Consider the following 236,794-nt stretch of genomic DNA (forward strand, 5'->3'; position numbering starts at 1 on the left):
AGCTAAAATGAAATAACTATTAACAGTAGTTGTCTTGGATAGTGAGATTATAATTAATTATTTTTTTACTTACTTGTATTTTCTAATTTTCATCACATGTATGCATTTGTTTTAAAATTAGGAAATCACCACCACCAAACTATTTTAAAAGCAGAATGTTGCCCCGGGTGCCGGGGAGCCCAGGCTGACTGTGGGGGAGGAGTGGGCCTAAGGGCACCTGGGGGGGGGGGGCGGGCGGGGGGTGCTCCCTCACGCTCAGGACGCACCTGCAGGAACTTCACCATGTTCAGCTTGGGGTTGGCCTCCTTCTTCTCCGTTGGGGCCTGGCTGAACAGCTCGGCGGGGTCCACCTTGTCCCACTTGTTGTACTTTCCTACAAACACAGACATTGGACGTCCGAATCACACTTCACGCTTCCTGGGACTTGGACCCCAGGAGGAGGGTGGGGAGGGGGAGGCTCGGAGAACCCTTTGCCCAGAGCAGGGCCTCCCCTCGCCTGAGCTGTGAGCCGACAACACACTTGAGCCGCACGTGGGAGCTGCTCCCGGATGTTCTCTGTGGCTGGGGGCACCGCTCCTGGTGGGCTCACTGCCACTCATGCCCTGTCTCCTCCTCCAGCAGGTTTCTGTACCCTCTCCCCGCCCAGCACTTGGCCGGCCCCCGATAGGTGCTCAGCAGATCCCGGGGGGCCTCAGTGTCCTCAGGCCCCCCATCCAGCACATCCCCCACACTTCTCTACTTGGCGTTCGGCCTCACACGTCCAGCCTGTAGGCTTCCTTCTAGGCCTTGCTGGTCAGACACAGCCAAGTTCAAGCCCCAGCTCCCTGACTTCAGGGTCCGAATGCCCTGCTGCAAGGGGAGCAAGAACTGCCGAGGCTCTACTGTGAGCGGCCCGCGCTCAGTGCTGCACCTCCCGCCCCACTGGGGCCTCAAACAGTCCTGGGAGGTGATGGCAATGATCTCAGACCCTTCACACACGAGAAGCAGAAGCGCACGGAGGCCCAGCTCCGGTGCAGCGAGGGTCAGGGCCTAGGTCGGACCCACATCAACTGCGACCCTGCACCAAGCCCCACTGGGTCACTGATGCTGGCCTTCCAATCACCACTGACTGACTGTGGGACAAAGGTCATACTCGGAGGGGCAGCAGCCCTCTGTGGAATGCCTACACGGGCCAGGCCCCTGCTCAGGTGGGGACCACTGCCTCCACTCTGCACAGGAAGGTGCAGGGCACACAGTGACCAAGGGGCACCACTGGGACAGGGACCCCAGGTCAGCTCTCCACAGTCTGCTGGCCTCAGGACTCATGGGTTCTGGACAAACCTCTCTGCCCGGAGCCTGCCCTGGGCTCCAACTGGACCCTGGGCAGCACCAGGCAGGGCTCCTCAGTGCAATGGAAGGTGGGCAGGGGGGCAGGGGCTCACCCAGGAAGTCCAGGGTCATCACATGACCACAGACGGACGTCATCTTGAAGCGGACCAGCTGGCCAGTGAAGGTCCCGGTGTACTCGTGCACTGAGCATGTCCCGTTCAGCCCTTTGCGCGAGGACATGCTCCCTGCAGGAGAAGCACAGCCATGCGGGGACCCGGGGCCCTGACGCTGCCTCTTGAAGGGCCGGGGTCCCCTCCCCACAGTGGTCAGTGACAACATTCCTCAGGCAGCAGCAGTCACCGGGTGCTGAGAGATCTAGCGGCTCTCAGGGGAAACACGCAGAGCTGGGTGTGTGTGGGGGCCGAGAGCGCCCCCTCTGGACGCTCAAGAGCCGACACTCTTGGGTCGTTCTCTGCATTTCTGTATTCACTCCTGAATCTGATTTCTGCCCCATTTAAACCCTACTCAGAGGTTCCCCAAAGACCCCCTAACTATCGAACTCCAGGGTGACCTCTCCACTCCCAAACAATGGCCCTTTCCCCGAACTTTCTCGGCCTCTGGGGACCGGGCACTTCTGGGGTCTCCCCTCCCCTTCAGATGACTTCTCAGCCTGCTGCCCTGGGGTCTCCTCTTCCTTCAGCCGCTGGACTGAGGGGAGGTCAAGGTGGACGCCTGCCATCTCTGGGTCCCCAGCACCCACCAACCACCCAGGGGCTAGGGTGAGGCAAGGGCAGGTGTTCTCTTTCCCAGTGCCCTACGGTCTCAGGGGCATGGCTCAGCCTCATGGCACCATCAAGTGGCGTGAGGGGCGTGGGTGCAGCTGCAGCGGGGCGTCCACAGGGCAGTGGTGTTGATGCCCACGGCATGGCCTCAGCAGACTAGGCCGGGTGGGGTCCTTCCAGTGGACTCTTTCTGCTCAAGTTAGCAGGGCTTGTTTCTGCTGCTCGTGACCGACCACCCTGCCTGGCACAGCACTCGTCCAGTGGCCTGCCTGCCATGTGCTGCCAGCTGCGCCTGCACCTTGTGGGAGCCCCGGCTCACGCTCAGCGTGGCAGTAATCGCACCCCACAGGGACCAAGTGACTAAGTGACCGAGGGCTTCATCCACACCTGCTGTCCTGAACAGACTTGACTCCAGGGGGCTGGGGTTGCTTAGGAAGAAGAAAGGATTGACCTGCAGAGCAGGAACGTCCACGCTCACAGATCAAAGCCATTGAGAGCGCCGGGGCTGCCCTCCTACCTCGAGAGAGGATTCTGGCGATGGACTGGGCCAAGGACGGCTTCTCAGCCACCATAAGTACCGTCTTCATCTTGTCTCAGGCTGCCAGCACCCTGCCTCACTCTGCTCTCAGGGAAATGGCAGTGAAACAGCTCACACACTGACCTAGGGCAGCGTCACGCTGCTGCCATGCCAACTCCTAAGAGAAAAGACATGCAGAAAACAACGATGCTTCCAGTGGAACCTCTCACTTTAAAGAACAAAACAAACCCAAGGCAAGAAAAAGAAACTCAGGGAAACCTGCAGGCACCTGACAGACAACTGCCTAGGGCAACTGAACTGGATCAGGACCACGGCTTTGCTTGAAAAGATGAGGTGGCCCCATGACCCCAGGCTGATTTTGTCCCCAAATCCACGCTAGGAAGCCCTGGGGGCCTTTGGGCCTGGCCCCCCTCCCGTGGAGCCGTCATTTACCCCCAGGGCTGAGACGGTATCCTCACCTTGGCTGAGCATGAGGGTGCCCTGGGCACTTTACCCAATGCAGATCCCCAGGCTGGGCACCCATGTCCTCCTGATTCCCGACTGGGCTGAGACCCACTGGCCAGGAGATCCAGCCCCCAGCAGAGCTCGAGAGACCCTTCGCAAAAGGCCCTGACCTACCTCCCCACTTGCCCTGCCTCTGCACTTGCCCTGCCCCACCTCTCACTTTGCAGGCCAGGGTCTGGCCGGTTAAATTGGACATTGTCGTCTAAAGAAAAAAATACATCTGTTTGCCTGGAATGTTCCACGGATCCTGGGGAAGGCAGCTCTACTGTCAAAGGCCCGGCTCAGGCACTAACTCTTCTTTAAAGGATGGATCCTTTTCTGTGAGCTGTTTATTCATAGTTGTACCCATTTTTTCCAAGAGGGTTGCTGTCTTATTTTAGGAGTCGTTTAGATAATGAGGAAATTAGCCCTTTACGGTATGACCTGATGTCCAAAACATTCCCCCAAGCAAAGTAAAGCTAGAACAGGCCTGTACTTATGTCACCAGCAAGGGTCACAGGTGATGGGGCTGGGGGGCAGGCAGACCCGGACGTGGCTGGTGGAATTTGACCGGAGCGACTTGATGACATCTCTCAAAACTACGAGCGTGTGGCCATAGCAGCCCCACATCCAGGGACGAGCTCAGGGATCCCACATGATTTACAGAGCACCCACTGCACGCTCAGTGTGTCGCCCTGTGCCATGAGGGGCAGAGCAGAGCAGGGGTGGCACAGGGCAGGCATGAGCTGTGCAGTGTCCGGGGGCAGAGTTTCAAGGCGGCCCAGGGACTCCCCTTCCCTCACCCACAGAAGCCAGAGGCCAGAAGGGGAAACTGGCAGCAAAGGGAGTTTCTCATCCCTTCCAAAGTAGGAAGGACTTATCCTAAAACATTCCCTTAGGTTTTTTCACTTCTGTGTCACAAGAGCAGCCAGCAATTATCGTGTAATTGTCCTGCCAGTGCCCTCGGTGGAGGTGCTGTGCTGCCCCACGGCAGGAATTGTAGGGTCGGGAAGACCAGAGATCAAGCGGCAGGACTTAAACACACATGCGCAGCCCTCATCCTGTCCAGCCTCTGTGAGCATCCTGGGCGGAGCGGCAGCCCTGCTTTGCTTCCCTACAGCACCAACCACTATACCCGAGAGCCTCTCCAGCTACGTATTTATTTTTTCGTCTCACAGTTCCTAGAACGTACGTAAACTCCAAGAGGACAGGGCTGTTACTCTAATGACAAGTAACAGACAATGAGCAAATACTGACTGAATAAATAAAAGAGCAATTTTAACTGCAAAGTGAATAATAAAAATACTTTCTTTGATGTCTAAAATTGAAAAACTGACTTTAAATCTGTAAGAGTATTGCAAACATTTCACCTACTCAATGTTTTTTCTTTTTTAAAAAAAATAATTTATTTTTGGCTGCGTTGGGTCTTCGTTGCTGCGTGCAGGCTTTCTCTAGTTGCAGTGAGCGGGGGCTACTCTTTGTTGTGGTGCGTGGGCTTCTCACTGCGGTGGCTTCTGTCATGGAGCATGGACTCTAGGTGCGCGGGCTTCAGTAGTTGTGGCTCGCGGGCTCTAGAGCGCAGGCTCAGTAGTTGCGGCGCTTGGGCTTAGTTGCTCCGCGGCATGTGGGAACTTCCCGGACCAGGGCTCGAACTGGTATCCCCTGCATTGGCAGGTGGATTCCTAACCACTGCGCCACCAGGGAAGCCCATGTTCTTCTTTCCATGGTGTTTCTGGAAGTTTTACATTTTCACTACTCCCCTTCATACCTAAGGATCCTAAATACTCTTCCAGTAAATAATTAACATATTCTTCTGTAAAGATCCCTTTAGAGACAAACATTTTGCCCTAGCATCTTCAAAGGGATTACCTCATTTATCCAGGACAAGGGATACAATTGGACAGTCACAAAAGTCACATCAGCATCAGTCCCAATTTCAGAGCACCTGTCCATCTGTCACTGTGTAGCTGCTATTCCACAGTTGATATGTGGCCTGTCTCCAGCAGCTCTGGCTCTAAAGAAACAGGGCTTCTGGTTTAACAGTTTATACTCCACTACTGCATGAGTACTTTGTAACCTCCTGAGTACCACTGCTTTATTAGGGAGAAAAAATCACTTTCTTTAAGGATATGGAATCATGGAATCCTGGGGGAAGGAGTCTTGGTGATGATCCAGTACAACCATCACAAGAGAGAACAAACTAAGACCCAGAGAAAGCGATTTGCCAAAGGTAAGCTGGGAAATTTACCAAGTTGGGGCTGAAACTCATGCTTCCTTACTTCCAGCCAGGTACTTTTTTTTTTTTTCTTTTTAAACTGCACCAGGTTCCACCTTTTAAAAGATTTTGGCAGTCTTAACTGATTAACTGCCTGTGATAATCTTGGGGCCTCCCTATTTTTCCATTAAGGCACATCTCCAATTTCAAAATGGAAGCCAATGAGAACAGAAGCTGAGATCAGTGGCTTGCAAACTTCATTTATACATCATCTTAATACCTCTGCCTTACCAACATTATTATCCACTTAAGTTTCTGCCTTGAAGAAAAAGCTTAAATATATAAAAAAGGGAAATTTCATAGCCTCTTAGGAGCTGAAAGCCTATAATCAATAACCAAAACTAGATTCTTTCCAGTAACCTACATGGTCTGTCAAGTTTGATCTTGTTGCCTGCCAAAGCTCCGAGCCTGAAGTGTGTCCCCTTATTTCAAAAAGGGAGATTAGCAAGTGCTAAGAGGATGTTGACAGCAAACACCCCAAATTAGGGCTGTAATTAAGAGGGCTGAAAGTCAAGGAGAGTAGAGGTTAGCCTGTCAACTCACCAGCAATACCACAATGGTATGTGTCCTTGGGAGACACAGTGGATAAAGTCCTTCCATGTCAGTGTCTTATGCACAGGTGGATTCAGCTTGGGAGTGGAGGCCTAGCAGTGGTCCGCATGGCATTTACAGGCCTAGGATTTCCCACCTTAGCGACTTTAGTAAACACCTATGGAGTCAGGGAAAGAACCCTTTCTTAAGCTCCTCCCTTGCAGGCACGCTACAGCTGTAAACGCTACTTTGTTTATTCTTTCTAGCAACCCTACGAAGCCTATGCTGTAACTTTTTAAACTATGAGTAGACTGAGGATCAGAACAATACAGACTAGTGTCAGTGATCTTTGGCAAGTCTCTAGGGACTCTATGGCTCGCTGGCCACTAAGCCCACGTTGGGGTGACTTTCTCACGTCCTGTTCTCACAGGCTGAGCGACAAAGAAGGAAGACGAGGCCACTGTGAGAAAATACTTCCCAGGATTCCAGCTAATTTGTCCACAAAAGTGCCCTCCGCACCCCACCCCCCGCGTCTACACCAACTGCTCAGAGAAACACACCCCGGCGCCCTCCAGACCGGACCGGGCGGGGGGCGGCGGGCGACGCCTGGACCCCGACCCTGCCCGACGCGGCCTCTGTCCCCGCCTGCGACGCGGACCCTGCCTTGGGGGGCTGCGGGGGACTCGGCGCGGAGAGGCTCCAGCCGCAGCGCCTGCTCCCTTCGGTCACTCCCCGAACCCACTGGCCCGGTAGGAGGCGCCGAGAATGCAGAGCCCGGCCGGGACCGGCTCCCAGCGGCGGGGCTCGGCCCACACCCCAAGCCGCCCTCCGCCCGCTGCTCGCCGTTCGTCGCTCACCCGCGTCCCGGGTTCCGTTCCGCTCCGCCTCCTGCTCCCGGCGGCCGGAGGCGACCTGCTTCCGGGTCCGTCTGCGGACGGGGTCCCCCTCTGCCCTCCGGCGCCGCACGCCCGCGTCCACAGGTTCCGAGCCTCGCGCGTTCCGGGGCATGTCCTCCAGTCGGCCCTAGCACGCGGGGTCCACACGGGTTCCCAAACCCCACCCGAGCCCTCCCCGCCTGGGTCCGCAGAGGTCCCCAAACCCCACCCTGGCCGGGGTCGCCAAGCCCTCCACCCCGTTCTTCCTCGCCGCGGGGAGGCAATAATAATTACCTACAAAATTGAAAACTGGATGTTAAGCATGAAAACATATATACTGCTAATAATTAAACTAAAAACTAAAAACTACAGATGCGTGTATAGCAGGCTTCTTTCAATGCTATAAACATTTGTGGAATGAGTGAATGAACTATGTAAAACATATCTGGACGATGAATTGGAAAATAAAAGTAATTTTTTGTGTTATAGCAATAGGTTTATGGAAGGTTTAAAATAATTTTCGTGGCTTTATTTTAATATCTTTTAAATAATACCGTGCACACAATTCCTTTGCTACCTTAGACATTTCCCCCAACTTGCCTTTATTGGAAGACTAGCCCTTATAGTCTGGAAAAAGGAAAATTCTACAGTCAAGTTAAGATTGAGAAATGCCAAAAAATTGAGTCACAGTGAGATTTCACTTTCAAAAAAGAACTCCTGGTGCAAACCCATTCCTTGGCAGGTTCTCCATCTCCAAAATGGCAACTCCATCGTCCCGGTTGCTCAAGCCCAGTGCCTGCAGGCATCCTGGATTCCTCTCTTTTTCTCACCCGTTATCTATCACTATGTTCAAAATATATTTGAGATCCTATCAATCATCCCTGCCTTGGCTGCCACCATCCTGATCCATCTCTCTCCTGGCCCCCACCCTGCCACCTTACAGTCTGTCTCCACACAGCCCCCACTTAAGGAGTCCAGGGCTAATGTTGGATCCCGGGTGCCACCAGCTGGCAGAGAGGCAAAACCAGAGCTCCATCATTTAACCCAGCGCAGGGGTTCATTCTGCAGAGCAGGGGGAAGGACTTGAGGCCTGGACCCACGGGGGGCTGTGTGGCCCCCGCGTGCTAGGGCCGAGTGGTCGGCTGAGTGGTCGGCTCTGGAAGCCTGAGGGTCTCCATCAGCGCTGAGAAACTGCAGCTGGCCTGTGCTCTGTGCCTGGGCAGCCCTGCAGCTGAGTCTTCCCCACAGACCTCCCAGGGAGCTGCCGTCAGGCTTTCCGGGTGACCTTTACGTGGACAAATGACTCAGAGTCAGAGGGACCCTTAGACCCTCCTTACTTATGCATGGGTGCTGGGTTTGGTGGATGATATGGCTGAGAGCTCCTGGGTCTCTCTTCTCTCTGATTGGGCACAGGCTGGACCATGATTTTCATAGTTCTGTTAATAGTCTACACCAGGACTTCCCTGGCAGTCCAGTAGTTAAGACTCTGTGCTTCCAACGTGGGCAGCGCAGGTTTGATCCCTGGTGGGGGAACTACGATCACAGCGTGGTCAAAAAAAAAAAAAAGTCAACACCACCCCATGCTTACTCTATTCCAGGCACATCTCTATTTTTAACGCATTTGATTCTCGTTGCAACATTAGGGACTAGATATTGTTATTATCTTGATTTTATGAGGAAACAGGTCACACAGGTGTAAATGACAGAGCCAAGTTTCAAAACTAGGCAGCTGAATCCCAGAAGGCATTTTCCTGTTTCTTGTGCTCAGATCTTACTTATGTCAGCTCCACGTGCATGTCTGCCTTCGTGGCTAACTATGGCATATTGATATACCATAAACCACTGTGACTTTTATACTTGGAAGTCAGTTTGGCTGGACCTATATATATTTGTTTTCAGATTCTTTTCCATTTTAGGTTATTACAAGATACTGAATATAGTTCCCTGTGCTATGCAGTAGGTCCTTGTCATTTATCTATTTTATATATAGTAGTGTATATATGTTAATCCCAAACTCCTAGTTTATCCCTCCGACAAGGAACATTTCTAATAGGTACTCTCTCCTAAACGCTCCTGTTAAGGATTGAATTTGCCGTGTGTGTGTGTGTGTGTGTGTGTGTGTGTGTGTGTGTGTGTGTGTATTCAGGGTCAGGGAAGGCTGGAGTCAGCAGGCAGTGCCTGTAATGCCTTTTCGTAAGCATAAGGGGGCGCTGTGTGCACGTCCCTGAGAGATGCGGAGGCCGTTGCACAGGGGCACCAACTCCTGCCTCCCGGTGCTCAGTGCCCCAGGGGCCCAGCGCTGCCTTCCGGTGCCTGCCCAGGCCACCCTTCGCGGGGCCATCTTGACAGAACGCAGGGAGGGTGGGCCCGGCGCTAAGGAGGGGAGCTGATCTGCACAGAGAGGACCTCCCCTCTTCACTGGGCGGGGGGGGGGGGGGGGGGGGGGGGGGGGGGGCAGGTGAGCCGGGCTGCTCACCTCTAGCAGTGGGCCCTCAGTAGGGCTAGTGCTAGGGCTTTAAATGCTTAGGGAAATTCATAGGGAAGCCATCTAGACATGGGGCTTTCTTGGGGGGAAAACTGAAAAATTTAGAGATTCTATTTCTTTTTTAAAAAAATATTTTTCGTTTATTTATTTACTTACTTATTTTTGGCTGCATTGAGTCTTCATTGCTGCACGCGTGCTTTCCCTAGTTGTGGCCGGCAGGGGCTAATCTTTGTTGTGATGCATGGGTTTCTCATTGTGGTGACTTCTCTTGTTGTAGAGCACAGGCTCTAGATGCTCAGGCTTCAGTAGTTGTGGCACACAGGCTCAGTAGTTGTGGCCCATGAGCTTAGTTGTGCCGCAGCATATGGGATCTTCCCAGACCAGGGCTGGAACCCATGTCCCCTGTATTGGCAGGCAGATTCGTAACCACTGTGCCACCAGGAAAGTCCCAGACATTCTGTTTCTTTAGCAGATATAGGACATTTTAGATTTACTATGTATTCTTCTGTTTCTTTTGGGAAACTGATTTCCAAGGAATTTGTCTATTTCATCTTTGTGGTCAATTTTATGGGCGTAAATTTTTTAATGTTATTCCTTTAAGTCTCACCCTCCCCTGGACTGGGTTGTTCTCCATTGTTTCCCATTTCCAACCCAACTGCCCATTTCCTTCTGAGGATGTCAGTGGGTGTTATTCTATGGGGTGGCATGGGCCTGGGGCAGAGCAGTGGCAGAATCCAGGCCCATGCCCTGGGGCAGTAGGGGCCTGGTGGGGCTGTCCCTGGGGCCTGATCAACCAGCCCCCAGGTTTCCTGTCTGCCAATATCTCAGGCTCCCTGGTGATGCACGGGGTGGGGGAGGGGAGGACACGGATTCCACACCCAAAAGAACAGAGAGACAAATTATTTTATCAGAAATAAAGGGAAGGCAGAGTCAAGATGGCAGTGTGGGAAGATGCGGAGTTAGCGTCTCCCCACAACTAGGGCACCTGCCGGCTGCTGGTGGGGGACTCTGACGCCCAAGGAGACGGGAAGAACCCCAGAGTGAACCAGTAGGACGTAGGGGGGCTGAGGAGTGAGGAGAAGTGAAGGCCAGGCAGGATCAGCACCCCTGAGGCCAGGGAGATCAGGAGAGGCAGGCAGGAGGGGCCCTCCCAGACCCCAGACCAGAGGAGCAGGAAAGTAGAGGAGGGCGTTTGTCCCTCCCACTGGAGTCCAGGAAGCCTGCTGGGCTCCCAGGTGAGGTCCTCTGCCCTCTGAGACCAGGGTTGGGGGGCACGCCTGGGCCCCTCCTGTTCCTTGAGCCTAAGCCCCACCCCCCACAGCTCCCAGGGCCTTTTCCAGCCCTGTGGGTCCTGAGTATTGGCTCTGCCAACCGCCCAAACCTCGCCCTTGCTTAGGCCCCGCCCTCCACAGCCAAGGCCTTTCCCCCCCCTTTCTTTTTTTTTTTTTCCTTTTCCCTCCTCCTCTTTTTTACTATTGTGGTACTGATGTACCTTCCAGTTGTTGATTCACCTCTATTTTTATTTTTACGTTCTTTTTAACATATCTGTTAGTTTCCCAGTCTTATTTTATTTTTTACTTTGTTTTGTTGCCACCCCACGCGGCTTTCGGGATCTTGGTTCCTGAGGCTGGGGTCAGGCCAAAGCTCCTGTGGTGGGAGCCCCAAGTCCAAACCACTGGACTAACAGAGAACCTCGGACCCCAGGGACTATTAATTGGAGTTAGGTCTCATGGAGGTCCTCCTCTCAGCACCAAGACCCAGCTCTACCCAATAGCCTACAAACTCCAGTGTTGGAAGCATCAGGCCAAACAACCAGTAAAGCAGGAACACAATATCACTCATAAAAAAAAAAAAAAAAAAAAGATATGGCAAAAAAATATGTCACAGATGAACAAGCAAGGTAAAAACCTACAAGACCAAATAAATGAAGAGGAAATAGGCAATCTACCTGAAAAAGAATTCAGAGTAATGATAGTAAAGATGATCCAGAATCTCGGAAATAGAATGGAAGCACAGATTGAGAAAATACAAGAAATAACAAAGATCTAGAAGAACTAAAGAACAAACAAACAGAGATGAACAACACAATAACTGAACTGAAAAATACACTAAAAGGAATCAATAACAGAATAACTGAGGCAGAAGAACAAATAAATGAGCTGGAAAACAAAATGGTGGAAATGACTGCCGAGGAGCAGAATAAAGAAAAGAGAATGAAAAGAATTGAAGACAATCTCAGAGACCTCTGGGATAACACTAAACGCACCAACATTCGAATTATAGGGGTCCCAGAAGAAGAGAAAAAGAAAGGGTCTGAAAAAGTATTTGAAGAGATTATAGTTGAAAACTTCCCAAACATGGGAAAGGAAATAGTCACCCAAGTATAGGAAGCACAGAGAGTCCCATACAGGATGAACCCTAGGAAAAACACACCAAGACACATATTAATCAAATTAACAAAAATTAAATTCAAAGAAAAAATATTAAAAGCAGCAAGGGAAAAACAAAAATTAACATACAAAGGAATCCCCATAAGGTTATCAGCTGATTTTTCAGTGGAAACTCTGCAGGCCAGAAGGGAGTGGCAGGATATACTTAAAGTGATGAAAGAGAAAAATCTACAACCAAGATTACTCTACCCAGCAAGGATCCCATTCACATTCGATGGGGAAATCAAAAGCTTTTCAGACAAACAAAAGCTAAGAGAGTTCAGCACCACCAAACCAGCTTTACAACAAATGCTAAAGGAACTTCTCTAAGCAGGAAACACAAGAGAAGAAGAAGACCCACAAAAACAAACCCAAAACAATAAAGAAAATGTTAATAGGAACATACATATTGATAATAACCTTGAATGTAAATGGATTAGATGCCCCAGCCAAAAGACACAGACTGGCTGAATGGATACAAAAACAAGACCCATATATATGCTGTCTACAAGAGACCCACTTCAGACCTAGGGACACATACAGACTGAAAGTGAAGGGATGAAAAAAGATATTACATGCAAATGGAAACCAAAAGAAAGCTGGAGTAGCAATACTCATATCAGATAAAATAGACTTTAAAATAAAGACTGTTAAGAGAGATGAGGGACACTACATAATGATCAAAGGATCAATCCGAGAAGATATAACAATTATAAATGTTTATGCACGCAACATAGGAACACCTCAATACATAAGGCAAATGCTAACAATCATGAAAGGAGAAATTGACAGTAACACAATAATAGTAGGGGACTTTAACACCCCACTTACACCAATGAACAGATCATCCAAACAGAAAATAAATAAGGAAACACAAGCTTTAAATGACACAATAGACCAGATAGATCTAATGGATATTTGTAGAACATTCCACCCCAAAATGGCAGAATACACTTTCTTCAAGTGCTCACGGAACATTCTCCAGGATAGATCACATCTTGGGTCACAAATCAAGCCTTGGAAAACTTAAGAAAATTGAAATCGTATCAAGCTTCTTTTCTGACCACAATGCTATGAGACTGGAAATCAATTACAGGAAAAAAAACTGTAAAGAACACAAATAAATGAAGGCTAAACAGTGTGCTACTAAATAACCAAGAGATCACTGAAGAAATCAAAGAAGAACTTAAAAAATACATAGAAAAAAATGACAATGAAAACATGATGACCCATAAACTATGGGATGCAGCAAAAGCATTTCTAATAGGGAAGTTTATAGCAATTCAATCTCACCTCAAGAAACAAGAAAAATCTCAAATAAACAATCTAACCCTACACTTAAAACAACTAGAGAAAGAAGAACAAAGAAAACCCAAAGTCAGTAGAAGGAAAGAAATCATAAAGATCAGAGAAGAAGTAAATGAAATAGAAACGAAGAAAACAATAGCAAAGATCAATAAAACTAAAAGCTGGTTCTTTGAGAAGATAAACAAAATTGAAAAAAACACTTAGCCAGACTCATCAAGAAAAAAAGGGAGAGGACGCAAATCAATACAATTAGAAATGAAAAAGGAGAAATCACAACTGACACTGCAGAAATACAAAGGATTATAAGAGACTACTACAAACAACTGTGTGCCAATAAAATGGACAACCGCGAAGAAAGGGATGAATTCTTGGAAAGGTACAATTTTCCAAGACTGAACCAGGAAGAATTAAAAAATATAAACAGACCTATCACAAGTAATGAAATTGAAACTGTAATTAAAAATCTTCCAATGAACAAAAGTCCAGGACCGGATGGCATCACAGGCGAATTATACCAAACATTTAGAGAAGAGCTAACACTGATCCTTCTCAAATTCTTCCAAAAAATTGCAGAGAGAGAAACACTCCCAAATTCATGCTATGAAGCTACCATCACTCTGATACCAAAACCAGAAAAAGATACCACAAAAAAAGAAAATTATAGACCAATATCACTGATGAACATAGATGCAAAAATCCTGAACAAAATACTAGCAAACAGAATCCAAAAGCACATTAAAAGGATCATACACCATGATCAACTGGATTTATCCCAGGGATGCAAGGATTCTTCAACATATGCAAATCAATCAATGTGATACACACATTAACAATTAAGGAATAAAAACCATATGATCATCTCAATAGATGCAGAAAAAGCTTTTGACAAAATTCAATACCCACTTATGATAAAAACTCTCCAGAAAATGGGCATGGAAGGAACCTACCTCAACATAATAAATGCCATATATGACAAACCCACAGCAAGCATCATACTCAATGGTGAAAAACTGAAAGCATTTCCACTAATATCAGGAACAAGACAAGGATGTCCACTCTCGCCACTTTTTTTTTTTTTTTTTGTGGTACGCGGGCCTCTCACTATTGTGACCTCTTCCGTTTCGGAGCACAGACTCCGGACGCGCAGGCTCAGCAGCCATGGCTCATGGGCCCAGCCACTCCGCGGCACGTGGGATCCTCCTGGACCAGGGCATGAACCCGTGTCCCCTGCATTGGCAGGCAGACTCTCAACCACTGCGCCACTAGGGAAGCCCTCACCACTCTTATTCAACATAGTTTTGGAAGTCCTAGCCACAGCAATCAGAGAAGAAAAAGAAATAAAAGGAATACAAATTGGAAGGAAGTAAATGTTTGCCGATGACATGACACTGTATGTAGAAAATCCTAAAGATGCCATCAGAAAACTACTAGAACTAATCATGAATTTGGTAAGGTTGCAGGATACAAAATTAATGCACAGAAATCTCTGGCATTCCTATACACCAACAACAAAAAATCAGAAAGAGAAATTAAGGAAACATTCCCATTTACCATTACAACAAAAAGAATAAAATACCCAGGAATTAACCTGCTTAAGGAGGCGAAAGACTTGTACTCATAAAATTATAAAACACTGATGAAAGAAATCAAAGATGACATAAACAGATGGAGAAATATACTATGTTCTTGGATTGGAAGAATCAATATTGTGAAATGACTATACTACCCAAAGCAATCTACAGATTCAATGCAATCCCTATCAAACTACCAATGGCATTCTTCATAGAATTAGAACAAAAAAGCTTACAATTTGTATGGAAACACAAAAGACCCCGAATAGCCAAAGCAATCTTGAGAAACAAAAATGGAGTCAGAGGAATCAGGCTCCCCAACTTCAAAGTATACCACAAAGCTACAGCAATCAAGGCAGTATGGTACTGGCACAAAAACAGAAACATAGATCAATGGTACAGGATAGAATGCCCAGAGATAAACCCACTCACATATGGGCACCTAATTTATGACAAAGGAGGCAGGAACATACAATGGAGAAAAGACAGCCTCTTCAATAAGTGGTGCTGGGAAAACAAAAAGCTACATGTAAAAGAATGAAATTAGAACACTACATAACACCAAACACAAAAATAAACTCCAAATGGATTAAAGACTTAAATGTAAGACCAGACACTATAAAACTTTTAGAGGAAAACATAGGAAAAACACTCTTTGACATAAACTGCAGCAAGATCTTTTTGACCCACCTCCTAGAGTAAGAGAAATAAAAGCAAAAATGAACAAATGGGACTTAATTAAACTTAAAAGCTTTTGCAAAGGAAACCATAAACAAGACAAAAAGACAGCCTTCAGAATGGGAGCAAATATTTGCAAGTGAAACAATAGACAAAGGATTAATCTCCAAAATATATAAACAGCTCATGGAGCTCAATATCAAAAAAAACCAGAGAGCTTCAAGATGGCAGAAGAGTAAGACGTGGAGATCACCCTCCCCTCCCACAAATACATCAGAAATACATCTACATGTGGAACAACTCCTACAGAACACCTAGTGAACGCTGGCAGAAGACCTCAGACCTCCCAAAAGGCAAGAAACTCCCCACGTACCTGGGTAGGGCAAAAGAAAAAAGAAAAAACAGAGACAAAAGAATAGGGACGGGACCTGCACCAGTGGGAGGGAGCTGTGAAGGAGGAAAGTTTTCCACACACTAGGAAACCCGTTCTTGGGCGGAGACTGCGGGTGGTGAAGGGGGGAAGCTTCGGAGCCACGGAGGAGAGCGCAGCCACAGGGGTGCGTAGGGCAAAGCGGAGAGATTCCGGCACAGAGGATCGGTGCCTACCAGCACTCACCAGCCCGAGAAGCTTGTCTGCTCACCTGCCGGGGCGGGCGGGGGCTGGGAGCTGAGGCTCCAGCTTCGGTTGGATCACAGGGAGAGGACTGGGGTTGGCTGTGTGAACACAGCCTGAAGGGGGCTACTGCGCCACAGCTAGCCTGGAGGGAGTCCGGGAAAAAGTCTGGAGCTGCCGAAGAGGCAAGAGACTTTTTCTTGCCTCTTTGTTTCCTGGTGCGCGAGGAGAGGGGATTCAGAGCGCTGCTTAAAGGAGCTCCAGAGACGGGAGCGAGCCGCGGCTATCAGCGCGGACCCCAGAGACAGGCATGAGATGCTAAGGTTTCTACTGCAGCCACCAAGAAGCCTGTGTGCAAGCACAGGTCACGATCCACACCTCCCCTCCCAGGAGCCTGTGCAGCCTGCCACTGCCAGAGTCCCGTGATCCAGGGGCAACTTCCTCATGAGAACGCACGGCGCGCCTCAGCCTGGTGCAACACCACGTGGGCCTCTGCCGCCGCAGGCTCGCCTGCATCCCGACCCCTCCCTCCCCCACGGCCTGAGCGAGCCAGAGCCCCCGAATCAGCTGCTCCTTTAACCCCGTCCTGTCTGAGCGAAGAACAGACGCCCTCAGGCGATGTACATGCAGAGGCGGGTCCAAATCCAAAGCTGAACCCAGGGAGCTCTGCGAACAAAGAAGAGAAAGGGAAATCTCTCCCAGCAGCCTCAGGAGCAGCGGATTAAATCTCCACAATCAACTTGATGTACCCTGCATCTGTGGAATACCTGAATAGACAATGAATCATCCCAAATTGAGGAGGTGGACTTTGGGAGCAACGATATATATATATATATATATATATTTTTTCCCCTTTTTCTCTTTTTGTGAGTGCGTATGTGTATGCTTCTGTGTGTGATTTTGTCTGTGCTTTTACCGTTTGTCCTAGGGTTCTGTCTGTCCTATTTTTTTTTTAAACTTAAAATTTCTTTTTCTTAATAATTATTTTTTATTTTAATAATTTTATTTTACTTTATTTTATTTTATCTTCTTCTTTCTTTCTTTCTTTTTTTCCTCCCTTTTATTCTGAGCCATGTGGAGGACAGGCTCTTGTTGCTCCAGCCAGGAGTCAGGGCTGTGCCACTGAGGTGGGAGAGCCAAGTTCTGGACACTGGTCCACAAGAGACCTCCCAGCTCCATGTAATATCAAACGGCGAAAATCTCCCAGAGATCTCCTTCTCAACGCCAAGACCCAGCTCTACTCAACGACCAGCAAGCTACAGTGCTGGACACCCTATGCCAAACAACTAGCAGTACAGGAACAAAACCCCATCCATTAGCACAGAGGCTGCCTAAAACCATAATAAGGCCACAGACACCCCAAAACACACCACCAGACGTGGACCTGCCCACCAGAAAGACAAGATCCAGCCTCATCCACCAGAACACAGGCACTAGTCCCCTCCACCAGGAGGCCTACAGAACCCACTGAACCAACCTTAGCCACTGGGGACAAACACCAAAAACAACGGGAACTACGAACCTGCAGCCTGTGAAAAGGAGACCCCAAACACAGTAAGTTAAGCAAATGAGAAGACAGAAAAACACATAGCAGATGAAGGAGCAAGGCAAAACCCCACCAGACCTAACAAATGAAGAGGAAATAGGCAGTCTACCTGAAAAAGAATTCAGAATGATGATAGTAAAGATGATCCAAAATCTTGGAAATAGAATGGAGAAAATACAAGAAACGTTTAACAAGGACCTAGAAGAACTAAAGAGCAAACAAACAGTGATGAACAACACAACAAATGAAATTAAAAATTCTATAGAAGGGATCAATAGCAGAATAACTGAGGCAGAAGAACAGATAAGTGACCTGGAAGATAAAATAGTGGAAATAACTACTGCAGAGCAGAATAAAGAAAAAAGAATGAAGAGAATTGAGGACAGTCTCAGAGACCTCTGGGACAATATTAAACGCACCAACATTCGAATTATAGGGGTCCCAGAAGAAGAAGAGAAAAAGAAAGGGACTGAGAAAATATTTGAAGAGATTATAGTTGAAAACTTCCCTAATATGCGAAAGGAAACAGTTAATTAAGTCCAGGAAGCATAGAGAGTCCCATACAGGATAAATCCAAGGAGAAACACGCCAAGACACATATTAATCAAGCTATCAAAAATTACATACAAAGAACAAATATTAAAAGCAGCAAGGGAAAAACAACAAATAACACATAAGGGAATCCCCATAAGGTTAACAGCTGATCTTTCAGCAGAAACTCTGCAAGCCAGAAGGGAGTGGCAGGACTTATTTAAAGTGATGAAGGAGAAAAACCTACAACCAAGATTACTCTACACAGCAAGGATCTCACTCAGATTTGACGGAGAAATTAAAACCTTTACAGACAAGCAAAAGCTAAGAGAATTCAGCACCACCAAACCAGCTTTACAACAAATGCTAAAGGAACTTCCCTAGGCAGGAAACACAAGAGAAGGAAAAGACCTACAATAATAAACCCAAAACAATTAAGAAAATGGTAATAGGAACATACATATCGATAATTACCTTAAATGTAAATGGATTAATTGCTCGAACCAAAAGACATAGATTGGCTGAATGGATACAAAAACAAGACCCGTACATATGCTGTCTACGAGACCCACTTCAGACCTAGGGACACATACAGACTGAAAGTGAGGGGATGGAAAAAGATATTCCATGCAAATGGAAATCAAAAGGAAGCTGGAGTAGCAATTCTCATATCAGACAAAGTGGACTTTAAAACAAAGACTATTACAAGAGACAAAGAAGGACACTACATAATGATCAAGGGATCAATCCAAGAAGAAGATATAACAATTGTAAGTATTTATGCACCCAACATAGGAGCACCTCAAAACATAAGGCAAATACTAACAGCCATAAAAGGGGAAATTGACAGTAACACAATCATAGTAGGGGGCTTTAACATCCCACTTTCACCAATGGACAGATCATCCAAAATGAAAATAAATAAGGAAACACAAGCTTTAAATGATACATTAAACAAGATGGACTTAATTGATATTTATAGGACATTCCATCCAAAAACAACAGAATACACATTCTTCTCAAGTGCTCATGGAACATTCTCCATGATAGATCATATCTTGGGTCACAAATCAAGCCTTGGTAAGTTTTAAAAAATTGAAATCGTTTCAAGTATCTTTTCCGGCCACAATGCTATGAGACTGGATATCAATTACAGGAAAAAATCTGTAAGAAATACAAACACATGGAGGCTAAACAACACACTACTTAATAACCAAGAGATCACTGAAGAAATCAAAGAGGAAATAAAAAAATACCTAGAAACAAATGACAATGAAAACACGATGACTCAAAACCTATGGGATGCAGCAAAAGCAGTTCTAAGACGGAAGTTTATAGCAATACAATCCTGCCTTAAGAAACAAGAAACGTTTCAAATAAACAACCTAACCTTACACTTAAATCAATTAGAGAAAGAAGAACAAAAAAACCCCCAAAGTTAGCAGAAGGAAAGAAATCATAAAAATCAGATCAGAAATAAATGAAAAAGAAACGAAGGAAACGATAGCAAAGATCAATAAAACTAAAAACTGGTTCTTTGAGAAGATAAACGAAGTTGATAAACCATTAGCCAGACTTATCAAGAAAAAAAGGGAGAATACTCAAATCAATAGAATTAGAAATGAAAAAGGAGAAATAGCAACTGACACTGCAGAAATACAAAAGATCATGAGAGATTACTACAAGCAACTGTATGCCAATGAAATGGACAAATTCTTAGAAATGCACAACATTCTGAGACTGAACCAGGAAGAAATAGAACTATGAACAGACAAATCATAAGCACTGAAATTGAAACTGTGATTAAGAATCTTCCAACAAACAAAAGCCCAGGATCAGATGGCTTCACAGGCGAATTCTATCAAACATTTATAGAAGAGCTAACACCTATCCTTTTCAAATTCTTCCAAAATATAGCAGAGGGAGGAACACTCCCAAACTCATTCTACAAGGTCACCATCACTCTGATACCAAAACCAGACAAAGATGTCACAAAGAAAGAAAACTACAGGCCAATATCACTGATGAACATAGATGCAAAAATCCTCAACAAAATACTAGCAAACAGAATCCAACAGCACATTAAAAGGATCATACACTATGATCAAGTGGGGCTTATCCCAGGAATGCAAGGATTCTTCAATATGTGCAAATCAATCAATGTGACACACCATATTAACAAACTGAAGAAGAAAAACCATATGATTATGATCATCTCAATAGATGCAGAGAAAGCTTTCAACAAAATTCAACACCGATTTATAATAAAAACCCTCCAGAAAGTAGGCATAGAGGGAACTTTCCTCAACATAATAAAGGCCATATATGACAAACCCACAGCCAACATCGTCCTCAATGGTGAAAAACTGAAACCATTTCCACTAAGATCAGGAACAAGACAAAGTTGCCCACTCTCACCACTAATATTCAACATAGCTTTGGAAGTTTTAGCCACAGCAATCAGAGAAGAAAAAGAAATAAAAGGAATCCAAATTGGAAAAGAAGAAGTAAAGCTGTCACTGTTTGCAGATGACATGATACTATACATAGAGAACCCTAAAGATGCTACCAGAAAACTACTAGAGCTCATCAATGAATTTGGTAAAGTAGCAGGATACAAAATTAATGCACAGAAATCTCTTGCATTCCTATACACTAATGATGAAAAATCTGAAAGTGAAATCAAGAAAACACTCCCATTTACCACTGCAACAAAAAGAATGAAATATCTAGGAATAAACCTACCTAAGGAGACAAAAGACCTGTATGCAGAAAATTATAAGACACTGATGAAAGAAATTAAAGATGATATAAATAGATGGAGAGATATACCATGTTCTTGGATTGGAAGAATCAACATTGTGAAAATGACTCTACTGCCCAAAGCAATCTACAGATTCAATGCAATCCCTATCTAACTACCACGGGCATTTTTCACAGAACTAGAACAAAAAATTTCACAATTTGTATGAAAACACAAAAGACCCCGAATAGCCAAAGCAATCTTGAGAAACAAAAATGGAGCTGGAGAAATCAGGCTCCCTGAGTTCAGACTATACTACAAAGCTACAGTAATCAAGGCAGTATGGTACTGACACAGAAACAGAAATATAGATCAATGGAACAGGATAGAAAGCCCAGAGATAAACCCACACACATATGGTCACCCTATCTTTGATAAAGGAGGCAAGAATATACAGTGGAGAAAAGACAGCCTCTTCAATAAGTGGTGCTGGGAAAACTGGACAGCTACATGTAAAAGAATGAAATTAGAACACTCCCTAACACCACACACAAAAATAAACTCAAAATGGATTAAAGACCTAAATGTAAGGCTAGATACCATCAAACTCTTGGAGGAAAACATAGGCAGAACACTCTATGACATAAATCACACCAAGATCCTTTTTGACCCACCTCCTAGAGAAATGGAAATAAAAACAAAAATAAACAAATGGGACCTAATGAAAATTAAAAGCTTTTGCACAGCAAAGGAAACCATAAACAGGATGAAAAGACAACCCTCAGAATGGGAGAAAATAGTTGCAAATGAAGCAACTGACAAAGCATTAATCTCCAAAATTTACAAGCAGCTCAACATTAAAAAAACAAACAACCCAATCCAAAAATGGGCAGAAGACCTAAATAGACATTTCTCCAAAGATACATAGATTGGCAACAGACACATTAAAGGATGCTCAACATCATTAATCATTAGAGAAATGCAAATCAAAACTATAATGAGATATCATCTCACACCAGTCAGAATGGCCATCATCAAAAAATCTACAAACAATAAATGCTGGAGAGGGCGTGGAGAAAAGGGAACCCTTTTGTACTGTTGGTGGGAATGTAAACTGATACAACCACTATGGAGAACACTATGGACGTTCCTTAAAAAACTAAAAATAGGGGCTTCCCTGGTTGCGCAGTGGTTGAGAGTCTGCCTGCCGATGCAGGGGACACGGGTTCGTGCCCCGGTACGGCAAGATCCCACATGCCATGGAATGGCTAGGCCCGTGAGCCACGGCTGCTGAGCCTGCACGTCCGGAGCCCGTGCTCCGCAACGAGAGAGGCCACAACAGTGAGAGGTCCACGTACCACAAAAAACAAAACAAAACAAAAACACTAAAAATAGAACTACCATACAACCCAGCAATCCCACTACTGGGCATATACCCTGAGAAAACCATAATTCAAAATGAGTCATGTACCAAAATGTTCATTGAAGCTCTATTTACAATAGCCTGGACATGGAAGCAACCAAAGTGTCCATCAACAGATGAATGGATAAAGAAGATGTGGCACATATATACAATGGAATATTACTCAGCCATAAAAAGGAATGAAACTGAGTTATTTGTAGTGAGGTGGATGGACCTAGAGTCTGTCATACAGAGTGAAGTAAGTCAGAAAGAGAAAAACAAATACCGTATGCTAACACACATATATGGAATCTAAAAAAAAAAAAAAAGGTCATGAAGAACCTAGGGGCAAGATGGGAATAAAGATGCAGACTTACTAGAGAATGGACTTGAGGATATGGGGAGGGGGGAGGGTAAGCTGGGACAAAGTGAGAGTGGCATGAACATATATATACTACCAAATGTAAAATAGATAGCTAGTGGGAAGCAGCCGCATAGCACAGGGAGATCAGCTTGGTGCTTTGTGACCACCTAGAGGGGTGGGATAGGGAGGGTGGGAGGGAGGGAGATGCAAGAGGGAAGAGATATGGGGATATATGTATATGTATAACTGATTCACTTTGTTATAAAGCAGAAACTAGCACACCATTGTAAAGCAACTATACTCCAATAAAGATGTTTAAAGCATAAATAAATAAATAAAAAACCAAACAAACAATCCAGTTAAAAAATGGGCAGAAGACTTAGACATTTTCCCAAGAAAGACATACAGATGGCCAAGAGGCACATGAAATGATACTCAACACCACTAATTATTAGAGAAATGCAAATCAAAACTACAATGATGTATCACCTCACGCCGGTCAGAATGGCCATTATCAAAAAAGTTAGAAACAATAAATGCTGGAAAGGGTGTGGTGAAAAGGGAACCCTCCTGCACTGTTGGTGGGAATGTAAATTGATACAACCACTATGGAAAAAAGTATGGAGGTTCTTTAAAAAACTAAAAATAGAACTACCATATGACCCAGCAATCCCACTACTGGGCCTGAGAAAACCATAATTCAAAAAGAGACATGCACCACAATGTTCACTGCAGCACTATTTACAATAGCCAGGACACGGAACCAACCTAAATGTCCATCAACAGATGAATGGATAAAGAAGATGTGGTGCACATATACAGTGGAATATTACTCAGCCATAAAAAGAAACAAAATTCAGTTATTTGTAGTGAGGTGGATGGACATAGAGTCTGTCATAGAGTGAAGCAAGTCAGAAAGAGAAAAACAAATACTGTATGCTAATACATATATATGGAATCTAAAAAAAAAAAAGTTACTGATGAACCTAGCTGCAGGGCAAGAATAAAGAGATAGACATAAAGAATGGACTTGATGACATGGGGTGGGAGGGCAAAGTTGGGGCGAAGTGAGAGTAGCATCGACACATATACACTACCGAATGTAAAACAGTTGGCTGGTGGGAAGTAGCAGCATAGCACAGGGAGATCAGCTCGGTGCTTTGCGATGACCTAGAGGGGTGGGAGAGGGAGTATGGGAGGGAGGCTCAAGAGGGAGGCGATATGGGGACATGTGTATGCATATGGCTGATTTGCTCTGTTGTGCAACAGAAACTAACATGGTATTGTGAAGCAATTATACTCTAATAAAGATCTATTTTTTTAAAAAGTGAATGATAAAAAGAAAAAAAAGAAACAAAGGAAAAATCAAAGCACAGTTTCAGCACCCAGAAAGGCAGAAACAGTTTCCATGACCTTCCATGACCTGAGGATTTCCAAGAAACTTACCCAGCCCAGGCTTTCCTCCACAGCTCAAGATTTATATTTCTGTCTTTGTATTTGTACAAGATACACCCACAGGATTTCCCTGGTGGTGTAGTGGTTAAGAATCCGCCTGCCAGTGCAGGGGACACGGGTTTGATCCCTGGTCCGGGAATGAAACAGATAGGTGTGGTTTCGGGGGGCTCTGAAGAGCCAGTCCTTTATGTCTCAGGGCAGAAAGAATTCAGCAAGACGCAAAGTGATAGATAAGAAGTGGTTTACTAGAATAGGATGCTTGTGAGGTTTACAAGTAGGCGGGTGAGAGGGTGCCGTACCCCGAGAACTTAGAGGGTTATGGTTTTATAATCAAAGGAAAAGTGTGGGAGCTGAACGACAACTTTCTTCTTCATTCTTGAGAAGACGTCATGCTTCCATCATCAGCTACTCCTGCAGGTTGGGCAGGGGAGTTTTCTTGTCCCTACGTGGTCAAGCCAGGACTGTAAAATTTATTTCAGATCTCTGTACAATGAGCACCTTTCCATAAATTGTTTTTTATGTGTGGAGAGAGCATGCCTATGGATCATTGACTTACTGAGCTCACTAGGCAGGATGTGGGTCTCATGCCACCATTGTTTTATTGTTTGGGGGCATGTCTTGTGCTTCTGTTGCATGGTTTTGTTGCTAGGCAAGCCTGCTTTGCTTTGTAAACCTGCTTTCTTGAGTAATCATTAACTTACAGGGGTCTTCCATATTTTTTCTACTCACAATTGCTAGTGGGATTTAATCACCTACTTTGTTCCTTTACTCTGTCCCTATCAGGAAGATCCCACGTGCCATAGAGCAACTAAGCCCGCGTGCCACAACTACAGAGCCTGCGCCCTAGAGCCTGCGAACCACAACTACTGAGCCCACGTGCCACAACTACTGAAGCCTGCACGCCTACAGCCTGTGCTCCACAACAAGAGAAGCCACCGTCATGAGAAGCCTGTGCACTGCAACCAAGAGTAGCCCCTGCTCACTGCAACTAGAGAAAGCCCACACACAGCAATGACGACTCAGTGCAACCAAAAAAAAAAAAAAGATACACCCACAGCCTTCTCAGGTCTCATGTACAGGAATGCAACCACCCGTCCTCTCCAGATGCTGAGTCACTTGCCCAATCCTCCTACTTACCCCCTTCCCCTGCCCCTCCCCCTCCAGAGCCTCTCTGCCCCACCCCACGCCCCCCACCCCCGCCCCGCCACAGAGACTGGGGCCTCAGGGCTCCAGGGGTGCTCCTGCACAGAACCCAGAGGGGGGGATGCCCTATCTTGCTGCCCTCCCGAGTACAACACCAGGGGACCAGTTCTACTTCTGCATATAAATCTAGGACAAACTCTTCGTACATATACCAAGAGACATGTACCAGTATGTTCAGAAAAGCAGTTTGTATCAGCCAAAACCTGGAAACAGCACAAGTGCACATAGACAGGAATGAATGAATGTACCATGGCACAATTCCCATGATAGAATGTTACACTGAAGTGAAAATGAATGACGTACAAGCAAGAACAGAGGTGAATCTTAGTAACACACTCCAAGAGCATAAATATAGCCTGATACCTTTTTTTGTAAAGTTCAAACACAATTAGAACTAAACAATAAATTATGGCATTTAGGCAAATGCATTGCTATGATCTGAATGTTAGTGTCCTCCCAAAGTTCATGTGTTGCAATCCTAACCCCCAGAGGTGATGGTATTAGGCGGTGGGGCCTTTGGGAGATTCTTGGGTCATGAGGTGGAGCCCTCATGGGTGGGACTAGTGCCCTTATAAAAGAGGCTCCAGAGAGCTCCCCAGTCCCTTCCACCATGTGGGGATGCAAAGAGAAGGCACCAGCTATGAACCTGGAAGAGGGCCCTCACCAAACTCCACCATGCTGGTGCCTGGATCTCGGACTTCTGGCCTCGAGAACTGTGAGCAATACATTTCTGTTGTTATAAGCTACCCAGTGTGGTATTTTGTTATACCAGCGCAAATGGACTAAGACACGTATTTGTGATAGAGTATGATTATCATAAAATTTGGAAGAGTGGTTCATGCTAGTGGGTTGGGTAGGGGGCTGGAACAGGGGTGGGCACAGAGGAAGATGTGAACTATTGTCAGTGTTCCCTTTCTCAGGTCAGGCAGTGGGCTCACCGGCCTTCACTGTTTTCTAACACACAAAGAGGAGAAGAAGGAAAAGCCCTCTCATTAGCAATCATAAGCATAGAACAAATAGAAGCCTATTAGCCTATTAGAAGAATAACCCATCACCAGCAAGTGAATTTCATTCTGCAAATGCAAAAATAGTTCAATATTAGAAATTTATAAATAATTTACCACATTAATGGCTCAAAGGAGAAAGCTCATAAGCTCATTACCAAGGGGAAAATACTTTTTTTTTTTTTTTTGCGGTACGCGGGCCTCTCACTGTTGTGGAGCACAGGCTTTGGACGCGCAGGCTCAGAGGCCATGGCTCACGGGCCTAGCCGCTCCGCGGTATGTGGGATCTTCCCGGACCGGGGCACGAACCCGTGTCCCCTGCATCGGCAGGCAGACTCTCAACCACTGCGCCACCAGGGAAACACAGAAAAATACGTTTTAAAGACTAGAAATGGCAACAAAGATGAATCTTGGTTAATTGTGGTTAATTGGGACTTCCCTGGTGGTCCAGTGGTTAAGAATCCACCAATGCAGGGGACATGGGTTCGATCCCTAGTCGGGGAACTAAGATCCCACGTGCTGTGGGGCAGCTAAGACCACGCACCACAACTACTGAGCACGTGGGCCACAACTAGAGAAGCCCATGTGCTGCAACGATGAGCCCATGTGCTGCAACTAAGACCGGATGCAGCCAAAAACAAAAATAAATAAATACATATTAAAAAAAAAAAAAAGAAGTAAAGCAGATCAGCCCAGATGTTTTATGTTTTGTGTACAATTCTGGTTAAATGGATGAGGTTTTGGAATAAACAGTTTGGTGCTGGAATTTTGGCTCTTCCACAGTAAGCAGCTGAGTAACAGCAGACATTTCCCTTAAGCTAAGCTTCAGTTTCTTCAACCATAAAATGAGTATATTAATAGAACCTACCTCATGGGGGGTTTTAGGACAAAGTCTTTCCTACTTTTATTATTATTAAGGCCCTCAGGATGAGAACTCCTACCTTTCTAACTCAGTGATGACTTTCAGGTCAACTAACTTCTCTGGATTCAGGCCCAACGCACAGTGAGGCCAAACAATACCAAAACGTTGGAGTTTGGAACAAAGAAATGTTTATTGCAGGGCCATGCAATGAGATGGGTGGCTCATCCCTTAAAAAACCCCAAACTCCCCGAAAGCGTTCAGCAAAGCCCTTTTATAGGAAAGGTGAGGGAGGGGCGTGGTTAGTTGTTGCAAACTTCTTGGTGTCAGATTCTTTGTTCTTGAGGTCAGGTCATGGTCAGGTCACGATGTTCCTGTAAATCTCCACCAAACAAGTGTTATTCTTTGTTCTGACAAGAAAGGGCAAGGTCCCAAGGCACAACTTACACCCTCCGAGGTCCAGGTCCTGGCTAAGAGGAGGCAGATCTCAGTTGGCGGCTCCCTCAGGGCCAGGTCCCCAGACCCTGCCCAGCTGTCATAGCTGACAGAGCCAGGTGCCCTGGACCCAACTGGCCCTCAGGCTCCTCAGGTCACCCGAATGGCAGGGTCCAGGTCCCACAGACTGAGTCCCACGCAGACTGCCGCTGCCATTAGATCGCAGAGGCAGGGATGGGGGAGAGGTTCACTGCCACCTCAGGGCCTGGGTCCTGCCAGTGGGCGGCCTGGGCAAGGGCTCTGGAGCCCTGCAGGACACAGCCTCCAGCCTGTTGCCTGGGCCCCCCAGCTCACCCTGAGGCCAGGCAAGCTGCCTGGGGAGTAGGCTAGGATCCGCCTCTCACCTCATTCTCCTCCTGACAACCACCGCTCCACCAGCCGTTGGCTGACTGGGACCAACTAAGGTTGTTCATTGACAGTTGTTCGCTTGGGGGAGGGGCCCACTGCGGCGCCAACCAATGGCTGAGCAGGACCTCTAACTGCTTCTCTAACCATCCTGCGTTAATGGTAATGGGTTGTCGGGAACGCGCCCAGCAACCGCCTCGTGCTAAGGGCTGCACACCGCCCCGCTCTATTACAATCGCAGGATTTTTTTTTTTTAAGCTTTTTTAAGTTTTTTTTTTTTTGGCTGCATTGGGTCTTCATTGCTGCACGCGGGCTTTCTCTAGTTGCGGCGAGCGGGGGCTACTCTTCATTGCGGTGTGTGGGCTTCTCATTGCAGTGGCTTATCTTGTTGCAGAGCACGGGCTCTAGGTGTGTGGGCTTCAGTAGTTGTGGCACATGGGCTTAGTTGCTCCACAGCATGTGGGATCTTCCCGGACCGGGGCTTGAACCCGTGTCCCCTGCATTGGCAAGTGGATCCCTAACCACTGCACCACCAGGGAAGTCCCCCAGGAGTGTTTTAAGAAGGCAACAGGTTATCACTAAGACTATAAAGAACCATTCAAAGGGAGAAACGGTTTCCTCAGAGAATGTGGGAAGGGAGCGCTGCTGGAGTGACCTGTCTGAGCTGACCTAAGATTCCAGAAAAGGATAAGACCCTGAAACGACTCCAGGAACATTACATCGGCAAAGGGATTCTTGGAGCCCCCATGAAGAGCCTCACTTAGGGGCCAGTTGGATCCACTTCCAGCCACAGCTGGCTATGGAAGGTGACAGAAGAGCCCTCCAGGGACTCAGCAGGAGGAGTCAAAAATGGCAGGCGGCCGTTGCACGCTGTGGCCCCGGGCACATCCAGCCGAGCCGGAAGTCTGTCCCTGGTCCCACTCCACGGGCTGCTGGCAGAGTGTTGTTCCTTAGTTCCTAGCGATTGAATGAGGCTGAGGCTCTTAAGGCCCCGGTGTCACTGAGCCCAAGCTCTTTCCGCTCACCGCATGGCAGGCCAATAAATTGGGAGATGAGTTGTTGGATCAAGGAATAACAACTTTAATCGGAAAGCTAGCAGACCGAGAAGATGGCAGACTAGCGTCTCGAAAAACCATTTTACCTCAGTCTGAAGTCAGGCTTCTTTTATATACAGGGGTAAGGGAGGGGCCCACTGTGGCACCAACCAATGGCTGAGCAGGGCTGCTATAGCTTGCGCCTGCCTCGCCACTATTACACCTTGAGTAGAAAGGTGTGACACCAGCGAGCAGCTGGGGCTGAACAAGTACTGGGCTACTCCAGCAATGTCGTCCTGCAGCTCTCAGTGGAGCGAGGTGCGCAAGCTGTGGAGACCCGGTGGCCACACGGAGGTGGGTGACACACCCGTTACCAGGATCACTGTCTGAGGCCTGGGTGCTGTGGGCTCAGCCTGCTGCTGGCTTCACCAGTCAGTTCGTGACTAATGAGGTGGCCCAGGAGCTGGTGTCCCCAGAGTGGAGCTCCCGCCTGCCCACTTGTGCAGTGGGTGGGCAGTGGGAATGGGGCCAGTCTGGTGGGCTAAGCACGGTCACACGTGGAGAGCAGTGGCAGAGTGGCCTTAACCACATGTGGGCTGGCGCCAGGGAGGGAGGAGGGCAGGGCCTATCACGCTTCGGGTTTGGGCTGGGGAGGCCACTATTTCACAGGTACTGAGCCTTGTACTGGTGTAAAAGGGAAGAGCAAAAATCTGACTCCATGTTGGATCTGTTTCTCTTACTTTAACCTTTGCTTTTCATTGCTTTTGTTATTATAATCACAAAAAGGATGCTGTCTATAACTGTAAGCATACATAGTGGCTGGCCTCAGGGAGCCCTGCCCCTCTGCCTGAATGTTAAACTGAAGTGCCTTTGTTCAACTCACACGGAGACATTCTGACCCTGCCCACCTGTGAATGGCTGTAGAAAAGAAGAAATGAACACATCCCCTCCCTGATGCTCGCCAAGCCAGCAGATACTTAGCAAGATTTATGGCTTTTTTACTTTACTTCCTCACCTCCTCCCCCTCTCTGTTCTATAAAAGAAACTGGCATCCAGACCCTGATAAGATGGTACTCTAGGGCACTAGCCTGCCATCTTCTCGGGTGCCTGGCTTTCTGAATAAAGTCACTATTCCTTGCCTCCACACCTCATCTCCCAATTATTGGCCTGTCATGCAGCAAGCAGACTGAGCTTGGATTTGGTAACACTGGATCTCCTTGAATGACCTCTCTAAAGGGAAGGCTGGGCTGGTCCTCAAAAGTCCAGAAGGCCGGGGATGAGGGAGTGATACAATGGGGGTGCAGCCGGTGAGATGAGCCTCTTCCTCCTCCTCAGACTGGAGGTAAAGAGTTGGCATAAAGCCCTTTACTAACTGGAGTCATGGTTAAAGATAAAGGATTTTTGTTTTTTTTAAAACAAATTTATTTATTTTTGGCTGTGTTGGGTCTTCGTTGCTGCGCATGGGCTTTCTCTAGTTGCAGTGACGGAGGGCTACTCCTCGTTGCAGTGCGTGGGCTCCTCACTGCGGTGGCTTCTCTTGTTGTGGAGTACGGACTCTAGGCATGTGGGCTCAGTAGTTGTGGCTCTTGGGTTCTAGAGCGCAGGCTCAGTAGCTGTGGCACACGGGCTTAGTTGCTCCGTGGCATGTGGGTTCTACCCAGACCAGGGGTCAAACCCGTGTCTCCTGCATTGGCAGGTGGATTCTTAACCACTGTGCCATGAGGGAAGCCCCAAGGAAAAGGATTTTAAAAAGCTCAAAGGGGGGCTTCCCTGGTGGCGCAGAGGTTGGGAGTCCACCTGCCGATGCAGGGGATACGGGTTCGTGCCCCGGTCCGGGAAGATCCCACACGCCGCGGAGCGGCTGGGCCTGTGAGCCAAGGTCACTGAGCCTGCGCGTCCGGAGCCTGTGCTCTGCAACGGGAGAGGCCACAGTGGTGAGAGGCCCGCGTACTGCAAAAAAAAAAAAAAAAAAAAAAGCTCAAAGGGGTCTTTGGGGCCAGGCCTTGGCCTCAGTCTTTCCCCATGAGGTTTTCTCACTGCTTAGGAGAGTTATAGCAACGTGAGCAGTGATCTAAAGTCACACAGATCGGGGCTTCCCTGGTGGCGCAGTGGTTAAGAATCCACCTGTCAATGCAGGGGCCACAGGTTTGAGCCCTGGTCTGGGGATATCCCACATGCCGTGGAGCAACTAAGCCTGTGCGTCACAACTACTGAGCCTGCATTCTGGAGCCCACAAGCCACAACTACTGAAGCCGTGCGCCTAGAGCCCGTGCTCCACAACAAGAGAAGTCACTGCAATGAGAAGCCCGCGCACCGCAACGGAGAGTTGCCGCCGCTTTCCGCAACTAGAGAAAGCCCATGAGCAGCAACGAAGACCCAGCGCAGCCAAAAATAAATAAATAAAACAGATAAATTAAAAAAAATAAAGTCACACAGATCTGTGCTGAAATCCTGGTTATGTCTCGTTTCCTGTGTGATTTTGTTAAGTTACGTAAATTCTCTAAACTTCCTCTTTTTAATCTCTAAATTGCGGAAAATAATTGTACTTTTTTTAGAGTTACTGGGAGAAAATATACAAATCACATAGCACTGAGCCTTGTGCATAGTAAGTACTGGATTTATACATGCTCATTTAACATTATGTGAATTAATGAAAACCCTTCCTGCTTTGCTTCATTTTGTCCTTGGCCTACGGAACACTCTTAGCACCCAAGCTAGGCCAAAACAAACAGTCATAACATTTTGAGAACTATTTTAGGAAAGTATAAATAAGGTGACTCACAATGCCTTAAAAAGGGCAAAAGAACACTGAAAGGTGGATTGTCACCATAATTTAGGGCCTTTAGGTTCATGAAAGGATTCCCGGAAGAAGAGACAACGGGAGGAAAGTGAGAGAAAATGAACATTCCAGGCAAGTGGAATAGAATGTGAGAAGGCTCAGCTACAAGCTGGCACAGGGCAGGTGTGGGGAACTGAAGTTAGCCTCATTTGAACTGAGATGTTGTTGAGGGAATGGAATGGAGTAAAGAGGAAAGCAGGACCAGATCTTGTATGGCCCTGTAAAGTCCTGTTAAAGAGTTCAAATTACCCTTCCTGATCATGTACTGATAATGTATGAGTTAGATTAATAACCTTAGGATATGGACAATATGAAATTGGCAAATGACAGCTACCCCATATGGTAACAGAGGCCAGCTTTCCATAGGATACCAGGTAAAGTGACACCTAGCTCCACACTGATGTGGCACGAATGCATGCTCTACTTTAAGTGGTTGATTGAGCTTTAGGGAGTTCCCCTAGGGAGGAGCCTGGTGGCACCTGGATAAAAGACCATCCTGTGGTGCTCCAAGGACAATGGTGCTTCAAGGGCAAAGGATGACCCTGCCTGAAAAAGTTTCAGTGTTACACCCCCTACCAGACTCTTAATCAATTACCCTCCCCACCATGACGGTTATGAAATTCCTGAGCCCATCTGGGCGACGCCTACCTGGGCAACAGGACCTGTCCCAAATAAGGAAAGGAATCTGCCCTGTCCCACTTCCACCCTATAGAAGGAAGGTATACGTGCCTCAACCAATCAGTAAACGAAATTTTCACCTCGGACCATTCCTTTGTTTTCTGGCTATAAAAACTGATCAATAGCACATGTTCAGGCTCGACTCTCCCAGACTACTAGGAATTAGGCCTGCTGTTCTGGCGGTGACCCTTACCTCTAATAAATCCTATCTTCTTTACATTCTGCCTTGTGTCTGGAAATTCTTTTCCAACCCGTGTTCAGACCACAACACATCCTAAAGTTGTTTATTGCCAATTCAGCCTCATTCAGCAGTGGTTTTGAGAACTTAAATTCCTAATTCCTAATGCTGCACTGGAGAAAGAGGGAAAGGGATATATGCTCTTACTTTGTGAGGGAAACTTTCCCTTGACTTGCTTCAGGTATTGGCAGCATGAGCTAAACAAGTGAGATTTCCCAAGAATGACAAAGAAACACAGTGGCTATGAGTGGGGGTTCTGCATGGAGTCAGGTGGCCTGGGTTGAAAACTCACTCCCTAAGTTATCTGACTAAATTACCTACTCTCATTTATAAAATGGGTGCAGTAGTACGTTGATCATGAAGTTGTTAGGAGGAGTAAACAAAAATTTCACGGAGAGCTCTACCTTAATGCCTGGTGTGCAGTAAGACCACAGTAACTCCTAGTCATTATGATTATTCGTATTTTGCATCTTTTAATCTTTCACATTTTTGTAAGCATGTGATCATTTGAATTTTACAACTTTGCTAAAGTGAGTATTGGAGAATCAGAAAGCTGTACTTAGTAAGACTTGCCTGGCATGAATTTAAATTCTCTAGTTAATTCATTCATTTTTTTGAAGGCATTTGCATTAGCTTTCTAGGGCTGCCATACATGATACAAAATACCACAGACTAGGTGGCTTAAAAAACAGAAATTTGTTTTCTCACAGTTCTGGAGACTAGAAGTCTAAGATCAGCGTTGGGTACTTCTGAGACGTCTCTTTTGGCTTTAGGTGGCCAACTTCTTACTGGGTCCTCACATGGGTTTCCTCTGTGTCCTAATCTCCTCTTCTTATAAAGACACTAGTCATATTGGATTAGGGCCTCGGAACAGGTAAACAAGGGAGTCATGAGAGAGTGGACAGTGAGTCTTATCATAGTCATATGGAGAAGGGTAATTCTTTGAGGTAAGCTGTTTCCTAGAAAACAGGTTTTCAGAAAACAAAAGGATTTCCTAACCATGGCTGTTTTCTGGGAGCACAGACTCAGTTAAAGTTCAACATTGTCACTAGCTTGCCCGTTAGAGGACAGAAGAGGTAGGGAACTGCTGGAGTTTCATTGCCTTCAGACAAACTATGCCCAATCCACACTCTGAACCAGGTGTATTCTATTCGGGTACAGAACAGGGCAGTTGCCTTCAGCCTGGCTTGTGCTGAGTTGAGAATGTGGAGGCTGATCTCGGGGAAGCTGCTTTCCTATCCTTCTACCTCCCAACCCACACAGCTGCGTAGTTACATCTGAGAGTCTCCCCATAATGTTGCTTCTCCTGAGAAGCGAAAGGTGGCCATCAGACCTGGATAACTATTTATTGGAATGGGGAGTAGCTGACGGTGGTTTTTCTGGTGTTTTCACACCCCCCCACTTAGCTAACTGGAGCTGATAGGGTCTCCTCTGGTCTTCACCCATTCCTTTGCCCTATAGGAGACCATGTTATTTTTATGTTCGAGAAATAATTTACAATCAGTGGTACATAATGGGTTCAGGAAAATGAATGGAAGAAAATCCACTGAAGCACAGAATTTCCTTGGGTAGTGGTGTCATTTATTTGTGCTCTTAAAATTTTTCTTAAATAATTAATGGCATACACAGCCCTCCCCACAGGCCCTCAGCTCAGGCCTGAAGCAGTGCTCAGGGAGGGGCTGGAGAAGGCGCTGGGCGGGGACAAGTTTATAGGAGCAGCCCCTCCTGCGTGGGTCAGTGAAGGGGAAGAAAGGCCCTGGGTAGCCCAGCCCCACAGCCTGCTCGGCCTCCTTTGCTTCTCTCTCGCCGTGTGGGTAGGGACAGTCCTCAGAGACCTGGGGGCTGCACCCTAGCATGAGTGAGCCCCTCCAGCTCAGACCCTAGAGCAGATGCAGCCTAGCCAAGCCCAGTGACCATGTGTCTACCCTCTCTCTCCACATCTCTGCCAACAACTAGCCACACTCGCCTGCATACTGAGCCATGGCTTCTGGGTCATTGGCTACAGGACGTTCTGGCAGAACTTTCTCCAGAAGCTCAGATCTGACACTATATTGATGATATCCTCCTCTAGGGAGATTCATCTGACACACTCATTAAGGAGATATGACACAAAAGGGCTCACAGGAGGAGGATGGGCCACTGTCCCACACATAATGCAAAGCCGCACCACCTCAGTTAAAATCCTGAAGATTATTTGGCAAACTGAGGGCTGCTCCATCCCTGACATGTCAAGAAACAGCCGTTGACCTTCTTAGCATCCACAGTGTTCACACAGATACAAGATCTCTTAGTCCTTTTGGGACTGATGCTGTTACCTGCAATCAGCCTACACTGAATGGGGACCCCTCCAAAAAAGGCTCTAGAACCCTCTAAATTGAAATCAACAGGCAATCCTATTAGAGCTTTCAGAGACTCCTTCACTGTAGAGGCTTTGGAAACCTCCTCTCATGCCTCCTGGAGTTTCTGGACCACCTATGATGGCCATAAGCCACCCATGGGCTCCTGATGTAAGAAACTGACCTCCTTAGTCCTGAATTATATACCAATAGGACAGCAAATGCAGACTACTTACTGGGCCAGAAAGCAGTAGGTTAATACAGGTAACCCTTGAACAACGTGGGGGTTAGGTGTACAGACCCTCTGTGCAGTTGAAAATTGGCATGTACACTTAGACTAATTTCTATAGAAGGAACAGAGAAAGTTATCAGGAGCTATCCTGCAGGAAGCACTAAGTCCAGATAGTTTCATAGGGGAATTTTACTAAACATTTAGAGACTATCTAGGAAAAAAACAAAACAAAACAGTAGATGTGGGACAAACTGAAACATCACCCTGAATAAAGAAGCATCAGTCTAAATGGGCATATGTTGGAGGCATATCTTACAAGATCAGGAACGAGACAAGGACACCCATTCTTAACTGTTCTAGTCAACACCGTACTAGAGATCCTAGCCTGGGTGATAAGGAATGAAAATTAAGAGACATAGGATTAGAAATGAGTAAATAAAACTGCTGTTATTATAGATGATAGAGAAAACACAAGAGTATCTACAGATTATTAGATATAATGGAAGTGAGTGTAATGGGTCCAGAACAGCAAAGGTAGCTCTCGGGAAGTAGTGCAGGATAGGAGGCAGGGTGGGAAAGAGACAGGCATTTAGGTATCAGAATTTATTATGAAGCAAAAATAATTAGAACAAAACTAACACAACATTGTAAATCAACTATACTTCGATTTTAAATGGTAATTAGCAGAACTTCCATGGCAGTCCAGTGGTTAGGACTCCGAGCTTCCACTGCAGGGGGCACGGGTTTGATCCCTGGTTAGGGAACTAAGATCCCACGAGCCACAGGGCGAAGCCAAACAACAACAACAACAACATAAAAAAGTAATTAGAACAATTCTACTTAATTACCTTGCCCTTCATCTTAATCACCTTTGTTCTATCCCAGGTAACTCTATGCAAAGGGCCACTCCATGCAAAATGATTCTCCATTTTCACCACCAAAGGGTTTGACACATCCTTCACCTCCGTCTCCCTCACTCCTTCTCACTGTATGTCTCATTTCTCTGCCTGGGAGGCCTCTCCTTATGTCTGGCTGCTTCTCAACACTCACCTGTCAGTCACTGGTAACGTTCACAGAGAACCCTTGATTTCCTGACCATCCCCTTTCCCCCTTGACTACAGTAGCCACTGTAAAGGAAAAAAAAGAGTACTGTCAGTCTTCGTCCTGTGCTCCTTTACTACTCACACAAAACACTTCACTTTTGATACTTCTGGTCACTAGATGTGTGGGGATTTTTCCCCACATGGAGAAACAAGTTTCTGACACCAGCTGGGTGACATACAAGTTAATTCAATTCTAACACTGTCTACGTGGGGAGTGTCAGATCCCACAGGTTGGGGCTCAGTCCCTCAAGAGACTACCCCCATGCTACTTCAAATGCCAATAGCAAGTAGTGGGTGTCCAGGTTACCCACAACTTGTCTCATTTGGCTACAAACCAGAGGTTCCCACACCCCCCTCCTCAGGATTTATTTGCTAAAGCAGCTTACAGAACTCAGGGAAACACTTACTTACATGTACCAGTTCACTGAAGGATATGATAAAAGAACACAGATAAACAGCCAGATGAAGAGATACACGGGGCGAGGTCTGGGAGGGTCCCGAGCGTGAGATCTTCTGTCCTCGTGGAGTTGGGGTGCCTCACCCGCCCAGTATATGGATGTGTTCGCCCGGAAGCTCTCCGAACCCTCTACTATTGGGATATTATGGAGGCTTCCTTATGTTGGCCTAATCAATTATTAACTCTGTTTCTAGCCCCTCTCTGGAGGATGACGGGTGGGGCTGAAAATTCCAAGCTTCCAGTCACGGCTTGGACTTTCTGGTGATCAGCCTCCATCTAGGAGTCACCTAGAGCTGCCTCATTAGAACAAAGGATGCTCGTTGGGTTCTTACCATGTAGGAAATTACAAGGGTTTTAGGAGTTCTGTGCCAGGAACTGGGGGCAGAGACCAATAAAGTTGGCCCTCCGTATCTGTGGGTTCTGCATCCGTGGATTCAATCAACCTTGGATTGAAAATATTCGGGGAAAAAGTTCCAGAAAGTTCCAAAAAGACAAACTTGAATTCGTGCACTGAGCACTATGCTGAATCCACACAAATGAAGAGACGTTAGGCACAGCCTGCTGTCGCCTCACACCGTTTCACAGATCCTCAGTCTCTCCTTTTCTGAGAGTTGTTCACCTCACTGTCTGATTTGTTCACTACTTGTGCTGTGTCCACCCTTTGTTTCTGTGGAAAAAAAAAAAAAGCCTTCTAAAGAGCAATTAACTGGCCACAGCAATCCCTCAAAGGTTAAGGGGGGAGGGCTTCCCTGGTGGCGCAGTGGTTGAGAGTCTGCCTGCCGATGCAGAGGGACACGGGTTCGTGCCCCGGTCTGGGAAGATCCCACATGCCACAGAGCGGCTGGGCCCGTGAGCCATGGCTGCTGAGCTTGCGTGTCCGGAGCCTGTGCTCCGCAACGGGAGAGGCCACAGCAGTGAGAGGCCCGCGTACCGCAAAAAAAAAAAAAAAAAAGGTTAAGGGGGAGAGTAAAGTGCCATGTCTCAAAGATAAAATGAAAATCTTAGATCTTTTGAAAAGTGGCATGTCAAGCACTTGTCAAAGTGGGCTGTGAAGTCAGTAAGAACAAACCGAGCGTTCTCATGGTAAAGCAGAAGGAAGCTGAAATCCATGGAAGTGTTAGTGCTGCCTCTACAATAGCAAAAACAGTCTCACTGGTTCGTGATAAAGTGCTTGCAAGGACTGAGAAAGCATTAAGTGTGTAGCTAGAAGCCATGTCACGGAAGCATGTCCCTGTTGATGGCAAAACGATGCATGGAAAAGCACTCAGCCTCCTTGAGTGCTGCTGTGAGGGGCCTGAGCAGAGTGAGAGGGAGGATTCTGAAGCTAGTAAGGGCGGGCTGGCTGGCTAGCAGGCTGTCTAAAGCGCTACAGCCTCATGAGGTGGCCTCATCCTTCCCAAAACTCCAGAAACTTGTAGAAGAGAAAGGTTACCTTCCAGAGCAAGTCTTCAATTTTGATGAAATGGGCTTGTTCTGGAAGAAGATGTCCAATCATACCTACAGCCATAAGAGTGCCGAGCAGCCCCGTGGTTCAAGGTCTGGAAAGACTGCCTTACTCTGGTGCTGCATGGCAAGGCAGCAGGTCACATGATCAAGCCAGACCTCATCTACTGAGCAAACAATCCCCAGGCCCTTAAGAACAAAAAGAAAAATTGCCTGCCTGTGTTCTGGCAACACAAGAAGGCTTGGGTGACGGCCATCCAATTCTTGGAATGGTTCCACCAGTGCTTCATTCCTGAAGTGAAGAAATACCTAGAAGAGGCGAGGCTGCCCTACAAGGTCCTCCTCGTGATTGACGATGCTCCCTTTGTCATCCCTAATCTCTGCTTCACCGAAGAGAACGCAGAAGTGACATTCCCAACTCGTAACACTGTGTCACTGCTGCAGCCACTTGATCAAGGCCTCGTCAAGCGCATTAAGGTGACTTACACCCACCTCACGTCTGGCAGGATTTGTGCTGCCCTTGACGCAAACTCGGACTGCAGCACCATGGATTTTTTTTTTAGTATTTATTTATTTAGGCTGCGCCGGGTCTTAGTTGCGGCACATGGGATCTCCCTTGTGGCACGCGGGCTTCTTAGTTGCAGCATGCGTGCAGGATCTAGTTCCCCGACCAGGGATTGTACCCAGGCCCCCTGCATTGGGAGCAGAGTCTTACCCACTGCACCACCAGGGACGTCCTGCAGCATCATGGATTTATGGAAGAGCTCCACAACTGTGCTTACTGCAGAGGCTGCAGACGTCTTGAAGGCCAAGACAGCCAATGCATGTTGCGATCCATGATGGAGAAAGGTAAGTCAACCATCTCAGGGGATTCCCCATTACTGAAACAGAAGTCAAGCATATCTTGAATGGTGCAAGGGAAGTTGGTAGGGGAGGCTTCTCTGACACGACCAAGGACAATGTTGAGGAACACGTGGAAGAGCACAGAGAAACCCTTACCAACAAGGAACGCGAAGATCTGCTAAAATCCCATATAGATGATGATGATGCAGAAGATTAGAGGAGACAGAGCCATCACCTTGGACACCTGAAAAATTTGCTGCAGTTTTTCCAACGGGCACAAATGAATATGATCCTCGAGCAGTGTCCTTCGATGGAATGAAGTCTCCGTGTCTTTCAAGGGATAGCAGCATGCCTATAACCACTGCAAGATTTGTTTGATGATGCAAAGAAAAAGAATAAATAACTTCCTATAACAATGCTTCTAACTAAAGCATCTGCCATTGTGAAGCCTCCACCTTTGCTTGAAGATCCTCAGCCCTCAGACTCCACAGATCCTGACATTAGTATTATTGAACCTCCACCGGAGCATCAATGTCTGCAATTGAAATCTGGTTCTTCTGACACAGATGATCCTCTGATGTCCTGTGAAAAGGTCCAAGTTAGCGGTGAGACATCCTCACTGCTTACCTACAGTGCCACACATTTCATTGCCTCACCACATGGGCACTGTAGGCACCATATATCAGTCACCACCGTTGTCACCTCCTCCTCCGTCCTCATCACCTGAGGGTCATCATCACCAAACAGTCGTCAGGTAGTCGCACCATCATCATCATCTGAAGGATATCGAGAGAGAAGAACCAGGGTTTTGGTGAGTGTTAACACCGTGGGTGAGAGAAAGAATGAATTTACATTTCTCGCTTATTTTCTACATGTTCTTGTATTTTAAATATTCTGTGTTTTAATCCATGTATTTCTCTTTCAGGTCATTAAATGAAAGCAATCTGTAAGTGTTGAAACAAAGAAAATGTTACGTTGTTGCCAACAAATGCAACCATTGGATGGCTGCCTCTATACTGAACATGTAGACTTTTCTTGCCGTTATTCCCTAAATACAGTATAACAACTATTTACATGGCATTTACATTATTATCAGTAATCTAGAGATGATTTAAAGTATACAGGAGGATGTGCAGAGGTTATATGCAAATACTCTGCCATTTTACATAAAGGACTTGAGCATCCACGGATTTTGGTATTTGAGCTGGGGGGTCCTGGAACCAGTTCCCATCAGATACTGAGGGATGACTATATATATTTCCTATTACCTCACAGCCACCCACCTCCAACTCCAGTAACTCCCATCATATTGGTATTCTGTTGTTCTCATGGAGTCCTTTGAAATCAGCTTTCTGATTGGTTTGTTAACTTGCTTCGTGGTCCCCATCCCTCTTTCAAAGTTAAGTTCTTTGAAAGCAGACATCATGAATGTTTACCTTTGTATGCCCCAGTGAGACCAGTTTTTGTACCAAGCAGGACGTCACTATTTGTTAAACAAGTGAATGAAAACTCTGTGTGGAGCACCTTACTTCTCTATTCCTTGATTATCATTTCAATGATCCCACTTTATAAACGACTATTTTAAGAAACTCACCCCATTGCTTGTTGTTCAAAGTGCGGACAGTGAAGCAAATGAAAGGGAAATTTGGTAAACAGACCAGAGGGACAAGTGCTGGGAGAGGTTGTCTTTTTATCCCCAGCATTAGAACACTTGCACAGTATAGATTTTTGACCAGTGCCTGTTGATTTCATGAATGAGCCCCAGCTCTCTCCAGAAATCTGGCCTGAGAAATCTGCACTGCCCCTACCTCAGTCTAGATGCCAGTGTTGAGCGCCAGTCTTCTGCACTGGTGAAGAACAGAGCTCAGAGACAATCATTTCACCATTCCCATCAGGACCTCTTCCATGTTTAGAGCGTGGTGTCGGGCACACTGACCTCTTAGCCTCAGGCTTCCTAACAAACTGTGTAAACACAAGCATCACTCATGCTGCATGAGTTGTTGTAGGAATTAATGAAATTCAGAAATGGCTCCTTCCATGGTAAGGGCTAGGTTCCTACTGGGTGTAAGGTTTGGGAAGGTGGTTCCCCGTGTTTCTTTTCACTCAAAGACCAGGTCCCAGGACAGCTCCCTGTTCCAGGGAATGCCACAGAAAGGTCTGTGAGACATAACTGAGGCATCACTGACCAAATCAGCTGGGCTTAGATGGCGTGGGAGCACCTATCTCCCTCACATACCACCCGCACAACTTCACACCCTTATTCACCTTATTTCACATTTTCTCTGTGAAAGCTCCTATAAGCTCCTGGAACATGAGCACCTGTGTGACCCTTCTCAGGGTTTGTTTTTTTTTTTTTGACTTGTCAAAACAAAAGTTTAACTTTATTTTTAGACCCAAAAATGGTGATTTAAGCCTTAAAGAATTAAGTCTTGAGTCACAATTCAATTCTACTTAAAGTTCATATATATATACATATACAGTTATATATGTTAATATTAACATATAAAAGGTGAGAAAGTTCATAGTTTATATTCCTGTCCTGTCCCTAGGTTCTTCAGAACCAATTTTTTTTTTTTTAGATTCCATATATATGTGTTAGCATACGGTATTTATTTTTCTCTTTCTGACTTACTTCACTCTGTATGACAGACTCTAGGTCCATCTACCTCACTACAAATAACTCAATTTCATGTCTTTTTATGGCTGAGTAATATTCCATTGTATATATGCACCACATCTTCTTTATCCATTCATCTGTCGATGGACACTTGGGTTGGTTCCATGTCCTGGCTATTGTAAATAGAGCTGCAATGAACACTGTGGTACATGACTCTTTTTGAATTATGGTTTTCTCAGGGTATATGCCCAGTAGTGGGATTCTTCTCAGGGTTTTATATCCATTCTTAGGTCTATGTATGTCATGGACCAAGTGCTTGAATGAATGAATGAACAAATGAATGAGTGGAGAGATGCCAATTTCAGACATGTATCTTTCTCTTCTACAACAGCCAACAGCCACTAGCTGGCCCAGGACACTGGCCTTGGAGTCTGTCCATCGGTGCCTCTGCAGGAACTTGTGGAAGGGGAAGTCCAGGCTTGCCTCTGCTCTGACAGAAACACTCAGAGGAGTAAGTGTCCAGGGACCGTGACCTTTGTACCTTCAGAGGGACTCTCCACGCACTCACCTGGGCATCTTCTGTAGCTGGTCTGAGAGACAACCAAAGATGAGGTGGAGCTTCTGGAGGTGGCCCAGCGGGCTGAGCAGGGAGAAGCCATAAGCAGGGAACTCCCAGGGGATGGGGCTCATGATGAGGTTGCCCAGGTTGCTCATCTGCCCGACCTGGGTGAAAAACCAGATTAGGTCTGACTGGAGGCAGAACCTGCTCCTGTGATGGAGCCTCACCTCTTGGATGGCCTCCAGCTCCAGCATCCCCAGGATCTCCATGAGGCTGCGGAATGGCACCTGGTTAATGACAAGTGTCTGGCAGCAGAGGCGCAGACAACCATGGCTCTTCTTGACTCTCTGCAGTATGTACGAGGGGAACCCAGACAGATGGAAGAAACCAAACATGCAACCTAAGAAAAAGTCTGTGTGGGGCTTCCCTGGTGGCGCACTGGTTGAGTCCACCTGCCGATGCAGGGGACACGGGTTCGTGCCCCGGTCTGGGAGGATACCACATGCCGCGGAGCGGCTGGGCCCGTGAGCCATGACCGCTGAGCCTGCGCGTCCGGAGCCTGTGCTCTGCAACGGGAGAGGCCACAGCAGTGAGAGGCCCGTGTACCGCAAAAAAAAAAAAAAAAAAAAAGTCTGTGTGTATCTCCACAGGGTCTCGGTCACGTGGAGGCTGTTCTCTGGAGCTGGGCGTGAGCTGGTCCACCTCTGGCTCTTACAGCATCTGTGTGATGACAGAGGGCACAGGCAAGGTCTCAGAGCATTCCTCTCAGTTGCAGTGCTCAAAGTCATGGGTAAAATCCAGCACCTTTAGCTTCGATCTCCTGTGGGGAACGAGGCAGAGAGCTGAGACTGTGACTTTGAAGACAGCACAGCAGGGCTGGTATGGGCAGCGGCAGGGGAAGGGGCCTCCATGCCAGCCAGCAGTCAGCCATGCCTTCTAAGTGGGTCCACCATCCTCATCCACCCTCAGATCCTGCTCAGTCCCCGCCTCTTAGACACCCAGGAACCTAACCACACTCTCAACCACCTCACAGCATGATCAGCTCTGAAACACGCCAGGTACTCTGAATGATGGCCTCAAGGACTCCCAGTGACTGATGCTGCACCAGCAGGAGATTCTGGCACATCCTTGGACCCCACATCACTGGACCCAGCTCCCTCTTCCTCAACTCATGGTGCCCTTACCAGCACCCGACCTGTGCAGTCACCTGGGGCAAGCAATGTTGGCAGGACCCAGTTCCAGCCCATCTAGGACAGCTTCCAACAGGTCCTGAGTTACAGACCGATCCCTTAGCGATCCCAGACAGAGGCAGGGGAAGGGCCAGGCCTGCACCATTGCTGTCACGGTCTTCGTGTGGCCCCCATCAAAGGCTGCAGTGGATAGTGTTGGGAAGAGTCTCACAGGAAGCTCCTCCAGGGCGCGTATGGCTGAGTCTTTGTCACTCAGCAGGCTCTGTGCTGCAAGAGCCAAGAGGCTGAGAGGGTCCTGTCTGCTCATCTCCACGGACCTGAAGCAGGGAAGGGAAGGCCCTGAATGGGTTTTCACAGCACTGAGCCTCCTTCTTTCGGGCCAGAACAACCCAGGCCTCAATCACCCACAACAGCAGGAACCCCAGGTTGTCCCAGACCCCTCCTTCCATCCTGCAATTTCTAGTCATAAACCTCCAGCCCTTTCTCTGCTGGTGTCAGCCCAGGGTTCCCTGGCCCTGACAGCAGCTGGCTGAAATGAGAATAATTAGGGTTTTATCTCTGTCCCTCATTGGGCTTCAGAAAGTATAAGTTGCCAAACTTAATTTCTTGAGCTTTCCCCAGGATCACCACCACCTCCAAGGTGATTTTAAGGAACACGACTGAACACCCAGTCTCTTACCGTAGGCCAGTGGTAAGAGGTCAGATCCTGAAGTTTTGTCTGCCTTCTCTGGCAAGCAGGGCTTCTAAAATAGTGACCATGGCTTTCCACATGTTCTCACCTCTCCCCTGCCCCATTCTATAGAGTGAATTGCTAACTCACATTCCACCAGGCTTCAGTGCAGTTCAGAGATGAGAAAACTTTCAAAAACATCAACAAGATATAAAACTCTTCTTACGGGGCTAGTAAAATTTTGACACAAAATGTCAGAAAAAGACAAGAAAAAGGAAAATTATAGTACAATCCCATACATAAGTATAGACTCTTAAAAGTCTTGAGTAAAATATTACCAAGTGGAGCAGTGTTTTTTAAAGAAGCAGGATCACCAAGGGTTTCTTCCAGGAATGAAAGGAGAGCGCACGTTAGGGCGCCTGTCAGTGAACTTCTGATTATACAGGACAAGTGAGCGCCCGTGCTCTGAGCTGCCACCCGGAAACCCAAACAAGTAAAGGAAGATCTAAAACCAGGAAGCCAACAGAGGATGAATTAGATATCCCCACTCCTCCACAAAAAGCAGTTTTGGATTCTGGAAAAAGGTGAATTAGAGGAACTAGTACGCAGACCACAGAAGCCAAAACCTAAGCCCAGGGGGCTGGCGAAGTCAGGACCTGCAAAGGCCTCAGGTGCGAGACACCTAAGTACAGCCCTGGGCAGGAACCAGAGACCTGGCCAGCAATGGGGCACTCGGGGAGTCTCTACAGTGCATGCATTTACTTCTGCCACCAGCCCAGCCAGCAAGTCACACCGTGGGCCCAACCTTCCTCCACTTCCTACCTTGACTCTGCTCTGCTGCTCCCTGGAGCAGCCCTCAGCTCTCACCCCATAGCAGGCTGCTCTTCCGTGGGGGACACAGGGGGTACGCTAGGGCAGGCTTGGCAAATGATCATTTTAACAACCAAAACACTAGGTTCTGAGCTGATGGAACCTTCGTTGGAGCATTTCCCACGTCTGTATGCCTGAGAAGGGGCACCTGCTGAGGGAGGCTCAGGCCTAGGGGCAGCCTGTGGAGCAAGCAGGGCAGGAGAGGGAAGCACCAGGCCCCTGTCACAATCCACCAATTGTTCTGAAGGCAGGGATCCTCTGAAGCAGCTAGAGCCCTTGCCAAAGAGGTGGCTATGACAAGTTTGAATCCTCCTCTCTGCGCTTCTGAAACGTCCCATTTCTCTGAAGGAATAGCCCACAGGAAGCCACGTGCCTGGGACCCTCAGGGGCATCTCTGCCCTTGCCCCTCCTCTGAGGGCAGAGCTCCATGCCTCCATCACTCAACTACCAAACTCTCCATGAGGGATCACAGGGGCCAGAGAAGAGGTTCCCAGGACACAGTACAGTAAGCGCTCAGCACACTCCCCGTGAGACAACCTCCTTCCCCCTCCCCTCCCGAAGGCTTTTGGCCTGGACAGGCTCCTTCCCCCCAAATGCCTTTCTTATGAGGAGCCATTCACACCTCCAGCTTCTCCCGACTGAAGCCTGAAGCATCTCCCTGCTCAGCACCTGAGGCATCCTCACCTATCCCTCTCTAGTTGAGGTGGGTGTTGTAAGTAGCCCATGCTTCACCTGTCACCCAGATTTCCTCAGGGCCTCCTCCTAGATTCCAAGGCAGCTTCTCCTCCCCACTGGGATTTTCAGCCCAAGGACCGTGAATCTCCATCCAGCAGGACGTAAGGAGCTGAGGCCTCTGGTTCCTGTGAGCAGCCAATGATCTCAGATGCTCCTTTTCTTGTCTGTGAAAAACAGGATTTACAGCTGGCCTACTCCCAACAGGTACATGGCTGAATGCACGTCACCTGTTTGGAAAGGGGTTCTCCTGGGATTCCAGTGGCCTCTAATCCTGGAGGAGATAGGGGAGGAAAGCTAGTGAGATCAACTAAAGTCTTGGCCACTGCAGCTGGTCTTGTTTCTCCTCACAATGAGCTGCCACCTCTGTTGTCCTTGGTAGCTTGCCAGGTGGTCTGAGGGGTCTGAGCCCCTCTTCACTATGCCTTCTCTGGCTGCACTTGTCTTTTGACTGTCACAACTGGGCAAGGGAATACTGGTGCCTTGATAGAGGGACCAAAAGGATCACTTGGGAGTCAAACATATTCCTTTCCACCCCCTTGTTTAAAAGCAGCCCTATCTCCTCATGATGCGGGGGCTCCTTTCCTTGTCAACTGGGTGCCTGACACAAAGAGGATAAAGCATTCAGCTGGCACTCTTCTGTTGCTGGGCCTAACCAACTTTATGACTTGGTGGGTTTGACAAAGCTTACCTCATGACAGACAGTTCTGGACATGCAGTCACCCCATGTCCCATGGTCCTCCGCCAGGGCCCAGCGGCGCTGCAGGAGTTGTTTTACAAAACACATATAATTCACCACTGCAGACCGCAAAGCCTTGCCCCAGACCCCTGGAAGCCAGCACTGTGACTCTCCTGCTGGAGCTTGCCACAAATTCTACATGGCACATTTTCCTACCACTGATACCTCCAATCTCCTATGTTCTGCTGAGTCTCATGGCTCAAGCACAGGGCTGCATTCACGGCAGTCTGGACTCTGCTACTCTGCAGAGAACTTTCCTACTCCGGGTTGCACTCAAAGGTGGTGGTCTTTTGTGTCACCCCATATATTGGCCAGAGAAGTGTTCTCAGACGTGGAACATGCAGTCTCCAAAACCTGTAGTGTTCTATCAGGCATCATGCTTCCTTCTTTGCTGCAGGAGGTGCAAGATGTGATCATTCATCTTTCACGTTGGATGATATGACCTAGCATGCCCTCGACCCCTGGGGGCATTCAAAATTGTTCTCATATGGCAGGTGCTTGACTCCTCATATGGACCAGCTCCTACGCTGCAGTGCATGTTTCTTACCAAGACCGCCAAGACGCCAGCCATTTCTTGTTAATCTAACTCAATTAGCATGTCATCAAAGTGAATCAATGCCACATTCTGTGGATGCCCAGATGACAGATGGTCCAGCTGTCTTTGGACTATGACAGAGGGTGGACGGGTATAATCCTGGGGCAAAATTAAATGCATACTGTCGTCTGTTCCATGTGAATGCAAATGGTACCTGATAAGGATAGAACAGAACACATCACCAATGAATGTTTGTATCCCATATACCTAAGGCACCACTAATCGGCTCAAGGAAAGGGAGCACATCTGGCACAGCAGCCCAACTGGGGCTTCTAGTTGGGTAAGTTTATAGAAGTCTCAGCCAACCTTCAGGATGAATCTGGTTTCTGCAGGGACAGATTGGTGAATTATATGGAACTATGACAAGGACCACCACCCATGAGCCCTTTACATCCTAAGGACAATTTTTTTCCATCATTCCTCTTAGGATGTGGTACTGCTTTTTATTTACTATCTTGACCAGGAGTGGGAACAATTACAGAGGCTCCATTTGGCCTTCCCCATCACAATAGTTCTTACCCCACAGAAGAAAGACCCAATGTGAGTATAGCATCAACTTCCAAATGTTCTATTCCAATTACACATTTGCAAACTGGGTAATGACACAGTATACCCATTGTGAGCTGATCTCGGCCAGGATTCTATTTATTACCTGGCTCTCCATTCTAACAGTGGGCCACAATGATGTTTTGGATCTCCAGATATCAACGTCAACTCTGACACTACGTCCAGCAATATTCAAATTGTTTGTATATTCCTCTTTCCCTGGTCCAATCCTCAAATTGCTTGTATATTCCAATTCCCCTTATTTACACTTACCCGAGTGTGGTAGCCAGCCTCCAAAATGGCTGCAATGATTCTTCCTCCTGGTATTCATGCTCTTGTGAAGTCCCCTGCCACACTGAATAAGCGAGGTCTGTGCTAACCAATAGGATATGGTGGAAGTTACAGGGTGTGACTTCCAAAGTTAGGTCATAAAAGATACTGTGACTTCCACTTTGTTCTCTCTTGGATCATTTCCTCTGGTGTCATGGAGACACTCAAGCAGCCCTATGGAAAGGTCCATGTGGCAAACAACTGAGGCTTCCTGTCAAAAACTTGCCAGGCATGAGGGTAGCTACCTTGGAAGCATACACTCCAGCCCCAGACGACATCTTGACTTCATCCTTATGAGAGACCGTGAGCCAGCACCATCCAGCTAAGCTGCAAACAAGTTCTTGACTTTCGGAAACGGTACGAGATAATGGCAAATTACACTGCTGAGTTTTGGGGTAATTTGTTGTACAGAAACAGGTAACTAATATGCTGAATAAATGTATGTAGATTCCTTTGAGGAAATTATTAGTCCCTTTCTTCAACCAAAGGGTTTCAGGCCTGAAAACTGACTCAGATCTAGAAACTTGGCAAGGGAGTATGCCTTTTTGTTGGGCTGACTGCCCTCAGCCTTCCGATCATTCATCCTTGATTTCTTGTGATAGTAAGAGTATTACTCTTGGTGGTGGCCCTTCTATTGATATCTTGCACTTAAGGACACTGTTCTTTTTTTGGCTGCATTGGGTCTTTGTTGCTGCGCGTGGGCTTTCTCTAGTTGCTGTGAGCAGGGCCTACTCTTCGTTCTGATGCACAGGACGCTGTGTTCTTTAAACCACGTCCATAACTCTTTGTGGGTCAGGCGCCTTGGCTGCCACTCCAACCATATGGCTCATTACAGTAATTGAGTCCACCCAGCTTCTGATGTGAAATGCCATCACCTGACCCCAACTGCTTCAGGGTCCTATCATCCTCATTTTTATTAATGAGTCTAAACCTGTAACAGCCTCTCTTTGCGTCTGTCAGCCCTGGCCTACAGAGGAGCACCACCACCGAGCTGTCAAGTGAGGCTGCTGGCCCTGTCATCGGCATATTCCGAGGGCCTTGGTAACTGGTGTGTTTGCTGGGGCTTCCCGTGCAGCGTAACCATTTGGTTGGTTTTTCTGATGTTACGCAGAAAGTGCGTCTATGCCAGCCTGCCACCTTCCCTGAGCCCCTTCCCCTTCCGCTGCCACCTGTCCCAACAATCCTGGAGTTTCCACCTCACTTAGCACCGGCTGTTGCTCTTTGCACACTTCCAGAAGCCATCCTTGTAGCAAGTTCACTTATACTTGTTTAGGTCCCTGACAGGATGTTAAACGTTCTACCTCTGAAGGATGCCCACAAATCAGCAAATCCACCCCCCAATCTCAATGTCTGGGCCCCTTCACGGAGCACCCTCATACCGCAGCCCCCCACGCCCCCCGACGGGCACCCCCTGGCCAGGCCCGTTAGCATCTTCGGGGCGCGGTGCCTCCCCCACCCCCTCACTCCCAGCCTGAGCACAGCCACCGCGCGCTGCCAGCGCTGCCGGGATGAGCCAGTCACAGGCCTGGAGGGCAACTGCGGGAGCGCGAGGAAGGCGAGCAGCCTCGGCAGGTCGTTCAAGGAAGGGCGTCCAGCTCTGAGTGGGGCCTCAGAGCCCAACGGAGAACGCGGATTTCAGATTATTTGGGGCCCGGGCGGGCGGGGGGAGTCCACCGCCTTCGGACCTACTGCTCGGGGGTCCGGCCCCGGCCCGCGCTCCCCGGCTGCCCCGGAGAGCCTGCCTGCGTCTCCTCGAGCCTTCGCTTCAGCCCAGCAGACTGCGTCCCCAGCACCGTCCGCGGCCTGAGGGCCTAACGACGGCCCGTGCCTGAGCTCAACGAGGTCTCGCCCCCCGGAGTCCTCACTCCCCCACGCCGCGCTTCCAGCTTTCCTTTCAGAACCTCTTTGGGCCCCACTCAGGGCCGACCGGGAGCACGGGAAGCCGGGGCCACGCTCTGAGGCCTCGGCCGCGCCAGCCCTTAGGCCTGAACGTCCCCAAACCCCGCGGGGCAGCTGAGGGAAGAAACCTCGGGGAAGGAGGAGAGGCCCTGACCCGAGCAGCCCAAGGCCTCCTGAGGCCCGCGCGACTGCATAACTCTCCATGCTTCACGTACCAGGCCGGGCGCGAAGAGCTCAGTGATTGACGTGGATGAGAGAAGCCTCTCGCCTCACACGCGGCAGATGGGCGGGGCCTGCTGCTCTCAGGGGAGATCACGTGGGCGGCAGGGCGGGGCGCGCCTCGCCACGGGAACGTGAGCGGGTGTTTTCCCTTTATCCACTCTCCCCCCTGAGGCGGCCTTCGCAGCGGAGGCACGAAGGTGGCTGTGGGCCTTGGGTTGCAGGGTTCCAAGGCCTGGGCCTGAGGCAGGACTGCAGTCAAGGATCAGGGAACCAACTGACATGAAAACCCCTCCCCTATCCTGAGCAAGGGTGGAAAGGCAGTGGGGTACCGCCACCCCATTCACACATCGGTGAGGTCTGAGGAATGTTCCTCCCTCCTCTCAGGGTCTAGGATCAGGGTACTCATCGGATCTGGGTCTCAGGACCAGCGCCCCCACTCCTGCACTGGCAGCTGTGGCAGGGTCCCCTCTCCCTTGTGTCTCTATTTCATTCTTTTTTATGACTGAGTAATATTTGTGTGTGTGTGTGTGTGTGTGTGTGTGTGTATCACATCTTATTTATCCCTTCATCTGTCGATGAACATTTAGGTTGCTTCCGTGTCTTGGATATTGTAAGTACTGCTACTATGAACATTGGGTTGCATGTATCTCTTGAAATTAGAATTTTTATCTTCTGCAGATATGTGCCCAGGCAACTCTGGGTTTCATTTTGGTTTCTTGCTGGCCTCAGAGATTCTGAATCACTCTGTTTCAAAGTTAACATCCCTTTTCCCACTGAGCTCAACAGAGCGCCAACCGTAGTATGTCAGGCCACAGAAATAGTAAATGTTTAGACTTTAAGGTGCAAGAAACATCTTGGGTGAAGATACAGAGGGACCCTTTCTGAGTACCATCCTCCTACTCTCTGCAGAAGAGATGAAACTTCCATGGACTGCAGGAAGCAGCCTGTGGTGACCTCCGAATTTGTAGCATGAGGCTAACTGCACCCTCCTCTGACCATGGCTCTTGCCCAGGACTCCAATCCCATCCCCTACACTGAAGAAAATCCAGTGTCAGAAGTCTTCAGGTGTATATATGTGGAACCAAGAAAAATGGTACAGATGAAGGGGTTTGCAGGGCAGAAATAGAGACACAGATGTAGAGAACAAATGTATGGACACCAAGGGGGGAAAGTGGTGGGGTGGTGGCGGTGGTGTGATGAGTTGGGAGATTGGGATTGACATATATACGCTAATACGTATAAAATGGATAACTAATAAGAACCTGCTATATAAAAAAATAAATAAAATAGAATTCAAAAAAAAGTCTTCAGGTGTAACATGTGTTGTGCTGACATCTTCAGAGGGGACAGAGAAGGTTTAATGTACAGAGAAGTGCACAAACCACAAGCATACAGCTTGATGAGTTTTCACAAGGCAAACACTCTTGAGTGACTAACACCCAGATAAAGAAATAGAACACAAAACAATGTTCTACTTCTTGGACAACAGAAAGAGCCCCACAGGTTATTCTAACAAGCAGCACGATTTCCAGAACTATTGCAAAGAGCAGGGGTTTCCAAACTTGGCAGCATGTTGGAACCACCTGGAATCTTTAAAAAAGCACTGATTCCTGGCTCTGACGCCCTGCCCCCGATGTTATGGTTTCATAGGTATGGGTGAGACCCAGGCATCCAGGTGATTCTAATGTGCAACCAAGTTTGGAAACCAATACAGTCAGGAATTAATAAGCAAAATGTGCCATGCAGGTGATGGAGTAGTATGCAGCTGTAAACACAGAGATCTCCACACATGTTATAAAGCAAGAGAAAGTGAGGAATAGTTTGGGCACTGCAGAACAAGTAGACTGACGCATGTTAAAAAAAAATACCCATAAAACCACTATCATTTTCTTAAGATACGTATGTGAGAGAGGGAAGATGGCGTTTGACAGCTGGGAGCCTGCTGGTCCGAGCAGCCAGGTCTTGGGTTGCCGGGAGCTGGCCTGGCCCCTACAGCTCCTCTGAACATGCATAATTTCACAGAAAGCCAGCCTCAGACAAGGCCAGTCTGGGACCCTGCTGGATCAAGACAAAATAAGACCACTCCACAGTCATATATGAACACAGGAAAACGTGAGCATTGTTCAAACCACAAAATGACCAAACATCTCCCCCCCATGCTGGCTCTTGTGAGTGAGTGCTACTTTTCTCCCAGCTACAGCTTCGGCCCACCTCTGGGCTTCCTCCTCTGGGCTCCCTCCTCTGGGGTTAGAATGAGGACAGTACCCAGTGATAGGATCACCCGGCTTCCTGACAGCATCCAACCACCAGCAAAGCCTCGCTTCCTTGTACCTTCCCCGAAATTCCCTAACACAAGTCCAAATCCCCTGATAATTCTTTCCTAACACCCTCCTACAGAGACACCCCACGGCTCCCACAGTGCCGTGAATCCAGAAACCCAGCTTCGCTTGCCTGCAGGTGTGTCCTGGATGTCTTTGTCTGGAGAACACTGACAAATGCACAGGATTACAAACAAATCCAATTGTCCTGAAGCACACTCATCACGATGGTAGAATTAACAAATCTATGATAGTGTAGCAGCAGGTGTGAGCTAATAGCTACCAGAATTTGGATGCAGTGATAAGTGTAAACTGTATTTGGAGGTTGGTGATCTGAAAAGAGCTGCTATTTCTGTTGGTGACAAACAGGTATGGCCAGTACTGTGGAGGTTTTTTGCCTGTATTCACAAATGAAGGAAATGATGAATTTTAGAGGTCAGCTGTAATAACGATATATATTTTATCGCCCCCAAGTTCATCCCTGTGCTGGGGCTCGCGCATCTGCAGCCGGCAGGGGGCGCCGTGGAGCTGTCCGAAAGGGACAGCTGGTGGGGACCTCCCAACGGGGAACCCCCAAGGGGACTCTAAGGTAGTTGCGCCAACAGGGCCTTCACCCGGGTGTGACTGACTGCAGCCGTGCTCTGCCAGGACCCGCGGGGTCCCGATGGGACCAGGCGCCCCTCCGCCCCAGAGAGGCGGCTCCAGGAGGCCAGCACTCCCCAACCCCATGTAGTCAATGCCCAGAGCAGGGCCCTGGGCCGGCAGGGGGCCAATCAGGAAGCAGCATCCTCCTGCATCTCTGCTCCCACGAAGGTGTCGGCAGGTATTAGAGGGACCCGGGAACCCAGCCTCTGCTGTGGTCTCAGGACTGGAGCTCTGCGGGCCCCTCCACCATGGCCTGGACCACTCTGTTCCCCTCACCCTCCTCACCCTTTTCCCAGGTGACCGGCTGACGTGGTCTCAGGACACAGCCCGGCAGGGCACAGGGACTCCTCTCCTGCCTTCCTCCTGGGTTCAGTGCCGGCTCTCAGCTCAGGGTGACTGCTTTCTGTCTCTCTCCTTCCATGGTCCTGGTCGCAGTCAGTGCTGACCCAGCCGGCCTCGGTTTCGGGGACTCTGCGACAGAGGGTCATCTGTGACAGACGGTCATCTGTTGTTGCTCTGGGGGCAACAACAACCTTGGCAGCAACTATGCCAGGTGGCTCCAGCAGGTGGGACCCCACGTTGGTGGTCTTTGCAGATAGCAGTCGGCCCGCGGGGGTCCCTCCCCGCTTCTAAGTCTCTAGGTCCAACAGCGCGGCCTCCTTGACCATCTCCAGTCTCCAGCCCGAGGACGAGGCTACTTATTACTGTGGGACACGTGACCACAGCCTCAGCGCACCACCAGAGCTCCAGGGCCACAAGCAAGTGGGGCAGAAACCTGCTCCCCACTCGCTCTGTGCAACCAAGTGATTCTGTTATCTCCCGCTCCTCTGGCCCCTGGGGCATTGCACCCTGTAACTGTGCCCTGGGCTTCCCAGGATAGGGGGGCCAACAATATGGGTCCTTCCTGTCTGCGGAGCCCCAGGGGCCCAACCACATCCGTGTGCAGAGCAGAATTTCTGCCCCAGACTCACCTGAATGCTCTAAGCGTCATCTGAGTTTGTAAATCCTATGTTATAAAGGGGTTAGAGAAATCCCCCAGTCTCTACCAATCTCCCTCACCCATCCCTCAGCTTCCAGGACCTGATGCTTGGCAAACATCTGGATGAATGGGGGTGGGGGTGGGTCAAGCCGGGGCCTCAGGATGGCCACAGGCTCCTTCAGTCTCCAGCCTCTGCGATTTGGTCCTCAGCTCAGAATTCTGCTCCCTCAATTGTCAGTAGACAGGAAGAGTTGATCTGACTCTTAGTAATGACTTCAGAGAGAGGGAGATTCCAAGGGAATCCCCGTTGGTAACTAAACACTGGGAAAATGGCATCTTGGGCACAGGAATTTGGCCAACTCAATTCCTTATGGAAAACAGAATGTTAAGTAAACTTGGGGTATCCCACCTTCAGCTGGTCAGACATCACACAAGCTTGGAGTTCTGGTGTGTCTGGACCTCCATCCCTCCCAAGGGAGTGAGAGAATCTCTCCCTTCCAGAGCTCTGTTAAATGCCCTAATTAGATTAATCTGATTAAGTAAATTGTTAAAAAGAAGAGAAAGTTTCAGCACTTTCATATTCTTTGCCCATAGCTAAGCCTGATTGGATTTGGGGGCTTAGTTCAAATGTTTGAGGGATTGATTATTTCATTCATTCAAGAAGAAAAGTAATTGTTTTAAAAAAGATAAACACTCAAAAGTGTTTCTTCTTGGTACCATCAAAATATCGGAATGACCATGTTAAAAAGCAAATAAGGTCACCCTGTGCTGAGAGTCACACACCCAAATGCCCACACAGGTTAGGGGAAGCTGTAAATGACCAAATATGGCTCAATGCAGAAACAAAACACCAAAAAAGTCCCAAAACTAAACTAACCACCAGAAACTTCCTGAAATTTGTTTATTCATCTACAGTGTGGACATACAACAGACAAACATATCTCTAATGATGATTGTTTAAAAGGCAAAGTGGAAAAGTCTTAAAAAGGAAGCACTGACCTATTTTTACTTTGATAATTCATTGTTCACTGATTTGAAATGAGAAACTACCTCATTTTATTTATTTTATGATGGAAAATGACTGCTTACAAATGTAGATCCATGTAAATGTCAATCCATTTATTGTAAAATCCTTCCCCTGCTGTTTCCTCTCGACCTGGTCTTTGCACGGTAGTTGGTACTTTTTCCAAAAAAAAGTGAAACAAAGCATGCCCCCCCCCCATGATTTTACACTAAGAGAACATTCCTCCCGTCCCTTCCCTGCCCCCACATGTCAGACGGGAGGGGGGACCCCTCTGCCCTTCTAACCCCACTTCCTCCACCCTGAGACACTTGGGGCTCAGCTGTGGGTCACTTCTACTCTTAGGAAGATGTTTGGTTGATGGTATAGTCCTGTGTCATTTCAGCAGGGGCAGAAGGTAGATTTTTAGTGGTTCTAGTTAGAGGCAGGGCAGCTGTCGTGAGTCTGGTCCCCTCTCAATGGACTGGGGCCTCAATGTGGGTGACATGCATTCAGTGGGGCTCAGGAACACAATTGGCTGTGTTAGAATTTCCAGCTGGTCACCCAGAGCGAGAGGCTGAAGAGCATGAGCCGCTCATGGGTGCCACTTGCTGCCCAGCCCCTGTGTGCCCACCAGCTGCTGTGTGGGCCGTCACCCCCACGAGAGAAGCACCATTCATCTATTCATTCACGTTGTTACACAATACTGAATCTATAGGGGAACTGTATTACCTAAGTGTTGTACATTCAGTGATGAATACAGAGAAACGGTCCTTGTCCTCGCACAGATTGTGGTCCTCGCACAGATGCACACGGATAAACCTGGATAAACGCTTTGACAAAAATGAAAGTAGTGTGTAATTTCATTTCAAAAATGAAAGTAGTAGAGCAAGATGGGGCAGTCAGGTAAGACTACAGAGGAGGTGACATTGAAGTTAGCACCAAAGGAAGGAGGCTAGTTCTGAGAGGACCAGGAGATTGGATGTAGAGCAGCTTGAGGCCACACAGGGGCTCATGGGAGCTGGAGGCATGTTTGCTCCATTCTGTGTTTGTGAGACAGGAGCCCCAGTGCGTACCCAGCTGCTCAGGGCCACCCAGTTCACACGGGTCACTTCAGCCATAGTCACAGGCCTGTGCAGAGCCAAGGGGAGGAAACATAGACTCCAGCTTCTGGTGAGAGGACAAGCCCGTATGACAAGGGGCCTTGTGGGGCCATCTTGGAACAGTCTCTGGATTCGTTTGCTAGGGCTGCAGCAACAAGTTGTCACAGACGGGGTGGCTTAAACAACAGAAATTTATTGCCTCAAAGCCCTGGAGGCTGGAAGTCCAGGATCAAGGTGTGGGCAGGGTTGGTTCCTTCTGAGGGCCGTGAGGGATGGATCTGTTCAAGGGATCTCTGTCTTCTCTCTCTGTCACTTCAGACGGTCTCCCTCTCTGAGTGTCTGTCTCTGTGCCCACATTTCCCCTTCTTTTTATTTTTTATTTATTTATGTTTTTGGCCAAGCCGTATGACTTGTGGGATCTCAGTTTCCCGACCAGGGATCAAACCCAGGCCCTTGGCCTTCCCTGGTTGTGCAGTGGTTAAGAATCCACCTGCCAATGCAGGGGACACAGGTTTGAGCCCTGGTCCAGAAAGATCCCACGTGCCTTGGAGCAAGTAGGCCCGTGTGCCACAACTACTGAGCCCATGTGCCACAGCTACTGAAGCCCGCATGACTAGACCCCGTGCTCCACAACAAGAGAAGACACCACAATGAGTAGCCCGCGCACCGCAACTAAGAGTGACCCCTGCTCGCCACAACTAGAGAGAGCCCAGGCATAGTGGCGAGGACCCAACGCAGCCAAAAATAAATAAGTGAAATAAAAACCAAAACCAAACCAAACCAAACAAAAAAACCCCCATACCCTAGGCAGTGAAAGAGCGGAGTCCCAACCACTGGACTGCCGGGGAAGTCACAAATTTCCCCTTCTTGTAAGGACTCCAGTCTTGTTGCATTAGGGCCCACCCTAATGACTTCACTTTAACTTAATTACCTCAGTGAAGATCCTATTTCACAGGAAGGTCACACTCTGGGGTACTGAGGGGGGTGGTTAGAACTTCTACATGAATTTTGGGGGAACACAATTCAACCCTTAACACCCTCCAATGGCTGTGTCCTGTTTCCTGCAAGATGCTGACTGATCCGCTGGCTGATGAGAAGTAAGATGCAGTCTCACCTCTTCCTTGAGCCCAGCTAACATTTCCTTTCAATCCTTATCTCTGGGGAACGCTAGAAATCAACTCCTTTTCCCTCAACGGTTAGGATTCTGGGGGACGTGGAGCATCTGTCAGCAGTCTGCCAAGATGGCGGCCGGAAAAGGACAGGGTTTTACAGGATGACGGGGGACATCGCAGGCCCAGGCTCGGGGACTGCAGTACAGTGTCACCTTCAGGCCCGTTGCCTCTCCAACAGGTCCACCAGCCTGACTCTCCAAGAGAGTGTAGGCCCTGTGAGGACAAGGATCTTGCCCTCACATCTGCCGTGGCATCTGCAGTGCCTGGCAGAGCAGGAGCAGGGTGGATATGTGTTGAACAGATGGGGAAACAATGATTTCCCCCAGGATTTTGGGCTCACGCCCCTTTATGCAGAGAAAACTTTGTTTCCCTCAGTGGCTTGGTTTCTGTTTGTGCGCTTCCTCTGTTTCCGGGTCCGTATGGATGCCTCCTAAGTGCCTATGGAGAAATATAGGAGTGGAGTTATAGGAAAGAATGTTGGGCCTGTGTTAGCCTGTTGGGGCTTCCGTAACGATGTCGCACCGACTGGGGGGCTTAACACAACAGAAATTCATTTCTCACAGTCTGGAGGCGAGAGGTCCAAGATCAAGGTGTCTTTAGGGTGGGTTTCTGGTGAGCCCACTCTTCCCGGCTTGTAGATGACTGCCTTCTTGCTGTGTCCTCACATACGTGGCCTTTTCGTATATGTGCAGAGATAGATAGATAGATAGATAGATATGGGAAGTCCCTGGTGGTCTAGTGGTTAGGACTCCACGTTCCCAATGAAGGGGGCCCTGGTTTGATCCCTGATCAGGGAACTAGATCCCACATGCAGCAACTAAGACCAGGGCAGCCAAATAAATAAATAAATATTTTAAAAAATAAAGTAAGATTAAAAAATAAAAATTAGATAAGAGATACAGATAGATTAATAGATGATAGATGGATAGTTAGGTAGCTAGATAATAGGTAAACAGACAGACAGACAGACAGAGTGAGCTCTGGTGTCTCTTTCTCTTCTTATAACGACACTAGTCATATAGGATTAGGGCCCAACCCTTATGACTTCATTTAACCTTAATTACTCCCTTAAAGGCTCTACCTTCAAATAGAGTCACATTGGGGGTTAGAGCTTCAACATATGGATTTGGGGGAACACAATCCAGTCCATAACTGGGCCAAAGTGCCTGCTTAGTGAGCTGGAGAATGGGGAGCAGACAGTGCTGAGTGCCCTTTGCAATGCAATTCTGACATCAGCTACATGGAGTTAGGTAAACTGTCACAAGTTAAGGGCACAGCTCCCTCCCCCCCAAAAATAACACTGCTCATTTCAGATTGCAAACTCAGATAGTCCCAGGCCACCTGTATTTCTGACCAATTGGCCACAGATTTGGGGGGTCCCCAAACCCCCTCAGGCTGAATGACTTGGTAGAAATACAGAACTCAAGAAAGCTCCATCCTTATGATTCCAGTTTTGTTGTAAAGGCTACAAACCAGAAGCAGTCGAATGAAGAGATGCATGAGGGGCGATGGGGGTCCCAGATGTGGGGCTGCTGTGTCCTCAGGATGCATTGCCCTCCTGCACGCCCACAGTGCACCAGCCTGGGAGGTTCCTCTGAACCTCTGTGTCCACAGTTTCCACTGGGGTTTCATTACTCAGGACAATTGCTGGGACCACTGGCTCTGTGCTTGGACTCAGCCTCGGGCCCCCCTCCCCACCCTGGGGATTGTGCTGGTATCTCATGGCCTAAAGCCCTAATCTTTGAATCACACGGTGGGGCTTTCTTCATGGCCAGCCCCCATCCTGAATCACCCATTAGCATAAACTCAGGGTCCCCGATGAATAACTAAGACACTCCTATCACTCGGGAAATCCCAGGGATTTAGAGAGACTCCCTTCCAAGTGCCAGGGACAAAGAGCAGCCAGTTCTTTTCTGTACAACCCCTTGTTCCCCACACAGCGTCTTATTTATGGACCTGAGGATGCAGTGCAGGTCTGGCCAAGGAGTGGGCCCCCATGATCACTGAGCTCACTTACGCCTCCTCCCCCGATCCCTGGGGAGATCATCATGATGAGGAGGGGGCAGAGGGCCAGGGCAGGGCTGAAGTGGGTAAGTGTACTCTATCTCCATTTCCACCTGCCCTGGCCCCACCCCCCCCAAGATGCTCCCTTCTAGGAAGCTGCTAGTCACTCCAGCTTTACTCCAGGAGGAAAGGGGCTGGGTTTGGGTGGAGGTCATGCTAGGGACATGGGAGTGGACAGAGTGGCCCCCTCACCCCCAGGGCCCCTTACACTTTCTGCAGCACTAAGCAGGTATTTTCCACCCTGAGTACCTGTCCTCTCTTCCTGGTTCACCAGGCACATAAATGTGCACAAGAACCTTATTCTGTGGGGCTCATCTTCTTCAGGGGGATGTTGAAGTTACCCCCTCAGGGACTCAAGCCTGGCCTCCTGGGCACTGGCCCGTGAGCTCCAAGCAGGTGCTTCCTCCCTAAACGCTTCCATGGGGCCAAGGCAGGAGCTGCAAAGGCCACCACGGGGCCGTCCCCCTAACCGACAATGCAAACCCAAGAAGTCTGGGACGGCCACTGGGAACTGGGCGTGCAACGGCCCCACCCCTGGGAGGGCGGAAGAGGGTGCTGGCACAGCCCCGCGAGGGCCCGGGGCCCCAGTGCACACTGGAGGCAGAGCTCTGCTCGGCTGCACCATGTCCTGGACCCCTGTCCTGCTGGCGCTCCTGGCCCACTGCACAGGTGAGAACCCCCAGAGCTCAAGGCCCCTGGCCCCTTCCCTTGCCCTGCTTTGCCCTGGATGCCCACATGCTTCTGTGTCCCCAGCTTGTGGCCCTCAGCCGGTGCTGAATCAGCCGCCATCCGTGTCCTCGTCCCTTGGAACCACGATCCGCCTGGCCTGCACGCTGAGCAGCGACCATGATGTCGGTGTTCACAACATCTACTGGTACCAGCAGAGGGCCGGCCACCCACCAAGGTTCCTGCTGAGATATTTCTCCCACTCGGACAAGAACCAGGGCCCCAAGGTCCCCCCTCGCTTCTCTGGCTCCAAAGACCTGGCTAAGAACACAGGGTATTTGAGCATCTCTGATCTTCAGCCGGAGGATGAGGCTGTGTATTTCTGCGCCGTGGGGGCCCAGGGCATGGAGCAGGGGCCGGAGATGCAGAGAGAGAGGAGGGAGGAAAGGGAGCCTGCTGCTCCAGCCTCACAGGCACCATAGGACACGCTTACCTTGAACCAAAGGCAGAAGGGCACGCCTCCCCGAGGAGAGGGTGGTGTGGCGAGGAGGGTGGGGCCTTGGGCTGCCCCAGGTGAGGAGACGCTCCTGGAAACCCCTTTGGAGGCTGGATTTGGGAATTAAATCTGCTTGTGTCTTGGGAATTTGTTTTGCTGGGTGGTCTGAATTTGTTCCAGGGAGGCCCCAGATGTTCTGCAAACAGTCAGAATGAGTGGGATGCACCCAAGACCCAACCAGAGTGAAGGTCTCAGGAGACCTGGCCGGTCACGGTCTGCTTGGCCGGAGCCCCTGGTCTTGTGGGTCCTGGGAGGCAGAGGGCAGCCATAGCATCTTGGGGGATGCCCCTGCCAGGGACAGGACCCCCTATTATCACCTGATTGTGCACAGGGTAAGCAGCTTAGAAAATGCCTTCACTGGGCCTCTGGGGAGGAGAGCAGTGCCCAGTGATAGGGGTGGTCTAGGTCCTCCACTGGGCCAGATGGCTCTTTGTTGTAGAGGGACTGTCCTGTGCACTGCAGAATGTCGAGCAGCATCCCTGGCCTATACCCACCAAACAACCTCCTGCCCCTCGTTATGACAACCAAAAATGTCTCCAGGCATCACCAAAGGCCCCCAAGGTGGCAAAACCACCCCACCTGAGAAACACGGGTCTAGGAGAGAGAAAGGCGTTTCCTCTTCTGTGCAGGAAAGCGGCAGGGCTGGCAAATATTTTCCATAAAGAGCCATGTAGTAAATATTTTTGGCTTTCTGGGCCATATGATCTTTGTGGCAACTACTCATTTCTGTCCTTATGGCTCAAAAGCATCCACAGACAATATGTGAACACGCGGGCATGGCTGTTTCCTATTAAACTTTATTTACAGAAACAGACAGGGCTGGGCTGGATGTGGCACTCAGGTCATACTTTGCTGACCCCTGCTCCAGAGAAACACCCAGTTCCTGCCTCTAGGTTTCAGCCAAACCACACTCGGTGGGGTGATCAAGGTCACTCCTCCTGCCTGAGGACTCCAGGATAATAACCCTCTGGACCCTTGGAAGACCTGGGGGCAGGAGGGATACAAGGCGTGTGCATGGCCTTGCCGATGAGCTTGTTGGGTAAAGAAGGAACAGTGGGTTCCTGCTATCCTGGCCCACATCTGCACCCTGAGCCCCTGGGTGGTGAGTCAGTGTGTGCCCTGCAGAGAGGGACCCTGTACACCCACGTCCACACCACATGTGGACATGCCTCCCACTCAGAGAGGTGCCAGGCAAACCATCTCCCCTGTGATCCAAACTTGGCTGAGAATGTCCATTTATCATGGCTGAAAAGATCCCGAAGGGTACATTCATGTCAATATCAGCCCTTCCATGTGTGGCCTGCGACGCCTGTAAACAATGGTCTCAGCTCCCGCCAGTTCTCAGCACCCTTTGGGCTTCCTCTCTGAAATGCACTGAGTTCTTCCTGCATGGAGCCTTTGTCTCCTGGCAGGGGCCTCCAGGCCCAGGTTTCCAAAGGCCATCTAGGTGGTCCCCAAAGAACTCTGTCACCTGCTTGTAACCTGTTCTTCCCTTGCTTTCATCCTTTGTGATTCTGGGATTCCAAGCCACGACAAGAAACCCAGAGAGCAGGGAGTCAGGTCAGCTCCTCCATCATCCCAGCACGCCTGCCCCACCGTATTCCTGGAGGATGGGACCTTGGACCCGGGCCTCGGGCCAGGCAGAGCATGAGTCTTAGCTCTGGTCAGCCTCAGAAGGGTCATTTGGATGCTAGGCCAACATTTCCAGTGTTGTTGGTAAAGAGGACAATAATAGCACCAATTAATTTCTATAAAATGCTTAACCTGCACTTGACTGTAACACGTACTCAACAAAGTAGTGGTATCATTTCCTCATCGGTCACCAGGCCTGGCCTCCCCCTTGTCTAAACCTTTCCTTTAGTCTGAGTCATTTCTTACCCGGCCAAAATCTGACCTGCCCATCATCCTGCTGCAGCCTGGATCCTCCATTCCTCATCTTTATTACTCCCAGATCCAGCCTTGCCTGCACTCCTCCACTCTAGCCTCGATTGTCTCCCACCCTCAAAGGTACGGATGCAAGCCACATCTGCCGTTTCCAATTTTCTGGTGGCTACATTTTTTAAAAAAAAGATAAAAAGAAACAGATGAAATGATGTTTAATAGCATATTTTATTTAAACCAATGCATTTCAAATATTATCATTTAAACATGCAATGTACAATTAGTTATGAGATGGTTAACTCTTTTTTCATACTAAATCTTCAAAACCCAGTGTGTATTTTATACTTGGGGCTCATCTCAATTTGGACCGGCCACATTCCAAGTGGTCCACAGTTGCCTTGGCTGTGACAGGACAGTACGGTTGAAGGGGTAAAATTGACTCCATGTTGTGACACAGCCTTTGGAGACTGGCCCAGATTCTGTCCCAAGTCCCATTTCTTGTGCGCTGCCCTCACCATCTGTTTCTGCTGATGCTCTCGGTTGCTTCCAAACCTCTGCCCAAGCCATCTACTTGCCAGTGGACTTCCTGTCCCTTTGCCATGACCCCCAGCTGGCTGCACCGACTCTGGGGTCCGCAGTTATCTCCACTGTCACTCCTTGGGCAAGACTTCCTTGACCTCTTTATGCAGTTAATAACTTCCTGCTATGTGCAAACATCGTGTTTTCCTAACTATATTTAGCACCTGCTGCGCAGCTCTGAACTTAGTTTGCAAGTCTCTCTCCTCTACTAATCCGTAAATTCTCAGTGGGAAGGACCTCTTCATCTCATTTTCTGGGTCTGATATACACTGATAACAGAGTTGAGTAAATGGATGTATAGACGAATGCACGACTGAATGAATTCTTGGGTCCCAAAGACCTCATCATTCCGGGACCCCATTAGACAGCTGGGGTCATTGTGATTCCCTAAGAAGGGAAAACTTGCAAATCCAGGGATCATATCCAGTAATCAGGAGTGATGTGGAAGGAAAAGATTGAAAAAGGTCAATGCAGGGAAGGGAACATTTGGGAAACTTTCTGAATTGTTAATGGAGGTGAGAGATGTTGGAGAGGGTGGGGTTCCCAGATTGTTGGGATTTGCTGCCTGGTACCCAAAGAGCTCCCCCACCCCCAAGTATCACAGCAGGGTTCCTGACTGTGATACAGAACAGGGGTACAGGGATGCTGAGAGCTGTGGTCTGTGCACAGAAATGCTTGATGCTGCTCCCAAGTCTGACCCAGAAACACAGAACCCAGCAGGCTTGGACATGTCACCAGCGGTACTGAAGACCAGAGGCCTGAAATTCTGACCTGGGTTAGACCTCCAGATCTTCAGTGGAGAGGATCTGAGGAAGGCCCAGGGGTCTTGGGGGATGGAACGTGCCAGTCAGACAGAGTGAAAATGCAAGGGCTCTCTGTGCACACAGAGGCCAGTGTGGTTGTGATGGGATTGTCAAGATGAGCTGGGGCAAGTGGCCCCACATAAAGAGGGGGGTGGGATTAACACTGAGACGCCCTTTAGGGCATGAAGGGCCCTTGCGTCTTATTCTAAGTTGCATCACAAAAATTTTGTGATGCACGCCCAATGACCAAATCCATTCATTCACGACGGGATATAAAACGAGGATATTTTCATTCTAGCAAAACTATGAAGAAAACGTCCCCTCCTCAATGATTTAGGCACCCAAGGGACTGTTCACATAGTAAAGGCAGGATAAATGTTTGATCTTTTTTCCCTTTATTTACCAGTCATAGAAATCACAAGTCAGTGTGCCAGCATCTTCCAGGTTCGTGGGTATAAGATATTTGAGGTGTTTAAATCCATTGCAATTATGGTAAGTTGTTCTGTCTTTGGGCAGCACAAGCCCATTCAAATTGATGTCTAACCAGGAACATGACAATGTGTCAAAAACAGTCCATTTACTTTTGTCTTTAAAAAATTTGTGCCAAGGTACCTTCACTCCAGCTAATTCTCTAAAGGATGATGATTTTTTTTTTTTTTTGGCGTGTGGATCTTTATTATTGTTGCTGTTTTCTTTTTAAAAATTTTTCCCATTCATTTTTTATTAATTTAATTTTTATTTTATATTGGAGTATAATTGATTCACAGTGTTGTGTCAGCTTCAGGTGTACAGCCAAATGATTCAGTTATACATATATATATATCCATTCTTTTTCAGATTCTTTTCCCATTTAGGTTATTGCAGAATACTGAGTAGATTTCCCTGTGCTATACAGTAGGTCCACATGGATCATCTATTCTACAAACAGCAGTGTGTATATGTCAATACCAAACTCTCAATTTATCACTCCCCCCAACGTTTCTCCCTTGATAAACGTTAAGTCTGCTCTCGATGTTTGTGCTCCTGAGTCTGTTTCTGTTTTGTATACAAGCCCACCTGTGTTGGTTTTTTTTAGATTCCACATGTAAGTGATATCATATGGTATTTGTCTTTCTCTGTCTGACTTCACTTAGTATGATAATCTCTAGGTCCATCCGTGTTGCTGCAAATGGCATTGTTTCATTCCTTTTTATGGCTGAGTAATATTCTCTTGTGTGTATATGTATATATATACACACACACATCACATCTTCCTTAAAAGGACAATTATTATTACACCCTAAATGGAGAAAGAGCACAAGAATGTGAAAATTTTGAAATCCTCCATGTGATACTGGTAGTTACTAAGCCAGGATCCCAAATAGTTTACTCACCCAAAAGAAGAAAAATTAAGGATAAGTTCAGGATAACAGTACCCACCTTACACCACTCTCTCAAAATTAAAGAAATAAAAATAAAAAATAAATAAAGTTAAAGCTCTGTTTCATGCCCTCAAGGCATAATGGTGCCGGAGGCCGGGAGTTGGGAGCAGGGTTCTCCTCCGCAGGACTATTTGGACTACAGCTGAGGGAGGTGGTGCTGGGAGGGTGGTCGTCCTCACAGGCCGACCACGACCGCTCCTCTCCCTCCCTCCACTTCCAGTGACTGCCGTCCACCTGGGGAGTCTGCAAAAGCCCCTCAAACCCGAACGCTTCTCTCATTTCCTGCATCTCATCAGTACGTCCGTGACCCAGAAACGCGGCTTCCCGGGGTTCTACCCTCCGACAATCCAGTTCAACCTCAGCTTCAGTTCAGCGGACGTCAGAGCTGTCCCTGGGAATCGCCCCTCCGGCCGCGGTGACCACCGACGGCCTCCATCACCCACTGGACAAGTGCAGACACCGCGACCAAGGCCGCCAGGGGGCAGTGCAGAGTACCCTTTACACCCCGTTACGCCATGTGGGTCCACAGGCTGGCAGCGGCAGCATCACCTGGGAGCTTGTAAAAAATGCCATGTGTCCCGGTCACCCCAGACCTGCTGAGTCTGAACTCGCATTTTCACAAGATCCCTGGTGGTTCCACGCACGTGAAAGTCTCAGAGCACTTCCTGCGCCCTTGTCATCTGGTTCAACCTCACTAAGGCACTCTCACTCAAACCACCCATGTGGGCAAGCAGGTGATGCTCTGGAGATGCTTCTCAGGAGCACCTGGAAACCAGAAGCAACGTAAAAGGTGTGCCTGTACGCACAGAGCACGCTCACCTCCCACGGTTGACCTCTGGCTCCTCCTGGCTCAGAAGCGCAGGCCCTTCCCTCCCACTCAGACCCGGATGTTTGGGCATTTCGACCACCCTCCAGCTGTGGCTTCGCAGCCCTGACTCCCGGATTGCAGCTGCCCTCCTGGCAGCCCCGCGCCCCACCCCCCGCGTCCACTTTCCCCTCCTGGGATGAGCCTCTGCACCACACCCCTCACGCTCCACTTTCTCAGCCCTCTCCCGATGGAAACTGGAGGCCTCTCCCTGGAGGGGCTATTGCTGCGGCCTCGGTTTCCTCAATCCCACGGACCACCCCTCACTCTGAGATTTGCCGTCCAGGGAAACAGACAGGGATATGGCGCTGCCAGCAGCACCTCTCTCTCCGTCAAAACCGCCTGCCGCAAGGACTACTGGACGAGTGGGACTACTGATTTGTTTCTTGTGAATCTGTGTAGACCCAGGCCTGAGAGATGCCTGAAATGCAAACGACCCTCCATAAAAGAGATGAATGTTCCCTGGGAGGTGTGACCAGGGCCAGGCGGCAGTGCTGCAGGCATCGGAGAGCAACAGGAAGGAGGGGGCTCTGCTCCTGTTTCTGCTCTGAGCCACCTGAAGGGGGCGCCCACGGCGGGAGGCACGTATGGGGCCAGTTCTGGGGCCCTGGCCACATCTCAGACCCAAAGGCAGAGCCAGCCTTCCCTGAGGCAGGAGGGCAGAGGGAGAACCCCTGCGGGGTGTGGGGAGCCCAACGAGATGGCCGCGCCCCTAACTGGGACCAGCGCCTCAGAGGCACAGGGAGCCACAGCAAAGACAGGAGGGGTCAGGTTGGCATGAGCCACAATGAGAGGGTCTGGGAGGTCCTGCCCAGCTCCAGGTGCAGAAGACAGAGCTCGGGGCATCCCCACCATGGACTGGACCCCTCTCCTGCTCCCCTCCTCACTCTCTGCACAGGTGCTGCGCACCGCCCCCCCACCCCGCAGCTGCTACAGGATCAGCCTGAGGGTGGGAGCCCCTGGGAATGGGCCTTCATCTTCAAGTCCCCTCTCCCCTCCTCTCTCTCTCTCATTTTTTAAAATATTTATTTATTTAGCTAAGATGCACTGGGTCTTAGTTGCAGCATGTGGGCTCCTTAGTTGCGGCGTGTGAAATCTAGTTCCCTGACCAGGGATCAAACTCCGGCCCCCTGCATTGGGAGCGCAGAGTCTTAGCCACTGGACCACCAGGGAAGTCCCCTCTCCTCCTCTCTTACAGGCTCCACAGCCTCCTATGAACTGACCCAGCCGCCCTCAGTGTCAATAGCCCCCGGAACAAGGTTAGGATCACCTGCTCAGGAGGTAACGTCATGCATAAACATGCATCTTGGTACCAGCAGAAGCCGGGCCAGGCCCCTGTGTTGTTCGTCTACGACAATAGCAACCGGCCCTCAGGGATCCCTGACTAATTCTCTGGCTCCATTCAGGGAACACAGCCATCCTGATCATCAGCGGGGACTGGGCCGAGGCCGAGGCTATTACAGTGCCATCTACCATGGCAGTGGGAGCCGTGACTCATGGCGACGTGACAGACGGGGACTCAAGGCACGAAACTGTCCCCCCCAGCCACCCCAGCCTGGTGCTCACAGTCCACGCCCACTCCTCCCCTGCCACCTCCACCCTGGACCAGGAAGGTTCTACTCCTTCTCCACCCAAAGTCACGTCACTGCACCTAAACAAGGCCCTAACTTTCAGTGTCCTCGTCTGGGAAACAGGAATCATAATGACCATCCATGGGATGAGCTGTGTGAGCCAGGGTTCTCTAGAGAAACAGAACCAGCAGGATGTGTGTGTCTATAAATAGAGATTTATTTTAAGGAATTGCTTACATGGTTGTGGAGATGTGAGTCCAAAATCTGCAGGATGGACCGGCAGGCTGGAGACCCAGGAAAAAGGGGCAGTGAATCCGTCTGCTGCAAAATTCCTTCTAGCTCTGGGGAGGTCAGTCTTTGCTCTACTCAGGCCTTCAGATGATTGGGTGAGGCCCACCCATATTAGGGAGGTAATCTGCTTTACTCAAAGCATCAATTTCATGTTAATCCACTGATTTCAATGTCAATCTCATCCAAATAAACCCTCACAGAAACATCCAGAATAATGCTTGACCAAATATCTGGGCACTGTGGCCCAGCCAAGTTGACACATAAAATTAACTCTCACACTGGCCTTAAATAAACAAGGGTGACCACAGCCTCACTCTCACGTCGAATGAAACCTCCAGACCTCTGGGCTTTGGAGAATGTTTTCAACCTTCCACAGTAGTGGAGACCACCCCCAGAGAAGGGTTTGGGAGTCATACAGCAGATCTAGTGATCCCAAGAACCTGGAATTTTCTAGAACGTTCACATCTGGGACTTGGAGAAGATGGACCCACGTGTCTGCTCTGGAGACGACTTGGGAGAGAGGAGTCCTGGTGGCCACAGGAGTCGTCTCTGGGGCCTGTGGGATGGAGAATGGGCAGGGGGCTGACCAGGAGGAGGCAGGGGGCGCCCTCTGACACGGGAGCAGGGCAGAAGTGACTGGACATGACACACCACTCCACTCCAGGGGAGACGGGTGGGGGCGGGGCACAGAGGAGCCAGGGACCCTGAGCAGGGGGTCTGCTGAGCAGGACATCTGGACCCAGACCTCTCTGGCTCGGCCTGAATCCAGCCCTCGGCCATTCTCGGTCCAGGGACGGGGTGGGGACAGGCCCAGGAGGCCAGAGCTGCAGCTGCACCAGCTGGGAAGGCCCTGCCTATCCCCCGAGGGTCTCCAGGGACCAGCCAGACCCAGATTTCCAACCATGGCCACCACAGGAGGATGTGGTTTGTAGCAACAGCAGGTGCAGGGCAGGTTATGGGGAGTAGCTGGGGTCACTGAATTCAGGGACAGCCCCTTCTTCTCCCCAAGACCTGGGGCTGTCCTCTGCGGAACCACAGCTTCTGGGCCCCGGGCAGTGGGTAAGTGTCACACCCACACAGGGGTGTTGCGAGGGAACAGCCTCAGCCTGGACCCTGGCAGGAACCCCACCCCAGGCCCCAAGGTACAAGGAACCCAGGTATGAGGCTGGAGTGGGCCAATCACCACAATGGGGAGAAGCTGGACTGGATCAGGGCCTCCCAGGGGCTCCCCTATACCCCATGTCACGTGTCAGGGCACCCGCACCCAGTTACCGTTCAGTGCTGGCCCATCTTCCCAAGGACCGTGAGGTCTTGGGATGCAGTACCTGGCCTCGGGGATGCCCAGTCAGTGTGTGTGGGACATGAGGATCTAAGCAAAGTCACATCGGTCCGCGGAGTCTGACCTCATGGTGGCCTTCTTGAACTCCCTGTGTTATGGGGAAATCAGTCTGTCTGCTACGCATCCCATGACCACGGTAGGACAGATGCCAACAGGATGTCTGGAATGGCCCAACTCCACTAGGGCACGTGACATCCATGAAATTCACTCTGGGGGTCCCTGGGGAGAACCTCACAGAGATGCACAAACCATCAGGACCTGAAGCAAAGAGTGGTTTCAAACACGAACTCCATCCAGTTTGAACTTGAACTCAAGTTCAAGCACAAACTTGATGTGCAAGGGCAGATTTGACAAGGAGCTCCATCTCCTACACACAACTGGACGAGGACTGCGTTTTCCAAAGGATTTTCTACCAAAAGCCCCAGTAAGAAATGCATTTCCCATCACTATCCAGTGTGTATCTATGTTTTCGGATAACTGAGGCAGGACCCCACGAACCAGCTGCCCTCCGCTCGCGTGGACGCCCTCTGTTCTCCGTCTGCTCTGGATGACCTCACTGTTGCAGGACTCTGGCTGCACCTGACTGAATTGGCTCCACAACCTCTGGGAGTTACAACACAAAATTTGAAAAGTGGCAGTTGGATAGCATCAGGGATTCGTTTGTTTTTTGATGGCCGATGGTTTTCCCAAGCCACACCAGATGGGCCAGCTCCCAATGATGATAATAAGAAATATAATTATAGTCATCCTCCATCTGTGTTGTGCGTGGAGCACTTCCCAGTTTAAAAAGCACTTTGAAAGTACAAATCCCATCTGATTCCACTTAGTCCCTAGAGGGGTCAAAATCATAGAGACAGAAAGCAGAATGGTGGTGGGGAATTCCCTGGTGGTCCAGTGGTTAAGACTCTGCTTGCACTGCAGGGGGTTCAGGTTCGATCCCCGGTCAGGGAACTAAGATCTCGCAGGCTGTGCAGGATGACAAAAAAAAAAAAAAAAAGCAGAAGGGTGATTCCCAGGGGCTGGGGAGGCGGATGGGAAGATCGTGTTTAATGGGGACAGAGTGTCAGTTTGGGAAGGTGTGAAAGTTCTGGATGTGGATGGTGGTGATGGTTGCACAACCATGCGAAGGGACTTAATGCCACTGAATCGTACACTTAACAGTGGCTAAAATGGTAAATTTTATGTTATGTATAACATTCCTGAGGCATCACTGCTGGTAGCACCAGCATAGAACCAAGCCCTCGCTACCCAAGGTGGGCTCAGTGCCTCTTTTCTGCCCACCGCCCACCCCACCCCAGAGCACAGGGTCCCTGGGCGATGATGCATCCAGATGTTGGGGAGGCAGGCAGGCTCCCCTGGACGGGAGAGGGAAAGGGGAGCCTCGCAGAAGTCCCCACCGTGCACCAGACACTCTGCTCGTGGTGGTGATGACCTCTGGATAAAATCTATGAGCGTGTGTGTGTGTGTGTGTGTGTGTGTGTGTGTGTGTGAGACACGACGGGGCGGGGGGAGTGAGACCATGAGGTGCTGAACACAGTTCATTAAACACACCATTTTATAATGAAATCACGATTCCCTGACTTGAAACCAGCTTCTTGCTAAACCTGCACCTGTTTCCTCCCCTCTCACCACCCCCGTCCAAGGCTGGTTGGAAGAGAAGCCCCAGCCTCACCCTGCTGAACTCAGGCCTCGGCCGCTCCTCTTCTGCTGGCACTCGGCCGCCTTCCTCGGCCTCTCCAGGCCCCAGGGAGATGCTACACAGGCGCCCTTGGGAACTAGGGCAGGAGCAGATGTGCCCCACCCAGGGTCCCAGGGGTGGGGCCGGCAAGGGCTGCAGCGTGAGGCGGTTGAGCCCTGGATTCCGACCACAGCAGAGCAGTTGGTGGGTGCCCCTCTTGGGAGAGGCCCCCAGGAGTAACGGCCATGGGCCCTGGAGGGGGCCGGGTGCTGGGGGCAGGGACAGAGAAGGCCCAAGCAGAGGCCAGGGCCATGTGGGCCAGGACGCACCGGGACGGCTACCGCCAGAGAGGGGAGCCGGGGGCACCTGCCGACACCCCTCCAGGGAGCCCACGCCAGCGGATCGGCCAGAGGTGCCTTTGACCTGAGGGCACATGAGGCCCAGGACAGGCCAGTTGGGCTGTGAGGCCCGCAGGGGTCAGAGCTGTGTCCCCAGGCACAACTGGCCTCTAATAGTGCTGGGCCTGGCCGTGGGCGCCCATGGCCTGCTGCCCCCGACGCCAGCACCGCAGAGCACGGCCCCCCGCAAGGAAACCCCGGCAGGAAGCAGCCCTTGGAGTCTGTGGCACAGGTAAGGGGCCGAGGGAATCATGGGGGGACATGAGGGTCCCTGCAGGCAGAACTGGGAGTGGGGACAGAGAGCGGGTGAGGGGAGAGGGGCGAGAAGGGAGCATCAGCTGGAGAGGAGGGGCCTGGGCAGATGGTGGCTTTATTTGAAGGGTTGACATTTTGTCCAGTGTGGATTTGTTTGCATTAATTTTTATTTTTTTATATTGTATTAAAATATTTATCTGAATTACTGAGTTTTTTGGCGCCCCTTACATTTTGTACCCAAGACTAGTGCCTCGCCCACCTCGCTCTGGTCCTCGGGGTAGAGCAGGAACAGGGAGGCAGGGGCAGGAGGGGACAGTGGCTGCTGTCATCCTGGGATCCCTGGGGCTCCTCTTAGCTGGTGAGCCACCTCCTCGCCCTTCCCCTGGCTGGGAAGGCTCTGGTCCCTGGAGCACCAGGGCACAAGCTCTGGCTGAGGCTGTGTGGTGAGGGGACCTTCCCTGGTGTCCCCGGGTCCCCCAGCCAAGGGCCACCTCCTGCGACTGGTCCCTGGGAGCCCAAGCCCACCAGGGTGCAGGCACCTCCATGAGAGAGGCCTGGGCGAGGGTCCGTGGGGGCCGCAGTCTGCCCCTGCCGCTGCTGTGTGACCCCAGCCCCCTCCTCTCTGCTTGTGGTGGGAGGTCCCCGGACAACCTGCTGAGCATCTGGGACCATTTGTGATGATCAGTGACGCAGCAGCACATTCATCATGGGCACTGACCGTCTAGGGGCAGAGCCTCCCTCTCAGTGGCCCCACAAGGCAGGTCCCTCTGTCACCCCCAATTCACAGGGATAGAGGCCCAGAGAGGTGAGGCAACTGCCCGAGGTCACACAGCTGGTTCTGACTCCAACGCCCAAGCCTCCAGCTGTCCCCATCCCTATCCCCTAAACAGACCCGGCTGACAAGTCCGCCTCTCTGAGCCTCAGTTTCCCCCTCTGCAAAGTGAGGGGTCCTAGTTGGATGAGGGCCTTGCAGCCTGACGCCTGCCCCAGGGATGCTGGGGCCGCGGTGGTGAAGGTCTGGGACAGAAGGAGTGGAGTCTGCGGCACGAGCAGCACAGTCATGGAGGTGGGTGGGTGTCTGTGAGTGTCAGGTCGGGGCCGGCACCGCAGCGTCCGGTAGGGACTGCACAGCCAGGGCACGATGCAGGAGAACACGAGGATAGACGGACCTCCATCAGGTCAGGCCCCAGCTCAAGGTCCAGGGAAGAGGGGCCCGGCGACAACCGCCACATGCAGCGAGCTGCCTGCAGGACAGAGGGGGCCCCACTGGGGTTGCAGTTCAGGTCAAGGGGTCCACCTGGGCAAGGCAGCACAGGCACAGAACCCTCAGGAAGCGCCTGGGGGTCTGCAGGGCTGCAGCACGTGGGTCTGAGAGAGGCTAGAGAGGCGGCCAGGCCCAGACGTGGAGGACCTGTCCTTGGAAGATAGACTTCATCTGGGGGGTCCTGGGGGATGTTTGCAAGGAAATGTGACTGGGGTTGGGTGGGTGGGAGGGGGCGGGAAATCAGAACTAGAGAGGCCTCAGGGAGGGGGGTGTTGTCATGGGCAGAGGGGACAGAGAGCTGGACAGAGTCAGGAGGTGAGAGGACCAGGAGAGGGAGGAGCCAGGATGCCCCCTTGGCTTTTTTGCTGGACAGTTAAGAGAATGCTGTGTCCTGTATTTTACCAAAATGGTCCAAGAGAAGGGATGGTCTGCAAGAAGTTGGTCTACCCCGAGGACGTCCACTCACCCGACAGGCCACTCAGGGTCTCAGGGTGGGCCTGAACCAAGGGGGTCATGTCCAGGCATAGGGCAGACCCATGGACCATTTTAGGAGAAGTAAGGTGTGGGGGGGATGCCCGAGCTGGTCTTACAGATCCAGGGCGCTGACCCATGATGCGGGGGCTCCAGGCAAAGGGAGCAAGGGGTGCTGAGGAGGAGAGTTGAGGTGCACAGACCCGCAGGGAGCTTCCAGAGCCAGGGAGAGCGGGGTGCCGACCATGGGGGTCTTGTAACCCAGTCCTTTATACCGGGGTCCATGAGGAGTCATTGAGGGATCTAAGTGGGGCACTGTCAGTGTCAGGTTTGTGTTTTGGAAAAATGGCTCCAGATCAGAGACCACTGTGAGGGCAGATTAGAGAATGGAGAAGGGACGTGGAGAAGGGGCTTTGGCCAAAGGCTGTGCCTTGGGGATGGGGAGGAGGTCCACGGTAACCAGGTACCAAGATCTCCTATGAAATTGCCAAGTGAGTTTAAAGTGACGTTATCAGAGTGCTGATGGGGAGGAACGGGCACAGTCATGGACTGTCAGCGGGAGGCTGAATTTCTGGAACAAACAATTTCTGGAATAACATACCAAGACTCATAAAAACATACATTCCTTTTTATTATTATTATTATTATTTTTGCTGTACGTGGGCCTCTCACTGCCGCGGCCTCTCCTGTCGCGGAGCACAGGCTCCAGACGCGCAGGCCCAGCGGCCACGGCCCACGGGCCCAGCCGCGCTGCGGCACACGGGATCCTCCCGGACCGGGGCACGGACCCGCGCCCCCCGCATCGGCAGGCAGACTCCCAACCACTGCGCCACCAGGGAAGCCCCATACATTCCTTTTAATCAAGCAATTCCACCTCTAGAAATTTATCTTGATGATATAATCAGAACTTCAGCTAAATACTATAAGTGTGCTCCTGGGGAAGAAGTAGAAACAACCTAAATGTCCAATGATAAGGGAAGGTAAAATAAACTACGGTACATTCATGGTAGGGAGTATTACACAGTCATTTGATACGGTTTTTTTGACAACTGTAATGACATAATAAAAATTTTTATAAACAGGTTGCAATATGTCATACTAGCACACTGCTTTTGTTTTATTTCGATTTACAGAGTAAAATTCATCCTTCTTGGTATTAGCAGTTGGATAAATTTTAATAAAACTATAGAGTTGTGTGACCCTCACAACAATCAAGATGTAGAACATTTCCACCCCCACCAAAATTTCCCTGCGCCCTCTGTGTAGTCAATCCCTTTTTCTGCCCCAACCATGGAAACCACTGATCTCTTTCTGATCCCATAGTTTTGCCTTTTCGAGATATAAACGGCATCATGCAGTATGTAATCTTTTTTTAAATTAAACTTTTTACTTTGGGATAATTGTAGGTTCACATGCAGCTGTAAGAAGTAATACAGAGGGCTCCCATCTACCCTTCACCTAGTTTCTCCCAATGGTAATGTCTTGTAAAATAAAAAATCACAACCAGGATATTGACATGGTACAGAACATTTCCATGGCCACAAATACTCCTTTCTAGCCATGCCCACTTCTCTCCCTCCCAAGCCCCTGCTAACTCTGGCAACTACTAATTTGGTCTTCTTTTCTAATTTTGTCCTTTCAAGATTGTTCTATAAATGGAATCATACTGCATGTACCCTTTTGGGACCGACTTTCTCTTCTTTTTTTAAAAAATTTTTATTGGAGTATAATTGATTTACAGTGTTGTTAATTTCAGGTGGACAGCAAAGTGAATCAGTTATAGATATACATAGGTCCACCCTTTTTTAGATTCTTTTCCCTTATAGACCATTACAGAGTACTGAGTAGAGTTCCCTGTGCTATACAGTAGGTTATTATTAGTTATTTATTTTATATTTAGTAGTGTGTATATGTCAATCCCAATCTCCCAGTTTATCTCTCCCCCCCTTTGCCCCCTGGTAACCATGTTTGTTCTCTACATCCGTGACTCTATTTCTATTTTGTAAATAGATTCATTTGTACCATTTTTTTAGATTCCACATATAAGCGATATCATATGGTATTTGTCTTTCTCTGACTTATTTCACTCAGTATGACAATCTCTAGGTCCATCCCTGTTGCTGCAAATGGCATTATTTCATTCTTTTTTATGGCTGAGTAATGTTCCATTGTATGTATGTACCACATCTTCTTTATCCATTCCTCTGTTGATGGACATTTAGGTTGCTTCCATGTCCTGGCTATTGTAAATAGTGCTGCAATGAACATTGGGGTGCATGTGTCTTTTCGAATTATGGTTTTCTCTGGATATATGCCCTGGAAGCGACTTTCTTTACTCAGCATAGTTTTCTGGCTGTTCATCCAGACTGTTGGTTGTACACACTTCGTTCCTTTTTATTGCTCAATATATTCCAAGTACGTAACCATATGAGTCTGGCTTCTTTAGTTCAGTATAACACCTTTGCAATTATCCAATTATCCCCTTTATCTAGAGTTTGTTCCTTTCTATTGCTAAGTAGGATTCCATCTATGAACGTATCAGAGTTTATTAACTATTCACCAATAGAGGAACATTTGGGGTGTTTCCAGTTTTTGGCAATGATAAATAAAGACAGTATATACATCTGCATACAAGTCTTTGTTTGAACATGAGTTTTCATTCCTTGGTTAAATACCTAGCAGTAGGATTTGATTGATCAGAGGGTAAGTGTATGTTTATATAAAACTACCAAACAGCTTTCCAGAGTGGCTAAAACTTTTTACATTCCCACAAGCAATGTGTACGAGTTACAGTTGCGCTGTATTCTCCCCAGCACTCGGTACTGTCAGTGTTTTAAGAAATTGAGATAAAATCCTTTTAAAATAAAATTCACTTTTTTTTTTTTTTTTTTGGCCGAGTAGCTTGTGGGACCTTAATTCCCTGACCAGGGATCAAACCCGGCCCCCAGCAGTGAAAGCACCAAGTCCTAACGAGTGGACCACCAGGGAATTCCCAAAATTCACTATTTTAACGATTTTAAAATACACAATTCGGTGACATTTAGTGCGTTCACTATGTTTTGCGACCATCACCACTATCTTTTCCCTGAGTCTATTAATCACCCCAAAGGAAACCCCAAAGCAGTCCCTCTGCATTCCCCCAATTCCCCAGCCCCTGGCAACCAGTAATCTGCTTTCTGTCTCTATGAATCTGCCTATTCTGGGTATTTCATATAAATGAAATCATACAATATAAGACCCTAGTGTCTGGCTTATTTCACCTAGCATCATGTTTTCAAGGTTCATCCATGTTGTAGCAGGAGTCAGTACGTCATTCCTTTTAAGGCCAAATAATATTCCTTTCTTTGTTTTTTAATTTATTTATGTATTTATTTTTGGCTGTGCTGGGTCTTTGTTGCTGTGTGCTGGCTTTCTTTCATTGCAGCTAGCGGGGGCTACTCTTCATTGGGTTGCGCGGGCTTCTCATTGCGGTGGCTTCTCTTGTTGCAGAGCACAGGCTCTAGAGCGCGGGCTCAATAGTTGTGGCACACGGGCTTAGCTGCTCCGAGGCTTGTGGGATCTTCCCGGACCAGGGCTTGAATCCGTGTCCCCTGCGTTGACAGGCGGATTCTTAACCACTGCGCCACCAGGGAAGTCCCAATATTCCATTTTATGGATATACCACATTTTGTTTATCTGTTCATTAGTTAATGTGTTATTTCCACCTTTGGGTTATTATAAATAGTGCTGTTATGTACATTCATGTCAAGTGTTTTTCTGAGTATCTGTCTTCAATTCTTTTGGGTAAATGCCTAACAGTGGAATTGCTGGGTCACGTGGTAGCTTTACGTTTAATTTTTGAGGTTGGCCAAACTGTTTTCCACAGTGGCTGCACCATTTTACAATCCTACCAGCAATGCTCAAGGGTTACAGTTCTCCATATCCTCACCAACACTTGTTATTTCCTTTTTTTATTATTGTTATTTTTATATCCATCCCACTGGCTGTGAAGTGGTATCTCATTGTGGTTTTGATTTGCACTTCTATAATTATTAATGATGTTAAGGGTCTTTTCAAGTGCTTGTCCATCATTTTTATATCTTCTTTAGGGAAATGTCTCAAGTCCTTTGCCCGGCTTTTAAATCAGTTGTCTTTTTGTTGCTTTGTTGAGTCATAAGATTTCTTTATATATTCTGGATACTAGACCCTTATCAGATATATGATTTTCAAATTATTTCTTCCATTCTGTGAGTTGTCTTTTCACTTTCTTGATAATGTACCTGGAGGCACAAAAGTTTTGAATTTTGATGAAGTCCAACTTATCTATTCTTTCATTTATTGCTTGTACTTTTAGTGTCATATCTAAGAATCTGCTGCCTAATCCAAGGTCATGAAGATCTGCACCTATGCTTTATTCTAAGAGATAGTTTTAGCTTTTACACTTAGGTCTTCAATCAATTTTGAGTTTTTGTGTATGGTATGAGGTAGGGGTCCAACTTCATTCTTTTGCATGTGGATGTCCAGTTGTCCCAACACCATTTGCTGAGGAGATTCTTCCTTTCATCCTTCCTTCCTTCCTTCCTCTCTCTTTCGCTCTCTCTCTCTCTCTTTCTTTCTTTCCCACACCGCAGGGCTTGCAGGATCTTAGTTCCCTGAACAGGGTATCCCCTGCAGTGGAAGCATGGAGCCCTAACCACTGGACCACCAGGGAATTCCCTGTTCTTTTTCAAGACTGTTTTGCCTATGGGAGTCCTTTGCAATCCCATGTGAATTTTAGGATCAGCTTTTCCATCTCTGTGACAATGATCACCCACTGAGATTTTGATAGGGACTGCATTGGATCTGTGGATCACTTTGGTTAGTATTGTCCTCTTTCAAATATTAACTCTTCCAATCCATGAACGCAGGACATCTTTCCATTTATTTAGGTCTTCTCTAACTTCTTTGAACAACATTTTGCAGCTTTCAGTGTACAGTCTTTCACCTCATTGGTTAAATTTATTCTTAATCGATACCATTGCAAATGGAATTGTTTTCTTAATTTCGCTTTTTGAATTGTTCATTGCTAGTGTGTTGATCACACACCTGCGGAATTTATTTGCTCTGTATATAAGATCATGTCATCTGTGAATAGAGACTTTGAGTTACTGTCTAGTATCCTTTCTTTTTTAATTAATCAATTAATTTTGGCTGCACCGGGTCTTAGTTTTGGCACGTGGGATCTTCGTTGTGGCAAGCAGGATCTTTAGTAGCGGCACACAGACTTCTTAGTTGCAGCATGAGGGCTCTTAGTTGCGGCATGCATGTGGGATCTAGTTCCCTGACCAGGGAATGAACCCGGACCCCCTGCATTGGGAGCGCGGAGTCCTACCCACTGGACCACCAGGGAAGTCCCCAGTATCCTTTCATTGCACTTTTTTTTTTTTTTTTTTTTTTGTGGTACGCGGGCCTCTCACTGCTGTGGCCTCTCCCGTTGCGGAGCACAGGCTCCGGATGCTCAGGCTCAGCGGCCATGGCTCACAGGCCTAGCTGCTCTGTGGCATGTGGGATCTTCCCGGACCGGGGCACGAACCCGTGTCCCCTGCATCGGCAGGCGGACTCTCAACCACTGTGCCACCAGGGAAGCCCTCATTGCACTTTTTAAATGCACTTCTAGATTGCTTACTTGTGTTATATATCTAATATTCTTATAATTTTAAAACAATTAAAATTTAAAGCAAAAGATCTTATATTTGCGTCACAAAACCAACCACAGCTAACCGGGCCAGCTTAGCAGGTGGAAAGCACACTGGTCTGCTCCTCTGGCAGAGATTCTTGCATCCAACGAGCCCCAACTCAATGCTGCATCTTTGTATGAGTTGGGAATTTAAATCAGCAAAGGCAAAACCTGGAACTTCTTATGGCTTTGGAGTCTCTGAGGGTGGTTCTGTTGTTTCTTAATTATTTTGGGCCTTGTTTTAAATTTAAGAAGGAGTATTTAGACGCAGAATCTAAGGACAAAGTTCTCTGGCCTGGGGGTGAGAGCACTCATGGTCACCTGTGACAAGGTAAAGACAGAAAAAGAACTGGAATAGGAGAAAAGTGGTCAGTCTCATGTGGAAGTGGTGAGTTAGAGTTTCCTGTTGGGCATCCAGCTGGAGATGGTCAGTAGGCAACTTAAGTGGAGATGAGGAAAGGGCTTGGAGCTGGAATAGACTCGAGCCTCATCATGTGGGCACATTGTGGGAAGATGGCAAAGAAGGAGGACCCAGGGAGGCAGTCTGGGGATCAGTAGCCATGCATGGGTCAGGGGAAAGGGAAAACAAAGAAGGAAGAAAGTGGGGGTCACAGACATCAAGGAGAACCAAGTCACTGGAAAGAGGGGCCAACCGTATGTTACATCCTGCAGAGACATTAGGTACAACAGGAACTGGAGAGGGACCTTAGACTTGACCCAGATGAGGGCCCTGTTGTCCATCACCTGAGAGATTTCAGGGAGAGATGGGGTGAGAGCCAGAAGGGCCCTGGCATGTCCCAGAATGTAAAACAGTGCTTGTCAGGCAAGTGTTTGGGAGCCATTGTTGGTTGGATGGATGGATGGATGGATGGATGGATGATGGATGGATGGTTGATAGATAGATGGATGGATGATGGATGGATGGATGGATGATAGATGATGGATGGATGGATGGATGATGGATGGAAAAACAGATGGACAGAAGGACAATGATCTGAAAGATCCAAGAAGGCTTCATGAAAGAGGAGGAACTGAACTGCGTCTCAATGAGTGGAGACAACAGGGCAGGGGGCCCCCAAATGACCTGGTGTCCACAGGCCCAGGGAGGAAGCTACCTGGCTGGACTGTGGGAAATTATGTGGAAGGAACACCCAGAAGCCCTAAAATGAGGCCAGGAGAGGTCGGGCAGGTCCAAGCCAGCTCAGGACTCACTCTGCCACACCACATGGCCACCCGAGGGGACTCGGCACTCAGCAGCACCATCAGCACTGAGGATTCAGTGGTCACAGGACAGCCTCAGAGTTGGGGGGACACACTGGGTGACAAGGTGTGAGTGGCTCCTTCCTCAGACAGGGGGCTGGGCATGGGGACACCCAGGAGTGCCCCAGCCTCGGGGGGGGCTGGCTGCCCAACCCCCCAACCTGAGGACACAGTCCTGCCTGCTACAGCCCTGTTCCTGTCATGCCCAGCAGTTCCCTGCTCCATCCTGGCCCCCGGGTGACAGGCCCCAGGTGCTGGCCCGGCGGGTTTTGGTCCGAGTCTCGGTCACCGTGGTACGTCTTCGGCGGCGGGACCCAGCTCACCGTCCTAGGTAAGTGGCTCTCACAGCTTTCCCAGCCTGTCCCACCCTCTGCTGTCTTGGGAAAGTCAGTTTTTTCTCTCTGGGGGCTACTTCCCATCTGCCCTCCCAGCTTAAGGACCGACCCCCACCTTTCTCCTTGGGGCCTGGGGAGGCAGGTTGGTCTTGGGGTAACCGGCAGGAAGGACCCCAACAGCAGGAGCAGCCACCTCCAGAGTCCGATAGGGATCATAAGGAGGGAGGAGAGCTGCTTTGGTTACACACGGGGACACTGAGGCTGCACATGGGACGGCTTGGCCAGGTCACCCAGAAGGGTGATGTGGAACAGCTTCTTGGGGACTGTCTGCTGTCCAGGGGCTGAGTGGGAGGGGGGACAGAGAAGGCAAGCAGGGCCACCATGGGGACACTCACAGAGGCCATGATGAGGGTGGGCAACCCCAGACCCTCCCCTGCATCTCACACCCCCTCCTCTGTCACACAGGTCAGCCCAAGTCTGCACCCTCGGTCACTCTGTTCGCGCCCTCCACTGAGGAGCTCAAGGCCAACAAGGCCACCCTGGTGTGTCTCATCAACGACTTCTACCCGGGCAGTGTGATGGTGGCCTGGAAGGCAGGCAGCACCACCATCACCAGGGGCGTGGAGACCGCCCAGCCCTCGAAACAGAGCAACAGCAAGTACGCGGCCAGCAGCTACCTGGCCCTTACGGCCAGCGAGTGGAGATCTTATGACAGGGTCAGCTGCCAGGTCACGCATGAGGGGAGCACCGTGGAGAAGACAGTGGCGTCCTCAGGGTGCCCTTAGGTCCCTGGACCCCCCACCCTCCGGGGCCTGGAGCCACGGGTCCCCTAGGGGGGTCTCCCCTCCCATCCTGGTCCCCCCAGCCCTTCCTCCTGTGCCCGATCAACTCTCAATAGAATGTTTTCATCGTTATTCAGAAATCTCTGCTCATTTCTTTCTTTCTTTCTTTCTTTCTTTTTTTTTGTCGTACGCGGGCCTCTCACTGTTGTGGCCTCTCCCGTTGCGGAGCACAGGCTCCGGACGCGCAGGCTCAGCGGCCATGGCTCACGGGCCCAGCCGCTCCGCGGCATGTGGGATCTTCCCAGACCGGGGCACGAACCCGTGTCCCCTGCATCGGCAGGCGGACTCTCAACCACTGCGCCACCAGGGAAGCCCTCTGCTCATTTCTTTTTTTTTTGTCTCGTATTTAATTTGCACCCTCTCCAGAATTCTGGGGGTGGGGTGGGGAATCCTAGGCGCCAGCGAGAAAGTAACTAAAGGGAGAGGCTCACAGTCTCCTGGGTGGGGGCATCTCCCAGGCAACCAACCAGGACACATCACCCATCCGCCCTCTCCTTCTTCCCACTCCTCCTCCAGCACAAGGCCGTGCCCACCCCCTGCCACCTTCCTGGCCGGAGCTGCCCATGGCTGGTGACCTCCAGATGAGCCCTCCCTCCCTGCCCTGGTGGGGACCCTCCACAACTCCCTGCCCCCGGCTTGTCCTTTCTTTCCAGTATGGCTGTTAGCATAACTGACTCGGGAACCTTCGCCCACATTCCTCTCCCACTGTGTCCTGCCTGGTCCCTGGGCTGGGCCACTCCTGGGGGCCTCCCAGCCCAGGCTCCGCCTCCTTCCTCCCTGGCCTCCTGCGGCCCCTTCTCCTCCTGGGCTCATGGGGAGGGGACTTTGATCTTAGCTTCTGCTCTGGGGCACTGTTTCCCTCCCGCTCCAGTTAAATGTTCTCCAGGCCTTACCAGCCAGGCATCAAACCACCTGGAGAGTTCTGAGCCCACCTGGACCCAGGTCGCTGGCCCTGGGACCCATGGCCTAAGGCGACAGAGTTGTTAGGGCCAAAGAGGGACCATGGGGGACAGGGGTCTTGGGTTGGAGGGGCTGGCTTCCTCATGTCCTTCCCCTCCTCTGGGTCAGAAATCTGGGTCAGGGCACTGGGGGAGGGGCCGAGAAAGGGTGTTGTCTTCTTGGAGGCCCCGCCTTGGTCCTATTTCCTGGAGGTGAGGGCTCACTGTGCCCTGCCACCGGAACGGTCAGTCTGGCCCAGGGCCAGACTGGCCCAGTAGCAGCATCTTGAGGGTAAAGTTCAAACACCAAGCCCCCAGTACAGGTCCCTTTGGCATCTGCTCCTCCCACACTCCCAGACTAGTTTTCTGCTGCCTCTGTGTCCCACCAACACCTACTCTAAGCCCAAGGGCTTCTGTCACCAAAGGCCACACTGCTTCACGCCTCTGCAGTTTGCTCCCGCTGCTCCCTTTGCTGGCATGACAGTCCCTGTCCCCATCCACCTGACAGAGGCCTGCCACTCCCTGATAACCTGCACTCAGCTCTCCACTCGGGACCTTCACATGGACAATGCTTGAACCTCAGCCAGTCTGGGCTGAGCACGTGGGGGCTGAGAGGAGCTGACGCCAGGCATCTCCCACCCACTCCCGACCCCCAGGGGCAGCAGGAAGCAGCTTCTCACACCTCCCGTCAGGATAAGGAATGAGACCTGTGCCTGGGCACCTAGGACACAGCTGCCAGCCACAGACCTGCTCAGCGCAGCTGGTAACAGGCTTGCTGGCAATAAGGTGTCCACGGGGACCCGGCTTCACCCTCCTCCGTACCCCAACTCTGCCTGGTCGTGGGACTGACCGTCCCCAGCTCTGCTGCAGGTGTCATCTCTTTGCCACGAGGCTGGAGCCCCAGCTGGGTGCTGCCTATGGATCATGCTCTACCTCCTGTGACCCCCAGACCTCCCCGGGAGGTGGGTGCTAACCACCCCCTCACCTCATGGATGAGGAGACAGAGGTTCCCAGAGCTGAGGCAGCTGCCCAGGTCCCGCAGGCACTCAGGGCCACACACACGGTGGGCACCCGGGCCCCCCTCATGAGGTCACCTTCCCCCCCGAGGAGGCTGTGCTGTGCCAGCCGGGAGATGGTGCTGAGCACACGACCCCGCAGCCTCTGGACATCAGAGGCATCCTAAGGCTCTGTGGGGTGGGGGAACCCTGGCTCCTCAATCTATACTGACTCGGTGCAGGTAGGGGCAGGCAGGAGGGGGTTCATGGACCTCTGAGTCCATACAGCAAAGCAGTGTGGGTATTGTGGGCCTAATTCACAGAGGAGAGAACTGAGGCTCTGTCAGCGGGATGGGGGTTGGGGGACCTGCCCAGGGTTACAGGGTGAGCTGCTGGCTGACCTGCCCCCGCCACCCCCAGCTCTTTCCATGGCTCCTCAGCCCTGCGAGACATGTCATTCATCCATTCACTCACTCATTCATTCAGCAAACCGTCAGTGATCACTGCTGTGGGCTGGTGCTGGGAACAAGGAGACAGGACCACCTGCCCTGGAACAGCTCATGCACTGGGAGGACACCCGTAGAGCCCACCGCTGACCCCACCGTGTCCTCAATCACCCAGGTCAGCTCCCCGCCCGGGGAGCATCTCCCTGCACACCTGGGATAAGATTTCATCCACTGCCCGGCCCCACAAGGCGGATCCCCCAGCAGCCGGCACTGAGCACGTCTCGAGGCTCATCAGAGCCCCTCAGGGAGCCTTTAAGTCCCCATCAGGGCCGCCATTGCCCACTTCACAGAGGGGACACTGACCATGAGGGATGTACCGGGCCTGCCCTGCTCAGCTCCGAGCCGGGACAGCCCCTGCGGACTGGTGGCCCCAGGGCACTGGGTGGCAGGGGGATGGGGGCATGTTGGGTGGACCCCTGGTCTAATAGAAAAGAGTGTCAGGTCAGGGGAGGGGGCTTGTCCTGGCCCGGCCCTGCCTGCTGTGCGACCCTGGGCAGCCTCTCCATCTGGGGCTTCCTTGTGGGAGGCCAAGGCTGGGGGAGGTGACTGATGGGGGAGGGGGGTTGTAGCTTCCTTCACAGCAGAGCCAGGAATAGCCCTGGGGGAGGGGAGGGGAGGTGACAGGCAAGAATCAGGGAGACTGTCTGGGGCAACCAGGACAGAGGCCAGGGGAGGGGCTGGGTCATCAGACACCCTCTGTCCACTCCGGGGACAGAGTAGTTAATGGTCAGCACAACTCACCAGGGCACCGCAATGCGTGTGTTTCCACACAGGTCAGGGTGACACTCTCTTCCTGTGGCCACTCAACCCCCCAGGTCCCTTCTGCTCCTCAGCACGTGGCCTGGGGACATGTCACGTCAGGGCTGGCATCCACTGAGTATTCTCTGTGCCCGGGCTGTGCTGGGCACCAAAGTCTGGATCCCCCTCCGGTCCTCACCAGGATGGGTAATCCCTGTCCGCCCAGGGCCCGGCCTCCTGGGGACATGCTGGGGCCTCCAGATTGTGCCGGGAGGAAGGAGGAAGCCTCAGCCAGACCCCAAACAGGCTCCCTAAGGAGGACAGAAAGGCTGCTGTGGGCCGGTTGAGAGCAGCTCTCCGAGGGAAGGTGGGACCCCAGAGCAGCCTGGTGAGCCCACCCGCAGCGTCTCTGGTCACACAGGGCCTCCAGCTCAGCGCTAGTGTGGACCAAGTCCCTGCGTGGATAAGGCCCGCTGTGGTCACTGCCCGGGGCAAAGCCACCACTCAGCAGCCCTTTCCTGAGCACCTACGATGTGTGGGGACCTCGGTGGTGGCAACGCAACTCTGCTGGGCCTCCTGTGGGCACAGGGAAGCAGCCTATAGAGAGGGAGTGGTGTCGTGCAGGACGGGCTCGTGCCCTGGAGAAACCAACCAGGGTGAGGGCTGAGGGTGCCCGACTGGGACTCACAAGGGGCCACGGCCGAGCCTGGAGGTGGCCAGGAGGCAGGACAGCCCTGACTCTGGGTTGGCGGCTTGGGACCTGTGTCCCCGCCATGCAGCCGGGCTGGTGATAGTGGAAACTCGCTCCCTGGGGTCCAGGAGGGACGGTCAGATGGAAACTGGACGTTTACTGGTCTCTGAGGTTGACTGTTGCTGCCATTAGCATCGGCCTGTTCGGGCCCAGCCGGCCTCAGGCCAGCACCCCTGGGCTCCCCATGGGCCCCACCCTCACCCCCGCGCAGCTGGCCTGGTGAAACCAAGAGGCCCTGACGCCCGAAATAGCCAGGAAACGCCGACCGGCCCAGCCCGGGGAAGCAGGTGCCTCCCTCTCCCCAGGCTGGGGGGAGGAGTGGCTCCAGTTCCGGAAGCTTCCACCAGCTCCCTTGGAGAAGGGACCGCGTCACAGCACCCAGGCCGCCCCAGCCCCTGCGCCCAGGCCTGAGCTGGGCAGAGATCACGTCAATCAGCCATCAGAAGGGGCATCTTCTGTTCCAGAATCTTGTGTCTGTGCAGGTCATACCCCCTCCTCGGGGTCCCCAGGGACCTCTCTAAACGCTGGGCGCGCAGCTGCGGCTGACGTGGGACACAGCCAGACACTCAGGGCTCAGAGGAGCCCGGGGGGCAGGGCTGGCCAGGGCTGGACACGGGGCACTGCAGTCACACCTTCCCTGCTGTCCCCACACCTAGGACTCTTCTTGGGGAGGGACTGGGCCAAGGATGGGGAAGGGGGAGAAATGGGGACCCTCACAATCACTGCACTGGGAGCCCTGGGTCTGGGGTAATAATGAGGAGCCCAGAGCACAGATGTCCCCCAGGAGGCCTCATGCGGTCCTTCCCCAATGGACAGGACCTCAGATTGGTCAGTCACTCATCCATCTGTCTGTCCATCTATCTGTCCATCTGTCTGTCCACCCATCCATCCACCCAACCATCCATCTACTCATCATCCATCAATCCATCCATCCAAAAAGCCTCCCTCGGGCCTCCTGGGGGCCTGGCCTGTGTGGGGCTCTCAGCTACTCATGTCCCAAGCAAGGCAGGACTGGCCCAGTCAAGGCCAAAGTCAGACCTGGAACGTGCCTGCTTCACCATGGAAGGAGGGGCCTTTGGACACTGGGTGCCCTGTTCCCTGCCCAGTCTGCCCTGTGCTTGGTCGATACGCTGAGGTCAAAGAGAGGGCAAGAGGTGTGACAGATGGGCCAGTGTGGTGAGGCCAGCTGCCTCTTGCCCTGTGGGTGACCTGACTCCCCACCCCACCCCCACCCACAGTTACAGGCCTCCCGGATCCACCCTCCAGGCTGACCCTCCCATTCTCTCCTCTCCTCCCCTGTCCTTCTCCAATCAGAGAGTTTCCCAGGACATTCCAGGGCTCCAAGGTCCTGATGGGAGTGGAGATGGGGGACAAGCACCCAGCCACAGTTTCCTGAGTTCACCCCCAAAAACAGCAAATCACTTCCACAGGGTTGACTCCACCAGCTCGTTCTCAGGAAACACTGCCAGTAGGTCCCCCAGCCCAGGGAAGCCGGGAGCCAGGCCACAGGCCACAGCCATAACATCGCATCACCTGACACATGAGCCGTGCAGTACCCAGGGGGCGAATGCACCCACCCGAGAGCCTGGGGGAGTGTGGCCCTCACCCCAGCACTGACCAATCAGCTCATCAGCCAGTGCTCACTCCCATCGGCCCTCACCGCCCCTGTGGGCCCAGGTCGCGTCCTGGAGGTGAAGCTAAGACAGGGAAACTCGCCCCTGCCCAGCCCAGAGCCCATGGCGCCGAGAGATCCTCCCCCACCAGTAAACATTAGCGGGGAAGACAAGGACGGCGGATCCCGGGGTCCTGGGGGGTCAGCCAAGGGGAGCAGCAGCAACTTCAGCCACCTCAAAACAGGGCCTGGGAGCTGGACCCCCAGGGCTGAGGGGCAGAGGGAGGAAGGGCCTCCCGGGGGGTCAGCATGAGCAAAGGCACAGAGCGGGCGGGCCGCAGCAGCCCGCAGCTGGCACACACAGGTCCCCAGTGAAGCACCCTGACCCCTCCACCTCGGAGACTCCAGACTCCTGTCTCCCGCACCGCCTGGCCCACCACCCTGCTCACCGCCCAGCAAGCCCTTGCATTCGGTGTCACACGGCAGGGCCCTGCCCTGGGGAGGAAGAGGAATCAGACACAGACTGGACGCTGGGCAGAAAGGGACGAGCAGAGGGTGCGGGGAGCAGGCCCAGGGAGGGACTGGGGTGGGGGTGGGGAGTTCTCCAGGGGGGACGGTTCTCTGTGCCGCAGGCAGTGAGGCCGGCTGGTTGGCCAGAGTGTCCCGAGCCCCGGAGCCCAGCAGAGGGACAGGGACGGGGCTCAGAAGAGGTGAGGCGGGGGGCAGAGGCCCTGAAGGCCTCAGTCCTGACCAGATCTGAGATTCCAAAAGGCAGCTGCGCCCTGAGGCTACTGAGGGCCTACTGTCCCGAACCATTTATGAAACATGCAACATGAGTTACCCAGCTGAGCCACTTCCGGATTCCGTGGGGCTCAGCCAGCATCACCGCCCCATCTCACAGGTAGGAAAACCGAGGCCCAAAATGATTAACAGCCCAGCGAGCGAGACAGAGCCAGCCCCCGGTGTTCCCCCTCCCAACCTGGGGCCTCCCCTCTGAGGGACAGGAAATAGGCCACACAGGGGCACCCGGATAGAGAGCTGCCCTCTGCCGGGCCCCAGACCCCTCCCGTGGGCAACTTCCCCCCATCACCCCCCAGCCCCGACCCGAGTCAGGGGAACAGAAAGGAGGCCCGAGAGTGGACCCAGTGGCCACCCCCACCCCATGGCTGGAAGGAGGGAGGGCTGGTGGCAAAGGGCCTGGGGGAGCCCAGACCCCAGGGTGGACAAGGAGGGTCCCCCTCACCTGCAGCCCTTCTCAGCCCTTGACCTTGGGCCATTTGCTTCCTTCTGTGGGCTGTTTCCTCATCCCATCTGTACAGGAAGTGATAACGTCTCTCCCCCAAAGGGTGGGCCTGGGGATTAAAGGAGACGATGCCTGTGAGGTGCCTGGACCATGGTAACCCTCACCCACCCCAGCCACTGCTGTCACCTCCTGGGATCTTGCCTGGGGCCTGCCTCTGACATGCTGTGTGACCTTGGGCAAGATGATTCCCCTCTCTGGGCCCCAGCCTTTCCCTCTGCTCAGGGAGTGCTGGGTGAGGGGCCCTGTGGGCCAGAAACTATAGGAAAACTGTCGGATTCCTGGATGAAGGGGCTGAGCAGGGAGGCCCCAGGCCTGGGGGCAGTGAGGCCCGAGGTGGAAAGGGGATGGAGTGGGTCACCTCCCCAGCTCTGGTGGCCCTGCTGGTCAACCCTAGAAATCTCCAGGCAAAGCTAACCCTAACAGAACTCAGGGTGACAAAAGGGGAGAAGTAAGGGGAAGAGAAGCTTAGCCCATGGTCAACGGGGCGTGGGACTGGTGACAAACAGGGCCAGGTGTGGCCCGGGACGATGGGACAGGGCAGTTTCAGGGCTGTAGTTGGATGTTTGTGCAGCTCGCAGGAGCGGGTAGCAGAGGCCCCCACCCCTCCCAGCCCTCTCCCCTTCCCAGCCCCACCTGGGCTTGATGCTGCCCCATGGCTACCTCCCCACATCCTCCCCAAGCTCCATCCGGGGTCCTGGAATCCTGGAGGCCCATGGGATCTCACCTCCCCCTTCCAGGACCCTCATTGACAAAGGAAAAGCTGCTGCTCCCAAGGGATATGGCCTCTTCCTGGGTCTGCAGGCTCTGAATCTCATCCCCAGTGTAGTGCATGGTAACTTCAAGGTTCTCAATAAACAGTTTGAATGAAGGAAGGAAGGAAAAGATGGATGGATGGATGGATGTATAGATGGGTAGTTGGGTGGGTGGGTAAATGGATGGAGAGATGGGTGGTTGATTGATGGATGGGTATTTGAGTAGGTGGATTGGTGTGTTTGAGGGTAGGTTAGTAGTTGGATGGGTGAATGGATGGTTGAATAGTTGGGTGGGTGGGTAGATCCTAATTATAAGAAGCACAGTTCCCAATTTACCAAGAGCAACAGTAACCAAAACAGTGTGGTATTGGAATAAGGATAAACATATGGATCAATGCAACAGCACTGAGAGTGAGAAATAAAAACATACATCCGTGGTCAATTGATTTTTTAAAAAACACTATTTTTTAGAGCAGTTTTAGGTTCACAGCAAAATTGAGCAGAAGACATGGAGATTTCCCACATACTGCCCCCACACGTGCCCTGCCCCCACACGTGCATAACCTCCTTTATTATCAATCTCTCCTGCATTTATTACAACTGAGGGACCTACATTGACACATCATAATCATCCAGAATTCATAGTTTACATTCTATGGGTTTGGACAAATGTATAATGACATGTATTTATCCTTGAGTATCATACAGAGTATTTCCCTCCTTACCCCCAACCCCCAGCAATCAATGACCTTTTTATTGTCTCCATAATTTTGCCTTTTTCAGAATGTCGTATAGTTGGAATCAGACAGTTGGTAGCATTTTCAGATTGGCTTCTTTCATTTATTAACACACATTACAAGTTCCTCTATATCTTTTTATGACTTAAGCTCATTTACTTTTATTTCTGAATAATATTCCATTGACTGGATTACACAGTGTGTTTATTTACACATACCCACACATGGGGACGGGTGTGCCCATGGGGGGACCCCCCCCACCAAGGTCGCCTTCAGACAGAGAGGGAGAATTCTGAGTGGGTGACGCAGGGAACCAAGTCCTTCTGGCCATGACCTTGAAACTGCCCAGGTGGCCAGGACGAAGGAGAGCGCTCCTCTCTGTTAAGAGGATCTGAGCGTCTCTTAATTAGAATCGGCTCTTTGGCTTCTGCTCCCTAAAAAAGGTACAGGAATTCTGCACCTTGAACCAGTTCTGGGGGAATTTAGCAATCAATTTGGGGGAAACTGGCATCTTTGCCACATTGAACTTTCAATCCATGGATATCCTCTCTCTCTCTCTCTCTCTCTCTCTCCCTCCCATTAATAGGTTTTAATATTCTCAATAAAGTTGTATGTAGAGTTTTCCCCATAAACAAATGACTTGGGCATCTCTTTAGATTCATCCCTAGTAAACTGATATTTTTAATGAATTGTAAAATGTATCCTTAAATGTTATTCTCCATTTGCTGTTAATAGAGATACAGTAAGTTTTTGCATTTGAAATTTGCTACACTTTTTCATAGATTCTGTTAATTTATCTGCATTCTGTGGGACTTGCTACATACTTAAACATATCATCTGTGAAGAATGACAGTTTTGCTGCTATCTTCCCAATTCTTATACATTTCACTTCTTTCCTGGTCATTTCAAAAGCCAGTTTGGAGGGGGAGAGTTCCACTTCTGGAACAGCAACACAAAGAGTTCCACAGACCCACCTCTAGCAAAAGTGGTGAAAATCATTTTTAATTTACATATTTATAATAATATTAAAATATGTTTATAATATATATTTATAATATACAAATATGTTTGTGTTTATAATTATATACTTATATTTATTTATGTTTATAATTATATATTTATAATGTTTGTTTTTGATTATGAATTTATAATATATAAATAGTTATATGTTTATAATTGTGTATTTATAATTATATATGCATATGTTTTATATATTAATTTTAAATTTATGTATAAATTTTAAGAAGTAATATTATCTTTGTATATAAATATTTAAAGTCTTTAAATATCTTTAAACCTCTATATCTTTAAAGTCTCTGGAAATGGACCTAAGGGCATACAAAAAATGAAATATTTATTCAAGGAAGTCTACCAAAACTTGGCAAGAGCAGTGAGAGTCTGTAACATTTCACCCATGAAATGACCTGTTTCCTCCCCCCCCCCCAGCACAACTTGATGGCACCTCCACTCCAAGTAGGTGCAGCAAGAACACAGGGAACCCTCTCCACCCAGCTCCAGGTCTAGGTGACATCTTCCTATTTCCCAAGGAGAAATGGATGGCTGGGGGCACGGGTGCAGGCTGATTGCTCTGGTCCCTCAGCTAACAAGCTCCAAACGTGCTTCCTCGTAAAGGACGATCATACTCACCTGGTCACATCATCACAAATGAAATACCTGCCAGCTACCCCAAAACACCAGGCTGAGACCTTTCAACGCTAGAGGGCGCCAGAGACCGCCCGATCCCATCCAGGCTGCGGACTGCCCCACAAAACTTGTGAAAAAGAAGGTAGATTAGGTTTGAATTTCAGAAAAACAAGTAGTAGTTTAAGTATGTCCCCTGTAATATTTGGGACATACTTATACTAAAAAATTATTCACTGTGCGGGCATCCTGTATTTTATCTGGCAACCCTATTCATGAGCGATGAAAAAGGAGAACGGCGGTGACTTTGCGTCTTTTTTCTTTGCTCCTTATTGTGTATGTATTTATGAACCACGTTCTCTTTTCTTCTCAGCATTACTTTATGTAGGAGTTGTTGGAGGTTAGCAGAATATTCAGTGGAACTGTGACTGAATTTCAGGAGGAATTAACACAGTTGGCTGTGGATACGACTCTTGGGAGCAGGTGTCCCTCATTCTGGGGAGAGGGTGAGATCTCTGGGACAAGGATGGGGCCTCCGAGCCGGACACCGAGGTTTGGCTAGCGCGTGCAATGCCTGGCTCTGCCAGCAGAGGGTACTGGAGGAAAGCTCAAGGCCCAGAAACCGCCTCCCTGTTTTCCCGCATTCTTTCCCTTTTACTGGGCACAGGAGCCAATGATTGGCGTGAGGATGGCCCCGGGTCTGCTCAGCAACCCTGACCGACTGTTTAGCGTAAGTATGTCCCAGATCTCAGCGTCCTATGCCTCCACCTACGGTAGGATAGGTGGGGGATGAGGGCAGCCCGAGAGAGCGAAACTGTGGGTCACGATTAGTCAAATCCATTCCACCTGACGTCACTAATCAAGGCCGTTTTAAGACCTGCATGTACTCCAAGCACGCAGCCCAAATGATAAAATATCTTCCGGGTTGTTTTCTAGAAACTCAGAGTCGTCAGCTGCATATAGTTGGAGCTGAACTGGCTAAGACTGGATGGGACCCCTGACCCTCCCACTGGGCGTGCGCGAGGGTCCGCTCCGTGAAAAGTCCGCCCCCAGATCGTGCTGTGAGAGTGCAGAGGCCGGGAGTTGGTTACACCTGCGCAGAACCACAGTCCCTGCTTTTTCTAATCATTTTCCCCCGCGCTCCCCACACCTCAGACCGCCCTGCTGCTTGATTCTCCATCCCGTAAACACCCAGCCCCTTGCTTTCAGGGAGGCAGATTTGAGAGTGTTCTCTGATCTCCTCGTTGGTTGCCTTGCGGATAAACCCTCTCTTTGCTGCAAACCTCTGGTTGTTTAAGCGTTTTGGCCAGCTGCGCTATGGACACAAAGAATCTGGTCCCATAAAAATAGCTAAACCATTACACTTAGCAGTTGCCCCCCCCAATACCCCACAGATCGCTGACCACCAAAGGTTTTTCTTTGAATCCCTTCGATAGTGAATCTTCTAGAAAGCTTCTGTCTAGCCCAGGCCTCCGTTTTCCAGATCCCTGGAGGCGCAAAGGGGGGAAAGATTGTAATTCAAACATAAATACCCTGGTCCAGGTAGAAATCAACAGCCATTAGCCAAAGGGAGAAATCCACTCCTCCGCAACAGATAAAGCTGATGGTTTGGGGTGGCCTTATTGACGATTTCTTGAGAAAACTGCCTTCCCTGGAGAACACAGTCTAGTATTCTGCCTCTGATCCCTCGAAACTCCTGGGCTCACTCCTCATCTCCACTCCCCGTCCTCTGGGCTCTGATGGGTGATGCACCAGGTCCTGGTCCTGCACATGCTAACAGCCAGCGGCCACAGGGAACAGCAGGAGGAGGTGGGGACCCAACAGGTCGGCCCCATCCACACTGGGGTGAAACCAGAGGGGTGGATCAGCAGTGAGAACACAGGCAGCTCCTTTGGGATGGCTGCTGGGGAGAGGGGACACAGAAAGATGCAGAAGTTCTCCCCTCCAACCAGCAACCTGCAGGGCAAGGTCTCCCAGGATTAGTGAGATTTGCTCCCAGGACAGTGAAGCTAGAGAAGCCTGTCCAGGGATGTATAAAAGAAATCAATTTCCAAAGGACCCAGAAGCTGTGACCGCTTAGGACTAAATACAAACACTCTTGCAAACACCGCAGGCATGTACAGGCTGTGTTACACGTCAGCAAGAAGGGAACCAGTTTTCCTTTACCCTCACCTCTCCCAGAGCCCACATCTGGTGAGAGTGAGGCTGGACACTCAACTCTCTGTCCCCCCAAACATTTCCTGCTTCCAAGTGTCAGGAGGGGACGAAATCCTGTCCTCTCCCCACCCCCCTCACGACAGCTTAAAGGGCAGAACTACTGCTTCGGGGTGGCCTCCCAAGGGTGACCCCAATGTCATGTTTTTAAAAAATGACCACCCCTCAGTCTGTTTGAGGGCTTTTCATAGGAGAAATCTCATGGGAGGTGAGGTGGCAGTGGAGGTGTGGCCTGCAGTAGTTAAAACCAACATTCCCAGACAAACTATTACCAAGAAGGTTGGATTTGGCTTTTTTGAGGTCATCCTCCACATGTAAGATAAGGAACAGGAGTCCCAGTTTAGCTAATTAAGCTCAGTGGGGCACAGGATGCAGCCCAGGAGTGTGGGCCACAGCTTCTGAGTGGCCACAGGACAATAGGCTTCTCAACCGTTGGTCACAAACTCAGGTCATTTGGCCTGACACCCAGCAAAGGGCTGGAGTGGTAGGAAACCTTCAATTAGATCAACCCCACTGGATGCCCCCCTGCTGGAAGGCAATGGTTGAAGATAACTGAATGGATAAAGAAGATGTGGTGTATATACATAATGGAATATTAGCCATAAAAAGAATGAAATAATGCCATTTGCAGCAACGTGGATAGACCTAGAGATGATCACGCTAAGTGAAGTAATTCAGAATGAGAAAGACAAATACCATATGATATCACTTATATGCGGAATCAAGAAAATGATACAAATAAACTTATTTACAAAACAGAAATAGACTCACAGACATAGAAAACAAACTTATAGTTACCAAAGGGGAAAGGCGGGGAGGGATAAATTAGGAATTTGGGATTAACAGGTACACACTACTATATATAAAATAAACAAGGACCTACTGTAGAGCACAGGGAACTAAATTCAATATCTTGTAATAATCTACAATGGAAAAGAATCTGAATGAGAATCTATACCTATCTATCTGAATCACTTTGCTGTATACCTGAAACTAACACAACATTGTAAATCAACTATATGTCAGTTAAAAAAAAAAAAGAGGGTGACCCTCTCCTGGACCCTTTTTCTCTTCTCAGTCTCCACTAACTGAAGTGCTGGCCCTGACCCTAAACTCAGCCTCCTTCCCCAGTTCTACTGCATCTGACACCCAGGACGCAGCACGGGGCTGGGGCGGGTTGGGTCAGGGGGCCTGGCCCTGTCAGAATAGCTGACCCTGGGGAAGAACCCCCTGTCTTTGGCCCAGGCTCTTCCTACAGATGGGAGAGGGTCACTGGTTTCCATGGAAACCAGGGTGGGTGTTTGTGGAAGAGGCTGACCCCATCAGGCTGCAGGTCAGAAGGATCACTCTGGCTGACGTGGAGAGAAAGGCCGGGGGTGGGTGGCCAGGGAGGGGGCCGTGCAGTGAGATGAGAGGAGGGGTTGGCATTAGGGACATTGTGGGCAGCACTTGGGGGGATAGGTGTATGAGAAGGTAGAGAAGGAGGGGTCTCCAGACCCTGGTTGTGATCAGCGAGACCAGAGGAAACAACAGGCGACAGAAAGAGGCTGAAGAGCGCGGCTGACACTCAGGAAGAAGCTGCCAGCTCACGAGGCAGTGCTGGTGGAGCGGGGGACGCAGCTGCCCATGACACCTGCAGGCCACTCCCCTCCAGGGCACAGCGGGTAGAAGGGAGGATGGCGGGAGCGAGGCCCACATTGGGAATGCGGATGGGCCGCCAGCAGGAGGTAGAGGCTCCAGTTCATAAAACTCCATGAGGCCCCACCAGCCTCCAGGAGGGGAACTGGCCCCCTCACCACCTCCGACCACGTGCCCAGGACAGCTCTTTGCTCTGGGGGTGCCTGTGGCCCCAGGAGAAGACCAGTCCAGAGCCATGCAGTGCTGCTGCTCCCTCTTCCAGATGAGGTCACGTGAGGATTATGTAGGGAGCACATTCATTTGTGGCTGCTCATGACCCCCTCTCAGTTCTGGGGTCCAGGAGCTGGAAGACCCAAGTGAGGGCTGGGGAGGACAGAGGTGCTCCTGTCATCTCTGCAAGAAGAGCTGGCCTGGCTGAGGGTGGCAGCACAGGGGGCAGGGATTGAAAGGTGTAGGGAGAGCCTTTCAAGCTGGTGCTCTGGACCCCAGAGGGCAGAGACCTCCCAGCAAGCAGGAGCCGAGGAAGGTGAGTGACAGAGGAAGATGCCCACCAGGGCAGATGGGGGCGGGGGGTGGGACGTGGGAGGGTCTCCAGCACACGGCCCCACCGGCATCCTGGCCACTGGGAGAGCGCTGGCCTGTGGTGCAGGAGGGATGGTCCATCTCAAGACACCCCACTCCACACTCCCCAGGCTGGGTTTCTGACTGGGTTTCCTGGTTATCAGATACTGAAGAGGGGGTTCCCCCACAAGAGGGGGGTTGCCTTTCCCCGCCCCCTGTAAGGTGGGTGTCAGTCAATGGCAAATACATCCAGACATGTGTGATGCTGGCGAGCATCCGCTTGGCCCCAAGAGCAGAGTGACTCTGAGCAGAGAGGCCATTTGGTTTCCACCTCGGCCCGTGGTGACTGAACCCACTGTGGCCTCTAAGAAGTCCCGGCAGCAGCAGGCTGGGGCTCCAGCATCACATCTGAACTGTTCCTCCCCATGGCTGCCGGTAGATCTGACACTAAACCACTGCACCTGTGGTAAACCACTGGCCTCGGGTTCCCACCTGCAACAGGAGTGGCCAGAGTGACCATCTTCTGGAGCCTCTGCCTCCGCCACGGGAGGAGTCAGGGGAGAAAGGGGAAAGTTGAGGGGACCATCCTGGGACAGACAGGTGATGGGGAGAGGGGCACAAGATCAGGGTCCCCACCTCTCTTTCACATGACTGTGTGGGTTCCTCCAGGGAGGGTGGGCCTGACGTCTAGCTCTTCGCTGCATCGCATATTATTCTAAAAAGTAAAGCACATGTAGTGTTCTAAGTTATGCTGAACAAACTTCGGGATTAAGGAGAACAGAAAATCAAAGGAATATTTCACAATACTGAGAGTGTAATAATCACCTACACCTTCAGTTTTCCACACAGGTTTGCACTCCTTAGTCTTCCAAGCCCCACGGGGATATGAGGTAACATCATTCCTCCACATCACAGCCAAGGACACTGAAGCGAGAGGATGTGGCTTCAAGAGGGGCTCAGGACAGAGCCTGGCACTGATGAAGACCAGGAGGAGCAGGTGTGCCCAATGGCAGACCTCTAGTCTACCCAGAAGTGATGCTCTACACATGGATAATAACTCATAGAGACGGCGGTGGGGGGGAGATGAGCATGACCTTTTTGGGTTAAATGAGTTAATATATATTAAAATATTAAGATGAAGATAATTTATGCCTTACTCTAAACAATAATGTTAATAATAGAACTTATATGAGAAGAATTACAGAAAGAATCAGAAAACAAAATCCAACAATTTGCTGTTTATAAGTTACAGATATATAGCAAAATACGTACACAAATTTTAAAAATAAAATGCCGAGCTAAATAAACTCTCATGCAAATGCAAATTCAAAAAAAGCAAGGGGCTTCCATTATGATATTTGGAAAAGAGAAGTTGAAGCTAGAAGCATTAAAAGAGGCAAAGAGGGCACTAAAAGGCACAGTTTTTCGATATGTCACTATTAAACACATATGCCCCAAACATGGTAATTACTTGATCATTTGTACCCTGCCTATTTCTTAAGAAGATAACTGCACGACTCACAAAGCAACAACATACATAAAAAAGAAACAGAAATTAAAGCAAAATAGAAATACGTAAAGAAAAGAACACACAAAATCAGACTGTGATTTGACTAGGTAAATGAGTGTTCTTACCTACTTTGGGGTCACAGAGCCCTTCCAAAATGTAGTGAGTGCTACAGAACCCCCTCCCAGAATAATTTATGCATGTACATATCCACACAGCTTTGTTCAATGCCCGGCATCCATGACCTCTGAAACCCCTGCATGCTCATGGACTCCCAGGCAGTCCTTGGACCCCAGGTTAAGAACTCTGAAGTAAAGTGAGAGAGAGTATGGATTTGAATAAAGTAACATAAAAACTGATTTAACAAATAGAACTGATGGAGTAAAAACACGTTTCTTGAGAGTACACAAATGTCTTATAAAAACTGATAATATATTCAGGCCCAGAGAAGTTCTATGGACACTTAGAAATGCTGACACCACTACGTACCATAAGAAGTAAAAGCCATAACCTCAGCAGTCATCACTGGGAAATATTAAATAATAACAATAACAATAATAATAGTTGGGCCAAAGGGAAAGTCCTAAGGACAACAGCAAAAGACAACACATGTCAACATTACGGAGTGCAGAAAAAGCTCTAACTGTAAGAAAAAAATCATAGGCTAAAGTACCCCCATTTACTAGAAATATTAAAAATGATTAACTGTATCTAAATAATCTTAAGAAATGTAAAGTATTAAGTCAAAAAAAAAAAGAAAAGAGCAGAATACATGTACTTTGACAAACAATTCAATTAGTAAACAGAACCAAGAACTGGAGCTTTGCAACACTCAACAACTAAAAGAAGGAAAAAATGTAAGACAATAAAACAAAAACAAACAACTAAGCTCAAGGATGATTAAAATATTACCAAGATGATCTCTTATAACATCACACTGTTTGAGAACCTAAATAAATGAAAAGATTTAAAAATACAGGGCTTCCCTGGTGGCGCAATGGTTGAGTGTCTGCCTGCCGATGCAGGGGACGCGGGTTCGTGCCCCGGTCCAGGAAGATCCCACATGTCGCGGAGCGGCTGGGCCCGTGAGCCATGGCCGCTGAGCCTGCGTGTCTGGAGCCTGTGCTCCACAACGGGAGAGGCCACAACAGTGAGAGGCCCGTGTACCACAAAAAATAAAAATTAAAAAAATAAAAAAATAAAAATACATAAGAAATCAGTGAAAGAATTTGAACTGAAAGAACAAGGTTCTGCTCACACTTCCTACAAAGAAAGTACCTGCCTGGTCTGACCATGGTTTTGTGAGAGTCTGTCAACCCTTCAGAAAGGGGGTCTTAATCTCCATGTTACATAGTCAAAAGGAAGAAAGGAGAATGTGGAGGAGGAAGAGAAAAAGTGCATATTCAAAAATGTGAGAACAGCATAAATGAGCTGAGAAGCTGGGCGTGAGTGGGGTGCATCTGGGCGTGGTGGAACACCGAGACGCTTGCTCGCGCGGGTAACCCAGGCTGGCTAAAATGGGGGTTTACGTGCAGAACACCCCTGAAGGTTGGTTTTAAGGAGAGTGGTGACATGTGCAAAGTGATGCCTGAAAAAAAAAAATTTGGCTGGTGCACAGTGTGCAGGGACAGACATCAAAGGTAGGAAGCAGACAACTGGCCAAGGCTGAGGCCGAATGCGGGGACAGCAGGGGGTGAGGAGGTAGATCTTGGGGGGGGTAATGTCCCACCTGCACTGAGCAGGGGTGTCAGTACTCTCACTGGTGACCGAAGACCATCCGTGCAGGCTGCCTGCAGACAGTGTCTGGCACTGCCCAGTCGGGCTGGTCCACCTGCTCATGCAGAGGCTCTGCTGGGGCCTGGAGAGCTGGTTCAATGCTCCACAGACTCACAGAGCAGAGAGGAGCTGGACAGAGCCGATCTTCCCAGCCCAACAGACCTGTCGTTTTAACATCTCTGGCCTACCAAGTTCCACTTAAGAAGTAACCACTATGGCTTTCCCATTTTCATTCATCTAAACTATACACAGCTGCCCAGCTGAGCTTCTCATAAGCTGAAATAACTAGTGTGACCATGATGGGTTCGTGGGATTTCAGCCAGAGACTCAGAAAGCTTCAAAATAGCTCTGACTGCGTCCTCCCCACACTAGCTCTGAGGAGCCCGGGGAGCCAGAACTAAAGATCCTCGTGGACACACAAAGGCCTGGGACAAACGCTTACCAACCAGCCAGACACGGCACTGCCTGAGCCCATCCCTGGGGTGGTGGGCAGAGGTCTGAGACAGGATGGCCACCTTCAAGCTCTGCTCTGGACGATGCCATCTGGGAGATGCTGGGGCTGCCTGGGAGCCAGCATGGGCTCACAGCCTGCTATGCAGGGGAACCTTCTAATCACCTGGGGAGCTTTAAAAACATGCCACTGTCGGAGCCCCACCTCTGGGGATGCCCAACTGAACTGGTCAGGGCAGGACACAGACAATGGTCCTCGTTAAACAACCCCCAGTGGGGAGGACAGAGAGAAGGACAGGACGCAGACACACTGCCGCTGCGGGGACAGCGTGCAGGAAGTGTCCTGTCCAGGTCGCCGCACCCAGGACACAAGCTGGAGGGAGGGAGGGAGGGAAAGCCTGGCTGAAAGGGGGGGCCCTGCCATGTCGGGAACCAGACAGGGATGCACCTCCCCTGCAGGTGGGGCAGCGGTCACTGTGGGTCTCCAGCCTCAATCGCCAGCCGACAAAGCACGTTCATGCATGGTCCCACTCTGAACAGGAGCCTTGCACCAGCCCTTAGGGGAATGTGGCCAGTCCCAATATGCCCACCTCACGGAAGGGGTCATGAGGGAGGGGCCATAACTGGAACTTGAACCCAGACCTGACCGAATCACCTTCTATCCCCTTGCACTGGAGGGTGGGGGGGAGGCTGCAAAGCACCGACCAGAGACGGGCCCCGATGATGTCCAAGGCATGCTGTGGTTGGGGCCCTAGGTCTGGTGGAGGGTTACCCCCAGGTGGGCAGTGAGCCTTTGCCCGGGCTGGGCCAGAGCCAGGCTGCACCGTCTGCCGGCCTCCAGGACCACGCCTCCACCTCCTGGAAGAGCTGCCGGCCAGAACCGCCCTCAGCTAACCCACGTCGAGGGCTGAGAGAGCACAAGGCGGCCTCACCCCCACACCCAGGATGAGTCCTCCAGACCCTCCCTCTGCTCTGTCACCTGAGCTGGCCGTCCCCACCAGTGCCCGAGGTGGGCTGCTGACGCGTCTACTTTGGATCCATTTTCCTTCAGTTGATTGGACCGCGAACATGGTTACTTCTTCTAAAAGTGCCTGATGTTAGAGCTCATCTGACATTTTCATGGGTTTAACTCCACTTTCTCCCTCTGACGTTTATTCTTCTTCTGGATTCTGGAAAAAGCGAATAGAGGGCAAAACTAAACCCCATTGGGTCACAGGTGAGCATGAGACAACTGAGAGCCAGCTGTGCCCTGGCGCCCCGGCCCTTGGCCTCCCTCCCCACCCTACCCAGTCCCCCTGCTGGGCCAGGGCCGCAGACAGGGGGCCGGACCCTGCCACCAGGGTGGGCGGGCATTTCCAGGAGGCACTGGTCTGGGGAGGCGGGCAGGCCTCACAGATGAGCGGGGGGCCAGGCTCCAGCTGGCAGAGGCGCGGGCCGCGGGGCCAGCCCCTCCTCTAGAGCTTGTCCCCCGCATGGACCTTCTGGTGGCGGATGAGGTGCGAGCTGCCCCGGAAGGCCTTGCCGCAGCGGTTGCACTCGTAGGGCCTCTCCCGCGTGTGGGTCTTGTAGTGCTCGATGAGGGCCGAGCGGTGCCGGAAGGCCTTGCCGCACTCATTACACACGTAGGGCTTCCGGCCTGTGTGGATGCGCTGGTGCTGGATGAGGGCCGAGCTGTGGCAGAAGGCCTTGCCGCACTGGCCACACTCGTAGGGCTTTTCGCCGGTGTGGATGCGCTGGTGCTCGATGAGCGAGGAGCTCTGGCTGAAGGCCTTGCCGCACTTGTGGCACTTGTAAGGCTTCTCGCCCGTGTGCGTCTTGCGGTGCTCGATGAGGTTGGAGCTCTGGCTGAAGGCCTTCCCGCACTCCTCGCATGCATACGGCTTCTTGCCTGTGTGGATCCTCTGGTGCCGGATGAGGTGGGACCGGTGGCAGAAGGCCTTCCCACAGAGCTCGCACTCGTGCGGTTTCTTCAGCGTGTGGATCTTCCGGTGCTGGCTCAGGCCCGAACTCTGGTTGAAGGATTTCCCACACTCCTTACATTGATAGGGCTTCTCCCCGGTGTGGATGCGCTCGTGCTTCCGGAGGCTCGAGCTCCGACTGAAGTCCTTGCCGCACTCCCTGCACGCGTACGGCCTCTTCCCGGTGTGGGTCTTCTGGTGTTGCGCGAGTGCAGAGCTCTGGCGGAAGGCCTTGCCGCACTCCCTGCACTCGTAGGGCTTCTCCCCCGTGTGGATGGCCTGGTGCCGCAGCAGGTGCGAGCTCTGGCTGAAGGCCTTGCCACACTCACAGCACTCGTAGGGCTTCTCCCCCGTGTGGATCACCAGGTGCCTGAGCAGGTGTGAGCTCTGGCTGAAGGCCTTGCCGCACTCGCGACACGCGTAGGGCTTGGCTGGCTGTGCAGTCCTGTGAGGCCCCTCGGGTCCCGAGTCCCCCCTGCCCGCCGTCTCCCCATCGGGCTTACCAGACGCTTCCTCGCTGTGGGTTATCTGGCACATACTCAGGTCTGATTTCTGGAGGAAGGTTGGGCTGGACGGCTCATCGTCCTGGGGTCTGTCTCCTGGGGGGATGCTCTGATGCTGGACAGGGCTTGAGCACAGACTGATATTCCCCTCATAATCGTCCTGCTCCCCCAGAGGGATCTCCTTGTAGATGACAGCCATCTGTGCTAAACCCCTTTCCTGAAGAAAAGGGTCCCCCGGGTCCTCCTCCGGGAAAAGGTTTGTCTGCATCTCCAACCCATCCTCAAACACGAAGGCCTCACCCAGCTTGGCTGCCGGGGGAATCTCCATTGTGGGTCCGGGCTCACCCCTAGTGACTGTTTCTCTTTGGGACACACTTACTGCTCTCAGATTCTGAAAAGAAAACAAGAGACACTGTCAAGTCAGCAAGTCAAGCACCTAGTAGGTGCCAGAGTCTAAGGCAGATATAACCAAAGACACAATCTTGCCCTTGAGATGGTCCTTACTGAGTAAGAGACAAGTCTGACTTACCAGAAACAACTGCAAGGAAGACAGACAGACAGACAATGACACACTGTGGTGTCCAGACTCTAAAGGCTCAGGGTGTCCAGAAAGGTGGGCAAGGACAGGAAGTGGAGCCATTCTGAAAAAGGGGCAAGACTCCAGCTACCAGAGGAGGTTGGGGCTGGGGTCTTGTTGGGAAAGAGAGAGCACACACCCGCCTCCTATGATTGGTCGGCTGCAGGCCTCCAGCCCAGAGCCCCAGCCGGAGCCCTGGGAGTCAGCCCTTCTCATTCCCGCCGGCACACCCCGTCCTGTCCACTTCCCGTTTTTACTGAAGAGGTCTCTCCCTCTCTCCTCGCTGCCACTGGGCAGCTCAGGCCTCCGTGTGACTCGCCTCCCCGCTGGCTGCCTACCTCCAGCTTCCCCCCTCCCCCCAGCCCGTTCTCTACGTGGATGCCAAGGTCAAATGCCCAAAACACAGTCCTGATCGTGGCATCCCCCTTCTCAGGAGCTTGCAGCAGCCCAAGTCCTCCACACCCGGCCATGTGGCCCTGTCGCCTGCTTCTCCTTCCACACACCCCCAAACTTCCAGCTCCACCACTCACACATGCTGCTGTTTCCTTCTCCTGACTGGTCCCCACTCTTCTCACATGGCCACTTGCTCATCCTTCCAGACTCAGTTCAAATGTCCCCTCTTCCCTGCACCCTCAGACTCTGACAATCTTGGGCACGTGGCCTTGGTGACCGTGGAGCACGGGGCATATGTCCATCACAGCACTCACCACCTGGAAGGCAAATGTCATGGCAGGACTTTCCCCACCACCACCTGCGAGCTCCCCAAGGGCAAATCCGGGTCTCCTCCATATTGGAATCCCCAGCTCCCAGCACAGCCACTCAATCATTACACACAATTTATTGAATAAATAAATGATTGAATGGAGGAAAAGTTATTTGTGTTTGTGTTAGAACTGCTTACCACACTTTTATTTTATTTTGCCGAAAGTACTCTTTATTCAAATAAGTCAATTATCTGGGAGATATGAATAAATGAAACATACAAAAGCAGAGCTGCTCCGGTCGAAGGGGGTATTTTCAGAGGGACAAGGAAGGAGGCTAGAACACCCCACTCAGCCCCCCAACCCACTGTGGGGGCCCAGAGGGAGCCCCGCAGGACCCCATCCACAAACTGCTATGCAACCTCCAGGGAAACTCTTCAGGTACCATAATGATGACAACTCGAGTTTACTGAGCAACTACTGTGTGCAAGGCACAGCTAGACCTTTTACAAGCATATCTCATGTACTCCTCAGGACTCCATACAAAGGTACTATCATCCTTACACTGAAGTCAGAGAGGAACTGCCTCAAAAAGACATACTAAATTAATCAGAATAGTCATGATGGAAATCATTCCTATTTGGAATATTTTTTAAATGAATTTTCAGCCAGTAGAAAGGCCAGGTGTGAAAAAAAGCACAGAACTGCAATATCCTCAAGAAGCCTGTGTCAGACTGCCCTGGTGGTGCAGTGGTTGAGAATCCACCTGCCAATGCAGGGGTCGTAGGTTCAAGCCCTGGTCCGGGAAGATCCCACATGCAGCAGAGCAACTAAGCCCGTGTGCCACAACTACTGAAGCCCCCACGCCACAACTACTGAAGCGCTCGTGCCTAGAGCCCGTGCTCCGCAACAAAAGAAGCCACCGCAATGAGAGGCCAGTGCACCTCAACGAAGAGTAGCCCCCACTCGCGGCAACTAGAGAAAGCCCGTGCACAGCAACAAAGACCCAATGCAGCCAAAAATAAATAAATAAATTAATTAATTTCTTTTAAAAAAAGCCTGTGATCACTCCCACTCCTCTTCACAGCCACGGTCTCCACTCCCCCCCGCCTCACCCGACCTCCTCAAACCTCACATCCCATTTTCACCCTGGTCCACCCCTTCCCCATCTAGCTTAGACTACAGTGGGTCTAACTATGGGCATCACTTCAACCAGCTCGCTGACCAGCATCACATTCCTCACCTCCCTGCCCTGCCACTAACTACCCACCTCCTCTGCCAGCTCCTCCTAAGATGCTGAATGTTGCCAAGGAAAATCATACGACTGTGTCTGGCACGGAGACAAACTTCAAGTTTCCAATTTCAGCTGGGACTTCAGCTCCAGCATCTAATGACCTCCTTACAGCCAAGCCCTCTCTTCTGGGTCCTCACTTCCTCCCCCCTCTGGAAGGCCTCTCCAAGACATCCCTCTCAAAACCCTTCATTTCAGAGACTGCAAACTGGCACTCTGGGGATCCTGCCACAGACACGTTGTGTTTGACTCTCAAAGAGTCAGGCTTTTCCTTTTTGTTTGACTTAGCTGCCAATATTTAAAACTCAGTAGGTTTTCTCATGAAAAACTGGACGATGTGACAATACGAGCCCACCCTTCACTAACCCACCTTGCTGGCCAACCTACCCCACTCCCACGCCCCACTTCATCCCCTTGGTTTCTTTTCCCCCCCTAATTTTCATGCCCTCTGACCCCTCTTTCTCTGTATCTGGATATTGTGCCTCCACCCACCTGCTAAATCCTGGTGTTTCCGAGGTTCCCTCCTCGGGGGTTTTCCATTCCCACTATGTACCAGCTACACGCTGAAGTCTCCACTGTGTTGAAAAAGTTAGCGATACTTTATCTGTGACCAACGATGTTTTAAATATTTTGGCACCGAAAATCCAAAGGTCTGGAACCCCACACTTCCCACCTCTCTCTGGCCTTCCCCGGCTCCTCCTGCCTCCGTCACTCCATCCTCCTGGGACCCCCCCAGGGCCTGGGCACCCGGCCGACCCTCGGGCCAGTCAGGGCTTCCTGGCTGGAGGCCAGCGAGCGGCCGCGGACCCGCACCTGCTTCCACGGGCGGGGGCCGCCCACACCTGCGCCACCGGAGGGAGAGGTGGCCACACTGGCTGCTGCGGAGCCACTCACCTAGGCCGGGGCGGGGCCGCTCACCTGAGCGGGGGCGGGGCCGCGGGCGAGCAGGGCGGGGCCGCACCTGAGCCGCTCCTGCCCGCGGCCGTGGCCTCGCTCGGCTGCGACTGCTGACGCGGAGCCCGAGGCGGCCCGAGAGCCCGAGCCCCGCCCCCTCCCCGGCACTTCCGGGACCGCTCTAGGCCGCGCGGAGGCCAGTGTCTCGCTGGTCCCGCCGCGCAGTACGGGTCTGCGCCTGGATTCCGGGATCCGGGTCGCAGGACTGGGGTCGGGAGGGGCCGTCCAGTCGACTCAGGGCTCCGGGCCGTCCCCGAGCGCGTCCCGGCTGGGCGGGCGTTGGCGGGAGCGCAGAGGAGGAAACTGAGGCCGGGAGGGGCGGCCGGCTTCTGGGCACCTGTCCTGGGGGTGGGGCCGGCCAGAGGCCTTGAGGCGGCTGTGTCCCCGGGAGAAGGGCAGGTGCGCTCAGGGCTGCGGAGCCCGTTACCTTGCGCAGGCCCGGGGTCCTGCTGCGATTCCCCCTCCCTTCCTGGGGAGCTCTGGTCCTGCTTGCTCACCTCGTCCCCGCAGAGACAAATGAGGAGAGCCCGGAGAGGGCCCAGGAGATGGCTGGGAGCCTAGGCGGGACCCTCTGTGGACCCCACCTCTGCATCTGAGGGATGGCCTCCGTTCAGGTGGCGCCTCTTAGGGGAACCGGGAGGGAAGCGGGGTGTGTTCTTCAGCCCCCGACCCCCCTCCCAGAGCTCACTTCTGCTTCTGGTGGCAAGACTTGCCCCTCTACCCAAGGATGGCTGCTGCCCATTCTCCCCCTGCCATCTGCCCACCTGTCTTCAGCACCTTCCGTCCTGGCCCTCAGGTGCCTCCTAGCCCCATCCAGGAGTAGGCAGGGGCTCCTAGGGACCCAGTCCACTGACCCTGTGTGTGTTGGACCACAACCAGCCATGCAGAGCTGGGACCAGCAAGGGCTGGTTATTTTTTCTCTCACTCCAGTTCCTCCAGTCACAGGAAGGCAAGAGCCACCATTCTGAGCCCCCTGGGGGCTGGTAGGGAGGTGGAGCCCCACCCAAGGGTCTCAGGTGCTTCCCCTTCTGCAAAAATCCCCAGAATCCCTACCCCCACACTCCCACACCCAGACCAACCACAGTCACTTTTTCTTTTTTGTTTTTATTTTTTTATTGAGCTTTCTTTTCTTTTTTTTAACATCTTTATTGGGGTATAATTGCTTTACAATGGTGTGTTAGTTTCTGCTTTATAACGAAGTGAATCAGTTATACATATACATATGTTCCCATATCTCTTCCCTCTTGCGTCTCACAGTCACTTTTTCAACCAGGATCTCATGGCCCTCCGAATAGTTATTGTTGACATGTTGATTATTAACCCATTTTACAAAGGAGGAAAATCAAGGCTCAGAGAAAGGGAGGGTCCCAAGGTCAGGAGCATAAGTGGGAAGCAGACAGAAGGCACTCATCCCACACCCCACCCCTAGGGTATGTAGCCCACGGAGCAGTAATAATCCGCAGCGTCTTCAGGCTGCACGGGGCTGATGGTCAGGATGCAGGCATTATGGGCTGCATCCGTGACTGCCGAGAAGCGGTCAGGGATGTCAGGGGGGCGGTGGTTGTCCTCCTCTGAGCGGTAGTGGAGGAGAAAGCGGGGGGCACTGCCTGCCCGCTGCTGATACCAAGACACGCCGTAGTCCCCGACGGTGGCATGGCGGGGGCTGAGCATGCAGGAGAGTTGGGCCACTTGGCCTGGGAAGACCAGCAGTGTGTCCGGCTGGGTGAGGGTTGGCTGGGAGGCTGAGAGAGACAGACACACTCAGGTCTTGCCTGGGCCCCTTCCTTCCTGCCCCTGCCCCACAAAGTCTTGGTCAGACTCCCAGGAGAATCCTCTCCCAAAAGCTCACAGCCCAGTGCCATGGGATCGTCACTGGGTAGGGCACAGAGCTGGCGACCCCTAAGCCCCCATTAGTGTCATGTTCCCAAGGAGCCATGTTCAGTTAAGGATCTAGAGTTCAGAGGGTGTGCTGGTGGTCTCTGGGCTGCCCACCCTCAACCCTTGCCCTGCAGACCCCTATCACTTTGGTCACAGTGGCTTGTCCAAACCCTGGCTACAGACTGATGACCCCCAAGAAGCCTCCGGGGCTGTTACTACCCATTGGCTCAGCCTCCGGCCACCGGCTGCTGAAGACCTTCTCAGAGTTAGCTTGTCCCTGAGGCCCTGTGGGGTAGGAACCAGCCCACACCAGCTTCCCCTCTGAAAAACTCAAAAGGTGATGAGTCTCTGAGACCCCCAAGAGTCAGAGTCCAAAGGGACCCTAGCAATCTGGTCATTCACAAATGGGGAAACTGAGGCCCACACAGAGAAGTGACTTGCCTCAAGCCTGGGGCAGGGCCACCTGTGGCCAGTTCTCCTCTCCACCTCAAGGACCCTTCCAAAACCTTCCCCACTGACCACATGGATTTGCTTCCTTACAGGGGGCTTCCAGAGCCAGTGTGCTGTCTCCCACTCCACCCCTGGGTGAGCAAGGCCCAGGGAGGGCTCACCTGCTAGGAGGACCCCAGTCAGAAGGAGGGCCAGATGCTGACAGGCCATGGCCAGAGGCAGGGAGGCAGGTGGGAGTCGCTTGTTGGGCTTGCACTGGGTGTGCTCCAGGTGCTTCAGGGCACACTGGGGAGGCTGCTGGACCATGACAGGGCATGCAAATCAGCCCACTGACACGGTGGGAGGGTGGTGCTGGGGCCCAGCAGCCAGACCTTATCTTTCCAAACGTCAGCATCCCGGCCCCACAGGGCCTTCTTGAGAACAGAAGCCCAGAAATCCACATGTGCAGTTAGAGCAGGTGGCTGCTCTTCACTGAGGTATAACTCATACGGTCAAGTGCACAAATCTTACATGTATGGCTCAATGATTTTATATATATATCCCTGCAGCCTCTACCCAGACCAAGATTTAGAACATTTCCATCACCCCAGAAGGCTCCCTCATTCGCCTCCCCTGCCAGTAACGCCCTCTTAGCCCCAACAGTAACCAAGTGCGACTCTGTGGTTGATCAGTTTTGCTGTAGAACGTCAGCTATAAATGGAGTGATAGTGTGTCCTCTTTTGTTTCTGCTTCTTTTGTTAAACATTATGAGTCATCCGTGTGTGCAGCAATGTTTAATTCGTTGTCACAGCTGTGTGTAAGCCACTGTGTGGATAGCCACAGTTAGTTTATCCATCTCCTGTTACTAGCCATTCGGGTGCTTTCATCTTTGGCTATTTCAAGGAGAACTGCTGCGAGCATTCCTGCCTGTGTCGTTGGTGCACCTGAGCTCTGGTTTCTGCTGGGCAGACACCCAGGACAGGGAACGTTTCCGTTTAGTGTTGTGTTTTTTTTTGGCCGCATCGCACCACGCAGCATGCGGGATCTTAGTTCCCCAACCAGGGATCGAACCCGTGCTCCCTGCAGTGGAAGCGCAGAGTCCTAACCACTGGACCGCCAGGGAAGTCCCCTTTCTGTTTAGTTTTAGTAGATACCGCCAGGGTTCCCGACATGGTTGTGCCTATCTGCACTCCTGTTGTGGGCAAGAGAGTTTGCCAAACCGAGGGGAGCTGACTTTGGTTGGGATTCAACCCGCGTTGGGATTCAGACCTGAATCCCAGATCCTCCTCCTCTTGACTGCACAACTTCAGCCAAGTTCCCCTCTCTGTGCCTCAGTTTCCTCATCTGGAAACAAAAGATGAGCATTGTGCCAGCCCAAGTGTTGTGAAGATGCAAAGATAGGACTTTGTGGGAGTTCCTTGGTTGCCTAGTGGTTAGGATTCTGGGCTTTCATTGCGTGGCCTGGGTTCAACCCCTGGTAAGGGAACTGAGATCCCACGAGCTGCATGTTGCAGCCAAAAAAAAGAAAAAAACAAAAACAAAAACAAAAACATAGATAGGACTTTGTGTGTATTAATCATGCCTTTTATATTCTCTATCCTGATGCTTTGACATCTGGGGCCTTGCTGACCTTGGAGGGACTGGCCCTCCCAGGGTCAGCCAGTTCCTAGAGACAGTAACACACTTTTCAAATGCAAACCAACCATTCCTGAGTCCACACTCCCCTGACCACCTCCCCTACGGGGCTCTCTCATTGGGCCACTGCCCTCCTGCCCTGTCACCCAGGGCAAGTACCAGACAACCAGGGAACGGTTCCTGTGCCCCAGAGCATGAAGTTATTCCAAACAGCCAACCCTGAGCCTGCTCACCCCACCTCACTGTTCCTTCCCTCAGAAACCACAATAGAGGCTCCCGCCCAGAGTTCCCCCTCTCTCTCTGCCTCCTGACCAGCCCTGGTGCTTTCCCATGTGGCCTCCCGCACCATGGGGTGTCATGCCTCCTCCACTTGGGAACTGTAACAAACCAGCTTCTCAATGGCAATCATCTCCTGATCTGCTGGCCTTACCAAATACCTAAAAAATAATAAAACAAGTTAAAGCGGTGTGCTCTCGTTACTTTGTAGCCTTGAGAGCTCGCTTGGGGAAGGTTACAAAGCTCCCACTGTGGGTCCCACTCCAGTCCTAACACCTCCTTAGAGCACCTCCATGACACTCAAGACAAAAGATCCCTCCTCAGTGGCACTAAAGACAAACCCCTCGGAAAACAGAGGGGTGGTCATTGGAGCTGAGGGTCCAGGCCGGGAGTTCCATTCCTTCCAGAATCTGGCTGCAGCCACTCCTGGGCTGTGTTCTGCAGGACACGGGTCCCCAGATTTTGGAAGAAAGTGCCCTGCCTGTAAGTTTGGGAAACGCTGCCCCAGGGCTTTCCCCAGTGCTGCCTCTGAGCGCCTGCTGCAGGCTGAGCACCCAGGTAGCACTCAAAAGGCTTAATTGCGTTCCGTCCTCACGCTAACTTGCCCGTGGTGCTGTGAGCGGTGCGAGTGGTGCCGTGAGCGGTGCCTCTCACTGCTTTACAGGTGTGAGCACTGAGGCAAGTCCTGTCCAGAGGCAGAGTGATGCTGATGAGCTGCGGGGAGGATCTGGGCCTCCTCCTGCCTCCTGCCTTGAGCTCTGCCTGCAGAGGGTGGATGAATAGTGTAATCACCGGGGAGCAGCGGCAGGGCAGCTAAGAAGGAAGTATCCTGACCCGCCATGAGTCCAGAGGCCCAACCACAACCAGACGGAAAGAGGGGCAATGCAAACGCTGCCCATGCTGGAAAACAATGGCAGTTTCTTACAAAGTTAAACATACTCTCCCCAGAGGACCCAGCAATCCCTCTTGCTGAGGTTTACAGTAGAGAAATGGAAACGTCTCTTCACCCAGAGACCTGCTGGTGAGTGTCTGTACTGGCTTTACTCATAATCACCCCAAACGGGAAACAATCCAAACAGCAGCAGGTGAGTGGATCCACAGACCGTGGCACCTCCAGGCAGTGGGACCCTCCCGGGTGATGAAAGGAAGGACCCATTGACACCGGTTGACGACCCCGGTGAATCCTGCACGCATGGAGCTAGGTGAAAGCAGCGACACCTGAAAGGCTCCGCACCGTCTGCTGCTTCCCTCTCTGTGACATGACGGTCTGGAAGAGGTGGGGGCAGGGAACACTGCAGCGCTTGCCAGGGGTTGGGGTGACCACAAAGGGGCATGAAGGAATTTGGGAGAGTGATGGAAATGTTGTGTATCCAGACTGGTGGTGGTTCTGTGAGACTTGTCACAACTGGAAAACACTCAAAAGTGTTTTGTTCACTCAAAAGTGAATTTTACTGTCTGTAAACCATAACTCAATAAACTTGACTAAGAAAGGAAAGAAACAAGGACAGAAGAGAGGGAGGCTGGGAGTGAGCCCAGGGCAGGGGACCTTGAGTTGATAGGGAGCCTGTGAGGTTGGTGAGGATCCTGCTTCTGCTACAGCCACGCCAGCACCCCACCCCCAGGAATCTCCCCTGCTTTCAGCCTGGAAGCTCTGTCTCTACTGGTGAGGGGATGTGGTCTCTGGACATCCCTGGGTGCTGAGACTCCAGCCCCCACTAGAGCCCTGCGTCAGGGAATGTCCGGACCCTCCCCAGAGCCCGTTACCGGGATACTGGGGGGAAGGCATTTCCTGCCTAGACCTCTTGGCAGCTCCCACTCCCATGGAGACCAGCTTGGAAGCTGGGAGGACCTGAGTCTTCTCTGTACTCTGATCTAGCTAGCGGGAGGAAGAGGAGGCCAAGGCTCCTGGACTAGCTGCAAGGACCCCCTGGGCTGGTGGAGCCCAGCCCCAAGGGCGGCTGAGCGGGGAGCTGCACTTGGACCCACCCACCCACCCATCACTCCCCCATCCCCGACACACACATCTCTGGCAGGGCGCCACATGGGGTAGATCTCAGCCCCAGCTCCTTCCTTAGTCAGGAAGTTGGGGGTTGGGGGATCAAAGCCCCCACATCTGTCTCCTCCCCCCTGCAGCCATGTTTATCACGGTGATGTCTGGAGGTAAGTGGGGTCCCCTGTCCCGGAAGACTGGTGGGGGTACATTCCCTCTGCCTTGAGGGAGAGTGGGGAGGCGGCGTGGGGAAGGGGTACACATGGGAAGGGATGGGAGCGTCCGCGGAGAGTCCCTTGAGGGGAAACCCTGGCTGGGTCCTGGGAAATGCACGTGGGCTCCTCTAGGAGCGCACGGGCCACGCAGCCACCAAGACGCTGCCGTGGAGCAAATGTTCAAACTGCTCCATCCTTTAGCTGGTCAGTGGTCCTCCAGCTTCAGGGGGCATGAGGCACCTAAAGCTCTAGCCCCAGCTGCAGATTCCTGACCTTCTGGTGGAGACAGGGCTGGTGCGGGGTAGGGGGTGAGGGGCTGTCAGGTGCCGGAGGTGGGGCTGAAGTGGGAGGGGAGGGTCGCGTGAGAAAGACAGAAGTTGTGCACCCCGGTCACCAACATCTTGGGAGATGGAAGGGGGGTACGCTCCTAATCTCATAGCCCCATTCCCTGCTCTGTGGGGAAGAGACGGGAGGGAGGCAGAGGGTCCCAGTTTGGGGAGAGTAGAGGGTGCCATTCGTTCACCTCTGCTTCTCCCCCACAGCTGGCTGCTGGGAGCTGGTGAACCCCTGGTGCAGCCTGGTGATCCTCATCACCCACCTGAGGCAGAGGGGGCAGGTGCCCCCAGATGGTGAGGGGGCAGGGAGGGGTGCTGGGAGAACCTCTGAGGGCCCCCAGGTAGGGATTCCAGCCCTGCCCTGCCTCCCTCTCTGCTCCCCCAGTGACCATAGCCCTCCTGGCTGAGGATGGGCACCTGGTGAACCTGGCTGAGAGACTGGAAGAGGGGCCTTCCCTGGCACCCTCCATGGGCAGCCCCCTGCTGCAGGAGCATGGGATCTATGTCCTAGTGCAGATCATCAGTAAGTGGGGCCCCAGATTCCCCCTGTGCAGCTATGTTGGAATATAAGATGGGGAAGAGCAGCCACAGACCACCCAAGCCCTGCCGAGCCCCTGCTTTGGCCAGGACCTAGCCCTGAACTTCCCATCCAATGCCCTGTCCTGACCCCACTGTGGGCCAGCAAACAGGTCCAGAGTGAGAGGTGGGGGTGTGGACCACCAGGCCAGCCAGGAATCAGCCTTCTTCCCTCCGCAGAGGGTGAGGGCGGGGCCCCCACCTGCTATGAGTCCCTCCTGGAGAACCTGGATGAGTGGTGTCCAGAGCTGGCAGGTGAGTGTCACAGGAGAGCCCCAGGGGGAGGATGTGCCTTCCCACCAGTCCCCCACAGGCAGGGCTTCTTGGGCCTTCCAGAGGAGCTGCACTGGCTGTCGGGCCTTCCCCCCCGGGCGATGGCTGGAGAAGGCGTGCCGGCACTCTGCGTGGCCACCAGCAGCAAGGCCCTCCTTCACGGCCCCGAAGGGTGGGCTTCCTGCTGTCTGGGACCCACTAGCTGGGGCCGAGAGCCAGGTAAGGAGGAGACATAGATCCCTGGGGGGATGCTCATACCCAGATATGGGACCCCTTCCCAGGGGACAGATGTGTGTGATGGGAGGTGGACCCCAATGCCAACCCCCTCAGAGACACACATATACCCACACAATGGAAGACACTATATCCAGAGACAGGTCCCCACCATCCCGCTGGAGGCTAAGTGCCTGCACAAGGGCAAGGAGATGTGGAATAGGACCTGGCACACCGTAGGTGCTCAGGGCAGAGCTGCTGAATGAACTCAGTGAAGGCAGCAGCACAGAGTGTGTGATGGCGTTTGAAGGGCCAGCACCTCTGTTCCGGCAGGCCCCGTGACCTGGCACATCACAGCCAAGTGGCCGAGCTGGACTCAGATCCAAGGGGGTTGGCCGTGACCTCTGCCTGGTGTGATCAGGTGCAAAGGCCCAGCAGTATTCCTCTTGCAGAATCTGGAATTTCTGGGAAATTGCAAGGTCACTGACAGAACGTGAGGCCGCCGCGGGGCCCCTAAGATGTGGGTGCGGAGAAAGGGATCCAGAGGCAGAGATGAGAAGGGTGGAGGGGCAGGGGTCCCTGAGAGGAGACAGCACGCTCCTCCAGGGATTATAGCCCCCAGGAGTCAGACGCCCTTGAGGCTTATGGTCACCTGCTAATGCCTCACCACCCAGTCTGGACTGCCCGAGGCTGTCAGATTACACAGGATTACAAGGTCACCCTCCCCACCCAGGACACCAGCTGAAGGTGAAGCATCCCACTCCACAGTGGGACATCCATTCATCCTCCCCCACCCGCAGAAAGTCCAATGAGAGTGGACACAGCAGGCTAGGATCTAACATAAACTCTTTTAATTGCACATTTTCGTCTTGGATCATCTGTGGGGTGAGAAACCCTCTCCTCACTCCCAGTCTCAGCTATGTGGGTACAATCTGATGTCATGGTCTTGCTGTCGGGTGAAGGTGTGAAGGTGGCTGCAGGGCTGGCCCCTGAATCTGCATCGGTCTCTTCAGGGCAGGGAGATCAGACCTGCAGAGGGAGGGCCGGCACAGGTGGAGGTCAGGCCGAAGGTACAGGAGGAGAGACCACCGCTCCCGCCCCAGCAGGGGTCAGGGCCTCCCAGCTCACCGTGGTTGTACTTGCACTGCTTCAGGGCCTCGCTGAAGCCCTCGCACAGGGTCAGGTCGCTCTGAGTGGTGGAGCAGTCCAGGAACTGCCTGATCTCATAGGCGCAGGGCCCCATCTGCTGGGGCTGCGGGGCAGCGCGGGCCGGGGCCTGAGGTTACAGCACAGGAAGCAGCAAGGTCAGCTTGGGGTTGGCACCCAGAAGAGGACTCCAGAGCTGGGGGTGCCAGCTGCCCCTCCTAACGCCCCCAGCCCTGCCAGGCCCAGCCTGCCCTGTTTAGCTTCAGCTGCTCCATCCCTGAAACAGGGTGAGCCCACAGCCCTCTCAAAGCCACCCTGTTGGTGCTGGTACAGACAGCATTCCCAGCTGCCTCATAACAGGTATGCTGGCAGGTGGGGGTGGGAGGTGAGAGAAGGTTCTAGAAAAGTCCAGTGCTCTGCTAGAGTATGAGCCCCATCCCCACAAGTTCTAGCACCTTCCTGCTCAGCAACACTGATCCTCATTACCCCCGACCCCACCACTAAGCCAGAATTTGGTTCAGGACTGGTGGGGTGCCCAGTGGGGGACAGGCCAGCAGGGAACAGACCCAGAGTCACTGGCTACCCTTCACCCTTGGGTGCAGGGGCTACAGGAAGGGGCTACCTGGGAGAGAGAGCACGGACTCAGGAACTTCAACATCCCTCCCTTCTACTAGGTTTAGGTGACCTTGGGCCAGTCTCTGAGACCCTAAGGGCCTCAGTTTCCCCATCTTTAAAGGGCTGGTTGGTGTCTGTCCACGGGGTCTAGGGACCTTGGCCTCAGGGGAGGGGCAGGGAGAGCCGTCCTGTGACCAGAGACCAACAGCAGAGTGACTAATAGGACCCTTCTTGGGCACAGTCCCTGGCCGAGGCAGCTCTGGACACCCTGGACACTCCTCGCTGGACGTTCCAGCAGCTCCCCGCTCAGTGGCCTTGAGAGAAGGCAGCCTCAGTTTCCCCTGAACCCTTGCTCACCTGCTGGGCAGCAGCCTGGGCGGGCTCTGAGCTCCCCCCGCTCAAGGCTCCGGTCAGGGCGCTGCCCACGACGTGTCCCACAGCCGAGCCCACGGCCACTCCGGCGGCCGTGGTCGCCATCTGCGCCATCAGGCCGGGCTGGCCCGACGGGGCGGGGGCCGGGGCCAAGGCCGAGGGCGGCGGGTGCGCGGGCGGGTGGGCAGGGGGCGCGGCGCTGCGGCTGCGGGATGGTAAGAAGCAGGGTTAATCCCGGCCGGACTCCAGGCCGGCGGCCCCAGGGGCCCGCAGCTCCGGAGAGGCACCCTCTCCTCCTCCCGGAGGGTGGACGACCACCGTCTTAGACGCCTGATTGCGGTACCCCCGCCCCTCCCCCGCCAAGATGGCGCAGCAGCCGCCAAGGTCACGCTGTCACGTCCTTGGGGGCCGCGCTTCCCCAGACCCCACCCTGCGGGCCCTCGTCCCGCTCCCACCTGGCTGGCCGGGCGCCCATGCTGCGGCTCCCCCGGGGCATGGTGGCGGCGGTGGGACCGGCTGAACCGAGTCGGAGACAGCAACGGTGACTGCTGTTCCGGTTCGGGGACGAAGGCGGCGGCGCCTGTCACGGCCGGCGCTGCTGGGCGGGGCCGGGGCGGGGCCGCGGGGACACGCTCCCGGCCGGAGGCTCGGGACCCGGGGCCAGGCTGCACCTTCGCGGGTCACCCGGCCTCTCCATCACGCAGCACCCGTTGCCGGTGACCCTGCTCCCTCCCAGCTCCTGGCCCGAGCTATGTGCGCCCTGGGGACACGGGCCGCTGTCGCAGGGCGCCGAGGGCGTACGCAGGAGCGAAGCCTGGCCCTTCAAAGACCACCGCGGAGCTCTGGGAGTGGAGCTAGGGGCTGTCCCGCGCTCGGGAAGTGGGGCAGCGGGAGGCCGGTCCCTGCTCCTCCCCCTCCTATCGGACCGGGCTCGCTGGCTCCGGCGTGGCCTCAGGGTCGCGGGTGGACTGGGCAGGGGAAGAAGCACCCACCCTCCGTGACGGTCCCCAGAGCTCCCGCCAGGGGGCGTCCGGACCGCTCTCGGACTCCTTCCCGGCAAAATCACTGCGGGGCGCGGACAGCCCCCGCTGGGGTGCGACCAGGACCCCTGCGTGGCCCTCCACCCAACCCGACCCCCTGCCCCACGGATGCAGCGCCAGACCCCTACAGCGTTTATGCAGCGTGTCCCTCCCAAAGGCCGTAACCTAGAGGTGTTTGTGCGGGTTTGAATCCTGTGGCCTCGAATTTTACCACCTTGGTTCCAGGCCCAGGGCAGGGCAATGCCGAATTTAGGACGCTTCCCAGCCCTTCGGGAACTGGAGGTTTTCATAGTCTTTTATTGCTACCCTTAGCGGGGAGAGGCCCTGACCTCTTTACCACCCCCTCATCACTGTCCCCTATGCCCGAGGGAGTCCTCCCAACACCTGGACTGTGGGGAGGATGAAATCGCCCACAGCAAAATCATGGGGGAGGGGTCCCAGGTGGGGAGAGGAGGCCCCTCTGTGAGGAAGGGGCAGAAGGGACGGAGGGGACATGGTCAGTGCCTGGCAGGCTCAGCATGTCTCTACTGTGTCCCAACCACACAGTCCTGTCAGCCAGCCTGGGGAGCAGGGCCCTCCCCTGACCCTCATCTGGGCCTGGGCCAAAATTTTCTCCTCTCTGCAGTGGGGGTGACCATTGGCCTCGAGGTGAGGGAAGCATGTGAAGGGTGGCTACTCTCTCCTCATAGACATGCCAGGCCTGGTCCAGCCTCCACCCCTTTGCTCATGCAGCCACTGACCACTTGTTCCCATTGCCAAACTGGCCCTTCTAGGCTGATCAGGGTCCTCCTCCTGCAGGAAGCCCTCTGTGACCAGCCCAGCTTGCTGTAACCATGGCTCTCCACTGCGGCCTACAACGTGGGAGGTTGTTACTTGAGCTCCCATGACAGGTGTACTGTGGTTCCGCAAAGCAAGGCCATGCTCCCCTGGAGGCACTCAGGACCACTTAAGGTAGTTAAACAAATATATATATATATTTTTTTTACACAAATATTTTTACTGTCTATATTTTCATGTGTATCGGAAAAAAACATACAATTAGCTCATCAAATCTATGATTTTTTTTCAAGTCATAACCAGTTTTATTGCAAAAGGACCCTGTACACATTTATCAATTCTAGTACCTTAATAGCTACCCAACAAGTCGTTAACATACAGAAACATGCATCATGAGAAGCAAGAAGTATCACCCATCCCTTCTACGTATTAGCAACTTGTCACTCCTGAGCAACAGAGCTCACATCACTGAGGTCTGTGAACAGTCACTTTTTGCATTCATCCTGAGTGAAAGACGGAATGAGTTAAGTACAAATGCAACATATTATAAACAATTTCTTACAAAAAAAGTCACAAATTAAACCAAAGTATTTTACAGAATTTACTACAAAACACCATAAAAACTGCCTTCACTTAAGCTCTCTCTCCCCGTATCCGGCGAGCCAACTGGATGTCTTTGGGCATGATGGTGACTCTCTTAGCGTGGATGGTACACAAATTAGCATCTTCAAATAAACCCACCAGGTACGCTTCACTAGCCTCCTGAAGCGCACCAATGGCGGCACTCAGGAACCTCAAGTTGGTTTTGAAATCCTGGGCGATCTCCCTCACCAACCTCTGGAAAGGCAGCTTCCGGATCAGAAGCTCGGTGGATTTCTGGTAACAACGGATTTCTCGAAGCGCAAGAGTCCCGGGCCTGTAGCGATGAGGTTTTTTCACCCCGCCGGTAGAGGGGGCGCTTTTCCTGGCCGTTTTAGTGGCCAGCTGTTTGCGGGGCGCTTTGCCACCCGTGGACTTACGAGCAGTCTGCTTGGTTCGGGCCAATTTCTTTCACCCAATGCCTAAGTTCTACGCCGCTTCTCCGACAGCCGCGCCGCTCCTGCTGCCCAATGAAGAGCCGCAGTCTCCGAACTAATGGAAGAAGCTCCTCCGACTAACGACCAAACCGCTCTGCGTTAAATCTATGACTTCTTGACCAATGTGGCTAAAATGAGGCCGAAGTAGGCATTTCAATTTTTAAAAGTAAATCACTTTAAAGAAAAAGATGGCAAACAGCCCAGGTAGTAAAAATCACTGCTGTCTTTCCTCTCCTTGCCCTCTAGGGGTCTCTGTAGAGCCTCCCTGGAGAGGCTGTGAAGGCTCCCCGGACTGGAACCCGGAGGGAGGGCTGAGTCAGCCGGTGTCCCTCTCCTCCCCCTCCCCACACCATCTCCCCCCTTCTTAGGCCCAGGATGGGTGCCCACAGCCTCACACTGAGGCAGCTCAGCACCCCGCCCGCCAGGACGGGAGCCACCGCCTGTGTCCTGGTTCCCCAGCATTGCCCATGATGGAGCGGATTGCCTGGCAAGCTGGTGAAGTCCCTGGTCATCACAGAGAGTATATGAGCCTGGAGGATCCCTTCCAGCGTGCGGTCATCACCCGCTCCTCTGATTCTCACCTACTTATCCTCGGTCTCAGGAGGCTGGGCCGGAGGGCCTCAGAGGAGCCTGTTAGTCCCTGACCAAGGGGCAGCCTGGGCCCCCAGTGCTCCACTCAGACACTGCCCCCAATGGCTTTCTGACCGTACCCTCCCTCCAGCTGACCAGCCAGAGGGCCTTCTGACCCCTCTGCCTGCCTGCTGGTTTGGAAAAGCCTGATCTCGTCCCTCCCTCTTAGGGCTTCAGTTTCCCCATCTATAATTGTCTATGGTTCTGCGCCAAGCTGGGGTCCTGGCCAGCCGCCTCCATATGCCTCAGTTTCCTCTGGGGCACACTTTAATATCCCTTTCCTCACAGGGGCTATAGTGCCGACTTCCAGATGGATCAGCTGAGGCTCTGAGGAGTGGCAGAACTTGCCCGTGGGTATCGCCACCTGTCACAGGCTAACAGGAGGTCAGAGGTCAGGCCCCCAGGGAGACCAGCTAGGGATGCGCCTTCCAAAGATGGCCTGGTCAGGAGGGGGAGGAGTGAAACGCGGCGCCTCTCAGACTCTCCACCGCATCGGGGAAACTGAGGCCCGGAGCAGCACCGGCTGGCCAGGGTCCCCCAGCACCGGGCCCCCGAGACCGCAGGGCCGGCCCGCCCGGGAAGGACTGGGTCCGCGGGCCGGCCCCCGCCTGGCCAGCCCTCCCCGCCCACCTCCCCCACCCTGGCCGCCAGCACGGGGCGAGTGCAGAACAAAAGACGCGGGGGCGGGGCCGGGCGGGCAGGGGCGGGGCGGAGGCTATAAGGGGCGGCGGCCGGCGCGGCCCAGCAGGCCCAGCAGCCCCGGGGCGGATGGCTTGGGCCGCCCGGCTCCGCGGCGCGGCCCCGCGCGCCCTCCTGCTCCCGCTGCTGCTGCTGCTGCTCCCGCCGCCGCCGCTGTTGGCCCGGGCCCCGCGGTCGCCGGTGAGTGCCCGCCGCCGGCTGGCCACCCCGCACCGAGGGGCGCCGGGCACGCGGGCTGGGCCCGGTGGCCGAGCTGGACCCACGGGGATGCCCGGGGTGGCCCGGCGCGGCCCGTTACCCGAAAAGCTGTCTGGGTCCCTGGGGGCGTGATAGATAGTGAGCTTCCCGTCCCTGGAGGTGTGCAAGTGGAGCCTGCGCCGGGATCGCTCAGGCTGGTGAGCGGGACTCCGCACCCCCCTCCCAGCTCTGGGACCTGCTCCTCGGCGGCCCGGCCGAGATACTGGGGTGTGTGTTGGGGGAGGTACAGCGGGAGTGGCTACAGGGCCCCCTATTCACTGCAGGGACAAAGCCCAGCAGGTCTCAGGCTGGCGTCAGCCTCCAGATGTGTGGCCTCCGTGAGCACACCCCCAGGCTGGAGGGTTAAGGAAGCGCTGGGGAGGGCAGCCGGTGCCGGGGAAATGGGGTCTGAGCCTGAAGGAGGCGCCACCGCCTGGCACCTGAGAGTGGTGATATTGGGGAGCGTGAAGCCAGGAGGCAGCATGAGTGTGAGAGCTAGTGTGTGTTATATGAGTTGGGTGAGAAAGAAGGGGCCGAGAGCAGGGAGTCGAGAACCTCAGAGAGCAGGGGGTAGGGTCAGACAGGGAAGGGAGAGGAAGGTGTGATCTGCAGAGGAAGGAGGTCCCGGCATGTGTGACAGCCTGTGTGTGCCTGGGAAAACTGCACCCTCCGCTCCGGCTGGCGCTTGGGGGGACCAGTCCCAGGGGCGGCCAGGTGGGTCTGGGGTCACAGCCTGGGCAACTGCAGGCCCAGAGCCCGCTGGGTACCCAGCCCACTCAGACGCCCAGCTGAGCATCCAGCCAGCCCAGGCAGGGATGGGAGCATTAGGGAGGTGGCAGGTAGAGTCCAGTGAGGAGGGAGGTCTGGCCAGTCTGGGCCCCTCTGTCCAGCCACGCCAGCTCTGCCCTCCCCTGCCCTGGCTATAGGAGCAGGAGAGGACAGAAGGGGTGGTGGGCACCTCAGTCCAGGGACCCTGCCTCTTTCCCAGCCCCTCCTGGTCCCCTAGACCTTGAGGCAGAGTCAGAAATCACCCTGGGTAGCTGTTGAATCCATGGGGTTCGGGTATAGGAGAGACCTGGGTTTGAACCACGTGACCCTAGGTGAGCCCTCTGGAGCCTCAGCACCCCCGACCCCAGTCTTGTCTGGGTGGGTGGGAGGCAAGAGTGCCCGCTGCTGGGCTGCAGAGTATATGAGGTGAGGCCAGGAGAGGGCTCAGCCAGGCACACTGGAGACGTCACCTGCAGCTGCTACTTTGCCGCTCGTGCGGTGTCAGTCGGGTCTGGGTCTGAGCTGGGCCGTTGTCTGTCACGCTGCAGATATGCAGGGAGCATTTGGGGTCGCCTCCGATGTGTTTATACCCGGACTGCTGTTGGCAGGGCCAGAAAAGCTCTGTAAATATTTATCCATCCCAGTTCACAGCCTTCAGGGTTGATGAAAGCCCCGCCGCCCAGTGGGGTGGATGCTGCCTTCCCTTCTGGAGCCAGCGGGGGAGGTGGGGGGAGATGGACCTGCCTCCCCACTAGCGGTGTGACTTGGGCAGGTTGCTTGATCTCTCTGAGCCTCAGAGGGGCGTAGAATGGCGTGGTGATGCTCCCTGCCTTCCTCACAGTCTAACCAAATGCCCTCCCCTCAGGGTCACCTCCTGCCCACAGTAGAGAGAGTAGCTATGAGTAACTGTCCCGCTGGACCAACAGCAAACAGACCCAGCACTTTCCAATCTGGGGTCTTCCCTCACTTCCCCTCTGCTAGGTACCTCCCATTTTCCTAATTGGAGGTTGACCCAGGGGCTGACCCCAAGCCCCTAGCTCAGCCAGGAGGCTGAGTTCCGCAAGAAATTCCTCGAGTATGTTTGAGGCTGTGGTTTGGTGCCCGCCAGAGAAGGGTGGGGTGAAGGAGCTGGGCACCCTCCCCAGGGCAGGCTGAGGGAGGCAGCTGGCCGAGGAGGAGGCAGACCTTCTCCAAAGAGGTGCATTTCTCAGGAATGTGGATTTTGGAGACAGGCCAGAGCTGGGGGGATGGGGGGCTATGGGTGGGGAGGCATGAACCCCAGGTCTAGGCCCAGCTCTTGGCTGACTTGCTGTGTGACCCTGAGCCAAGACCTTGACCTCTCTGGGCTCTGTTTCTTCCCCTGGGAAATGGGGTGATACCTGCTCCCCAATCCGCCAGGGCTGTAGATGAGGCCAGGCGTGGTCTATGCCCACCCCCCACCTCACTGCCTCCCAGCTGCCCTGGGGGGACTGGCACACCCATCTGAGGAATCAGGTTGCTGCGTGCCAGGCCTTGCAGCTAGGGAGGGCCCCTGGCCCCAGGCCGGAAAGGACTGGGGAAGAGAGTGCGGGAGGTCGGCAGGGCAGGGAGCATGTGTCCTATCCCAGCAATGGGAAACTGAGGCCAAGAGCCCTCAAATGGTGGGCTCCAAGAAAAAGAACCCACTGCCCAGGGGCCTTGATCCTAGTGCCTCCTGCTCATTCGCTCTCCAGTACCAATGAACGTGATGTGGGCGGGGAGCAAGAGGCCCCTGGCTCGTGGGTGGACCCAGCACGAGTCACTTTTCCTCTCTGGGCCTGAGAGCTCCCTTCTAGCTGCAACTCCTTTGTTACGATTTAAAGTCTGGAAACTTCAGGGGAGCTGTAGGGAATTGGGTGGAGCAGATTCCCAGGTGTGGGAGGGGAGGGCCCACGGGGCAAGAAGCCAGACCAGGAAGAGGCTCTTCTCTGCGCCAGATGCTGCAGCGGGCATTACAGATGGAGGTCATTTAGCCCTTTGCCATGGTACCATTCCCATTTGACAGATAGGAGAGTCGAGGCTAAGAGAGGACAGTGACTTGCCCAGGGTCACTCCATCCAGGGTCTCCACAGCACAGAACTGGGCCTTCTGAATCTCAGCCCGTGGCTCTTTCTGCTGCACTGACAGTCCCATGATCCAGGGGTCCTCATGGGGGATCCATGAGGACTTGGTGCCTCGTGGGAGCAGGAAAGGAAGGCACACCCACCCTCCCTCTGTGGCTGGCTGCTCAGGCGTCGCTGGTGGGGCAGAGGAGAGGAGCAATTTCTGCTCGCGGGCATAAACAGAGCTTTCAGGCTGGGCTCTGGGCTGTTTGGGGCTCCCAGGAACGACGCAGCCCTGGCCTTCCTGGGGAGGGTCCTCAGACCCTGGCCAGGGTTGGGTGTAAGGAATCTATTTATCCTGGAGGTCTATGGGCTAGACCTTCCTGGGGAGAGGAAGGTGCAGGCCGTCATGGCTCGTCACATAAGTCTGGGGTCCACATCCTTGATGTGAGACCTGGCATGCGTATCCTCCCCAACTTATGCCGGGGATGGGGGTGGGGGAGGTTCAGTGAACCTGCCTCCAGAGTGCCTGGGAAGTGGCAGGTACTTAATCATTTCCCCTTCCTTCTCTTCTGTCACCAAGGTGAGGCCAGCATGGGTCCCTCCTCCAGGGGTAGGGTGACCCCAGCCTGAAGAGCAGAGCAGAGTAGCAAGTAGCGGGTGGGCTGTGAGCGCAGACAGCCCGCCACCTGCCAGCTGTGCCCCCCACAAGTTGTTTAACTTCTCTGGGCTCCGGGTCCTCACCTGAGAAATGGGGATGATGACTGCAGAGATGGTGGGAGGTCCCATCAGGGCCTGAGAGCGTGTCCGTGGAGCAGTTGGCAGCGTCCTAGCCTAGATACGGGTGAGCTGCAACAGCCATCAGTACTTAGTACTGGCACACTCAGTATGGCTGGGCTCTGTCAGGTGATCAGCCGTTCAAGAAGCAACTCTGAAATGGGGAAAACTGGCCCAGGGCCTCACACCCCAGAAGCTCCAGGTGTCTAGAGGACCCCTTCATCATGGGGAGTCCTTGGGGGTTGAGCGGCTCCAGGGTGTTGAGTTCTTGGTGGCTCTGGAATCGGGAGCTGCGGGGGTTAGGATGCTTATCAGAGCTCTGGGGCACCCAGGGCCTGGGAGAGCTGCCAGAGACTGAGGCCAAGGGTGGGGCCCGGGTGGCCCAGCTCCCGCCCCAAATATGGCTGTGGGGAGGCCACAGCGGCCCTGACCAGACAGGCCCAGACTAGACAGGCGCTGAGTCTCTCAGCAGACGGCGCTGCTCTGTGCCTCTCCCCCAGCTTTACTGTGTCCCAAGCCGGGCCTTTGCCCCCTGCCTGGGATGCTAGAGTCCTCACCTGGCCCGGCCATGCCCTTGCTGGGTGACCCCGCTGGATCTCTCTACCTCTCTGAGCTTCTGTTTTTTCCATGCATGAGAACTGCGACCTCCATCCTGGGACTCTCGGAGGGTGGGAGCTCCAGGTCAGAATCACTGTTTGTGGTCCATGGGCTCTGGCACGGTGGGGCTGGGTGTCTGGTAACTGTCTGCCCCACATACGCCCATGGAGGGGGCAAACAGAGCACATCTAGCCCCGCCGTGTACCCAGCCCTGGCAGGGCGTGAGCAAGACTGCCCCCAGCAATCAGACCTCAGTTCCCGGTGCCCTTTGCACTTTGTGTGCACTGCCTGGTTCATCCTCAGATCCACGCTCTGGGGAAGTATCGTCCCCATTTGTCAGGTGAGCAGATTGAGGCAGGACTGCAGCCGCTCCACGCTGGGGAGTGGCTGCAGTGGCTGTCCTGGGCAGGAGCCAGCTCACGTAACTGGAGAGGGCAGAGTGGGGGCCGGGGGCACCCAGGAAGAAAGGGAGGTGGAAAGGTATCTGCTGGGGGGGGGAGGGGGAGCTTCCCTGGCCTTTCCTTGGAAGCTTTGTGGGGTCCCTTCCTGGGTGTGTGAAGAGTACAGTCAGGGCTGCACCCCGACCCAGTCCTCACCAGCCCAAATGGCGGGAGTAGGTGCCCGGCAGCCCAGGCCCTCCACAAGGGGGCAGGAGGCGGTAGGAGGCCTTGGAATCAGCATATGGACGCCAGTCAGCCTGTGCCAAAGGGCCCTGCTGCGTGACGGCCTCAGCTTGGCCATCGACACGGCCGGCTGGGGTCAAGTGAGGGTGCGCTGACCATCCACACCTCTGACCATGGGCCACCAGGACCCAAGGCTTGAGCAGGTCCCTGCATCCTCTCTCCTGCACAGGATGCCCACCGCCGCCACCCAGTGAGAAGGGGTCCACAGCCCTGGCGTGAAGCTCCTCCCAGCAGCCCGGCATCTGCCCCAACCGCCCAGGAGGCCCCTCAGCCTGCCGCCGGCCCCAGACCTCCCCGCTGCGGCGTGCCTGACCCGCTGGACGGGCCGAGTGCCCACAACCGACAAAAGCGGTTCGTGCTGTCGGGCGGGCGCTGGGAAAAGACGGACCTCACCTACAGGTAGGGCCAGGGGCTGCGAGCAGGCTCTCGCCCTCCACCTACCGCCCTCACCCTGCTTCTTGAGACACACTTGTGCCAGATCCCCAAGGTAACAGGCTGGTGTATCCACTGGCCCCCGAGCCCCCTGGGTCAACACCCCAAACCCACACTTAGATGCCCACACAGATGGTACCCCCTGTACCCATGCCCTCCCTCAGCAGAGGAGTCTCAGCACATGCCTGGTCACACCGTAGACATGTGGGGACACAGCCTTCAGTCAGCCAGGCAGCCTCTGTGGGGATGCACTAAGGGCCGGGTCCTGGGATTCTGTGGTGAATGAGGCAGACACGGCCCCTCCTCTCAGCGAGCTAGGTGTTATCCACACCAGGTTCATATCTATCGCTGCAACTTGGGATCCGAGCAGGTAGGGAGCAGCAGTGGCAGGACAGGTAATAGCTCAGGTGACCTGAGGCCCCTCAGGGTGATGCAGCGGGGCTCATCCTGGGAGAGAAGGTGTGAATACCGGTGTGGTGCCCCAAGGCATTGGAGCCGAGACTGCTGGGGGCTCTGGAAATATCCTGGGTGGGGAGCTGGGAACCAGGAGGGGGCAGGTCTAGGGCCCAAGGTCTCCCCACAGTGAGTGGTATAGTCAGGTCTGGAAGGTGGGCCTCGGGGCTCCTGGTCCTGTGTTCTTTCCACCCAATGCAGATACTCATGGGCACCTGAGGACACAAACCCACACAAAGATGTGCCCATGTGGCAGAGGGACTGGTGTGCCACACCTGAGGCCCAGGGCACACCTGGCCTGTGTCGTGCATGCCTGCTCCCCCACTGAGCAGCATCCAGGGGTAACTCCTGGCCCAACAGCCATCAGGGGCTGACGCTGCCCCATGAGCCAGGTCCAGGCCCCTGCTCCTCCCCCAGGATCCTCCGGTTCCCATGGCAGCTGGTGCGGGAACAGGTGCGGCAGACGGTGGCAGAGGCCCTACAGGTATGGAGTGATGTGACGCCACTCACCTTTACCGAGGTGCACGAGGGCCACGCTGACATCATGATCGACTTCACCAGGTGAGCCAGTGGCCGGGGACCCCTCTAGGAATGAGCCCCACCCATCAGCAGCCACTGACTCTGCCCCCACCCCCCTGCAGGTACTGGCATGGAGACAACCTGCCATTTGATGGACCTGGGGGCATCCTGGCCCACGCCTTCTTCCCCAAGACCCACCGAGAAGGGGATGTCCACTTCGACTATGACGAGACCTGGACAATCGGGGACAACCAGGGTATGGGCTGGGGACCCACTTTCCAGATGGGGCTACTGAACATCATAGAGAATGGGGACTTGCCGAGGTCCCTGAGCTGGGCCCGCAGCTCAGTGTCTTGCTGCAGGAGCTCGGGGATTGCTGGGCTATCTCCCTTTTCCAGGCACAGACCTCCTGCAGGTGGCAGCCCACGAATTTGGCCATGTGCTTGGGCTGCAGCACACGACAGCTGCTAAGGCCCTCATGTCCCCTTTCTACACCTTCCGATACCCGCTGAGCCTCAGCCCGGATGACCGCAGGGGCATCCAGCACCTCTACGGCCGGCCTCGACTAGCCCCCACCTCTAGGCCCCCAGACCTGGGCCCCGGGGCCGGGGTGGACACCAACGAGATTGCACCACTGGAGGTGAGGCCCAGGAGGGTGGGGAGGCAGGAGGTGAGGCCCTGCTTCCAGCCCCGACCCCCACTGCTGGCCTCTGTGGCTCCAGTGCAGGCTCTTTTTGACCCTTCTCTCCTACCCCAGCCAGATGCCCCACCTGATGCCTGCCAGGCCTCCTTTGATGCGGTCGCCACCATCCGCGGCGAACTCTTCTTCTTCAAGGCAGGCTTTGTATGGCGGCTGCGCGGGGGCCAGCTGCAGCCCGGCTACCCTGCGCTGGCCTCGCGCCACTGGCAGGGGCTGCCCACCTCCGTGGATGCAGCCTTCGAGGATGCCCAGGGCCACATCTGGTTCTTCCAAGGTGAGTGGGGGCTGGAGGTCACACTTCGGGAATATCATGGTCAAGGGTAGGGACAGACGGCAGACATGATGAACAGATGGAGTGTGCCTCGAACTCTTGGGGCCAAGGAAGAGTATGGCTCACTCCTCTGGGCACAGCTGGGAGGCTTCCTAGAGGAAGCGGCTCTCGAGGTTGGAGTAGAATTGAAGGTATCACACCCCATGGAGCATGTGTGATTATTACCCCTGGTCTAGAGATGAGGCTCTGGGGCTCAGAGGTGGTGAAGTGACCTGCATGAGGGCACAGCTTGGAAAAGGCAGAGAGGGATGTGATCTGGGTCTGGCAGAGACGAGAGCCTGGAGCATTGCGGGCAGCTATGCTGCCCAGCTAGGGCCTGCTGCGGCAGGGCTGGGCCCAGGGATGGGCAGCAGGTGCCTGTCCGGGGCAGCCAAGTGCAGGGAAGGAGCAGGAGCCCAGGCGGCCTCTCTGCTGCTTAGAGTAAACTTCCCCACGTGTACCTCCCAGTGCCTGCACTGCCCAATGTCCTACTTGGGGGTGGGGGGTACCAAGCAGGCATTGCTGGCCTTCATGTTTTATGGACAAGGAAACTGAGGCTGGGAAAGTCCGTGGCCATGGTGGTGGCTGGGCGGGTCCACAGTGGCTGGATGTGGCAGTTGGGCAGCTTGTTGCAGCCTCCACTCTCTAACAGGAGCTCAATACTGGGTATATGATGGTGAGAAGCCAGTCCTGGGCCCCGCGCCCCTCTCTGAGCTGGGCCTACTGGGGTCCCTGGTCCACGCCGCCCTGGTCTGGGGCCCCGAGAAGAACAAGATCTACTTCTTCCGAGGCGGAGACTACTGGCGCTTCCACGCCAGCACCCGCCGTGTGGACAGCCCTGTGCCCCGCCGGGCCACCGACTGGCGAGGGGTGCCCTCTGAGATCGACGCTGCCTTCCAGGATGCTGACGGTGCGCTGGGGGTGGGGTGGCTGGGGGAAGCGGGGTGGTGGCTGGGCATTAGCTCTCATTGCGGGTCCTCTGCCTGGCGAACTCCTTCTCCACCCCCTCCTCATGCCAGGGCAGTGCCAGACCCCTGGGCTGCAGATGAGGAGAGGTGCAAGGACTTGCCGAGGCCCCTCGGTCGTGCCTGGTGAAGTAATAACTGCTGCTTGCTGAGGGCCAATGAGGCTCTGGGCACAGTGCTGAGCTCTGTACACGTCTCATGCGATTTCCCGATGTAGCATCTGTTATGAACCCAGTTTCCAGAAGAGCAAACAGAGATTCAGGTGGTGAGGTACCTAACCGGGGCCACCAAGGTGGACAGAACCAGGACCTCCACGCAGGCAGTCCCTGCTTCTAGCCAAGAGCCACCTGCCTCCTGTGATCTTGAAGCACTCGATCTGGGACTCACAGTCCAGCGCTCTCTCCCGTGTCCCCCCTTTGCTTCTGTGCTCCCCCACATCGGGACCTGCTGGGAGAGCTGTCCTGTAGTGGCCTCGGGCTCCTGGGCTCCAGGTCGCCAGTGTCCCCCATCTGACTCAAGGCACAGGAGAGGTGGTGAGAGGGGTGGGATTTGCTTTTCTGAGGGGCAGGAGTTGGGCCTCCGAGGCTCTGGCCTCTGTCAGGCTGGGTGGTAGCTCAGATCAGACCCTGGGGCAGGCAGAAGGGCTTGCCCAAAGGGAGGTTTTGGAAGGGACACCCTGGGGTCTACAGGTTTCAAGGAACTCAGCAGTGGCCAAGGTCTGCCCACTGGGACTTGCCCCTGTGTCCACCTGCCCCACCTGACCCTCCTGTCTCCTCAGGCTATGCCTACTTCCTGCGCGGCCGCCTCTACTGGAAGTTTGACCCTGTGAAGGTGAAGGCCCTGGAGGGCTTCCCCCGCCTCGTGGGCCCCGACTTCTTTGGGTGTACCGATCCTGCCAATACTTTCCGCTAACCACGGCTTGGATGTCCTCAGGGCCCCTAACCCCTGCCAGGACACTGACATCAGCTGGAGACCATGGCCATCTTTGTGGCTGTGGGCACTGGGCGCGGCATGGAGTCGTGCCTACTCGGGGGTGGGAGGGGAGGCAGGCACTGCCATCAGGACTGCAGGAAGGGCCGCGCAGGTCGTGGCCACTGCCAGTGACTGCCTCAGACTGGGCAGGGAGGCTCTGGCATTAAGGGTGAGGGTGGCCTCAGGCCAGCTCCACCCAACCTGTGCTGGTCACAGTCAAACCCAGCTGCCTTGGGTCTCTGTCCCCATCCTTCAGAATAGCACCTCAGCAGGGCTGGGGGAGTTGGAGCCCTCACTGTCCTGGCTGTGGGGTAACACAGGGTGCTGGCATGTGAGTCCCAGGGCACTGTACCTTCTGTCTTTTCCTGAGAAGTCAGCTCTGGTAGGTGCTTGGAACTGGCTGCCTTCCAGTTGGTGGTTCTGGAGACCTGTTCCCCAGGATCCAGGGCACAAGGGCCAGGCAGCTGGGGAGGGGGGTGTTTCCTGCCAGAGACCCTGGGACCTGGAGGCCCCAACATACCTCAGTCCTATCACGGGTCAGATCCTCTCCAGCCCTCACCCCACACCAAGCCCTCCAAAGCCATGTATATGTGTACAGTGTGTATAAAGGCTTTTCTTTTTTTTACTGAAGACTGTCATTAAACATGGTCATTTTCTACCTGCCTGCCTGGGGTGTCTCTGTGACTGCAAGGCCAGGATGGGGGGAGAGCTGGGCCAGGGAGGTGGGAGGACTGGCTGGGAACCTGCTCTGCCCTGGGAGCCAGGGTTGCAGCCCACCCCACCCCCAAGCCCCTGGTCCTCGGGGCCGGGTGCCCTGCTTAGGGCTCCTCCTCATCTTGCTGGATGCCTGGAGTGGCTTTATAATCTGTTCCCTGCCTCCCCAATGGCCCCTCATACCCTCATCCACCAAGTGGTGGTCACTCTTTCTGATCATGCCACGCTCCAGCCCCTATCCTGCCGCTGTCAAGACACAGAACAAAACTCATGGTTACCACCGCCAACAATTCCTAACTCTCCAGGGTCTCCTCGCCTGCCACCCAGCCCCACGCGAATGTTCTTCGGAGTGGCACCTACCACGGCCGCCATTTATCAGATGGAACCATAGGAAATTGTCAGCAGTGGGCCGTTTTTGACCTACTGCAATTGTTCAACCGGATACACGGATGCTTTGATGCTTTCCAGTGTGTCAGGCCCGGCTCCAGCTGTAAGCGCCCCAGGGCAGGGCTGTCTGGCTTCAGTGCACCCGGCTTGTGATAGGCATAAAGCGCAGAGTTAAGGAGGGAATGGAGACGGTCCCCCCGCCCCCGCCAACCCCAGCACTCAGAGGATGCACCAGCCAAACCAAACACCACCTGGGCCTTGAAATCCTGCCAACCCCATCCCCAAAGCCACAGGAACAGTGTGGGCCTGGAGCTGGGATAGCGGTCCCTGAGCCCTCCTATCCGCTCAGCTGCACTGAGTTCTTGGGCCGAGGAAACTGAGGCATATGTGCTTCTGGCCTCCTCCAGGCCTTCAGGCCTCGCCTCGTTCCTCCTCACTGGGCTGAGTTACAGTCCCAGCTGTGAGACTGGGAAGACCACCGCCTGAGTCAGGGCCGCGGTTGCTACTTCTGTCCGTGAGAAATTTTCCCTGGTACCTCCACTTGGGAGGCGGCCTGGGAGGAAGAGAAACGTGTCGAGACTCCTTTAAGGGGCACGCGGGGGCGCGCTCGGCCTTTTGTTTGGGCGGCAGCGGCGCGCGCGTCAGCGTCAACGCCCGCGCCTGCGCACTGAGTGCGGCCTGGTCGTCGTCTGCTGCGGCGGTGGAGAAGCCCGGCGGCGGCGCAAGCACCTGGCCCGGCTCGACAAGCCCTTCGCCTCCGGCTTCGGCTTCCCTAGGCTCGGCGCGCCCCGGCCCCGCCTCAGCCCTCCTGACCCTCGCAGCCCGATCGTGGCCGCCCGACTCTGCCGCCGCAATGATGATGATGGCGCTGAGCAAGACCTTCGGGCAGAAGCCTGTCAAGTTCCAGCTAGAAGACGACGGCGAGTTCTACATGATCGGCTCTGAGGTAGCCCAAGGCGCGTCCTCTCTCTCTCCGGGCCCCGGGCCGGCCTGGTCCCCGCGGGAGCCTCGGGGCGGGTCTGCGCGCCGGGAACGCGCGTCTCCATTCATCGCGGCGGACGGGCGGGCGCGCGCGCATGCGCGGCCGGCCAGTGGGGCGTGGTCTGTCTGTGTCTGGGGGCGCGGTTTGACCGGGGCGTGGTTGAGCAGGCCCCAGCCCCGCGCTCGGTTCACCCACCGGTGTTGCGGAGTCGCGGACTCCCCCGGCTGCCAGGGCTGCGGCGTCCCGGGGCCACGGGGCCACGGGGCCACACTGAGTTCCACTGCTCCAGCCGGACACATAGAAACGGGGTGTTATCTCTTGCGACACGTGGGGGGAGATGTTGTACCCCTCACGCGCACCCGTCCCACACTGCTGGAGCTGGGATCCTGAAATCGTATGTTCGAAACACGGGGCTTAGTGAGGGCTCACTCCCTTCGTGTTCGTGAACTTTGAGGTGGGCGGGGAGTTGTTCTGACCTTTGATTACCAGTGAGGAAACAGGTTGGGAGGAGGATACTTGCTTTTGGATGGCTAAGGCCGCAGCCCCCGAGTTAGATCTATCAGCAATTCGGAAGCGCTTGACACTTCGGATATCTTGAACTAACTCTGAGTTAGTACAGGGGAAAGAGCCTTATGCTTTAATCCTTAACTAAAAGTGACTTTTCAGCACTTTGTTGAATCATGTGGATGACTGACTTTAGGAGAACTCTACAACTGGTTCTTCACTGGTAGTTTATACCAAGTATATTAAGTTTTTCCAGATTGCCTCAAACTAGGCTTTTTGGCAGTCCCAGGTCTGTGTGTGTACATGCACATACACATATATTTTTCAATTATGGATATGCAATTTAGATGTGCAAACACCAAGCAGTAGTGTCTTCCTCATGTAATGAGCTAAGTGCAGATCTTGGAGAGTTAAAGCAGTTACAAATGCCAGCGGTTGCTTCTCCTTGTAGCAGTTTTCAGTATTAGACATTTCATTCCTTTTTTTTTTTCTTTTTTTCCCCACAATGTTTTTTTTTCCATCACAATTGAACATAGTGTGAATGAATTAAGCCTCATGATGGTCACACTGAGGCTTCCTGGACTCCCTGTGATTCCTGACTTGTCTGAGTTGTATTGAGTTATGAGACCAGTGTTTTCAGTAGCATCAGAACCTTAGTGTTTCCTTTTTTCACCAGTTTTTGTAAAACACAAGGGGCAGGATGCAACACATTTTTCATGTCATCACAAAAATACTCTTCAAAGCTAGCTGTGCTGAGGAGAGGAGCCAGTGCCTGCCATCTGCCATAGCTCAGAATGGTCCTCATTGGCCGGTGGGCACAAAGGCAGTGGAGGAGTTTCAGTTTGTGATGATGGACAGGTTGTTTAAAGAAACCTTTACCTGGGACTTCCCTGGTGGCGCTGTGGTTAAGAATCCGCCTGCCAGTGCAGGGGACATGGGTTTGAGCCCTGGTCTGGGAATATCCCACATGCTGCGGAGCAACTAAGCCCATGAGCCACAACTACTGAGCCTGCGATCTAGAGCCTGCGAGCCACAATTACTGAGCTCATGTGCTGCAAATACTGAAGCCCACGCGCCTAGAGCCTGTGCTCTGCAACAAGAGAAGCCACCGCAATGAGAAGTCCGTGCACCACAACGAAGAGTAGGCCCTGCTCACTGCCACTAGAGAAAGCCTGCACGTAGCAGTGAAGACCTAGTGCAGCCAAAAATAAATTATTAGTTAATTGAAGAAAAAAAAAAGAAAGAAAGAAACCTTTACCTGATCTAACGGGCAGGAAGAGCAGTCGGTTTAGCATTGACCCTGAGTTGGTGGTACTTTTGAAAATCAAGGTGGAGCCCACAGCCAGGTGGGCAGAACGTCAGGAGGCCTGGTTCCAGCTCTGCCTGTGTGTCACTTTTCTCATGTATGTAATGAGATGCTTAGACTAGATGGTCTCTAAGATCTTCCCCTTAGCACATTTTAGATTCTAGACAGCTAACTGCAGTCTTCTTTTTCAGCCCTGTTGAGTGAGAACGTTTGTCCTGAGATGCAGTATATAGAGACCACATGGGAGAAGGGAGAGGCAGTTTGCTTTCTGGGGCCTGGCTTAACAATCATCAGGCCTTGGGAGGCCTGGGAAGGGTTCAAGGTCAGAGTGCTGTCTACTGATAAGCAGCAGCTCCTCTGACAGCATTGGGTGGATGACCCCCAGGCCCCTTGCCCTTGGCAAACAGGCACCATATTCAGAGAGGTGGGCCCGCCAGAGCAGCACCCTCAGCGCCCCCACACACTTGGGTGTAGCAGCCTTGGGAGGGCATCCACAGGTGCAGTGAGCGTGTCACCCTTCTCCTGCCATCTGCAGGCAGCCGTTGTCACCACGCCAGAGTCACTGCTGAGAGGATCCTAGGAAATCCCCATAACCACACCTTGGTTTTCCATTTGGGAAACCTGGGTCCAGAGGTGGCAAAGGCTGGTTCAGGGAAAACCCAGGAAGGCAGGCCTGGTCTCCTAAGTTCTGAAGGGACCTTGGGAAGGGCCTAGGAGTGTGGGAGGTCTGCAGGACCTGCAAAGTAGTAGTGGGGGCATTATAGTCAGTGTCTTTTCAAAAACCTAATGGAAACTATGTGTTTACCCTTGGACGGTAACCACACTCAAGCCAAATAACTCGCATGGGTCTGTGCCTGCAGTGGGGAGCACCAGTGACCCTGTGGCCACTTTCTCTTGCACTGTTCGGCAGCCCTGGTTGGGCATCATGTAAATCTTTGATTCATGAAAAATGGAGAAACTTTTTAAAAATAAATATACTATAATGGGGTAGGTAAGTGGGAAAGTAGTAGAAGTGGTCCTTCGTGGGTGAACCTCACAGCTGATGAACATCTGACAGAGAAGCAGGGAGACCCAGAAAAGGGAAGTGATGCCTGGTCACAGGTGGAGCCAGCACCCAGTCCACCTGCTGTCCCTGGCCATGTGACTCAAGTGTTCGTTTTTGAAAAGTCAGTGAAACAATGGAGTTTCTTTATAAAAACTTTAGGACTAGATTTCTTTTCATCAAGTAAGTCGTACTTCCGAGTATTTGGTACAGGCAAACTGAAGCTATTGTTTGGGGCAGTAATGATTTATATAGCAATCTAAGGATTGCTGGTAAGTGCATTTTAAACTCTTTGGAAAATTCCTTTGGTATTTCTGGTTTGAGTTTTGTTACTAAACAAAGCAACAAAGGCCATGGGGGAAATTATCCTGCATCTGTCTAAAATTAAAAGACCTTTTTGGTCTTTATTACATCGTAAAAATATCAAAGTCTTAAGATAAAAGAAAGTCAGAGAGGCCTTGCATTTCTGGAAAGTGCCAGAGATCCTTAGTCCAAAATCAGAATCACATCGAGATGCTTAGTGAGCTCGGGGGGCCTGCCTCCCCAGTGTCTGGTCAGGCCTTTCTGAATTTGGTCCTGTCGTCAGGATGCAGATGTTATTACCCCTGCCAGAGGAACAGATGTAGGCCAGATACGAACTGCTGTTGAACCCCTGATGTCAGCAGAATGTATTTTTACTGCTGCTGGAAGCCTGGCGCCTGGAGGCCTGGGGGCCAAGTCGAGGTGTGTTTGTCTGTCACTCATCCAGCAGAGCCTCTGAGCCAGGGCCCTCCCCTTCCTCGAGGAGCTGCGACCCTCATAATGAGCCTTCTCGCTTTACTCATAGGTGGGAAACTACCTCCGTATGTTCCGAGGTTCTCTGTACAAGAGATACCCCTCGCTCTGGAGGCGACTAGCCACTGTGGAAGAGAGGAAGAAAATAGTTGCATCGTCACATGGTAAAAAAACAAAACCTAACACTAAGGGTGCGTCTTCACGAGGGTTTGTAAACCTGTTTCAAAACCACTCGCTTATGTCATGAAGATAAAACGTTTTCACTCCGGAGCGTCTTCACGGCAGCCCTGACCTTAGGGTGGCGGAGTGTCCTGGGGGCCCCCTGGAGCGGGTGGTCCTCTGTCAGGGTCGGTCAGGGTCAGGTGTTGGCAGCGGGCGGTGGGTGGAGGGGGCAGGGCCAGGGCGGAGAGGGTGTTGTGAAGACCGCTGGTCTGAAAACGTTTTAGGAATGCTGTGATGCTCTACCATCTGCCGCCGGCGTGTTGCCATCGTCACCCTCCATGCGCCCGGGCGGCGGGGGGCCGCCCCAGCCCCCTCTCCCCTCGGGCTTTCACCGCTTCGCTTCCCAGCGCACATCCATCGTGTGGCACTTGGTTCTGGCAGTCGGTCCGCTGGCGCTCGTGTGCATGTCCCGCTTGGGGCTGTGGGGCGCTGCCACCCGACCCGGGAGGGCGGGCAGAGGGTGCTCCTCACGCTGGGGAGAGGCCCTGTGCCTCTGGGCTTGGTCGAAGCTGCCTTCCCTTTGGCAGGGCTGCCTGGCGGAGCTGGCCCGGGCCTCGTGTGCGTGTGCCTGCGTGCGTGCGCGTCGCCCGTTTGCGTGCGTGTGCCCGTTTGCGTGCGTGTGCCCGTTTGCGTGCGTGTGCCTGCGTCCCTGCGTGTGTGCATGTGCGCTTTACAGTCTGTCCCGTGCCGGTATGTCTGTAGGCCCTGCGTTGGTCTCGTCTACCATGTTCTTTTAATGCAGGAGCCGGAGTTCCTTTTCTATGCGCTGCTGTAACTTTTCACTCCCTCCCGCGCTTTCCAAAGCCTCCCTGGTCCTCCCTCCGCCCCAGTGGAGCGCCAGTCACTAACCAGTGCGTCCCCAGCTGCGCTTGCCCCTTGGAAGCCTTGGCGACTCTTTGGCCTCGCGCTCGGGAGACTCTTTCCTGTAACCATCTGTCCACCAGGCTTCCTAGGCGAGCTGTGTTCGAACTGCCTAGAACTCCCCGCTCCCGGGCAGCTCGCATCCACTGGCGCTGGGCCAGGAATTCCTGTTTGGTGTACAGCAGCTCTTTCCAACTCTCTGGGCTCTTGTTTTAAAAGAAAAATGTTTCTTATCCCTCATTTCATCTCCACCTTGCTTCGTGTCGTGGACTGCAGCGGTGTCAGACCTCTTCCCACTGGCGGTGTCACTCTGGAGCCTTCCTTTCCCCGAGAGGCCCCGTGGGCTGAGCTGCCCATGGGCGTCCTCTGTGCCTGGAGCCAGTGCTCCTCCCGGGACACGTTAGTCCCCGTCCATCCAGGGAGTGCTGACCCGGGAGGGCCTCTAGAGAAAGCCAGGGTCCAGACCGCCCCTTTGGAAGAGGCCAGCATTGGGCAGTAGTGAGGTTGACACCCGCTTTCCCACCTCCTGCATGTGAGGACCTCAGTGCGCTGCATCTCCTGGCTGCTGCTGCTCACTGCCCTCCCGCAGGGTGACCGCAGCCGCATCTCTGGTTGCAGATCATGGATACACGACCCTGGCCACCAGCGTAACTCTGTTAAAAGCCTCCGAGGTGGAAGAGATTCTGGATGGCAACGATGAGAAGTACAAGGCCGTATCCATCAGCACGGAACCCCCCACCTACCTCAGGTACTGCACCCCCGTGCTTGGCTCGCTCTCGGGACACCCACGGGTATTTTTCTCATGCCCTGGAGCCAAAATACTTTTGAGCAGTTTACCCACTGTGTTTACAGATCGTCTTAGCCAGGCTTCGAAGTTTTTTCTGACTTTGGAATTTCTAAGAAACATAAGTCAAGTCTTGGGTTCTGGAGAGTCATTAAGAATGCTTTGAAAGTGGGATTCACTAATCTGTCAGAACAATTAGCGGCCCAGATCAACTCACAAAAAAAACAAACAATAGATTTGAACGTATCAACGTAGATCCTTTGAAAGAACATTTACATTAACAGTTAAACGGAAGAAATTGGGAAGTTGCTACCTTGTAGAGTTTGTTCATTTAGATTTATAAGAAAAACTTGGATACCCCAAGTATTTCTCTATTTTATGTAGACAAATAGGTAAAGTGTGATCCACACTGAAGCATAGGAGTAAACAAACACGGAATGATGTTTGTTCTTGGGTGTGATTTTAAAAATGCAGAATAAAAAAATAACTAGCAACATAAAGAACCGGGGAGGTCGTCATGGAGTGGGCACACTCACGCCCACCGTGGCGGCTCTGCCTCAGGCATTGCGGCCCCAAAGTTTTTTGTTGGTCTCTGATCTATTAATTCCACCCCTGGGAATTTGTCCCAGGGAAATAATTTATACCGTAAACAAAAACCATTATAAGTACAGAGATGCTATTATTGGTGGCATGTGAATTATAAAGGGAACTAGGGAGCCCCTTGAGTGTCCTGCCTCAGGGAAAGGCTGTGTGAGCGAAGATGCAGACACCCAAATAGTCTGGGGTTACACGATGTGTTGTGGGTAAGTAGACCCTGCAGCAACCCGAAACCTGGCTCACATGAGCGAGACGTGCAGAATACCTGCGTGACACTTTCAGCTTTCAAGAAAACATGCGTTTAGGTGCATGAGATGGCGGGAGCACTAAGGCGGGGGGGCAGACCATTGTTTCAAGTGATGCGGTTACGGAAAATCATGAAGGTGACATGGTACAGAGGTTGGGGATGGAAAGGTGAGTTACGTACAGTTGCTGCCCTCACGTTGCTCCCAGGTTACTAGGGACACGGCCCGAGGGTGATGAAGGGGCTCGCAGAGCAAGGTGGGAGCCCACCCACTCCTGTCGGTCAGCTTTTGGTACTTTCCTAGTAGTAAAAGCAACTTGTAATTTGGAGAGAAGAGTGAACTCTTTTGGGACATGGGTTCCTTGGATTACTTTGAGCATCATTTTCTAGAGAGTATTTACCAATGTGTCTTCTCACTTCTACTGGTCTGAAGGCCCAGAGGCCAGAGCCGTTGCCTAGTCTGTCTCAGCCTGGACTGCATGTCTAAAATAACAGTCTGAGTCTATGGCTGCTTCAAACCTCCAGCGACTCACAGCCACCTGCTGAGTGCATCCGTTTCCTGCAGAGCACGCCAGCCCCTGTAATCAGGACTCTCTCTGTGTCTCCAGCCCTGCTGCCCTCTGTGTTCTTCCTGAAATGCTCTCCTCTCCTCCACCCATGAACCGTGACTCAGCATTTAAGCCTTTGCTCCAGGGCTGCTCTACTGGGCAGCCTTCTTGTACAGTCCCCTCCTGGCAGAAGGGACTGTGCTTCCGTGCGGCTGTAGCACGTTGGGTCAGCATGTAGCATGTTGGGTCATGGCTGAGGCACTGGGCTGGGGCCCCTCTGCACCTCCCCTAACCCAGGAGCAGGTGCTGGTGGGAGCCTAGGGAATAGACACCCGCAGAGTCTGGGGTGCACAGAGGTCCCCACTGGGACCTGGGGCCCAGCAGGGACGCAGTGGGCATCCATTGACCACGACCTGATGCCTGGTGGGCAGTTTCGGCTCGTAGACTGAGCGGAGGTATTTCCATGTCTCCCAGGGAACAGAAGGCTAAGAGGAACAGCCAGTGGGTGCCCACCCTGCCCAACAGCTCCCACCACCTGGACGCCGTGCCCTGCTCCACCACCATCAACAGGAACCGCATGGGCCGGGACAAGAAGAGGACGTTCCCGCTGTGGTGAGTGGGCCTCGCTCTCTGACTCCACTGAGGTCCTCCAGCATGTTTTAGTTTCCTCCTCCCCAGAAAAACGCTCTGCTTTGACCTCCTGTCCCAGAAACTCTGCACTGCTCATCCTTGGGGCTGGTCTCCCTCAGCATCCAGCATGACTGGCCTCTGCGTGGTCCAGCCTGGCTCTGCCTGCGCTCACCCCCAGCTCCTCAGGTAACGTTCCTGGGTGCAGTCCCTGGACCTTTTCTCTGCCATCCACATGACTCGATGCTTAGTTGCCCGTGGTGCCAGAACAGAACGCCACAAACTGGGTGGCTTGAAGCAACACAAGTTTATTCTCACACAGTTCCAGAGGCCGGGAGTTTCACTGGGCCGGAATCAAGGTGTTGCCAGGCCCTGCTCCCTCCAGGGTCCCTTCCAGCTGCTGGCAGCTGCCACGTTCCTTGGCTCGTGGCAGCATCACTCCAGTCTCTTCCTCCCTGGTCACATGGCCTCTTCTGTGTGTGTGAAATCTCCCTCTCTTTCTCTGTCACTCTCTCTTTTTTTTTTTCTGGCCGTGCCGCGTGGCTTGCAGGATCTCAGTTCCCTGACCAGGGATTGAACCTGGGCCACCGCAGTGAAAACCTGGAATCCTAACCACTAGGCCACCAGGGAACTCCCTCTCCCTCTCTTTCTTGTGAGGACACTTGTGATGTAATTTAGGGCCCACTTGGACAAGGCTCCCTCTCCTTTTTTGCTCTGTAAGGTGACAGTCACAGGTTCCAAGACTTAGGACATAGATGTCTCTGGGGGGCCGTTTTTCAAGCTCCTGCCCACTAAGCTGTCCTCTGAATGCCGCCCCAGGCACCTCCAGCACAGGCTGCCTGCAGGCTTCTCTAGCCCAGGACACAGCAATCCCGTCCTTCCTGTGCTTGGGCCACAATCCTGGAACCCTTCCTCCTTCTCACAGCATAGAGCCAGTCTCCACAAATTCTACTTGCTCAGCTCTCCAAGTGTCCAGAATCCGACCACCCTTGGCCAGCTCCCCACTGGGCATGTGCCCCTTCACCCAGGGCAGGTCCTCTAGATGCCCCGTCGCACCAGCATCCACGTGACAGAGTCCTGGTGGTGGATGCCGCTCTCTGGCCCCGGCTCCTGCCGCCCTTCACCTCAGGCACAGTGGCCTCCTCAGCGCTCTTCAGCTGCCCAGGCACTCCTGCCCTCGCAAATCCCTCACTTCCTGCCAGCATCTGCAGGCTTATCCCTTTCTCCCTCCTCCTTCCCTCCTCCCCCTTCCTTTTTCTCCCTCCCCATCTCTGTTTGAATGTCACTTCTCAGAGTGGTCCTCCCCTTTTAGAATGGCCACTCTGTCCTAGAGCATTCGTGTCTGGGCGGGGAGAGGGGGGTGTTTTCCTCATTTGTTTGTTTATTTGTCATCTGTGCCCCCAGCTCTCTGAGAACAGTTCTCAACCCTCAGTCTTCCACCCTTGGGTTTCCTGCGCCCACCCTCACCCCGTATCTTCCCGCTTCATCTTCCTAAAATGCAGGTGTAAGCACAGAACTGCCTTGCTCTCAGTCTTCCTGGGGCTCCCTCGGGGTCGAGGCTGGAGATGGAGAACTGTGGGCACTTGGACGCCTGTGGCTTCCCAGCATCCTCCCACTGCTCCCCCGCCCCATCTGCACCCCTCCTTCCCTCAGCAGCTCTTGACTCTCCTGCCCCTTGGCCTTTGCTCAAGGGCTTCCACTTTTGGGAGTACCCTTCCTTTCCTACAGTTTCCTGGGAAAGTCCTACCTGCTTTGGGGCTTAAATCTCCCTTACTTCGGACATCTCCATCTTGTCCTGCTGCCCAAGTCAGCATCTCCCCTCCCATCCCACGTGTCCATTAGCATGGACCCCTGCTGGCACCGTCTCTGCCGACTCAGCCCATAGTGGACAAGTCCCTGTAAGAAGCAGGGTTTCCCCTCTGGTTAGGTCACAGTGACCAGTGGTGCAGAGAGGGAGGCCCTGGGTGCAGGGACCTCAGCCCCCCTTGCTGAGCATGCTGCTGCCTCCCTTCCAGCTTTGACGACCACGACCCAGCTGTGATCCATGAGAACGCGTCCCAGCCCGAGGTGCTGGTTCCCATCCGACTGGACATGGAGATAGACGGGCAGAAGCTGCGGGACGCCTTTACCTGGAACATGAACGGTATGTGGTGGCCAACCCACCGTCTTGCACACAGTCTTGTTTCCTGCCTACTGCCTGTCAGGGGGACCCTGGACTCTGATTGTGACATTCAGAGCACTGTGGAGTAGATTTGGAGGGTGTGGGCTTTGGGTTCAAATCCTGGAATGCAAACATGGTTCATTGTTTGAAAATCAGTCAGTGTGATCCATCATATTAACAGACTAGAAAAGATAAATAAATCCCTTGATTGTATCAATTGATACAAAAAAAGCATTTAACAAAATCCAGCACTTGTTCTTGGTAAAAACTCAGGAAATTGGGAATAGACAACATAGTGCTGGAAGTACTAGCCAGTGTAATAAGGCAGGAAAATGATATAAAAAACATACGCTTCAGAAAGGAAGAAATAAAACTGTCTTTATTTGTAGATGGCATGATTATCTACATAGAAAATCTCAAGAGACCTACCAAAAAAACCTGCTAGAACTAATAACCGAGTCTTAGCAAAGTCACAAGACCCAAAATAAACATGCAAAAGTCAATTGTATTTCTATACATTATACACTGTCAGTGAACACGTGGACACTCAAACGTCCAGTATAAAAATATGTTATTATTTAGAGTTACTCAGTTAAGAAAAAAGGTGTAAATCTTACAAACATATAGTTTGTTTCAGGAAACATTTTGTATGCTGAAAACTATAAAGCACTGATGGAAGTAATTAAAGGAGATCTGAATAAATGGACAGACAACTATGTTCATGGATCAGAAGAGTCAAGATGTTAATTCTCCCTAAAATAATATGCAAGTTTATTTTTTTTCATTTTTATTGGAGTATAATTGCTTTACAATGGTGTGTTAGTTTCTGCTTTATAACAGTGAATCAGTTATACATATACATATATTTCCATATCTCTTCCCTTTTAGTATGCAAGTTTATAAGCAATTTCTTTGAAAATCCCAGCAAGACATTTTGTAGATTTAGACAAAATTATTCTAAAATTTCAATGGAAAGGCAAAGGAACTAGAGTAGCTAAAGCAATTTTGGAAAAGAAGAAAGTAGGGGGAATGAGTCTTCCTAATCCAAGACTTGGTGTGGAGCTGCAGTAATCAAGGCAGCATCTGAATCTACAACGATCATAGACTAAAAAAGTTAATTTTTAAAATCCTCTGCACAATATACTCATAGGATGCTTGGCCTGAGCACCTTAGCTTCCTGCTGCTTCTCCAAAACTGGATGTATGCGTTATCAATAGTAGGCTGGCTGAGTGTTCAGGTCTGGCACAATGGTGCTGTGAGGAGGGTTGGTCTCTAGCTCTTCTTCTGGGCTAGTGAAATAGTGGGGTCAGTTGTCTGTTAAACAGACCTCATTCTGTTTATTTAGTTAGTTATTTCTTTCTTTTCTTCCTTCCTCCCTTCCTCCCTTCCTTCCTTCCTTCCTTCTTTGTTGCGTGCGGGCTTTCTCTAGTTGCAGTGAGCGGGGGCTACTCTTCATTGCAGTGTGTGGGCTTCTCATTGTGGTGGCTTCTCATTACAGAGCACGGGCTCTAGGCATGTGGGCTTCAGTAGTTGTGGCACACAGGCTCAGTAGTTTTGGCTCACAGGCTCTAGAGCTTAGGCTCAGTAGTTGGGGCGCACGGGCTTAGTTGCTCTGCCACATGTGGGATCTTCCCGGACCAGGGCTCAAACCTGTGTCCTCTGCATTGGCAGGCAGATTCTTAGCCACTGCACCATCAGGGAAGTCCCAGCAGACCCCGTTCTTGAAGATGGAATCATGCCGAGTGCTTGTGAGGGAATTCATTCTTTTTATATATATATATAAAAATTTATTTATTTTACTTATTTTTATTTTTGGCTGCATTGGGTCTTCATTGTTGCGTGCGGGCTTTCTCTAGTTGCAGAGAGCGGGATCTACTCTTCGTTGCAGTGCACAGGCTTTTCATTGCAGTGGCTTATCTTGTTGCGGAGCATGGGCTCTAGGCGTGTGGGCCTCAGTAGTTGTAGCATGCAGCCTCAGTAATTGTGGCTTGCGGGCTCTAGAGCGCAGGCTCAGTAGTTGTGGCGCAAGGCTTAGTTGCTCCACGGCACGTGGGATCCTCCTGGACCAGGGCTTGAACCTGTGTCCCCTGCATTGGCAGGTGGATTCTTAAACCACTGCGCCACCAGGGAAACCCGGGAATTCACTCTTTGCTTTCCCTTCTCTGTGGCTCATCCCAGTTTGGCACGTGGTCATTGAAGTTTGGGTTATGAGAAAGGGCAGGTCTGGGGAAAACAGTTGACTGCACAGGACCTTGCTGTAGTCCGGCCAGTAGTGGACAGTCCCCATGAAGCTCACCCCTGAGGCCTGGATCTCCAGGATCCAGGATCCGTACCCACCCCCATGCTGTCGCCTTGTTGAGTGCGTGTGCTGCCCACAGAGTCAGAAACTCAGTGGGGGGTTGTAAAAAGCCACACGCAGCCCCAGGTGATCTCTGAGGGATTTCCACTGTGGAGGAAGTGGTGGATAGACATGCACCTGCTCTGTCTTCCAGTGGATGCTGGCTTCCAAGTGGCTTGTCTGGAAGGAACCTGTGTTAGCTCAGGCCGCGGTGACAAAGTCCCACAGCCTGGGGGGCATAACAGCAGGTTTTATCTCCTCCCAGTTCTGGAGGCTGGAAGTGCGAGTCAGGGTGTTGGCAACGTTGGTTTCCTCTGAGGCCATCTTCGCCCTGTGTCTCCACGTGGGCTTCCCTGGTTGCCTGGGTTGGAAGAGGGGAGGAAGTGGCACGTCAGCTCTGAAGTGCCTTTGCGTTCCCCCCTCCCCAGACGGCTCACTGGTTAGAACTAACAGAGCCGTGCAGTCCTAAGCCCGGGAGCGGGGAGCCTGGGGTTGGGGAGCACATAGGGTCTTGACCACCTCCAGAGGTGTAGGGGGGGTGGTGTGTATGGATTGAGGGCCAGAAGCGGGGTGTTCGTCTTGTGCTTCCTCTCCTTACCGTGTCTGGGAGGATCCATCATCCTCATCTTTATGCTCATCTTCATCCAGGTGGGTTGGCAGAGGAGGACAGGCTGGGGGAGGTCAGGGCTGAGCACGGTGACATTAGGCCCTGCAGTCCACCAGCAGTCCATACCTCTCACCTCATTTCAGAGAAGCTGATGACCCCTGAGATGTTTTCAGAAATTCTCTGTGATGACCTGGATTTGAACCCACTGACGTTTGTACCAGCCATCGCCTCCGCCATCAGACAGCAGATCGAGTCCTACCCCACAGACAGCATCCTAGAGGACCAGTCAGACCAGCGTGTCATTATCAAGGTAGGCAGCTCCCTGCCCTGCACCAGGGTCTTCCTTGTACTGGTGGGGGTCATGGGGTGCTGAAGCTACGTGGAGGCTTCAACAGAAGCCTGTCTTGGATTCATGCTGTGGGACAGGGCTTCTGGAAAGCTGTCTTTCAGGCAGCTTATCCCAGGAAAGGTGTGGGCTGACTTCTGAGTAAGGTATCACATTCTGGGCGCATTTGGGGTGCTGCTGTGGCCTTGCCAGAGCCTGGGTGGTACAAAGGAGGTTGTGCCAGCTGACAGGTAGAGCAGGGAAGGCTACAGTAAGATGAGCACACTGCCACACTCTTCCTGTGGGCAGGCTGCGCCAAGCACACCCCATACTGTCTCAGTAACCCCCACCATCCTGGGGGAAGATGCTGTGTTACAAGTGAAGAGGTGGGGCCACCTACCCCCAACTGCCCTGCTGAGAAGTGGTAGAGCTGGGGTTTGGGCCCAGGCCTGCCTGCTGCGGAGCCTGCTTGGTATGAAGCAATATCTCATTGTGGTTTTGATTTGCATTTCCCTGTTTTTTTTTGTTTTACGGTACACGGGCCTAACGCGGGCCTCTCACTGTTGCAGCCACTCCCGTTGCGGAGCACAGGCTCCGGACGCGCAGGCTCAGTGGCCATGGCTCACGGGCCGAGCCGCTCTGCGGCATGCGGGATCTTCCCGGACCGGGGCGCAAACCCCTGTCCCCTGCATCCGCAGGTGGACTCTCAACCACTGCGCCACCAGGGAAGCCCATTTCCCTGTTGATTAGTGACCTTGAATATCTTTTCATGTGTTTATTGGCCATTTGTTTATCTTCTAGGGCTGCTTAAGTCCTTTGTGTTTTTGCATCAGGTTTTTGTTGTTAAGCTTTAGCGGTTCCCTGGGTCTTCTAGATAGCAATCCCTTTTCAGATAAAGTGATTTGCAAATATTTTCTTCTATTCTGTGGGTTGCCTTCTTATGTTGTTTATAGTGCCCTTTGATGCATAGAATTTTTTTATTTTGGTAAAGTCCAGTTTGTCTATTTTTTCATTTATTGCGTATGCCGTTGGTGGCATATCCGAGAAATCATTGCCAAATCCAATGTCATAAAGCTTTCACTCTGTGTTCTTCTAAGAGTTTTATAGATTTAGCTCTTACATTTATATGTTCCATCCATTTTGAGTTAATTTTTGCATATGGTGTTAGGTAAGGGTCCAGCTTCGTTTTTTTGGCATATGTATATCCTGTTTTCCCAAAACCATTTGTTGAAAAGACTATCCTTTCCTCATTGAATGGTCTTGTCAATTTTGTTGAAAATTATTTGACCACATATTTGAGGGTTTATTTATGGGCTGTCCCACTGGTCTATTGTCTGTTTTTATGTCGGTACCACACTGATTTGATTATTGTAGCTTTGCAGTAAGTTTAGAAATTAGGAAGTTTGAGTCTTCCAGTTTTGTTCTTTTTCATCATTGTTTTGGCTGGACATCCTTTGTCCTTAGATTCCATATGAATTTTTTTTTTCTTGGCCGAACTGTGTGCATGTGGGATCTTAGTTCCCCAACCATAGATCGAACCCAGGCCCCCTGCAGTGGAAGCACAGAGTGTTAACCACTGATCTGCCAGGGAAGTCCCTCCATATGAATTTTAAAATAGATTTTTTTCTATTTCTGCAAAAATATTGTTGGGATTTATTTATTTATTTATTTATTTTTGGCAGTACATGGGCCTCCCACTATTGTGGCCTCTCCCGTTGCGGAGCACAGGCTCCGGACGCACAAGCTCAGTGGCCGTGGCTCACGGTCCTAGCCACTCCATGGCACACGGGATCCTCCCGGACCGGGGCACAAACCCGTGTCCCCTGCATCGGCAGGTGGACTCTCAACCACTGCACCACCAGGGAAGCCCTCTATTGTTGGGATTTTGATAGGTATTACATTGGATTTGTAGACTGCTTTGGGCAATCTTCACATCTTTATAATATTGTCTCCCAATCCATGAATGTGGGATGTTTTTCCATTTATTTATGTGTTTAATTTATTTCAGCATGATTTTTGTGTTTTTTTTTTTTTGCGGTATGCGGGCCTCTCACTGTTGTGGCCTCTCCCGTTGCGGAGCACAGGGTCCAGACGTGCAGGCTCAGCGGCCATGGCTCACAGGCCTAGCCTCTCCGTGGCATGTGGGATCTTCCTGGACCGGGGCACGAACCCGCGTCCCCTGCATCGGCAGATGAACTCTCAACCACTGGTTGCCCCAGCATGTATTTAAATTAATTAATTAATTTAAAATTTAAATTTATTTATTTATTTTTGGCTGCCTTGGGTCTTTGCTGCTGCACACAAGCTTTCTCTAGTTGTGAGAATGGGGGCTACTCTTAATTGTGGTGCGCGGGCTTCTCATTGTGGTGGCTTCTCTTTGTTGTGGAGCACGGGCTCTATGTGCATGGGCTTCAGTAGTTGTGTCCCACGGGCTCTAGAGTGCAGGCTCAGTAGTTGTGGCACACGGGCTTAGTTGCTCCGTGGCATGTGGGATCTTCCCAGACCAGGGCTCGAACCCGTGTCCCCTGCATTGGCAGGTGGATTCTTAACCACTACGCCACCAGGGAAGTCCCTTCAGTGTGTTTTATAGTTTTCATTGTAGAAGTCTTTCATCTCCTTAGCTAAGTTAATTTCTAAATATTTTAGTCTTTTTGATGCTATTGTAATTGGAATTTTTTTCTTAATTACAGGTTGTTCATTGTTAGTGTGTAGAAATGCAACCGATTCTTGTGTGTTGACTTTGTGCCCTCCTACTTTGCTGAGTTCATTTATTAGTTCTAATAGTTTTTTGGTAGAATCTTTAAGGTGTTCTACAAATAAGATCATATCACCTGGGAACAGAGATAACTTTACTTCTTCCTTTCCAAATGAATACCTTCTATTTCTTTTTTTTGCCTAATTGCTCTGGCTAGAAATTCCAATGCTATGTTGAATGAAAGTGGCAAGAGTGGGTATCCTTGGCTAGTTTCTGATCTTAGAGGAAAAGTTACCATTCTTTCACCATTGAGTGTGATATTTACATTGATTTTTTTGTGTATTAATTTTATGTTGATATAGTTTCCACTTATTCTTAGTTTATTGAGTGGTTTTACCACGAAAGCGTGTTGAATTTTGTCAAATGCTTTTTTCTACATCTGTTGACATGATATGGGTTTTTTTTGTTTGTTTGTTTTTTGCGGTACTCGGGCCTCTCACTGTTGTGGCCTCTCCCGTTTCGGAGCACAGGCTCCGGACGCCCAAGCCCAGTGGCCATGGCTCATGGGCCCAGCCGCTCGGTGGCATGTGGGATCTTCCTGGACTGGGGCATGAACCCATGTCCCCTGCATCGGCAGGTGGACTCCCCACCACTGCGCCACCAGGGAAGCCCCGATCATATGGTTTTTGTCCTTCATTCTGTTCAAGTGGTTTATTGCATTGATCGGTTTTCTTATTGAGCCATCCCTGCATTGCCATAATAGATTCCACTTTTTATAATTGATTTATGTTGTTGTATCATTTATAATGGTGTGTAATTCTTCTAATGTGCTGTTGAATTCAGTTTTGCTAGTATTTTGTTGAATTTATTTTTTTTAATTTATTTTTGGCTGCATTGGGTCTTCCTTGCTGCGTGTGGGCTTTCTCTAGTAGCAGCGAGTGGGGGCTACTTTTCATTGCGGTGTGCGGGCTTCTCATTGTGGTGGCTTCTCTTTGTTGCAGAGCATAGGCTCTGGGTTCACGGGCTTCAGTAGTTGTGGCTCTTGGGCTCTAGAGCACAGGCTCAGTAGTTGTGGCGCATGGGCTTAGTCGCTCTGCGGCATGTGGGATCTTCCCGGACCTGGGCTCGAACCCATGTCTCTTGCATTGGCAGGTGGATTCTTAACCACTGCGCCACCAGGGAAGTCTGTTGAGGATTTTCATATCAATGTTCGTAAGAAGTATTGGTCTATAGTTTTCCTTTCTTGTAGTATCTTTGCCTGGCTTTGGTATCAAGGCAATGAGTTATGGAGTGTTCCTTGCTCTTCGGTTTTTTGGCAGGATTATTTTTTTTTAACATCTTTATTGGAGCATAATTGCTTTACAATGGTGTGTTAGTTTCTGCTTTATAACGAAGTGAATAAGCTATATATATACATATATCCCCATATCTCCTCCCTCTTGCATCTCCTTCCCACCCCTCTGGATGGTTACAAAGCAACGAGCTGATCTCCCTGTGCTATGCGGCTGCTTCCCGCTAGCTATCTATTTTACATGTGGTAGTATTTACAAGTCCGTGCCACTCTCTCACTTCGTCCCAGCTTACCCTTCCCCCTCAAGTCCATCCTGTTTTTGGCAGGATTTGATAAGGATTGGTATTAGTTCTTCTTTAAACGTTTGGTAGGATTCACCAGTAAAGCCATCTGGTCCAGGGCTTTTCTTTGTAGGGAGGTTTTTAATTACTGATTCAACCTCCTTGCTAGTTAATTTCTTTTAAAAGAAATATGAATTTATTTTTCTTAACCTGCTTCAGTTTCTCATTATGGCCAACTAGCAGAAAAAGGGCACGGGTGAGAAAGAAAGGGGATGTCCTGGGAGAGAAGCGGTGGGGATGTGTGGGGTGCAGCTGTGGGACCAACACCTGTGTTCCTGTGCGCAGCCTGTGGCCCCTGGAGGGTGGTCCCTACTCCGCTCTGTGCTGCATCTTTGTCCTGTAACCATGGTGGGGACGTGGACTTGCAGAGTTGGCTACACCCAACTGCATGGTTCCAAATAGGCGGGATCAGCCACAGGGAGGGTCCTTGTGAGTTTGACAGCTGGCTTCTCTGACATTTTATTGTAACTGAGTGTCATCTTTTTATTATCCTGATGGGGCTTGTGGGCAGCCATACAGAAAGTTGTCAGGCAGTTGAAAATCCACCTGGGACCGTCACCTGCTCCCTGATCAGAGGCTTTCTTGGTGACTAAACAGCTCTCAGCCGTGGGGTCCGTTCAGGCCCTCACACCCACCTATAATCCCCACCCATGGGATGGTATTGGCTGGTAGGCTGCTGGGAGACCATCCCCAGGTCGGGGTCCTGCCTGGTTGGGGTCGTGAGGGCCTGCCAGCATTGGGGCCGGACACAGCTGGTCAGGGAAGGCCTGCTGCTGGGGAGGCAGAGCCTCGTGGGCACTGTGACCTTGGGGGAGCGTGCCACCTGGTAGGCGAGCACGCTGATGGCCACATCCAGGGTTTCCCATGTGTCACAGACTCCAGAGGAGCCGGGTGCTTCTGGGACACAGTGAAGGATGACATCTGACCAATGTCTCCTCACAGAGCAGCGCCTTAGCTCAGGGCGGCCGCTCACAGGTGCTCCCGGAGCGGTGGAATGAAAGCCTAGGCTGGCACCGCGACCAGGACACCTGGCGCTCCAGGGCCGTGGGGCTCAGTGCAGCTGAGGGTGGAGCTGTCAGACTCTGGGGGGCTGGTGGGCCCTTTCTGGGGGAGGGAATGGCATGTGGGTGATACAGGTTGACGCTGGGGAGCCTGCTCGGGGGGCCTGGCCCCACAGTCCAGCTGCCCCTCACCACCCACCACCCCCCTGACGGCTCCCAGTCCCCACTCTGTGAGCTTCCTGCATCCTCTGTGGAGGCCTCAGGCCCTGCTCTGCCCAGACCCTCCCCCGGGAGCCCCACCCTGCTCTCTCTCAGCTTGTCCAGTTCTTCCTAAAATGCCCCCTCCACCGGGCGGCCTTCCTGCCCGTTAGTCAGCTAACGGCTGACTGCACTTTCTGCCCCTCCCCCTCTTCCCCTCAGCACCTACACCTCTGATGTCCCCTCATTCACGTATTTAACCCCGCACTGGATGTCAACCCATGAAGATGACTCTGTGTCTGTTTTTCCCACTGTGTGTCCCTGTGCGCCTCCTGGGTCGGCAGGAGTATGTATTTCTTAATAAACGATAGCGTTGATGAGCAGTCGGCGCAGTGCACAAACAGGCACCGGTCTGCGTGGCACCCCTGATGGCCAGGCCGAGTGGTGCGCAGGGTGGTGTGGTCCTGTGTGATGTGTCCATGGGCTGCCTGCTGCTGCTTCGCTTTCCGGTCCTGTTGTGCCGACGTGGCTCACCAGATACGTGGTTCCTGCTGGGAAGGGCCGGCTCTTCCGATTCTCACCCGCAGACCTGCTTGGTCGCCCAGCAAGGGCGCGGCTTGGAGGCGGGAGTGGCGGGGCCTCGGCTGCAGAGTGGAGTGCCGTGCAGGGGGCCCAGACGTGCAGGACTTCACGCACAGGTCAGGTGGTAGGGCCTCACATTTCTCTGAAGGCATGGACGAGTCCCGATCCGAATCTTAAAAGCCCAGCTGAGCGCCTGGGGACAGTAGCATGAAGGGGCAGGTGCACCGTGGCCTGCTTGGCTGGTAGAGGGCTGGACAGCAGGGGCAGGGGTCTCCACACGGTGCCCAGTGAATGCCGCCAGACCCCGAGTTGTCCTTCCTGTGAGTCTCTGATGCCCAGTTTCAGAGCAGGCCCAGGCCATCTGTGGGGTGGAAAGTCAGGGTGGGGAGCTCCTGGGGCACAGGCTGTGGCTGCAGGTGGCACGTCTCACAGATGCCTCTGGGGAGCAAGGCGCAGGAACCAGCGTGGCCTCCGCTCCCGCCGCCCCCACCCCCGCCCAGGCCCTGGCTGTGCCGTGCGCATAGCAGATGATTTCAGGGCGGGGCGTGTTCCGTGAAGAGGCAGAGAAGAGGCTACCAGCCAGTGCAGGGAGCGAGGGGGTGGGAACAGGGGCAAGGCGGGACTCAGGTGCCCGGGGCCCTCCCTAGAGGGTGACAGTGCCGGGCCCTGAACCACAGTCTCTCCGGCCGCCCAGGAGGTCTGTGGGGTCAGCCCCGTTTGCGGATGGGGAGTTGCAGCCAGAGGGATAAGGGCAGCCGTCCCACTTCCTCATGGGCCTGGAGCGGGGATGCAGTTCTGCCTGCTCTGACTCGTGTTCCTGGTTCTGGCCCAGCTGAACATCCACGTGGGAAACATCTCCCTGGTGGACCAGTTTGAGTGGGACATGTCAGAGAAGGAGAACTCACCGGAGAAGTTTGCCCTGAAGCTGTGCTCCGAGCTGGGGCTGGGCGGGGAGTTCGTCACCACCATCGCGTACAGCATCCGGGGACAGCTGAGCTGGCATCAGAAGACCTACGCCTTCAGGTAGGTCTTGGACAGGTGCCTCCTCCTCCTTCTGCAGACCATTCTGGGGACAAGGCTTCCCCCTGTGTGTGGTGATGCCTTTGGGACTTTCTGGAGCCTCATGATGCCGTCTGGCCGACAGCAGCTTTGCGGGCTCAACGGCCTCTGTTGGCTCCTCCCATCCCCCATCACAGAGGAGGATCTAAGGAGGTGGCGGGTCTGCCCCTCTGTCCTCACCCACTCTGCCGCCAACAGCCCCTGCCGCCCTCACACGCCACCTCCTCCCTGCACTCACCCAGACCCTTCCTCGGTCGGGGTTGTCTGATGGACTGGCACTGAATCTCAAACAAGGCCTACTCCATGCTGCCTTCCCTGGAGGGGAAGAGGCTGCTTGTTCAGTCAGAGAGCAGGTGGTGGGCACCCCTGCCGGCTGGACCCGTACTGGGTGCCGGTGTGGAAGAGGGAGTAGCGTTCAGGCTGCTGGGGAGGGGGGGGGGTAGGGAGTGTAAATGTAGCATTTGGTCCAGTGTCATGGGTGCTGGTGGGGGTGGACCGGGGGACGGGGCTCCTCATGACACAGATGTGGCCTTCCTGTTCCTGGTGGCCCTGCCGTGCGGGCCTGGCCGGGGTAGGAGTCGGCGAGCGTTAACCACATAGCAGAGCTCGCCCACCAACAGGACTGTTCGTCACATCCAGCCCTGTCCCCTGAGCTCCTTTTCCTCTGCGGGATGGGGTGCCAGCAGGGGCGGCGCTGAGTATCTCTGCATCAAAATAGGATGTTAGGATTTGTTCTGCTCGTCAAGCTGTCACCGTCCACATTTGGAGGCCATTACTGAGGGACCACCCCTTAAGGTGGTGCAGAGGAGCAAAGATGAAGAGCCTTGCAGAGACGAACAGCTAAGGGAGCGCATGAGTCTGTTTGTGTCTCAGCTGGTTCCCCCAGAAATCCCAGGAGGTAGCCTTCTCAGTTTTCCTGTAGCTCTGAGCAAGAGAGAAGGAATGACCAACACCCGCAGGGCCTCAGGCCCTGGGCGTCCCGGCTGACATAACATACGTGGCCTCCCATGACCTCCAGCAGCCCCGCTAACTGGGGATCCTGCTCCACAGATGTGGGTACAGGCCCACACTCCACATCCCATGGGAGGTCTGCTCGCGGTGTCGCGGTGTGTGTCCACTGACGGCATGCAAGCTGAGGCCGACCGGCCTGGGGCCAGTCTGGGGTGGCCTTGCTTCCTAGAGTCGACCCTGAGGTCCTGGGAGTCCCTCATCCCCAAATGCTGAGTCAGAGCCCACATCTCACTGGTGTGCAGCAGGGGGACTTGGAGGGTGTCCACACATGAGGCCGCATCCCTCCTGCTCTGATTGCCGGGGCTCCGGGCTGTCGGCAGTGCGACCTGCAGCTCCAGAGCAGGCCCCCGGGGGCCCCGGGGGTGCAGGTCAGGGCTTGGAGTGCTCCCATCTCAGCAGCTAATTAACACGTCCGTTGTGGGGTGGGAATGACTCTGGTACTGAGGATGCAGCTTTCAAATCCTCAGGATCAAAGGCAGGGCCGCCCCACTGGGGACTGTGGTAAGCATGCCCCCTCCACAGCAGCCTGGCCCAGCCAGCTGGGTGGGTGCGGCCTGCCTGGTGGTCTGGAGGCGGCCACAGGCCTCCTTTGGCATCAGGAGGGCTGCTGCACTTCCCCAGCCGACCAGGCTTCGTGGGCTCGCGTGTGCTGGGTCTGGGCTGGGCAGCGGGGTGCTCGGAGAGCTGGCAGGACAGGAAGGGGAGCGCGGGGTCAGGCTTTATCATCCAGGGGCAGGACTGCGGCTAGCAGGGGGCCTGGAACTTTGTCTCCTGACCCCACCCCGCGTTCTCCCCGTGTGCTCCCCACACCTCGGGAGCTCCCCGGGAGACCAGTAGCAGCCTTTCCCTGCTGTCCAGCCTCTGCCTGGGGAAAGGAGAGGGGCTCGCCGCATCTCCAGGGCCAGGGCCTGCCTGGCCCACGGAGAGCTGGCCTGGGAGCCCCAGCCTGGTTTCTGCTACGCGAAGCTTGGCAGCTGCTGAGTCGCATGACTCCTCAAGGGGACTGTAAGCTCTGGGCCCCGTCACCCCTGTTGGAAGCTCTCTGGATTCCTGTGAGCCAGTGCTGGCTGTCTCTGCCAGACTGAGCCCAGCCTGGTGTCTGGCCACGGTGCCCTCCTCTGCGACAGTGGAGCAGGCTAGTCACAGGCTAGTGAGCTGGGGCACCAGTGCGGAGAACAGGCAGCGGGCCGGGCAAGCCTGATGTGGGCAGAGGCAGGCAGTGAGCATGAGGGGGACGCGGGCGTGTGGCTGCTAGAGGATAGAGCTGAACCAGAAGGACATACAGATGTCCTGGAGCCAGCGGAATGGAGACAAGAGACAGTGACGAGGGGGCAGGGCTCCCCAGGGGAGGGCTGGGCAGAGGGTGTGAGGGTGTCAGACGGTCACCAAGACTATGAGGGGGGTGGCATCCTGCAGAGTTCCTCTACCTCCTCCAGGCCAGCCCTCCGCCCTGGCTGGGGACACAGGGGAGAACCAGTGTGCTGTCCAGCAGAGGAGGTGCGAGTGCCTGGCCACTGAGGCCAGAGGGTGTGGGCCAGGGAGGAGGCAGTGGGTGGCCAGGGCAGGAGCGGCTGGAGGAAGCTGGGGACAGGCAAAGGGTCAGAGAACCTGGCAGCTGTGCCCGGTGGGGGACAGAGGCATTGTCACTGGAACAGCCTCAGGGTTGGGAGGCACCAGGGTCGTTGTGGACTGGCTGACCAGAGCCACCAGAAGAGGTTAGTCCTGGGGCTCCAGCCCCTGCGCTGGCCCCATGGCCGGGCTGGCCGGCTTGTTTTCGTTCACCACCTAGAGTGTTGACTCAGTGAGTTTTTGTGTGTTTGCACAGTTCCGCAGTCCTGGGCAACTGCTGATCTACTTCCCGCCTGTAGATATGCCTGTTCTGAATACTTAACGTAAATAGAATCATATAACATATGGTTTTTTGTGGCCAGCTTCTTAGCATAATGTTTTCAGGGTTCGTCCATGTGGAGCCTGTATCAGAACTTCATTCCTTTTTGTGGCTGAATAATATTCCATCATATAGACAGACCATACTTTATTTATCCAGTCATCAGTTGATGGTCATTTGGGTTTTGTTACCTTTTGGCTGTTAAGAGTAGTGCTACCGTGAACATTTGTGCACAAGGTTTTGTTTGAACACCTATTTTCAGTTCTCTTGGGTATGTACCTAGGGGTGGAATTGCTGAGTCACGTGGTAGCTCTGTTTAGCGTTTGGAGGAACCACTAGACTTGTTTTCAAAGCAGCTGCACGGTTTTACATTCTCTCCAGCAGAGCAAGGGCTCCAGTTTCTCCACATCCTCGCCAGCCTTTGTTATCTGACTTTGATCCTAGCCACCCTAGTGGCATCTCCGTGTGGTTTGATTTGCATTTCCCAATGGCTGATGGTGTTGAGCATATTTTCATGTGCTGTTGGACGTGTGTATATCTTCTTTAGACGAAAGGTTATTCAAGTCCTTTGTGTTTTAATTGGGTTATTTGGTGTTTTATTATTTAGTTGTAAGAGTTCATTATATATCCTAGCTACAGGTCCCTTATCACATACATGATTTGCAAATATTCTCTCCCTTTTTGTGGGTTTATGTTTCACTTTCGTGACAGTGTCATTTCAGGCACAAAAGTTAAAATTCTTTTTTTTTTGATGTGGACCATTGTTTTAACGTCTTTATTGAATTCGTTACAATATTGCTTCTGTTTTGTTTTGGTTTTTTGGCGAGAGGCATGTGGGATTTTAGCTCCCCGACCAGGGATTGAACCTGCACCCACTGCATTGGAAGGCGAAGTCTTAACCACTGGATCGCCAGGGAAGTCCCACAAGTTTTACATTTTGATGATGTCCAGTTTATCTATTTTTTCTTTTGTTGCTTGTGCTTTTGGTGTCATACCTAAGAAACAGTGGCCTGATCCAGGCTCCTGTCCCAGCACCATTTGTTGGAAAGACTGCTCTGTCCCCATTGAGTGGGTTTGGCCTCTTATCCAAAGTTAGTTGATCATAAACAGGAGGGCAACGTCGAGTTTTGCCCCCTCCTCCCAGCTGAGGAGCTGTGAGCAGGTTGCTCACCATCACAGCCTTGTTCTCCTCTACCAAGTGGGCACAGTCATGCTTCTCAGCTGGCCTCTTGTACCTCCTGAGGTCATGAAAGTGAGGTCACATCGAAGATGAACGTCCAGGTCCTCTGCCTCCTCAGCCATGGCCTCCCTGCCTGGACACCGCAGGTCGTGGGAACATCAGGGTCCCAGGTGGCCTCGAGGCCCGGGAAGCACAATCCCCTCAGAGGGGATTCTGAGGGCTTCAGGGCGGCTCTGCCCGCATGTCTCCTGCAACACCTATGGGGCCTGCTGGCTCTAGGCCCATCCTTCCGTGCCTGGTTCAAGCAGTTCTTATTTTAGAACAAACCCACTGGGGTGGAATCTTCCCAGAGCCACAGGGAGGTAAACACAGGGGCCTCCAGGACCCACGCTCCAGCTCTTCTTTAAGAGGAAAACATGTTTGGCTCCCCTCCACGTGGGCTTGGCGACTTTCATGTTTCCCCTTCCTGAGGAAGGCGGCTGGGAGCCCTCGAGGTGAGGAATGATGTTTGGGTCTTTGGCCGGCTGGTTTTGGGATTGCCAAACCGCCACCCGGCTGGGGAGCAGCTGTCAGGAGCAGCCGAGGAGGGGCGGCCCAGCCACAGGCCTCTGAGTCACCAGCACCAGCTCCGGGCCTCATGGGCATGGACCCCATGGGCCAAGCTGTGGCAGCAAGAGGCGAGCACCACTTCTGCAGGGGAGCAGGGCAGCCCTGGGTTGTGCCCCGTGCGCCTGCGGTCCCTGAGACTCCAGGCCGAGGAGCAGCGTGAGGGGGATGGGCGGGGGCTCTGCAGTCACGCTGGGCAGCCCCTCGGTACGGGCTCGGGGGGCTGTGGGAGTGGCACCCGGCCCTCACATAGTGGATGTACATTGGATGTTTAGTAATAGTGATCCTCTGAAAGCCCTCACAGCAAGGACATTGTCCCCATTTTTGAGATGAGGTGTTTAGACCAAGGCCAGGGGCCCGTTTTCTTCTGTGCCATCATCCACCGGGCACCTCCCTGGGGCCCCCCTGCTCTCCCTCCTCCAGAGCTGACTCTACAGGGCTCCGGGTAGATGGGGGCAGGGCTCGGGCTGTGCTGAGGCTCACTGGGCAGCCTGGGCTTGGCCCTCCTGGCAAAGGCGGCAGCTCGGTCAGGCACCCCCAGCCTTGGTGGCCTTGCTGAGGCTGACCCCCCCCCCAACCGCTGGGTCCACTTAGCCAGAGGCTGTGCAGATGGCCCTCAGCTGGAGTCGGAGACGTTTCTGAGGGACCCCAAGGTGGAGAAGTCACGGGTCGTGGGTTCTGGGCCCTATGACGGGCTGAGGAGCTGTGTGTGGGACCATCAGGGGCAGTGGCCTTCAGTGAGCAGCATCTGGACTCCTGGGTGGACTCCTTTGGTTTCCTTTTTCGTGGACGCTGAGCGAGACGGACGGCCCTCCCCCTCCCCACAGGTGCAGTGGGAACAGCTGGCCCTGCAACGCTGTCCTATGGACCCTTCCCCAGCATGCAGACCTGGAGTCGCTGTCGTGGTGTCCACTGGGCCACAGCACCCCCACCGCCCTGTTGGGGGCCAGGCACAGACACCAGGCTCCAGCGTTCCAGCTGCCCGTGGGGCGTGGACAGCGCTTTCTGGGGCCTCTCCGGCTGCTGCTCTGTGAACTGTCTACTTCCTCCTGTCTTCCACAGTGAGAACCCCCTGCCCACGGTGGAGATTGCCATCCGGAACACAGGCGACGCTGATCAGTGGTGCCCGCTGCTGGAGACCCTAACAGACGCCGAGATGGAGAAGAAGATCCGCGACCAGGACAGGAACACAAGGTGCCTCCCCAGCCCCATTTTCAGGCAGGACAGGACCGTCCCCTTTCCCGAGACCCAGCAGGCCCCTGGATGATGAGTCCCAGTCTAGTCCTGCAGGGGACAAGAGTAGCCCTTGGGTCGGTCTGACCACAGCCTAGACCAGGTTTTGGGACCCCTGGCGAGGTGGGTGGGACAGAGGGCAGCTTCAGGGCCCCAAGTAGCAGGCCAAGGCTGAGGGAGGGGCTGGGGATCCCACCTACCACATCCTGTCTCTGCCCCTTCCCCTGGCTGCCCTAGAGATCCCTGGTGGAGGGGCAGCTGCCCAGGGTCACCGCCCTCTCCCCTCCTGCAGGCGGATGAGGCGTCTGGCCAACACTGCCCCGGCCTGGTAACCACCCAGTGGTGCTTGGCTCCCACGGAGCATCTGGAAGATTGGACCGTCTCCCCTCCATCTTCTGGCAAGGAGGGGGCAGCCCGGCCATCCTGAGGAGCATGGGGCAGGGGCCTCCTGGTCATCCACCCCAGGGTACACATTCCTTTTGCTGAGCTCCAGTCCCTACCGCTGTCTCTGGTCAGGAAGAAGCCTCATTTTGGGTTGTGTTTTGTTTTTGTATAGGAGCCCCAGGCAGGGCAAGCAACATTTTTTAAATAAAAGGCGACAGGTCCTGTTTCGTTTCTTCAAAGTGGTGGCGTCAAAACAAGAATGGGGGAGAGCACATGTGGTCAGGACACGTGGTTGAGGCTGCGGGCAGGACCCTCACCCTCCTCTGCCTCATGTCCCCAGCTGAGCCTTAGCAGGACCGTGGCTCTATTCTCAGCCCTGCCAGGCCCTGACTCAGAGCAGTTTTGATTCCCCTTGGCCCCAGCATCCCACCCACCTGTGCTCGGCAAGTCCTTGCAGTCCCAGAGGGATGAGAAGGGGGTGAGGCTCAGCAGGCAGGGCTGCTTGTTCCATCAGCCGCAGCCCCGCCCCCAGCCAGGAGCATGCTTCTCTGGTCCTTGGAGAGGCCCCGTCTTGTGCGGTCATTGAGGGCGTGTTGCCAGCCCGGGTGCCCGTGCCCAGCTGTTCAGCTCCAGCAGGTGTGCACTGCTCTCGCCACACCTCCTAGCACCTCACACATAACAGGTGGACTGGGGCCCATCTCCACCCCCAGCTGATGCTGTGGCCAGGCCAGCCCCTCCCTCCCCGCAGGTTGTGAGGAGTAACAGGAGAAGAGTGTGGAGCAGTACACCCAATCTGGCACCAACTCGAAGAGTGATGCAGCTCTGCATCCTCTCCTGTAATGTGGAAGGGTCCCCACTCTGCCTGTGATGTGGGACCCAGGAGGATGGCACATGGGGGCCTCCTCACTGGGCCAGGCACCACAGGGTGACCCAGGCACAGCTACAGTCTAACTGAAGACCATGGACCCAGACCCCGCACCTTCAGTTGCTGGCAGGGCTGAGGGTCAGGACTGCTCTGCTCCCCGGAGCATGGCTGGGGCCCCATGGCACCTGGTACCCAGCCCAAGCCCCATACTGGGCAGGGGCAGAGCTCTGAAGGTTCTCGCTGTGAGATGTGGGGTGAGATGGGCCTGGCGTCTGGGCTGGGGCGGGGGTGGTGGTGGGCCTCGTGAGCACGTCCTAAGAATTTGTACTCCAGCCACTGCCCTTCATCCAGGAGTGGAACTTGCTGGACCCCAAGCAAGGAGACAGCTGGGCTTCACTGGAAGGCCCTGAGCAAAGAGGAAGGCTCCAGGCCCAGCTGGCTTTGGAGACAAGTGGGCTCCACTGCTGAGGTGTGTGTTCAGGCCAACAGGAGGTGGCCCAAGCCCCCAGCTGGTGGGTGGGACACACCCTGCCTGCCTCAGCCCACTGGCCAGGCTGGCCACCTGCCTGGGAGAGGCCCGGGGAGGGGCCTTCGCGTGCCACCTGCCCACTGCTGAGCCCACTGCTGCTCCAAAGGTTTCACTACAATGTCAAGGTCCAATCCCATGGCGAATACTTCTGTCATCTGTGAACGTGACAGCTGGCGGCTGGAGGAGCCCTCGTGCTGGTGACGATCCAGGAGTAAACCAGGGGGACTGGTCATCTGATGCAAGTGAGCTGTGGGCCAGAGGAGGCTTCCGCGTCCTCAGTTGAAAATGGCAGGGGCAGAGCTTCCCAGAGGTCTCTGCCTCAGCCGTTGGGCTCTGCTAAGGTGACACTTAAGGCTTTGGGGTCACAGAAAGGGCCTGCCCCCTTTCTGCATCTGGCCCCGTGGGTACTTAGCCAGTCCTTTAGCTGCTTAGCTGGAAAATGAGGCAAAGCTCCCCTTGTGGGTTGCTGGTGAGGGACAGGAGGGGCCTAGGGAGGCATCAGCTTGAGGGCCCCTCGGGCAGCAGCCACCACAGAATGGGCTCAGCATGACCAGCTAGCCCAGTCCTGGCCCCACCACCAAGATCTGACACCCCTCACTGAAGGCTGATGGAGGCACAGTCAGGGTGGGGATGAGAGCTCAAAGTTCTGCTGGGCAATTGTGGGTAGGTTCTGGACCCTCTCTGGGCCTCCCATCCTACCACCTGCTCTTGGGCTGAGAGAGCAGTCAGGCTTGGTGGCCCTTGGTCAAGGCCAGCAGCACCTACCCTGCATGGAAAGCTGTGGCCGGCCGAGGCAGGAGGGCCAGTGCTGTGTGTGAAGAGGACGCAGGTCATTGTTTATTCGGGTGGGCCCTGGGCATGGCCCAGCCTCCAGGACAGGTAGCTGTGCTACAAGCCAGGGTTGCGGCGGGAATGCAGTCCTGCCAGAGGCCAGGAAGGTGGGCCCCTGGGACTGGCCCTGGCCTTGGGTGGGGTCACTGCTGCAGGGGTCCTGGCTGCTCCTCAGGGAGGGGCAGGTAATTGGGGTCCTCCTCTGGGGCATCCAGTAACAGCTTCCTGTGGGGAGGGGCCCACGCTGAGCTTCAGCCAACAGGGGTTCCCCCATGGGGTAGGGAACCATCTGGGGGGGAATAGGGAGGGCTGTCATCTTAGCACTCACAGGAAGCCAGGGGTCAGCAGCAGCCTCTTGCCGCCAGGCTGGTTGGGGAAGACATCCTCCAGGAAATAGTAGATGTGGCCCACAACGATCCCTGTGGGAGAGCCACGAACTGCTGAAGCCACCCTCCACAGCCCAGAGCCCACGGCCAGTGCAGCCCTGAAGGCCCCAGAGCACGGGTGACCAATGTCCTACACAGACTGCCAGCCCAGGGTGGGGCCGGGATTGGCCCAGAAGAGGGCAGGTCCTGGGAGGGGGTCAGGCCTGAGAACATGGGAGGAATGGGAGCCATGAAGCAGGAACCCTGACCCATCCATCCCCACCTGGGTCAGAACCTACACAAGCATCAGCAAGCAGGTGAGGCCTGAAGAAGTAAAACCGATAGGCTGGCTTGTTTAAGGGGCTGGAAGAACAGGGTAGCCGTGAGGGCAGGAAGAGGCAGTGGGGACAGATGAGAGGTCCAGTGCAGGTGGACGGGGGGCTCTGGCCAAGCAGACCCTCAGGTCCCTGACAGCCTGCTTGGGGAAGGCTGGATGGACAGCAGGCTCACCCAGAAGGTCCACGAGGATTGAGTTGCCCAGCAGCATTGAGAAGCCCATGAGCGCCCAGGGCAGGAATGGCGCTTGGAAGGTGAGGAGGCCGAAGAAGTTGACCCTCACCCGTGGGCTGCGGCGGCTCCATACGTATACCAGCATGGCTGTGAGGGCCTGGCCCAGGAAGAAGAGGCTGCCCAGGAGCCCCAGCAGCTGGGCCAGAGTCAAGGCCTCATGCCCTGCCCAGGGCCCCTCTGACTTCCTAAACCCCTGGAACCCTCCTGCTGGCTGGTTTCCCTTCCCAATCTAAGGCCACATTGTGGCCTCCAGGGGCCACCTGATCTGCACTGCCTCTCCACCTCACCCCAGGCTCCACCACTGTTCATCCTGGCCCCAGTTCCTCCTGGATACTGGCATTCAGGGCTCAGAGCCCCGGGTACCCCACCGTGTGGCATTTTGGGTACAGCACTGGACCTAGCCCTGGCACCTGGAGCTGAGCACGCGATGCACGCTCAATACAGCCTAAACTGGAGGAAGCGACTCTGTCCCTCTCCAGCCGGCGCTCAAGCCGGGCCCCAGGGCCAGCACAGGCTGGGCCCAGAGGTTCCAGAGCCCGTAAGGATACGATCATAAGGACACCCCCGAAGAGAAACATGAAGACGAAGTCGGCCGTGCGGCCGCGGAAGGAACCCTCCTCCAGCAGACGGCAGTAGCGAAACCTGCGGCGTCCGTATAGGAAGTGCCTCCCAGCGGAGCTCAGTTTCCCCGCTCCCGCTGCCCCACCCCCACCCCCGCCTCCCAGGCCCGCGGAGGATACACGAAGAGCATGTTGAAGAAGAAGCTGAATCCCAGGGGCCCGAAGAAGAGGAAGTTGGTGACGAGCCTCCAGACCTGCATGGGGGCGGGCGGTCAGGCGCGGGGCAGGCGGGGCTGGGCTAGCAGGTGCAAGGGGCGGGGCGGCCTCACCTGGAACTTCCGGAACACGAGGTGCGGATTAAAGTAGAGCTGGAAAGGGCTGAGGAGTTCCAGCTGCTGCGGAACCAGGGGGCGTCAGAAGCTGCCCCCCGGCGGGGGGGGTGGGGGTGGTCCAACCGTAACCATGGCAACCCCCAGGGCTGTAACCATGGCGATACCCACCCGCCCGCCCGGCTCACCACGGCGGCGGTGGTGAGGACGCAGGCTGCGGTGTAGGTCCGCGTCACCGCCGGCACCTGCAGGAACTCGGTCGCCATCCCCTGCCACGCCATTGAACCTTCTCAGGAACGCGTGGCCCCACCGCCGAGCGCTCTTAACCTGCCTCCAAACCCCGCCTTCCTGTCTTCGGCCAATCCTCATCTGAGGTGCAGCGCGCCCGGGCTAGAGGGAGGGGTGTTGGGACAGGTAACCAATAGGAGGAGGAAGCAGGAAGCCTGGGGCAGGATGGGGGCGTGGGCGGGTCGGGACTCGCGGCCAATGAGCAAGCCCCACGGTTGAGCACGTGGCGCTTGTTGTGGTGACTGCGGCTGCGGCGCGGGAGAATATGTGGCCAATGAGGAACTGGGCACTTCGCGGCAAACTAGGGGAGGACCAATAGCGAGGACCCACGAGCCACCCTGGGGGCGAGGCTAGGAGTGCTTGCTCGAGGAGGCCCCGGGAGACTAAAGGGGCGGGGCCACGCGGGGCGTGGGCGGGGTGGAACCCGGAGTTCGGCCGCCCTGATATGTCGATCCACCTGGCTTGCCCGGCGACCCGGGCCGTCCTTCTTCCCTCGGGAACAAGAGCAGCGAAGGAGGCGCTCAGCCGCGAGTCCAAATCCCCCCGCACGTCCAGGCCCTGCCGAAACTGCCGGCTCCTTGGGAAGCCCCACGAAGGCCGCCAGAGGAGGGGCCAGGCTGGGGACTTGCAGCCCCGGTGACGAGGCAGGCTGGAGCAAGTGGACGGGCTGGAGAGGACCTTGTTATTTTGATGGAAAAGGGAAACTCCATTTATTCATTCTAATGAACAAAGTCAATCATTTATTGAGCACCGACCATGTGCCAGGCACTGTTCTGGATGCTGAAGACACAAAGGCCAACAAAAGATGCCATCCCTCCTGCCCTCCTGGTGTAGCCAAGGAGACAGGCCGTCATGGTCTTGTGCTAAGATGAGAGATAGTGTTTGCAGGACAGCGCGCTAACAGAAATAACAGCCAAGTGGAGACTGGAGGGTTGGGTAGTGTGCCCCATGCCAGGTGGGGTGATCTGGGAATCCTCTGTGAAGAGGTGATGTTTGATTGTCACTGCTGTGAGCACAGTAGACTGCCAGAGGAATCGGTGAGCAAGGGATGATGCAAGGGACGCTGGTGGCTTGGGCAGGGTGGAGCCTGGAAGGCCAGGAGGGGCGGGATGTGGTTTGCCAGCAGACTAGACAGAGCTGTGAGAGAGGAGTCAAGGGTGACTTTGAGGCCTGAGCTGCAGGGTGGATGGAAGGCGGTGGCCTTTACTGAGCTGGAGAATGCTTGGGAGAAAGGCAGGCAGATGGAGAGTCCTGTTCTGGCCTCACTGAGTTTGGGGCATCTGTATGACATCCGTGTGGAAAAACCCAAGTGTGGTGTTGGGGGAGATGTCAGGCAGGCTGTCCAAGTGTGGGTAGCAGCGTTCATTAGACCAATGACATTTGTAGCCTTGGGCCTGCGTGAGATGCCCAAGGGGCGAGGCCAGGCCTGGGCAGCTCGACCTTCATTAGTTAGAGAAGGCAGACAGCCAGGGAAGCAGGGAGACCAGGGAGGCTGCAGCAGAACCAGGAAGAGGCTGCAGCAGAACCAGGAAAAGGCTGCAGGGACAAGGTAGTGAGAAGCCCTGGGAGTCGTGGCCCGGGAAGCCACGCCAAGGTCCCTGGATAATGGCGGCCATGAGGGAGAGGAAGGTGCCCGGACCTTTACCGGGAGCTCAACTTTGGACTCAAGTGTGGCAGGTGAGGGAAGCCCTGGGCTGGACCCTGAGTCCCCCAGGGAGACTGGAGTGGGGAGAACCAGCCGAGATACCTTGTTATTTTGGTGGAAAAGAGAAACTCCATTTCAGGTGGATCCTAGGAGGGCTAAGAGGGGTCCCCTGGGGAGTGGCCCCTGGAGGCCCACTTGGGAGGGGTGGGGAGGGAGAGGCTGGGAGCACGAAGGAGATGTGCATTGGGTTCAGGAGTGAGGAGAGGTCAGTCTGATACAGCAGGAGTTGGACCAAGGGCTGAGAGGCTGGTGGGAGCAAGCTGATAAGGCCCCCTCAGACAGCCTCCATTTTCCAGCAAAGCAGATCTAGGTCACGTTCGAGGTGACACCGTCGGAGCAGATCCCACCCAGGTGGGATCCCACCCAGGTGGAGGTGCGGCTGCAGGGCTGGGATCCAGGGCCTCAGACATCAGGGCGGGCGCCTGCCAGGCTTGAAGGAGCCAGCGAGGGTGTCGGGTTTCCTGTCTGCACGGGGAAGGGGAGGCATTCCTGCCTCCGGGCCCTCAGCAAGCAGGCACTGGCTGGCCCTCCGCTCAGGGTCAGGCTGGGACTAACGGAGGGGCCGTCATGTGATAGGGGTGTCTGTCTCTCCCCTTCGATGGGGCTGATAAGGCAGGAGCCGGGTTTGGGGCTGGAGAAACACATTCCTGGGAGACGGAGCCCAGGGTGGGGGCGGGACATGCTGGGAGCAGCCGCGGGGTTCTACTGCACATCTTCCCTTCTCAGGCCCAGGGTACCCTCAGGTGGGGATTGAGGCCCCTAGGAGGCAGAGCAGGGCCTGGGGCAGATTGTCACCACCAGTCCAGGCTTTCACGTCCAGTGTCAGGCCCAGGACAGGCCACTCGAGAGGCACCGGGCCCGCTGCTCCGACCCCTGGCACCTCCAGACAGTTAATTACAGAGAGAAGGCCTGGGTGAGCCAGGCAGGCGGGGTGCTGGATGGTAATGGCTGTGTAGCCATCTGTCTGTCCTGAGCAGCAGGGCAGCAGGCCTGCCCGAGGGGCCGCCTCCTCTTTCCTGGGCTGAGGACTATGGCAGGAGGCGGGCCTGTGGCGAGGTGAAGATGGGCCTGCTCTCCAAGCCACCTCGCTGGCCTCAGGACCCTGCCTGCTACAGAGCAAGGAGCCCAGGTCTGGGGACAGGTGCCCAGGTCCGAGGACACCTGAAGACCCCTGATTTCTCTGTCCAGGCTCTCCAGTGCCTACAGGCAGGACAGCACCTGTTGCGTGCCCATCAAGCTGGCCTTCTTCCTCACAGGGCTCGTACACCAGGAGAGACCCTCATGAGACCCCAATGACAACCCCAAAACCTGGAGCCAACCCTGACTCCCACTCCCTGGCCCCACAGGGAACCCTCCAGTCCTTTCCCCACCTCTTATTCAGCATCCCTCTCCTGGGACAGCCCAGATCTGACTTATTCAGTCACTCATTTCCCTCCCTACCAGCCTAGATGTTCTGTTAAAAGGAGAGGGAGAGAGGGTGATAGAAATGCCCCCTACTCCAGGAAGCCCTCCCTGAAGGGACCAGAGCTCACCTACCTTCTGTTAGGGCCCCACACGCTCAAATTTTAAATGTATTTTATTCCGAAGGCAGCACGTGCCCGTGGTAACAGCTGGCAAGAAGCAGAAACAAGGTGAGTGCTGGAGGCACTGTGTCTTCCTGTGGATAACATGTGGCACCCCTCGCGGGGCCTTTCCTCAGGGGCTGCGAGCTCAGTGCCCACCCCCTCCCAGCATATGGACTATGCCCCCAACTGCTGTGGGTGGGTCTCACCACAGCTCCAGCCAGTGCCCCCAGGAGCAGCTGTGTCCCCGGTGGCCCTTCCTGTCTGGGTCATGGGATATTTTTAGCACTGAGTCCGGAACTCACTCGGCAGCAGCTGCTCGTGACCGGAGCATAAGAACAACAAACCGTCCAGGTGGGCTGTGTCAGGCCTGCCCGGCAGAGGGGCCGACCTGGGCCTGGCCTTCTGAGCCTGGTAGCAGAATCGACTTTCCAGGAATTTGAGGGTCTCTGGGTGGGCTGGGGAGGGAGGGGGCAGTCAGGATAGAGGAAGAGTAAGCATTAGCCAGGCCCGACAGGAGAGCAGCTTGTGCAAAGGTCTTGAGATGGCGTGGAGGGACAGAGGCAGGGAAGGAGCTACATATGATGAGAGGCTGGCTGACAGGCCCTGTAGGTGATGGTCTCTGTCCCAAGGGCAGTGAAGAGCCCCAGGTGAGGTTAGGATCAGATGGCGGCTCTTTGGAGAAAGCAGGGGTCAGAGGGGGAGATGGCTGCGGCCTGCAGTGGTGGGCACGTGACAGCGAGGGTGACAGGGTCAAGGAGGCGGAAGGCATAGACCTTAGTGAGTGCTTGGCGAGGGGGCTGAGACGTAGGGGAGGGCCAGGTTTGGGAGGGAGAGCCCCTGTTGGTTTGGGACAGGCCGAGTTAGGGGTCCCGGGGGGACAGGACCGCTCAGGGAAGCCCTCCCTGGCCTCCCCAGCCCTGCCCTCCCAGCTCCTTTCCTTCACCCTTCTCCAGCTGTGGTTCAGAGACAAAAACCTCTCTGCCACCTCTGGGCTCCTGCCATGTCTCTGACAGGCGACTCTGCTCCTTGGATGCTCGCTGGGGTGTGGGACTCCCCGCCTGGACCCCGGTTTCTCTACCTCTGACCCTCAGTGGCTGGATGAGATGGTCCCTCCCCAGCCCCAGCTGCCAGGCCAGCCTGACCTTCAATGCCCGGCTGTCATGACCCTCATCAGTTACCCCTCATTCCACTCGCTGCTGTGGCCACGACCTGACCATCAAAGCCGCCTCCAGCCAGAGCCCCAGAGCAGCTGGCGGTGCCCCCCCCCCGCCCCCTCCACCTCAGCTATTTTCGAGCTCAGTGTGGCTGTGGGGTTGTGTTTTGGAAGAAAATTATCTGCTTGGCTGAATCAGCCAAATGGCAGGGCCGGGGATGCGAGTTCATGGAGATACAGTGAAAACACTGTGTGGTCCCACACGGGTCTGCTGCCCACCTGCACACCCGGGGGTGCACGTGGGATCCGGTCCATGTGGAACCTGAGGCCACACTGTCCCACGGTCTTCCTACCCATAGCCTGCCTGCCAGATCATCAGGCAGTTCCCATCTGTGGTCTGGCAAGGACCTGGAAGGACAGGGGCCACCACTCTGGGAGCCCTGCCCAGAAAGTGACTGAGTGCTCAGAGCAGGTGGATGGAGAAGCTCAGACAGGCCCTGGGCTCCCCCATCTCCCACCTGGCTTATACCCCCGACACCCCTGCCAAGCAGCCCAGGCCCTGCTCACATACCGGGGAGGGTGAGGCCCTGCTCACATACCGGGGAGGGTGAGCCCCAGGCCAGGTGCTCGCTCAGACCCTGGGACAGGAACCCTGTGTCCTTGTACCCCTCCACCCCCACCCCCCGCCCCAGATACCACCACAAGCCCCGCCTCCACATTTCACTCAAGATGTTCTCCCAGCCTCGCACGCCCTTCACTTGTGTGAGGTATTAGGGTCTCTTTAAGAAAACAAATGCAAAATTACAAGTCCAAGATTAGGTACAAAAGTACCTCATTTGTTTAGAATGAGGACACGAACAAAACAAGCGACAAGTTCACAAAAGGTAACAAGTAGCACTCAATATCAAACCCAGGAAAAATCCCCTCCCCGGTCAGAAGCTGTGCCTGTGTCAGGCGGGGGCTGGTGAAAGAAGCAGCGGGCGTTAACCAGGCCCTTGGGGAAACTGAGGCTGGGGTGTGGGGAGGGCATGGGGAAGGGGTGAGGGTGGGCCCAGGAAGGGGTGGGCTGCCTGTTCAGCTCCATCCCAAACCTGCACCAGGTGGCCCAGCCACAGGGGACTGGCCACCACTTTGGTGTCCTCCCCTCTTCCCCCACCATGGGCCCTGCTGGGAGGGGGCCTCCCCCACCAGGGAATGCAGGCGTCAGCACTTCAGACTCTGTCTAACCGCCATCCCCAACCCCCGCCTCCAACCCTTCCCCTCCAGATGTGGGCACAGCTGTATTTTTAGAACAGCCAACCCCGAGGACATTCTTTGCTTCTAATTAAGATGGCTTTAAATCTCCTGTCCGCAATCAGCTCCACTGTTCAGTCCTCAAATATCAAAGGGTGGCCAGGAGGGGCTGCTCGGCTGGTTGTTGCTTGGGGTTTCTTCTTTCTTTCTTAGTTTTGAATCGTTAAGTTGGAAATGTGACCCAGAACTGGAGTGGATGCCAGCTCTGAGGAGGAGGGAGAAGCTGGATTTGGGGTAGATCCTGCAGGGGCTGCCCCTAGGCCTTGCCCTCCACACTCAGTCAGGCTGCAGCCCCTCATGTTCACCTACCCACAGGCAGGGTCTGTCTGGAGATCAAGAGAGGGCACAGTACCTGCCCTTAGGATGCTCAGTGCAGGCAGACAACAGACACACCTGGGGCCTGAGGGTGCAGCGCCTGTGCAGGGGGCAGGTCAGTCGTCATGATGTCCCCATTTTACAGGTAAGCAAATGGAGCCTGGAGAGAGGAAGTACATGTTGGGACTGCAGGTACCCCATTGGTATCAGCTGCAGCCAGGCCTGTGGCCGGCCTGCTGTGCTTGGTGATGGCTCACTGCCCACCCTGACAGCCTGGTGCCCAAGGTCAGCTGGCCTCTGAACTCCAGCCAGTGCCTCCTTGGGAGGCTCCTGGTGTAGAGTAGAGTTGCCAGTCCAAGTGGGAGGAACAGGGAAGGCCTTGAACCACTCCCCAGCCCTTCCTGGAAAGCACAGCTGACAGATGAGGACGCTGAGGTCAGAGGGGAGGCAGTCGGGTCAAAGCAGGTCAGTCCACCCACCACCCACCCGGTGATGGATGCCCAGCTGATGGGCTGAAGGAGAGACCAGGGACCATCGGGGCCAGCCTGAGCCCAGGCTCCAGGGGTTAGGCCACCATCCAGACTCCTGTCCCACCCTTCATGGAGCAGAGAGGGGAGGCACACAGCGAGGCAGAGGCAGGGTGGGCTGGGTGTCAGACCGCCGAACTCCCGACCAAGGCCCTACGCCCCCTCGCCCCCCGGCCCCCGGCGGGGCGCGGTCTGGGCGCGCAGGACTAAGGAAACGAAATCACCTGGGGCTCGTGGAACAGGGGACGCCCGGGATCGGCCAGGACTCGGCGCCCAGGGGCCGTGGGGGCAGCTCCCCCTGGAGTTCCCCGCACCTGGCGGGGCCCTGGCTCAGGCCTCTTGGTTTCCCTGCCACCGCGGAGCCCCGAGAGGTCTGACGACCCGCCGCGCCAACTCCCGAAGCGCGGGCTTTGTCGCCCCCTCGCGGCCGGAGCCGGTCTCGGCAGCGGGGACGGATCCCGGCAACTGGCGGGGGCGGCCTGGGAGGGCTAAATGGGGTCTGGAGGCCTAATCCGGGAGGCCTAATCCGGGGGTCAGCGGAGTCCCCGGGCCCGGGTAACAGTGGAGGCACCTTCTGGAGCGGGCTCGGGTCGACGAGGCGGCCTCGCCGCTTCTGCGGGGGTAGGAGCAGCCGGGGGCTCGGTGGAGCGCAGACCCGGTGGAGCCCTCCAGCCAGCTTTGCGGTACCGATTACCTTCGGTGCGAGCCGCTGTGTTCCCTGCCTCCCGCTGAGTGCCGGGGTGGATCCCCCTACTCCCCCTCGCCGCCAGCTCTGGGCCTCAGTTTCCCCATCTGCAGAGTGACAGGCTCCGGAGTGTAGGAGGGAGCGTGGGTCGTGGCTCCCATGGCGGGGGAGGGGCGTCACCACCCACGTTGGCCTCCCTCCCGGAGCTCCTGAGCACTGGTGACTGAAAGCAGGCCACCCCTCCTCCCTTGACCCTGTTGCAGGAAAAATAGACATGAGAATTTTCTGATAAACAAGGAAAATAAGGAAACAATGAACAGGCTGGGGAAACAATATAAACAGGCCTGAAAGAGTTAAGTAATCTTGGTTATTCTTTAGCTATTACTACTAACAAACACTTGTAGCTAGACTTGTCCTTCACAAAGCTGATTACTCTCTGACTCCGTACAAATTACCCTTTGCACCTGGCCTTTCTTCTCCCCCTACACTCCCTTGTAGCACTCTTCATTTCAGAAAGAAGGTCACCAGCCGATAACTTCAGGGACAGTTGCTGAGCCGCCTGATGCCAGCTTTGGCCATGAATTAGCAGAAGAAAAGAAATGCAAGACCTTCACTACTTTTGATCCTTATCATATACCCGGGACTGCGAGCCCCACATATAAAATCTTCTCCGGTTCCCCAAGGAGGGGGACACAGCTCTTGAGGCACTAGCCTACTGTTTTCCCCTCTTGCCTGGCAAAAGGAATAAAGCTACTCTGTTCTATTTCCTCCAAATTCTGTCTCCTTATTTCTATTTGGCATCAGTGGACAGGGAGCCAAGATTTGATAACACCCCCACCTCTGCCTTCTCACCAGGGAAACCAAGACTGGGTGGGAATCCGAGACTGGGTGGGAATCCATGCGGGAAGCTCCCCGGAGGAGGAGTCGGCACGCGTGGGGGTTGTCTTTCCACGCTCCCCTGACTCAGGCGTGGTTTGACAGTCCCATCCCGTAGGGTCTGCGCTGGACTTGGAGATCTGAAAGCCCAGCCCCGACTTCCAGCAGGGCTGCTGCGGACACAGACTCCACCTTGTGGAGTCTCAGGGACGTTGAGAGGATTAGCCATCAGCACTGGGCAGCCACAAACACTCACAACCTTGACTGTCACACACTCAAGGTTAAACTCCTGATTAATGTTTGCCAAAGAGAAACCTCAAGCTCCCTTGCTTAAGGATAATAATTAGTGGCTGGGGAGCCCACGCATTGGGGGGCTGACTCCAGCGAGGTGTCCATGGAGGGGGGGCGGCAGGGAGGGAGCGAAGAGGGTATTATCACAGCAGTGGATCATCTCAATAGATGCAGAAAGGCATGCACTTAGCAACTGCTAATATTTTATTTATTGTATTGATATTTTTCCTTAAAAAATGCATGATGTTTTTTAGAAACTTTTACAAGTTCAGGGCAGCAAAAATAAAACAGTATCCCTTCTGGTGTATGTCCTATCACAGTCTTTGCTCAGATGACTTCCTAGGGTCACTTTCAGGTCTATGTTTCTATGACCAAAAATAGCATCTTTGGCAACTGGTTTCGATTTGGCCTTAATCCAACTCCTGGATTCATGAAGGACCTGAGAAGCCCTGAGAAATAAAAGATTAATCCTGCCCGGTGGACCCGGTGGTTCCTCATCTCACAAGGTCCACTGGGCCGGACTAATCTTGTCGCATAGGCCGGGCTGGCCTCTCACGGAATGGATCCCCGGGCTGCAACCCGAGACTGGGTCTCCCACCCGCGTTCCAAGTCACTGGCTCTGCCAGGACGGACGGATGAGAGCTCTCCAGACTTGTGGGTCTGCCTTTTGGCCCTCCTAATCCTGTCCCTCCCCTGGGGGGAAAGGGCGGGGACACCTGTACTGGAGGAGAGTGGGGATGCCTGTGCAGAATCAAGGGCTCGGCCCTCATAGTGCCTGGGGACAGGGGCCTCCCGCAGGCGGGCAGGGGCGCCTGATTGGGGTGAGAGGAGGCCGGGCAGAGGGGCCGGAAGGGGCGGCGGCGGAGGTCCAAAGGGGAGCGCAGCAGTGACGGACTGAGAGTCACTCCGGAGGCGACAGTGGGGGAGGAGACGAGGGGACTAGGGGCCAGGGCCGGGATTTCGTGCGAGTCTGGAGCGCGCTGATCAGAGCCGCCGGCCACGACATGCGAAGGCGGATGCAGGGGCTGGCCGTGGTGACTTCGAACCTGAGCCCCCTTCCGGTCTGCGGAGATGGGCCACAGGCTCGGCCGAGTAAGGAGTCAGTGGCTTTTCACCTTCAGAGCTGCAGAAAGGGAGGGATGGAGGATGAACACGAGCCGCCGTTACAGCCTCGGACTCAGGTGACCCGCTCGCGGGACCCCAGCCCCCCACACCCTTTACGCCCTGTGCGCCTGCGCACGTGTCTTGGCCGCGCGCTCTGGCTAAGGTAAGCTTTGAGCGAGTCTTCGCAAATGCCCACTACGCATGCGCCTCCCTCTTCCACGCCGATCCGCTTTTCGCAAACGTCTGAATTCCGAGACCTGCCGGCCCAGGCTTATCGGATGAGGGATTGCGGACTGGCGTGCACTTGGGAAGGCTCAACGAACGCGTCCAGTGTACAGAAGTATCTGAGTGTGCACAGTGGAGCTAGGTGCTCGGCCCAGACGAACAAGAGCAGGTGTTCACGCGCAGTGTTGGGCTGGGGCGCAGTGTGCGCAGTGCGCACGGGACCTGCGCACCGGCCGCGTCCCAGGCTAGCATCCCTCTGGTCCGCGTATGGGCCGGACACGCCCCCAGCAGCAGCAGCCCCTGGGCACTGCAGTCCTGGCCGCCTCATCCCGTCCTGGGCCTGTTTCCCACCTTCACTTCTCTCCCCAACCTTCATCTCCTCCACGCTGGTTCTAAACTCCGTCCTCCCGTCCTGCTGCACCGAGGGGGCGGGGCAGCGGGAAGAGCAAGCCTATAACGCTGACCACCCCGCCTCAGGGTTTACCCCGCCAACCGGCGCTGATCTGCATGGCGCTTCCCCTCACCTCCTTCAAGTCTTTGTGCGGAGGCCCCTTCTCATGGCGTATTCCCTGACCACCTTTTCCAGACACGCCCCTCTCCCCTTCGCCTTTCTGTCTACGTCGCACAGCTGACTTACTATGTGTTTTCCTTGTTTATTTGTTACTGCCTGTCTTCCCCCGCTGGAATAGTCACGGATTTCGTCTCTTTTGTTCACTACTATATCCCCAGCACCTAGAGCAGTAGATTTATTGCCCACAGTAGGGAGGCAAGAAATCTTTATTCACTGACTTAATTATTATTCACTGACTTAACTCACCACCATAGCTAATGTCTGAATGCTTTTCATGACCAGTCAGAGGACTAGGCAATCTCCCTGCACGATCTCATGGAATGAAGTAAGTTATGCTGTCTCGGAGACCTGCCGGCACCCCTGCCACATGGGCTCAGTTCTCATCAGGCGGTGCGTGACTTGCTGCTTCCTGCTTATCTGCTCTCTTAGCGGAACTCTCACCTCCGGGCAGCCCAGCAGGGTGCTTCCAGTGACTCCAGTGAGACTGAGACAGGACTCCTGGGTTCTCACCTGGCTTCCCCCTATGGCTTCAGGCTTGGGAGGAAGTTACTTAGACCTTGTAGGAACTTGCGGTCCCCCAGGGTGCCTGTCATAGACCTGCCTGCAGACCTGTGGCAAGATCTCTGGCAGGAACCTGCCCTCAGAGCCTCTTCCTCTACCTCCCCACCCCCAGGCCAGGTTCTCACAATACGGTGAAAGCAGGTCTGTCGTTCTCCACCCCACACCCCCGCCCCACTGTATGTGCCTCCCAGCTCAGTTCCTGGCTGGGACAGGCACTTGGTATTTGACTGATGAATGAGTAAGTAGTCTTCAGGTTCTGGAAATTCTTCAGGAAGCCTTTAGCCAAACATCCTTCTGATTTTTTTAAGTATTAAAAAAATAATAAATATGACACAGTGCTTTATATTTGAGGGACAATTTGCCCGAGCAAGAAAGGTAGTATAGAGTTACTAGGAAAAGATCAACAATTTGATTTTTGTATAGTTAACCACTTTGTGAATGTCTCAGAAAATATCTGAGGGAAGCAGTTCACTGCTCTTTGGGAGAGTGGAGAACTGTTAGCGTACACTGGATTTTCAAAAAATTTAACGAGCAGGTTATTTTGTAATTAAAAATTATAAGAGATAAATTATAAACAAGACTGAATCCCCCGAAAAAGATACCAATCTAATGATGGGGCATCAGGGCGCTGAGCTGGGTGCCTTGGGGAGTTCTCCCTCCATCTCTAAGGGTGCTGCATGAGGATGAAAAGCTGCCCTTTGTTGTACCAGGTGTGTGTAGTGCACACACGCATTGGCTGTCCCCCAGCCTGAAGGTAGCCATTATCATCACCAGGGCCAGCGAGGAAGCCACTCAGAGAAGATGAGGGAGGGAGGGCAGAGCTGGCACTGCGACCCAGGCTGCTCTCTGCTGCTCCACGTGCCCCCCAGGCCCCCACACATGTAGGTCCGTGTGGCCCCTCCTCTTAGCCTCCTGGCAGAACAGGCTGGGAGGGAAGAGAGGGAGGCCCAGCCACTCTATTGAGAGAGTTTCACTGGGGCGAGTCACTGTAGCTCAGGGACTCCTGTCCTGCCAGAGGCAGAGCTTCACGCCTGTGGGGCCCCAGCTCAAGGCATTGTCCCCTGAGCCACAGCAGGCATGCCCAGGGGCAGCCCGGCAAGGAGGGCCCGGAATGGCTGTCCATCTCAGGAAAATGCTGTCAGGGGTGAAGGGGCAGTGAGATCCTGGACTCAGAGCAGAAGGCTAGGGGTGCCTCTGCTACCTGCCAGCCATATTAACTAGGCAGCTCCTCTCTGCCTCAGCTTCTTCATCCGCAAAGTGGAGCCGTCATTGCCTGGTTCAGATAGGTTGCAGTGCTGGGTTTGGCGGAGGCTGTAATCAGGCACTCTGTGTCCTCTCCTCTCTCCTCAGTTCCAGGGCAGGGTCCTGCTCCTGACCATCTGTGCGGCTGGCATTGGTGGGACTTTTCAATTTGGCTACAACCTCTCCATCATCAATGCCCCGACTTCGGTATGTACCCTCCATGCGCACCGTCACCATCCCAGTGGGTGCTGGGCCAGGGCCAGCAGCTGCCTGCAGCAGATCTTCAGGCCAGCATCCACTTGGTGGCGCTTTCTCCCACATGTCCACCTCCACTGCGATGCTCCACAGGCCCTGCGGTTTCAAACCCAGCTCTGCATCCTCCCCTGAAACTGGCAAGTTCTCCTGAGTCCCTGATATCAGTAGATGACTCCACCATCCACCCAGTGACTGGGGTCCGCCCTGACTCTTCCCTCCCTCTTGGACACCAAGTCCTTCCTAACTGCCTCTGGCTTCCAGCCATTTCTCCTCGGGTCTCTTCCACAATCCCAGTTCAGACCCCGTCTCTCCTGCCTGTATCACTGGCCTCCCTGCCTTTGACCTCCCCCTTCTAGATCCTCTCAAGTTTGATCAAACCACTCCCCTGCCCAGAAACATTCTGTGGCTCCCCAGTGCCTACAGGAATAAGGACAGACTCATCCATCTGAAGTCCAAGGCCTCCTGGGATCAGAACCTGTCCACCTGTCTTCCACCTTCGTTCCCCCAACTCCGCTATCAAAGCAGGTTAAACGCAGTTCCCCAAATGCACCCAGCCATTCCTTGAAGACTCCTTCTGATGGGAAGCCCTCTCTGCCCCACCTGCAAGAAGGCCTTCAAGAGCCACCCAAATGCCATCACCTCCCTGAAGCCGTCCTTTAGCAGCCCCCACAGCTGGAGTCACCCTCCCTCCCCAGCCCTTGGTCTCAGCCTCCTGCTGGTCTCCTCTCAGTGTCCAAGTCATCTTTGAGTCCCCAGCACCTGACTCTGTCCTGGTCTGTGCCGACGTTCAGTAAATGCCTGTGGAAAGGATGAATCTCTCGGCCCCATTGATAGAAGCCACCTCTATCCCACCTAAGTGAGAAGGGCAAGTGTCCTGTCACATAGCTGTGAAGGAGGTGGGGCTGCAGGAAACAGGTCCCAGGATGGAACTGGGGCTCTCCTATCCCTGCAGGGCATCATCCTCCACCCAGTGCAAGAGAGCAGCTGTCACCAGATTCACTTCCTGTCCTGGACTGGGAACCCCCAAACAGAAGTCCTCCCTGTTAGTTCCAGCAGAAAGGCTGGGGAAGAGTTTGATTGGCTGGTTTAGATCATATGCCCACTAGACCAATCATGTGGTCAGGAGGGTGGAGCACTTTGATTGGCCAGGCCTGGGTCAGGTGACCAACTGTGTAGGGGGTGTAATTGTCAAGGGGAAAGAATTTCCCTCAAAGCATGTTGGTGCTTAGAAGTTGGGGATGGGAGTACATTCTGGGCAGAAACAACTATAGCTGCCCAGTCCCTTAAAAGAGGATGAAATGAAGGGTTTAGAAAGGGGGGTCTGAGCTCCATTCGCTTTTTTATTTGTTTATTCAACAAGCATGCTAGTGTCCACTTCAGTGCAAACTTGCAGGCTGGAGAGGGATCTGCCCACAGCAGGACACTCTGAGGCCTTGCTTCCCATGGGCCATCACTGGCTCCTGCAAATGAGACTTCCTTGGCTTCTGAGGCTTCCCCTACCCCCTTGAATGGTCACCCTTGAGGATTTCAAGCCAAGGTCAGGGGAGGCTGGCCCTGGTCCCAGCTCCCCCAGACAGGTCCTTCCCCCAGAGGGACCTGGCAGGCACCAGGCTAACAGCCATTACCCTGAGCTGGCCTGCTCACCTACACCCCCTGGTCATCCTCACGTCCTCCCTCACGTCCTGTTGGGAGGACTAAGACCGGCCAGACACTGACATTCATCTCTGACCAAGGGGAGGGTATCTGGGTCTTTTGGTCAGGCGTTGCAGCAATCCTGAGGTGCCCCCAGTGAAGGAGCCCTGGGGACAAACACCCCTCCTGCCTCCTCTGTTGCTCTGCTGATGCTCACTGATGGCCAAGTCCATCAGAAAGCTGGTCATGAAGGGAGCCTGCTCATGTGGCCCATGCAGGTGGCTTCCCAGGCCCAAAGTGGGGGAGGGGAGCTGATAGTGGACTCAGAGGGGCACATAGAGACTGGCCAGCTCTGAGCTCCAGGAGACACTGTGTTTGAAAGAGACGGCACAGTGCCCTGCAGTTGGGTGAGTTCGGTCCTGCCCCGAAGGGACTAGGATTGCTGGGGAGACTTGTCTGCTCTGCAGAGGCAGGGCCTGTGGGGAGAAGGCCTGTTGTGGGGAGGGAGCCCCCGCCCCCGGGGGGCTGACTGGCATCTCTGTCCACAGCACATTCAAGAATTCACCAATGAGACGTGGCGGATGCGAACTGGCCGGCCGCTGCCCGACCATCTGGTCCCGCTTGTGTGGTCCCTCATCGTGTCTCTGTACCCCGTGGGGGGCCTTCTGGGAGCGCTGCTTGCTGGCCCCTTGGCCATCACACTGGGGAGGTAAGTGCTTCCCGTGGACCCCCAAATGCCCTTCAATGAGGGGCACCCCGGGTGTGGGCAGGATGCCCGGCAGGCCCAGGCCTGAGTCAACTCCTCACCAGCCTCCCGCTCTGCCTGCAGTTTCACTGGGTGACTCACGTTTCCCAGCAGATGTGGCAGAGGGAAGAGTCCCATGCTGGGAGGGAGGGAGGACCCATGGCTGCCAATACAACACACGTTGTCTGACCGTGAACAGGTGTTTTCTCCCCAGTGCCCCCCTTTGTATCCAACTGATGCAGATCTTGGGTCGCAAACAAGAGAGACAGACTCTGACAGACTCAATGGAAAACTGTGATAACGCAAAGGATACTGGGGCAGCTCATAGGACAAAAGGAAGTGGTCAAAAGCCAGGCCTGGGGAGGGCAGGATGCAAGGCCACCCTAGCCTGGGCTTTCCTCCTGGGAGATGCCTTCAGCACACCAGCTCCAGCCTTGTTCCACCTCCAGCATCTTCACTCGCTCTCAGAATCAAGGGAGACGGGTTGTTCCTGGCCCACCTTGGGTCGCACGCCTACACCCGTGAGACAGCAGGAGAGAAGCAAGGCCGGGCGGGAAAACAAGCGGCTCTCATGGTCCCCCCCTTGGCTGGCCACCCAGCACGTGTCAACACCTTTCACCCATATATTCAGCTCCCCATGTGCCCCTCCTCACGTTAGTTGGTTCAGTCCTTCCTGAGACCACTCAGGGCACTGCCTCGTCACAGCCACCAGGGGCGGCACAACAGAAGTGTCCTCCCTGAGTGCAGAGTTTCCACGTGACAACCAATCTGCCAGCCCTGCCATTAACGTGTTGATATTCTGCACACCACACACTTAATGGTAAACTTAACTGCCCTCAAGACACCTCATGGGAAGAAGAAAGAAGAAAGTGTAGGGGAAACTAATCAAAGAAAAGGAAACTAGTGGATGAATTTAGTTTAAAGCGTATGATCCAGAACATGGAAACATAGGTAGAGGGTCTGCTCCTGGGTTTTGGAGCTGGTCACTCCAAAACCTGCCTCGGGAACGTCCATCCTCAGGTTTTCTGCTCCTGTCTTGTGTCAGCACTTCCACCGGCCTGAGGCTGTTTGCCCATCGGGGTGACCCCAATCTTCATGCTTGAGTGAGCAGGGCAGTCCTGATGGTGTGGGTCCTTTGGCAGGTTCTTACCCTCTGAGGTCATCTACTTCTGAATGACGGGGTTCCTAACGCGATACTGAGTTCCATGGGCACCCATCCTTCCACTTCCACTGATGTAACCTCCTTTGTTGGAAGCAAAATTGCACAGATAACATGTTTGTGTGTTTAGCAGAAGTATCAACGGCAAGTAACAGAAAACCAGGACTCAGCTGGCTAAAACAATAGCCAAACACCCCATTCTGGTGTTTATTCTCCACTAGGGCCTAGTGACCAGCCAGGAGTTATTTCTGATTAAGCGGGTAGTAATTCACTGAAGTAGTGGCTTTACTCCAAAATCCTAGGTCTTGCACTGTGATTCCCCTTGGGGGCACTTTGAGTACCACAATCTCCCAGGTCTAGAGGGTCGAGGGGCGGAGCCTCTGGCAGCTGGTTTGGACCCACTAGGGCATACTCCACTCACAGCTTCCAGGTTTGCAAATCACCCAGTGTAGGTATCAGATCACAACACTCACTGTGGGACAGGCTGCCTCCAAAGTAGAAAGAAGCCATCTGAGATTTGTCCACCCTTCTTAGAGGAAGGGCAGCAAGCCATCCCGCACTTTGGAGGAAATGTGCCCTCGGACGTCAGGAACTCCACTGGTGTGGCGGCTCCCACTCTGTCATGCTTGTACGTTACCATGACGTCGGGTGCACTTGCCGCTTCCTCTTCCCCAGGTCCTCTCAACATAAAGTCATCAAAGCAGCGGGCCAGCAAGATGCCTGAGGCTGGCAGCTCCCCATGGAGCAGGTGTGGCCCAGAGCTGGAGAGCTGCCATGTCCCTAAGGAGGTCGGTAAAGGTGCAGTACTCTCCCTGCCGGGTGGAAGTAAAGTGTTTCTGCTGTCATCTGTGTATGGAAATGCAGCAAAATGCATTCGCCAGATAAATAGCTACAATGGATGTACTGTGTTTTTTTGTTTATTTGTTTTTGGCTGTACTGCGCGGCATTGGCATGCAGAACTTCCCCAACCAGGGATTGAACCCGTGCCCCCTGCATTGGAAGCGTGGAGTCTTAACCACTGGACCACCAGGAAAGTCTTGGAAGTACTGTATTAATTTATACCAGTGAGGAAGCCGTATGTGGCTTATAATTCACAACTGGAGTTACCACAGGATCAAGTTATAATCCACTGTCATTCTCCATTCTGTAGGCCAGGGGATCTGAGCTTTGGCCCATCTTTCACCCCTGTGCTGTTGGTTTGGAGCAGGCCAGCGGCTTCCTGTGGCTCATTTCCTTGTCAGTACATGAGCCATATGACCTCCTGTGGCCTCTCTTGGGTGACCTGCATGACGGCGCCTCTGAGCGCGGTGTCAGGAGCCCAGAGCTGACGCCTCATCGTGTGGAGCTGCTGACATGCCCAGTGCCCCTTCCTGTTTTGCCGTCTGTCCCGTTGAACCAGCCTGGCAGAGACCACCCAGCCATCCTGAAGGCTCTGAACAGTGACTCTGCAATGCACTTGGCTCCCCAGGTGTCCCCTCCCTCACTCCGGAAGCCCCTGTTCTTCCTCCCCAGGGTTTCCTTGAGGCTGAGAAATCAGATGTTAGGCCCTTCGCTTTACAGAGGAGTTTGAGGAGAGCAATGCTCAATCTGTAGGGATAAAGCCGTACGAGTTCTGTCACTTCAAGCCGTGGCGGAGGCAGCAAGGAGAGTAATTTGGGGCATATTGGAGGAGGGGAGTGGGAGTAGGCCCCTGGGGGCATCGCACAAGTGACCCCAGCTACAGTGGCCAGCGTCATTTCTGTTCGTGTAGCTTACACTCCTGACTCAGTCCCCTCATGCACACACAGGTCTGATCAGGGCTGGCTGCAGCTTCAGAGAAGGGTCCCCAGGGGTGGTCCTCAGGACTGAACCCACCTCTCTCGCCTGTGTTTGGCTTCCCCAAGGAAGAAGTCCCTGCTGGTGAATAACATCTTCGTGGTGGCCACAGCGACCCTGTTTGGCTTCAGCCGCAGAGCAGACTCCTTTGAGATGATCATGCTGGGACGGCTGCTCGTGGGCGTCAGCGCAGGTACAGTGTGTGTGTGTGGGGATCCCCTCCTGCCTCTGTTCCTACTCTTTCCTGTATCCTCTTTATTCCCTTCATTCATTGATTTGTTTTCCTTTCATGCCCACCATTATTTTTTTTTTTTTGCAGAATGATTAGATATGATTTATCTTAAAAGGGTCATATAACTAGGTACTTAAAGTGGATCTAGAAAAATGGAAAAGTTGTAAGGGATGGGAGGGCAAACATCCCGAAACTTAAACCAACAGAAGTCCTCTAAGCTGGGAGCTTCCTGGCAGTCAAGATGAAAAGGCATCTAGGATGGGCTCTCTGATCTTCCCTACAGAAGTAGAGTAGCCTGTTAGGGACCCCTCAGGCTCTGGGGCTTGTCACGGGAGGGAGCAGAATTTTGAGCGTGTCCACCTGGGCTTTTAGGGGTGCCCATCAACAATCCCCCTTGACTCCTACTGTTTATACAGCCAGGTGCTGATGTCTTTATTAGTTAGTTATCTATTCCTGTGAAACAAAGTACTCCACAATTTAGTGGCTTAACACCAGCAACATTTATTAACTCATGGTTTCTCTGGGTTAGGAACCAGGAGTGTCTTAGATGGGTGGTCCTGGCTTGGGGCCTCTCAGGAGGCTGTGATCAAGCTGTAAGGCAGGGCTGCAGTCACCTGAGGTTTGGCTGGGGCTGGAGGACCTGCTTCTGAGATGGCGCCCTCGTGTGCTGTTTGCAGGAGGCCTGGGCTCCTCAGCTTATGGGTCTCCCCGTAGGGCTGCTTGAGTGTTCTCACAGCATGGCGGCTGGTTTCCTCCAGAGGAAGTGATGGGAGAGAGGGAGCCCACGTGTGTGCTCAAGGACACAGTCCCAGTGCATTTTATGGCCTAATCTCAGAAGTCATACACCATCAGTTTTGCCACAGTCTACTTAGAAGTGAGTCACTCAGAACAGCCCACATTTCAGGGAAGAGAGACCAGGTCAAACTTTGTGCCCTGAGTACCTGGCACAGAAGGAGTCCCTCCCTAATTGTCTGTAGGAAGAGTGGGTGTACCTCCATGGGAGAGCTTCTGGCAATCGGTGCACCCCCCTTCCTCCCAGCTCCCCCCACCCAGTGCTCAGAGAGAGGCAGGACCTTGTTGAGGGCTGTTTCCTGATCCCACGTCAGGGAGGGATGGAGCAGCATTCCCTGACGTGTTCCCAGGTGGATGGTGCCCCAGTACTGCGGCCTCCTAGCTTCTGCCGGCTGTCACCCTCTGGGGTGGGCAGTGGGGGCGCCATCCAGTTCCATTTTCCCACTGGCTGCCTGGGTGCGAGGTGCGTCCCCAGGGAAGCCAAGATGGGGGAGAACATGCAGTGGTAGTTGACCTGAGAGGTGAGAGCCGGGGCCGCTGGTGGGCATCTGCTCCCTCTGAGCCCCTCACACTCCTCGCGGTGATAGGGCTTCTCTCTCAGAAGTCCTGGGAGTTGACTGGAGTCCTGCTGGCCCTATATCAGGTGGGGAGGAGCCCCTCAGAGCGCTTGGGCTGAGGGAGCAGCACTCGGTGCCTGTAGATGATGGGCTGGTGGTGCCAAGGCCGCGGCGGGGGCGGGCGGGGGTGGGGGGGAGAGGCGGGCCCAAGCGTTGCGGGAGTCCAGCCTGTGGCTGACGGTTGCTGTGCTCATGTCCAGGTGTGAGCATGAACGTCCAGCCCATGTACCTGGGGGAGAGCGCACCCAAGGAGCTCCGAGGGGCTGTGGCCATGACCTCAGCCATCTTCACCGCCCTGGGGATCGTGATGGGTCAGGTTGTTGGACTCAGGTAAGTGCCGCCCCCCCACCCCACGTGCACTGAGAGGTTAGAGGGATGCCAGGGAAAGCCCTTCTTCACCTAAATTTCTCTCCTACCCCCCCAAGTGGATTAAGGCGTTGCTTCCTTGTATGAAGGCGTTGAAACCCTGTCCATGTGTATCTGGCCAGTGTGGTGTCAGTCAGACACACTTGGTGTGAGTCACCCTCTTCTCGCCTCTCTGGATCAGGGAGCAAAGAGGAGAGGGTGCAGGTCTGGGCTTTTAAAGGGAGCATGTCCTGTTTATTCCAGAAAAGGGAGGTGAGGGCAGAGCCCTGTGCCCTGGGAAGAGCCCTGGGGAGAGGAGTTGCCAGGGATGAGGTGGGGCTATGACCCTGTCCTATCGTGGGTTCCTACCTGGGTGTCCAGACCCAGAGCTGGTTGGGAAGAGGCACAGGGTAATGCAGACCCTCTGCCCTCAGGTTGGCCGGTAGGGGACAGAGCTCTGACAAGGAGGCACCTGGCCCAGCCTCTCCTCTGTCTCCCCAGGGAGCTCCTGGGTGGCCCGCAGGCCTGGCCCCTGCTGCTGGCCAGCTGCCTGGTGCCTGGGGTGCTCCAGCTGGCCTCCCTGCCCCTGCTCCCCGAGAGCCCACGCTACCTCCTCATTGACCGTGGAGACTCCGAGGCCTGTCTGGCAGGTGAGTCCCTGACCTCGGGCCCCCAGACCACCCTTGACCATGGGGCACATCTGGCCAGAGCATGTGGGTCCTTATTTCCTGGGTCGCATTTATTCAGGAAAAGCTATCCCTCTCTTTGTGCCTCAATTTCATGATCCATCCATCCCTTCAGAGCTCTTTATCAAGGGGCTGTCCTAAGCGCCAAGGCAGTGGGATGGAACAGACCCAGCCCCTGCCATCTGGGAACCCCCAGGGTGGTGCAGAGAAGGAGCGCCACCTGCCCCCTGCCTGACATGCAAGATGAAGAAACACTGAGTAAGACCTCAAGGGCCCAATGCCAGCTGGGCTGATGGTCTTCCCTGTTAGCTACGGCCACAATAATGATGCCGAAGGAACAATCCCCAAATCTCTGGCTTAAAGCACGCAATCCTTTACTGCGTCTTCTATCATTTACTTGCTGGGCTGTTTGCACGACCCTGCTGGTCTCAGTTGGGCTGGCTCATGGTGTCAGGGTCAGCTGGGGCTGGCCAGCTGGGGCTGGTCTGGGCTGGAGCAGTTCAGCTCTGCTGCACACGCTGCTCCTCGCACTCTTGGTACTGACAGACTAGCCCGGAAGGCAGATCCAACTGCACAAGCACTTTCCAAACCTTTGGTCCCTTCCTGCCCACTAACCTCCCATTAGCCAAGGAGAGTCACGTCACTGAACCCAAAGTCCAGAGATGGGAAAATCCATGGCATCTCCACTCATGTGGCAAGGGGCGAAGACCAGGGCCCACTAATGTATTCTTCCCAGCTTGCCATGGTGGCCACAGTTATTATTCATGTCCCTGCCCTGAGCAGGAACATGCTCAGTGCTATCCGGAAACACCCCCCACCCCCACCAAGTCTCACCCAGTCATGGCATCAGGCTTGAAGTCCAGGGTCTTAAGATCATGTCAAGTCTATATATGCCTTTTCTTGAGCCAAAGACCCAGGAGATAAACAGAAGTCTTCCGCCTCGTGCGCACTCAGCAGACACTGGTGAAAAAATGTTTTTCAAAAAAGAGGCAGCAAGGAGGCAGAAAGCAGTTGCCGATCCACAGCAATGCTGAGTGCCCCTGGGAAAACGGTGCCAGGTTCCCCTGCCCTGGGATGGAGAGTACTCCTGCATGAAGCCCTGGCTCTGCCCCCAGGGAGGGGCTCCCCAGGCCACTGAGAATCTGGGTGTGACGGTGGCACTTTGGAGTCATTTAACTGTAATATGACCGCACAAGACAATTCAGTGTTAAACAGCGATTATGTTATTCAGTGGAGTCCAGGCTGTTACATATAGAATCATAGACTGTCAGGACTAGAAAGGGCCTTAGGGATCATTTTCTTCGGCACCCTCGTGGTACAGATTAGAAATGCCTAAAGGAAGACAGGGACTTAGTCAAGACTCTTCAGCTGTTCGGGTAGATTTAAGATCAGACTTTGAGCCTCCTGACATTATCACCTTCCTTTTCTATCACCTTCCTTGACACCTGAAGAAGGCCCTGGAAAATGTACCTATAGAAAACTGGGGCACAGAAGTCTTTACATTTCAAACCGTCTTGGTGTCTTTTCATCCAGGCCGGCAGAGCTTCTGTCAATACAACTTTCCCCAAAAATGATGTGAACTTTCTGTGCATTTGATTTATGTGCCAGAAAGCCACGCCCACAATTCTTGTCGAGACATGCTTCTCTCTTGCAACCTAATTACTGGAATCTAGGGCATGTCGAGCTGCGGAGGACCAATACCCTTAAGCCTCTGTAATGCCCGTTTTTCCAGCCCAGAGGGTCCATGAGGCACTGCAGGAAGCCATACCCTTGATTTGATCTTTACCCTCAGCCCAGGGCTCACTGGCCTTGCTCTGGATTTAGTCTTTGCTCTCAGGCTGTGATTTAACTTAGGACTCTGCTAGATGGAGAAGCTAGAGATGAAAAACAGATTTCTTTTTCTTTTTTATTTAACTAACCTAGCAAGCTCTGAAATAAGTTAAATTGGATTAAATTGTGTTCCCTCTGAAGGTCTTTTTGAGCTCATTTTCCTTACAATCAGCTCAGAATACTCAGGTAAAGGCAGCTAGTTCATGCTTTCGACACTTGGAGATCTCTTTGCCCAAGTCCAGAAGTTCATTAGACCTGTTTTGTTTCTTGCACGTTACACGGGCTTTCATTCTTCCAATCTCCTCACCGTCCTCTGCCTGGTTAGGAACCAACACTGCATGTCATAGGTCCTAGTTATGGCGTCACCTACTCCCGTACCAGGGGTTTTTTTAGTCCGTTTTTTTTCTTGCTGCCTAACAGTCGCACCTCCGCGGGAGACCAAGGAAGCAATTACTTAGCCCAAGCCTCTGAGTTCTCGGGTTGGCTGATGAAGGTTAGGTCTGGCTGGAGGCTCTGTCACTGGTGTAGGTCAGCTGGGCATTGGCTGATCTAGGACGGTCCCAGCTGGGCCATCTCTGCTTTTTCCTGGGACCAGTGGGCCAGCCCCACCGCAAGTTTTTATGATGATGACAGAAGACCAAATAGAAACCAGCAGGTCTCTTGAGGCTGGATTGGAACACGCGGCACGCCCTCCCACAGCCTAATTCTACGGGCCAGAGCGAGTCGCAGGGCCGAGCCCAGCACCAAGGGGCGGATGTATACATGCCTCTTTAGTGGGAGCAACTGCCAAATCCCATGGCCCAGGGAGGGGTGAACTGAGACTGCAGTGGAGATCTGCCACAATTGTGTCCTGTGTGATGCACCCGCACAACCCCGAGTTTCTAAAGCCCTTTCTGCTCCTTTCTGCTGTGAACTGATCATCCCCATCAGACCAAGGGGACCCTGGGAAGGCGAAAGGAGGTGGGCGTGGGCAGCTCACTGTGGGGGCCACAGAGGGCCTGGGGGAGGGGAGCTCAGCGTCCTCTGCCCTGCCCCCTCCCCCAGCGCTGCAGCGGCTGCGGGGCCCCGCGGACCTGGCCGAGGAGCTGGCCGAGTTGGAGCGGGAGCGCGCCGCCTGCCAGGGCCGGCGCGCGCGGCGCCCGTGGGAGCTGTTCCGGGACCGCGCGCTGCGGAGGCAGGTGGCGAGCCTGGTGGTGCTGGGCGGGGCCCTGGAGCTGTGCGGGAACGACGCGGTGAGCAGTCCGGGCCAGGCCGGGGTTGGGGGGAGAGGGGAGGGGGAAGGGCCGGTGGGGAGGGCCGGTGCGCATCGGCCTCTCGCCCCTCCCCCCCTCCCCTGCGGCAGGTGTACGCCTATGCGTCGGCAGTGTTCAGCCAGGCGCGGATTCCCCTGCAGAAGGTCCAGTACGCCGCCATCGGGACCGGGGGCTGCGAGCTGCTGGCGGCGCTGCTCAGCGTGAGTCTGCCTCCGGGATGACACCTCATCCCCCAGCCCTGCGGCGGACCCTTGGGGGTGCTGGCCCTCGGGGTGCTGATCCTTGGGGTGCTGGCCCTCCGGGGACCGCAGGCCTCAGCGCTAAGCCACTTCCACTTCAGGTCGCTATGTTAAAATACGGCGAGTTAGCAAGCACTTATCGAGCATCTAGTTTGCCGGGCACTCCCACCACCATTTTGAGATGGGGAAACTGAATGAGGTTGAATGACTGAGGTCCTCTGAGAAGTTAATAATGTCTTAATCCACTGAAGCGGTAAATTGCTCTCGCGCCCGCCTCCCCAGCTTCCTCATGAGGCCCCTCCCCACTGCTGGCCCGCAAACCGAGGGGACCGCGACAGTGGCCCACACCAGTCAATCAGTGAGGGCTCCTTTCCTTTGCAGTGTGTGGTGATCGAAAGGGTGGGCCGACGGATGCTGCTGATGGTGGGGTACGGCCTGATGACCTGCTGGGGGACCGTCTTCACAGCGGCCCTGTGCCTGCAGGTAGCTGGGCGTAGATGAGGGTGGGGCATCGGCCCTGTGCCTGCAGGTAGCAGGGCGTGGATGAGGGCCCGGCGGCTGGGCCCCGCCTGACCTCCCCTCACCACCACCCCACCCCCGCCCCTCTGCCGCAGAGCTCCCTCCCCTGGATGCCCTACCTGGCCATGTCCTGCGTCTTTGCCTTCATCCTCAGCTTTGGCATTGGCCCTGGTGAGTGGGAAGAGCTCCTGCCTTTGGGCCTGGCTGAAGGAGCACGGATGTCTGGGTGAAGGATGCTTGGGTGTGCCCTCCCCCCACTGTACAGGCTTCTGGGAGGGAATGGCTGGAGGAGCGGTGGAAGGGCCCCACTTTCTTGTCTGGGGCAAGGTGGGGGGAAGGCCGGCCAGGGAGCCCTGGCTGGCAGCCTCCTGTCCCCACTCCTCCTTCCAGCTGGAGTGACCGGGATCCTGGCCACAGAGCTGTTTGACCAGATGGCCCGGCCTGCTGCCTACATGGTCTGCGGGACGCTCATGTGGACCATGCTCTTCCTAGTCGGGCTGGGGTTCCCCTTCATCATGGTACGCCTGCCCGCCCCTCCCTCCCGGGGGCCCTTTCGTAGGTTTTGTCCTTGTCAGCATGAGGACCCCAGGGGAGGCTCCATCCAGGAGGCGTGAGACTGAAGGGGATGGGGCTTATCTGAGCCAAGAGGGTCGAGTCCCTCATCAGGACCTGTGGTGGGGCCTTCCATGTGGGGGCCGAATGGGCCACACCAGATCTTGGGTCTCTTAACCCACAGGAGGGCTTGTCCCACTTCCTCTATGTTCCTTTCCTCTGTGTCTGTGTCTGTGGGGCCGTCTACACTGGCTTCTTCCTCCCTGAGACCAGAGGCAAGAGCTTCGTGGACATCTCAGAGGAATTGCACAGACTCAACTTCCCTGGGGTGGAGCCAGGGCCCCGCGTGGACAGGCGGGAGGTCATCCGGTCCACAGAACTCTAGCTCAGCACGTTTGGCTGGGGCCCAGCCGGCCGCTGCTCTTCCCTCGGGCCCTCTCCATTCACCAGCCCTGCATCCCCTTGTTTAATGGGTGTTTGTTGAGCACCTACTGTGTGCAGGCCTGGTGTTTAGCCATCAGTGGTGAGCTGGACAGATGGGGTCTGGGACCTCTCGGTGCTCCCTGTCTGGAGGCAGTTAACAGGAAACCAATAAAAACACAATTACAAAGTTGGGTGGACTTCCCTGGCAGTCCAGTGGTTAAGACTTCGCCTTCCAATTCAGGGGGTGCGTGTTTGATCCCTGCATGGGGAGCTAAGATCCCACATGCCTCGCAGCCAAAAAATCAAAACATGAAACAGAATAAATATTGTAACAAATTTTTAAAATTTTATTTATTTATTTATTTTTGGCTGCATTGGGTCTTCATTGTGGCGAGCAGGCTAGCGGTTCTAGCTGCGGTGAGCGGGGGCTACTCTTCATTGTGGTGCGTGGGCTTGTCATTGCGTTGGCTTCTCCTTGCGGAGCACAGGCTGTAGGCGCGCGGGCTTCAGTAGTTGTGGCATGTGGGCTCAGCAGTTGTGGCTCACGGGCTCTAGAGCGCAGGCTCAGTAGTTGTGGCGCATGGGCTCAGCTGCTCTGCGGCATATGGGATCCTCCTGGACCAGGGCTCAAACCCGTGTCCCCTGCATTGGCAGGCAGATTCTTAACCACTGCACCACCAGGAAAGCCCTATTGTAACAAATTCAATAAAGACTTTAAAAAAGGTCTACATCAAAAAAATCTTAAAACAAAACAAAACAAACAAACTTGGGGAAATGAAGTGGAAGAAAATACAGCTTCTGAAGGGTGTGTATACCAAGGGGTGTTTGAGTGGGGAGTGGTCAGGGAAGGATTTTCTGAGGAATTGATTGCTAAAAATCAATTTTATTGAGGTATAATTTACATACAATAAAATGTATCCATATTAAGTTTACGTTTGATAAGTTTTGACAGGTGTACATATCCATGAACCACCACCACCATCAAGGTAGACCGGTCACATCATCTCCAAAGTTCCATTGTGCCCCTTTGCAATCAATACCCTGCCCGACCCCAGGCCCTAGGCAACCGCAGACCTGCCTTCTGTCACTATTGGTCAGATTTCTTTTTCAGAATTTGATATAATTTCATACCACATGTATGCATTTGTGTCTGGCTTTGCTCCAGATAAAGTTTTTGAGGTTCACGCGTGTTGCTGCATGTATTAGCATATATCCCTTTGTATGGCTGAATAGTATTCCACTGTATGGATATACCATCATTTGTTAACCCATTTCCCTGCAGGTGGACATTTGGCTGTTTCTAATTGGTTGTTGTTTTTTTAAAAAATAAATTTATTTATTTTATTTATTTATCTTTGGCTGCATTAGGCCTTCGTTACTGCACACAGGCTTTCTCTAGTTTCAACAAGTGGGGGCTACTTTTTGCCGTGGTGCGCGGACTTCTCATTGCGGCAGCTTCTCCTGTTGTGGAGCACGGGCTCTAGGCATGCGGGCTTCAGTAGTTGTGGTACGCGGGCTCTAGAGCGCAGGCTCAGTAGTTGTGGCGCACGGGCTTAGCTGTTCCACGGCATGTGGGATCTTTCCAGACCAGGGCTCAAACCCACGTCCTCTGCATTGGCAGGTGGATTCTTAACCACTGAGCCACCAGGGAAGCCCTGTTTCTAATTGTTGGCCATGATGAATAAAACTGTTATGAACATTCCTGCACAAGTTGTGTAGATGTATGCTTTCATTTCTTTGGGGTAAATGAATTGCTGAGTTTAATAATGAATGTATCACTTTGTTATAAAGCAGAAACTAACACACCATTGTAAAGCAATTATACTCCAATAAAGATGTTAAAAAAAAATAATGAATGTATGCTTAACCGTAGCAGAAACTGTTTTCCAAAGTGCATATACTGTTTTACATTGCCGCTAGCAATTGATGAGACTTCTGGATGTTCCAAATCCTCGTCAGCATTTGGCACTGTCACTCTTCTTAATCTAGCCATTCCACTGAGTGTGTAGTGGCGTCTTGTGCTTTTATTGAGGTATTTCCCTGATGGCTAATAATGCTGAGCATCTCTTCGTGTGCTAATATGACCATTCACGTATCTTCTTTTGTGAAGACTCTGTTCAAGTCTTTTGCCCACATTTTTAAAAGAAGATTGTTTTTTAGAGTAGTTTTAATTTCACAGCAAAATTGAGAGAAAAGTACAGAGATTTCCCATATGCCCCCTGTCCCACACATGCACAGCCTCCTATTATCAACGTCCCCCACCAGAGCGGGACGTTTGTTACAATCCACGACCCTACATTGACACGTCATTATCACACCCAAAGTCCACGGTTTACATTAGGGTTCACTCCTGTAGTTTTACATGCTGTGGGTTTGGACAAATGTATGACGACATGTATCCACCATGATAGTATCATGCAGAGTATTTTCCCTGTCCTAAAAATCCTCTCTGTTCTACATGGTCATCCCTTTCCTGCCCCTGCCCAGCGCCTGGTGACCACTTATCTTTCTATGGTCTCTACAATTTTGTTTTCTCCAGAATGTCATATAGTTGGAATCATAGAGTATGTAGCCTTTTCAGATTGGCTTCTTTCACTTAGTAATATGCATTTAAGTTTCTTCCATGTCTTTTCATTGCTTAATAGTTCTTTTTGCACTGAGTAAAATTCCATTGTCTGAATGTCCCAAAGTTTATTCACCTACTGAAGGACATTTTGGTTGCTTTTGGCAATCATGAATGAAGCTGCTATATACATCCATGTGCAGGTTTTTGTGTGGACATACATTTTCACCTCCTTTGGGTAAATACCAAGAAGCATGATTGCTGGAACGTAGGGTAAGGGTATGTTTAGTTTTGTAAGAACCTGCCAAACTCTCTTCCAAAGTGGCTATACCATTTTAATTCCCATCAGCACTGAATGAGAGTTCCTGTTGCTCCACATCCTCACCAACATTTGGTGTTGTCAGTGATTTTGGCCATTCTAATAAGTGTGTGGTGGTATTTTGTTGTAATTTGCACTTCCCAGATGACAAACATGGAACATCTTTTTGTATGCTAATTTGCCATCTGTATATATCTTCTTTGGTGAGTGTCTGTTAAAAGTGTTTTGGGACTTCCCTGGTGGTGCAGTGGTTAAGAATCCACCTGCCAATGCTGGGGACACGGGTTCGAGCCCTGGTCCGGGAAGATCCCACATGCTGTGGAGCAACTAAGCCCGTGTGCCACAACTACTGAGCCTGAGCTCTAGAACCTGCAAGCCACTGAGCCCGCGTGCCACAACTACTGCAGCCTGTGTGCCTAGAGCCTGTGCTCGGCAGCAAAGAGAAGCCACCTCAATGAGAAGCCCGCACACTGCAACAAAGAGTAGCCCTCGCTTGCCGCAAATAGAGAAAGCCCGTGCACAGCAACGAAGACCCAACGCAGCCAATAAATAAATAAATTAATTAAAAAAAAAAACTGTTTGGCTGTTTTTAAAAATCACGTTGTTTGTTTTCTTATTGTTGAGTTTTAAGCGTTCTTTATATATTTTGGATAACAGTCTTTGACCAGATGCATCTTTTGCAGATATTTTCTCCCAGTCTGTGGTTTGCCTTTTCATTTTCTTGACAGTGCCTTCCACACAGCGGACGTTTTTATTATTTATTTATAAAATGTATATATATTTTTTAATAAATTTATTTATTTAATTTATTTTTGGTTGCATGGGGTCTTCGTTGCTGCATGCAGGCTTCCTCTAGTTGTGGCGAGCGGGGGCTACTCTTTGTTGCGGTGCACAGGCTTCTCATTGAGATGGCTTCTTTTGTTGTGGACCACGGGCTCTAGGCACGTGGGCTTCAGTAGTTGTGGCTCGCGGGCTCTAGAGCGCAGGCTCAGTAGTTGTGGCACACGGGCTTAGTTGCCCCATGGCATCTGGGATCCTCCTGGACCAGGGCTCGAACCCGTGTCCCCAGCATTGGCAGGTGGATTCTTAACCACTGCGCCACCAGGGAAGTCCCTGTATATATATTTTAAAGTCTTTCCTTTTTAAATTAATTTATTTTATTTTATTTATTTTTGGCTGCACGGGGTCTTTGTTGCTGTGTGGGTTATGTTTCGGTTTCTTGGCCTGGAGGCATGTGCGATCTTAGTTCCTGGACCAGAGATGGAACCCGCACCCCCTGCATTGTAAGGCGAAGTCTCAACCACTGGACCACCAGGGAAGTCCCCAGATGTTTTTAATTTTAAAGAAGTTCAGCTTATGAATTCTTTCATGGATTGTGTTGTATCTAAAAACTGATCACCACATCCACAGTCATCTAGTGTCCACCATTTTTTTTTTTAAGCTGCGCTGCGTGGCTTGCAGGATCTCAGTTTCCTGACCAGGGATTGAACCTGGGCCCAGTGAAAGCGCCGAGTCCCAACCACTGGACCACCAGGGAATTCCCTTATTCATTTACTTTTAATGATGTCCAGTGGTGCCGGCACTGTTTGTTGAAAAGACCATCTTTTCCCCATTGGACTACCTTGGCACTTAGGTCAAAAAAACAATTGATCATTGTTGTATCATAAAGAAGTTGTCTGGCTTTCAGTAGGAAGCAGTAACCACCAAATCAGCAGGAGCGGCAAGCAGTAGTTTCTCTGGAGAGCAAGAACTCTTTGAGTCGGGGTCAGGAGAGGTCTTATGGAGAAGTCACCTGGAGCTGGCTTCCTGAGGACAGGCCCAGCTGGGGTTCCTGTGGAGGCAGGAGTGTTGAAGGATGGGACTGAAGGCCTGTGGGTCCGGTAAATGCGGAGCTTTCTGGAAGGCAGGTGTCAGCACTCTGGGAGCCCTCTGTGGGTTCTCCCAGCTTCTCTCTGCCACCTGCCCCATCTCCACCTCTGCTGACCCGCCTCCCCAGCTGCCCCCCCCACCCTCGGCACCAGTGGCCACCCTGGCCGCTACTGGCCCCTGGTGAAGATTAGTGAGAAAGGATCCATCCCTCGAAATCCCGTGGTGCACAGGCTGTGAGCAGGGCAGGTGTCAGGCTGTGTCCCAGGTCTGGGACTGCACTGGTCACACTTAGGTGCCCTGGTCCCCAGCACAGACCATAGTGATGCCCCCAGCCGGGCCTAGCCCTTGGGCCGTGTCCCACTTGCTGTCCACCCAGCCAAATTGGCTCTGAGAGTGTGGGGTGGGCGTTGCAAGTCCTTGTTGCCCAGGGAACCCCTCAGCAGGGCAAGGAAACAGGGACAGGGCCCCGCAGACAGGAGAGGCCGTGCCAGGAGAGGTGGGGGAGACGCAGCTTGGCCTCAGGTTTGATGGGATGGGGGAGGGGCGGGGGTGGGGAAGGACCTGGCCACCAGGGAGGGAAAGCACAGTCGCCCACACTGCCCAGTGCCACCATTAGGGTCAGGCCTGTTAGTCCGTTTTCTGCTCCAGGCCACTTGATGACAAAGCAATAAGATCGGGTAGCTTTTACTGAGCACATACTGAATGCAGGCACTTCGTGCTTGTCCTTAATCTCGTTAAATCTTCACACAAATCTATGGAAAAAGAATTCCCCCATTTTGAAATTTTGCAGCTGAGGCTCAGAGAGTTTAAGAGGCTCAGCCCAGATCACCCTCTCTGAACCATGTCTCATCCTGTGGGGGAGAGCTGGCCATGACCGCTAGCGCCCCAACAAGCCTGGGCCCTGCTTTTGCAGTGTGGTGCTCTCCTGGCAGACACCCCTCTTAAAATCCTGTACCTTCAGCTACAGCTCGGGGGGCAGTCTCCAACAGGGATGATGATCCCCCAGGTCTTCTTCCGCTGTGACTGGAGGGGGAGGGTGTTTCCTTTGCTTGTCTTTGCTGCAACTTTTACCAGATTCAGCGAACAAGGGCACAGGGACTGGTGCGTGGGGGACAGTCAGGGGCTCAAGGCTGGCTGGGTTCTTGCTGTGAGTGATGAACCGCGAGTGCCTGGGGGAGGGATGGCAAGGGGAATGAAGCTGGCGAAGGGGCTGTGGGAGCCGGTGGTCAGGTGGACCGTCCGTGGACGTGGACCGATGGCCAGGTCCGTGTCAGGGAGAGGCAGCAAGAGGACAACAGTAGCCCTGCATCATGGAGTCAGCAGGCCCTCCCCCTCCCCATGCACCCCTTCCAGCGTGGGTGACTTGCGTCCTGCCCACAGAGATGTTCAACTAGGGTGGGGGGCACGGCTGCCAGCTTTAGGGGCCTGCCGGGTGCTCGTATGGGCCGTATTCCTCCTCATCCAGCTGGCGTTTCCCTACATCCTGAGGTTTCCTTCCCACCCCCTCTCTGCCCAGCAGCCCTCAACTGTGGGGTGTGGCCCTCAAGAAGTCCTCTGTACCAGCCAGGAGCTGCCCTGGGGCTGCAAACGTCAGAAACCCTGACCAGTGGTGCTTCAAGCAGAGAGGGGCTTACTTTTCTCCTGTAATGTAAAGGCAGCTGAAGGGGCGGGGCAGAGCCGCCAGAGCCCCAGGCTCCTCAGGGTTGCCACTCCCCCTCCTTTGCCTGTGTTTTTCCAGCTCGGGGTTGCCTGGCAGCTGCTGCACGTCTGGCAGTCCTGTCCAGGTTCCAGGACGGGGTAGGAGGAAGGGCGTAGGGTAGAGCCTCCATCTGCAGGCAGCTGCTTCCCTGTGGACCCTGCACATCACATGGGCCGCAGCTACCTCCGGTGGCCATGCCTGGTTGCCAGTGGCTCTGGGGCGGTGAAGGTTCTAAGGAAACAGAACCGGGATGCTGTCAGTGAGGAGGGAGGGGGAGAGGATTTTTGGGGCCAAGGGCTCCTGGTGCGTGTGCGCTGTTGTTCAGCAGGTGATGATAGAGCCCCTGGGGATGCCGGGGGTGTTACTGTCCTATTGCCCCTAGAACAAATTACCACAAATCGAGCAGCTTAAAACAACACGTTTATTATCTCAGTTTCTGTGGGTCACAATCTAGTACAAAGTGACTGGTCTTCTTCTTCAGGTCTCACGGCCGAAGTCAAGGCGTCTCCAGGTCAAATAGGGAGGAACCCACTTCTGAGCTCATTCAAGCTGCTGGCAGAATTCAGTTCCTTGCAGCTGAACGACTGAGGCCCCTTCATCTTCAAAGCCAGTAACGGCACATCTGAGTCCTTCTGCTTCGAGGCTCTCTGACCGCCCCTCCTGCTGCATCTCTTACTTGAGCTGGAGAAAATTCTCTGCTTTTAAGGGCTCATGTGATTACGTTGGCCCCACCCAGATAATCCATGATAACCTCCCTACTGTAAAGTCTGTAGCCCTAATTACATCTACAAAGTGCCTTTTGCCAAGTAAGGTAACATATTCACAGGTTCCAGGGAATCGGGTGTGGTTGTCTTTGGAGGCCCTCCGCCTGCTACCTAGTAATGGGTCAGAAGGTAGGCCACAGCAATGTCCCCCACCTCATGCAGCCCAGAAAGGAAGCAGTAACTCACAAACAGATATGGTGACGGCCTTGAAGTAGAGGACCTGACGGAGCCAGGAGCTCTGGGGCTTTCCTGACGAACTGAGCGACAGCGTTCCAGGACCAACGCCCAAGCCAGGAGCCAGAAGCCAGGAGCACAGGCCCCGAACAGTGGCTCACCTACACAGTGTCGCAGGTTACTTGCTGGCAAGGCTTCAATGTGTCACCCACTTCCACTATCAGAGAACCGCCAACCAGGTGCTGGCTCCTGAATCTTCTGGCTGGAGTCACTTGGGTCAGTTCTGTTCACATTTCACTGGGCAAGTCACATGGCCAGATCTGCTGCCAGTGGGTGGGGAGACAGACCCCTCCCCCAGGCAGGCCAGGCCAGGCCAAAGGTGGTGCCAGCTAACTTAGACTAAGGCGGGGTGGGGGCCGGAGAAGTGAGGATAAAGGGACAGTGGATGGAGGCACATTTCACTGGCAGGCGATCAGGGATGGGAGAATAGTCATGCACTTGGATTTGGACACAGGTAGCAGGACATGCGGAGTTGGCTGCTGGGGCTCGGAGGAGCACCCCGGGCTGCAGACAATGCATGGGGTGCATCAGTGGTAACAGAGCCCTGGGCACAGGAAGTCTGCTGGGGTGTGGGAGTGGGGAGGGATATGACCTGGGGCCCACCTGGAGGGATCCACATTTAACAGAGTATTTGCACAGCTGGGCCATGTGACCTCCTGCCTGAGGCCACCTGCTCCCACAGGCATGGTGGCCTTGCTCTATCACATGCCCAGTGTCCAGGCCAGTGTGTGCTGTGCCACCTTAACCAGACCACACCTGCCAAAGACCAAGGACAGGACCTCCCTGGAGAGCTCTGAGACTTGGCCAAACCAGCATGAGCCAAACCCCCTCGAGTGCCTGCAGAGCTATGCTCCCCAGCACAACCCCCCCACCAGGGTCTCCTCAGAGCGGGAGTCGGGTGGCCCTCCTGCCCAGGAATGACAGGGCCTGCAGGCTCATCCCTGGCCCTGTCATCTTCCTGCCGTGTCATGGCTAACTTCATTCATTCATTCAGCCAGTATTTAGTCCATGTCTCTTGTATGTTTGGCACCTGCTAGGTGCCCCCTGAGCTGACCAACAGTGGAAGAGAGAGACTGCACCCAGGGCTCTGTGAGAGGGCATCCCCACAGGACCTGGCTAGGGTGGGGCTTCCCTGAGGAGCTCAAGTTTCCAGACCTGCAGAGGGGTTGCCCAGGGGACCGGATGGGGCTTTGGGGTGGGCTCTGAGACGGAGTTGCTGACTGCCTTTGGAACCCCTCCTACTCCCTGCCCCTCCCCTGGGCGCCTCCCAGCATCCTTACCCACCGTGAAGAGCAGGGGTGCAGGGAAGGCCTCTGGATGGTGACTCGCTTGTGGCAGCCCCCTCCCACCTGCATCAATGACCACCCCTGCCCATCACACACACACACGCGCGCGCACACGCGGAGACTGCGGACACACAAGGGCTCAGTGGAATGAGCTGGGACTCCATCTGCTTGTCTGGCTGTGATCTGCTGGAGGGCCAGGGGCCATCTGTCCCGCTAAAAGCCGCATCCCCGCTACTCCCGGCACACAGACGTCGCTGTGACTAGATGAAAGGACAAACGAGGGACAGGCAGATTTTTGGCCGCCGCGTGGAGAACGACTTTGAGGAGGTGCTCAGGGCCAAGGGCCGACTCCGCAGTGGCTCCGAGTTCCGCCGGGCGGGCTGGGCCTCCGCAGGCGGTGACGTCACCAGGCGCGAGCGCGCCGCGGCCTCGGGGGCGGGGCCTCCGCCGGCTGGGGCGTCACGGGAGGCTGGGCCGCAGCCGCACTGGGCGGGGCGCCGGGCGGCGGTCACGTAGCTCCGAGGTTTCCCGGCGGTGTTTGCGGGCGAGTCGGTTGGTTCCTGCGTCCCTGTCTTCGCCGTCCCTCGCCGTCATGCCGATATTCCTGGTGAACACCAACGTGCCCCGCGCCTCTGTGCCGGACGGGCTCCTCTCCGAGCTCACCCAGCAGCTGGCGCAGGCCACGGGCAAGCCGGCGCAGGTCTGCGGGGAGGGCCCGGCCAAGCGGTCCCGGGCTGGGGCGGGGGAGGTGGCCCCGGGATGGGGCTTGGGCGGGGAAGGCGGCTCCGGGATGGGGCTCCGGGAGGGGAAGGGATGGGGGCGTCCGGGACGGCGAGGCCAGGAGGCCTGCTGACTGCTGCCCCTCCCCCGCAGTACATCGCGGTGCACGTGGTGCCGGACCAACTCATGGCCTTCGGGGGCTCCAGCGAGCCGTGCGCACTCTGCAGCCTGCACAGCATCGGCAAGATCGGCGGCGCGCAGAACCGCTCCTACAGCAAGCTGCTGTGCGGCCTGTTGGCCGAACGCCTGCGCATCAGCCCGGACAGGTGTGTGGGCGTCGGGGGACAGGGGGCGCGCGGCTACGGCGGCCACCTCGCAGCTGGCTTAGACCCGCTTCCTCCCCCGCAGGATCTACATCAACTACTACGACATGAACGCGGCTAACGTGGGCTGGAACGGCTCCACCTTCGCCTGAGTGTCGCGCCCCGGGCTCCCCTGCCCGCGTCCCGCAACCTGCGCGCGGTTTTCTGCCCGCCCCACCCCAGCGACCCCACCTACCCGGACGGAGAAATAAACGGTGTGGAGACTGCGGCTGCCTCGGGCTTCCTTGCCTTGCGGAGGAATCGGTGCAGGGCTGGGTCAGTGACTGGGGAACCGAGGTCGGGAGGGGTGCCCCCAGAATCTGCAGCCTAGCCTCTCCACGCCCCCAGCCCCCAGCAGAGGGCCCAGCTGTGGTTGGCATCCTGCCCGAGGCCGCAGACCCCGGAATCCTACGGGAATTCGTCGTCGATCGTCCCCCACCCCCTACCTCCCGCAGAGGCCGGACTACCTCTTGGGCTAGGGCTGGGGGGGAAAGGGGGAGGGGTCAGAATCTGAGTGGGGGTGGGGGGGGGAGAGAAGGCCTTCCCCACTCCATCCAGGGTCACTTTTCGATAAGCTGCTGCCTCAGTGTCTTGACTTGGGAAATCCCGTTGTTCTGGAACTTTGCAACAGCTTTTGGGTCTGGTAGGAGGGAAGGTGCCCAGGAGGTGGAGTTCCTGGTTATGTTGCCCTGTTCACCCCAGTTCTGGGCCTGGGCTCTGCTCCCCTCAGGCACAGCAGTTCCCTGAGATAACACCCCCTGTAATTTGGGTACCATTCAGGTCTTATGGCGCAGCAGCTCTGAAAGCCTCCAGGTGGCTAGTTAACCCCACTATGACTCTGGAGGTCCTGGCGCTGAGGGTACCCTGTGAAAATAAAGTCAGTGTCAAGGTCCAGTGTAACTGGGGTCTCCTGGCCTAGGATCCCTTCTCCAAGTGCAGGGGCTCGCTCGCTCGTGGGGGCAGCGATAGGGCAGCAGGCAGTCCTGGTGCTGCCATGAGGTGCTGCTTGCTCAGGTCCAGTCGCCTTTGGGCTGAACACTTTACTGCCCTGCAGCGTGAGCACCTCCATGGGCCCTGGCAGCGACTCCTTCCAAATGAGGCCCAGCCATGAGCACTGGGAATTTGTGTGAAGGGCCAGCTCCACCCTTCCTGCACTGCCTGCCCTGGGGGAGAAGTCCAGTTCATTGCAGCTGCTGGCACAGAGAAGGGGCTTCTCTGGCCACATGAACCCCATTCCTGGGGGCCTCACCTCTGGATTCCTGCTGGCCCCGAGCCATTGAAACCCTTTGTTCTTTCTCAGCCCCTAAGATAGTCAAGAACATCCTAGATGGAGGTGATTTTTTAAAATTCCACAGAATTTAAGTGAATTTGTTTTTGGAAGCTGAGGGGCTCTGGGGAAAAGGGTTATTACTACCTGGACCAAGCCTCTGGAGCTCTTCCCTTCTGATGCTGGGAGTGAGGAGCAGGCCCACCTTTGAGTGATACACAGTGACAAGGGCCACCTTGTATGTGTGCTGGGGCCTGGGGTGGCCACGGGCTCCTTCCTTGGGACGGCTGCCGGTGGCCCAGCCCATGTGGCACCCACTGTGGCTTCAGTGTGAACTCCCAGCAGGCAGGGGCAGGAAGCTTTGGGTGCCCATCCCAGGCTTGTAGCAGGCCACACTTGCCCTCTGATTATGGCAACTTCAGAACAGCCCAGGCCCCGGGGCTGCCTAGCCCAGTCCCTTGGCACTTTCCACTTGGATCCACCCCCTGCCCCACACCTCTGGGGCAGCCTGCCAGTGCCAGCTTGCGCATTCAGATGCCTGAGGGCTGCTCTCCTTCAGTCCAGGTCCAGGGGGCACTCTCCACCCTCAGCCCCCAGTCAGCTCCCTGGGTATTGAGGATTTACTTCCAGGACAGTGGGGACAGTCGTGGCCTTTGAAAGGAGGAGAATCGTTTCAAGGGAGTCTGGAGGGCGTGGCCCATCTTTCGGAGGGGACGCTCCTCTTCCACAGAGGTCTTCCAGTTCACCTCAGTCTCATTCTGTCCTCAGCGAGGGGACTGGAGTCAGTCTCCGTGCTGGGGGAGGGGGTGGGGGGGTGGCATGGCTCCAGCTGCAGCCAAACATCACTCAGCCTGGCTCGTGGCCTGGGGCCTCCCTCTTGGGTATGAGCACCTGCCCTGTGACAGGCTCCTGCCTTGGCCTGGCCTTTGTCACATCCCCTGAGCTCCCCAACTGTGTGCCCCCCAATCCCCAAGTTCCTAGCACACAGCCTCTTCCCCCTGCTCTTGGCCTTCACCTTGATTCACCGCACCACACGAGGTCGTGAGAGCAGGGGCCTAGGTGTCTGTGAGCATCTCATCCGACTCCTTCATTTCACAGGCGAGGACACCATCCCGGTTCCTGGGGTGTGTCGACACCAGGCCACCACCTCCCAGCGTCAGACCTCACATTCCCTCCCATTGCCCCCAGCTAGGACTTTCACCTTGTGGCCTCACATGAGCCATGGGGGTCTCCCCAGCTGCAGGGGTCTCTGAGGGCCAAGGAGGCTGGACACCTGCTGTGTTGGGGAGGATGGAGGGGCTCTGGAGGGCAGAGCATGGCACGCTGCCCCCATGAATCAGGGAGTGCCAGAGGCTCTGGTCAGCTGGGGTGTCACACAGCAGTGGCTCCTTGGACAGGAAAAAGGGGGCAACTGTGGATCAGGGTCCCACATTCTTAACCCTGCCCGCCATGCTCCCAAGCCCCCTGGAGCTAATAACCGTCCCTGCATGCCGAGGAGAGCAGCTGCTGCACCTCCCTCAAGACATCTGTCCCCAACCCCAGTCCTCCCCCACCCCCCGCCCCGCACCCGGCCAGCTCCATTTCCTCCGAAGCATGGGCTCCGCTGCCCACCAAGCATCCGTCCCTTCCCCTGATGCCACCAGCTGCCCCAAGGCCCACAGGGGTGTCGTCAATCTTCAAAACAGCAGCAAAAACTCATTTCCAAATAACAGCTCGAACTGAGATGTGGGACAGATGGGGGTGGAGGCACAGACTGCCACCCGCTCTCCGCCATTGCCCCAGTGGTACCGCATCACCTGCCAGCAAAGACCCCTGGCCTCTGGGGCAACCAGCACCTTCAGCCCCGGTTTGCAGCCTGGCACCTCCCTTGCCAGTGCTGTCCCTTCTGCATCGAATGCCTTTCCCCCACCTGCTCACTGGGAGCCCCACACTGCACCCTTCTAGGATGCCTTCCCTGAGGCCACCCAGTGCTGCACGATGCCAAGTACCCTGTGCTTCGGCCCAGGCCCTGTGAGCTGCTCCTGGGTCCTGTGTCCCCCAGCACTCTCTGGGTGGCTGCATCTGGCTCTGTGATCTTTGCGCCGGTGGCCCGGAGGCCACTCGGGGCTTGTCCATTCTGGAGAGCTGGGCAGCGTAGGCTCCCCCTCAGGCCTCCCACCTTGTCCTCTGCAGGCTTGCCCCACTGCCCTGTCCCCTGGTCTGAGATGCCTGCCTTAGGGCTTGCTTCCCCTGGGAGCCTGATCCGAGGGACCCTGGGGTCAAGAGACTGCTTGGCTCCCCTCTGGGCATCAGTTTTCCCTGTGAAATGAAGAGATTCACCACATGTCTTTCCTACATATTCCCTAAACCTCGGAGCTGACAGGACAGCTCAGCCTCTGATACGAGTAATGTGGATCACCAGGGGAGCTGAAGCAGGGACCAGCGGGCCGTGACTGCACACAGGTCTCGGTATTATCTGGGGAGGTCAGCCAGTCCCAGAGCTTAGGAAGTTTCCAGTGTTTCTGGGCCGCTGATGTTCTCCTTGACTCCTTGCCCCCCTTTGCACTAAGTGCTGGCCCCCAAAACTGTGTTTTTGTAAAGCTCTCTCCTGCCACCCAGCCCTTCTTCCCAGCCGTGCAAAGCCAGGTTCCAGCCCTCCAGGCCTCCTAGGGAGAATTCCAGAATGGGCTTGGAAGATGGGGGCGGGGGGGGGCGTGGTGCAGCCATACTGCAAACCCACCAGTCATTTGCCCAGATTTCCCCTCCTAGTGAAGTGAGCACACCTCACTTCTGTGTTTGAAGCCGACATAAAAGAGACAAAAATGGTCAGTTTTCAGAAATTGACTCTGTCCCCTCACTACTGGAGCCTCAGCCCCCATCTGGGGACAGTGGGGTCTGGACTCGATATTCTCATAGGTCTACCCCCCAAACATCCAGACAGGGCTCCAAATCCCAAAGCTACAAATGGGAAGTCTCTGCCACCATGCCCCGCTGCCACCTGGTTTCTTTTCCTAATTCTGCTCTCATTTTAATAGGTAATATATTTACATGGCTCAAATTCAAAGCATTCCAAGGATCCCCAAAGAGAAAGCTCCCTCCTGCCTTCTCCCTCCACAGGCAGCCCTCTCTCAAATCCCTCTAGAGCTATTTTATGCACGTATAACACCCCCTCCCCTCCCCCCAACTTTTTTTTTTCCCACAAATGGTAGCATATTCTACACTAGGTTGCACTTTTTTTTTTTTTTTTACTTAAAAGTCTATCTCAGTACCTGAAGAGTCTCCAGTATTCCCTTGTTGGGACTGGCCATGGTTTCTCAGCCAGCCCCTATTGAGAACATTCGAGCCCTTTCCATCCCTCCACTCTTAGCTCTGCGCTGTTGGCGTCCACGCGTGTGTAGGTATATTTGGAGGATAGGTTCCTAGAAGTAGGATTAGTCAGTCAAAATCGATGCTGTTTTAATATGGCCAGATGTCCCTCCTAGAAGGGGGTGTAGGGCACCAACCCACTGGGCACAGGGGCATCGCCGCCTGTTTTGACTTTGGGCTTCCTGGTGGGCAAAGGCTTTTCCCCAGAAGGTGTTAATTTGCATTTTTCTTCTTCTGGGATGGAGTGTCTTTTCCTCTAGTGAATAGCCATTACCTTTTCCTTTTCTGGAAACTAAGTCAAATCCTCAAGTCCATTTTTCCCACTGGGTTGTTTTTTGTTTTAGAGCTTTTTATATATCAGAGAATTTAACCCTTTGCCATGAGTTGCAAATGTTTTCCCAGTTTGGGCCCCAGGGCCTCAGATGTCCCGAGTACGGCTTGGATGAAGCGCTCACGGGCCACATCGATGATGCTAGCAGTAAAAAGGAGCTGCCCCAAATTCCAAAGCTGTCAACTTAGCTTATGAATTAGGACCTCTTGTAGGTGCCAGTGCCCTGCTCCCTAAGGAGCTTCTTTCCTCCCACCACTAGCTCTGCAGGGGATGGGGGGGCGATGACCACCTGAACTGTTACTTTAACACATAAGCCTAGACCTTCCTGAGGATAAAATTGGCCAGTCAAAAAAGCAATGTGGGGACTTCCTTGGTGGTCCAGTGGTTAAGACTCCGCACTCCCACTGCAGGGGGCACGGGTTCGATCCCTGGTCGGGGAACTAAGATCCCACATGCCACACAGTGCAGCCAAAAAAAAAGAAAGGCAACGTGGCGGGGAAATCAGGTGGACTCTGTCAGAACCTTCCAGTATTTCCCTAGGGAGAACCCAACTCTTCAGGGATCAAGTCTCCTCTTTTGCTCTCTGATAATTCAGAGGATAATATTGATTCTAAAATAAGCCCATTTCCTTCTTGTTCAGAAAGAAGTGAAAAGACCCTTTGGATTTCATGCCTATCGACTATTCTTTAAATTCTGGTGAACGCCCAGACTTCCACTCCAGCACTGGGGGTGGGGGGGGGCCGGAACTAGGCCCCTTCCGGTGAGCTGAGTGCATGGCTTCAGAGAAGAAGGTGAGTGACCCTGCCCACCAGCACATGGGGCTGTGACGCCCAGGTGACACTGCCCCCAGGGAAGCAGCCAGGTAAGAGGTGGCAGAAGCCTCCCATCAGCTTGATCAGCTGTTCAGACTGAGTGACTGATATGATACCAGGGACACCTCACAGCAAAGAGCCCAGGGCCTCCACACCACCAACAGCAAAGCACGAGGAGAGCTGTGCTCTGAGAAGGGTTCAGGAAGGGAGCCCCATTTCCAGGAATGAATCCTTCGGTGAAGGGCTGATTCCTTGGTGAGTTGCCGCCAGTCAGAACAAAACACAGTGACAAAGCCGAGAAGCAAGTTCAGGCTTTTTAGCCCCCATACCGGCATTTCAAGTGTAGACAAGGATAAGGACCCTGGTGATCATGGGTGGATAAAAAAGGCCAAAGAAAGACTCGAAGGGTGTAAATTCATACAAGTTTGACATTTAAAGCCCCTGTTGAGTCACTTCAATACCATATTTACCAGACAAGCAAGACAAAGAATAGTTACAATACAGTGAAGACTGGTGCAGAAACAGACATTTTCCAGAATAGGATATGACTTTACAGATACCATACAGAACATGACTTCATATGTGCAGAGAAGAGAAGCTGGCCGGGGAGTAAGGGAAACGAACAGTTCGAGAGTATATTGCTCTGTATCAGGGAATGAAGCCAAGAGGTGCCAATCTCTACAGAGCAAACTAACACCCGGGGGCGGGGTGGTCAATGAAGGACCACATAAGTGGGGAGACCACACACGTCCATGATTGGAGGCAGTGTGGTCTTCCCTTCTCTCCATTCTGCCCTCTGATACAACACAGTCCCAATAGAAATTCCAACAGATTTTGGGTGGAATTTGACAACCAAATTCTAACATTTATTAGACTCCAAAGGGCCAAGAGGAGCCAAAACATTTTCAAGGTGGGAGGACTTGCTTGCTAATGTCAAGATTTCTTAGCAAGCTACATAAATAAGGTGAAGTGAAATCAGCATGGGGCAGACATCTACACACACATATGGACCCGATATAGGATCAGGGCAGCTTGGAAATCTGTGTGACAGGAAGCACAATTCAATTAGCTGTGCAGGGCCACTGGCCACCACGTGGGGAGAAAGCGCAAACTGGACTTCTATTTCATACCCACACAAAAATCAGTTCTCTGTGAATTAAAGACATAAAGATCATAGAAGAGAATATCATCTTAATGACTTCTTAAATGAGGTACACAAAGCACAAATGACTAAGGAAAAGATGGACACGTGACCTTCTATTAGTAAGACACCATGAAGAGTCAAAAGACATGCTACACCTAAAGGGTTCATATCCAGATCGTATTAAAAACTGCTACAAATTGGTAATAGACAACCCAATAAAAATTAGCAAAGTATTTTATAAGCCTCTTCACAGAACAGAATATCCAAATGGAAAAGGTGTTCAACCTCAGAAGAGATCAGGGAAATGCAATTAAAGGCCCCACAGGATGCTACTGCTATCCATCATGTTGGCTGTAATTAATCCGCCCACAATCCCACTTCCAGGTATAGACCCTGAAGAAACCTACATCTGGAAACAACCCAAATGTCCATCAAGAACAGAATGGATAAATAAATTGTGGCCTCTTCACGGCATGGAATACAACACAGCAGTGCCATGAACAAGCTACAGGGACACTTACCACTATGGATGAATTGATTTCATTTATTTACAGTTCAAAACCAGGGAGCCCCAAACCACAATGTTCAGAGGTCCAGACCTAGGTGGTAAAACTGTGATGAAAGTCAGGCAACAATTCCCCTCCCATCAAGACTGTGGGCCGGCTGGCGGGGAGGGTGGGAGCTGACTGGGGCAGGGCACACAGGAGTGGATGGGGGCTGCAGTGATATTTTTCCCTCACTCTTCTTACAAGTGTCTGTGTTATACTTGTTAAACTGTTACGCATTTTTCTGTGTGTATGTTATACTTCACAGTACGAGTGACCACACACACACACACACACACACACAGACACGCACACACACACGAAAGGAAAGGGAAAGGAAGACCATCACCACATACCATGCAGAGGTGTTACCCAGACCCCCACCCCTCTGAGACCTTGCCCGACTCTGGCCCCTGACAAGGGCTGCCCCACTGGCTGCCTGCTCTCCAGCCCACCCCCAGCCTCCCTGAGCCTCCAGCCACTGTGGGCCTGCTGAGGTGGGGGGCCCTTCCCCCTCATGGCCTCACATTTCCCTGTGAGGTGTTTCCATCCCTAAAGTAGCCCTCCCACCCCCGCCCCCCATGCCCTGCTGGCTAGGCCCCCCTGGGCTCTGCCGTGTGCTGCTTGCCTTCTGGCACACGCTGTGACTCCCACGCTATGGCCAAAGCCCCGAAATTGGAATTGGAAGAAAGCAGTGGTATACGCAGGCCCCTCAAACCCACCACGTTGCACACTGGCGTCAAGCTTTGAGTCCACACCAGTGACCCCACACAGTAGCCCATGTGAAGTCTGAGGCTCTGGGGTTGCCTGGGGGCCTTGGCAGTGCCCCACGGGGTTTTGGTGCCGTGAGCTGATGCCTAGGCTGTGTGGTCCTGATGAGAATCTCTACCTGCTATGTAAGCAGGGTCCTTGTGGGCAGGTTTGTGAGCCGCAGGAGGTCTCGCCTGGGCTCCAGAGAGCTTCCACCTTCTGGGCGGTGGCGGTGGTGGGTGTTCTTCTGGGTCAGTCACAGGGAGGTGGTGGCCCATGAGTTGCTGCCAGAACTGGGGCTGTGCAAGGTCCTCCTGCACCTCCAAGTACATCCGAGGTTCATCCCTGGAGCTGGGAGACAGAGCCTGCCTGGCCTGCAGGAGGTGCAGGGTTGTTAACTGACACAGCATCCCCAGCAGTCGGGGCCCTTCAGAGAAGAGGGGTTGAGATAGAAAAACAACTCAAGGAGATCACTGCAGACCCCAAAGCTAGCAAGGCAGAGCAAAAGGCGTGAGTGGGAGCCGTCTGCCCAGGCCTCAGGTTCACTGAGGAGAGCCAGAAGGGCCTGGAGTGGTTTGAAAAACACACCCTAGTCTGACTCCCAGAACAGGAGCAGTGGAAATAAGAGAAATGCCCTCAAAAGAACATGGGGTGTCAGGGGACAGCCTGGACAGACATGAAGGGGCTGATGGGACCCTGGAGTGGCCAGGCCAACAGAGCAACTCAGGCAGGGGCCAGCAACTCTCCCTGGGGGGCGGGGGGGGGGGCAAGGCTGGGGACAAGGCAAGGCCACCCAGGGAGCCAGGTGACTCAGAACACTCCTGAGGGGCTGCCGCTCCACACAGAGTTGGGAGAACTCTACTCAGGGCCAAGATGGCTTCTGTGAGACCCAGAAGCCATCCACGAGCCAGCAGTTCTCAGAGGCTGTGGAGGATCCGGGCAAATGCAAGGATGGAACATCAGCACCAAACACTGAGAAGATCTGGGGACACCGTTTGGGACGGGAAGACTGGGGGGTAGGGTCCGGGATCACACGGCCCTAAGGGAACATGTTTTTAAATGTAGGGATTTGGTCTCAGGAAGGCTCAGCTGAGCCCCACCAGAGGCGAGCAGAGCCAGGCACAAGAGGGGCCAGCAGCGGGGAGAGTGGCCGATGGATCGTCACTCTTGGGTCTCTGGGGTGGAGCCCTGGGGCTATTTCAACAGTGGATGCTGTGACCAAGCCGGAGTTGACTGGTTTTTCTTTCTCTTGCCCTGGGAGACCCCAAGAGACAAAATCTAGAGGAATATGTCAGAAAAAGTAAAATGTGTGGGCGAGAAAGTATTAAAAGGAGGGAAGGCACTGGAATCCAACAAAAACGGCCAGCCCTCTGTGTGGTCAGGAAAAGGGATGAAACCACCACCAGGAGCCGACACAGCACAAGTGCATGGGCTCAGCCTGGAGCCGCAGGCAGCAGCACAGCCAGGATGCTCCCAGGGCACAGAGCCTCGCACCGGAAATGAGGTTGCAGAAACAGCTGCCACGTCAGGCCGGAGTATCCCAGATGCAGGACACACAGTGTCCTGAGAATCAACCGGGCAGAGCGGCTGCTCCCTGGTCCTTGGTTCAGGAACCTGCTCCAGGCAGGACGCACGGACACGGGGCAGAGCTCAGCCCTGGGTGCCCAGAGGGAAACCGAAAATTACGAGGTTTTGAACATTCTGGAAGAAAGAAGGTATCGTAAATGAGACCCTACAGCTGGGCTGTCCACAGCCATTTGTGAGAAGGCAGGAGTGGCACAGATGCGCTCAGAGAGGAGAAGGAACACAAAGTTGCTCCCTGCCCCGCCCAAAGCATCCACTGGGCTAAGCTAACCCTCCACCAGGTCCAACCCTCAGGGGGTGGGGTCGGGGGCTGACATCCTCTTTCCTGTCCACTCTCCTTCCATTCCTGCCTGGGTCTTGAGCCAGCAGAAAGAGGAGTCCACATGGGGCTGAGTACTGCCTGGATTCTGAGTACACCCAGCAGCCTGCAGGCTGCCCTAGGGGTTGATTTCCCTGTGGCAGGCAGGGCCTAGTAACTCTGAATCCTTTAAAAGTGGGGCACATGACAGGCTAGCGGAAATCCTGAGGTGTGGAGAAGGACCCCATTCCAGGAGCCATGTGGGTGGCTGGGCTGGCACAGATGCTTGGAGAGGAAGTTAACGACTGGGCTCTCAGGGAAGGCTTTGGACTTCAATCCTCGGACCTTAAGACTTTTAGTTTTTATTTCCTTGAACTTTAACCTAAAAGGGCAAAGGAATTTAATTTTTTGATTTGAATTTCACCCTAGGAAATTCACGAGAGAGGGCATTTCTGTGTTGACTTGGAGTATCTTTGTCATTTTATCTCTTTGCAGAACATCTGAGCCAAATTTGGACTTTGAGGCTGGCCCTGATTTAGGATGGAAAGGTTAGGGAGAGAATACTTGGTTTGGGATCTAGTGTGCCCGTGGAGTTAAATGACACCTGGTTCTGGCCCATCCCGAGGTGGCTGAGGTGGGGGAATTTTTTTTTTTTTTTATAAATTTATTTATTTTTGGCTGCATTGGGTCTTCGTTGCTGTGCGCAGGCTTTCTCTAGTTGTGGCGAGCGGGGGCCACTCTTCTGTGGTGCGCAGGCTTCTCATTGCCGTGGCTTCTCCCGTTGCAGAGCATGGGCTCTAGGGCACTTGGGCTTCAGTCGCTGTGGCTCGCAGGCTCCAGAGCGCAGGCTCAGCAGCTGTGGCTCATGGGCCCAGCTGCTCTGCGGCACGTGGAATCCTCCCGGACCAGGGCCCGAACCCGTGTACCCTGCATTGGCAGGCGGACTCTCAACCACTGTGGAGGTGGGGGAATCTTAACTGCCCACGGGCCCCAAAGGGGAATGGTTGGAATGGGGCCCGTACCTCTCCCCCTGGGAAACGGTTGAGGCGGCCTTGAGGGCCCTTTCCCTCCCACCCCTTCCCACCCACCACTCCGCTCAGCAAGCAGCAGCAATATCGCTGACCCATGTATTTGGGAAAAGAAAGTGGGCAGGTTTGATTCGGCTCCTTTGGGGTCTCTCTCGGGATCTGGCCCAGCCTGCCCTGTGGGTGCCCAGCGGCGCCCTCGCTCTCTTTGGGGGTGAAGGGGAGCAAGCTGCCCAGCGTGGGACAGCCTCTCTCCATCGCCTCAGGCCCCTAGCAGGCTGCTGACCTATCCTCCCAGCCCCACGCCCCGTCCCCACCTCCTCCCTGGCCTCCTCCTCCTCCTCCTCGTCCATGCGGCCTCGCTGCCCTGACCGCTGCCAGCCCGTCCCCAGAACCCAACACCCATGTTCTTGCCTAGAAATGAACTCCAAACTATCACTTCAGGTAAGCTTTTTTGTTTCTTAAAGGGCTCACTCTGCACACATTGGCAGAGGCAGACTGTGTTCAGATCATGGAGGCACCAGGTACCAGGTGGAGGAAGAACAACCAGGGGGCAAGCAATCAGGCCGCTGTACCCCATTCCCGCCAGTGCCTGCCAGCGCCGAGCTGCAGCCCCCTGCTGAGTTGGACCCCTTGCTCCTCACTGCCTGGCCCGGGCCCCATGGCTGCCCTATCACCGCCTGTGCTGGCTGTCCTCCCCGGTCCCTGGCCTCTGCTGCTCGTCTTCCCTGCAGTCCCTGGAGAGGCAGCCGGGGCTGCACCAGAACAGCACCCCCTCAGTTTTCCAGGCTTTTCCAGCGGCCTGGGGCACTCACTTACTGAGCTTGGAGTTTCCGACCTCAGGCCAGTGCTCTCAGGGGAACGGCCTGCTGCTCGGCCTAAGGCAGGGTCGGCTTTGAGTAAAGGCCAGGGCGGCTTCCCCTAACAGGCAAGGCCCAGGCCTGTGTCCAGGGCCTCCAGGTCTCCTGTCCCCCTTCAGCTCCCATGTGAGTGGCCTTTCCCAATTTCCCAAGCAATTTCCCCAGACATTACCTCGTGGTATCCTCACAACAACCCTGTGAGGTAGGTGTTAGTGGCCTTACTTTAAAGGGGAAACTGAGGCCCAGAGAGGTAAAGTAGGAGATTTCCCCCACGGTCACACAGCAAGTTAGCCGCAGGACCGGTGCCCGTCCTCACCCCACTGCCCGTCCTCACCCCCCTGCCCTCGCTCCCAAGCCGAGGCGTTCTTGCTTTTCTTCCAATTCTTCTTCTTCTACACTTTTCCTCTCCCGTCTCCCCTCCCGTCCTATCAGAGGACACGCAGGTTAAGAGGAGCTGGCCTGGGGCTCTGCCAGACCTGTCTGGGACCTGAACGGGAATCAGCTTTGCCGGCTCCCACCACCCCTCGGCCGCTCAGGAAGTGGCCTGTGGCTCAAGGATCAGCTTGACCAGCTGTGTGTGTGCAGGAGAGGGCGGGGTGGGCCCAGCAGGGAGAACTCTGCTCAGGGCCAAGGACCCTCTTCCCATCCAGAGGAGGGCTTTGGCGGGGCGGGGGTGGGGGGGACACAAATGCCAGGAACCTCCCTGCTGTGTGTACTGGAGGAGGAGAGCAGGGTGGGTAGGTGTGGGAGCCTGTGTGTCAACACAAAATGAGGCAAAATTAGAGAGTGAACCAGTGCCTGGCAATGGTCAAAGGTGTACACTCTCTTCCCTTGAACTCTCCGGTAGCACTAAACTTGAGCCTGGCACAGCTGTGATTACTCAGAGCAGAGGGGGATTTACAGCCAAAGTAAACAGAGCTGAAGCTTCAGGGCATGTGCTTATCCCTTCAGGGGCCCTAGCCATGCTTTCAGTTGTCAGGTGCTTTTGGAAAATTTGCAGAAAATACTTTTACAAGTTGGTTGAGGCCCATTGTGTTTTTCCACTGCAAATTTCCTCCGTCACACCTCTCCTGTGAGCATTTGGGCATTTGGGATGTGGCTAAGGGGAAGGTAAAATTGGGGGATCACTAATGTGTGGGTTGAGTGGGATATGTCCACGGGCTTTGAAGTCGCTCCTGTGTCTGCTATCTTGGTGCATAAACGGTGTGTCCCTGGGACACACTTACTGCTAAAGGAGAGGTGGGGGAATCACCTCTTCTGTGTAGGAAATATAAAATAATTGTCACAATGAAAGGTAATCAAAGAGTCTGCAGTCCAAAAATACAGGGGCGGGGTTGGGGGAGGGAGTATTTGAAAGGCGAAGGTGTGTCCAGCAGTTAAGAAGAATGTCAGGATATTCTTCTTGAGCTTGTGGTGCTTTTTTATTTTTTATTTATTTTTTGCGGTACGCGAGCCTCTCACCGTTGTGGCCTCTCCCGTTGCAGAGCACAGGCTCCGGACGCGCAGGCTCAGCGGCCATGGCTCACGGGCCCAGCTGCTCTGCGGCACGTGGGATCTTCCTGGACCGGGGCACGAACCCGTGTCCCCTGCATCGGCAGGCGGACTCTCAACCACTGCATCACCAGGGAAGCCCGGTACTTGTTTTTAAAATTCATAATTTCTCAATCTAAATAATCGCTTTATATATAAAAAAAGGTTGCTTATCATCTTGAGTGTGTTGACAATGACCCGGTTTTTCTGTTCAGCCTGCTTTTCCAACAGACTCTTTAGTCAAGACTCAACGCCCACCCCCCCCCCCCCCCCCCTGGTGCTTATGGGTCAGACTCTTATTGGCTGTTAACAGGGCCTCTGATGTTCTCCACAGCTCTGTTCTCACACCAGGCCATCCCTTTTGCTGCTCTTCAGGACTGAATACCCCACCTAATGCATGTGAACTGTAATGTGACCTGAGAGCTTCCTTATTCCAAGCTTACTGATTCCTGCAGGAATCATCACCCCCAAGTCACACAGGAGGAAACTAAGGCCAAGGCCAATGCTAAGGCTGAAGGAGGTGACAGTGTTGAAAATGACAGGATAACATGAGGGATGAGGCCAAGGCAATTGGTGAGGACAAGACAGCTGCAGTGCTTTGTCCCATGCCATTCCAGCTGGTGACAAAATAACTGTCTCTAACAGATTCCTGGCAAGGGCTCCTCCCAGACAGCAGCAGCCTTCCTCTGTAGCCAGAAATGCCTCCGTTTATATGGTTTCATTCACAGGCCACCTTAGCTCTACTTAAGCAGGAAAGCTGAAATGACTTGCCCAAGATCACTCAGCTAGTAAGTGACAAATCCAGGATTCAAATCCAGGTCTCTGGACCCAGAGCGTGGACAGGGAGAATGAGAGCAAACAGACTGGCAGCCCATCAAGCCAACCTGGCCCTGCTGGCAAGTGGTGGCAGCAGGCCCTGGCTGGGTAAGGTTGGCTCCAGTCCCTTCCTTCCCCAGTGGCTCCCCAAGCCACGTGGACTGGGCTTTCTGGTAACACGTCCTTGCATTACAGGGCCCCACACCCTTTAAAAGCACTTTCAGCGTCTCACTAGGTCTCTGTAACCACCTCCAGAGAGGGCAGAGCTGCAATTACTTTACAGATGACAAGGCAGCCTCAGAAAACTCTGGGGAGCTCAATAACCTCCCAACTGTGATGTTCCCTGGCGTTATCAGTGGTAACTTGTCCTACGGTGCAGGGGCCATTCACCTACGGCCACAGCAGTTTCTATTGGAGTAAGACCACCAAGGTCCTCACCTGGGACCCCAAGGTGCCCTGGCAAAGGATGAACAAAGCATGAACAAGATGGGGGGAGGTCCCGTGTGAAGTCTCCTATTGACAAGGGTTACTGTGAGGCTTCTTGCCCTGACCCCCTAGTCTTAGACTTGGTCCACCTCACCCAGAAGCCCTAAAATGGGTGGGACTGGGGTGTCATGACAGGGACTTCTCTTAAAACCAGTCTCTAGTTCTCACCAGGGTGGGCCTTCATGGTGCTCTCTCCTCCTCCCATTGGCATCCCTTCCTTGCGCTGCTACTGTCCATCTGTCCCTTCCTCTTTCCCCTCCTTAACCCAAAGGTAAGTCTCCCACAGGTAGAGGGAAGACTCAGAGTGGCTGAGAGCTCTAAGCGCCAGAAAGAGCTGTGGTCAGACTTCCACCTACACGTGAAAGCAACCTCTGAGGACCCTTCCTGCTTCAGAACTGGGCTCTTGACTCAGGTCTCCTCCCTGCCTGCTCCCCTTTCCCTGACCGTTCTTCCCCTCCCCTATCCTGTGCGTAAAAAATATTGACCTTCCAAAAATGAGTAGGGGTCTATTATGCTTTGCTCAGCGATGGGGCGTCTAGTGCTAGGGGAATGACGCCATGGACTCAGCTTTGCTGGGAGGTCTGCCCAGCTCTGTTTCTTCCACCTCCCCTTTTCCCTCCACTTTTTGAGTCCACCCTCTTCTATTCGCGCCTTCCTGTCTCCCCCTCTGGGACCCGGCACAGTTCCTTCCACTCGACATGGCCGGAGACTGCACTCTCTCCCCTCGCCCGGCGGGGTCTCAGCTCCGAGGCCCCAAACCCTTCCCTTCCGCTCCACAGACCCCGGCGCTTTCTAGGCCCCCCTCCCGGGTGGTTTTCCCGCCCCTTCCCTTCAGCCTAGGCCGCCGCCCGGCAATAACTGAACCACCCACCGCTCTCGGGGTCCCTGGGCAAGACGGGCGCGCGTGTCACCAGACCGTAACGGTCCAGCACGCGCCGACCGTTGCCATGGCAACGCCCCCCTCCCGGCAAGCTCCGTGCGCGGGGCCTGGCAGGGCAGGGGCGAGGGCGGCGAGGTGGTGGGCCCGCCCACAGTACGCTCCACGGTCCTGGCGATGCTCTGAGAGACTGTGCTCTGAGGGGCGGGGCGGGGCTGGCAGCTCCCAGCGTGCTCCGCGCGGCGGGGCGGGGCCGAGAGGGGGGCCCTGGAGCCGGGTGGCCCGAGCGTCTGTGTGCTGGTGGTGTCTGCCGGAGGGGCAAAGTGAGGGCTGATGAAATGCTGTTCCAAGGGCCGGCATGAGGCACGCGTCCAAGAGAAGGGCCGTCTGGCGTAATTTTTGTTTTTGCAATGACCTTTTTATTAGTATGGAGGTTTTAATTTATTATTATAGAGAATAATATACAAGTACTCGTGTATCCCCCACGTGGGTCGGGCTTAAGTGAAGCCCTCGGGTGCTTCCACCTCAACCTCCACGCTTGGGAATTTGGTGTTTGCCGTTAGGTATGTGTTTATAATTGAAGGAAGTCAGAACAGTCACCCCCAAATATGCTACTCTGGCATATTGACTATTTTGAGTCAGACGCTGGAAAAACAGCAAATGCAAGAAAAACACTGATTTTCTTTCTTTTCTTTAAAGAAAAAAAGTTCTTATCTTTTGCCCAGTTTTCTACTGCGTTGCGCTTTTTTCCTTACCGATAGAGTCTCAGACTGGTTTCACTGGGGATTTACATTTTTAGGCGTAAACCTGGGGAATTTTCTTGCATTTCCTCTCCGGTGGCCTTTTCCTGTCATTTGTGAAGAACGCTTCTTATTCCGTGGCTGCATCCTAGCAGGGTCTGGAGAGGACGCGACGCACGGTCTTTAATCATCACAAAGCCTTCGCCCTGTGTTATAGTCAAGGGCTCTTTACAACCAACCGCGAGCCCAAACACAAACTTAGGGAATGGCCCATAAGCGTCCGATACAGCACAGGTGAAAGCACACCATGCTTTCAAGTTTCTCGGGGTTCCCTTACCCACATTTCTACTTTCTTTTTTTTGGCTGCGCCCTGGGCATGCGAGATCTTAGTTCGAGGACCAGGGATCGAACGTGTGCCCCCTGCAGTGGAAGCGGGGAGTCTTAACCACTGGATCGTCAGAGAAGTCCCCACGTTTCTATTTTCAACAGATTTATTTGCTTATAGGTGGGGTGGGGCAGGGAAGGGAGAGCAGTCTCCCAGGCCTCCTTACATGAGAAAGAAGGAAAGAGTTGAAGGGAAGGAGGAGAGAAAGAGAAAAAAAGGAGGAAGGGAGGGAGGAAGGAAGGAAGGAAAAAGAGAGGAAATCCAGAAAGAAAGAAAGAAAGAGGAAATCCAGAAAGAAAGAAAAAGAAAGAGGGAGGAAGGAGAAACAGAAGGAAGGAAGGAAAGAAGAAAGGTAGAAAGAGGAAATCCGGAAAGAAAGAAAAGAAAGGAAATCAAGAAAGAAAGAAAAGAGGAAGGGAGGAAGGAAGGAAGGAAAGAAGAAATAAAGAGGAAATCCAGAAAAAAAGAAAAGAAAAGAAGGGAGGAAGGGAGGGAGGGGCTTCCCTGGTGGCGCAGTAGTTAAGAATCCTCCTGCCAATGCAGGGGACATGGGTTCGATCCCTGGTCCAGGAAAATCCCACATGTGGCAGAGCAGCTAAGCCCGTGCGCCTACAACTACTGAAGCCCGTGTGCCTAGAGCCCACGCTCTGCAACAAGAGAAGCCACCACAATGAGAAGCTCACGCACAGCAAAGAAGAGTAGCTCCCACTCGCTGCAACTAGAGAAAGCCTACCCGCAGCAACGAAGAACCAACGCAGCCAAAAATTAAAAAAAGTAAATAAATTTATAAAAAGACAGAAAGAAAGAAAGGAAACCTCTGGTCCTGTGCTGTGTGCACCAGGATGAGAGTCTCGATGGAGGCAGGGCTGAGTCTGGAGGCTGGTGAGGCTGCCAGGCCATTGGGGTCTTGGTTGTGGGGTAAGAGGTGCAGGAGGTGGAGGGACAGCACTTGGTGATGGAGGGTCTGGCCTGAGCCCGAGGGGCGGGGGTTCGGGGGGCACGCGAGGAGGGCAGAGGGAGGTCCCAGTAGGAAGTTGGGATAGTTACTCAGAGGGGTGGGGTGGGCATGGGAGTGTCTGTGTGTGTGCTTCTGTGTGTGTGTGTGTGTGTGTGTGTGTGTGTGTGCATGACTCTGTGAGTGTGTGGGGTTGTGTGTGTGGGGTGTGCGTGGCACAGGCATGGTGGGAGGGAAGACAGAAATCCTTAAGAACCTGACATGTGTGTCGCAGCGGACTTGAAGAACAGTGAAAGCTGTCTAGACTGAAGGGAAGTGGGGGTGGGGGTGGGGGTGGGGAGGTGGCCCCCCCAGCTGAAGAGAGCAGGGGTGGGAGTGTCCACCGGCTTGCACCGCCCCATGAAGGCGGAGGAGGACCAGGCTGGGGACCCTGCTTTTGCAAAACCAGTGACCGGCCCCTCACAGGGGCAGAGGCCACAAGGTGTGATGGCTTGGTTGGGCGCCCAGCCAGTTGTGGAGGGAGTAGGCTTCAGGGAGGGGCATGGATCAGACCATGGACCCCGTTTTGGAGGCCTGAGTAGAGGGCCAACGGGAAGCACAGGGATGATGCTTGAGCTCTTTCTGGACCTGTACTCACCCCCCTGCCGTGCCATCTACATTTTCACCAGGAAGAACAGCATCCCCTTTGAGATGCACCCTGTGGAGCTGGCACAGGGTGAGCAGAGCTAGGTGGGCTCCACGGAGGGGCGCCTAGGGGCCAGACCCTGCGCTGAGCCTCCTCTGCTCTCTGCCCCCCAGGGGAGCACCTGAAACCCGAATTCCTGAAGGTGAACCCCCTGGAGAAGGTGCCTGCCCTCAGGGATGGGAACTTTCTGGTGGCCGAGAGGTAAGGTGCCCTGGGTCTGGGGCTCATTGCTGGGGGGAGGCAGAAGGAGGCAGACAGAAAGCTGGTAGCCCCTGGCTTGAAGATCTTTCCAGACTGCTGGGCCCCTTCCTCCTTTCAGCAAATCCAGCTCAGAGGGCTGGGAGCTGGACCAGGGGGCTGCTTTGGGGCTAAAGCTGGGAGCTTCAGAGTGGAAGGGGGTGTAGGCCACCGGGGAAGACCCAGGCTTGAGGGGAGCCCGCCCCAGATGTCTGAACATGTCCTTTCAGAGCCACAGGAGCTGGGCAGCCCTGGGGCTGCACTGGGCTCTGAATGCCCGTCCCCTGTCCTCACTTTTTGCCCATCACTAATCTATCACAGCTGTCTTTCCCCTGAGCCTGAATGAAACCTCAGAATCATTCTGAACGCAGAGCCCCAGAGGGCATCGCTGATAAATGGCTGCTGAGGGAGGGTGAAGAGGAGGTTGAGGAGGCTTGGAGGGCCCCAAGATAAGCTGTCGCCTCTCTTCCCAGCCCAGTCTCTCCTGCCCCACGTCTCCGGGCAGCCTGTGGATGCTGTGCAGCTGCAGCAGCCATTGGGGAAGCTGACGCCCGCTTTGCAGCACCTGGATCAGGAGGTCCTGGCGGCCAGGCCCTTCCTGGTCACTGAGCAGGTCTCCCGGGCGGATCTGATGGCATTCACAGAGCTGATGCAGGTGAGGTTCTCCTGCCCACTTGTCCTCTGGGGCTGCTCTGGGCGCAGGCTGAGCCCAGGCCCCAGCTGCCCTGTCTCCCCAGCCCACTGCCGTCGGCTGCGACCTCTTCCAAGACTGGCCCTGGCTTGCTGTGTGGCGAGCCTATGTGGAGGCCACCCTGGGCCTTGAGCTCGTCCAGGAGGCCCACAGGTGAGTGCTTCAGCCTCAGGACCCCCCAAGAGGCCCAGTGGGACCCCCAGCTGGCCCAGAAGCTTGTGCAGAGGGTGAAGGAGCGGCTCCGCTGAAGGTCTGCCGCGCCCCTGCGCTCTGCCATCTGCAGTAAACACTCTGTGTGCCCGCAACTCGTGTCCAGCCTCTTTCTGTCCCGGGAAGTGGGCTCTCCCCATTTCCAAATGGTCAGGGGATCTCCTGAAGTCACGTAGCTCAGAGTGAGCAGCACTCAGGCCCCCACAGTGACCTTCCTCTGCCGCCAGGTGCTGAGTCCAGGTGCTTGGCCTGGCCACAGCCGGTCCCAACCCAGGCTGGAGGTTTCTGGGCTCCTCTGCGTGGCCCCTTGAGTCCCCTGTGGCGTCACCCCAATGCCCTGACGGCCCCCTGGGCTCCTGTTTCTTTCTCCCCACCTGTTTCTAGCCACAGTTCAGGCTAGATTGACCTGTGGATATCCCCGCTCCCTGCTTCTGGAACCCTCCTGGGTTAGTTCTCATCCCATCCTCACTCTGGACCCTGCAACGCCCCTTCGATTACGTTCTGCCATGAAGGACTGGCCCTGGGAGCGCCCACGTGGAAGCCCTTCTCAGACCGGGGCCAGGAGTACAAACGGACACCCCCAGGGAGGGGAAGGGCAAGGTCACAGCCACCCCTGACCCCTTGGCCCCAAGCCACAGGCCTCTCCCCAGCCTGTTCCTGGGTTTCCTCAGAATCTTTGCTGCTGTGAGAATTCCAGGCTTCTCGGCCTCATGAAAACACCAAGTGAACAAGAGGTTCCAGAACGCGGGGGCCTGGGCCTGGGCTGGTGGGCACAGGGCCAGGGCGCAGGCTGCATTTTGGCTGAGGCTGGGTGTCTGCCGGCCGCAGTGGGGGCCCAGCATGGGCCTGGAGCTCTACCTGGACCTGCTGTCTGCGTCGTGCCGCGCTGTCTACATCTTTGCCCGGAAGAACGGCATCCCTTTCGACTTCCAGTTTGTGGATCTGCTGAAAGGTCGGCATCCGCAGCTGCCTGGGTGGGAAGGCAGGACACAAGGTTGGGGTATTTCTGAGAAGCGGAGACAGAGACAGAGGAGACCCCCACAAAGTCCACAGGGGAAGAAAAGCTTCCCAAGGGAATTGGTGGTGGTGCTCCTGCCCCGCCTGCCTTTGCGGGTCCCCACGGACTCTGCCCCACTGTAAACAGGCTCTTCCGGGGGGAAGTGGGAGGAAGAGGGGCGGAGGGACCCCCACCTAGCGCCCCACCTTCTCCTCGAGGGTGCCCAGCACCTCGTCAGCTGCAGCACCTGCCAATTAGTTTGGCAGAGGTCGCAGAGGCGCACGGTTATTCCTCATTTACTTCAATCCACACCCGTTCCCCTGCTCCAAGTGTTCAGACCTGCTCAGGGTGACCCCCAAGCCTGGGTGAGGTCCGTGGCCGCACTCTCCCTCACCACTCCAAGCAGCTCTAAAACCTCAGCTTGCAGAGGCTGGAGCCTCCAGAACACAGAGGAGGAGACCCGGGAGCCCTGGACATTATCGGGGTGGAAGTAGAGCCCCCTGAAGTGTTTTCAGTGGAGGCAGCTGACCAAGGAGGAGTTAAAACTCCCCCCCGACCCCCCCCCCACACACATAGGGTTCTCTGTTCGGATCACTTGGATTGAGTGCCTATGGGAGGCTCCCTTTTGGATTCCATCTGTGTGCTGGGCCTGGGGCTCCTGTGCTGGCACCTGCCCTGCTCCCCTTAGAGGGGCAGGGGGTCTAGGGGTGGGATCCAGGCCCCTAGGGCTTCTGTTGATTCACAGGCTGTGGCTTTAGGCCCAGAGTTGGGGGTGAGGGCTGGAGGCCTCCAGCTTCTGTGAGCCATAAAGGTTGTCCTGGTCACGGAGCCTGGGATGGGGGCAGGCGTCCTGACCTGGTCCCTGTTGGGCCGCTGATTTGCCCCTTTACCTGGGGTGAGCCATGGTTTTCCTCTGGGACTCAGTTTCCCTTCTTGCGAAAATGGAGAGAAAGGCATTTCTGCCTCTGGGAGGCCTGGGTCTCTCTTCCCTGGGGTCCCAGCAGCCTCAGACCTTCCTGCACCTCTCAGGTCACCACCACAGCAAGGAGTACATCAAGATCAACCCCCTGAGGAAGCTGCCCAGTCTCAAAGATGGAAAATTTGTCTTATCTGAAAGGTAACGGTCTTCCCTGGCTCTCCCACCGTGTGTCTGCTCTTCCTGGGAGAGTCAGTGGCAGCCCTTCTGCTGCTGCCTATTGATTTTTTTTTTATTACTCTGGAAAAGTTCACACATACACTTAAGTAGAGTAAATAGTAAATAAGAAGGAGTATAACGGACCCACGTACCCACCCCGTAGTTCCAACAGTGGTCCACCCAGGGGCCCATTTTGCATCATCTATACTCCACTCTGTTCCCCTGCCTCCTGGCCACTCCATTCCTTCACATGTAAATGTTTAGGAATGACCTTCTAAGAGATAAAGTGTCTTTAAAAAAAAAAGCATCACCACAATACCATGATGACACCTAATAAAATTAACAATAATTCCTGTATTTCATCATATATCCTGTTCATATTTGACAGTCTCTGAATATCTCAGACATATTTTCTTTGCAGTTCGTGCCTTGGAATCAGGGTCCAAATAAGCTGCAAAGAGTGCAACTGATTGATCCACCTCTTCAGTCTCTTTTCATCTCCAGCCCCCTCCACGCCCCACCTTGGACCTTGGACCTTTGCATTTTTGCCATGGTTGAAGAAACCACCTCCTTTGTCCTGTGGAATTTCCAATGGTCTAAATTTTGCTGACTGCATCCTCATGGTGCCGTGTAACATGGCTTTCTGTCCCTTCATTTCCTGTAAATTGGTAGTTGGATCTCAAGGTTTGGTAAGATTCAGGGTTCATTGTTTCTCAGCCTGCTTCACAGGTGGTCTCATAACTTAAAGTATATCTCCCAAGTGGACCATGGAAGTCTGGGTGGCCCAGGGCTAGGTACATTTCTAGGACTGCTGTAAGAGGGTACCACCGACTGGCTGGCTTAGAACAACAGAAATGTATTGTCTCATGGCTCTGGGGTAGAAGTCCAAAATCAAGGTGTTGGTAGGGCCATGCTCGCCATGAAGGGGCCAGGAAGGATTTGTCCCAGGTCTCTCCTAGGTTCTGGTAGCCTAGGGTGTTCCTTGTCTGGAAGATAGCCATCTTCTCCCTGTGTCTATTCACATCGCTTTCCCTCTGTGCATGTCTCTGTGTCCAAATATCCCCTTTTTATAAGGACACCAGTCTTTTTTTAAAATTTTTTTAGCTGCATTGGATCTTTGTTGCTGCATGTGGGCTTTCTCTAGTTGCGCTGAGTGGGGGCTACTCTTTGTTGCGGTGCATGGGCTTCTCATTGCGGTGGCTTCTCTTGTGGAGCATGGGCTCTAGGTGCACAGGCTTCAGTAGTTGCAGCACATGGGCTCAGTAGTTGTGGCTCGCAGTTTCTAGAGCACAGACTTAGTAGTTGTAGCGCACGGGTTCAGTTGCTCCGAGGCATGTGGGATCTTCCCGCACCAGGGATCGAACCCATGTCCCCGGCATTGGCAGGCGGATTCTTAACCACTGCGCCACCAGGGGAGTCCCGACACCAGTCATTTTGGATTAGCATCTACTCCAATGACCTCATTTTAACTTGATGACCTCTGTAAAGACCTTCTTTCCAAATAAGGTCACATTTTAAGGTACTGGGTATTAAGACTTCAACATGTCTTTTTTGGGAGACACAATTCAACTCATAACCGTCTGCTCCCTGGCCCCCCCCCAAATTCATGTCCTGCTCATGTGTGAAATACATTCACCTCATCCCAGCATCTCCAAAAGTCATAATCATCCCAGCATCACCTTTAAGTCCAAAATGCCATCCTCTAAATCATCCAAGTCAGGTATGGGTGCGATTCAGGGTTTGATTCATGCTGGGGCAAAATTCCCTTCCATCTATGAACCTGTGAAACCAGACAACAAGTTATCCTGTTTCCAAAATACGGTGGGGGGACAGGCATAGGCTAGACATTACCATTCCAAAACAGAGGATAGGAAGGAATAAAAGGCTCGTGCATCCCCGGCAAGTCTGAAACCTGGCAGCACAAATTGCATTCGATTTTAGGGCTTGAGCATTGTTAAAAATCAAAATTCAACTGCGTAAAATTAAAGATTCAACAATTCATGAACGGAGCAGCATCCCACCTGGAAAGGAGCTCTGATGAGCTGTACAAAATGAAAGGCTTGTTATAGGCAGAAGGAGGCAGGGAAAGGAAGTTTCTAGCAAAGAGTGGATTGTTTTAGTCAAGATCACCTTTCTTTGGGGGAAGCCAGGGGTCTATCAGGCAGATGACCTCACTAGTGCTGGCCAGGTAATTCCAGATTAACTGGTTCAAGGTCACATTCCTGGGAGAGGCTGAAACTGCAGTTAGGTTAAGGTACTGAGTCTCGGTTTGCTGATGTGGGGCTTAGCACAAGTGACCCCGTTTTGGGCCTTTCATTTCTCTCTTAACAAAATGATCCTCTTTAGCTCCATACTCTGTCCTCTGAGCCTATCAGGGTGTTGGCCCCACCTTTTAGAACCAGTACCCCAGGCCTGTGGTGGCAGGACAGCCCTACTGGCCCCTGAGCCTCCTGCTGGGTTATTCTTTCCTCTTCTTGAAGGTTGAATAGTCCCATCTGCCCATTTCACAGAGGTGTCTGACAGCCTTCGTTCATTTCATCCCATCTGTCTCCTTCAGTACAAGCTGTCAGTGTTTCTGCTGAAATGGTCCCTTAGATTCACAAGTCACCTGCCTAATATCTTTACCAAGTGATTATCCAGCCACACCCTTGGTTTTCTCTCCAGAGCAGGGCCCCCACCTCTGCCCTTGGCCTTCTTATTATGCCACCTTCTCACCCTTCTGGTCCTTCCCTCCCACCTCCCAGTCCTGGGCCTTAGAACAGCTGTGAATCCACTACCATCCCCCTTAGACCTTCTCCAAAGACCCACCCTTCCCCCATCCCTCCAGCCTCCTGGCCCCTCTGCCCACAGGTGTCTATTAGGGCACTGAGTGAGGGGCTAAGGACACCAGCCACGCAAGGCAGAAACTCCGCTCAACTAGTTTGAGTTTATTGGGGGATGTGACAAGCCAGGGGAATCTAGGCCTGGCTATGGTGGTGCTGATGCTTTCCCCCACCAGCCCACCTGCCAGCTTCTCTCAGCATTTTCTCCTATTCCCACCACCAGCAACAGCTCTGTAGCCTCATCTTTGAAGCACCTGGTCCTCGCAAAACGAGCAACCCCTCCTTTGTGGGTGACCTGAAGTTCTCAGGAAGGACAGGGATGGGCCCAGTCGAGTCACCTGCTTACTTGTGGGCCTCTCACTGGCCAGGGCACTGGGACCCATGACTGCCAGTTACCTGGGCCAGGATCACTGCTGGTGGAGCGGGTCCCTGCGGGAAAAGTGGGGGAAAGGGTGCTGGCCAGACAAAAGGCCAGATGCCCATTCCAGGGTCATCCCAGGGACTGTGATGTGGGCTGGGCGCCTGTCCGCCGGGAGGTGAGGCTCCTCCAGTCACAGTAAGCTCTGGTTCACCCTGGGGGCAGGGGCTGTCAGAGAACGTGCTGGTGTGTGTGGTCCCTGCTTGGTATCCGAGCTCCCAGTGTGGGAGCTGGGAGGGCTGAAGGCAGGGAATAAGCGTTGAGGACCGTAACCTCCAGGTGCAGGATCAAGCGACACGGAAGGTGTGGCGGTGGGGGCGGTGGGCAGTGGGCATGGACAGAGCAGTGCAGGCCATCTCTGGCTGTCCCTAACCTCTCCCCACCCAGCCCGCACCCTCTCCCCGTCACTCATGGGTTCTGCTTTCTCCAGATTTCCCGTGCCCCCCTTACCCTGTGTTTCCCTACGTGTTGTGCCCTGTCTGGACTGCCCTTCCTGATGCCATCCACCAACTCCCACCTGCCCCACAGGGCCCCTCCCTGCCCTCGCTGATGGGGGCGGACTGACTGCCTTTCCCGGGGCCCTCGGGGCTCATCCTCCTCCAGGTGGGATGTCAGTGCCTAGAGCCCACCTGTGGCTGAAGGGCCCACATTGGGCCCAGCCCCACTGGATGGTTCGTGTAGAGGGTTGGGGAGGCCAGAGGAGCGCCCTGACTGTCCTCTCTGCAGTGTGGCCATCCTTTTCTACCTGTGCCGCAAGTACAGTGCGCCCTCGCACTGGTACCCGCCAGACCTGCACACGCGCGCCCGCGTGGACGAGTTCATGGCCTGGCAGCACACAGCCCTTCAGCTGCCCATGAACAAGATACTCTGGATCAAGGTGAGCAGGGCCACAGCGGGGGCTCAAGCAAGTCTCCCTCCCTCCCTGAACCTCATTTCCACAGCTCCCTTTCCTGCCTGCCTTACAGAGCTGTGGGGAGTGTGAACCACTGAGTAGGAAAGAGCCTTATAAAGACAAGGTGAGGGGTGCCCAGGAGGGGCCGGTATCACTGAAGCCGGGATAGGATTCAAGACATTTCATTCCAAACTAGAAAATATCACAGTTGGGAATTCCCTGGTGGTCCAGAGGTTAGGACTTGGAACAGGCACTGCTGTGGCCCAGGTTAAATCCCTGGTCAGGGAACTAAGATCCCGCAAGCCATGCAGCAAAACACTCCCCCCCGTAAAAAAAAACACCCCAGAGTCAAAGGGCCCATAAAGGCTACCAAATTTGAAGATGACAAATAACCAGTACATGTGTCCCTACTTCTTATCCTATGCCTGTGACAGATATCAGTAATCAGTCATAGGATTCTTTCCTGCTGGGACCTCAAATCCTGAGCAAGGGCCCCAGGCAACTTCTACCAACCAGAACTGCTAAAAGAGGTGACACCACTTTACATCCTTGGTACTGTCCACCACCTCTCTAGCAGAAAGGGGTACTGAGACCTGGAGGGTCAGATACGGCCTCCTCTCCCTCCCCTCCCCTCCCCTGGCCAGCTGCTGATCCCGATGATCACGGGTGAGGAAGTTCCAGCTGAGAAGACAGAGCAGGTGCTGGCAGAGGTGAAGAACAACTTGAAGCTCTTTGAGGAAAAGTTTCTGCAGGAGAAGATGTTCATCACCGGGGACAACATCTCCCTGGCCGACTTGGTAGCCCTGGTGGAGATGATGCAGGTGTGCGGTGGGGGGATGGGGGGATGGAGCCTGGACAGAGGAGGGACTCCTCTGTGACCATAACTTTCAGAAAGGCTGGTGAACGGGGAGATATGGGGACTGTGGGAGCCACACCTGGGTGTCTGGCCTTGACCCGGGGGCCACAGGAAACACAGGTTTTGAATCGGGGAGGATCGTGGTCATTCATGCTTCACCAAGAGCCCTCTGTGGGAGCAGGAGCTGGAGGGCCAGCGTGGGACAAGGAGAAGAACACAGTGTTTCTTGGTCAGTCGGCCAGGATCCTGGATGCCTCCTCCTCCCGCTGGACTCTCCGGAAATTGTCCAGAGGCTTCCAAAGTGTCCTTCCAGCCAAAGTGCCTCTTTTCCAGAGCTCCAGACAGATAGCTGTACAGAGCAGCTCCCTGGCTCTGGGTCTGAGGGGCATCCGCTGTGCATGGGGGGACACACGTGGGTGTGGGGCGGCATTTATGTGGTTTCTATGTGCAGGGGAGGGTGACCAGTTCTGACCTAGCTGGTGTGCAGGATGCTGTTGAGACCCTGGCCAGTATGCAAAGTGGCCCTGGTCCGTGTGCAGTGTGGACCAGCACCGGGAAAAAAACATTCCAATCTTTCTGTCCCAGGTGGTGCAGTCCCCTCAGTTTCACCCCCCACCCCTTAAATTTCATTCACAACCCCCCAAACATCTTGCATGCATGTTTCTTAGGCTGCCTGATGGCTTTCTCGTCCCCACCCCTGTGCTTGATCACAGAGGGAGGTTCAACAGGGGGGAAAAATAACTGAATTCCTCCCACCCTCATCTGGGGACAAGGGGTTTCCCTGGAAGAGGGCAGGACCCCTGGGAGGTTTCACGCTGGAGAAGTGGGAACCCCTGGGCCAGGGGTCCCTTAGAGAGGGATTCAGGAGCCTTGGAGCAAGACCAGCGACTGAGAGCCCCCAGGGATCTTCCATCCCCACCCACATGTGTTACATGGCCTGCGACCCCTGACCAGGCCTCAGGGGTTAGCCAGCTCACTGTCCACAGGGACAGATGGGGAGAGCCCTGCAGCTGTAGGAGGGACGCAGGTGGGGCTGGTCCACAGGCTGACCATGCCTTCCTCTCTGTCTCTCCACAGCCCATGGCGGGCAACCATAACGTCTTCCTCAACAGCTCCAAGCTGGCCGAGTGGCGCATGAGGGTGGAGCTGGCCATCGGCTCCGACCTCTTCTGGGAGGCCCACGACCGGCTGGTGAAGTTGGCGGAGTGGGACTGCTCCACGCTGGATCCGATGGTCAAGGAGAGGATCTGCGATTTGCTGCAAAAGTTCACGTAGAAGCAGCCCAGCCTGCGGGCCTGGCCAGCTCAGCCCCCGGCGCCTCCTACCTTAGGGGAGACGCTGAAAATCACTGTTTTTCAGTGAACTGGAACAACCGCCACGGTTGCTGAGCCTGGGACACACATCTGATGTGGTGGGTCTGGGGGGTGGTCATGAGTCCCCCCAGCTTCCAAAAAGAATTTGAAAATTAAAGGTTAAACATGATTAAACTGTCAATAATAAGAGTTGAGACTTCAGTGCTCTACTTTCACTAATGGATAAAATAGTGAGACCAAAGATCCCCAAGGAAATGGATGATTGAGCAACACCCTAAACCAATCGGCCTGCCAACTACACATAGCACTGCACCCACAACACAGAATACACGTTCTTCTCAAGGGCACATGTAGTATTCTCCAGATTAGACCCTTTTTGAAGCCATAAAATAAATCCCAAGAAATTTAAACAGATTGAAATCATAGTGTGTTTCTGAACACAGTGGAATGAAATGAGAAATGAACAACAGAAGGAAAACTAGAAGATGAAATATCTGGAAATTAAACAATCCATTTTTAAACAACCAGTGGATCAAAGAAGAAATCACAAGGGAAATTAGAAAGTACTTTGAACAAATGAAAACAAAAACACAACACACCCAAACTTATGGGATACAGCAGAAGCAGGGCTGTGAAGCAAATTTATAGCTGTAAAGGCATACAGATCTCAAATCGCAACCATCAGAAGAAAAGAAATAATAAAGATTCCAGTGGAGATGAATGAAATAGAGAAGAGAAAAACAGTAGAGAAGATCAATGAAACAAAAACTGGATTTTTGAAAAGGCTGTCTCTTGTGCTGTAGTTTTCCGCAAGACCCTGGATCAAACTTCACTCACAACACTCAGGTTGTGCCTTTTTTTTTTTCCTTTCAGCAGACAGTTACCATTTTTTGTTGTTGCTGAGAATAATTAAGAACTACTCAGCAAATTTCAGGTATAGCATGCAGTGCTGTTAACTATAGTCACCATGCTGTGCATTAGATCTCCATAACTTATTTATCTGGGGTATTCAAAACTTTATACCCTTTGACCAATATGTTGCCATTTCCCCCCTCCCCCTCCAGCCCCTGGTAACCACCATCTACTCTCTGCTTATTAGAGTTCCACTTTTTTTAGATTCCACACAGCATAAGTGAGATCAGGCAGTATTTGTCTTTCTGGGCCTGTCATATTTCACTTAGCATAATGACCTCCAGGTTCATCCATGTTGTTGCAAATGACAAGATTTCCTTCTTTTTAAAGGCTAGATGAAAGATTCCTCTGTACGTGTCAGTGTATATTCTCCAATTTTTCTTTATCCATTCACCCCTTAACAGACGCTTAGGTTGTTTCCATATCTTGGCTATTGTGAATAATGCTGCAATGAACATGGGATTACAGATATCTCTTCTGGATCCTGTTTTCATTTTCTTTGGATATATGCCCAGAAGTGGGATTGCTGGATCTTTCAGTGGGATTGCTCCATCATTTTAAAGGTGGGGAAACAGAGGCCCAGAGGAGGGAAGAAACAAACCCAGGGAACGAGATTGAGGTACTGGGCTGGCAGGAGCAGGAAGACCTGCTGTCAGAATCCAGGGCGCGCACCGGGGCGAAGTGAGTTAGCCCACCACGCTGACCGTAAGCCCTGAGGCTTTGCCTCTTGCTGGCGCCAGGATCTCTGCAGCTTGTGGCCAAGAGCGTAGATGCTGGAGTCAGACTTTCTGGACCTGTAATCCACTGTGGGCCTCAATTTTCTCATGCGTAAAACAGGAAGTTCTGACACACGCTACAACTAGGATGAGCCTTGAAGACGTTATGCTCAGTGAGATGAGCTTGGGCCTGGGGGCCCTCTGAGCCCCCCAACCCGCCTCCCCCAGGGGGACCATCCGGAGCCCCCGCCCAGCCCGCAGACTCGCCGGGCTTCCGCGATTGCACCCAAGTGTGAGGCCAGAGCGCCAATGGGGAGCTACCGGGGTGGGGGGGGGCGGGCCGCGCTGCTGCTCGTCAGACCCAGCGCTGGGCTTGCTGTGTTCCGTATCCCGTGCTTTGCGAGGCTGGTCCGTCCCCGCCATGGGCCTGGAGCTCTACCTGGACCTGCTGTCCCAACCCTGCCGCGCCGTCTACATCTTCGCCGAGAAGAACGGCATCCCCTTCGAGCTGCGCTCCGTGGACCTGCGCAAAGGTGGGCCAGGCCCGGGTCTGGGGGACCGAGAAGTCAGTGAGGGACGAGGAGGCCGAACACCAATTAGGGGGACCCCTCTCCGAGTCACCCCCGTCCTGGGGCCAGCGCCGAATAGGTGAGCCACCAGGGAGATACGAGATTCGGGGATCCCCAAACTCTGCTTGGTCCCATGGAATGGACCACGGGGCTCAGCTGAAGCAGAGTAAAAAGTGGGGGAGGCATGAGGAAAGGAGGAGGGACGCTGCGAACAGAGGGGGTGCACCTGGGCATAGGGTTGGGGCCCCAGGGAAAGGGGCAGGAGGAGGGGGCTTTAGGGGGGCCACATGGGGGGTGTGGCAGAGTGAGCCCCTCCTTTGTGGCCCCAGCTGCTGATGCTCTGGCCTGGGCTGCACTGGGTCCCCCTCTGTCCTTTCCTCCTCCTCCTGCTTTGCCTTCACTTACCTTGTCCTCTGCCTCTTATTCCTACTGGAAAGGGGGGCAGCCGACGGGGAGTTATGGGAGCAGGAGGGGGACTGCAGGGGCTTGGCGAGCCCTGCACTCTGAGCAAGAGGGTTTGTTTCTCTGACAGGTCCCCAAGGTCCCAAGGGCACAGCTGGCATGGCAGCTGGGGCAGGGGACAGCAGAACTCCCTTTTTGCTGGTGGGGCAAGTAGGGCAACTCTGCCTGGCTGAGCCTTCCACCCAGGGCCCCCAGCTCGGTGGGCCTCGCCTGCCATTCTGCCTTTTGCACCAGCCTGTCCTTCTGCCTGAATCGCCATCTCTTCCCAGCCTCCTCTGGGGACTGCCCACTTGTCCTGCTCCGGGGTTACCTCTGCAGAGTGTGGGGTAGGGGAGAGGGCATGGGGACAAAGGGATGTCCAAACTGGGCTGTCAGATAGAGGGTGCAGTAGGAGGTGTGTTTCACCAGGAGAGGAGGGGAGGGTCCCTGGTGAAGGAACAGTCGGAAGGGAGGGAAAGGGAGGAGAGAGAGTGGGGCTGAGGCTGGAGGGGTAAGGCGGTAGTGGATAGTTTATGGCTTTGAGCAGCTTCCCCCTGCTCCCGTGGCAATGGGGAACCACTGAAGGCTGTTGAGCATGGCAGCAGTGATGCTTAAGTGCCCTTCAGAAGCTTCTCTCTGGCTGCATCTGAAGGAGCAGAAAACACTCATATGAGCTTGAGCAGAGGTCAGGGTCCTGGGGGACAGTGGGCTGCACCCTTCCGGGGAGCTGTGGTGGGACAAGAATGCAGAGCCTAACGACAGGGCCAGCTCTGTCCCCGGTGCTCAGGGCAGGGTGAGCAAGGGGACACTCAGGGGCCTGTGGAAGTTGGTTGCAAGTAAGTGGACACCAGGAAGAGGCCACTTGTCTGTGTTTGGTGACCCTACCTTAGAGTCCACAGGGAAAGGGGCACCGAAGGGAATCACAGTCCACTCAGGGCACCAGCCTCCCGGCCCCTGCAGTTGGGGACACCCTGCATGGGCGCTTGTGATGCTGGCAATGGTAGAAAGGCAGTGGGTTGGGTATCTGTGAGGGCCCAGGCAAGGAGAGGCCCCACCCTGGCTGGAGCTTCTTGAGCTCTGTTTTGGGGGCGTGCTGTTGGGGGATGGTTATGCCCACCAGGACCTGGCAAGGGGTATCAAGGTCTTTTGCACCAGCTGGCAGAACTGCCTCCCACTTCTCCCACAGCAGCCTTTCCCACACTGGAGAGCAACCCGGGGCTGGAGAAGAGCCATGAAATTGGGGCCTGGGCCTTGAGAGGGGGGTGGCGTGGGGGGGTGGGCGCAGCCAGGCAGGGCTTGGCGTTTTCCTCCCACCATCCACCACGATGGGCTCTCTGCAGGCCAGCACCTCAGTGATGTCTTTGCCCAGGTGAACCCCCGGCAGAAGGTGCCTGCCTTGAAGGGCGGGGCCTTCATTTTGACCTAGAGGTAACTGGGGAGCCGGGGCTGCTACCAGACCTCGCTAGAACCATCTCGTCCTAGCTCTATATTTCATAGACAGGAAACTGAAGTCCTCCGAGGTGAAGGGCCCTTTGCCCAACATCCTACAGAGAGTCAGGGCTTGACCCCCCGGCTCCTGCCTGTCCACGGTTTCAGTTCACAGGGATGGTTGGAAAAGAATGCATCTGTTTTACATCTGTACCAGTCCTGTGGTTGTTGGTGATGGGTCCCCGGGCAGGGGTGCGGGGCAGGGCGGCTTCATCCCCTCCAAGGTTGCCCGCTGGCCAAACTTGTGTTTTGATGCCCCAGTGGTTCCATCTCTGGGCTGCCCCTTCCCTGGGTGGGCCATGCCCGTGGGAAGACCACCAGACACGTGCATGTTTTGCATCACAACAGTCCTAAGAAGTAGAAATCTCTTTAGGGAGGGTGAAATTTTTTTCCAGTTCCGCCCCCTTCATCACCTAAGTCACGCCTCCCACAACAAGGGGAACCTGGAACTTTTGAACTCATCTCTGGAATCTTGAGGTGGATGCACCCCCAAAGAATTCCTCCCAGCTTCTGCCAGTGCCATCTTCCTTCCTACTGCCCTTACTGTCCTGAGTTCTGTGCTGCCCACTGTTGACCTCCCAAGCGTACCTGCCAGGGGCAGCATGCAATCTCTGCATTTCTCTGTCTCTTCTCCCCTATTTTGGGAGGTGCATGGCTCCCAGGGACCTGCAGCCCTCCTAGGAGCTTCCTTGAACAATTAGTTGGGAGCAAAAAGACAAGTGAGCTGTTCAGCTGCGTGTGGGTGCAGGGTTCCCAGTAGGGAACCTAGGCCAGTGGCAGATACAGAGGTTTTCTGCCCCTTTGGCTGGGGTGCCCAGCCCCTGGGGTATCCCGAGTTCCTGAAGGCCTTCCTATGGCCCCAAATTCCCACATTCAGTGCCCTTCCGGGTCCACCCCCGCCCCAACACCAAGGCAGTCCTCCTAACCCAGGGCAGGAAGGGAGCTGCGGGAGCGTTGTCTGTCCTGCTGGTTCATGATCCTGCAGCACCGCACCGCCCCCCCGCCCCACCCCGTGTTTCCAGCTGGTGCTTTAGGGACAACAGGAAAGCCTTTTTGAACCACCAGGCCATCTGGGAGGGGCTGAATGTTGGATGACGAGAGTAGATGCAGACTGGAAAGAACTGAGCTTCTTTAAGGCTCAGCTTTGATGCCATCTCCTCCAGGAAGCTCTCTCTGGTTTTCCCATCAGAAGCTGTCTCAGAACACTTGGCAGGACTTGCTGTGGGATTTCGCCTGGTGATAGGATGAGCTTGGGTATTAGCCATAGACAGACTTTCAGTTCTGCCACCAAAGGCTGTGTGCTCTGGGCAACTCCCATTTCTGTTCTGAGCCCGGCTTCCTTGTCTGGAAACCGAGCAAATACCTTGGCACATGGTCAGGAAGGTTAAGGAAGGGACTCTGTATAAAGCCCCTAGCTCCATACTTTCCCCCACCCATCATGTCCTCCCCTCCCCCACAGTATGGCCATTCTGCTCTACCTGGCCCGCAAGTATAAGGTCCCTGACCACTGGTACCCCCAGGACCACACAGGCACAGGCCTGTGTGGATGAGTACCTGGCCTGGCAGCACACAACCCTGCGGAGAAACTGCTTCCAGGTCCTGTGGCATAAGGTGAGGTGCCCCTCCCCAGGCGGGGGCAGTGAGGACATCGCCCAAAAGGGCTTGGGCAACATCGCATTTATTCTTCCTTTCAGTTTGAATAGCTTGTATTGACCTGACTTTGACTTCCTAATCCTTCATTCTGTTTGCTGGTAAGCCCATCTAATACATTCTTTATTCGAGATATGTAATTTTCAGTTCTAGAAATTCCATTTGGTTCTTTCTTAGAGTTTCCATGTCTCTGCTGAAATTCACCATCCACTCACCCACTTGGTCCATCTTTTCTTCTAAATTCTTTAACATATTTATAATAGTTACTTAAAAGTCTTTGTCAGCTAATTTCAACCCCTGGGTTCTCTGCGAGTCTGTCTCTACTGGTTGTTTTTTTATCCTTCTTGATTATGGGCCACATTTTCCTCTTTCTCTGTATGTCTTATAATTTATCATTATGTGCTGCACATTATGTATAAAAGGAAAGACTGAATACATAATAAGTACCCGAGAAAGGGCTTGCACTTTTCTCTATCAGGCAGTCTTGGTGGGAGGTTCCTCCCTTCCAGCTAGTCAGGAATGGGGCTGGGATGTGGCATTAGTTAGTTTCAGTTCATCTCTGGTTTCAGGTATCCGGAGGGTGGAATCAGGTTGCTCGCTTTCCTCCAGCAGGGATTTGGAATCTAAGCACCAACTACCACCGTAAGATGGCTCTACTTTTCAGCCCTGCCCTAAGTTCCCCACGTGACTGCTTCATCAGAAAACTCCTATGCTGATGGCAGGCTTACACCTCGGCTTGCCTGGACCCCAGGGATGAATGTGGCTTACCTAGGGAGGGCTCGTGCCCTCTGGAATTTAGTTCATTTAGTCCAGTGCTGCACCAAAGTACAAAGTGAGATATATGCAGTCTTAAATCTTCTAGTAGCCACCATTAAAAAGTAAAAAGAAACAGTTGAAATGACTATATTTTACTTAACCCAGTGTACTCAAAATAGTAAAATTTTGGCTAATAAACACATGAAAATATGTTCAGTATCACTAATCATTAGGAAAGTGCAAATTAAAACTATAATGAGATACCACTTCATCCCCACTGGAATGGCTATTACATATATATATATATACATATATATGTGTGTATATATATGTATATATATATGTGAACAAAATAACAAGTGTTGGTGAGAATAAGAAGAAATTAGAACTCTTGTGCACTGTTGATGGGAATGGTAAATAGTGCAGCTGCTGTGGAAAACAGTATGATGGTTCCTCAAAAAAATTAAAAATACAATTACCACATGACCCAGCACTTCCACTTCTGGGTATATACCCAAAATAATTGAAAGCAGCTTCTCGAAGAGATGTTCATAGCAACAATATTCACAATAGCCATTATTCACAATAGCTGTGGAAGCAACCCGTGTCCATCAACAATGACACTTAACTGCCCCTCAGTGGTTCTGCCTATGTTTTCCTCTAGGAGTTTTACTGTTTCTGGTCTTACGTTTAGGTCTTTAATCATTTTTTTTTTTTTTTGCGGTACGCGGGCCTCTCACTGTTGTGGCCTCTCCCGTTGCGGAGCACAGGCTCCGGACGCGCAGGCTCAGCGGCCATGGCTCACGGGCCCAGCTGCTCCGCGGCATGTGGGATCCTCCCAGACCGGGGCACAAACCCGCGTCCCCTGCATCGGTGGACTCTCAACCACTGCGCCACCAGGGAAGCCCTTTAATCCATTTTGAGTTTATCTTTTTGTATGGTGCTAGAGAATGTTCTAATTTCATTCTTTTACATGTAGCTGTCCAGTTTTCCCTGCATCACTTACTGAAGAGACTGTCTTTTCTCTGTTGTATATTCTTGCCTCCTTTGTTGTAATTGACCATAAGTGCGTGGGTTTATTTCTGGGCTCTCTATCCTGTTCCATTGATCTGGGTCTGTTTTCTGGTGTGTATTTTACATGCACAGCACATTTCACCTAAGACCAGACATATTTCAAGAGCTCAGTAACCTCTCGTTGCCAGTGGTTTCCATATTGGACAGAACAGGTTTAGGCTTTTTTCTTTTTTCTTTCTTTTTTTGTTCTTTCTTTTATTTTCCTTTTTTTAAAGTTCTATATTCTTTGAAGACTTTAAAGAAAAATAAGGTTATTTTCTTTTCAGTGTTATGGTGGGAGCAGTGGTTTTTTTGTGTCATATCCTCATCAGAAGTGCACTCCTCATTTTTGAAAGTGTATGGCTAATTCTGGGTCATGAGTTTTATTGTGTCTTCTATCATTTTTTTATATGAAAAAGGAAACATTAGAGAACAAAAGTCAAAAGACCTCTTTGTTGCCCTTGTACCTTCCTGAGGTGCCCCCTGCTCCCCAGGATCTGGTTCAAGTCCTTTCAGTTCACGATTTTCTACATTTATGAGTAGCCATAAAAATAAACTTTTGCTTTGAGTGCTTACAATTTTATATAAATGCTCTCATATCATTCTGGAACTTGCATTTTTCCATAGTGCTATGGGTGGGTCTAATTTATTTTTTTCTAACTACTCTATAGCATTTCCTGATAAGAATAAATCAGAATTTATTTATTACCCTCTTATGGTCTTTTATATTTAAAGAGGAATAAAAACACTCTTTAAAACCCTAAGAACTTTGGAACCACCCCATGGGAACAGAAGGGAAATGTAGACAGTCTGCTGCTGGGGTGAGGCAGAGAATACACGGGAGGTGGACTTATGTGGGGTTTGGCAAACTAAGAGCCGTTGTTACCCCCACCCTCCCGCTTTCCCCACCAAGGAGCAGCTTCTCCCCAGCAGCAGCCTTAGATGCTGTGCTGGCGGCCAGGTAGGAATGCTGGCCCTGTGTGGCCAGCACCTTTATGTTAAAAAGAAGCTAGAAAGTTCAGGATTTTTATATGAAATGTCTCCACTTTTAAATGTCAGCAAGTGATCCATAGTTTTAAAAAGTCTGCAGCCAGGGGCTGCCCTGGTGGCGCAGTGGTTGAGAATCTGCCTGCTAATGCAGGGGACACGGGTTCGAACCCTGGTCTGGGAGGATCCCACATGCCGCGGAGCAACTAGGCCCATGAGCCACAACTACTGAGCCTGCGCGTCTGGAGCCTGTGCTCCGCAACAAGAGAGGCCACGATAGTGAGAGGCCCGCGCACCGCGATGAAGAGTGGCCCCCACTCGCTGCAACTAGAGAAAGCCCTCGCACAGTTACGAAGACCCAACACAGCAAAAATAATAAATACATAAATTATAAACTCCTACTCCCAACATCTTCTAAAAAAAAAAAATGTCTGCAGCCAAAGGAATGTCATTAGCCCAGCACTGGCCTCCAGGCCACTGGTGGGTGATCACTGACCCTGTCTACCTTGTTGTTTGGGGGAGGAAACAGAAGCCACCAGGGCTTGTGCACAATCTTAGTCCTGTTTACCTTTCCAGAGTCCCAGGCTCCCCAAGCAACTTTACCCAACAAAACACCAGACTGAACATGAAGCTCCCTCCCCTGCTCCACATCCACTGTGTCTCCCTGACAGCTCTGGCAAGACTGAGGCTGTTGATGGCTTCACCCCAAATGCCCTCCTCCCAGAATCCTGAATGCTACCCTTTCCTGGCTCTTCTCCCTAGTCCCTGGCAGCTCCCTGGGTCAGAAGACGTCAGTTTCACGCTTGGCTTAGTCTCTTCTTGGCTGTGTGGTCTCAGGCAACTGTCTCTCTCTCTCTGGGCCTCACTTTTCCATTTACAAGATGAGCCCTGTCCTATTATTCCCATATCACAGATGTGGAAATCGAGGCTCAGAGAGTTTGAGTGTTTTGCTCTAGTTCACATAGTTTATAAGCAACAAACTTGAGACCTTAAAAGCCCATCCTCCTAATTATACTGTATGAGGTACTGATTTTATAATCTGGGGGAAAGAGGTTATAAAATAATTGTTCCTAAGCCAGGCCCTCCCCCCAAAGTATGAAACTCATTGTTCAGGTCCCCTCTGAGTCATTCTCAAAGGGGTTTGAGTCCTTCTGTCAGATGCCCCAGGCTCAGATTGTGGGAGCAGGAATAGTTCCGGGAAAAGGAGTCCTTTAGGAATTTCCCTGTAGGAAAAAAAATGCATGGAACCAGGAGGCAGCTCTAAGGGCAGGGAGACTTGCCTTCCTGCCCCTGAGGCTGGACTGGGTCCTAACCCCACACTTTGCCTGCCCACCCACCAGGTGATGCTCCCTGTTTACCTGGGTGAGCCGGTCTCTCCCGAGATGCTGACAGCCACGCTGGCAGAGTTGGACGTGACCCTGCAGGTGCTTGAGGACAAGTTCCTCCAGAACGAGGCCTTTCTCGCTGGGTCCCACATCTCTCTGGCTGACCTGATAGCCATCACGGAGCTCATGAATGTGAGTGCTGCGGGCAGTTGTTGGGGGGACTAGGCAGGGGAGGTCCTGGGTGGCTGCTGAAGTCCTGCTCACACTGCCTCACCTGGCCATGGGACTGTGCTTATGTGTAGAAACCTTCTGGGGTTCTGTGGCCTCCAAACCAAGTAGATGCTGCCATACTTGGCCTCACCCGTCCATCCCCATCCTGTCCCCTGTCTCCCTACAGCCTGTGGGTGCCGGCCGCCGAGTCTTTGAAGGCCGACCCAAGCTGGCTGCGTGGCACCAGTGCGTGGAGGCGGCAGTGGGGGAGGTCCTCTTCCAGGAGGCCCATGAGGTCATCCTGAAGGCCAAGGACTCCCAGGCTGCAGACCCCACCATTAAGCGGAAGTTGATGCCTAGGGTGCTGTCCATGATCCAGTGAGCCGGGAAGCCTCTGCTCTGCCCTTGGCAGTTCACAAAGCATCTTCCTTTCCATGTCCCATGGGAGGCAGACCCAGAGAGCAGGCGTGACTTGCCTGAGTCCCACTGCCCCTCTGCTCCCTGGGCCAGGTCCCCACTCATCTTCCACAGCTGCCTAAAAGCCACAATGAGAATGGCATACCCAGACCTTGTCTCCTTTAATCACTGCATCTTCTTTTCAGTTTGGGAAATAAACCTGGGCTCAGCCCGAGCCTCTGCTTCTAACTCTGACGTGTGGTTTATTTGAACTTCCTTCTGTCCTGACCTTGGTCTTGGCCTCTATTCGAAAGACAACCCCCTTTCCTAGGCCCCATGGATCAGCTTCCCCCTGATGGTTGTCAAGAGTGAAATTAACAAATGCCCCCTTGCCTTCTAGTTCTTAGAGAAAGACAGCAGGGGTATCGGGCGTCCACTGGTGTTGGCTGTAGGCATGCCAGCTATCACTTTGCTGGGCCAGTCACCCAGGACGTGGCCCTTTGGCACCAAGTATTGTAAATCACAAGTCCTGCATCTGTCCTGAGGAATTGGTCAGGAGGGGAAATCCAAACAGCAGCTCTCCTGGTCAGGACTCAGTCATGAGGGGCCTTAAATGCCACACTTAGGAGCTGCAAACCATGAACAGGAACGGAATGCTCAGCTTGCATTTTAGAATAATATTCTGCCTGCTGTTGGGGGTTGGACTGGACAGTGGCCAGGGAGGAAGCAGGGAGATTTGGATATTGCAGTAATCCGGTCAAGGGTGACTTGTGGAGGAGGGCAGTCCACTGGAGGGGGTGGAGAACATGGCCCCGCCCTGGGGGGATAGGTCTTCTTTAAACTGGGAGCCTGGGGCCCAGGAAGGCCAAGCTATTCTCAAGTTTTGCAGTAACTGATCCTCTTGCCAAGGGGCTTTCTCTGAGTCTTGGGTTTGGGGACAGGGTTTTTTATCCAGGATGCTTGCTTAGAGAATGAGGGCATCATAGCCACAGACTTCAGGAGCTCCAGGGTTGTAGTTGGAGGGGTTTGGCCCTGCAAAGGAAGTGGGCAGGTTCCAGGCCCCCCTGCAAGCCTCCAGATGGGCCCCACGGGGCTTCTGCTTTGCTGGAGGGATTAGCTGGGAGTGTAAGGAAGGTTGGGGAGGGCGGCTTCCTGAGCTGTGGACCTAGTCTTTGCTGGGTGCAGAGGTCCACACGCCCTCCCCAGCCTCCACCCTGTGCAGTGGGCCCAGGGGAG

At 53.5% G+C, this 236,794-nt stretch overlaps 16 protein-coding genes and 1 long non-coding RNA gene across 41 annotated transcripts in view; 10 read left to right on the forward strand and 7 right to left on the reverse strand.

Moving 5' to 3' along the window:
* TOP3B (DNA topoisomerase III beta) overlaps nt 1-6,824 on the reverse strand; it is an 18,338-nt gene extending 11,514 nt beyond the window's left edge. The window contains exons 1-4 of one of the 2 annotated variants that reach the window (XM_029231827.1): nt 6,775-6,824; nt 2,608-2,785; nt 1,422-1,553; nt 267-373 (exon numbers count right to left, since the gene is read on the reverse strand). In XM_029231827.1, coding sequence (XP_029087660.1) covers nt 267-373; nt 1,422-1,553; nt 2,608-2,677 — 309 coding nt within the window. In that variant the 5' untranslated portion in view covers nt 2,678-2,785; nt 6,775-6,824. Of the gene's footprint in view, nt 1-266; nt 374-1,421; nt 1,554-2,607; nt 2,786-5,929; nt 6,661-6,774 lie in introns of those variants that run through there. The other variant, XM_029231836.1, reaches the window with a different exon arrangement.
* Nucleotides 6,825-35,697: 28,873 nt separating this feature from the next.
* Nucleotides 35,698-40,991, reverse strand: LOC114899139. Of its 2 annotated transcripts, XR_003794520.1 has the most exons (4): nt 40,835-40,991; nt 39,183-39,802; nt 36,695-37,407; nt 35,698-36,307 (listed from the first exon to the last, which is right to left on the reverse strand). It is a non-coding gene; the product is annotated as an uncharacterized LOC114899139 (long non-coding RNA). The 2 variants fall into 2 exon arrangements; XR_003794519.1 differs by having other exon boundaries at nt 35,698-37,407.
* A 10,921-nt stretch (nt 40,992-51,912) lies between these two features.
* LOC114892847 (immunoglobulin lambda-1 light chain-like) lies at nt 51,913-81,412 on the forward strand. The gene is given in 7 exon segments (XM_029218164.1): nt 51,913-51,940; nt 52,948-53,136; nt 53,255-53,325; nt 53,456-53,526; nt 53,528-53,692; nt 80,566-80,600; nt 81,070-81,412. Coding segments are annotated over 7 exon segments (879 nt in total). The 3' UTR covers nt 81,390-81,412.
* LOC114897331 (immunoglobulin iota chain-like) lies at nt 59,817-60,579 on the forward strand. Its single transcript, XM_029226168.1, has 2 exons — nt 59,817-59,945; nt 60,030-60,579. Exons 1-2 carry the CDS (start codon nt 59,900-59,902, stop codon nt 60,422-60,424), a joined length of 441 nt encoding a protein of 146 aa, XP_029082001.1. The 5' UTR covers nt 59,817-59,899; the 3' UTR covers nt 60,425-60,579.
* A 19,331-nt stretch (nt 81,413-100,743) lies between the features above and the next one.
* On the reverse strand, nt 100,744-106,341 carry ZNF70 (zinc finger protein 70). 7 transcript variants are annotated; one of them, XM_029232940.1, is made up of 3 exons: nt 105,490-105,528; nt 103,134-103,313; nt 100,744-102,417 (listed from the first exon to the last, which is right to left on the reverse strand). In XM_029232940.1, exon 3 carries the CDS (start codon nt 102,352-102,354, stop codon nt 101,020-101,022), a length of 1,335 nt encoding a protein of 444 aa, XP_029088773.1. In that variant the 5' UTR covers nt 102,355-102,417; nt 103,134-103,313; nt 105,490-105,528; the 3' UTR covers nt 100,744-101,019. The 7 variants fall into 7 exon arrangements, with proteins under 7 accessions (XP_029088773.1, XP_029088780.1, XP_029088811.1 ...); XM_029232947.1 differs by lacking the exon at nt 105,490-105,528 and adding an exon at nt 105,088-105,111; XM_029232978.1 differs by lacking the exons at nt 103,134-103,313; nt 105,490-105,528 and adding an exon at nt 106,314-106,341.
* Nucleotides 106,342-106,838: 497 nt separating this feature from the next.
* VPREB3 (V-set pre-B cell surrogate light chain 3) lies at nt 106,839-108,137 on the reverse strand. Its single transcript, XM_029216312.1, has 2 exons — nt 108,039-108,137; nt 106,839-107,291 (listed from the first exon to the last, which is right to left on the reverse strand). The coding sequence occupies exons 1-2, from the start codon at nt 108,085-108,087 to the stop codon at nt 106,975-106,977; spliced, it is 366 nt and encodes a 121-aa protein (XP_029072145.1). The 5' UTR covers nt 108,088-108,137; the 3' UTR covers nt 106,839-106,974.
* Nucleotides 108,138-111,902: 3,765 nt separating this feature from the next.
* Nucleotides 111,903-113,358, forward strand: CUNH22orf15 (chromosome unknown C22orf15 homolog). Its single transcript, XM_029218176.1, is given in 6 exon segments — nt 111,903-111,927; nt 112,515-112,601; nt 112,693-112,830; nt 113,064-113,138; nt 113,220-113,246; nt 113,249-113,358. Coding segments are annotated over 6 exon segments (462 nt in total).
* An 840-nt stretch (nt 113,359-114,198) lies between these two features.
* Nucleotides 114,199-116,159, reverse strand: CHCHD10 (coiled-coil-helix-coiled-coil-helix domain containing 10). Its single transcript, XM_029227006.1, has 4 exons — nt 115,958-116,159; nt 115,488-115,707; nt 114,498-114,645; nt 114,199-114,398 (listed from the first exon to the last, which is right to left on the reverse strand). Exons 1-4 carry the CDS (start codon nt 115,996-115,998, stop codon nt 114,379-114,381), a joined length of 429 nt encoding a protein of 142 aa, XP_029082839.1. The 5' UTR covers nt 115,999-116,159; the 3' UTR covers nt 114,199-114,378.
* A 1,686-nt stretch (nt 116,160-117,845) lies between these two features.
* LOC114892860 (histone H3.3-like) lies at nt 117,846-118,857 on the reverse strand. Its single transcript, XM_029218188.1, has 2 exons — nt 118,783-118,857; nt 117,846-118,366 (listed from the first exon to the last, which is right to left on the reverse strand). Exons 1-2 carry the CDS (start codon nt 118,855-118,857, stop codon nt 117,953-117,955), a joined length of 489 nt encoding a protein of 162 aa, XP_029074021.1. The 3' UTR covers nt 117,846-117,952.
* Nucleotides 118,858-119,789: 932 nt separating this feature from the next.
* Nucleotides 119,790-129,271, forward strand: MMP11 (matrix metallopeptidase 11). Of its 10 annotated transcripts, none has more exons than XR_003793093.1 (9): nt 119,790-119,904; nt 125,016-125,245; nt 126,149-126,292; nt 126,373-126,506; nt 126,649-126,890; nt 127,008-127,224; nt 127,913-128,170; nt 128,443-128,758; nt 129,004-129,271. XR_003793093.1 is itself a non-coding variant. In XM_029220262.1 (9 exons), exons 1-9 carry the CDS (start codon nt 119,794-119,796, stop codon nt 129,135-129,137), a joined length of 1,356 nt encoding a protein of 451 aa, XP_029076095.1. In that variant the 5' UTR covers nt 119,790-119,793; the 3' UTR covers nt 129,138-129,271. The 10 variants fall into 10 exon arrangements, 9 of the variants coding, with proteins under 9 accessions (XP_029076095.1, XP_029076110.1, XP_029076068.1 ...); XM_029220262.1 differs by lacking the exon at nt 128,443-128,758 and having other exon boundaries at nt 127,913-127,936; nt 128,051-128,170; XM_029220277.1 differs by lacking the exon at nt 128,443-128,758 and having other exon boundaries at nt 127,012-127,224; nt 127,913-127,936; nt 128,051-128,170; nt 129,004-129,197.
* A 1,646-nt stretch (nt 129,272-130,917) lies between these two features.
* On the forward strand, nt 130,918-157,928 carry SMARCB1 (SWI/SNF related, matrix associated, actin dependent regulator of chromatin, subfamily b, member 1). 4 transcript variants are annotated; one of them, XM_029220309.1, is made up of 9 exons: nt 130,918-131,244; nt 134,959-135,097; nt 136,608-136,737; nt 138,637-138,774; nt 140,805-140,932; nt 144,039-144,205; nt 151,161-151,351; nt 157,135-157,266; nt 157,598-157,928. In XM_029220309.1, exons 1-9 carry the CDS (start codon nt 131,152-131,154, stop codon nt 157,635-157,637), a joined length of 1,158 nt encoding a protein of 385 aa, XP_029076142.1. In that variant the 5' UTR covers nt 130,918-131,151; the 3' UTR covers nt 157,638-157,928. The 4 variants fall into 4 exon arrangements, with proteins under 4 accessions (XP_029076142.1, XP_029076150.1, XP_029076124.1 ...); XM_029220317.1 differs by having other exon boundaries at nt 134,959-135,070; XM_029220291.1 differs by having other exon boundaries at nt 130,975-131,244; nt 157,135-157,911.
* DERL3 (derlin 3) lies at nt 155,048-162,044 on the reverse strand. Of its 2 annotated transcripts, XM_029220329.1 has the most exons (8): nt 161,927-162,044; nt 161,739-161,804; nt 161,590-161,663; nt 161,398-161,491; nt 160,790-160,985; nt 160,243-160,333; nt 158,124-160,139; nt 155,048-157,356 (listed from the first exon to the last, which is right to left on the reverse strand). In XM_029220329.1, the coding sequence occupies exons 1-7, from the start codon at nt 162,017-162,019 to the stop codon at nt 160,058-160,060; spliced, it is 696 nt and encodes a 231-aa protein (XP_029076162.1). In that variant the 5' UTR covers nt 162,020-162,044; the 3' UTR covers nt 155,048-157,356; nt 158,124-160,057. The 2 variants fall into 2 exon arrangements, with proteins under 2 accessions (XP_029076162.1, XP_029076173.1); XM_029220340.1 differs by lacking the exon at nt 155,048-157,356 and having other exon boundaries at nt 158,177-160,139; nt 161,739-161,801; nt 161,927-162,019.
* A 9,338-nt stretch (nt 162,045-171,382) lies between these two features.
* On the forward strand, nt 171,383-194,907 carry SLC2A11 (solute carrier family 2 member 11). Of its 4 annotated transcripts, none has more exons than XM_029216432.1 (12): nt 171,383-171,617; nt 174,248-174,346; nt 176,575-176,735; nt 179,814-179,938; nt 181,587-181,716; nt 182,233-182,381; nt 185,292-185,479; nt 185,590-185,700; nt 186,121-186,222; nt 186,354-186,429; nt 186,649-186,776; nt 194,165-194,907. In XM_029216432.1, the coding sequence occupies exons 1-12, from the start codon at nt 171,441-171,443 to the stop codon at nt 194,201-194,203; spliced, it is 1,485 nt and encodes a 494-aa protein (XP_029072265.1). In that variant the 5' UTR covers nt 171,383-171,440; the 3' UTR covers nt 194,204-194,907. The 4 variants fall into 4 exon arrangements, with proteins under 4 accessions (XP_029072265.1, XP_029072246.1, XP_029072256.1 ...); XM_029216413.1 differs by lacking the exon at nt 194,165-194,907 and adding an exon at nt 186,995-187,491; XM_029216423.1 differs by lacking the exon at nt 194,165-194,907 and adding an exon at nt 187,079-187,412.
* Nucleotides 194,908-196,442: 1,535 nt separating this feature from the next.
* On the forward strand, nt 196,443-197,276 carry MIF (macrophage migration inhibitory factor). Its single transcript, XM_029226893.1, has 3 exons — nt 196,443-196,667; nt 196,841-197,013; nt 197,096-197,276. The coding sequence occupies exons 1-3, from the start codon at nt 196,560-196,562 to the stop codon at nt 197,160-197,162; spliced, it is 348 nt and encodes a 115-aa protein (XP_029082726.1). The 5' UTR covers nt 196,443-196,559; the 3' UTR covers nt 197,163-197,276.
* An 18,126-nt stretch (nt 197,277-215,402) lies between these two features.
* LOC114896937 (glutathione S-transferase theta-1-like) lies at nt 215,403-216,661 on the forward strand. Its single transcript, XM_029225549.1, has 4 exons — nt 215,403-215,514; nt 215,598-215,685; nt 216,195-216,376; nt 216,459-216,661. Exons 1-3 carry the CDS (start codon nt 215,403-215,405, stop codon nt 216,328-216,330), a joined length of 336 nt encoding a protein of 111 aa, XP_029081382.1. The 3' UTR covers nt 216,331-216,376; nt 216,459-216,661.
* A 285-nt stretch (nt 216,662-216,946) lies between these two features.
* On the forward strand, nt 216,947-225,136 carry LOC114896924 (glutathione S-transferase theta-4). The gene is made up of 5 exons (XM_029225523.1): nt 216,947-217,574; nt 218,649-218,736; nt 222,721-222,871; nt 223,531-223,707; nt 224,820-225,136. The coding sequence occupies exons 1-5, from the start codon at nt 217,463-217,465 to the stop codon at nt 225,015-225,017; spliced, it is 726 nt and encodes a 241-aa protein (XP_029081356.1). The 5' UTR covers nt 216,947-217,462; the 3' UTR covers nt 225,018-225,136.
* A 1,968-nt stretch (nt 225,137-227,104) lies between these two features.
* LOC114896930 (glutathione S-transferase theta-1-like) lies at nt 227,105-235,544 on the forward strand. The gene is given in 6 exon segments (XM_029225535.1): nt 227,105-227,216; nt 229,034-229,121; nt 230,641-230,704; nt 230,706-230,792; nt 234,968-235,144; nt 235,350-235,544. Coding segments are annotated over 6 exon segments (723 nt in total).
* The last annotated feature ends 1,250 nt before the right edge of the window (nt 235,545-236,794 follow it).

The sequence above is a fragment of the Monodon monoceros genome, unplaced genomic scaffold (genome assembly GCF_005190385.1).
Source record: "Monodon monoceros isolate NGI ecotype Baffin Bay Population unplaced genomic scaffold, NGI_Narwhal_1 Super_Scaffold_1, whole genome shotgun sequence".
NCBI classification, from domain to species: domain Eukaryota; kingdom Metazoa; phylum Chordata; class Mammalia; order Artiodactyla; family Monodontidae; genus Monodon; species Monodon monoceros.

Excerpts from the sequence above, each read along its gene's own strand:
- LOC114897331 (XM_029226168.1), top strand. The coding sequence starts at position 59,900 with ATGTCCTGGACCCCTGTCCTGCTGGCGCTCCTGGCCCACTGCACAG. Across the intron at positions 59,946-60,029 it reads GCTCCTGGCCCACTGCACAG|CTTGTGGCCCTCAGCCGGTG; the intron begins GTGAGAACCCCC and ends CTGTGTCCCCAG.
- ZNF70 (XM_029232978.1), bottom strand. The coding sequence starts at position 102,354 with ATGGAGATTCCCCCGGCAGCCAAGCTGGGTGAGGCCTTCGTGTTTGAG.
- VPREB3 (XM_029216312.1), bottom strand. The coding sequence starts at position 108,087 with ATGGCCTGTCAGCATCTGGCCCTCCTTCTGACTGGGGTCCTCCTAGCA. Across the intron at positions 107,292-108,038 it reads GACTGGGGTCCTCCTAGCAG|CCTCCCAGCCAACCCTCACC; the intron begins GTGAGCCCTCCC and ends TGTCTCTCTCAG.
- CHCHD10 (XM_029227006.1), bottom strand. The coding sequence starts at position 115,998 with ATGCCCCGGGGGAGCCGCAGCATGGGCGCCCGGCCAGCCAG. Across the intron at positions 115,708-115,957 it reads ATGGGCGCCCGGCCAGCCAG|CCGCAGCGCCGCGCCCCCTG; the intron begins GTGGGAGCGGGA and ends ACCATCCCGCAG. Across the intron at positions 114,399-114,497 it reads GCAGTGCAAGTACAACCACG|GTCTGATCTCCCTGCCCTGA; the intron begins GTGAGCTGGGAG and ends CTCCCTCTGCAG.
- LOC114892860 (XM_029218188.1), bottom strand. The coding sequence starts at position 118,857 with ATGCTGGGGAACCAGGACACAGGCGGTGGCTCCCGTCCTGGCGGGCGG. Across the intron at positions 118,367-118,782 it reads AGCTGCCTCAGTGTGAGGCT|AAATTGGCCCGAACCAAGCA; the intron begins GTGGGCACCCAT and ends ATTGGGTGAAAG.
- MMP11 (XM_029220201.1), top strand. The coding sequence starts at position 119,794 with ATGGCTTGGGCCGCCCGGCTCCGCGGCGCGGCCCCGCGCGCCCTCCTG. Across the intron at positions 119,905-125,015 it reads CCCGGGCCCCGCGGTCGCCG|GATGCCCACCGCCGCCACCC; the intron begins GTGAGTGCCCGC and ends TCTCCTGCACAG. Across the intron at positions 127,225-127,912 it reads CCACATCTGGTTCTTCCAAG|GAGCTCAATACTGGGTATAT; the intron begins GTGAGTGGGGGC and ends ACTCTCTAACAG.
- SMARCB1 (XM_029220291.1), top strand. The coding sequence starts at position 131,152 with ATGATGATGATGGCGCTGAGCAAGACCTTCGGGCAGAAGCCTGTCAAG. Across the intron at positions 138,775-140,804 it reads AAGAGGACGTTCCCGCTGTG|CTTTGACGACCACGACCCAG; the intron begins GTGAGTGGGCCT and ends CCTCCCTTCCAG. Across the intron at positions 140,933-144,038 it reads CTTTACCTGGAACATGAACG|AGAAGCTGATGACCCCTGAG; the intron begins GTATGTGGTGGC and ends ACCTCATTTCAG.
- DERL3 (XM_029220329.1), bottom strand. The coding sequence starts at position 162,019 with ATGGCGTGGCAGGGGATGGCGACCGAGTTCCTGCAGGTGCCGGCGGTG. Across the intron at positions 161,664-161,738 it reads TCGTGTTCCGGAAGTTCCAG|GTCTGGAGGCTCGTCACCAA; the intron begins GTGAGGCCGCCC and ends GCCCCCATGCAG. Across the intron at positions 161,492-161,589 it reads TTCTTCAACATGCTCTTCGT|GTTTCGCTACTGCCGTCTGC; the intron begins GTATCCTCCGCG and ends CGGACGCCGCAG.
- SLC2A11 (XM_029216413.1), top strand. The coding sequence starts at position 171,441 with ATGCGAAGGCGGATGCAGGGGCTGGCCGTGGTGACTTCGAACCTGAGC. Across the intron at positions 182,382-185,291 it reads CTCCGAGGCCTGTCTGGCAG|CGCTGCAGCGGCTGCGGGGC; the intron begins GTGAGTCCCTGA and ends CCCCTCCCCCAG. Across the intron at positions 185,701-186,120 it reads TGCTGGCGGCGCTGCTCAGC|TGTGTGGTGATCGAAAGGGT; the intron begins GTGAGTCTGCCT and ends TTTCCTTTGCAG.
- MIF (XM_029226893.1), top strand. The coding sequence starts at position 196,560 with ATGCCGATATTCCTGGTGAACACCAACGTGCCCCGCGCCTCTGTGCCG. Across the intron at positions 196,668-196,840 it reads CCACGGGCAAGCCGGCGCAG|TACATCGCGGTGCACGTGGT; the intron begins GTCTGCGGGGAG and ends CCTCCCCCGCAG. Across the intron at positions 197,014-197,095 it reads CTGCGCATCAGCCCGGACAG|GATCTACATCAACTACTACG; the intron begins GTGTGTGGGCGT and ends CCTCCCCCGCAG.
- LOC114896937 (XM_029225549.1), top strand. The coding sequence starts at position 215,403 with ATGATGCTTGAGCTCTTTCTGGACCTGTACTCACCCCCCTGCCGTGCC. Across the intron at positions 215,515-215,597 it reads CCCTGTGGAGCTGGCACAGG|GGGAGCACCTGAAACCCGAA; the intron begins GTGAGCAGAGCT and ends TCTGCCCCCCAG. Across the intron at positions 215,686-216,194 it reads AACTTTCTGGTGGCCGAGAG|CCCAGTCTCTCCTGCCCCAC; the intron begins GTAAGGTGCCCT and ends CTCTCTTCCCAG.
- LOC114896924 (XM_029225523.1), top strand. The coding sequence starts at position 217,463 with ATGGGCCTGGAGCTCTACCTGGACCTGCTGTCTGCGTCGTGCCGCGCT. Across the intron at positions 217,575-218,648 it reads GTTTGTGGATCTGCTGAAAG|GTCACCACCACAGCAAGGAG; the intron begins GTCGGCATCCGC and ends TGCACCTCTCAG. Across the intron at positions 218,737-222,720 it reads AAATTTGTCTTATCTGAAAG|TGTGGCCATCCTTTTCTACC; the intron begins GTAACGGTCTTC and ends TCCTCTCTGCAG.